The sequence below is a fragment of the Lineus longissimus genome, chromosome 12 (assembly GCF_910592395.1).
Source record: "Lineus longissimus chromosome 12, tnLinLong1.2, whole genome shotgun sequence".
Lineage (NCBI taxonomy): Eukaryota > Metazoa > Nemertea > Pilidiophora > Heteronemertea > Lineidae > Lineus > Lineus longissimus.
The window spans coordinates 16,683,962-16,972,319 of NC_088319.1; the positions used below are offsets into that span (position 1 = coordinate 16,683,962).

A 288,358-nucleotide genomic window follows, 5' to 3' on the forward strand; every position below is an offset into this window, starting at 1 on the left:
TGATTCATATGAATATTGCGATAAGTTGTCTTGTCATCAATATAAACATATGAGATCCGCATTTCTAGGATGCGGATGAGTTTCGCAAGGTTTTAAACTGCATCATTTGCCTATCTGCCCGGCCCGACTCCTTGAAGTCTCTCTGCCCCCTTCTTCTCCCAACAAACACGATCGATCCCAAGAAAAGATCATTCTGTCGTGGACAAATATGCACCGAAGTTCATATTTCAAGTTACAGTCAAACAAAAACATTCTTGCCAAAGTAAAAGCATTTAAGGCATGCATGTCACGTATCTATTTGTACCGATGATTCAGAGATCGTTTTCAATTTGCTGTTTTGTTGTAAAACGGAATTCTTTCTTCTTGGCTTCTGACAGCGACACAAATCAGTATTGACTTCGGCGACTGATAAAGGATCATCACAGGATCACTGCTGACTCGGCGATGCATCACATCAATGACACCGGAACTCTCCTTTGGTGGCGCGCTGATGTTCTATGTGTTTTACCTTCCCCGGGTATCTTTCTTCCTGCAAAAGAATGAGGACGAGAAATGTCATGTACTTTGGCTTTGTAAATCGATGATTCAGAGGTTAGCCATCAACTGGTTGCTTTGTTTGTACATCAAATCTTACTTGATGTCAAAAATGCAAGTTAAAGCAACAACTTACTTTTCGTCATTTTTTACATACGTTTTATCTTTCGTATCAAACACGTCTAGTTTTTCTTTCTTACCATGATGATTCACAGACTCCTTCTTGATCTAAGTGTCTTTGCACCTTTCTCGACCATTATTCAGAAATAAATCGCACTTGTTTTTAAATCTAACGGATGATTCGGCATTTCTGAGCACCTCCATCTCACTTCAACGCCAAAGCAGCTCAGTGCCAACCAGGTTTTATAAAAGAATCGGCACTTAACTCAAGCACAGGGGACCCATCAAGATCTTTTTATATTAACTTATGAATCAGACACGATGGCTGACAATTGAACTTATCATTCTGTGGTGGAATTCTCACTTTAATTCTTCAACTCGTTTTACCAGTTGATTTACGATTTGTTGCTGACTCAGCGAAATCACAGGTTCCTTGAAGTTACGCCGATATTTTTCCGGAAATGTGTTTGACAGTTAGATTTCTCTTAATATTTTTTTCACCTTTCAATCTGATTCACGAGGGTTGGTGTGATTTCTTGAAAGCTTGCTGCATTTGTCACTTGAACTGTCCTTGGGTACTCTCCGGTACAGCAAGGGCACCGAGGAGTTATCATTCGTGATGAATTAGGAAGGAGGGTAGTCCCGATGTCGGCAAAGGCGATCAAAACTGCCACAAAAGATAGAACCATGGACTTGATTCGACCCCGCTCACTGCTCGCCCGATGTGTCCAATTCGATGACCCTCAGAAGCGAACCGCTCTCAAGAGATCGCAGCAGCGGGCCCCTTATTCACGGATTCTGACATTGAGGGTCCACTTTCGCGGCCACTCTCCGGGGCCTGGGATCAGGGCGATGCCGTAACCAACCCTCTTCATGTCACGCGCAGCGGACCAAATCAACTTCAAGCACCACCGCTTAGAATTTAAGTTTTTAAATAAAACGAATTAAATGGTGAATTTGCTGATGAAGTTAAATTCTAATCGAGTGTGGCCACTTCTTTTGAGATCTCAGCATGACGCTTTATAATTGCCCCCGAAATAGGAAAGTGGCGTAATGCGAATAATAGCCAACCAGATTCTCATTAGACCGTTGCTGCTGAATGCTTTACCGGTGCGGGATTGCAGCTACTTAGGCGGCCATTACTGACCGATGAAAGAATGGACCTTGATTGAAAAAATATTTTGTAAAAAGAGCTACAGGAGTCCTAAGCCGCAAATCCTAAAATGGATTTGAGACATTGCTCTGTCGTCTTATCATTATCAAAATTTGTAAAAGAATATCTGTTGTTGCAGTACTTGAGACAAAAACGCGACAAGTCTGGACATGCGTCTGACCTCCTGTGATGGACCTTTGTCACACTCTGACCCCTGGTTTATTTGTCTTGGAGTCCTGGGGATACTTATCAGATAAAAAATTCGAAAGTTACTCTTTTTGTGACTCCACTTAGCGGCCCTTTGCGATGTACCGTTTGTGCACCGGATAATAATGTAAAGATGTTATCTGACAATATTGTTTTGCTCTGTTTTTCTAGACCCTGGGATAAAAGACGAAAGTGTTGTGCCAATGTGACATCATAAGGCGATAGTTCTTAGCTACAATGGGGTTTTCCGGCCACGAAACGTGGTCATTAGCATCATTACGGTCTATTTTGACTGGTGACACAGCCAACGGTTTCGTGTCTTCAAGCGATCTCGATCGCTGTAATGTCATTCACATTTGAACAAGTGGACCAAACCATGGTAAAATGAAACTCTCCTCGATGACTGAAGCTATCTGGAAAGCGCAGAGAGCACCATCTCTACATTACTGGTGCATAAAACAGCACTCGTCTGTCATGTTGCACCAATTACTTGACCATTTGCTACCGTTTGTCTCATTCGTATTCTTTCCCATCATTCACTACATGCAGTATTTCATTTCCAAACCAAGAACCCAGGCTCCTTCCACCAAATTATGCCTACTTGAACCCAATTAGACTCATCATGACCGAGATTCTCCTGATTGCGTACGTGACAATCCGAGATTCCTACCAGGAAACTGGCCGAGGGACAATCGGACCATAATGACCAAGCACTTTAATCGAATTTAGTCCATGCTATCAGCTTGCAGGAAATGGACAGCAATTTTCTCTACTCAGAATGATTTGCTCCAAATTACTTCGCCTGATCATCATAGCCGATAACGCGATTTTCCTAATGACAACAAACCAAATGTGTCGTCTGCCCTTTTAAGAGCGCCATCTCGAATTATCAATTTCCGAATTGAATGTTGGGAATGTTTTGGATGTGCGGGCCACCAAATGAATGGCGTTGGAGGAAATAAGCCAATTACTGATAGATGATACTGCAGATACAAAACAATTTCAATTCTAATGATTTGATCAACATTGCTCAACTGTGGTCAGCCTATCGATTCACCAATTTCCGGCACAAGTTTGGAATACCTTCGTGCAATTGTGTGCTCCTCCCTCGATCTGTTGCTCCGATCTTTTTCAATCACTGTGATCCGGCCAGATCGACATGTCATATGCCTGGTCGTTTGTAGCTGATAGTATTGAATCAATTATTTTGATGTCTATATCCGCCTGTTGATTTAAAAATTGACCATTTCCATTCGGAAAAGATTCATCCATGCATCTGCAGGCTTATGGCGAGTTGTCCAACATCTTAACAACCAACGAACCTCACTGTCCAACGTAGTTCAAAATATATCTGCCCGATTACTGCTCAGCAATGTTGCTCTAGGTTTCCCGATAACAGCTCAAGTTCAACAAGTTGAGTTTCGTCTACTCAAATACAGCTCAAAGGTATATAAGGCTTGGCTTACTTGTATACTGTTGGTGACACACATGTGCAACAAAGTCACAATCCTTCACCTTTTTCTTCCTTTGCAAACCGTTTGATGTAATACGACACGAGAATGCTGCATGCTTCAGCGGTTATTTTTAGCTTGTCATCCACAGATGCTACAAGAGATTCTGCCAATATGATCCAAGGGCTGCTTTCTTTTAGAACACAACTAGGAATATCGAATATCGGATAAAGGAGCATTCAGTCATCAGCAGGGGATTGTTGAGCTTATATAGCCAGACCTGTTGCTGCACATGTTCATAGGTTTAATCAATTAGTTTGGTGATTGTGCATCTTGACCCTAAAGATTAGATGCCATTGAGCCCTCGTTGGTAGAACCGCCCAGGACAGGTGGAAGTGGACATATCTTGTTGACGACCTATGCTTCACTTGGAGTAACTGCAGGGTTTAGGTAAATCAAGGAGAAATTTGCTGTCAGTGAAAATGCTTAACTTATATCAGGCTTGAATATTACAATTGGAAAATCATTTGGTAGCACACTGGCAATTCAAGTATATCTTTGCCGAGATGAACCTCAAATCAAGATGTTCGGAACTGTGTCTTCGAATTTGTGCATCGACTCGATGTCTTCGGTTTCTCCTAGTGTCGATCGACCAGTCGATCTCCTACATGTTGCACGAAAATATCGGTTTCTGGTTGCTTTCCTCGGCGGGTTTCCTTATCGATGCTACATGCAACAAGTGAGTAACATGAACCGTATTGTTGGTGATGCCGATCCCAAAGGATCCTTACCATTGATGCAGCATCGTGAAGTAATGGGAGGTTAAGTGATGTCATTCGACTTGCAAAGATCGTAGCTCTGATTTCATCCCCATGAGGCGTCACAGTACATGGTATCCAGTAAGTTGACTCAACGTGGAGACCTTTGTGCAACACGTTTTCTCCGGTAATGATGTCATCTTTAAGAGCGTGCCCAAAGGATGTTTCTCATGAATGTGCATTAGACTGCTAAATGATGACATTTCGGTGTGCAGACTGCTGGCTCTGATTTCGACCCCATGTGGATTCAGGGTAGCGGTACATGCTAAAGAAGCAACTTGTTGCACGCGTAACAGTATTATTGCCTTCGACAGCAATGGTCAACATAAAGAGAGATCTGCCAGTGTCTTCACCGTACTCAGAGGCATCCTACCGCAAAGTTGTCTTCACCCTCAGTTAACAGCTGTGAGTCCAAGGTTCTTGGAAGGTGGCCGAGACGGCTATGCCCTATTCCCAAATTGATGGGTTCTTGTGTTGACATACACCAATAATAGCATGGCGAGCACCTTCCCCCTCGATCTGAAGACAATCCAAGTGACATGAGGGAATTTCAACTTGTTGAAGTGTCATCAAGTCGGTCTCTATCCATTGGTCTATCAGCCTGGTGTGTAAAGGAACGATTAATGGCCATTTTGTTTGCACACACCAAATATTTCTAGTAAAACAAACAACGCATTCCAAAACAAAACCATCTGCCATCGGGGAAAGTGGTTGCCGTTCATATCTCTTCATGTACTGAATCGTCAACGAGGTAGAAGTTATGAAAACAGCATATCGTAAACTCTCATTTCTTGGTCTCGATTTTCTTTTTTTAATCCGTGCACTGCTTACCAGTCCTTTCTCAGAGCAAAGCCTTGTCCTTGATCAGCAAATCTTATAGTCCTTGAACTTGTCGTGATAAAGCCTTGCTCTAATCCCAAATGCAAGGCTTCAGAAAGACAGGAAAATTGATTTGAACTGATGAACATTTCAAATGGGGCTTTATCTAATTCAAGATCGAGTACCTTAGTCATTGTCAAAGGAACCGCAATGTCTGGTGCAGACAGCTCCTTGAAGAAATGCGAGGAAGAAATAGACAAGTACCATTGTTCTTTTCAGGTTAGGGATCGTCAATGTTGGGATGACATACGTCAGTGGCAGGTTCTGCCATGCGCTAAGTGGTTGAGTGTTCTTCTGATATAAACCCTGTGTGTTTCCTCCAGGAATGTTGGGGAAGCATGCTACAGACTATCGCACGTTACCTTTGCCGCAATCCGCCGTGCATTGGAGTATGATACCTCAATGAAATGAATAGTAGGTCAGGTCACTGGGAATGAGGTAATTCTATTGTTATCCGCCATTAAGGCTTAATGTTGTCAAAGGTTTGATGACGAACGTGGCAGGAGCATCATCTGGGTATGCAGATGATACTTCTTCCTCTACTTCTCGCTGATTATTAGCAGTCCTCTTTGAAGAGTATTGTGGATACGTGGATGAAAGGATACATGCCCCGGTGACGTATTGACTGGTCATATCGAGAAAATGAACTGACGGCTCAAAACAACTGGGGCTGAGCTTTTCTTCAGTAATTCCATTGTTATCCACGAATGATAAATGTTCAATGGTTTGATGATGAACGTCAGAAACATCAACCATCCTGAAAGAGAGATGATCCTCAGAAGATGAGGAGAGGGACATCCCTTGGTGACATTGGCAGGCTGCTCTCAATCCTTGCTGGCGGAATGCTCTTGCACTGGAAGATGCATGTCTTCGTGTGAAATGCTGTCAATTACAGATGAGGACGATGTCAAACTGTTCTGGGGGAAGCTAGACTCACTGCTTGGACTTGGAAGTGAGTGTTGGCGGTTGAGGGTTAGCGTCCGTCGAGGACTGCACAAGGGGGTTGACGCGTTTTCCCATACTTCTTGTCAAGGTCTTGTCTCAAATGTCTAATCTATTATATGATAATGTTTCATCATGCCACCTGTCGTTCAATCACACCTTCAAATTCACCGACAAGCAAATCAAGCAGCCATCTTGCATTCGCTCTCAGACGACTGCCAAATCACGAGGGAGATGCCTTGCGTGCAAGAACAATCAAGTCTACATTTGCCTATCCAATCTGTCAAGTGAGTTTTCGTTTGTATACCAGTCGAGAATGTTCTCGGCTGAAGAAACGTAGGATAAACCCTTGGACAAAGAATGTAGCAGCATGGAGACACTTCTGCAAAGTCATGTAATACATTGTGCAAGGACCAACAGTGATGGAGATCAAGCTACAAATCTTAGCCATATGGTCTCTACCCTCTTAACATTGCATGTACCCCAAGCCCCTCGCGGGAGGTGACCCAAGAGTTATAATTTATCCCCCTAATTGGCCAGCCGTGTCAATACCCTGTCGGACCCACCTGCCTCTGCAACAGAGGGACCAAGGCCCCTGCTGGTAAGACCGGATATCTTGCCTCACCCCGCCGCTCGCCAAAGGAGGCGAGGGCACGAGCTCCCGGTAGGCACGGACCGAGACCACAACAAGGCCCGACCCCTGCTGCCAATGGGAGATCAGTTGTCCGTTGCTCTCCATGGGAGTTAGCCCTCTAGGGGATTAGATTAGGGTTTTGGTTAGTATAAGTAATCGGGGTCGGTACGAAAGAGTAACGGTAGCACGATGCCTAGCTACGTAGCTGAGCTATCCCTCATCACACCCCGGGTGTTGGCATATGAGGATGATCTACCTCGTTGCTCTCCATGGGAGTTCGACTTCTCGGGGATCAGATCCTTAGATAAAAGGTTTTGGTTGGTATTAGTAACTGGGGTCGGTACCAAAGAGTATATAACACTAGCTCGATGATAGACAACTCAGCTGAGCTTTCCCCCACAATCGCACTTCGAGTGTTCATATCGAGTGTGCATATGGAGGCGAAGAAGGATTGTCAGTCCCACTAAAAAGTCCGCTGACCTCCATTCGTCTGCCATTATTCAGATAGTATTGCCCGGTCCGGTGTCGAAATCCGCGGGTCAGACTCCGGATGACTAGCCATGCACTTCCATCACCTCGGTCAAGATGCCCCACGGACACTCGAACCACTCGGGACGACTTGGAATAAATTCGGTGCGAAATCGATCCGAGTGGTCGACGCGGAGGCTAATAATAACTGAAGTGTGTGTCCATTCCGCGATCTTAGGGGTGAGGTCAACAGATTGTTGGGCAAAGTGATACTGCTCATTCTCAGAGCTTTGGAGACATGGTCCAACGTGGTCTAGAAATGATCCATTCCTTCCCAGTTCTGATTGCTACAAATAATTTCTCTTGGAGTAGGCCTAATGTCCTCAATATCCTTTCGTGCTATATGTTGTTCACAAAATCACACAGCGACTTGACCTGATAGGATGAAATGGGCTGGCCATTCTTTTAGCAAATCGGTCAACAACCATTCCAGTAAAAGCCATCGATGGTGTTTGCTTGCTATTTCCTTTTCGATATTACAAACAGTTAGCTGACGCCATTGCAAACATGGTGGCCAGTTTTCTGTTGGTTTTGATGAAATATGATATTCTGGTGACACAGAGAATGCTCGTACCAACAATGGATTGCAAAACCGGCATTAAAATGGATGAAATAGGTATGAATTGGATGGTTGGGTTGAATGTCCCTTTCATTTTCTAACTGATATGGACATCACATGTGATGTATGTAGGTCTTAGTTTCCCCATCAACACCGACACCAATAATAAAAATGGCGCCAAATGAAAACAAAAACGTCATCAACACCACATCAAATGCCATTTGCGTAATATGTAAAAAGAAATGATGATATTACGGTGCTTTGGGATTTATGATGGCTCCAGCCTACCGCATTGGGCCGTTAGCGTCACACCGACCATCGTTCATTAAAAACCTTCATAATAACTCATCTTTCAGGAATGGTCAATATTGACTCGGTCTTCTTGGCGGCCAACGGAAATATGTCCATGGAAACAATAAAATATGAAGTAATCTGTTGGATATGGATAAGTTAGAGAACAAAGGACAAAGTGGCAACTGTTCGAACCCACGTCACTTGGCTCATACGTCGGAAACACTAAGCGTACGCTATCACGCTACGGCATGGTATGTCATACTCTGCCAACCGAGCTTTCATCACCAAGAATTTCGCTGAAAAGCTACATTGCAAAAGAACTGTCACACACCATTCGAGGGAGACGCATCTTCCACGCAGCCGGGATCTAGCTGAGACGCCAACCAGTCCCGATTCGTTCGTCGCCAAGTATGCTACTGTGAGGCTCCGGGGGCAAAAAACGTCAAACCCATCGAGAAAGATTATCGAAGAAGCAATTTGTCTAAAAGCAGTGCAATGAATCCGCAATCAATGAGGACAAGGAAGATGCCATTGCTTGAGGCGATAACATAAATGATGTTATAGCTTTCCTCGCTCCAGCCTTGTAGTCACCACGGGAGCTGGCTCGGAGAGACTATACCTCAAGCTGCGGTGGCTTAATTCGGTGCGACCTTTTTGCCATGTGAAGTGATGAGGTTTGTTGAGGATATCTTCAAGGACGTCTTGACTAAAATGTTTCGAAAAACTCATAGCAGTGGACTCGGGCGTAAACAATCTTACTGAAGGAGATGTTGCTTACTTTAGCTGACGCTGACATTCGTCTCTGGTGCCAGTTGAGAAGGACTTAGTTAAGTCACTAACTCAGTGTGATATGTCGGACAAGGTCAGAACGCCAAGACGGTTTCAACAACGTTGAACCGTATGTACTGTCATTTTGATCTGGACAGATGAAACAATCTGCAATCTTTTTTTAATGCCACCTCATCCGAAAAGCGAACCTGCGAATCGGATTGTTTTCCATGATTTCTTCTACCCTGGCGCCAAATATGACATTAGTATGAATAAATAATGGCTTCCCCGCGTTAAGTTCCCCAGCTCAGACCCGTGCCAAGAGATGATGAACGGCCATGATGCATCTGACCCTATAAGCCGGACACCGTGCCGTCTTACCCGCGATAAATACAAACAGACAATGCCAAAAGAACTCACTGATGATAATGGTGTGAGCGGCAATAATCCGGATTGACTTGCTTTTTCCATTTGTTTCTTCCTCAGTGACGAGGTGGTGAAATGGTAAAGAAGAGCGATGGCTTAGTAGAGGGACAACCTGGCGTCTTGGACGATGGATCTAGTACTATTGCCTCCGTTTGCTACAATAAAAGATTTGAGAGCAGATGGATGGTCCTTCGCAAACTGTGATGCGTTTTTTTGTACCTTTGCTTATTGTTGATTAGCGTTACAGACGTGGGTAAAAAAGTTAGAAAGTGGTAGCAAAAAGCTTTGCACTGTAGGTGCTTTAACAGCAACATCTACGCTGTACCAAACAACCCCATCAAGTTGTGTTCGTTTCAACAAAGCTTCGACAGATTCCCATGAACGATATTTCACACCAAAATGGTTAGCAGAAAAAGCTTTCACTCTCAGGTCATTAGGTGACTGCTGTAAGCGTGGTCACGCTAGCAGCGCAGACGATGAGCCCGTCCCGGAGATTTCGTTCAATATATGACAGGACCTCGCCCGGGTGTCACCTAACGATCATGATACCCTACCGAGCGTTCCATGAGCTCGCATGACAAGTTTGAACAGCCATGCCAAATAGCACCATCGCGTCATTAACATTCAAATTATGCTAAATCGCTGTGGGGTGCGGCCATCTTGAATGATGATGGCAGGAGGGGTCGGCCATTTTGAATATTGGTTGATAGAATATTGTAGACTGCCCTCAATGGCGACCTCAGTGACCTGTGCATATCAGGTTCCCTGCCCGTGAAAAAACTATGAATACAAAAACAAACATTTTTGAGATCCCTGTATCCGACACCAACTCAGCAACCCCGGGTGGCCACCATTTTGAATGCGTCTGCATCAAATGTTTTGACCCCGCCACCAGAGGCCACTGACAACAATTTTAGTTTCCGGTCCTTAACGATGCGTACAAACAAAACGCCCAAACTTTTTCAAGATGATTGAATAAAAAGTTGTGGTACCACAGGGTATGCTAGGTGGAAGGCTATATTTCTATCGGTGCTGTCCAGAGGATGTGCTGCCCAATTAGAGTGGTCCCAACGGAGGGATGTTGCAAATAATGGTGATGCATTTGGATATTGAAAGGAAGAAAACGATTTAAGATAGTTCTACCTCATTTTTTAACAATGAACCTAAATGATTCCCCATTGCAGACCACATCTTCTGCCACGAGTCCTCAAGGTTGAACGAGATAGTAGGGGCTCGGATGTGGGTCAAATTCACTTGCAACCAACAGCTGTTGGAATAACCACTGACCAACACATTCGGCAAAAAAGGAAGAAGGAAGCCACAAACAATACTGGAGAATCTGACTTCGGCACTTTCAAACTAAACCCAAGATGACGAGGAAAGAGCGAAGACTTGCCACGGCACTGCACATACTGCTTTCTTCTTCCAAACACCGAGTGTGTCCAAGAGGAAAACATCGGTTCTCTCGTCGAACCTCCCAGGGGCAAATAATGGGAAAGCAGTCCCCAGGCAACTACCAAAGTAACTTTCTGCCCTGGGGCAAGACAAAGCGGGGACTGTCTCCTCGCTTGTAGGTATTCCCTAAGCTGTGCCTGAACTGGCTGACCAGGAGGGGATGACTCTTCTCCTCGCAGGCAGTCACCGCGGGAGAGTTCGGCGCTTTGGTGGATAACCCCGAAGCCTCAGCAAGGATTGGTCGAAGTCGTCTCGTCCGCCTCGAGGCGCGACCACGGGTCCAGTGGATACTGATGGGATTCTATAGCTGCCAGGGGGCGGGTTTCATATTTTTATCCGATATGTTATACAATTTTCGATTCGGTGCACCCTTGGCGTTGCTTTCATACCTGTTGATGCCCATCACCAGCTAACCTCATCAAATGTCCCCCACTTCTCCAGTAACGGCACCTAAATAATTTACCCTAATGTACAACGGAATGAGGCGAAGTACCTATAAATTAATTACACCACAGTCTTCAGCCTCCCTTGTAGATAATAAAGAGGTCTTTTATATCTGGAGAAGCATCAAAATATTTTGCGCTGGTTGCGAACCACCTTAAAAATTCATCTGAAAGAGAGTGATTTCTACGCCAAGACAACTATTTTGGGAGTACACGGGATGAATGGCTTATCCAGCAGATTAAGAGTACATCCGAGTTGACATTATGTGACTTGGGTCTGGATATTTATAGCATTTCTTTTGTTTATGATACCTAAATTCCATTCGTGTTTATTTGTTACCACCAAGGTGATATCGATCATAGATGGAAGTATTGGTATATGCTTCAGCATGTTGTTCTTTATCGTTCGTTCTTACGTTTCCAATGTACATTATCACTTCCATTTTATTGGAATCTGGTGCACGTTTAACCAATGGAGAATATATTTCCCACCAGTCCCAGTATGTTACCAATTGCTCCACATCATCACACCTTGGACCCATAGCGCTCTAATGAAATCTACCGTGGCATACCCACAACAAATTTTCACGCTTCAAGCTGATCGCTGTGGGTCGGCGACGGAAAATTAATCGCGGAATTTATAAACGTCCATGAATTTATCATGACAGTTTAAAATGATGGATCACGGGATATGCTATTCCGTGGGGAACGGTAATGAAACCCCCGTAGATATCATGATTGCCTGAATGGCTTGAGATGATCCAGTGTTAACCCTTTACTTCGTGTTCGAGGTTAATTCGGCCAGAGGGAGGGTTGTTTGACCAGGAGAGCAAACCACCTTAAATCTCGTTTGGTTTTGGTAATCAAAGCTGTCTCGGTCTTATAGTAATCCTTGAAGCTGCTTTTAAAGGTTCAGTGTATCAAAAACAAACCATGGAGTTGTTCGTGGAAAACCTCTACGGGTTTTTCATCAAGTTTCCCATAACTTTCAGTTCACATAACATTCATCCGAGAGACACGAGTTGGTTGCCCAATGTCGTCGGAATCATCGGCCACGACAAAACTGCAACGATTTGCACTGTCACCAAGAGGGACCCGAAATACAAAAACATGACGTTTGCGATGTTATTGTTGTTTCACCCAGCAGATAGACACAATTCTCAAGTCAATTATTCCCCACAACCAACCAGTCGCGGGTAATTAACGAAAAACGAAGAGAAGATGAATCTATAGCCTAATTGGTGAAGACACACGGTATAATTAGAAGACTGTTTAGTGGGAGGCGACACAAGGGGAATTGCTTGCTTCTTCGGCAAGAGGAGACAGACACGTGCGAATGCTTTGATAATGGTATCACCTCCCCAAAACAGAGCTTGGGATGTGGCCTTGAATGCCTTTTCAGCTCAGTCGAAGAAGTCCTCCCTGGGCAGCCGGTGTCATAGATGACCGGCTGAAAGAGCATTGGTCAGGCCTACCCTTCAGTAACTCGAGCTCACTCCCTGACCGTGGTGTGGTAGCAGGTATCAGAACCTTCCATTCCTTTTATTTAACTAAATGCCAAAGACGAACTGCAGATAAATCAAGAAACGAAGAATTTCTTCTGGCAGCAAGGATCACTGGTACCTCTAAGCACGACTTCAGCAGACTCTGGTATCAATTCTTCAACTTTCTTACATTATTTCTGGAGTAATTAATTGTCCCTTGAGACAGTCCCACAATGAAGCATTCAATATCGGTTTCCTGCCGAGCAGATGGGGCCTTGGGTTTCATTTAGGAGAACATGGCCAGACCATGTTCAGCAAAATTACTTTATCAAACGCCAAAATCGATTTGATTTCCCAACAATTCTGCTCGTCATTGGTAATTTTTAATCTTCATTTTTTACACGACAACAAGCAGTGTTCAATTGAAATATTCAAGGGCAAGTGAAGCTCCACACAATTTTCAATACAACACCGATTTTCAATATTCTACTGAAAACAGACAAAATAGTTTTAACTGGGGAGGTGTTTTGTTCTGTTTTCGGCAATGAACATATTGGATGCAGGGTGGGTGATACGCCACGAATAATAATGTCAGGATCGATAGCTTTCCCAATAAAGCTAATTCCAGAAGCCAGCTTTGTTTGGATTGCTTTAAAAAATTGTTGTAGTGAGCCAATACATCCCAAACATTTGAACTTCAACATACATGTAGCTCAATTAGCTCTCACAGCTTAACCTTATAATAATGGTGAGGATGACAATCGTCACCGTCCTGTGTCAACCATCTTCGCGTGACCACGTGACTTGCACGTGACGGGACGCTGTGTGGTCCAGAGTGACATTGTAATATGCCAGAGGTGTCAATAATGGGGAGGAGGGATGGCAGTAATAGGGTCCATTGTCTCCTGATCTCATGAATCGGCGATGGTTATGGGAGACAAAAGAAATGAGTTGGGAGTGTGGGTTTGTGGGTTGTCATCATGTTTTAGTGACTGTCTCATTGGCTTTGGTGTAGAGACCAGAGTTGATGCGGTGTCGATGGGACGGTCCATTGAAGCTAATGGAAGAACAAGTCAATAGTGCTTCAGCTTCTTCAATAAGTCGCCTGTCCTACAGAGTTTCACCAGAGTGATGTACTTTGGCGACAAAATGTCATAATTTTCTTTCTTTTCGTGATCTACACTGCATTGCAGTTGTAAAGAACTTCATTCAAAGATCACGTGGATTTAAGCCATTGTTAATAGTTGTCGTCGAACGCTTAGAAGAAGAAAATCAAGGCATAAAGATGATTCATATCCCCATACAAATACAAATCGCTACAAAACACTAATTTGCCACAGTAACTGTTAATTACCATCACTGCGTACGCGATAGTTTGCTGCAAATTCAATTCCATTCAATAATCATTGTCCTAGCGCAAGAAAGGTGATACCACATATCGTATTCCTTGAATGGGGTGAGCAGGATATTGGAAATGTTATCAAACTCAACAAGAACCGGAATCTGGTATAAATCTCCTTTGTAATGTACATCAGATTTAGCTCATCTTAAGTTGGACTTAATTTTACAAAGCATATCACCAAAGATCACTAGAACACCTTTTCTCCCGCAAGCCTTCTGATGAAATAAAGAAAACTATACCCATTTTTTAATAATCAGAGTAAAATTTGTATTAATCATCCATAATATCGGTCTGCTTGCAATCCACGCTGACCCTGAAACCTAAAGCCTTTCTTCATCATGTAATTAATCAGTAATTAAGAAAAGTTCCTCGTCGGCATCAGAATTGATTGAATCAGAGAACAATGGACCATTGTGCTTCCTTGTGAAACTGATATCAATATTCAAGAAATAAAATCATATTTTCCTTTGTTGAAAGATTTTAAGCACTTTTTAATTTCTTATTATTGAATAGGAACAGCATGAATTCCTGTCACTGTTTTGTCATCGAATTATAGAAGTATAAGATTATTTTTTGTTATGAAGACACGGGGACTTTGGCGACCTTGGTGGATAAGTTACAAATGGAACGTATCGAACACTGGACCACTTTGGTTTTAATCCGAATGAAGCCCTCGTGTAGGAATACTAGCCAGACTAATCAAGAAATTTGAACTTGTTCATTTGGGCTGCAGACGACGAACGTAAATACTGGTAATGCATCCTCGTCCCCATGACTCAATCTTAATGCTTCGAACATTAGTACGATACGTCTTGAATCATAAAGTTTTTGTGAAATCAAAGATGAGGTCGACGACCATATCCACTTGTCGGGCGTTTGTGTTTGTCATATCAAAAACAGTCAGTACAAATCCTAGCAACGAGGTTTGGGATCATCTGCAGCCCATAATGATTAGTCATGTCAGATACCCTCTAACCGAGGGGTATTGGTTTCAGGGCCAGAAAGGGCAGGAAATTAATCCCTTAAAGCCCTTGAGGAATTCACTGGACATATGATTCGCTTGAGATTATTGCTTCTGATCGATCAGTGATGCTGAAATTCACACACCGGATCAATGCGCTCGCCAACTTTCGAGAGAGGCAACATTCTAAAACGAGGCGACATTCGCCTTCACGATACACCAGCCAAATCTCAATTAAAGCTTAGCTGAACATGGACCACCCGATTAGCGACCCCTGCGGCTGAAATTAGCATCTTTAGGCCCAATTACTGATATTAAGCGACGACTCTTTGGCCCCCTCCCACGATTCATACGGCCCTTGGGTCATTATAAACCGGCGTGGTAAATTCTTCCCTCGCTCAATTTTATTACCTAAAGACCCTAAATATAGTTCTGTTTTCAATAGGAGGATGGAAGATAATGCTCAGATTTTTTATGAACATTGTAGTGCAGCCTCTCCAATGGTGAATACAATTTGTTGACTGAAATAACTCTTGCTTCTTTGACCCTTTACGATTACACTAGCTGTAACAGTGTTACAGCACAGGTTTTCCAAGCCATGATGTACCTTATGATAGTACAATAATGAAATCAAACTTGTGACTAAGCTTCGAGGAAACGGAAGCCACTTACATGACTTGATGGCGCCGAAGCACCAACGCCAGGAGCTCCCAACATGCGACCAGCGACACAAGCCCCTCTTCAGGCCAGTCAATTAGGTTATTGCGAATATCTAGCATTCTTTCCCCCAAAGAATCCTTCAGACCCACGTCCAATCCGATATATTGCATTCCGAGGATACGTAACATGCGTGAGGGACAGGGGTCATTCATGGCTGCTACTTGAGGCGAGGAATGCTACAAGGTGAGAGCAAGCCCACCCTGAGACACCATTGGAAGACTACTTGAGTTTGATGAGGGGACAGACTTTGTCAACATTGTCAACAAGTGTAGAGTTTGAAGTTCAAATGAGTTTCGTGGTTGTAACTATTTTTATCAGAAATTGTTTAATCGATTAAACAAGGTTTAGGTCACGTCGGAAATGATATTGAGGGTTCCCAAAAGGAAACCATGACGAAATACGGTAGCATCAACGAGCAATATCCTGACACCAAATGTCAACTCTACAAAGTGCTCTCGGAAGGCAACTCGTTCAGTACATGTTTATGGTAATCATTGGGCTGAAGCCTTTTGGCTGGTGGCTGGTACCGGTTTGGCCCAATGATGCTCATAGAATGATGCATTCTTCAGTTTCCGAGCAGATTCTATTTAGTTCTCTGCGCAGACTTTAAGTATTTGTAGACTTTAAGTATTTGTCAACTACATGTGTCATCCCGAGGTGAACATGCTGATTCTTAAAGAAAATGGGCTAACTTTCGCTGGACGTCGTCACTTTGTAAATTGATCTCCAGGCTTTCGATGTATCTAGGGTCCAGGGAGGATTAAATAAGGCTCATTGGATTAGTAACGGGTAATTGACTAAAAAACGGGTGATTAGTGGACTAATCGCTCTAGCGTCACGGCTGGTTAGTAATTGCTTCGGCGTCGATGGGACGGGCTGCTCTAAAAGCGGCATACAGACTTTCTTAATAACCCAATGTTACATTCGAGTCGAAAGTGTCTCGCGGATTTCCTCTAGGAACCGTACACCTCTCGTGACCTTTCACCACCATTAGCCAACCAATAATTCCTCTTTATCGCCAACTGCAATAAAACCATCACCTGTTACAACCTCACTTGTCACTACAAAGTGATTTCTGACCAAACCCCCACCCTCCCAGAATATAAATGATACTTTTTATACCATTACAAACATCACACACCGTTTTATTACCGCATTTATTTTGCTTTTACTTCCCGATCTCGTGATATGCTTCCCGGTTTGGCTCTGTCGTCGTCTATCTGGCGTTTAAATAGCGTTATCTTATTGTAGCTTTATCTCACTCGTGTATGTACAGCTCTAATGGATTATTAGTGGAGTGGTCCATGGGTCCTAATATATCACTCAGCTTCAATTGGTAACGGCGCCTTTGGTAAATTTTGCTCTATAACATTCCACCAATTCTCAATTGCGACTTAGGCAATTTGATTTAAGAAAGCCATGACTTAGGCATATCAAAGGCAAATGGCCTGTGGTTTTACGTCAAAGTAGCATCTATCACTACGATTTGGCCTTATTACAGTTCACTCAAGCTACCAATTGCTGTTTCTGGCTGCCATGTTGCTTGATGTAAAACTGCCAGGAATCGATCAAAAAGAAGCCAATAGATTCCGCTACTTGGAGTCTCAACCACCCATCCATCAGCATCCTTGAACCTCTTGGCACTATATCACATCCTCCACAGGCCTATCGCATCCCACTTCAACCCATCGTGGCTAAATCCTATCCGTTATTCTCATCCCACTTGAACCACCCGGGGATATATAAGATACGACTTGTTGGCTTCGATTTTCTTCTCTCCTATTTGCATTCATTCATATGCATGAATTTCATCAATACTTGTCGTCTGCTTAACTGATCATCCAACCTCGCTCCCGAAGAGTTTATATAATACTTGAGAGTCAGAGCCATAAGGTATGGTATACCTCAGGAACGAGGATCCAGAAAATTTCAGACATGGAGTGATGTCTCGAGATCGGAAGTAGTTGCCTTTGCCCGCCAGGATGTTTAACGGAAGTTGTTATCACGAGACAAAAGAAGCTGCCGCTATTTAGACATCCCGCGGCAAATATGCAGATTAGGTCATTTGCGGTGCTTTGAGTTGGTAAGTGGTGGATCTTCATCCTTCTGGGAGAATGAATTCACGGATTGTCTCCTGCTTGTTGAGGGTTCTTGAACTCACAACTCGGAAGCAACAGGCAAAAGGAATTCGATGGCATAGAAAAGATTCTGCGCATTCGAAATATGCATCAAGAACGTATTTACAGTTCTCCGTCAACAGCAATATCTTCGATCATGGAGAAGTTCAAGTTGTCATTCGAGCGAGCGAGAATTCGTACGTACCCCTTTCATAGGCACTCATGATTGCCTCGAAATTGAGGGCAAATGTATAAGTATGAGTTATTACTGACCGGTCAGACTGCAAATGCCAAGTGATTTGTCACTTGATATATCGTTATAGTCCTTAATAGTACGAGTAAACAATATACGGCTAATTGTTTCATATGATTATTTATAATTGGTGCGGCTCATTGATGTTAATGACCAAAACATGTGGGAATAAGGACTAAGCGTTGCCGACAATGGTCTCTTGAATGACAGGTCCAGTATCGGTGAATGCATTGATTAATGGTATCGCATGAGAGTGGAGCAGCTCCAACTTTCAGACCTCAATTAAGATACACAACGTACATTGTACTTCCTATCGCAACCAGGCCCGCTTGATTCTGATATACATGTAGTGTGATCTGAGACAAGATCACCCAAACCTCCATACAGCTTGAAAAAAGCCTTGACTGTCACGGTTTCACATGTCCTAACTGCCTGTCAGGATCACTTGTGATGTGTTCAATCTGAAAACACATTACAAACCCAACCTCAACAATCAAACCTCCATATCAAGTCCTCAACACAAGATCACTCAAGGGTTTGTAACGTTGTCACCCTAGGTCGTCGTTCAATCTGACACCACAACATTAAAAACTCCACTCAATGTCACCTAAGGTCGTTGTTAAATCCTAGAGAACATTACCAAAATTTCCATTTAAGGTCACTCAATGCTGCTATGGGAAGTGTGACAAATGTTAACAAGGCTGTTGCCTAACATCTGAAGACGCAAACCTCTGAGAAATCAAACATCCTAGGTTTCATTCCTTGACAAGCTTTCAAAGCAACAGCCTGGAATTGAGGAGCAGAAGTTGACGTCTGCTGTGGGGTGATTCTTTCTTGGTTAAATGCCAATCACTGTTCTTTAGAACTGGATCTCATAGCACAAAGCGGCGGAAATCGATTCGGGTATCGCAACCATCTCGCGTAAAGCTAAATATCAAAGGCCAAGTCCACAAAGTGTGAACCGACATGGCTTCCAAGATGGCTTCCGTGTCCAGAAAACGAACTGTTTGATTGATCAAGGATCGCGGCACTGATGGCATATCTCATCCCAAAACCACGCACCCAGTGTCCTTAAAACCACATTCCCAAAGCATCTGTGTATAGTGGATGATTGATCTTGACGTCTAGGGCGAGATTTATGGATTTGCTCCCGAAGCAGACGCCACGCTGTGTTGTTTATTTATCTATGCAAATTAGTTATTCACGTCACGTAGCCGTTAAGGATAAAAACGACGGAGGACTAATGACCCGCGGAGAGAGAGAATCGTGGATGGAATGAAGCTTGATCAACATGTAGAGATAGTTAAAACCGTGTTAGGGTTGAAGAGGCATATCAAGTCGGGAGCCAAATTGGCCTCCTGCTATTGATAGCTTGGCTAATTCCTCGTTAAGAGTAGCTTTGCTTTGATCAACATTGGTGTGACACGAACAAGTCGAAGGCAGTGACTTTGAATGAAAGTTCATTGATCTGTCATCGATAGAACCGCCTTATTTGCCAAGGTCTCCGGTCGCATTCGCCTGCACTAACCGTAGAGGTGTTACCTTGGGGTGGAGGCCTTGGCAGGTGAAGATGCGACAGAACCAGTCAGACGAATTTTCGTAGAGAACGATGTAGCGCATTTATTTATCAAACTTATCGAACCTGCCAAGTTAAATGACTATCAAAACGTTAAGGAATGTCCACCGGGAGAAATTGAGGGCGAAAGGCAATATCATATGCGAGCAGTGGCCAATAGGTCTAATTAAGAAAATCTGACCATGAATAGAAAAGTGATATTTTCACACATTCCTTTAGCAATCTTATTCAAGCTGCTATCGAAGCTGCCAAGTTATATTACATCTATCAAAACCGATATGAATACCGTGGGGCGAAATGATCCCAAAGGCCAATATCAGATGTGTTTAGGGCCAACAATCATATACCTAACCTTGAATTTGAGACGGATCAGAGGTGATCATTTAAAATCCAAAACTCTCTTGGGAAGAATGGTCGATGGTGTTTGTATTCTGAGATCAACTATATATAAGTTTCCTTTTAGGTGTCATGGCTCAACCAACATCACACATCAACCCCTGTCTATCCTGAGTAAGGCATGTTAGAAAAAGGTAGCATTGGGCGTATGCATTTCCCAAGAACATAACACTAACGTGAAGGAATAAACAGAAACGATTGCGCACCAGTTAAAGTAGTGCCATTCATAGTACATGCACTCCGTCAACTACAAAGCAACTTTTGTAGACCAGTTATCTCAGCACCGTAAGCTGAGCTGCTGGCTTCTTCCCCCAGAGAGAACATCAACGGTTTGGCATTTCAAAGGTAGTGGAAAGACCTACCGCTTTTTCCCGACCTGTTGCTTCCGTGTGCCAGGTGAATGAGCGAGTGCTAAACCCAAAGCAGATACAAAAAATGATATTTGCTGATTCCTGGTCTCAATCTCAGATCAAGGGACAAAAAGAATGATGCTTTTTCCGACATAATATTCAATACACCAGACGGAAGAGATGCTTAAAATAGCTAGATGCACAGAGTTACACATTGTGACAAAAGTAAAAAGCTATTCCCTATTGCCTATTAGATGCTCAGATTGTTATTACAAAGCTGAGGAAAAAATAATTGTCATCTTTCTGCTAACTGTTGCGCTTTCTGTGTCTCTATGACAGCAATGAGCTGTCAGAACTATTAGTATGGCTCTCTCGTTTCCAGATTATTGGAATAGAAATATACGACCATGAAGGAGAAAACCACTTAAATGTATCAGCATCTTTGTATCAGCCAGTGCCACTTGGGGTGCCACTCTACAAACGAACAAGAAGCCGAGGTTTGACCACGACCACGCTGTGAAAAGCATTTATTAACCAGTCGAAGTACCACCCAAAACAAATCGCATTGCATTCAACACCGTGCAGCATCTTCACAGCTCCCCTGTACCGAAATGTGAACTAACTGCCAACCAGTCAGCTCCCGACAATCGCGGCGTATCCGGCGATGCGCTGCTGGCACTGTCTGCGACTGTCACTAAAGCGATGTGATCGGGTTTAAACTCGAACACGGTTTGTAGCGACGAACACAAAGGGAAGAGGAAATCGACACGTTTGATGCAAAGGAGAGGGATTATATCGGGAAGGTTGGCAGGCGGTGGTTTTTCTCTCGCCGTATCGGGTGCGAGGATGACCATAACTAGAAGGAAGCAGGACTTGATGCAATGGGAAACCGGAATGGAAATTGAAAGCGATGGCCGGTCGTCCTTCTTGCTACGTGGCTACAAGAATGAAATAACATCCTTAGAATAAGAGCAATGATGGACTGCTGATGACCTGGATATGAGCATGATTCGGAGTGAGTCAGAAAATGATGAATTTCGGGCGGGCCAACACAGCAGCTGGCAGTTCAGAATCTGGCAGTCTGAAAGCACTACAGGTCTTATCGAACTCAGCATATTGCTTAGATAGCTACAGACAGTGACGTCTCTCAAGCCCATTCCAAATCTTATCAAGTAGTGAATTCAAAGCCTTATTTTGTCTCATGAGTTATCTGACCATAAAACACGACCAGGGCGCCATTTCTCACCACATAGACAACCCTTACAATAAGGTGCATCAGATGATACTCCCAGCATCCTGGCCCAAATAGAACAAATCTGTAAATGATGGGCAGATAAATCAACCAAGACTAGATCTGGTCGAGCAGAATGATCGGCCTGCTATTCCGGGCTCCCTCTAATTCACTGACCCCACAATACACCCATACAGTAATGAGGGGCATCAGCGACCTGCTCTTGTAGAAGGCAAAGGAAAGAGCAATCTAGTTTTCATCTCTACTCAGCTGTTCTCGTTTCTGGCTTTTCATCATGACTTGAATCATGTACTTGTACTTTTTGATGTACTTATGTTCGTTGTTGACACACTCAGAGGTATTGCGAATTCCGACACTTGGAGTCTGTTCAAGAAGCGTTGACCTGATCCCTCTGTTCCAACGGTTATTTTTGTGACCAGAATTATCCGTTAGCACGATTCGTGGGAAGCATAGTATGAATCAACCAAAGACACCAAGTCAATGGCCCAAATGATTCCAGGCCCAAATACATGTTTTACTTTCGATAGTATGCATGTAGCTTATGTGGTCTTTTTGAGATAAGTAGACTTCGAATTCAACTCTCTGAAGAGAGGTCTGTCGGTATGTGTACCAATACATTCCAATGGCAAGCTGGCTTTGAGACTTGCAACTCTGTCTGGAGCGTAGCCAGCATCGTTTCCGATAAGAAACCATGAATTTCGTTTACTCGGCCGAAGGTAAAACCCATGGTCAAATCGGAAAGTAAACTGAACAGGTCCCTCCGCCATATGCCGGAGGGTCCTGTCAGGTCCAGCGACAACGAAAGAATACGCAAGACTAATCACCAGTTAATTTTAGACCTTATCTACTCCTCCGATCACAGCCTGGGGAAGTTAAAGAACGCCGCTATGATATTTTGAGTGTCATCTTACTCGTGTGCCAGATTCCCTGGTCCAGCGTTCCAACCCATGGTCAGATTATTGTCTCCTTGTCTTGCTCTCTTTCTCTGCTTCTTTGTCGTCATATTTTCGGGATGTTATTGTGCAGCTATGAACCGTTATCTCTCGTACAATCTCGATTGAGCCGGATTAGTCCGCTCCGCTTGCCTTATGCTGCTACGGGGGCTATTGTCTGCAAATATCCGACTCAAAGGTCCCAAGAGTACGGGAGTAGCCCAAGACCACTTCAATGGGCTACGAATAGGCTTTACTTATCCTTGCCTTCTTCACAAGATCTCACCGTCATGGAGGTTGGCAAAAGAAGTGATCATAATGTGATATGAGTCGATTTGGTTACAGTCACGTCTACCGTATGCTGCGTGAGGGATTGTCACTTCCAAACCAAAGGGCAACCTAAATGTCTCATGTGTTGCCCAACGACCCCATCCCACTCCCTCAGCACAGAAGGCTCTGATCACCCATGAAAGCCTTGTCCTTGGATTTTAGATTTATGCAGCCATTAACAAACTGTATGGCTTGCAGAGGTCCTGTGCCAAGTACAGCCAATTTCCCCCATCATCAGACCTGCAAGCAATACAGCTGATTATCACCTCGTCTCGTCGCTGGCTGCTCATTTTTCAATTACCAGAGTTCGTGCTCGGAATATTGTCCTCCTGGACGGGAGAATCATGTGGAAACGATATACTAAGGTGCACTATTGTAAAGCAATACATGTTTATGAGGAGCAGCGTTTGGAAGAAGATACATCTTAGCACCTACCACTGAGAGAGCGCGAATGAAATGCCAAAGAACGTAACAGATCCTTTGGTTGTGGAAGTACTTCTTGATATTCCTCTAAACATGAAACAGCAACATCTGAAAAATTAGGAAGCCAATTACCATTTCTTGACTGGGAAAGAATTGGATAGATTAAAAGTGTCGCAGTTGATATTTGAGATAGACTGACACCCGTTTGCGTCTATTGGCCAAATACGAGGCTCCATAGAGAGAAAGTAAAAATGCAAACATCGTATGTGATCGCTATCTCGGACATGTTAGAAATAAAAAGGTCAAACATTTGAACTTGAATGAGATTTCTTCTTCTAGTATGTTGTGTGTGCGTGTGTTTGTGAGAGAGAGGGGGAGGGGGAGGGGACAGCGGGGGGGGGGGGGGGTAGTCCACACTATAGAAGGTTTTCGGAGATTATGCAACACTGCTGCCAAATTGATTTGCAATGCCTAGTTTGTTCAGTTGATTTTTTCAAACGCTTGGTGTTTTTCAATCTTGCCAAGGCAATACAACCAAATCAACTCAACATGGCAAGGGATGAACTTTTTGTTTTTCGCAGAACTCCTCAAACAAAAGTTCCTCCATACTGATCTATCAATGACAACATCTGCCATACATATGCATTGTTCCTCTACTGTTTCATCCCCTTGTGTACTTATCTCCCAAATCCATTTATCAGAGTATGACAATGAGATTTCAGACAAAATCCACATATGTACTTTCAATATTGACATTTCAAAACCCAGGGGATGTCTGCTTCCGTAGATCTCATTCTGATCACGTGATCGCTGTCAAATCACGCCTGCTTCATCCACCACCTTGGTGAGCTAATTCCAAGGAATATCGAAATTGGTATAACGGCGCCGACCTTCGAGTACATTGAGATGTAAGAACTAGGATCTTTGGCGGACTTCGTCTTGAACGATTATGGCGAATGGTCACCACAGCCAATGGTGGTGTTCAACGTGCTCTACCATTCACAGAAGCTGCCCCGGCCTCAGCCAAAAGTCCCTCTGGTGTTAGTAAAGCACAAATAGAAGGATAAAATGCCGACACAAAGCAAGACCGATGCCAAAATCATGCGAATCTGGCCAACGATTTTCAGTCACCACGACCAAGGTATAGGAACGCCAGCGTCAACGACCAGCAAGAGAGACACACAATAGCATTTTTATCATGGTTGAAAAAAGTGAAATAAGTCAAGTTGAAGCCATTCATTTCGTGATTCAAAACAGGAGGCATCTTTGATATGCGACAGGCGTAAAAATTTGAGAAGGGTTCATTAAGTGACAGAGTGATTAGAGTGACAATGATCAAAGCTGCACACGCCTGTCTCCATGGTGTCCTTCCGTAACAGTCGGGCGGCCATATTGTTCCCAAGCATTACTGCAACCCTTCCGCTATTTCAGAGGATTAAATCGCTTTCAATTGGCAATTAACGGGGTAATTAGGCTGTGAGTAGGTTTTGTTTGCAACACTTCCAACACCAGAGGGTAAATCAGATCGAGTTTAGCCAAGAATAGCGCAGTATTTTGTGCTGCTTGGCCGTAATAGCAAGTGGAACTTGCCAGCCAAGTGTCCTCTGCGCCAACAACGAGCACAGGAAATGATGACGTAGCGCACGTAGCCATTTGCCTGAGACAGCTGCGCGTTGCAAGGAAGTTGCACCAGTTTGTCTCTTCCCGAATGGCCGGTATCTGTATGTGCAAGAGCGATGTAAATAAGTGACCAAACAATCCTTGCCACGAGGTTTAAACTCTATCAACATGGCTGCCGATAGGATTGGTACAAAACATGGAATTCGATACAGACATTGAAACGAAACACAAGTGGATTGCTCTCAAGATGTTGACAAGGCCTCATTTAGTAGAACGAAGGGAGCAATCTGGTTTGGGTTTCCACTTGATGTCATGATTTCAAACAAGCAGACGACAGGCAGATGACAGGTGAAGGGGGAATTATGGGTATTGAGCGGAGCGGGACGGGCTTGGGTTTCGAAGCAGTTATTTGCGTCGACCGATACAGAACAAATTGTAGAAAGAAACAGAATCTGTCATGGCCTTATGATTTGGAAATTGTTACAATTTGGCATAAATTGGACGTATTGAAATGAATTAGTTAGGTTCAGGCAGAGTTGAAAAGCAGTCTCCATCTTGCATTGGGATTATATATATTTGACTGAAATTGTTAAAAAGCAACTCTGAGATGCTAGAAGGATTTTCAAAACAATTTTAATGAAAATGCTGAAGAATGTTATCTTCAGCACGTCAGACGACAGAAAAAAGCTGTTAAACTTTATTCTCAATTTCACAAACAGCTTTTTTAAAGTTCATTGTGTTGTAGTTTACAATATGAAATATCGATTGTTTTTGTACTCAGATAAATGACAGAAAAAGTGATTCACGAAACATCGTCCAATTTGCAAATGAACCCAGCGAGGAATCTAAATCTTGGCCTAAACAACATCTCCATAAATGGATTGAATACTGTCTGGGAAGGTTTGAATATGCAATATCATTAAGCCAAGAGATGAAGGGGCGAATGAAGCGCTGTAGTTGGAATTAATTAATCGTCTTAAAGGCGCTGGCAATTAACAGATTAACTGTCTGAGGTATTTGAATAGTGGAAGAAGATGGATATGTGACTCAGTCATGACGTAATGACCTTGACTTTGAAATAGAAAGTACATGTACTACTAGTAGTAGTACTAGTAGTACTACCGAATGAGTGTCATCGCTTCTAATTCATTAATCGCTGACCAATTATCAATTATCTTTACCTATTGATTTCGAGGGAAGAATGTCATAATACCTTACTCACTTGGGGACTTTACCTTGTTTGTTAAAGACCAATGGCCACAGCAGATTTCAAAGTAACTGTCGTTTTCGGCAGCTTCGACAAGGAAAACCTCGACAACGTACGCAACCAATGCCTTTCTTTCAACAGCTTTGCCATGCTGTCGCTCTCGTAGAGAATAGCTGTGACCTGCATGACTCTTTCAATCAATATGGAAATGAACTAAAGTTCGTGATATCGATGAAATCAGGCTTCTTGGTTTGCATTGGTCAAACATGACAACTAAACAATGAGTTTGAATGGCGTATGAGTGAGATAGTGCCAACTCAGCCTGACCTTCAAGTCACTCCATGTGTTAATTAATAATATGATCGAACCTCTGCTGATGTTCAGGTTTGCTCCGGCCGAACATGACAACCATAAGAATCGAACGATAATATTTGTATTGAGCAGTCATTTGATTAATACAAACGTCACGGAGTTGAAGCTAGATGAGTTTGGGGAGGCTGGGACCCTAAACCAGATGGTTGGTCGTTCATGCTGATAGAATAGAGAGGGCGGCGGGGGAAAGCGGAGGGGGACGTGAGCAAGGGGAGAGGGTGGTTGGCGGTTAGAAGCAGCCGGCACAACGGAGTTGGGAGATTGATGGGTTTTGGGACCCTTGAGATACAAGGTGGTAGTGATGGTGGTGGTGGACGGGGAAGGGCGGGGCGGCGATAAAAAGCAAGATTTATGTGGTTCTACTTCTCTCAAACGATCACGGACTTGAGGCAAGAGAATGGAGTGCTTAGGACCCTAAGCAGATGGCTGGTCAAGCATGCTGATAGCTTAACCGACAGGAGAGAAATAATTGATGTTTGCTGATACAAAATCAGAAGTCCTTGCCCAGGTCTGTCATTCGATTCCTATAGATACCATGGGTATTTTTGGTAGGATAACCAGCATGGCTGATCAAACATGCCAGGGGATTCCATGGCCACAGTCGGAGGAATCACCACTCGACTGTACACCATCACATGGCATTATAGGTCCAACTAACCGAACTTGAAAGCTACTTAAAGTAACAGTCCGTTACGGAAGAAGGACCTTCCACTTTGCTTGTCTCCTAATATCGTTCCTTTGGTAAGTCGACGTTTCGCGAGCCCAAACTTATATTGACATTTACTGTTCCAACTCATGCTCTAACGTATTTCTCGCACGCAGCTGGAGTCAGCCAAAAGCAAATATTCCTTTAATTTCGTTGTCCGATTTTCTCTGCAAAGTTTACTTACTTTTAGTTGGTAAACGTTGGCTAATGGGAATGCATTGGTACTAAATGTGCTATTGTGACTTTAGATTGATTTTCTACTCAATAAAATTTATCAACATGGCAGAAGTTTGTCAGGAATTCTAATATCGCGTAAAGACCTGATGGCATGAATGATAGGCTTGGTTTATATAGCCCTGTGGTATCGGATATCACTGATGCCGATGTGTAGATATAGAAGGCTTTCGAGGAAAATATCTAACCATGTAGTTTGATCTGATGGTATACTTTTGAATTGATGGAGTCTACATTGAGATGTTGACAGAATACTGCTTGCGTTCGTAGAGAACCTTTTGACAATAGACACTATGGAACGATTTCAGCACTGCGCAGGAATGGCGAAGTCTTACTGAACGAACCTTGCAAACCTATTTCAATTTTCTTGCTGAGCGCAGGGCATACTAACTTGCCGAGTGAGAATGTGTCTGTAGTGATGGGAAACAAGACTAATCACCTGGAAACCCGTCCGTGATCATGGCGACACTGGAGGCACACCCCAGTTCTCTCGCTCCGGTTAGTTAATTGATCTGTGCCCCCAAATAAAGTGGAACAATAAAAATCATCGATTAGCGCAGGTTTAGCTTGATAGAATTTGTGTTGCCATGGAAAAGTCACATCCGAATCGACGGTCAATAATCACGCGGTAGCACCGCATTCCCTCGCGTCGTCTGCGGAAAACTATTGAGAAATCTTAGGTAACTGCAGTGTTTTCATGCTAGGGGGTTTGTTAGTGTATTCTCTCAATCCTCAGGGGGTTCAGAAGAAAATCTTAAGTAAATTAAAGAATTAAGCGAATTAAAACGAAAATAGGCTTACGATTTTCGTTTAGACTTGCCTTGGATTGACCATGGAAGAAAACTAACACCTTCTCAAAGGGATTTTGATTCAGGGTAAGAAAAACAAAACATGTTTTGGAAGTTCCGAAACAGGGAGATTGGAGTGGCTAGGCCTTGGGTTGTTGTTGCTCTTCCGATTTTGGTCGTTTCGTTGTTGTTCCACGGAAGCCCCACGTCTTTACTCAAATATACACCTGTGTGGATTGAGGCCTGTGACAGCTAAAGCCTTTAGCAGAGGCCTAGCCAAGGAGGCTACCGGGAAGAAAGGGTTCCTGATAATCTGTCTACATCTATTGGTTTTGTTTTGTCTCAGAGTTGGGGATATTTAGGTGCAAATGTATGACTGACATTTCCCACCAACAAAAGGGCGTAACATTCACCGATAGAATATTAAGGTGTTTCAGACGCCAATCTGTATCAGCCATCTATCTTCTGGACGCACAGACAGGTCTACATGTAACAAAAGCCTGTAGCCTGTAGCCTGCAGTAACCTTCTACCGCCTAGAGAACTCGCCAGCTCTAGTGTCACTGTTTATTAACGGGATAAAATGAATTGCTGTAAAGGCCAAAGGCATTACAATGGAGTTATTATACGAGTCATAGAAATGAAGCATTTGACTCACAATTTGGGTCCAGTCAACTTTAGGTTTCCGAGAAGGGAAGCAATAGTGTAGAGTGTAGAGATCATTGATATGATACGAAAAAACAGTAGGAGACGTACTTGTATTTCAACCGTTTGATCCCTGCGCACGAATCCCGTGTTTTCATTGTAAATAACAAAACAAACATGACTAAAATGACAGACTGTTTGCATGAGCAATCATAATGCAATTTTGAGTTATTTGCACAATTTTAAAGGTATTTGCAAGGAATTGACTCTCAAATATGACTGATTTTGTTGGTATGCACATTTAGCGCCATCTTGAGGGCGCCACTAGCTGGCAAACTGCAACAGAAATTGCCTCTACCCACTTCTTAAAAAACCCAACATAAGCGTATTTATGATGATGATAATGTTGATATCATCAAGTACCCTTGAATTAGAAAGAGTTAACTAACTCGATGCGTCCGGCTAATGTCATATTGCGAAACAAAGCCTGACACTGCAGTGTGGATGCTGGCCTAATTCATTTATCCCTAGCTCAAGTACACTTGGACCATTCGTTGGAGATTGGACGCCCGTTGGGACATGGACGAGGGTGCGTGCTGCGTGACGCCATATTGGCAAACAATGCCCGGATGTTTGCAAACAATGCCCGGATGGACAAGATGGCTTGTGTTACCAGAAACAATACGCGACAGCCGCTGCGTGAAATCGAATGAAACATGGCCGTATCGATGTCGTCTGCTGGACCACTTCAAGAAATTGAAAAGAGGCCGGGCTGATTTCTCACCAGTTCGGTCTCAAGTCGAACACTCTTAGAGCAGATTTTCCTATTGCAGCGAAGATTCTGTTTAATCTGTCGATTAGGAAAAGGTTTTGACAACTGTCTTCTTCGGATCAGCCTCAAACGTGCTCTTGATATCATTTATACATTATACATATAAAAAAATATATACTATTTTGACTTTGCTCTGGAGTGCGCTTTGCTATTTGGCGGCAGTCACGATTTCGGGCATGCTTAATTGTTTGTCATTCGACCCACACGTATTCCAACCAGCAGTTTTGTTTCATGAATCAACTGCAAAATACACCGGTCAAAGGTTTGTATACTTAGCTTGTTAAAAACACACTGTAAACATATCAAAACAAATACCCTAATGTGAAAAATCAGCTTGTCTTTGACCATGTGAACAGGTGAAAAATGTAATCCAGAAAGTTAAGTGAAGCTAAACAAAGGTTACATCAACAAAATTTACCGCGGACAAAAGATATTCATCCAGTTCACCAGACAAAGTACTGAGAAAATTTCGCCACAAATATCACAATGTGAAAACGAAACCTGCCTTTGGACCTGCTTGTTGCTGGTATTTTGATGGTAAACACGTCTCTTACGATGCTTTTGTTAGCCAGCTAGACATGACCCATACTTTCTCTGGCTGGAAGCTTTTCAGAACACACCCTTACGTAATGGTGATGTCATCTTTACAGACTACGTCAATCTCTACGGCAACTTATTCTGGAATTTGCAGAATAGTCGGAGCTAGACCGATTCGGATAGTGAGCTTGACCACTAGGGGAACAAGTCAAAGTTACACAGCGTTAGGTCGGAACAAAATCATCCCTCTCAAAGAAGAACACGTCCACATAGCCAAAACGGCTAGCAGATATGATTCAGAATTGCCCCGACTCTCTCCCAGTAAACACTAGTGAGGAAAAGTTTTACTTATTGAACCCTTTCGTCAGGATGGTCATTTTGGACAAGATTTTACCGAGAATTTTTGGAACAAACCATTATTAGCTGAACATCTACCGAGAAATCTAAATTCGTGATGTATAGCTTCCCCATGGAGTTGAGCAAGGCAGAGTCATGCAACTGCATGGCTAGTTGTCTTAGTAATGTATCACCTCGCTTTTAGTATCACGATTACTGACGGGTTAAATCTCAAGAGGCCCAAAGGAACGCGGCCGACGCCCATCGCCATCACACGTGCCGGAAACATCAAGTCCTATTGTTTGAGGAATTGACTTATGCATCGCGTGTTGGACGATCCCACAAATGAAATAATCAGAAAGGAGAGTTAATTAGTGATGAAATCAGAAGATCTTCATTCAGCACATGTAAACTTTTTCCATTTCAAAGAACGTTGGGGATAATGAGTGCAATTCTTAATACATGTGGCATTGCTGTTTAATATACGTGATATTCTGCCAAGGTTTTGGTAAAGTCGATAGGTTCGAATCCCCATAAGTTTGTTGTTTATTTGAGGATTTCTGTATACAAATACAGGGGAGAATCTTTAACTTGAACTGAAATCGACTTGGAAAATGTGTCTCCTGAATTCACCCTTCATTTGGCTAATTTAACTGTAGTTTATGGCACAGGTTTTCTGTTGACCGCAACTAGAATTAGGTAAGATTGACGAGAGCGTATTGTTTTTCGCAAAGCACCCGTTCCTTGAAATTAACACGAATGGCAGAGACGCTAATCCCTCTCCAGGGCCCTTCAAGTTCAATTCCTTTTCTCGAAACATTTCTACCGAGTGGTTGCCATCAAGGAGATAAGGAGAAAGAGGAAAGAAGACAAATGAAAAACATCATCGAGGCCTTTTCGATGGTAAATTCTGGATTTGAAAACCGATCGCAAAGTGGTTCGACAGGACTAAACCTCACGCCCATTGCAAGCCGAACAAAACATACCACTCCGATGTCTCATCCTCTTCATAATTGTCTCAGCGTGTCGGGTTTCGTTTAATAACCGCCCAGGAATTATTCAATCATTAAACGTTTCTTTGTTCGTCGTGATCGGCTGCTTCTCCACACCTCGGGCTCAAGTGGTGACTTGCGTGTTTCGCAAACTGCGCCATTTCCCATTTCATATTAACTCTTTCCTCTACGATTTTTGTTCATTAGATGTCAGTGAAATGTAGATGTGTAGATATCATCCGGTCGGTCGTCTCCCAAAAAATTACCTAAAAAGCCTTGTGCAACCATGATACAGAAAATAACACCTCCGCTTGGGCTCACTTCGACAGATTTGTTTTCATGATTTGGCATGAACAGATCCAAAATACTTTACCGTAGGTTAGCAAAGTAGCCTGACTAATAGTAACCTCCCCTGATGGTGCCAATATAATTATCACTTCGAGAGAAAGTGGAACTCATCCGGCCTCAACTTTGCGACATCACATTGTCCAGAGCTGTCGACACGTCACAGACATGTCACTTTCCGCAGATCTCAGGGGGAGGTAGAGCAAAAAGTCGAGGAAACACATTTTCAAAACAATGGAACAATTGGGTTATTTCCCGGCCGAGCTGCCCCCTGCTCATCGTCTATCTCCTAAAAAAGCAATAACACAGGGCTTATTTCATTGGCGGGGTTAGGTGTATTAGATGATTAGTGATGGAGATGCATGGGGATTGTGTCGTCTGCCGATGCCACCTCCCGCGCAGAGTGATATTGTAAGATTATTGCGTCATTAGTGTTCAATTGTAATGAGGGCATTGGACAATATGGGAACTACACCTATTTCGTCTTCTACTCAAAAGATGGCGTCTTTAAGAGGCGGTAACTTTCTTTTTCCCAGGAATGTTACCCCAGTCTCACTTCAATATCGCTTCAGGCAAGAATGTCTTAACACTGTCATCGTACGAAAGGACAAATTAATTTTTGATGCCTGACTCATTGTCATCAAACTGGTCAAAAGATCTGTGAAATGTCCACTGACCTAAAACCTGCATCATTTGGTTAATTACGCTTTATTCTGGGTCAGAGAATTCAATCAAGTCTTCTCCATCTCATCATGTCGTCTCATCTGAGAACAATGGCAAAAGTCGATGAAGGGGATGACCAGCCTGAATTTATTGGTTTCTTTGGATGGAGACGGTCATGAGGTGGTCAAAGAACAATGCAGTGATGAGGTCAATGTGTCAACGAAGAGTTTGTTTTGGTCAGCGAAGGAAGAAGATGGAAGATAGTTAGATCTTAATGAGTCGGAAGTCGGATGTTGACGAAAGACTCTTTCCTGTGATAAGGCTGTAAAAGGCACAAGTCTGTAGCAAATTACGTGAGACCGAGTCAACTCGCCGCAGCTGATTGCAAGTAACGTGTTCAAACAAAGGCAGAATCTCCGGACAATTGAGAAACTGATCAACCAAAAGACGCAGCAGATAAAAAATGATGTGTTTTCAGAATCGATTTAATCTCTCTGCACACCGTCGATTATTGATCATCTGCTGTGTTTTTAATGGGATAAGACGGAAGAGTCTATCTCCCGAGACTTCGTCGCTGCCTCCAATCAAACAGAGCAGTATCAGCTCGAAAAACTCAAGACATTTCTCCGCGAAGCCAAGGGGCCAGACAAATACATGTAGATCGTCTTTTTCTCTCCACAGGGGACAGAGGACCAGCCTCTGTAGTGCCAAGCCTCGTGTGCCTTGCGTTGATAAACTTCCTAAACTGGGCATCTTCTGGAACGACAACATGTACGGTTTCCAGTCGATTGTTTTTGGTCGGGCACGTGATACGGTTACCAAGTCAGACGACATTTCTTCCATCGGATTGGCTTCTGTTGGTCACGTGTATGCTGCCCAAGGCAGACGGCTTTTTATTACATCTGGAAGATTGACATATCATCTCGAAGGTTACTAGGTGGAAGGAAATAACACGCCACATTTAACGCCGGTTATCAGTTTTTTATGGCAGCAGGATCAGCTGGGACGAGGGGAAATATAACACTACTGATAACAGTGCCAAAGGCAGCTCATTTATTGCGGGTTATCCTCCTTTTTTTCTGAGGAAATGGATGCGTTGGGACATGAAGCTTGGTAGAGAATTTTGATTGAAATATCTGGTGTTAGTTCTATTGTTTGTAACAAAATCGCACTTAATAAATTTCTCGCATTTCATAGATTTCTCATTTCACGAGATTACGCGAGATTTAGGCTCCTTCCATAACATGTTTTTGTTTCCATTAAAGTTAGTGTTAAGGGATGTTATTGCAGAGTTTCTGGTCAGATGTTCCAGCGGTCCCTTGCGCAATTAAAAATGTAGTGACTGGCCAAACGCATCCCTCCTGAATTTCTAATCCCTTTTTATGACCTTGGGTGGAATACAGTGACAAAATGTCTACCAAGGCGCAACGACTTATAATGGATGTTTAAACGGAAAAATACTATTTTACACAGAGCATCCATCATTGTGTGTGGTTCAGCAGTCTCTTCTGCGTTCATCTCCCCTGAGAGCATCAGGTTACTAAGATTTAAATATTTTCCGCTGTTTTTAATGCAGCAGATGATTTCGATGGGTGATTCATGCACTTATTGGGAGTTGTTGCATCACGGGACAGTTGTGAGAATAAGGACATGTGAGGAGAAATTCGATACATTTTAGATAAATGAGAACTCACAGGGGTATATTGTTTTGGTTGCCATTGCAATTCACAAGTATAGACTCGATGCTGTTCAAACTCCTTCTCAGGGCATTTGTTTTTTCTATTTAGACTGTGTGAGAGGAAAATCTCCATCTCCAACTACAAAGAGCGACTACAGAACTCGGGGACTGCGATTGTTTCTGTTACACCAATCTTTCAATGAGAGGACAGCTAGCATTTGCTCCGGAGCAGCAAACGGTAAACGGTAATACCACGAGGCAACCGTTACCAATTACGAGGCTTGGAGATTGCTCCTACACAGGATACAAAACTGTAGAATCTTCTGAGCATCGACGTTTCTGAGACTATTCGACTCCTTGTTAGTTCCTTCAATCATCCATTTGGTGGCCAAATCTATGCAGACACCATACTTTTAATAACATTTACCATTGAAACATCCGACGGCTATTGAGGACAGTAAAAAAGCTGTTACTGAGGACGATACAGATCTGAGCCATGCAGAGAATCTGGTCTCCTGGCAGGAACGCTGATTGGTTCATGAATTATTCAGAGTGCTCTGCAGAAAACACCTCACTAGACTGGTTGTCTATGAAATAGGAAATAAGCCGGGGCGATCCGCAGGGGACGAAAACTTTTCCAAGCATGCATTGGCATGATTGGACGATGGCTAAGCAGCTGCGTCCGTGCGGTTGAGCGCCGCACTCGATTCTGGTGGTCCAGAGACGTTCGATTTCTAATACCTTTACTGACAGCAGCTCTCTTCCAAATGTTGCTCATAACCCAAGACCATGAACGAGTATGTCTACGCATTGAATGAGGCAAGAACGTTTTCGAGTGCTGCCACTTGATGTGCGGTCCACCCAGGAATCGTCACAATCTATTCGACGCCATCAATAACGTCACATAGCCTCCGTCAAGTCCCAATTAATGGCTAAGCAGAATGTGTTTTGCCGTTTGACTCACGCAACGACTGCTTATAGAAAAGTACTTACGATGAAAACTCCTTTGGGTACAAAAACCACGGTTAGTGACTCTTAAAAGGCGCGGTTAACCCGAAAGAACTCTCAAAGATCATTCAACTAATGTCTTCATGAGTCAGTTTTAAGGTAGATTTTTAATGTGACAGTAATCTATTTTCAAACTATCGTCCAATGTGTATAAGGGGACGAATCTTCAAAGGTGACACCATGCGCTTAAAGCACGTGCAATGCACTTTTGGCTCGTGTGAAGACTTCAGACCTCGTTGCACAAGTCAAATCTCACAGCAGATTCTAATATGCGATCAAATAATAAGACCACGGTTTCGCGACTTTAATTCCCTGAACAGTCATTAACAGTAGGGAAGGAATAACAAGACGGGGTGGGGGCGAAATGCAAACGAAATGACGCCAATACAAAATGTCATATTCCAAGTATTTAGTTGATTGTTTCAGTTCTAATTGCTTTTTGGTGATTCATTTTGTACAAGTTTCACTGCTTCTCTAGGCATTGTCTTTCACGCAATTAAGGTGTAGTACCTTGAGGCTGCAGGAACATGGCGATATTGCCGACAAACATCCCAAACCCCATTGGTAACAAACACTTTGATGACCACTTCAGCAGCAAAATGAATCGAATTTCAAAATGTTCCACTCCAGACGACCAGAAAGGTGCACAATATGTATTAAGTAGAGGCACCGTTTTTTTGTCTAGTTGGGATGGAGAATATTAAGCAGCCTTCAGCGGTGGATGAGGCAAATTAAACAATCGCGCGGTGTTCAAACAAACCAAAATGGCCGCCCGGTAATATCATCCTTTGCAAACTTCGCACGGAATTTCATAATTTCTGCTCCATCCTCGAGTCCAGTCATATTGAGAAACATAATTGTTCTTTTGGTTCTCGTCTGTTTATATTGGCCTGTCGTCTGTTTATGTAAGATTTGTTGCAGGAGGGTTCAAAGGGAAGGTGAGAAAGTTCGAGGAGGTGACTCACGCACACCGGAAGTCATCCCGGAGAACAAGCTGTCGTCTGCGCCTTTGTTATGTCACGTGGTCGAACGATCTGCCAATTTCGCCACCAGAAAGATTTGGCGAGCAATTAGAGGATGTGTCCCTTGGAACTTGATCCCGGCTGGTTCTGACACCTTGTTTGGGCAGCGACACTTCTTGGGTTTCTGCCGCGCAATAGGGCACTTAGGGTTGAAAGGGACTTGGGTCATGCCTTCTCGGAGTAAATAGTCACCCGATCTCCACTGGTCCCACGTCATCAATACTTCTAGATCCGGTGGCTGGTTGTCCAGTCACGATGACCCGGACTGATGTCGGCAGCCACCAGCCTCCTGGGTCAGAGCGTTCCAGAACTTTCAATCAATCTTCACGACAATCGACGAAATGGCTTCGAAAGCTTTATGATGCTTACAATGTGGCGATGACATTGCAAATAAGTGCCGTTTTTTAAAACGACAGAACCTACCCCCGATTAGAACGAGTTAAACTATAAAGCAGTTGCAATGTTTTTCTACGTAGCTGACGATTTCTTTTGCGTGAACCGAATGACTGTGTTACCAGTTGAAGACTTTCAACCATTTCCCCAAGTCTTAATTATCCTTAACTATTTATGCATATCTCAAATTGGATCACATTTGCTCTCAAACCAAACACTCGAGTCTTTAAGACCAAAATCCACTCGCGAAAGAGTCATAGAAAGGCACTTGGCTGCATTAATATATCTTCTGAATGACTTTCCCATTCTTGAACTACCATATTGAAGCTGAAGTGTCTTCATACCATGGCAAGCTCTCGACCCGGGATGGTAAGTGCCTCGGATGACTGGTACAGTTACTCACTCTCCCTCTCAAACCCAGTCTCACTTTACAGTCGACTCATGTTCCCCATTCCGACAAGTTCTATTTGCTCTGAAACATCGGGTATCATGTGTTGATTTGTAATTATGTTACGTCTGCTGAGCAATCATGGCAATCTGTTGAAATCCATCGAGTCATTTCGTTCAAATATATGATTTCATTAAAGACCTGAAGGTCTAATAGCTGCCAGTAACCGAGGCAACTGCTGTCAAGGAACCTACCAGCTGCTTAAGTTTTTGACTGTTGTCTACATTTCAGTGTTTTCCATACAATAGACTTCTAGAGAGACTATAACATTTCAATAGGGGAAACAGTGGAAAACATTTCGATCTGTCTTTCAGCGTTTCCCAAACAGTAATGGGAAACACTTGTAAGGAAAAGAAACACTAAAAAACTTGACACCTGGCCAAAGCTGTCGAGCGACTAGATGTACTTTTTACGGCAATCTAGTTGTGTTGATCAGCAAGAAATGACCATATTAGTGAAACAAAGTTACAATAACCGCTCGTCAGCCCCATTTGACCATTCTGGCGAGGTAAATTGATCTATCGAAATGAAATTATTGGCTTGCAACTCTGTGAAGTAAAGGCTGACGGAGTTGCGCAGAATACAAATGAGTGGTCGGAATCTAGTGGAAGGTGCAATCTGCCCTCTTGCTTCGGCTACTACTTTCCCACGAGTGTGTGGGTCAAGAGGCCAGCAAACGAAGGATGGTCCAGGTCAGCCAACGGAGTGGTCTCGGTCAGGTTACCAACGGAGTGGTCCGAGTCAGGCCAGCAAACAGAGTGGCCAGGCCAGCCGTGGAGTCTCCAGCTGCTAACATTTCGGTTAAGTTGTCATCGGGGCCAACTTTACTCTTAAGGCAGGTTTCTTCCACAGAAGGTGCGATATTGGGAGGTCGGGATGTGTTAATCCCCATCCTTCTTACCACTCCGATATGGAAATTTGATTTACTAAATTCAGAACTTAGTATCGCATGCCTTTTATTGTTGGAATCCTCCGAGGCCTCAGACAATTGGCTTCTGTGTGAGAACAGATCTGACAAATTGTCAAAGTAAGGCATTCATTTGTGACAAAGACTTTCCGTTATCAAATCCAAGGCATTTGAGATTTCTATCGGAATGCTCGCGGGTTATCACAGTCTTGAGAAGGAAGGGGATCATTCCCATTCATACTGATATTAAGGTGGCTCGCAATCAGGAAGGGACACAAGAAAAGGGAGGGATTTGCAAATAAGATTTGCCTTTTGGGCATTTAAGGGCAAAAGGATGGTAATTTTGCGGGAATACGCCGAAGTTAGACCCGCAAGACCAGAGGAGGGTTGGGTGTTTTCGCCAAGGATGCTATCTATGATGTTTTGGGTGTAATCAGAGGGATGGAGTAAAGGCATGTGTTTACTGCATTGAAATCTTGGCTGTTCAAGGGATACAACACTGGGATGCATTACGGGCTACTACCTCCTTACTTTCACATGTTAGGTGAAAAGGCTGGATTGACAAGGTCACAACTTCGTTCAAAATCCAAAAGTATCAAAGTTATCAACATGTTCTGAGGATGTCTGAGTGGGAGGCGAATTGAACAAATGGCCCGCACTTCTCGCCGATGCAAGAATTTTGGTACACGGAAGGGGAGGATCGAGTGCAGAGAATGTAATCTGGATGCCACATTTCAGACTCTGGAATGTATTCAGGTTGAGAAGGGCAAACATCTGCTTGCCCCTAAGTTCCTTACGCGAATACAAAAATGCATTGCTACGCGGAAGCGACACTTGGAATCTCGATCTGGAATTCACGTCTAATCTCGCAACCTCACGTGAGAAGACTGGTCTCGTTGCAACTGCTAATTCGCTGTGCATCGAAGGTGTCAGCACTGCGTCAAGAGTAACGGTAGACCTAAATTCAAACAGCGGGACCGGTCTCCCATGGCCTTACAAAATAGCTGCCCTATCGTGAGGGGCCAAAAGTCAACAGGACAGGTGTCGTCCGTGAGAAAAACCCTGCCGTGAAACCCTAGGGGTCAATTTTGGTTTGAACCCTTTCAGTTGCCCATAATTACACCCTAAGCCCCTAAATTAGCTCTACAAATGTCGAAATGATACTTGTCCACCCCTTGTAACTTTATGATATCGGAATTGGTCCCTTCGCTTTTGCCCTTCGATATATTTACCCTACTTCAACCCTGGCGTGAAATAGGCTATTATGCCCGATGACTAATTACCCGAAACTCTCACTCGAAATTTCCTCCGATCTCCCCCTAGAGAATGAAGGCAGCGATCCGGGAACAATGCCCTGTGTCTAACTGACAGCTGGCTAGATACCACGCCATTATCATTTCAAAATGGCGTCGGATTTGGTAACACTCGACCGACATCATAACAACATCATCGTCAGCCGATATGAGGCTGCGCTTTCATTTTCAAGAATCGCAATAGAACGAATTATGATTGCAAGGATTATCAACACTACAAAAGTTTTGCAAGGGCTGTCAAGAAATAAACATTTCCAGTGAAATTTGTGAGAATGGGCTCAATTAGGCACGCCGAGAGAGGCGCAGAAGACAGTCGCGCAATCAGCCATTACAGCTCCGCAGTAAATTCTATTTTCGCTGCGATGTCATCAAAATGGCATCATTGTTAACTAATCGCTCGACCTCAACCAAATTTCGCGCAAATGTCTTCAGCTGATATGAAATTAATGTCACTTAATGTTTCAAGCATGATTTCTTTTCTTTCTTGTTGTTGGTAGAGAACGATTGCTGAACGCAAGAACGCGGCATGTTCATGTGCATGTAGAGGATGGCGTTTTATCACCTCCTCCGAAAGCACCACGAAGTCCCGCCGCGCTGAAATAACGCCTTGTGATTGCTTTTCCAAAAATCTGCTATCGGTTATCCCTAAATAGGGATGGCAACCGAAGAATTCCACTCCCAAAGATTCCACCCCGAGACTCGACATACACGACATACCTCTCATCTTCCTCGTCAATCCCGATTAGTATTTGGAATCATCATCCCAAGTTGTCTGTGCCACAGAGATAACGTAATGAACGGCCAAGGCGAAATGACAACATGGTGTAAAGGTAAACAAACTGTCGTCTGCTCGAAGTGAGGTGACAAGCGGGATGGTTAAAGTTGCGATACTTCGAGATAACCAGCAAATCATGTGTGTACAGACACCGATTGCACCAATTCGAAAATATCTCATGGGATTTTAGCAAAAAGGAAAATGCTGATCAAAGCTTCCGCTCTCTCGAGGGTTGCGTAACCCTAATTTGATAAAAGTTCCGACATTCAAGGTGTTTGGAGAGTAATCCGACCCTTTGTACCAATTTCGTAGGATGATTTACGGATAAACATTGGCGTATTTTGAGTAAGAGTTGGCGTCAGATGGGATGGGGCCGGACCACGGGGACCACAACCACCCCAGGACTGCGCACTGGTTTAAGTAGAAAAAAATGTATAGGGTAGTGTTAGGAAGTGGCTCCAATTCTCTCCGGTTGCCAGGGTTGGGTCGGATCCGCTGAATGCAAGATTGGGTGAGAGCATGGGTTCACAAGGGATAGGGTTTGTTCATGGTGAGCCTCGGACCAGTGCGAAACGCTGCCACACCGACGCCAAAGAAATATCCAGCAGACTATCTCAGTCGTCAGCGTCTGTGACAAGCGTCTTGTCCAGTTCAATGCGGTTGCCACGGTTGGGTCGGAGTCGCTGAATACAAGATTGCGCTCGCGTGAGTGGCTTGTCAAGATCAACATCGGGGGACTGGCGTTAGAAGATAGATGAGAGTTTGAAAATATTGCGTTGACAAGCCAGTGTCACCCGAGACCTGACTTATTAATATTGCAGAACCTATAATTCCAGTCGCGACAATCGTCTTGATAAAACATGACGTTTGGGATCAAAGCAGTGACATTTTTTGGCGAAGATAGATGACTACCATCACGATGACGACCACGTTTAGGTGTTTCTATCAGGAATGATAAGTACGCAGAAATAGCAGGATTATCAAATATGATGGTTGAATCAGGGGTGGTGAGTAGAATCTTAAGAGATCTGCTCCCCAAATATTGGAAGTGGTTGCTTTTACCTCTCCGGAATTGCACAAGAACGCACAGCATGCGTTTACATCACCCCAAAACTCACCAAGCAGGTTATCGATTCTCCACGGACATTGCCCTGAGAAAAACACACATTGCACAGAAACTATTTCCCGTCAAGCCTCAAAATATTTTGAGATAATCCAATCGGGGTAAAATTGGTTACATCATCACTGCAAATACTGATGGCGTAATGCGCAACCTCTTTGCCAACGATCTAAAGCTTGTTTGCGTACTCGGTGTCGCTAATCTACGAAAATTGGATGAAGGTTTCTCTTTTGTGAATGAGCCCGATTTAGTGTGAGAAAACACGGTTCTTTCGGATGAAACCGTTCCGCAAATATCCGGAGGTTTGGTCGGAGAATGAATAGTTTCGACCGACGAATGACTAGCAAGCAGAAAGGCACTAAGCAAAGCATGCAAACTCGTCCTAAATTTACGGTCTTCGTTCTGTTAGCGGGAGTGAATCCAACATTGTCTTGTCATGATGGAGGCTGCGCCGTCTGATGTTACAGGGGCGAAGCTTTGCCACCGTTAGGCCCTTGGCATAACCGAAGACGTCGGAGAAAGAATCTATTCTTATAGGCACGTGTTTTCAGCAGCCCCCGCCGAACTGCTTTGGGGCAGGCGGCTCTTATCTTTGTTGCAGTATCCACAACACCTTCACTGCGAGAAGGCACATCAAGGACAGGACCTGCCCCGGGACACGGGAGTGTCGGATATGAAGTTTTCATTCATTTTGTATAATCCTGAAATGTTTATTTAGCGATTTGGCACGTGTTTTAAGCTTTCCATAAAGATCAGTACACAGTCAACACCTCGGAGCTTGAATCTATAATGAAGTTTCCAGGGAACTGTCCTTCCGTCATATCGATGGATTCGAGTGAAGTTTGTCTTTTCTCGTTGAAGGCAACTTTCGTATAAAGTGTGTAAGTTAAGGGATGTGACGGTGTCCATGACTGTGCCATTTTGTTTATGAGGTTGGGTGTGCGCAGAGTGATTGTCATGGCTCTCAATGACTGTGCCTTTGGTAAAGAGGTTGGCTGTCTGCACGGTGACTTCATGACGACCGTCAATGCCAGTACCCTTGCTAAAGAGGTTGGGTGTGTGCAGAGTGACTTTCATAGCTGTCCATGACTGTGCCTTTGGTAAAAAGGTTGAGTGTGCGCAGAGTGAGAAGGAACTCTTAACTAAAAAGATCACAAAGATAACAAATATTGCAATCACGCAGGTTCGATGATGGCAAGAAGAGAGAGACCAACTGTACGTTTGTAAAGAATACTGGTTTATTGGCTCAAAACTGAAACATTTAACACATTTCCAATAAACTGGTTCGTGACAGAATAGCAGATAGAACACTTATTACCAACTGGTGGATTGATTCGTGTTTTACATAGCATGGGGCAATCTTATTCTGGAATTGGGGATATATACCAGTTACGTTTCATTTTCTACCCACTGGCAAAGAAAATGGCGGACAGTCATGAAACGACGGAACAAGCTGAGGTACATTGCAGTTTTCTATCAACTATATATGATACTCTGTGTTCCAATGACAGTATTGGGTACAAAAACGAAAAATGATGAACCGAGAGATATAGTTAAAAACACCAGAGATCACTTAATCACAAGAAGCAACAAGAAGTTAACAAAAGTACTTGGCAGATTTAGAATTGAACCAGAAACCACCAGTATCACCAGTGTAGCTGCCCCAAACATTATTGCTGTTATCTATCATTAAATGGTAAATTTTCAGGTGTGCTGTACTTAACAGCAACCGCGTGGCAATTCGTATGCATTCCCTTCCCCACTTGAACATAACTGGCGTGCACATACGTACCCCAGCAACTGTCTTACAATGTTCCTTTCATCAAAGCCTTTGCATTAAAAGAACATGTACATTTGCACGTACATCATGTCTGTGAAGCCTGCGTCAAAATCATGCTTAATATAAATTATTGAATATACTACAAACGCAAATAAGAAAAGCCTTGTATGTATTTTGATACCAATGAATCCTGTGAAGTGCCAGTAATTTGTCACCTTCAGACATTGATATACGGTGCATACTCAAAATATGATCTGTAATATCATCAGGTCAATGAATCCTTGTCTAGTGCAGCCAATCAAAAGTTATCTTCGAAAGCAACCAAGTGCAGTCATTGCTTGATAAGTTATTCTCTTCTATGATTGGTCACTTTGCAAACAACCATGTACAGTCATTGGTTGATAAGTTATTCTCTGCTATGATTGGTCACTTTAAAAGCAACCATGTGCAGCCATTGGTTGATACATGTACTCTAACCTATTCTCTGCTATGATTGGTCACTTTGTAAGCAACCTTGTGCAGCCATTGATTAATTAAAAAAAAAGTTAAATACTAAAATCAGTCTATGTAATGAATGGTTACATTCAAATCAACCATTTGCAGCCATTGGTATATTTCAAAGCTGTTCCGCGATGATGGTGCTTTTGAAATGAACCTTGTGCAGCCATTGGCCAATTTTAAAGCTTCTCTGCCATGATTGGTTAATTTTAAAAGCAACACAAATATCCCAACCAATGGTATCCTTATAACGTGCATCGTCGAACAAGTTAAAATACCAGTTTGATTACATCTCAGAAAAGGTCTTTGACCATAATATAATAACACATTTATTTACACTGATATTTGACCAGATTCAAAATACGAGTTAACTCTCATGAAAAAATCATTATATGTACAGCAACAACATATAATATGTATATATTTATAGCTTAAGTTTTTTTTCTTCAGAAAAAGGTAATTCTTATCGTCACATAATGTGAACCTATACAATAGAATAAATAATATGTAAGATGCATGATGCATGAATGTTATGACATTTACACAACAATGTGAACGCTTTTCACAGAGTGCCTATTGGGCAATGTTAAGAGAAATGTGGTATTTGTTTCGTAAATGTTTCGATTGAATCTTATTGTTTGTTTCATTGTATTCTAAAGCACACAAAGTTGTATTGAGGAATATTTGAGCGATCTACTCGCTTTTGGTGTTCAATTTTCATCGTACAACACCACATTGCCCTTACATTCTAAACTCAAGAACTGATTCGACCTCGACCTTAGGCTAGCAGGTCATTATAACCGTGACATTTAAAGTCATTGGCCCAGTCCATCCTAGTGTCCTTTGCAAATTGGTCTTGGCCACTGACAGTTTTGTCATATCTGCAACTTCCAACTTCCAGTGGTAGTGATCACCTGAATATACTTGAAGGGGTGGTAGCTTGACAATGTGTGGTGGGTAGTTTGACCTTTATTGGTGGTAACTTGACCTTGAACATCACAGTAATGACCTTGACCTACATCTAACATTCATCAACCTTCTTCACCACGAAGTCCGTCTTTCTTGCAGTCGCAGACCCGATGCTCCCTGTCTTCTCTATATGTATAAAATTGATCTTGAATATCAGTTCAATGACCTTGGCCTACACCTAACTTTCCTCATCTTCCTTCATAACGAAATTCGTCTTTTTCGCCGCCGAATGATTGACTCGATGCTTCTTACTCTCTATATGCTGTTGGAACTGAGTATCTGAGTTGGCCGATATGTTACAGGCAGAGCAGTAAAACTGACCACTTGGCGTCCGATAGTTGGTGAAATCACGTCTGATCTTCTTCGCAGCGGGCGGTGAGAAACTTGGATCTGCATCAACGGTGACCTGGTTGTTGTTATTGACTTGTGTGGTATTGTTGTTATTGTTATGAGGGTTGGGGATGGTGTTATGGGTGTGTTTTGTCCCCCTGAGGGTGAGAGTGCCTCCTGGTATGAACTTGGTCAGACCTGGAACGATACAAAATGCAAAGCTGTAGGCACTAGTCAACAAACGTTGCTGAAAAGAAGCAATTTTCAAAGTTTGTGGGGTGCGGTGTTGGGGGTGGTAGTGGGTGCCAATATGGCAGTACATGTATCATCAATATATGTGAGAGTGCCTGAAGTGAAATCAAAATATAAACTGTGAGGTAATGTTGTGCTGGTCAGGATGGCATTTTGGTGTAACAAAACTGTCCCTCTTTTCAACAACGTACACGCAATTACAGGATTAGGGAATCATGAATGCAAAAGGTTCTATCCCCAGCAACACCAGACCTGTCCGGCCTACAATTCAGAGAACCAAAACAGAACTGACAGGCAAATTGGCGACTTTTGTTGAAGAATCTGGCTATTAATCCATCTTCAATAGAAAGAGATAAAACTTGGCTCCATAATTGGCTAGGATTAACGGGTCATGTTAAGATATTTTGAGAAAATGATCTAAGAGATTGGTCTCCTATTCAAAAGAGCGGTGCCAGACTGGAAGTTAGAGAGCCATGCTGATCATTCACCCTCAGGTGTTTAAACCTTTTATTTTGAACAAGATATAGCGGGGCCTACACTTGCTCTACTCTAGCAGCAAGAGCAGCCTGGTTGCTGCTGTGCTCGCCCACCAGAAGAGATCATAAGAGAAGAATGTTGTTACATGATCAACATGACTTTGTTAACCGAATAGAATCCACCTATTGTTTAGAGTCGTACAAAAAAGACTGATCAAATGAACCAAGCCAGTATGAACAACAACTTAACGCTTCTTTTTCTAAAGACCACCTGTTCATGGACACACATAACTGATCAGATGGCTACAGCGCTTGTTCTAGAGCAAAACGAACTCCCCAAAGATGTTGTATGTTTTCTGACAGAAAAAGAGTAATGCTCCGAATGTTACAGGTTCTTGTCGATCAGTGGCATCACTCCACCATGCTAACAGAAAGAGGTGCAGGAGCTAGAATATTCCGTTAGATGTAGCTTGTAATGCCCGGGGCTGTTCTGAACGCAACAACATGCCAGTAGCGCCATTATTATAAGTGTGACTATTTCCATATTTACTTCTATATTTTCCAAAATATACAAAATTGCCTATTCATTACTTGACCTAAAGCAGCAAAATGGCCCATCAAGTCGTAATAATTACCCCAAAGCAATTAGGACAGGAAAACATGCTCCCGGGGTATTTCTATGAGAGCATGATATGAGGGAAATTTTCATTGTATTGAAGCAATATTTTTCTTCCGGGTTAGGACCCTAATGGGCGGACCTTTCTTCACGATTCCAAATACTTATATAAAATTCAACATATTTGTCGTATTGTTCATTTATTTGTTCAACAGCTCTACGTTATCCGATACTATTAGCATTGATACTGACAGGATAAGGGATTAGAATGCTTTATAAGGAAGGGAAAGGGTCACTACTCCTGAAAAGTTATCCTTGTTGCTTAATCCTTATGATTCATTATTCATTATTTCGGCACTATGAAAACACTAGGTGCAGATATGGTGTGGCCATGACTAAACCACTTGGTGGTTATGAACTAAAAACTCACATTTTGTACGCATTCAAGTTGGTCGTTTCAGGTTTACACAAAATTATGTCATATCACCTGAAGTACACGGCCTGGTTTCTCAAGGCTATTCTGCCCTCTGAATTTTTTTCTTCTAGACTGATAACCGAAAAAACCATAATTATTCATTTTGAATTTAAACAGTCTACGAATTAAAGAACAAGCTGTGTTTGTTGTTCAAATCAACGTAACACTACTGAACAATGCCTAAACCCTCCTTAAGTCAAACCGTTATGTGATGAACAGTTACGGGTTAAAGCCATCCTAGACTTGAGACAGCTAACATGGTTTATTTCATAAGCTAGCCTAATACTTCCAAGCCTCTTAAGCTTATCTCAATCCTTTTGACGTGGGGCACTTTCTATTGTCGCCCTTTTAACACATGCTGCTTGAGCATGGACGTTATGTTAACGACCGTCAATTTAAATCTGTTCTTAACTGTCCGGACTATTGCGTTGGTCAATGAGCTGAGCAACTTAAATTATGTTGGCAGGGGCATCTGACCCCTTACTGAATTCCAAGAATGTGCCTGGCCAAGGTTATCCTGTTTGGGGCGAAAAATATGCAACATGAATACCAAACAAGGTATCATATTCATTTCCAAGTCTTTTAACTTCATAATCCAATCTTATCCAAAGATACAGACAGATGAAAAGTCGCTAAAAACTCTCTTCTTGTCGTGAATGTGTCACTGTGCTCTGTGACTAAATGCATTTTGAAAAAGAGACATCGGATAGATAGCTAACCAAGTCATCTCTTTGCTTGGGCGATCATATCTGCTCTCAACAATCATATCTCCCCTTTGAACCCTAGCAGCCCCTTTAACAAAAAATGGAACTCACCTTCTACTTTTAGTTTACATTAAGATGGCGTTTTCACCGCTACTATGTCACTGGTTATGACTCAGAACACCTTTCATCTCGCGACTCAGCCATAACAAATTCTATACAAGCAATTAAGTCCAAGTGTTAATGATAAATAATTCCTTGCATCGATCCGACGCAGGATAAAACACCATCAAAGAGGTGAGCAGATTGGCAAAGCGTCAAATGTCAAAGTTATGGTGACTTGATTGTGAGAAGAAATGACAAATTCCGAAAGAAATTGACAGATTTTTGATATCACATGTCAAAGGGACAATGTGTGTGCAGAGAAGAAATAAGTCCAATCATTGGGGTATTGGGCAAAAAACAAACTGTTTGATGAAATATCACCCTTTTCGAAGAAGGAATTATCTCGGATTGGTGACATTCTTTTCCTTAACCTTTTTTAAACCAAAATACTGATCGATATCGTAAACCTTAAAGCCCCTGTATTTTGTTGACGAGAAGTCTTTTTTGAGCGACAGTTATTTTTTCAGTCCAATATCTTCTTTTTGAAGAACACAACTGAGACTGTACAGACTGATAGTCCCAACTGGTATCATCCCCACCTAGTGCTGTTCAACCAAACTACAAAGAAGGGGTCAAAACAAAGGTTCACACCACTTGAGAACTACCAACTGTTCAAACAACATGATCTTATTTTGATAGTCTGGGTCACAGTTGCGTTATATTGGCGATAATTTGAGTAATCGCAACCAACTCCCGCAAGGGTTGAATAAGACCCCTTACTGAAATGTTTTTCCGCTTTGGTAGCGTGTTTTTCTTATATTATGATCATTTTCTGAACTAATATTGGGAAATTCTTGATAAATAACCCACTTCGATGTTTATTAGTTATAGCATTACGCAGTGGTGGTACATTGTTGAAACAGTGGTGTAACTCCATCGCCATGCAAGCTAGAAATATGCACTTTTTTGCACCTGTTTTTTTCTCCCGCAGGCACGAATCAAAGATGGCGGCAAGGGAGAACGTAGTCAATAGGAACCCTCACAATCTACGTCGGCGTTTGACGACGGAGAGACCGCCAACCTACGCCCTCCTGCAGGCCGATGGATGGTTCGGATAGAAGTCTGCTTTTGGATGGCTCTGATCGAAGTATATGCCATAGGGTCTGATGGCAATGGGAGGGTGCCCTAACCATACAATCGGTGTTTGGTTCAGAATACAACCAACTACATAACAACAGCTTTCCACCCAAACTCTCATCAAGGTTACAAGAGAACACTGTTTGCATGCGATCTATTTCACTTGATTGCAATAATGAGCAAAATTGGACTGAAAATTGGTGTTAAGTGTTCATGACTTAAGAATAGCCACAGAACTTCAGAGGCTAATTAGATCATTTGAGGCTGATTATGTAGTTGATTATCAATAAGTGGCAATTAGTCACGTTTGAACACAAATACTTTCAAAAATGATATTTTCTCAAGCTGAAGGTGCTGTGGAAAATGGGTCATGGTGGATCGTAGGAATACAAGTGCTGTCCCCTAGTATAACAAACGCAAACTTGGTTGGTCATGGTCTCCAAGAAAAGGACCCTTCCAGGCCGACACGTATTGGATATTATCAAGTGTACATAATTGCCCTACGCCAGAATCAAAGAGCACTCTATATTGTCTGTGGAATCAATAAGGTGTATCTACACTGAAATATAGAGCACGAGATATCAGAGTTCAAACTAAGCCCTAACACGAAGGTGTACTGAATGACTTCCTTATATTTAGAAAAGAATGCCCAAAATATTTCTCAAATACTAAGCATTTAACAACCAATTATATCAGTGTCCTGTTGAACTATTTGTTAAGCACACAACGGCCTACAAAAATTGGACAGGAAAACACAAAAGCAGACAGTTTAACTAAATACCCACAAACAGATTTAACTTAAGATAAGAAGGGACTCTAGGGTCAAAGTATTTAGGTTCCTCAAAACTTTCGGACAAAAGATGAAAGGGTAAAACATTGTTTTTTTAAGTGACTTTGATCGTGGAATGCAGCGTGGAATGATCTGATAATTGGGTTTTTGAGGAGGAGATCGCTACCTGGTGATAAATGGTGACAATAACGTTGTTTGGAACTTCAACGAACGGCGTACCCTTTAAGAATTCCAGAGCGAGAAATCGTTCCTCCCAGTCTCAGCCGCCGGAACACTCTCTGAGATAAAAACAGCTGTAGCATTAATTCCATACAATTCAATCACTATTACTAATCAGAGAAACACTGAACGGAACCTGATTGCGGGTGCTACCGCGGCGCTACCCTCAAGCTAACTAATAGAACGGAATGCCCCCTAATGAAAGAACGAGATCACTGCGCAGCTTGCGAATCTAATAGACGATTAACACATCCTTCTTCAAACAGACTCATTCAAACAATAGCAGTGACTTTCTGAGACCTTTACAAAATTATCTGCATCAATGAGAATGGAGTCTGGGTTGGAAATTGACACAATTGAATCGGTGGAAGCTATTTCCATATTTCTTTGATGGTTTCGTGTTATCACAAGACAACCAAATCGAGTTACATTGTGATTTTTGGGAACAGATTGTCTTTTAACTGATAAAAGAATGAGGTATCGACTGAGTTCTGAGAAAGTTTTCAAAAATGATTGCTGCAGCTACTTTACCACAACACGACATAGGTGATTAGCAGTCACGAAGGACACAGTGCGAGGTACCAATTATATTCCACTAGGGAGCTTGCAAATTACGAATTCGCGACATTTTGCTTCTCGTTTCAGAACGGACCTTGACTAACCAAAGGCTAGTGAAGATCATAAATTGTTTATGCTACCGAAGAGTCTTCAGCTTTTTGATTATTTGGCTCAGTTCTTTCAGAACCTCAAGGACATAATGCCAGCGTCCATAACCACCATTTCAATTAACCTTCTGCAGCTACCCGGGAGGGGTTTAATTGACATCTCTACCTTATTCATGAGCCAACCCACTCGACATTCATTTTCGTCTCCTTTGTTGAACCGAAACTTGTGCACATCTCTTTACATGATGCCTTGAGATTTTGGCTCTTTATTGCTTGAAACTGAACTAGTCGTCATCTGACCAAGGGCTATCCAACAATTTATGGATGTAGGTCCGACTTCCTGAGGGGCACTTTTCATAATGAAGTGATCTGGACAATAAATGGCGGATGATACCCGTTGGGGCGATGTCCAAGCTAAGATGCCTTTCTTGTTGTAATGAAATGCATTGTTCTTATAATCATGAGATGTTGGAGGACGTGAGGGGCAATCGATGATGCGACCTCTTTTAAACAAAGGCTCGGGAGCGCTGCCGACCATGCTAAGCCAGTGCCGAAGTCAAAGTGGTCATCATCATCATCATCATCAGCATTTACTCGGAAACTGTGGCGACTACTTCGCCAACAGCGCAGCTGCAAATTTTCAGCCACATCGGTCAGTTGGCAAGGTTTTTCCACCACTGCCGATGCCTCCTTGGCCTTTCCCATCAGAGCAGTTTGGGTCTCCCATCAGTTCTGAAAGTCTCTTGCACACGGATATAAGAAACGTTCAAAGCAGTAATTCGGTGAATCTGATCGGAATTCCGCATCGTTCGTCTCGTTGTTGAAGAATGGAGACGACGAAGACAGAATGAATCAGTTGTGACAGTGTTACACTATCCGTCATGGACAAAACAGGCCCTGGAGACGGTTGTGGTACAAAAGGACACTCTACTTTATTCTGAAACAGAAGGAGCAAAATGCATCACATCAAGAACACAGTAACAACCCATTAAATGAATCATCGCCAAATATTTCAAGATGAAAGTTTTTATCATTCTGACACAGGTGCAATTAACCTCTAGGGTTTAAGGCAAGCGTTTTGATGGCAAAGGTTGCCCGCAAATGACTTAATGCAATTGCAGTCACTTAAACTTCGAGGGGCTTTGTCTGTGGCCATTAGCGTAGATGACATCAAATTTCTGATGAGATAAATGTGCATTAGGCAAGACAAAGCAGTGACATGTTTTTTAGGGGTTACGCAACTACAAGAAGGTAAGTCCGCATGGTATGTCGTTGCTACTTATCCCTTCGGAAAGGAAGGGAGGGGTTTATCTTCCATTGGGTTCATATTCACTTGAGTTAGCAATAGGCATCCTACCCACTTTAGTAGGCCCCGATCCGCTGTTCATCTTGTAGAGGAATGAGCATCCCTGCTGTCTAAGGGCCACAGAGACTAGCGCAAGAGGGGTGGTCCAGACGTGCGCAGACTTACACAGACTAGCGCAAGCTTGGCCGACGTTTATACAATTGTACTTTTGTGGCTTGGGTCTCCTTGAACCTTTGTTTGGACAGTAGCCATGGGTCTTGGTTGAAGCCTAATCATCACTCCCTCCCAATTCTCGCGGAGACAAACATCCCAACCCATCGTGTCCTAATCTCCCTTCGGAGGTTTTCACCAAACCCACCTAATCCTCGCCTCCCAAGAGCCCTACCCATTGTTCACGAGTTCTAGTGTCGTGACTGGCACACGTATCGATCTTACGCGAGAGTTATTGTCCTAATACACGAGAGATTGTGCAGTTTGCTGAAATATCTGTTTAATTTCTATTGAACAATGGCGATAATGGGCATGGAGAATTGAGCAATCAATTCTCCCTTGGGGTTATGGATCCAGTAAAGTGGTGTCAGTGATAAGTCAAACTTAATGACTTGGAGATGAAACTGCACTTTTTCGAGATGATGCCGAACAGTATTTAACAGCTACTTCTGTGGCCTCAACGAAACAAAGGATTTTGGTCAGGGGTGAAGCTTTCGGGATGATGAAGGTATTGGTCCACCGACTAAACTGGGGCCGTCAGATCATGTCGCCTCTGTCTAATAGACATGAAGTACAAAGACGATATACCCGATAGTAAGCCAGCATGATATTGGTCCAAACTATGACAGTGTGCTTTGACTGTGGGAAGAAATGTCAGATACATGAAACGGATTTATTCAAGGCGGGCCGTTGGTAATGGAAATGTCTTGTTTCTGTTTCAATCGAAGAAAGCCAACATCACTGACAGAAAGGGTCAAGAAATATACCCATCAAAAGGAAAACATTTGATGGATGTTTTGACAATGACCAAGACCCTTAGCTGCCAAGTCAGTCGTTAACGGATACATTTTTAATACCGGAATGTGACATCGGGTCCCATAATGACGTGTTGGCATGACAATGGCGAGATAAGAAGATGACTCAACGCGGGGACAGGCAGGTGCCGCGACTGCGTCATCGCGGCAGATACGCGGCCCCGTCACGGGACATCCGAACAAAACGAAATGTCACGAGTGATTTAACACTCATCTGGGGCCTGTGACGCAATTTAGACAAATCCCAACGTGATTTACTCAATTCTACAGGAATTAGGCCGGGTTCTTATCAATCAAATTTGAATACCTAATTTCCGCGTGTCCCCATTTGGCGATTGTTCGGTCCCTGGACCAATCAGTAGAGTGACTAACCCATATTGACTGGTCGCGCGAATCGCCGCGATAATTGTTACGATATCGTTTCAGAATTAATCCAGAGTTGACAAACTTTGTATAATAAGTCAATTTCTGCTGCGACATCTCGTGAGTATCGGAGCGTGAGTATTCCGCGATGGCGCTGGCCGTCACAATCAGTCACAACCGTGGATCAGAATTGCGGACGAAAAATGATAACTTCTACAAGAGAGCCAATTAATGCCGACCAGATAAGATCCACATGAGTCATCGCATAAAAAGCACTGAAAGCACAATTACCATTAAAATTATCGCAAGGTTAGGGTGCGGTGGTTACACACAAAGACAGAGAGGCAGGAGGAATATAACTCCTTTACAGTTCAATGGCTCCAAAGGAAGCCATCATGTGTCACAATAGAAAACATCATTGCCCTCGATTTTTCATTTTGGTGGTGAAAGAATGGGATCGATTTAACCCTGGTTCAGTAGACTTGTCAATTTCTTTCCGAAAGGTAAAATGCTTTCTTATTTTTTCATTGATAATCCATGGTAGACAGGCCGTTGATTTGATTTGAAAGTGATTTGAGCTACAAACATGACAAAGCGGTTTCTATAAACAGAGAGAAGACCAGTGAACGTGACACTACCCATGCAAGAGCTAGCACGGTAGGTCAATGACCAGCGAAGGAGGCCCTGCGTGCTGTTATGTTTCTTCTCAATTTGACCCTTGACTTCTGTTGGGGCCTCGTGAGAGTAGACCATCATGGACGCCTACTCTGAATCATGGGACGAGAGGGTAAAATTCAAGATGGGGTTTATAGGTTAACGAACACTAGCAACTCCTCATGTTTTAGATAACGTGGACCGCACAGCAACAGCGAACCAAGTTGGTACCCTGCCCAAGGCAGACTTATGTACGATGCTCAGCTCTTAAATCCTACTGCTTTCCCTCAAAAAGCACATTCAACCAAAGACTTACAGACACAAATCCGAAAAGATGCTGCACTAACAATCAATGTACCCACAGGCACAACTCGGACAATCACGCAAAGGAAGTCACCACGATTAGTAGACAGGGACAACTCTGATACAATTTTGAACAATGGCGAATTATGACTACGGCGTGACAGGAAGTGAACAATCTGGGTAATTAAGGACCTTGGGGAGGTACGATCAAAGGGAAAGGGCTGAAACAGGCTCCGGAGCCTGGAGAGGTCCTGATCACAGATCAGAAACGAGGAAGAACCATTGTTCCAGGTTGTTAGTGTGTAATTTAGGGATTTATACCCTCATTTAGTGGCAAATTAGATATTCCTTTCGAAGGTACTTTAATTTTTCGTGAATTTTCCCCGATGGCATTTCTCGAAATAAACGAGGGTAGAGGTGCAGTCATTATTCGGTATGGGTTATGGTTTCACGGGTAATCCAAGGCCTGTGACTGGTCACTGTGTGCCTCTCTTTCGCGCAGAAACCATCTGCCACCCCCGGGCTTCCATCACCCTTGCAATGGAGTGTTACTCATACCAGATGGCTGCGTGTATACCAAGGAAATGTAGTTGGGAGACGGCACATCGCAGAGTCAAGAGCCGCAATGGTGATGATCAACCTCACACAACATCTGTGAGGGATCCGAGAAGGAAATGTTCAGATCAGTCACAATATCGTCTACCCGATCCATAATCATCATGATTAGATGCCAAGGAAATTAAAACGTGCTTCTCGCTCTCCTTCATGCAAACTCGGGCATGCAGCTCACTTAGAAGTCAGGCCGAAAAAGAATAAGAATAAGAAGAGGATTAAGAAGCAACGCCGCATTGCTATAGTTTTATAAAAACCCTGACGGCCAAGTTAGAAAACACTAACGCCCGACGACCGGTCAGCCATGTTTCAAACACGTTAGACTACCAGCAGGCCGCCGTGGCGCTACGGTATTCACCAAGGGAGCACTCTCCAAGCTCGAAATCGAATACCACCTCATCAGACAGTTCCTCAACCCACGCATGGTTTTAATACTAGTAACGCGGGAAATGGTTTTGCATCTTTAAAACTCAAAAAAAGGTTCGTGCTCTTTTAATCATCAGAGGGTGTCATGTTCATCTCCTGATTATGTATCTTATGAATTGACTTTGCCAATATTGTAAAAGGCCATATTTTAAAAGCCACTTCGAAACTAAAAATGGTACAGATGGCGCAATAGACGCCATTCTGTCAGGCACGTACGTGAAATGAAAATCTGAAAAATATATTCATTGGCAACAACGGCTTCTTGGCAGACTGGGTGAGACGGCAAGGATCAAGTGGCGAGGGTTCCGAGTTCGAACCCGCTCGAGGGATAGTTTTCTTTTTTTTACACTAGACCTGTCTCGTCAATGCCAGCAGAGCACATCTCCACTGTACCAGATGTGTTGTCGATTCCATCTATCGGAATAAAACTAAAACAAGAAATGGCAGCGTTGTGCTGAGTCAGATTTCAGTACTCGTATTATGGAGGAGATGGAGACACTGTATCTTCTAACACTTAACGGGGAGGATGAAACGAGGTGAGACGAGCAATCATTATTACATACGACTGGGAAGAATCTGTCACCTCTGGTGGTGGAGAGGTCAAATATAGTTTCACCACTTTTGTGTAGACACAGGCTGTCACAAATCAGGTTGTTGTCATATTTTAGTTAGGGTTTAAGCCACTGGTCAGTGGGGAGCTACTGATCAGGTGGCCAGGTTGGCCAGTATTCGGCCTTTTGATGCTGTTGCCTGTATGAGAAGGACATTCTCAGTGTGTGTGTTAACAAGAGTGAAACTTGGGTTCCTGTGTGTAGTCAAGCGAATAAATGGTGCTAGCTGTTAAACGACTTACGGCTGATGAGTTTTGTATTCGTAGCGTACCCAGTGAGGGACAGGGTCCGCGACATAGACTGACTCCGACTTCAAACCTACTTCATATTTTTGTTTAGCCAAAGTAAATGCAGAAACGAAACAAAACATAATATCATCAACTAGCGTCATTCTCATCAACGTCTTTATGCTGAACCATATTCCTCAATCTCTTATGAAAGGTAGGCTATATGACACCCAGCCACTGACCAATTAGGACTTGCTATTCCCGGTAATGACCCAATAGACCGCTTAAATGCAAGCAGAGGAACAATTTTCTAGTCATTTCCGTGAAATGATGAAGTGCTTTGATGATAGCCCTGGGAAAGACAGCACAGGCTGTGATAGCATTTCCTGAGCAGATATTCATAGCACACCTGACGGATTACATTCCCGCCACTTTCATGAATAGATAATCGTTTTGGCGCCAATGCTTAGGAAACCTAGTTTGAGAGAAGACGGTATTCAATATGTCACTTTCCATGGTGACCGCGTGAAGACATGTTGTTGGGTCATTTGTTGTCGTTGGGGGATAATCTTCTCATGCCACGGTCTAGACAACTAGAAATGCGGAATGGGTGTGAGAAGACATTTATAGGTTGTGACATGATCGATGAGACCGCAGCTCCCGGCTGAGACATGTAAGGGGACACATCCTCACAAAGCAAATACTTGTGATGAGGACGTGTGCGATTTTCGAACAAAGTTGGTGAGGACGGAGAACTGTCGTAGATCAAAGTATCATTGAGATGTGAAACCCACAGAGAGAACCTTTCGAGAAGAATCTTAGATAAGATTTCCTTAAAGAGCTTAGGAATTCCTCTCATAAACACAGTATTTGAAGTATTGCAATTTTGACCTGTCGCCTGACAGCAGACAACCGCTTACCTCCATTTCCATTCATTTTTGTTCCCCATCGTCCCTTTAGAGGCCTCACAAACGCTGCTGCCTTAAAGCTGCCCTTTTCTTTAAGGTTAAGCCTGGCTGCATGTTTGGCCCCTCGTAAATGACTGTTGAGCTGCTCCTGAGACGTGGCATACACCTGACACACCGTGCACATATACGTGGCTTTTCTGTAAAGAGAAAAACGGGGGAGAATATTACAGACATTGTAACCAATTTCAGCAGAAGCTGTCTTCGTGATGAGCTTACTCCATGAGCCGGTTCCACACCAAATACAGTTCTAGATGAACACCTGCTGCCACCGTTAAGTCACTTAGTATGCTACAAGCATCCAAAACCAATCCCCTGTACCATATTCCCTGAATATAACAATTGCCCAGAACTAGTATTAATGGATTAAAAGTAGCCAGTGATGAAGTGTCTACATATACTCATTTGAATCATTGGTATGCATAATGGAGGCAGTGGTACTGATACCAATAAAGCTATCTTCTAGATACAATGACGATGTAACCGCCGAGTTTCATCATGAAGAAAATGTTCTCCAGGGGTACTTAGCTTGGAGTAGGCCAGAGTAGAGGCACGTTGAAGCTCAGTGTCATCTGGTCAAAATGGCGGTTCGTTTGTTCATCAACAAGATCACGCTACGTCATCGTTATAAATGTATCAATCTTATATCTCCAATCCTGTTAACTTTACTATCCACTTTCAAGTTCTAATATCCAATTTATTCAATATGCAATCATGAGATATCAAAAGCCAATTTATTCGCAGAAAATCATCCCAGCCAACTCTCTGTGGACCATATATCAACGTGCAAATAACCGTAAAAAACAATTAATCCGATTAAGTATCACTCCAGCGAAGGTTACTCATGAAACCAATTAGGAGATCGACGAAACTAAAAAACCAAGAACCGAAATTCACCCTCTAAGCAAGGAACGAGTTAGTCAAAGTTCTAAATTATGGATAGCAGTAAAAACCATCAGAGAGACAGTGCCACCACTGACAACTACGAACTTTCATTCGAATATCGAAGTTTCGATTTTTGTTGTTGAAAACTCCATTTTGTTTTGACGATGATATCATTGCACAGTTCGTTCCGTTTTGTTTTGCCCCGTTTTCACCTCTAACTTGCAAATCCGATTCTGACCCTCGTCAGCAAAAATCAAGATGTCGGAACAGAACCTTTGTCGGAACAGATGATCAAATTCCGTTGTTTTTTTAGCTGGGCAGCTTCCCTGGAGCGGACAGTCACAATATTGCCAATTTGGCAAGAGACGAGATTAGAATAATTGTATTTGGATGGATCGGTATCCCTCTCATGGAATTTGCGATTCTGATATGACCCGAGTACACCATAAAACATTACGTGTTGTTGCCATCTCCAATAAGAAAAAACCTGGTATGGACGAACGGTCTTGGGAGGTTTCTCTGCCATTATTGACAACACCCACCGAAGCCACAGCAATCGTGATCGCAACATTTGACCTTCCCTGAAGCACTCACTACCTACGGCCCTTGTATTGATTCATCAACAACACGCTTCTGTCCGGAAAGTTATCCAATATTCTGGTCCACGAATCCAACCTCACTGATGGGTCTCATATCAATGGTACACTCTTAAGAAACAGAGACTGTTGTCCTTTTGAAGAACCTTCAATTTTCTTCGGCCAATACATATTATATCCTCGGTCCCGATTCTTCTTAAAGCAAAATGTATGATGTGATAATATCGAAAACTGCAGGGGAGAAGTGGAGTTCGACCTTCAAACCAAGATAACGCTTTTACCCTTTGCCAGTCAAGGTGCACCCAAGTCTGATAGAATATCATCAGGTGAATGGAGATGGCCACCTGATTTCGTGACGAGTTGTTCACCAGAGCAATAACTGAAAATGCCAAGCCGAGACCAGGTGATTTAGTAAAGAGCTTATCTTCTCTCAGACTTGTAGTCAAGCTGCAAATAGTCGAATATTTGGAACCCATCAATTGATGAAACCAATGATTGAAGACGTCCAGCAGTAGCTTAGAGAGACCCAATGATTTAATGAATAATCATAATCGTATCTTGGTAATGAACCTAGGAGGAGATAAGCCAAGCTTGGTGACCAGTACATGATCAAGACGTATGGCCTATGTCAATCTGAACATCATGACCACTAGCACCACCACTGATGAAGAGACGAAACTAGCTACATTTCCTTCACCTCTACTGCCCTGAGTAGGCGTGGCACTTTGATTAAGATATTAACGAGGTTAGACAACCGGCACATTATCAACTTCTCAACAGTTTTACCTCTAATGGAACAGTCTCTTGTCACCAGATGATGTTAACTCAGACACCAGGCTCATGGAGGCTGACTAGATAGACTTTTAGCCCAAGACCCCCTGAGCTAAGTGCTCAGGGAGATCCGATGATTAATACAAGGCTTTGACATGTCTGTTCCTAATGAATCAATGCTATTAGTGCCATTAACCTCATGGAAGTCAGGGTTACTAAACAGTGCAATGACTTGGGGGTGATGTTTCTGGAATGAACTGTCTAGCGCTTGTCCCTAGGATGAATTACCAATACAACATTTGAAGACACAACCCAAACCGGAGGGAGATGTTTACGGCAAAGCAAATGACAAGACACGGATGGAACCTATTTATATTTTTATGGAAACGTCTCATTGTTAGACTTCTATGTCATCGACCTGAGGATATCAGGGTTCATGTTCGCCTCTCCGGCCCTTGGGTGTGCAGAGCCGGAGAAGCGAGTCAAGGTCACGTCGTGGTTGATATAAGACTCAACGGTGCGAGCCAGCTGCCCTGGGCTCCCTGTCAGCCCGAAACTATCAAAGCAATCACCAACACAAGATACCCTCTCACAACCCAGCAACCCCTGGGCATATTTGCATAGCTGCTCTAACATTCTTTGCAATTTTTGCAATAACTGTTTCATCAAAGGCAATTCCCCGTTAATGGCTGATCAAAGAGACATATTGACTTTCTCTCAAACGAATAACAGGTTCTAGATGTCTAGAGACGTCTTGAAGAGGAGTGATTTAGAATATGACTTTAATTCAAGGGGATTTCGCAGCGAATAAAGTAAATTTATTCAGGCACCAGTGTTGCTTTTTTTCTTGATTATAACTGTTGAATAGATGGAATTTGAAGAGCGTGAGTGCATCTTCATGCAAGAGTTTATGGAAACTTAGAGTTTAAGCTGGTTACTCTAAGATGTAACCATAGTCTTTTGATGGGAATGGATAAGTTAGGAGGCATTTGTAAGAGCAAATAAAAACTGCTCATGAATAAGCCGATTTCTGGAGCTTTCAAGAGCTTTTTCAAAGGAGAATGAGAAAATGTTTAAAAAAGGCTGCTCATAAAGTTTATTTCAAGCTTGCAGCAAGAATATCGATAAATCAGGGAACGGTTGTTCAAGACACTCCTTTGTGAACCAAGGCCTGGGCCCTTTCTACCAAACTAGTCTTGACCAACAACAATTTGCTGTCGGACCAAACCAACATCAGTCCGAAAAGCCATCTTAGGCAGTTTGACAAATACTCAAATACAGTTTTATATCTCCCTCAGGCAATATGATTTAAGAAAGCCTTGACTTAGGCATATCAAAGGCAACTGGCCTGCAGATCCATGGCCCATCATCGACGTGCATAGAATCATCTTCATGAATTTCGAAAAAGTCCATTCTTTTACCCAGTCTAACTTTCAGTACATTCATTCAAGCTGACAAGCATTAATGGCCATTAACCATATTACAATGTAATGTCATTATGCCAAACATGTTCAAGTCACTTATCAAATTGTTCAATTCACACGTTAAAATTTATTAGATTTGCTGACAAGTCCCTAAGGTAATCTCGAGTTGTCGCAGGGAATTTATAGAAATGACTTTAAATGTTAACGGTCAAATAGCCAAATTGAACTACTGCCTGACTTAAGACCCGATAGCTGATGGAACCACTGTCTGATTTTAGAACCTTTATCTGCCACCAAGTGGAACCACTGTCTAACATTATCCGCCGATCATCTGATGGAACTACTATCTGATCAATCTCTACTGCCATTGAATCAGAGTTTTCCATCTTCATCGAAGACTAACACAGCAGACAAAATCTGATAAAAGCAGGTACCACCTAATCAGCCGAAGAGTCCCTATGAGAAAAAACATTGATTACCAGTGGGCTTGTGCGCAATGACGGTCAAAGGTCGCCACAGGGGAGAGAAAAACACCAAGCAAATTAGGTAGAAGTAAACCTCCTCGTGAATATGATGTGGGTGAAAGACAGCTGTGTTATGTGATGATGGATGTAGGTTTTATTAAGGTTCATGCGGATATGCCCCTGCTTTAAGCTAAGTGATAAGGAGGATCTTCTTAAGTCGTTTGTACCCGCGGACACCGACAACAATCCTGACCGATGAACAGTTAAAAAACTAACAATGGAAAGAACTAATGAAAGTTCCAGTCTCCCTCATCTGCTCTAATAAACATTGGTTAGATCAAACAACTCATCACCCAACACCTAACGAAGATGAAAGTAAGACTGTTTGATATGAGGGCTGAGAAAATATAGGATGGCCATGAATGCCAATATTTGAGAAAGAAGGACGGATAAGCGACATCTTTTCGGTATATTTGTACGGCAACAATCATTGTTTTCTTTCTCTTTCGCTGGAACAATTGTTTGTCTAAGATCACCTGAATGAAGACACCAGACTCTACATAAACAGAGGATGGGCGTGCAATCACCTCCTGTGTGACGAGAGAGCAAGGAAGCCTTTTGTCTTGACAGGTTTATTGTTTGAGGACATCATCAGAGAAAAGAGCAGCAACAACAAAGAGTGGGACCGGCTCATTATCCAAATACTGATGACAACTATCAAGACATCTTTTCTAAGGTACGAAAGTACAAACGAATAACGAATTGCTATGGTAATAGTACATTGATTGTACATATGATCAACAGAAAATGTGAGAAACGACATATGGTAATTGTAGCCTTTGAAGAAGCGATGGAAAACATTTGTCCTTTTTTACACCTCTGCAGAGGCAAACATGCCAGAATTGTTAATTTTTTTCAGAGTTTTGTTTGTGAGTTGTGTTTTTCTCTGTGTTTCCTTATGTGGATGTTCCGGCTTTAGGGCCACAAGCACCATTGATAGGAAAAGAGACGGAGAAGACTTCACTTTGTTACTACTATTAAGGAACAGGAAGAAACAGACTTGATATCGCCCGTAGACACTCCCATTTTTTTTAACGCAGTTTCCTGTCTCTCATTTTCTCCTATAAGGTATTGCAGAAAAGTCTTAACTACAGCAGTTGTGTTACTAACCAGAGGGAATGGTCATTGTTCATATCTAAAAGCAGTGATTTGAAAGCAACAATCTCAATCTCAGTTGGACTGCCTCATAAGGATATGATTCTACTGTTCCTGCAAGTAATCTGATCCTAGTCAGCCAAACGTAACAACCTATTATTCCCTGTAGAGGTGAGCAGTTTTCTTCTCATTACAATCATTAGCAAGTCAGTCAGATTTGTCATTCTCTCACATGTTGCTGAGGGCATGCTAATGCCTCCGGTAAGAGGCCAATTAGGGTTTCTCATTCAGTAGGTCACAGTCAGGCTGCCTTCATTTGTATCAATTATATGAAAGGAAGTGGCAGGGAAGCTGATTTCGATAAACTTAATAAAGAAATGAAGTGACAGAGCAGTTAGCTTTGCAGTACAGTCAAATATATGAAACGAAGTGACGAAGGTAAGTGTCAGAGAGCAGCAGGCTTTACACCACCTCAATTATAAGGAAAGTGACATCTTCGACATTACTGAATCCGAAAAAGAATTTTTCTAGATCGATGAACAAGAAGATGTCATTAGATTACCGTAATTGAGTCTCAAAAGCGGCGCCGGAATCGCGAAGTACATTTGCTCGGATCCCCCTCCGACACACACCAAGAGGAAATTATCTGCCACGTTCCTTTTGTTTCACCTACATGTTGATTTAAATTTCTTAACTGAATGAAACCAACACATGACAGCATGTCACTCTAATCACCTGGTAAAACACCGCATGTTATCTGCTAGGGTAATGCATTACCAGTCAAAAACCCGGCTCAGTCGACTATTCGCAAATGGATCACCTTTCAATTCAAGAACACGCTACCAGGCCGTAGGCGACACATTTCAAAGACACTTGTGATAATGATGCGTTTCTTTCAGGCTCACCAATGAGTAGGAGATGTAATCCAATTTTCGTAAGGAGAAATTTTCTTAAAAGAAATGAGCAGTGACGCATCATCAATGATGAGGCGAGACGAAGTGCTTATATACGGGATATGTGGGGTAATTGAATGATTTCATGATATTGTGGGTAGGCCACATGTGATACCTAAATAATGTTTGAGCCTCCTCGACCCAACAGCCAAGGGGATTACGCTACCGACTTATTAGTTATGGACTGATGACAGTATATCTTTGGCCAAACCGAACACAGAAATGATAAACAAAGTTCAAAGTTGTAAAAAGTTATTGACAAAACCATTCGTTGGAAAACTTTGAAGGCTTTTCTAAGCAGCATGTCTTTTAGACATCCTCTTATCAGAAATGGCACGTGGCTAGGGTTAACATTGCCAAACACACACGCCACTAATCATTCCGAAGCTGTACGCTACTTCCCGTATTAGCATGTGCTAAGTGCACCTCAGACACAAGATACCCCATGCTACTAATACTTTGATCAACCCTGCCAACCCTTTGAAAGACTGGCAGACAATGTAAGTCCCCTAATTGATGTTGTGGTAGTGTCACGCATGCTAAGGTTGTGGATGAACATGAGTTGTGGTGGCGGCTTGATAAACGATAGTGTCCTGTATGTTAAACGTTTATGATGACAAGCCATTTGCTTTCTACTAATGGCCCCGCCATGATTTGCTTGCGCAATTCTATTATAAGAAATTCTGGGATAGTGGGGAAAAAACGACCAAAGCAGACAGCCCTCTAGCCATGGCCAGACCAACACGGCAATTCTATACTAAACGGTACAGCAGTAACTGTTATTTCTGCAACTCTCTTCTCGTTTTCACACCATCGTTGCTTTTCGCGCGGCACCATCACTCTCTTATAGTTTTGACGTGAGCAAATATCCAGACCAATGGTAGACCAACAGGGCAACAACCTCACCGAGCAATAACTGTTACATTCTCAACTCCATTTTGGTGTCCTGAACATGTTTTTTTTTATCTTACCAACACCTTTGGGGCGAAAAAACAAGAACGCAATCTCAAAAGCAATTTTTTTTGGAGCAGAGCACATGAAAGATGTGAATAATGTGACAGTGAAAAGACTCATAAGTACGCCGATCATGGTTCCCAACCAACTGTTGTCGCTGCTGATCGAATCAAAGGTCGTTGATCACGGCAAGAGCAAATTTGTACGGACAATCGGGAGATCGCGACAAATTTCTGCTAGTCACAAAAGATGGTGTGAATTATACATTGGCTGCAGCCGCGTATATTGTGGTCATTGCTATCTGGGGCATGAGGCCTGTACTGGACGCGTCTGATCTTTGCGTGAAATGGTAAAAGTTCTTTGGCGTGGCTGGTTGCATTAGTTGGTCTCGTGTGGGTGATAATCGAGCTAGAAGGCCTCAGGATGGACGGGGTTGTTAATTGACCTGGACATTGTGGCTATTCTCGTGGCTAATTTGTTTCCTGCGTGACGTGGTCCATTTGTTCTGGTTGCGGTTAAGGCGCCCTTAGGAACAAAGAGCAGAGAGGTTGAAATGTTTGAGACCAATCGCATAAGTTGCCATATGAGGGGCAAACAAAAAAAAAAGACTAGTTGTGGGGCGTGTGGGAGTCTTTTTCTGCGTCCTGATTTTGCATAAAAGAACAAGCGACGACAGAATTTCTCTCATGTCTTGCAAAAAGACTGCTTTGAACTATTGGTAAAATGACACATAGTTAGTCGCTAAAGGTTCTTGTTACTGCTCCGATGTCATTGGAGATGAAGCATGCAAGGGAGTCTCTACCAAGCGTCAGTTGTCGACATATATATTGCAGATTCTGAAGTACACTTGAGATCTTAATGAATATCTCCAGATCTACTACCAGCATTGTGCTGATACTGATATATCGATTGAATTGAGGATACATTGGTCACGCTATCTACCTTATTTGCTCCGATCGTGTGGAAATGTAACTCGGTCAGTAATGAGAAACTGGATACGGATGTGCAAGAAATATTGCATGATGCCTTGAAGAAGTGTGCTTGCCTTGAGTTGGCTTCAAACAGGGGGTATGGCATGCCATATCTTTGAACATACAATATCGTTCTCATTAAGGCAGGTGCATGACAGTTCAGGAAATCAGAAAATATGACACCAAATAAAATCTAAGATTATGATAGCTTGACGTAACGAAGATTGTTACTAATGTGTTGGTTATAGCAATGACTTCTACTGATTGGGTATAACCGTAGTATTTTGGCTTTCAATCCACAACATTTCCATTTGTGAGGAGACACCAACCCATCGTAGCCTTATCTGTAGGATTCTACATTTCGTATTAACATTTTCTCTGATTTCCTGCTCTATTGGCAAACGTCTAAGTCAATATTAGCTTCACAAAGGCTGCTCTACATCAAAGAACTTTGCGTATTGCTTTTTATCCGCGGATATTGGTTTTGATTCAATGACGGTAGGTATCATTCCTCGGAAAGACCTTGGCATGCAGATATCACAGAGCTTGAATGGCAACCTTGAAGCTGGAGTGGTTTGTTGTCATACTGGCCTCCAGAGAAAAGCTGCATAAAGTCTCAGAAAGCGGGCTCAGAGAATGGAGGAACATCACGATAATGGTACAAGGGATTTCCACGGTTTGAAAATTGATACCAAGTAATACCCTGTTAGCCTTGGCTATCAGTGTATTGGACAATGTTCAAATGTTGCCACTGAGAGTGTGGCAAGATTTCATCAGAAAGCGACGCCACGTAGATTCGACGCAAGTAGATAAGGCGTGATGAGCAATACATTTTTGATTTGGTGACGGGGTGAGGGATTAAGTCCAATACATGCATATTCGATCACCACCGAGATGTTACCTCGAATGATGAGTTGATACAATCAAGCTTAGGTATTGTCCTGTATTGGATTTGATCACTATGATTTATGGCCTGAGGTTTATTTACCTGGATCTCAAAGCCCAGAATAGTTCTCAGAATCACCCCATCGGCTTTCTATAAGAGCACTTCAACAATGTACCATGATACAGAACGAATGCTATCCAGCAGATATCGGAACTGACAGCAACCACAAAATTGATCCACCTGATACTTTTCTCAATATCAGGCCGCAACTGGCTACGATACGTCCAATTTTCCGATCATTCTGTCTCACCGCGTGATGTTGCACTGACGTATCGTTTATCAGCTGGTATTGACAACCGGCAACCATTATACGAGAAGATAGGCGTACCATAAAGTTGGTATCATCCCGTCAGATATATGATGCACACCATTGTTTTTTTGTTTATTTAGATACCTAAAGGCGTTCGGAATTGCTAATTGCAGTTAGACACGTGTTTTACTGCCATTACTGATCGCATTAAAAAAAAAAAAAGAAAAAAAAATATATATAAATATAGAATTTGTAAAGTGCCTTTCCAGGTCACCCTGCTCAAAGCGCTACCTCCACTATTTTTTGAAGTGAAGATTGAACAAGTGTGTTTTAAGAAGGGATTTGAATTGGGTGAGGGTCTCAGCAGATATAATTGCTTTGGGGAGTCGATTCCAGAGATAAGGGGCAGCCACGGGGCAGGGGCAGCCAACGAAAAAAGAAAGTCAAGGTAGGAATGCTGTGGGTAATATTTTTCAGATTTTGTTTTGTTTCCAAAGATAACTAAAAGACCCATAAATGCAGTTTCCATGGAGGAAAAAAAGTCATCGTCTACTTCATGTCCGAAGGGTGAACAACAGAAGATTCACTCGCTAAAACTCCTAGGAGAGAACTTATTTTTACATCAATTGTCCATTTCTGGTGTAAAACCGGCAAAGGAACGGACATGGCCACAAGCTCAAAGCTCCATTAGCAATCGTGTTACCACACCAACTGTCTACTTCTTCTGCAAAAAGTGTAAAATGTCGAAGCTGAAACGTCCAAACCATCCTTAAAGATGAGCGTTTCGGGAGAATTCCGTGTCGTTGTCCATTCACTTCAGCAATCTTTTTACTTCACCACTAATTATCCACAAGAAGTGTAACGAAGACTTTTAGAGAAAACAAAAGTTGGCCCTTTCAAAGATGTTTACTATTAGTAAACATCGTCAAATTTGATCCTAAAGCTTATTCTCTTGGACAAGATTTTGAAAAAGTTGAGTTTCGCCTAAAAATTTAAATGTAAATTTTTCTTAGATTGTTGCATGAACCCACGGCATAAAAGACTATCAGAAAGGAAATCGAGTTTTAATCAAATCTGTTTTTTTCTGTTATTTCAAGGGATGGTAATTGAAGAATCTGAATGTGATTACAGTGTGCTATATCCTCCAATTTAATTTCAGCGTGATTTTAAAATTGGTTGGTAATAGCGCAATGTTATTAGCGGTGGTAAGACTAATGGTACGATTTTTTTGTACCTTAGCACGGAGCCGTAATGAAGAGCTGAGGCGGCAGTGCAATGCTACGGGAGTTATGTTCCCCCCGATGTGAATGCAATGTTCTGCCAGATATAGGTTGCGGGAATTAAGGAAAGTTTGCCCTGAATGGTTTGCACTTTAACGGCATCTCACACGTTTGAGGATTGGCATGCTCTAGTAAAACAGGCACACCCAAGAAAAACATAATGCTACAACTGAACTAATGATAAGAGATTTAGTTTGCAGTGAAATTCTACGAGAGGTGGAAACAGAAAAAGTTGTTATACCGCAATGTTCGTTTGAAAATATGTCACAGAGGATTAGAGTAACTTTACTTGTCGAGATGGGTGATCGATGCAGTGATTTGTGGAATTCTATTTGACGTTTGTGGCATCTCCCTTGTAATTTAAGAAATGTTTCGCTGATTAATTGTTATAGCATGAACATGGAGGCTGACGTTTTTCCCCTGTGAAAGCCCAGGGTCTTCAGCAGAAGAAAATGTAGATGCCATACGCAAGTCAGAGCCAGTGCACCCGATGGAGTGGTTGTTTTACTAAGCCAAGATCGACATTCGACAACTACAACTGCTCACAGACCCAACCACAAAATAAACCATAGCTGATATCGCAGATTGTTTACGAGAAACGCATCATCCATCAGATTATTATCGTCACAACAATCATCATCTTTCAATCTAGTTCTTTCTTCAGAATATAGTGTTTCTTTCGCAGAAAGCATCAAAAGACGTTATTTTTCTTCACCGAATGATAGAATGGTTTGCTGTAAATTGCATTAACGTTAAGCCACTTGTACGTGTCAATGCAAAAACGAAGAAATTAAATTAATGGAAATGGAAACTGACTTGAATTGACGATATTAAGCCTGTTATTTCTGAAAGAAACCACATTTGATTGAATTACCAACGCGTACCGCAGCCGGCAAATGTCACTATGAGTCAGCTCTCATAGTGTTCAGCAGGCAGGTTTGAGCAGAAGGACATCTTAGAGGAAGGCAATGCTCGTGGCTTAGGAGACATTGCAACCTCAGGCAACGAATACGTAGACTGTTCACTTGTTGTGGACACGTGAGGTTATTGTAGACGAGGACTGGAAGCAGGATTCTTTCTGATGGAACCCGTTCATTTGCTTATCCGTGAGTTGCTGAGCAAACCCCTGTTCAACTTATGTAGTCAATAACTTCGCCAAAGAGTAAGCTAATTAACCCAGCAGATTGGTTTTAATATTTGATGCGCTCTCGAAAAGTTCCCGGTTGGCACCGACTGTTTGCTTGCGGTGATAAAGGGACTTGAAAATGATGAATTTGGCTCCTTCATATCTTGTGGTATAATTGGGATAATTATAACCTGTGGCACAATTCGGGAAGTGTTGAGACTCTGTATTACATAACACTTCTAATATAATGATGTCTGCAGCAGGTCTTTCTGATTCCTCCACAACCAGACTCGAGATTGTCGAGACTATAACTGTTACTTTTGAGTCAGGCAATCAAGGGTGGTGTAACTTGTTTTGAAGTTTGTAGTGTTAGTTTCGCCTAATGGATTACCCAACAAAGCGGTTGGCGTGTCCTTTTATGGATAACAGTGCATTTGTTGAAAGGAACTATTAATAATCTTTCCATCATTCCACCATTATAACATCAAGATCAGGTAAACACGGAGAGAGCGTTTTTTGTTCGCCGTTAATTGAAGATTTGCTACTGTTTTGTAAGATTTACCTGTAAATAACTAATGGCATCAGATAAACCATGAGACAAAAAACCAAAACTTGCATCATCTCCATTACTGGGAATTTCGTTGAAAACATCAGCATCGAAAGTGCATTACCGCTAACTGTGGTTGAGTAACAACAGTCGTTCTTTCCATTAGGCAACCAAGTGTAACAACAGACCAGGTTGCCAAACTCGGAGATACGGAGATGCTTTGTGGTAGGGTGTGACAGGAGGAAGCAAAATGGTATCATATTATAATGGTGTCACCGCAACCATCCGAGAAAGATTAGCACTCGCACTAGATCTCCCTTTGACGTTAACACTTTCCCAGCGAAGCTATAATATTCAGCCCACACGGCTTCATGGTATTGTTTTCCGATATCTGTAACCGCACCCGGCCAATCGTTACAAAGAACAGGCTTGTCAGTTGCCAATTGTTCCCAAAGAGGGTTCGCAATGTCTTCCCAATGTCAGAGTTCTAAATTTAGGGACCCCACTCGAGGAATATTTTTCATTTTTTCTTTACACTTGAGCGTCTCTGTGACCTGTCTCGGCAATGAACTTGTTGTTTGTGCAGTCAAGTGAGACCAGTCGCTGGGTGTCTATCATTTTTCTAACTTGGCCGTTAGGGTTTTTATGCATGCATTCAGCTTTAATGCAAGCTACAAGAAACGTCATCAAGTAACGTAGCCTCTTAAGAAGCTGGCGATCAGCACATACAACTTGAGTGATACAATATTGGCCAAGTTCACTGTCAACAAGGATGGAACTTGTTTTCCCAAACACTGCGTTATTCATCAATTTCGATAGATTTTCACTAAAACTGCATCAGCCAAGGTAAGATGCTAGCTACATACCATCTAAGAGAAACCTAATCACTTAACGTATGATCTTGAAGAAGCTAGAGAAGGAGTTACCAATACAGATGAATTATTGGCAATATGGGGAGGTACCTCAACCCATCAATACTGCCGTGAAATGTTAGGTAGACAGAGGCATGTGTGTATTGTTCCTTTCATATAGAAGAGATATTGGTGTGGATTGCTCGGTTTGAAAAGTTGACACGGCATGACAACCGGGTGAAAAGTTACATCATTCGTGAATTGATCTTTAGAAATGACTTTTCGTTCATAAGTTGACACGGATTACGAAAGGCAGCCTTCTGCGTCAGTGCCTACGGCATCGACAAGTGCGTTACAGCTTACCCAGTCTACACTATGTTAACCTAACCTTATGCAGCAATCCTTAAACATCATTCATCTTTTAAGATGAATGATGAATGAAGGTTAAAACCTTCTCGAAAACTCGTCCGCCGGCACATCCCATCGTGCTCATATAAAGACCTTAATCCATCTCAACTTTCACCTCATCACGCAATCTACGCAGCTGTAGCCAACAATTATCATCTCACGAGACTAACGTTTACCTCTTTGGCGAAAGCCTTTCCCACCGATAGTAATTACTGCGGTTTCTTAATTGTATTGCACGCAAACGTGACCAATAACAAGAATATGGAGAAAAATATGCTATAGGCTATAGGAAAAGGTTACCGGATCTGATGTCGGTTTTTATTTAGCACGTTCCGAGTTTTGTTTCCGATTTCCGTGTTTTTTTTTAGTATTCGTGTTCTCCGTGAGGATACATGACAGGTCATGTCAATATTTGTCACTGAGTGCCTTTGTTAATTAGGAAACTGTTTGATGTGCGGCATCATATATCTAATTAGTATTTCAACTAATTAGCTGTGAAGTACAGAGAAGCGGACAAGGCTAACAATGTTATCATCTCATTTTTCGTTTACACAGAAACAGGCGTCGGGCAAAATCGAGTTATCTTGATCACTAATGCAAAAATTTACAACAAACGCCTCCTCGCTGGCATACAAATCATCTGAGACTCTGATATACCCCCCCGGTTTTATACTTTCTTAGTCAACTGGATCCAACTTTTTCTAGAAATAAGAGTGCATTGTACCCTTCCATCCAACTGAATTCTTTTTTGGACAACAACCCGCAGGCTTTAAGACAATTCCGTTGTCAAACTTGCCTCCAGATTCGAGACGTGCCTAATCAGATCAGTCGCAAGAAGACATATCCTACACTGACAATCAATACCCGGTTGTAATTTGGTAATCGCCCGGCTTCCAGGCAACGCAAATTTATCCATTTTATCCATCTCATAAGGCTAGATTTCTCCTTCATTGATCCCAATGGTCGAAATCTCATCAGATTTATTAATCACTGAAGACCAGGTGTGCATATGATAACGAGAAAATATCTGAAGCCACAAGGTCCAGCACACCCCGAGTAGGCCATTTGGACAGTGGTGTTCTTCAGACAGACAGATTATCTAAATTCGTTGCACCTTTAAATCGAGTGGTACTATTGGGAGAGGAGAAAATCTAAATTTTTAAACTACCAGGCAAACTACAGATTGGTGGAAAACCTCATAATTCTCATTACCTCGTAGGCTAACGTGGCATTAAAGGTTGTCAAAGTTGCCATACTAAGAAAGTTTTTTTTCCATCAAGCAGCGGTAACCATCTTAAAATCAATTTTCCCGCAGAAACCTAGCAACTGATACGCAAGTAAAAGATCTGCACTGCAATCAGGGTTTAAAGTTTCAAAACGCCGAGAAATGGCTTCGCAAATTGCTGTTCTGTGCCAGTTTTTTGCCGTCATATTAGAAAGTGAGAATTAGAAACGCAGTTTTTTAGAAACCACATTTTCTTTCCGAAAACACTTTCACCAGGTTTTATAATGCTGCTGTACATGTACGGACCGATAGCAAATTTGCATCATGCTGATAAGTGGTTATATCACTATAAATGTACGGCAATGGTTATTTTAGATTTCCAGCTGGACACGTGTAAAGAATGTTCAGAGATGAACCACGCCTTTGAGGACCTGGAGCACGACATCACAAGACAAGAGAAGAATCCTTACGGCGGAAAACGACCATTAACTCTATGACTAATCCTTTAGAAATATAATTCCCATTGCATGACCACATGGAATGTGAGAAGGTGTTTTGTTTGTAGGTTTGCTCTGTGAAGACGCAACACGTCGCTATGTTGGCTGCTCTTCATAGGCCGGGCGAGCAATGGACACTTTAATTCAACCCACCACAACTACCCAACAAAATCCTTAAAAGGTCGAACAGCTCAACGAAAACTAGCATGGTAGAAAGATTGATGGTACCACTACTAGTTAGCCTGGCAAGAAAATGCACCTAATCGCTTAAGACTTCAACAAATTGCCTTTTTTAATGTCCGACGTATCTCAGGATTACCACGCGTTGTTAAAACGACGTGTAATGGGTGATTGCGACAGCTTTCCCGTGTAGTTTTGAGAAAAAATCCTCCATTTAAGATGGATGACTCGATGCAGCCCCTCTGGACTACACAATTCGATTTCGTCAGCCAATCGGGAAATCAATAGGATTTCTTTGGCGACGTTTTTAGTCATTCACCGCATTTGACTTTGAAGTTTGCGGATTGGAATTGATTAGAAAGTAGATAGGGCAAGATCTAAGTTTTCTGGGATTGAAGATGTCTTTTTTAAAATTGAAAACGCCTGGAGGTTTTGTTTAGATCAATAGGTATTAATGAATACGATGAATATCCAATACATGGATTCAGGAAGTGGAAGAGTGACTTGACAAGCCACTGCCACTTCTCGAGAAAAGGTCCCAGCCTCGCTTGATATCCGAAATAAGAGACATCATCAGCGCAAAAAGTGACACTGAATTCTTTAGCCAGACCGAAGTGGAACATGGATAACAGCTCTTCGCGATGACCTACTTTAGAAAAGCAGTTTTCAATACCTCACGCCAACTTTCTTACTAACAGCTAATTCATGGTGAAATGCGAAATAGCTATCTAGAATCAGGGCAATCCACACTAGGGGCAGCTCCTCCCTAACCGGCAGCATATTCGTTACCGATACTGCCCCTGTATTGTGACCCTACGCTAGTATTCCTTACGTTGCCATCCACACGCACGATCCAGAGGAATCAATATTCACTTTCGTTGCTGGCTATCTTTGGCCATTAATATCGACGGACTAGGCCGTGTGGTTTTGACAGGCAATGTGACTTCAGCATCATAAAACCAAGCAGGTATATTACTAACCAAGTGTAATGGGCAAGACGTCATTTAAATGACAGGAAAAGTGGGGAAGGGCAAACCCGTAGGCCTGTCTTGGTTTCTCTGGTCAGCCGAGGAGTGGTCATATCGTGGCTTTGAACAAGGCCCTCCACCCAGCCAACTCCACAGGCTTTCTCCTTTCATGACCCCCTCCCCTACAAATGTGTCCTCCTGCATTCTCTAGAAGAACTTGTTCAAACAATTGAATTCTCTCACTGCCATCTGACCAACTTCTGTTAAGTCTTTTAACAGTCAATTAGCCACTCGGAAATGACAGTGGCAAAAAACGACAAAGCAGAACTCCCCAATGTTAGCCAACTTTTTTTCAAGGAAGGTGGTCTATAATTGGATGTTTGAGGATGCCTAAGCCGTGGTAAGGTCACAGTCCCATCTCCGTAGCAGATACAACGCGGGTCTGTCTTATATCTAGTTATCTATTTATTGGAATTCTCAGGGAAGATCATGTTTCTTCTTGAGAAGGATCACGTAGTGTAGTAGTTCGAGTTACAGACCTCAGGCAAGATGACGTAGGTTTGAACCCGATTCAAACCAAATCTAAGATTTTCTCCGAATTCTTTTTAGAAAGAGATTCTGCAGGACAAGTCGTCTACCAAGTCCATAGTCAAAATTCAAGCATCCTTTAAAAACCGAACTCACGCAATAATAACTAATGATTCGACGTCGAAAGAGCCCTCGGAATGATTCCGAGCATTGCAAGGCGCTGTTAAATTACTGGCAAGATCTGAAGACTTCTTGTGCAAAGAAACGTCTATTAAATCAAGTGTTCTATTCCAATATCAACCTAATGTTAGCTTGTTCAAATACAAAGGCTATCCTAGTGTTAAAAAGCATCTGGCAATACGTCAATGAGGGGAGCAAATATTCTAATATTAACATTGTAATAGAGAGGGGAAATATGTCAAAAGTTAGTCTTCGAGAGTCTAAACATTTTTAAAAGGTTCTTTGCTTTAATCACTTCATCAGGTTGCCAAGTTCCAAGTATCAATATCAGAACATTTCTATTGCTCCTTTCACCATCGTGGCATGAGTTAACCATTTTCTCCCATACGGACGACGGACGACGACGACGACGACGACGACGACGACGACGACGACGGACGACGGACGCCACGGTATGGGATAAGCTCACCTCTGCTAAGAGGTGAGCTAAAAATAATGCAAATGATGCTTACTTTCCTCCGACGGCTGGTTCCACCTTGACTGCCTCCGAATTGTATTCCGCAATTTTAACTCTCCGTGCATGATTTTTTCCTTGATAATGTTGCTGGGCCTGTTTCGTCGAATTAAATGAAACATCACAGACCTTGCAATAGACCTCTTCAGCTGGTTCCGAGGTTGACGATGTTGGTGATGGCGTTGAGACAGTTGTTGGGCTACCGTTGATTTGTGTTGCGACTGACGGCGGTTCGATTTTAACACACTGCAAAGAAAGAATCGAAATTCTAGATAAGCTCAAGCACTAGAGAAGTTGGGTTGTGTGACAGCATTCTTTGAGATGGTTTGTCGGAGCCACCTGAAATTCCATCTGGAACAATCTAGTCGAAAGAAATACAAATATTGCTCGTATTTATATCTGTATGCTATGACGTGTGTAGGTACGAGTCACAGATCAATGAGAGGTTATCAGTAAATTTCTGGAGCTGCAAGTCAATTTGCTTTAGAAATGAGCTTTGGCTTAAGGTGAGAAACATAAAATGAAGAGTTCATTCACCTGTGCCGACTGTAGCTCAGCATGGGTTGTTCCTCAGTCCCTCTTTCTTTATTGAACAGCTAGCTATACAAGACTTTTAATCATAAAACGGAATCACGTTTTCCCAAAGGGGTTTCAACTTTCTCCTCAATGTTTCATTTCTTATCTGAGTTGCCTAACATAGTAGTATTGGCATCATAAATCGTGCAGGTTATTCTTATCTTACTTAGTAAATAGTGTCGTGTTCCAAATGAGCATTGTAGCTAGCTGTTGCCAGTTTGACGTCCCTTCGGGCTTACATTTATGGCATTTGCCATTTCACTACCTGAACACGACTCAGACTCATACACCCAAGCGATATTCATGTTACTACTGCATGTCCTTTTGTCGCCTAATTTCTGTTGACACGTACAAATATAGTGATATTTCACAGGCTTTGAGCAGGGCAACCTGGGAAGGCGATAGCAAATATTTCATTTTCTTGTGTACTGTATTGTATAGATTGTGTGAGGTTTTTCTTATTTACCAGAGCCACAAAAATGCAATGACGAGAACAGCGTAGGCCCTGATTCATTTTCAAGACAAGAAAATAACATTTCAACAGAAAGATGTTTTGTCAGAACTTCTCTCCCAACATGTTAGCATCTGTGAATACTAACATACTGCTATATTTCTCATCATCTGAGAAAAAAAACACATAAAAAGTGCTAATCTTCTGATCAGAATCTGATATAAGATTACCAGCTACTAACTTTGAGTAAAATGAGCTAAAAAGGAATGTCTTATGAGCTTAGAGACAGCTCGGATGTAACATCAAAGTGTGATATTGCTTTTTGGCTTCAAATGACACCGTGCTCGTATTTCGATCAATGTATTTAATCCATAGGTCTGGACAATTCCGGCAGAGGATGTTGAAACGACGTTGACTTATGACTGTATATGGAGTTACTGTACCATTGTATGTGGAGTTCGTCAGCCTTTAGGATTTATTTGCCACACACCTCTGAGATGATAAGGGGTTCATGTCAAGGAAGATATAGAATACAACACCATAACAAGCAGGAAAGCAAAGCCAGAGCTCGATTAGACATTGCAATCAAACTATAAATGTCATATGGTCTTTGATACGGATATTTTGCAGAAAATCAGATACACTTCTTCGTTTGACTCAAAGATCAAACAGATAACTTATAATACCAGACTAGACTTTTTCTATAAACTAGCGTAGATGTATCTATTATTGAATACTGATCGAGGCGCTGTTTTCCTATCATGTGTCTTTTAGATCACTGGATAACATAACATTTTCATCATATCCCAGCATTAAATCGGAATAATCGCTCAGTTCTCTCAAAGGTCAACGAACTCTTACAAAAGAGAGAACAGTTTATTAATATAAGCAAACAAGCTGACTTTTATGATTTTACCTTTCGCATCCTTTGTAGTCCACTCTCATCACCGGCTGGTGATGAAGCTTCTTTTGTGTCCACAACATCAAGATGGAATTTTAACAACATGGGATTTGCGATGACAAAGTCGTTCTTTAAGCCAATAAACAAAAATCTCTCATACTTTATACTGTCTTCATCTTCTTTCTTTTCGTGGTCGAGGCAAGTTTCTGTCATCATCTTATTAAAGTTAGCTGTATTTTGTTGAATTACCTAAATTTTTCATCTTGCAGTTTGTTTATTTTCGTTTTGTGCACATGTCTATTTATAGACAACACGATGATGAAACAATGAGAAAACGTTTGGGTACTTTAAAACATTGTGGGTGTTTCATCTTTCTCATGCACTCAGCACAGACTATGCAATTTATTAAAGCAGTTTCAATGCACTCTAATATTTGCTTGCCTACATCACCCACACATTTCCTCATCTAAACCAACTGATATTTCCCCCCAACTTAGCTAGGAACCAGCAACATCTTGCTCACATCTCTAGGCGGGGATCGTCGTTGACATTTAGAAGAGCTGATATTCGAAATTAAATTGGATAACCTTGAGTCGGAGTAAGACTACGACGGGTCCTGTTATTTCATAAAATTTTCTGACAAACGAGAAATATCGTTTTTCTACCATTTACGAGGCCGAGTGTTGACGATAATACTGCCAGTTACATGAATGATGAAAAAGAGGAAATTTTGTATATTTATCAACATTATTTTCTCGCAAATTCACGGCAGTCAACATGTGACATTGCTGTTCTGCGGAATTGGAATAGGTGATCGACTTGCCTTTTCTGCAGGTCTGTAGGTTTCGGCAGGAGACAGCTACAAGACCCTCCCACTACAATAAATCCTTACCATTCTTTACCACACATGTAGTAAACTGGCATGATTTGTAACAAGTTCATGGCAGCCAGGAATCGGATGGATGACATGACGTGAACATGCAATGTCATCAATTTACTTGTTTTCTTCAGTAATGGTCACCAGAGGCTGGTTATATGAGTCACGACCACATTAGCAAAGCGCCGCACATAATCAATCTCCCTGTGCAAATCTTACTGTCGACAACACCGGAGCAAATTAAATTTTCAGTAATAAATTTCAATTTCGCACTATTTGATTGTATGAGCTGTTTGTTACTTCTGCTGTGCAAAATTAATGATAGTGTTGATAGAGCAAGGAGAATGAGTTTTAGTTTAAGAGAGGTATATTTCTTTCAATGAAGGGGAGTGGTGCTGTTGATGTGAACATGGTGACGTCTGCAATTTGATAATATGGTTCTTATGATGGGAAATGGTCCAAGTCCAGCATAAATCTGGTATTAAGCGGTCCCCCGTCAATCGAACCAATGGCAACACCACAAACACGTGATATCGATTTTGCCACAAAATCATTTGAAACTTTCAGTCTTTATTCAGAATAGCTCTATGATCTTTTTTCCAGTAATGTCGCTTCCAATTTTCAATAATCTTAAAATCCCATCAAGATATTTGAAAGTTTCCAGTTTGTAATCTAATTCCCACTTGTATTGGCAATCAATAGGACCACCCGAGAACATGGTATCGGATTGCTAACGCGAGAGGAAAAATCTGGGCAGAAATCTACTCTGATTTGGTTTCCCAATATTTAGCTTGGTGGTCCTACATCTTCACCAGTTCCCCTTTAATACACCTTTGTTCGTTATAAAGTACCGATGTCTTCCAGCATTTGCAATTAGTACCCTGCTCATTCAACTAAGATCATTATAAATCATGTTGAGAATATCGCATGCTTCAAGACTGCTCCCAAGCATCCTAGCATTATCAAGCTCGAATTGAATCAACAAAACGCACGGAATTCAACTGAAATGTCCTTCTTTGATATCAACCTCCAGGGCATAATGGAAGTTTCCATAGCACTGCATGTTACATTATGCTCAAATGAATGCCACTCCAGTCACGTAATTCATAACTGTAGCTTGGGGAATTAGGTAAGAAACAGCCATGGATAGTTGCAAAACTCAATTTTTTTCAAACCTGAACTGAAACTAGTTTGGTACAGGACATCGTCGTAGTGAATTATAATCCACATATACCTTTCCATCCAACAACGAGGTAATCAATACCGACACTGTAACTGACAAATAGCTTTGGTAGCAAGCAAATACCTCTCTGGATAAATGAACAGGGAATAACATTCTACAATATTGCAACACCCACCCATTCGAGCATCAGTTATGATAGCAAAATTGTCTATCGAAATCCCCAACTAGAAAGGCTTCATACCAAGGAAAATAATGAATAATATTGAGTTGGTCAAACAGACAGCGTTGGCACATATCTGATTGATGTCTAGTCAGGATCAAATGATGTAAAGTACAACGAACTGTGTTACAACAAAAGATATCAACACCAGGGCAGCACCTCCAGTGTTGTCGGATGGACGTGGGGGCAGACTGACTACGTGACTATAGAAGCCCACATCAAGGAAGGCTCGAAACCAAACAAGATCGTATAATGAGCGATATGGAGCTGCTCAAACAGACTGTGTTGGCACATATCTGATTTTCTGTGTTCGTACAATGTCGTGATCTTGATGATAGAAAGCTTCATGTCATAGTTACCCAACCGGTTTGACCAAACCTCATCTTAGCAAATGGCGAATATGCACTGCGAATATGCACTGCCAGGTAGAGGAAATAACACGACAACAGGTGGTCGTGAAAGTGCATCTGTTCTGATCCAAAGTGGGTGTAATGTTACACTTACCAATACAGACACTCATCTCTCTTCAGCAGTAATAGAAACATTAAATATTTAAACATGGCTACCAGAATAGTGCATTAGTCCATAAAAGGAAATGCGCAACCACTACCGACCGGGAATATATTTGAACATATACTAAGGTTGGTGAGGAGGAAGTGCAAAACGGCTACTGACAGGGAACACAGGGCCATTTTCTTGGATGAATGATGATAAAATAAATGCGGAACCATCACAGACAACGACCATATTATGACATTATATATACAATAACAGAGACAGTCATCTCCAAAAGGAAATTGACGCATCCATAATTCATGTTAGCTGTACGATAGGAAGGGCGAGAGCCGAGCATGTGGCGGGCCGGGGGACAGCATAAAATGATCATCACCACAAGATAATGGGAGATTTATCGAATTATGTTATGATCGTTAGACATTCGCTTAGCGATCTAAATGAGTAACACGACAAGGGATAGCGGCTCCGGGTGGATAGAGATGTCATTTCTAGAATTAACACATGAATCACTTGCCACAAGCCCTGTTTGATCTGGTCAAGGCTTGGGATGTTTGTCTCGTTTAGGTCAAGACATGGAAGTCTCTCTTTGTGAACTCAAGCAGAAACGTGTTCAAATGGAACTGGAGTCTCCCAGTGGCAGTTGCAAATATCAAACCTTGATAGAAACTCGACAGCATGATAGATTGAGAATCATTTAAATCACACATTACATTCGTTTGAAGAAAGTAATTGGTGAACACCTTATCCAGAAATCTGACCGTGAAGGAAGCCAAAACAACTAAAACCTCAGGGGATATATACGGTAGAGTAGAGTATGGAATAAACTGACCCAATATGTATCCATCGCGTCTTAAACTAGACATCCATTTACGTTTTGTTGGATTTACTAATTGTGATATCCGCGCTATTGTAGGATGACTGTTGGTCCACCGGGACCTCGTTTACTGATCAATGACCCTTACTATACTCCGGACAAATATATTAAGACCATTAATATCACTTATAGGATGACAGGAACAAATTAAGGACTAGTTGTTGGTCCCATGAGAGGCTGTTCAGCCAGGGGTACCTTTGATATGACATACTACAAGTACTCTATATTCGCTTTTATAATGCCAGTTTGTTATGTATGAGCACGCCTTATACAGGACAGCTTTTGTCAAAGTCACTGTACCCGGACTGGTCCACTCGTCATAACACCAGGACCGGTAAGACATCAATAAAGGCACACAGTTAATATAATATGACTGTCAAGACTGGCACGAAAAAGCCACAAATTAAATATGACAGCCCTAATAACAGTGAGAAGAGAGTACATAAAGCTTTTCTATTACGCTTCTTCGTCAATCCAGGGACAGCAATTGTGGGTGTTGCAAATTGATCACGTCAATTTCGTTCCTCCCAAAGCCTTCTCTAACAAGCCAGGTCGGTTAACCAGCCACTGATGTACTGTTAACACTCAATGTATTGCTTTGATATCAGATCGCTGTTTCTTTTCCCGAGCGTTTCAGAGTTAACATGTCAACTATAACACGTCACACCAGCCTGATGCCCACCCGTAGTCAACAATATCCATCCACGTTGCTACAATCATCTATTATTGTTGTGTATCAGTAACTTCAATTTGGTGACAAGCTTATTGCATTCAGTGAGGTGAGGCCAAGACGGACAGTGGTTAAATCCACATCCTTGAGAATTCGATCGCTAATGCTGTATCTTGTCGTATACCAGTAACATCCATCTGGTGACAAACGTATAACACTCACTGAGCTTAGGCAAAGAATTAACCCAACGGCCTCATCAGTTGAAACCATCTCCTTGGGAATTCTGTCAACATTGCTGTAGTATTCGTTCCATTAAATCTGACAACCACTCTAATGGTTCTCTGATTGTCTGGTATGATATATCCAAGTGAAGATTGAAGCAGCATGTTCACTAAGAATAACGACGAGATACAACCCCAATGGGAATACACTTTTATTACCAATTGGTTCCCAAGCTACTTCCAGTTGACTGTTATATCTTATAGATTCCAAGAAAAGAAGAGAAAGATGTTGAAGAAACTTCGTTCGCCCGAAAGAGATCCGGCCTAAATAGTCAACATAAACGAACTATTTTCATCAAGAACTGCCGTCACACGATACAAGAATGCAAAAAGCAATGGTTTCACAAAACCATATATACTGTCAATGGCAGAGCTTTTCTAAACGCCAATTACCGTTGTAAGTCGGTTTGCAACTGGTCAATTTCAAGTATTGAACTTCGATAAAGAGTCTTGACTTTCGAGTTCGAGTTTTGAATTTCGAAGTCGAGGTAAGAGTTCCTCAGTCGAGTTTTTAATTGAGAAGTCGAGTAACTAATTTGGAGTCTTCTGGGCTTTCGTACACAGCTTATTATTAACCGGTAATGGTAGTCAACACATTAGTATCGTCACACTTACGTGATTGACGAGAACCACACCAATAATAAATGTGGTCAAAAAACCACCAACCTTTCATCTGCTTGTCACAGAGAATGATATACGATGATGCATTCCTTCTTCCATTATTCATATCCTCACACCCGATCGGTCGCTGCATATTTGATCTCGTGAGTGATTAATCATTGGGACCGATGGCTATGGACATCTTATGGGAAGGTCTGTATCGATCTCCGATCGATCTGGAATACGAGAGGTTCTCAGGGAGGTTGGACCTGGTGTCAGTTCCTTACGAACGCATTAACCTCTGTGTGCTATATTGCACAATATCGCCATAAAAATTCCTTCAAGGCTGTTCACCGAAGTGATTTGCTAGAAAAAATGACAGGTCATCGACTTTTCCTACCATTCCATGAAAAGCCGTCACAAAAGTCGCCATTACCGATGGGTACCCAAGAGAGTTGCCGATATTATGGAGCAGTTTAATATCAGACTTCTAATGCAATAATAATATTCACGAAACAAAAATTGAAAGGGCAGTAACATTTATCATCATTCAGTGGAAGGATATAACAAAGGTCGCCTCAGTGATGGGTACCCAAGAGAGACGCTTATATCATTGGACAGATATCTGTTTAGGATCAGACGGCGGCTTGTAGAGCAAATTTGCAAATGTCTATTCAATGTTGGGATTATCCGGAATGAATTATTGATAGCCCAATAGAGCCAGTGATCAGTCTGTCTTTGATGTTGTTGGTCTGACAAGGCTATGACACACCAATGGACTAGGCTGATCGCAGATTGTGTCTATTACGACAAGTAAATACACGAGTTGGTACTATCCTTTTATGAGTGATCAACGGAGATTATTGCACGAAACAGCCTAAGATCCTATTACAATCTGGATTCGCTATCGGCACCTCAGTCGTCGAAGTATGAGGAGAAACATTGCTGCAACGATTGGGTCAACGAGCAAGCATCTGGTCTTTGACGGAGAAAAAAACTTCCTACACTATGAAAGCCAAGCACTTTCCTTTAGAAGGCGTTTGATTGGAAAGAAAGAGGTGTGGGAATTGAAATGGCTTGTTCCGATCACATCAAACGAATGGCACTGTTTGAAGTTTTATCTGATTGAGTGAATGACTACAGGGAGGGTATAATAGGAATTGTAGATTCCCTAAGGAAGCGTTCGAAATTCAAAACGGGGTCAGTTCTGAAGCAGGTCAGAGTTATAGCTGTCTGGCTTTAGAGACTTGGGTATAAAAGCTGGGTTTCAAACAGCGGAAAGTTAGGCTATGCAACTTGTGTTGCTCTTCAAACACGCATCTTCTGCTCTTGCTTCTCTCAATACCACACCCTGACTGCACTTAGGTTACGCATCCTGTGCTCTTTGATACCACTGTACCACCACAACCTAATTGTACTTGGGTAACGCATCCTGTGCTCTTTGATACCACTGTACCACCACAACCTAATTGTACTTAGGTAACGCATCCGGTGCTTCTACCGACTGTAACACCACAACCTAATTGTTCTTAGGTAACGCATCCGGTGCTTCTACCGACTGTAACACCACAACCTAATTGTTCTTAGGTAACGCATCCGGTGCTTCTACTAACTGTAACACCACAACCTAATTGTACTTAGGTAACGCATCCGGTGCTTCTACCGACTGTAACACCACAACCTAATTGTTCTTAGGTAACGCATCCGGTGCTTCTACTAACTGTAACACCACAACCTAATTGTACTTAGGTAACGCATCCGGTGCCTCTACTAACTGTAACAACACAACCTAATTGTACTTAGGTAACGCATCCCGTGCTTCTACTAACTGTAACACTACAACCTAATTGTACTTAGGTAACGCATCCGGTGCTTCTACTAACTGTAACACCATAACCTAATTGTACTTAGGTAACGCATCCGGTGCTTCTACCAACTCTAACACCACACACTAATTACACGTTACAGAATACAGGTTTCCCAGTTTATTTGATTTGCTGAACAACCTGTCACTTCCATTAACAAAGCAGAAAGAAAGAACAGATCGTGTTTCACCAACCTCTTCTTCATCTTTCCTGTGATGAGGCAGAAATCTATAAAATAATGCCTGTCACCGGTTATCTGATCAGGGTGTGCATTTCAAACAGCAATCGCAATCATTGTGTGGTGACAACAAAAACGGAATAATGAGGAAGGTACTTATCATCATTGGGTGACATTTTAGTTTCTAAATTGAAAGTTTAGCGAGCAGCAAATTGTAGTGCAGTGCTACTTCGATGCAGGGCATCGCAAATAAGTTTCTGGCTCAGGCACAGGGAATCTATGATCGGATTAAAAAGAATCCCATCTAGGAGGAGTGTTCCTCCTAGTCACGCAGTAGATGGCACAAGAATAAGCTCTGTTTTGTAGATAGAGCTCCTAAGTACAGATCAGCATCACTTAGGGAAGTTGAGAACATCAACTTATCTCAGATCCTTATACGTATACTTATAAAACTCTGTAGGAAGAGGACGAATTTGTGTACATTTCAATCCGTATACACGTATAGGATCCGTGATGAGCCACAGATCTCAACCTCCCGACTGAGTGCCATCTTATGCCGATGCATTATACACTAATCTGACTTCCAAGAAGATAGAAATCCCAGGGTTGTTTTCAGTGCTCTCCCATGACAGGAAGATTGAGCGCAAAAATAGATAAAACGCCAAGATCACGATGCTGTGATTCTTTTCTTATGTTTGCTAATGGAAATTGTAGCTTTCTGGAAGTTTTTCCCAAAACTCGTTGATGTAAGAAGTGATTCAGCGAATGAATAAATAGATTTGACGAGTTTGTGCTCAATTGTTGCCAATTACTTAATGGAACAAGATCATCATCACCGATTAAGCGATGTTTATCGCTGTTGAAAATAACCGCATGAAAGATGGTAGCAAGTAGAGTGACTTTCTTTGATGGCAAAATTGCAAGAGTAAAGCCTGAAAGGCTTATCATTCTATGCGCCATATAAGCTACGTATCGTTCACCTTCAAGCTTCTTTACTGACAGCAGATCCAAGCTCAATAGCATTTATTTGCACAAAGGAATGACCTTCAGTTGTATTCATCAGCATGTCCTTACACCCTCACCATCATCACGATGAGAACAACAACACAACACAGTAACTCACATCGACAAGGCAATTTTCCAGTTCACCTATCAGAAGACTACTAGCGGGACATAGGGTGATACCATCATCTAATCAGTTCCTGACAGGACAAGAATAATTCTTAAGCCAACCAACTAATGGTTCACGATAGATATGGTCGCAAGAGATAAACCCAAGGGCAGGGATTTTCTACTTCAGTGATCCCTACAAATGGGGCAGGACTACCGGAGGGATGCAAAATGAATGGAACAATAACCATAAGGGAATTCCTTAATTGCTGAAGACCATAAGAACTGGAGTAACCTTGCCGAAATGTCACCCAAATTATTGACTAGAACAAAGAGAAAACGTACATACGATCACTGGCTACCTCAGGCTTAAGGTAGAGCAGATTGTTACACCCAACTCACTGAATGGTTTACTGGAGGGCATGACCAATACGAGGGGGGAAATAATGGTATAACCTACTGCGGAAGGTGACCAAGAACACTGCCATGTACCATTAGAACCGCCAAAAACACACTGCAATCAAACTGCCTCCAAGTAAAGCATCTGCACCTTGCTCGCCAGCAGCAGACCTTCATATCATTCTATGACCAGTCCTCTTATCTGCTGTCCACGTCCTAGATCCGGCAGCTAGGAGCATCCCACCTGCATGATATGACCAGAACTCTAACTGCTAGCTGATCTGCTCTGAAATTTCCATTCTCTGACCTGGCCTGTCGTCTGCCGAAGCTCTTGCACCAGGAACATCCAGCAACAGCACGATAAGTCCATAACTGTTGGTCTCTGCATAGCCTCTGATCCGCTGTACATCTCTTGTTGAGGGATGGTTTGTCGATGTGCTCTCTACATAACATGACTGCCTTTAGCGAAGAATGTCAAATGACATTGCTGCATTCTTCAAGTCAGCCTTAGATTTCGAGCAACAGCATCTCCTACCACTTTTATCCATTAGGCTCGCTCAACGTTTTCACAATCACCTTAGCGATACATTGGATAGGCCATGTTTTTCTATTGGCGCCAAATCAGGGAAGTCGCCAGTAAAAGGAGGGGGAAATTGATACGGTAACGAGCCTTTGTTTTTTCACGTCGCCTAGAGATGGATCGCTCAGTAAGGGAATCATGCTTGGTGTAAAAAAGGGTAATGGCGTCAAATTAGTTGGGGATGGGAGTGACAGCAATTACGGCCAGACATGATTGTAGTGCTGAGAGGAAGGATTGTAAATTTGTCATCACCTTAGGTGAATTTGTATTCAAGAGGTTGTGTATTGGCAGTTTTTAGTTCTCTGAGCTCTATCAGTGGAGAATACTTTTGACAACGCAATAATTTAGACCTTAGATACAAAATAACCAGTATCACCACGATATATGAGGATGTAAGAGAGCAATCATCACGAAAGATAGGATGGATTGATCAAGATATAAGTACTGTCTGCTGACTGATCAAGACACTCAGACGGAACCAATTACTACTACTCTCAACTGGCACACACTTGACAGATCCTTGTATTGAGTTATCGCCATGCTATCCAGCAGGTCTGCATCTCATCATACACAGCCCAGCCTACGCTCAATAGGAAATGACACAGATTCGGTCGATGTTTGAGAGACATAATTTATACATATCGATATAAATACCGCACGTCAAACTGATTGACATGACAGTACCTTATCAAGGTAGAATATATAAACAACATGCTGTTGTTGCTGTTGCCAGGTTCAGAATACAGAATATGAGAAGAAAGTACGGTGTGTTTGAAGTCGACACAAAAGGTGAAAGAAATCTGTTTGCAAGGCATGACCACACGTGCCATAGGCCGTGGGGTTGAATCTATCACATTCCATTAGTATACTTGATGGAGGATTGATCTGCCACAGGGTGGACTGAGGCTACTCTATACGGAATATGACTTATTCTACAATTCATTAGGACTGGCCACAACAAGTGACCACGAGGCTTCGAGGCACTCACGAGAAGCTGTGTTCGTTTCATTAGCATGCTAGCCGGAGGGATGGCTAGTCTCAATGTACCAATGATTGTGCCAACGGATTATGGCTTTCGATGGTAAACAGGGTAGCTAGGCTTTAGCTCACACCACTACCAACACCACTCTAAAACCTAGACAAGTTGCAATATCCAACACCATACCGAAGTCAGCTTTTCCTTAGGCTACATGGCTTTGATAAGCTAAATGGTTTTGTGACATCAGTATGCTAGCCGGAGGCATGGCAAGTCTCAATGGACCAATGGTTCTGCCATAGGGTTATTTATTCGTGTTGTTGGTAAACACAGCAAGACCTTTCGCTGGTGATCGACATCACTCTAAAACCTAGACAAGTTACCAACACCAACTACACGCGAAGTGAGCCCTCCTGGGTATTCGATAAGCCGGAATCATTTCATCAGTATGCTGGTCGGAGGCAAGGCTGGCTTTTTTTGGCTAGACCAGAGAAGGACCTTCAGCTTGTTCCAATCATCACTTTGAAAGCACCTGAAGTTGATATGGTATCAAGTATGCATTGGTTTGGGTAGGACCTGAAGTTGATATGGTATCAAGTATGCATTGGTTTGGGTAGGTTTGGTTGAGTACTTTAAGTTGTTTGATTCCCTTTCTTTCATTATATCATCTTGTGGAAGAAACTTAAGAAAACACTTCAGGCGCAGAGATAAGTGTTGACGTAGTCTCGGATATCACGCAGTTGACTATAATAAGTCGAAGTTTTTCATATCCTGCCTGATACTCAAACCAGTTTCTTCAGCTTCGGAACACAGAATGGTACGATCCTCACGGGAATCATACGCCTGTTTAGATTCCATCAGTGTACATGCTAAAGGGCAGATTAGGCAAGGAAGCGGTAGCTGTGGAGAATGCGGTGATTATATAAACCCATTCTCATCACGAATGGAAATAGTTGCAACCAGAGGGGCATCTGAAGAGTCTATTGAATTCCTTCATTACCGTTTCCAGTCGCGCCGAGTGAGAATGAGATTGCTTGAGGTGCTGCAGTCATGTTGCTGCGGAAGATTTTTGAGGTAAACCTGGAGCCCCTGTGGGAAGCAAGACCATTATGAGGAAATGAATAGATTTACATGGGCTTGGTAATGTGGGCGTGTTACCAAACACGAGCAAACAGCTGAAAACTTGTTTCGAAATGTCTGGACATGTACTTTCTTGAAACTGTGACAACAACCCATTCAGACGAAATTGACAATAATCTGTTTGGCAATGTTAGCATTTGTTTCATAGTCTGGACGTTCAACCCAAACTGAAGCAGTGTCTGCATTAAGTGATGTTTGCAAACAAATGTCTGGAGACGCTTGCCAGTGTAGACCAGACTTAACCCATAAAGTCTGATTAATAGGCAGTGTTCGATGCTGATTTCAAGCATTGCTTTCATCGACTGCACCACTCCGACTACCACATTTTCCACGTATGTGGCTTTGATATGGCTGATTATATGGCTGAAAGAGGGACATATCCAGCATCCGTATTGCCAGAAATGTAATTCGTAGGATCCGAGAAGCTTAGTTTATCTGTACAAGGACAGCCAATAACCAGTTATTACATTACACAGCTCTCCAGCCCAGAAGTAATTTGGTCTCTAACGGTTGACTCAGCAACCACACAGGTGGGTTATTCGCTAGCGTGTCGCTTTCATCCATGTGTAAACACCGCATGCCAAAGCTAGCTAGACGTTTCTCAGACTTGGCGCTTTGCGGTTGGGGAAATTATTATCTTAGTCACGCAGGTTTGGTCTAGTGACCAAGCTTGATTCGTTTGGATAAATTGTAATTGCCTCTTTCCAAAGCTACCAGATTCTGCTAATCGGTTGTGAAACGATGCTGGTTGCTACTTCGGGGATCATTTCGAAAAGAGACAAGAGACAAGAGTCTTCAGTTCTAGCATGATATGGCTGTTTACCTTAACCACGACCACTGAGAACATGCTTGATCCGCTCTCCCACATGCATTGATTGCCATGAAGAAAACGCATCATGGTCTTTATTCTACCCACCCATGGGAATCAGCTTGTGGTTTGTGAGGATGATACCAGCTGTCTAATCAAATCCCCCTCGGTTGGTTTGTTCGGAACCAACTCGCTCATGATTTGTTGCTCGCAACATAACGTTATTGCTTCTTGCAACATCATGAGGTTGCGGGGCTTTTTTACTTTGAAGGATATGAATAGCCTGACCCAAGGATTCTCTACGCCCACTTTTGGTAGTTATGGATTACGCTGATGATAGAAGGTGCTGGAAAAACGACTGCTTGGATCCGCAGGCAACATCTTTAGAAATCACAGGAAGCGCTGATCAAAATGACATGTTTCTTTTACTATACCTAGTTTTTTTACTTTCGTTAAACCTATCTGAGCGGTTTTGTCTGGTTCCAATCCCTTCCATCACCAGTCTGAACTAGTCTTTCAGAATCACAGTAAGAACCCGCTTGATAGCTCGCAAAACATATCCATCATTGGTTAGGACTGTATTGCCTTTTTTGGATATTGTATCAGGTAATTAGTGGAATAATGATATGGCGCCAGTCTCATAAGCCAAAGGTTGTGTGTTCGACTCCTGGTGGAATCACCAACTGATTCACGAACTCTATCAAGTGTAGCACTATATGATTAGCTGCCGGTCTCTTGCCGTCTGGCAATTTGTAATTAGCCTGGCCGTTAAGCTGTCTTATTCTAAGGATGCATTACAAGAACACATTGTCAGGTGGTTTCGTTGTGGTGATCAACCGACATAATGGCCCATTCTTATTGGTCTTATTGGTCTTATTGCCCGGGGCTAAACATGACTATTCCGATGGAGGTGATTTCCGCTGATGAATTCGGAATACCTGATCCCCTGTGTCGCGAGCCTTCTTGACAGGCTATTGAGCTGGGCAAGGCCAGGTTTGTTGTTAGCTAGAGTGGAAAGTTTTCTTATCGATTTAACCATGTTTACCCATATACTTATCAAGGGGTGATATGGTAACTTAAGGGCTCTTGCAACTGAGTTTTTCAGCTCCAACATCAGAAGAGAAAAGGCGAAGGGTTTTCATACCCCTAACTGGATATAAAAAGTTAAGTTCAAAATGTTGTCATTTGCTCGATCTGCTTCCCTTGGAAAACTAATCACAACGCCATAACACATGTGACCAATAAGATCTCCATACATATTTGCTTTCGCCTCATTACCACTTTTGTAATAACAGGAAAAGACATCTACATGTATACGCCGCCTAAACTAATTTGCTGACCAGCAGGGATAAAACATGATCCCACATGATGAAGCAACGGGAAGAGGAATACAATATATAGCAACAGCAACACCCTCCAAACACACGTCACAGCGGCTGACACACCTCGCAGACTCACAACAACAGTGGCGAATACAATCTAAACAACATCAACAGCAGGCTAACACATAAACCAACATCAACAGCAGGCTAACACATAAACCAACATCAACACCAGGCTAACACGCCACCTTAACCCACAGCAACAGTGGTCAACACACCTAAAAACACACATCAACAGCGACTAGCACACTTCATCTTGCAACCCATAGCAACAGCCGCTTACACCTTTTTAAGTTGCAATAAAATGTCACGTCCCATTATCATTTTTCACAGGTTCATCTTCGCCATCATGCATTGTTAAGCATCTTATCCCCATAAAAAGCACCACTTGCCCACTTAGAGAAAGACTGGTACCATTTTCCAAGCTTTCTCCCTCGATACCATCAGATTACGCGACCCCATTACGAGAAACAGCATCAAGTTTTCATCCACAGCACGAAACATTCAATCTTCGCGAACCAATCCTAATAAAGCTTAGCACCATTCATCAAACCTTTTTTGAGAAAAAGCTCATAATGTCGGGACCTATCAGAACGCTTTTTTGCTTTTATCTCCGACATCCTTCAATGATAAGGTGCTTATCTCCCCCATTCATCAACTGAGAGCTGAGCCACCAAGAATTTTTCTTTGTAGAGAAACGTGGCCAGTGAAGGAAGCGTAAAAATCACGTTGGCTACTGGTGACCATTTGACACTAATCGACATCGATGCTGCTGCCAGTTGATACCAAATACAAGAGCGGTCCACTGTCAGGGGATCTGAAGGTGACCCCTTCGGAAGCACACGCCAGCTGAAGTAGAGCTGTTCAATGTGATAAGGCTTTACCTAATGTCATACATGTAACTCTTTTAATTGCCTGTTCTATCAAAATTGAAAATGTTTTTCTTCGCAACCTTCAGCACAATGTTAAGACTGAGATTTTTTATCAGTTCCTGACTTAAGCTTCTTTCTCATCGCCGGCAGCATCGCGATGTCTTAAAAGTTCTGTATAAAATCTGTTACCTTCAATGATAGTTCACAGAGTCAAGCTTTTTGGGAGCTCTCATAAATCCTCTTACAAACAGTTCAAAACTTCTTTTTATACATGACATTCGACGTTGCATCAGTAAAAGCTGGCGAACTTCTTTTGTGGAGCGATGTGGCGTACTGGTCAAAGGTTCTCGACTATAAGTTCTACAACTGCTATTGAGTCATTAGCAACTACGATAGGCTCCTCAACACGTTGTCTAAGTACTTAACAACCACAGTCCACTTCTCGACAAATTGTCTCAGTTTTACAACTACCCCCGACTCCTTTGCATTCTAAATCTACTCCAGGGTCCTCAACACATCTCTGGCAATGCCGACACAACCAGCTTTAAGAAAAACAACCTCACATTGTCACTGAGAATGAAAAATCTTAACTGGTGTGATGTTCAGCCTTTCATCTCCTACAAAACTTCCATTTGCCACCTCAGAGAAAAATTAACACATGGCAAATCAACGTTGTGGAAAATCATCTGCCTCAGAGAAAAATCTGCGCATTTTAGCACAAATGGCCTTGTATCATGTCTTGGTTATGCCACCACGGTGCCAAAGCAAATTATTTTACGTTTCGGAAACCATTGCCGCATAGTGCAATGGACGGCTTCTTCTGTCAGCTGATATTCGCAGTTCATTAGAAACGCTTCAGCATGATCTTGACATTTCTTTTCATAATCTACGTACGCTCAATGATATTCATGCGGAAAATGCATGGTGGTTGGGCGTTTGATGCTCAAGTCCACCTCCTTCACTTCCTGAGTCTTGCCGCAAGAAGGAAGCCAAGGATAGTAGAGACTCCCATACTCATAGCGAATGAAGGATTCTTTTCGGTGGTGTACAGTATCAGATACAAAGATTGGAAGATTTAGGACGTCTTCACATCTAAACTAATGAAATGAATGTGGTATCGGTATCAGTTAGAGTACGAATGCAACCCCGTTGTCGTCTTGATTTCAAAGCCAGAAATAGCCCTACTTGAAGCAACAGAAATCATTACGAAGTCATTCCACTGCCCGCAGTAGCTTATTTTCTGATAACAACGTCTTAATTTAGACTCTAAATATGGTAAACATCGTGTATATAGGCAAAAACCTCTCCCGCACCCACATGTCTCTCATCAAATGCCTAATTTTGACTTCTAACCTTTGGCATATAATACTTTTGAGAAATAAAAAAATGGTCACTATTAACTGCAAACTATCTTAATTCCATATAATACTTTGAACATCGTATATATCATGTATGAGGCAAAGCAATTACCGAGTTGACTTCTAACCTTTGAGTGTCACAAGCCTTTCTATACGGCAGACAATAAGACAAATATTGTAATACTTCCCTGAATAGAAAGTTTCCTTGCCTTTAGGATTCGTCATAGTTTACCATTATTACGCAGTTAACTTGTTTGAAAGACACATAAGTGCGGACTTCCATTAGCTTGCACAATCTGCCAATGGCATCAACCGATGATACAAAAGACATAGATTACAACATTCTTAATTATTTAACGAGTCTTTCTCCATTACTTCTTATAGTTCTTCTTCCCTTCTACAGCGTTCGTTCTGCACTAAGAGGTGTTATCCTCCTGGGCGTGTTTTACCTTCAATGCGGGATAATTTGTTAGTGTGACTGCAAGTTTCAATTGCGCTGTATGTCAGTTTTAGAAACCTTTAAACTGTGGAAATGATGCTCAAGCCGTAAACACGTTGTGTGTTTGTTTTAAAGACTCAAGAGTAGTCATCAGCCAATTGATGTTCTAAAATCACAATTATATTCTATCATCATTGTGCGACATTGGCATGGTACTTAAGCAATCGACGATTAAATGTTATTTCCTTTTGAGCCATGGGCTACAAATTTCTGCTATAATCAACACTTCATGAAAAGAAAAGCAGTTGACGTTTTGACAGGGAATAAGTCTTAGGGCGTTGGTGTCATGGGGGCTAAATTATAGAAAATTGACATGCCGCAAATTACAACAATGCTAACGAAAAAAACTGGATTTGAAAAAGATTGCATCCTGGAGAAAATTGACAGAGAACATCGACAAAAATACTGATTTTGTAGAAAAATATAGGTGAGGCCCCAAAAGCTCAGTAAACAAATGTCAACGTTCTGAACTTGTTTTTCGAGTGCATCAACAATAGAAATGTCATCCCGATATGTTTGGTGCATGTTCTGGGACACCTTCTTTCGGGAGAATACATGATCCATATAGAAATTCCACGTCTCAATAGAGCTTGCTATTTTCAGCCGAAAATATATCAGCAAACTGAAATATTTTTGAGGAAAATTCCGTCAAACAAGAGACTTCCAATGCACAATGGTAAACACGACCTTCTTTGTCATGAGTATTGACAGGAGTGCTTCTGTTATCGAGATAAAACCTAACAAAGCACACGAATGTCTGGAAATCGATAACAGTAACAAATGAAAATGTAAAAGAAATCGACAGAACATCATTATTTGGAATTATTTATTCGATCGTGGAAAAACTCGACCTGACATATTGACGTGGGATTAACATTTCATATTCGCTCGTGGCAGAGGTTTTTTAATGATGTGACGCAATCATTTTTTGGCGTGTTTGCATCAGAAGTTTTACTTTCAACTACGAGCTTGCATGGATGGCATACTATTTCAAGAGGGTGGTGTCCGAGTGACTCGAAATTATTTGTTTCTTTAAAACCATTGTGCGTCTTGCAAAGAGCAGCACACGTGTATCTGCATCCTAACAGTCAATTTATATCATGCCTTTCCATGGAATCCTTACCGTACTGAAAACACTTTAGTATTCTGGGGTCGCAGGGTTATGTCAGGAGTGCTACTTGGAGCATTACTAATTCGAACTGCAAAAATCATACGAAAGACAAAACATTTCTAGTCAGATTGATTCGAAACCAAGTCCAGCACTACACGGCCTCCTCCCCTATGATTCTCTGTAACATCCCAATCATGCACTATTCTTCTACCTTCAATCAACTTCCCCAAATCCTTCCCAATCCATCAGATGCATTCCTCTGGCAAGAAATGCTTCGTTTTTAGAACAGTCACTTTGTACTCAAAGGCTGGAAATACTCCACAAAGCCCTCTCAAAGCCATTAGTGTAATCAACAAAGTTAATTAAATCCACTTCAAGAAATTCAATTTTCTTAATGTACCGGATTTACACGCCTCTTGAGCACGTTGAAAACTTTGAAGGAATTTGAAGGAATTTGTGAAGTAATTGAAGATATTCAGTTGTTTATTCACGTTTGCCTGCGACTGGTGTACGGTAAAGCTTCTTCATTAACTTGAGGTGAATATGTAGATTAAATCACGTTATGGGTGATTAGTGACTGTAAAAACAATAACAGATTTAACCAGTCTGAATTAACTGCGTATATTGGAAAACTGTAGCTCTCAGCAGCGTACGTGGCGACCAGGCCGTGAGCAGCGTGACATACATGTATATCCAAATCACGCGAGTGAAAGACTTCTAGTTTGCATATTTTAAGTGAGAACCAGTAACATATGTTTTAAATGCCAACCGTGTTATCATATCAATGGCAGAACAATTGTTGGTTAGCATGAGATTGCAGCCAACCCAATACTCTTATCAGAAGCCGATACACCTGCAAGAAATGATATCCATATATACATGTAGCAACAGCGCGTAGTGTGAGATTGTCTAAAACCAGGTAATCCTCCCGTGACGCAGGACGTGATCTGAGGAGACGGGAAAAAATCAGGTTTTGCTTGGAATACAGCAGCTCCTGCTCGCTGACGCCCTACGCTAGTATCAGTTTTATCATGTGGCGGTTCCTCTCCTTGTGCTCTTGCGAGAAGGTGAAGAGAATTTGGAAGAAAAATATTCGATAATGCTGAAATAACAAACTCTGTTGGTGAAGAAAGAAGTTAACAGAAGGCGAATGAAGAAATGCAACGCTGGGTGTTCGTTCCTCGACGCCTTCGGCCATGCTCCGGAGAAGTACAACGTCGTTCCCACCCTTAACAGTTTCTACAGCAATGCAAAGATGGCTGTTATTACACGCTTGACGCCCTCGGCTTTCGTATCAACATGATCAGGTGCAAGGTGCACGTTCAGCTTTGTGCTGGGAGCCATCGAGGCAAGACGAGAATCGAGAAAGAAGTTAAAGAATGTATCTGCATCAAGACTGAGAATACCCCGAGGTGTCTTCTGAGTTAGCTGACGTACAAATAGAATATTGAAGCGTATTGGTGTAAGACGAGAGACATGAAAGATATTAAAGAAACTCTCTGCATCAAGACTGAATATACGCTGAGGCATATTTCGAGTTGGGTCTGCTGACAAGGTTGACACAGTGAACATATGAATATATTGAGTTACCTTACCAGAATTAAGGCGCTGGTGGAAGACGAGAGGCAAGCGACGTGTTAAAGAAACTCTCTGCATCTAAAACTTATATGCCAGTATTCTAGCATCAACGCTTTTCCAAAGTGTTAGGTGAACACATATACTGACAGCCCTTGATACTTTGAATATAAGGTTGCGCACTGCAAGTGGACCAGGAGTGGAACGCTCAATAATGAAACACTGTCCTCACATTTCTAGTAGTTGTGATCTTCTGTAGCTTTGTCAATCATTTTGCTGTTGATTGGACTTTTACGTGTCTGGCCAATTGACATAATTTAAGAGGACAATTCCAATAGCAGGTGGTTGAGTGTGATATTTACAGGTTCAAGTGGTTGTATTGGGTTCACAGGGGCTAATAGCTACTCTGACACATGCGCCATTTCTCATCGACTGTAATAGGCGTGCACTTTAGGAGGGGATGGCATGACAGAAGGCGTCAATGGACAGGAAGACAAATATTGGGAAAGTGATCGTGCAGACACGTCTGGTAGCAAGACACGAAGAAGCCACGCAAACCAATATTAGAGAGTATGATAAGAAGATCCGCGCCACGACAACGGATACTGGTAGAGACTCTTTCGGGCGACTACAATCATAATGGAACGGTCGTAGCATAGGCAAATCAACCTAGTAGTCAACAGCACAGAACAGCGTGTTCTTACCTCACTCATCAATCCTGATACAAAAGCTGATGGAAACTGTTTTTAGCTTAGCAATAAAGCACTGTCCAAATCCAAAACCCGGTATTCAAATCATACGAGTTTTGTTTAAAAAACTGTTGATTTAGGAGGTATGCTACATTCATCGCCCAAGAGAAACACGCACCTGACCTACAGGCTATAAAGCATTTTCTTCCAACCAAGAAAATTAAAAGAAGCCGAGCTAGAACAAAATTTATTGAACAGGTCTACACATTTGTCAGTAAAATGTGACCAGACGACAGAAATAGTGATAGTAGGAGCCAGTTGAACACTTAGGATTTTAAAACAGCTTGTTTAAATTTGTAAATATGCAGGCACAAGGGATTCCATAAGCGAAACTGACGTAGTGTCAGAGAAGCTTTGGCCAACCTGAACCAAGCGATTGATCTTCCACCTGAGGGTACCTGATCCGCAGCACTTTAGCTTTGAACGCCAATCCGGCTCCGTTTTCTCAAAGTCGGCAAAACACTATTTTGTTTAAGAACGACAGTAAATAGCGGTATTCTGTTTATTTGCGTGGGAAACAATCACGTCCACTTGCTGGCAAAGATCAGGTATTGTTTGAACTGGCGGCAACAACCGGGGGGAAAAGTGTCTCACGTATTTGAAAGGTGCTGTAAACAATTTTCATAACGTTAACAGCGGTAGGGACTGATATAGGCGTTTCGTTGTCCTTCCATATTAGTATATTCAAAGATAGATGGAAATGAAGAAGAAGTGAACCTCTTGGTAAATATTTCACAACACGCTGGGGACCTGGGAGGTGCGTTTTTCAGATAAGACCCCTATTGTAAGTCACGTCTTCTTGCTTGACAAGTTCGGAAAAGGAACACATCCACAGTCTGGCGCAAAAGCCTGAGGAAATGGAGTCTTCCTTTTTTGAAGCTATGTAACTTTCATTCCAAACATTTCATTAACAAACAATTGCTGCTCTTTGGCCATTATAGCAGTGATAAAGCATTTTTGTAAATTTGACAAAAGTCATCGCTGGCGAAATCCGCTCTGAAGTTAAACATGCAGTGACAGAGGAGCAAATGAGAAATATCCTTACCATTGTTCTCGTCTGATATGTCTGCGTCTGCACACCATAACACTGCAATAAATCCACTTTGGGATAAACAACAAAGGGGTAAATGGTCTTCCAGAGACCTTGGTACAGCATACTCCCATTCAACATCCTATCTGCATCCAACCAAGTATCCGCATCTGAATACCATCACCAGAGAAGATCCTTCCTAAATTCTCCTAAACATGCTAAAATCACTTCCGTTCATCTACAAAAGCATTGTTTCTCTATCCACACGTTGTCAGCGTTACAATGCTTTTCCGTGTTTACACAGTACCTTGCTGTTTTTAGTTTGGTACCTTGAAACTTTTGATAAATCACGTTTTTTTACCGGCCTTCGCAGGTAGCTGATTTTATTGCCTTAGGATGAGATGTATGGGGAACATTACAGTAACGTTTACGCCAAGCGGGAGATTTTCACCTGGTCGGCTGTGAAATCTGTATCAATTCAGCTTCCAGTCAAGTGGAATTTGGCCTGAAGACCCAAACAAAACCATCAAACCACGTGCTGGTCAGGAAATGCAAGTTCTGCAATTTTTTACGAATTCGCCAAACTGGAAGTCAGGAACTTTGAACTTCAGACATGAATTTAGACTTAAACATTGTGTTCCATGATACATTACAGCAGGAGAGAGAAACCATGCATCAAGAAACTATTAGATAAAAAGCGAGACCAGGGGCCTATCCAATCGACCATGCGTTGAGCCTCCTTCTTTCCTGCATAGCTGCAAAAGAAATAGCTTTTTGCCTTTATCATAGCACTCATGAGAAGATAGAAATCAGACCTTGCTGTATGACAGGATACCCCGATAACCCACAATTCCTCACGAACATACCGAGATAACAAAACAGGAGAATTGTCTCAGCCATGGCACAGCAAGTCGGGATTTGATACACGATTAGAGATACGGCATATTGTTCAAGCTTGTTTAGTCTAGCACTGCTCCTTACCGAAGAGCAAGATATCGCTATGGCGCAATATTCCTTCAAACATAAGATAAGTAAACTCAACTAGATAATGGTATTAATATTTCCCTCAAACATGATACACCAAATCAATTTCACTTTCAAATGATAGGAATTAGGCTGGACAGATAGATACAGGCTGGGCTTGAGAGATCGACGCCTATTCCTATACATTTTTTATGTTACCGAGAGCCTTGATGCTCTAGTCATTGTTTTTCTTTCGGCATAGTTACCAAACATATTGCACAATGAATGTTCCACCTGGCTGAGATAACATTAAAGTGCAGATATATCTGGAGGGTAGCCATTGAAAAATTTGCCAGAGAGCAGCTGATGCAATGTTTGGAGAGGCCTAGAGTCAGCCTGAGCAGTCCAATTATCTCACCACTTCGGTTTGAACCATGCGAATCACTTGGATCGTTTTACAGCCCAACTCAGCAGCGTCGTTTTTTTGCAGGCAACACACCAACCAATGTCTTCAAATATGTTCGATGTCATGTGATAACTCTGTCATGTTCCTAGCCGCAGCTATTGATCCACCAGTCATTAAACCATAACCAAGATATCATTCTTAAGAAACCTGACACCACAGGATATTCAGCCGTTTGGGGAATATTCGTTGGGTAGCACAATATTGTACCAAACTGTAATCACCATCCATCATAGAACATGCCTGACTGATGTTACATGTACAAGAATTGCTGTTGCGAAAGATGATATTTCGTTATCTCAGGTATGATGTCGGCGACTATTTCCCGAGCAAGGATGAAACAAAGCCAAGATGAGTGCCTCCTATATTATCACAATGAACCGAACTGAGAGGCAAAGGCTTGGAGCACAGATAGGTAGTTGTCTATGAGGTCGTGTCACAGTGGGCTCTAAAACAACTATCACTAAAAGCTCAAAGTCCTCTCAAACATTTGTATGGCATCGTGTTGTCAAAGACTTAGCTAACACAATGCCTCTGACGGAACGCATCTCGGTAGTGTCTTCTAGGCCTACCCTCAGTACACAGTTGGTTTTAACAGTGTTAAGACAACGTTCAGACTGCAGAGAATAGTAACATACATGTACGCTGCTCAAGAAAATATCCTTCACACAATATTGACATTGCAAGCCAGTATGCATTCCTTTGGTAGTCCATTGCAGAAACCTCGTCATATGAGAACAATACCGGCTTATGTTAGAAGTTATAGTTTGGTCGGCTGATGTTACGAGGTTTGTTGTTGTGGTGAATTATTTGGTGCAGCTATCTCAGGTAGTCAGCATCAAATGATATCGCAAGAAAATGTTTGCCGGAATCCGATATCCTGTGGGTAAAAACCGATTCGCTGATAGCTACTACAGTGCTGCCGTCATGTCAGCGAACGCTTCTCCGGAATCAGGTGCTGCCTTCTTGAAGCAGAAAGAGAAGGTATCAACCCTGACAGGTGGATGTGCCTTACTGGTGTAATGTGCCAGCAGGATCACTGCATCCTGATATCACCTACCACGTGACCTACCTTTCACCACAAAAACTGGTATTGAGCAGTGCTGCCACCTACAGGTAAAGAGAACTAAAACCAGATGGGCTACGCTGACTGGGGAGCACAGCTTTATTCCGGTTCAGACTACAACCCCAGACCAATGAACAGCTCCGTTACCTGGTACGCCACTGAGATGAACTGACATTCAGTCGAAGACGCTATTGAAGTTTGTCTGAACCCAATTCAACCTCAAATGCCACAGCAAGCTTGACCTCTGACCTATTCTTGAGGTTAATAAACGCTGCAGTTTTTGCAGTAGAACTCATTAAGTTCAGAGTGAACATTTCTTTCCTAATTGAAGCTTGTACCTACAACACATGTTCCTACAAATTATGTTTTCAAAACGAAGTGGCGCTAATTTCTTGTTCCATGGTATACTGCTGTTTGGCTAATTACTAACTACAGCGCATCGGATGCCGTGTTTAGAGATTGGTTAGAGGGAAGCTGCTGCTTAAAATGCCACACAGACTTCAAGCTTGCTTTTCTAAGAACAGTAATCCTTTAGGAATTTGTTCTTTAATGTATTGTACGAAGAGACAAGCCTCCAAAATTAGATCAGAACAGGGAATTGCTGGTGAAAGTTAGCAAAGCAGTGTATACTCTAGTTGAACTCGAGGTCTGACTCCCAATAAAACCACAAATGGATTACGTGTCCATGAACAAGGCAGTAACTTCTCTAAACCAAGGAGTTTGAATGGATCAAGCGGGAGAGGGTCAGTGTACACCATTGTATGAGCAGCTCATTGAGTTCCCCTGTAAGGTTTCAAGACAGGCTAGGAGGAACACCGGCCGAACACACGTAATAGACTATATTAGGCTATAAACCTTACAACCTCAACCTTATAATGCGACAACAACAAGATGAGATGGTGTATTAAATGGTCTTTGAAAGTACTCTCACTGCACAGCGGCTGTTTCTCAGGTCTCAATATGGTTCCATCTTTCCTACGGAAGGGTAAGACAGGCTTATAAGAAAAGGTCAGAGTCATTAATCGAATTCGCTTGGATAATGTCGTCCAGAAAAGCACTCACAATCTGTCTAGCCATAAGAAAAAAACTAATTTCATTCATTACCATTGGTATTACTGACAAACGTGCATTTTATCACGACGGAAGATGATCGTCTTTGGTTTCAACACAATAAATAAAACGACTAATGGCTTCAAAGTGATCTCACTAAAGATGGGTGACTTCTGTCATAACATGGCCATGTTAGGACTTGTCGTGTGACTGGCTGAGACTAAATCATGCTCATCGTTTCACAGTTCCTGTTGGAGGATGGGCTGTCTCATGGTAGCAGAAAACGTCTTAATGCGTAGGGTAAATCTCTACGAATTCTGCTAACTGCTGACTCAAACCGTTGTAAAATAGTCCAGCACTTTCACACAATAGTTCAGATATACAAAGCCATTCCTTTTAGATATCCTTTGTCAATATTAAACCAACGTAATAATGATTTTCCACGTTGTGCTTACATAAACTATAATTCAACAAACCAAAAGAAAAAGCAACAACAGGCAAAAAGGAAATATTAGTTGGCATTATTCACACAGTTAATGCATCGTCTTCTGGTTTATAAAAACACACATGCAGAAACCCACTCAAGATGAAGATTAATCGTCCATTGAATGGTATGGTTTCTATAGCTGCATCAGAATCACATTCAACAAGAATCGCATGAGGAAAGCGAATAAGAAGACATTTTTTTACAGGAGGCTGGCGATGAATTGAGTCGCCGAGAGACATCTAGAAATTTGAAAGCTTGAGCAAAAATATGTTGCTTAACAAAGCTTCATAAACATAATCTGCATCAGCGAAGAGATAACTACAAGTCTACAGAGACTACATGTATGCTTTCAACCGATGTATGTATCCTCATATTTCTAAAGCTCCCATTACGACTATTTTCAATATCAAAGATGGAAATGCTAAACGTATACTCTAAAACAGGGTCCCCCTATTGGCAGATTTTGATTAACGGAGGAGCCTGTTTGATTCAAGCACATCAGCTCCCACCTTGCCAATGTGTAGATCACTGGCCTATAGCGGATCTGCCATTGTTTTGCAAATAACGGCATCGTATACTTTGTTCGGGTAAATATTTGGTGCAGTAACTATTACAAAGAAAATGTTCTTCTCCTTCCTCGGAAAAAAAGGAAACCCATCATATACAAGCATAATGGAATATTACTCCATTCTCGAGTGGCGCCCCACATCAAATGCGGACAGAAAGAAGGCAATGGAGTGTCATTCAGATAACAGCTGATTTTGATTTCCCAAGATAATGGTGGCACTCAATTATATGAAAGTGATATTTTTGATTGTTGAAATGAATGTGGTAATGGTATACCCTAATTAAGACGATATGAAAATCTCTCAAGCGCTCGCGGATCAAAGAAGCAGCGGAGGCTGCTGGTTGATACTGGATAATCATTTGCGATAGATTACAGGTTGTTTTCGAGAGATACTTCATCGACTAAACAGTTCGTGCGCTCCTTTCTTGCTATATACAGTAAGGTTTAAGAAAGTGTGGGTTGGGCTTAAGAATAACCGCAAAGTGATTCGAGACGCTGTAACGAAAATGCGCTTCATTTGAAAATGGACTGATCCATTGTGTGGCAGTTTAAAGTGATATTCTGACTTGTGGTCATATATTTGTTTGACAGACTTTACCGCAGTGTGGCCAATCATTGTATCTCCGTATCGCTCACTATCAACAACCCGCGGAAAGGAAACGCTGCCCATCATACAATCAAGGCTCATTTGGGGATTGGGCGTAAAGGGAATTAGTCGTCTTGCAGGCTTCCTGGTGATGAATCGAGCAAATGAGACTGACCATTCCGGCCTTAGAGGTGTTCTGAACAACCATATAATGAACTGGACGCTCAATTTATGATCATGGCTTTCATTTCTTGGTCAGGTAGGACAAGGTCAGCACATCAATCACATTAATTGTTGACATCCATTTCATGAACTATAAGCCGATCCCATAACGAATGCTACGTATTTCTTGTTGTTGGAGAAGGGTAACATAATTTTCAATTCATGTAAACCCGTGAGTGTTTTCATTCTGAAGTACAATTTTCACAATACCCTGTAGGAATGTAAAAGAAGTAAGAGATGTGGAAAGTCAACTTACCGTTTCTGCTTTTGCAATGGGTGGGACAGGTATCTCAGGTGGCGCTACCGGTACAGGCGACATATTTCGTTCCTCCTCCAGAATCAAAGATCCATCTCTCCTCATCTCCCCCTTTTTCACTTTATCCAAATATTGTCTGACTTTTTTGGCATGAGTCTTCCCCGTGTAATGTTGCTGTGCTTGAGAGGGCGCGTTCAAGGACACAGAGCAAATTTTACAATAGAGCGGCTGCATCAATTCCTTTGGGACGTCCATTTCCTCTTCAGTTAAGACATGCTTAAAAGGTGGCGCTGTGTCCATATCTTGCACTTTTGCCAGCGGCTTCTTTGAAATATTGTTCAATTTTTGATTTTTCTCTCTTAACGCAAAATGATTCGGTTTCAAATTGTTATTTTTGAATATCGTATTATTATTCTGATTAAATTTATTATGAACGCCATTCAGTTTTATATATTTTGCCGGTGGGGGTGGCGGTGGTGGGAGGTCGGGATATTTACGTTTTAGACCTTGACCTGGTCGGCCATTAACGGCACCGTTTTCACTGAACCGGCCACCAACATTACCATTCATTGGACGTTTTTGAAAATTTGGTTGGCGTTGGTCCCTCGGTTTTGGACCCTGTCGCGTGGGGTATGAAGGTCTCTGTGGGGGAGGTGGACGATTCATTCCTGGGGGTGGCGGGGGTGGAGGAGGTGGCGGACCAGGTCGCCCCCTAGCGGGAGGCCGGTTGTAATTCTCATTATATCCTTGATCGTATCCATCGTCATAATATCCATTAGAATCGTGGTTTTCATAATTTTCGTAGTATCCGTTGTCGTACATTTTGGGGCGTATTTCAGGAGGGGGTGGCGCCCTCCTTTGGTGACTCACTGTACGATAGCTCTGTAGCGGTTCACCGTGGTTTGGATAGCCTAAAAAAAGAAAAGGAGAGACCACATTACAAGAAAATACAATCACACGACTTTTGTAATAATACCCAACCATACTTCTCGTACCAAAATCAACACATACTTCACAGACACTTCGAAGGATTTCAGCTTGCCATCATTGACTGCATACTGTAGAAATGATTAGGTATAATAGGTCTACTCTGAAAAACACCCGAACAGTCAGCTAAAAATGTTACTCAGTACTTCAAGAATGCATGCTCAGTGATCCTCTAGAGTACGATCAACAGTCGGATGTACAGTCTGCTAGCAGACGCCCATATGATTCACCATTTAACCTAACGTACGGGATCCTATCACATTGCCAATGTACAGAATTGCAAATGTACTGCAGCATTCATGACCTTATCTTAGCAAATCATCAGTTGTGCAGAAGAATTACGGACCTCCACATCCATCATCATTAGCCATGATGCAGTGACCACTACCACAACCTGACGGCAAATCCAAAGCCATTCCTGTCGGTCAACATTGGATGCCGAACAAAGTACATCTACGGGGCATGCAGTACAAAGGATAGTGGACAGACAACCATTGGTGCTACTGGGTTCTCCACCCAGTCTATGCAAAACTACTAGGGACTGATTAACCTTTCTTCATCTGGCCCCAGTTGCTCAATCGGCGTTAGAGACAAAGAACTGCTCGTAACCTGTCACAAACTTTTCGCCAATGTACTCTTCTGCTCTCATGATTAAACAGACAATAACTGCAACCCCTTACTCTGAATCATTCAATCTTATAACAAGTTCCCATATCACTGCTTCACCAACATGCACTGATTTCATTCACCAAACAGGCAAAGATCAATTCATCATCCACTAAATCACGCTCACCATTTTTTTGTTCTCGTATCAGCTTCGTGCAGAATCATCTTCTAGCCTGATCTTATAATCTAGCTAATTCATTAGCTCCAAACATACGGAAGCAGCCATCACGCTCCACGCGCTCTTACAGCATCTCATCAAAGTTCTCCATTTTCAAAGGATTATTAGTTATAGATCAATGCAGTTTTCTTTTGAATGAAACTTTTGTATCCCGGGTGGATCAACAGGTATCAGGAAGGCAGTTTCACCTTCAGTGAGCTCTGATAAAGGAGAAAAGATAAAGAGTGCCATTCCGAGATATCAAGCGCGGACGATAACGCTGCTATTGTTGTAAGCGGAACTTGTCTGCACCCACCAGCATTATTACTTCCTCAGTCTATTATTACGATGTGAAAGCAATCTTTGTCGATTTCTCTTATGGTGTCTTTTGGAGGCTACCATTACCTCGTGTTTTATCCTTTGAATATAGGACATAAAAAGAAAAACATCAGTGTTTCTGCGAAGGGCCAAGCAATTGTGGTACCAAAGCTGTATTCTGTTTTACGTACTGTACGCTGTATAGTGTAAAACCATAGAAGACGATAGGCGTCCATCTTTATAAGCTTTCATATCAGTCTAGTCAGCATATTATTTCGAATGGCGCTGATCAAATAGGAATGCACGCCATCACTGCTCTGATACAGCTTATAACCAGTGATCCCTCAGGGAAGATTACATTAGCATGTCCGTCAATGGCCATACCTCATTCCACACTTGCTAAAAATAACACAATCGAAGATAGCCATTATTGGTCGTGCCCATGAGGGAGAAACAGTCGATTTCATGCTGTGGCGACCCGATCAGATTGTCGATTCTGGGTGCGCGATATCATAATTCATTTAGAGTTTTATTCGGGAGGTAAAGAGATTGGAACAAAGCGAGGTGGGAGGAACGTGATGTTGTAGTTCAGGTCGATCGTCTGGGTGGATGATTTCTCTATTCATGTGTTGATGATTCTCAGAGTTTGAACAGAAAAAAGAAATTAGGAGGTTTTGGCTATCAACCTGATGACGTTTGGCACGAGAACGTTTTGATTGGCAGCTCTGCGCCGCACCATATTAACGCCCAAACGCCGAAAACAAGCACACGCTCCGTCAAGAATGACCTGTTGCGAGCAGTAGCAGACATACATAAACTGAACTGGCGGCTCATATAGTTAACAACTTCAGTAATAATAAACTTGGTGTAGTCCACAATATTTATAGCAGAAACCACCTCACATCATGAATACTAAATCAGGTGGGAACTAGCTTTGTGAGCATTGTTAGCCTGATAATGAGATGATTACGAACGATACCGGACCACAAATTCAGCATGTCCAAATCTGAAATGCGTAGCTTTGAAGACCTATTGGAGATATGCCAGCAGATTCAAGCCATTCATTTCCTTCACATCCGAAACACAGTATAAGAAACATCATTTCATCCATGATGTCGAACACTTCTCATCAATAGCATTGGTAGGAACCCCGACAGCGGTTAATTCCAGCCCAGTTTATCCCCGTGGTTGACACGTCGGTAATCATCAAAATACTCAAGTGGAGCATCTTCACGAGTTGGTTGCCAGCGTGACATTCATGTCAATAGCATGTGAATGAGGTAAACACTCGTATGTATTGGGCAATCCAAATGAAAGCAGCTGGTTTATTCATGGCAGTACACCAGTTGACTTGCGGCGCAATCAAAGGGGACGTTTGAGTCTATTCCTATGTTGTGTTGAGAGTGTATTAGACTGTCTCCCAGGGTAGTGGTCTTTCTGTTAAGGCCACTGCTCACGTTCCTCCTGAATTTATCCCCTAGTGTTGTCCTGGTCTGACCAGACCACTCATAAATCCCATTATATGGCAATTAGGTATACCATAGTCTTTGAAATATGGTTTGCATCAGACTAATACTGGTAAAGGATCTATTTACTCCCACGCCACAGTATCCATCAAGGGGTGCATTGGACAAATAATGATGGGCTACATCCTACCAGATGAAGCCAACCATCTTCTCAAGCCACCAACCTCAGGCCACCTGTCGATCAAGGCAAGCCAACTCGACACATCCTTTCATTTGCTTAATGTGTTTGACCTTGTTTTCTCATTACGCTAATGACAATAACACATGCTGGACATACTACTGCTAAGCGAGCTAATTAGCTAAGCTAGTCAGTTGAGGGTCGCATTCCATCTTGGTTGCAGAAGACATTTGAATTGAATTCCTAGTCATCGTGCTGGCAAGGACGTAATTCGTGAAATGCTCTCACAAAGGACAGATACGGATTTGTTCTTAATTCGAAAAATCGAAAAGGAATTTCCTAATTCGCGAAAATAAAAATCGTGAATTTTTTTCTCAAACATTTTCGCGAATCGTAAAAATAACGAATGTTCATCTTTGATGAGTCAAAGATGTGTAACACAGTCCTCTCCTCTCTAACACTACGACTTACCTCCATGAGTCAACCTTATTACCCCCTCTCGACTGTAACAAATCACTTCCACAACGTTTAATCCTTTGAAGCCAGGATTTGAACTTAGCTGAGCTAATAGCCAATAGCAAGCTTCAGGTTGCTATTGTGCATTTCAGGAGCGATTAATATCTTGACTATAGCAAGAGCAATGCGGAAATAACATTCATTTCATGGTGGCTAGTCAGATAATATATTGCTAGGAGGCCAGGCAGAATATAAGTATGGGGTATTCATCATGCTAAATTGTCCATATAGCGCAATGTATTTGATCGAGGGGATGTGAATGCACTCTTTATGGGCGGAACAATTAGATGGTATTGCAACAATATGGCGGCGGGTAATCTCCTTACTGTACTCTAAGTGTGATATCATTATTAGAACGTGAGGATTGTATCCAATATGTGCCTTACTTGAGTTATCATTGACGATAGTGTGATCCATTAGTTCAAGAGACTGGCTGGTGTTACTGGTCTAACCTTAGAGTATGGTTTCTCTAAGTCTAAACTGAAGTCTGGCCGTAGCAATATTCTACCGAAAGTGTGTCTTAGAATTTGACTCGCAGTCATCGGTCCTCATCATAAGGAATCAAAATTCACATGACAGACAGCACCACGTCGTGAACAGCTGTGTGGGACCAAGGACAATCTAGCCAGGCTACAACAGCAGAACTTTCCAGACTCTCAACTCATGTAACCCTCCGTGTGGCTAGTTAATGCACGAAACCTTAGGCTAGCCTACCACAGGAAATTACCTGCTCAGACATAATTATTCCGCCTGGCCGCTAACTAAATAGATCGATGCAGGGACAGTTACAAGAAGACCTTCAATATCGCCTGAAAGCTGATCATACTCGCATAGAAAATTCGATAATGATTATTCGAATAATTATTGCCTCAAATTACGTGAGAATGAAAGTTTTCATTTCAGGAAGGTGATCGATTCTGTAATCAGTAAGTGCTCGTGTATAATCTATGACAGTGTGTGTGGAGGGAATGAATCAAGCGAGGTGTTTTGAGTCAACAAGGGAGAATCTAGTCTCTCTTTACAATGCTTTAAATAGAGGAAAAGCAATTTCAAAACGGGTGTAAATTCTATTACTGTTCAATAATGAGAGGAATAATTTTGTAATCACAGCATGAAATTATTTTTAAATTACGGTTGGAACGATTTTATGTTATCAAGAGTGAATTAATGACAGTCAATTTCATTTGTGAGATTTTAATATGTAGAATGCACTGCTCATGTATAAAGAGATAAGTATTTTGTTGATGATAAATCCGCAGCGGTCCGGTTTCTACATGATTGAAAACATTAATCACATTTTCAACATCATCCAACTTCATGCCTGAAACAGATGGGATCTATCCTAACGACACGTCAGAGTGCACTTTACACATTACCACACCAATGTGTTTCAATTTCACAAAAAAAGCTGCAACACCAAGCGCCGATTGAAATTAATGCCCGACGCAAACCGCTTTTTCCGCAGTGCAGTGCAGCCAGTATTCAGCAGCGATGCCAATAATGAGCTCAAATTGCTATTCTAATATGTAGACGTTCATTAGAACAAGCATTTGGCTTGTAACGCTTTTTCTCAGTATCAAAACCAAGTCCTTCTAATTCAACTTGGGTATGTTTTGATTCTGTTTCGTACCCGTTTGACTAAAGCTCTTGATAATGATAGTTGAACTTGGCACCACATTCAAATTCTCAGCAGCTTAAACGCTCGCGCAGTTCATGGTTTAGTCTATAGCATGTCAGAATCCATACTCCAATCATCCGACACACCGATTCTGACTATGTGTTTATCAAGATCTAGCGCTCAGAAACCAGTAGCTACCCAGGAGACTTTCTACCCACAGCTCGTGGAGCTCTCCTCATCAAAGGCATCACAACCCGTCAAGGTGATCAAGTCTGCAGCTACCTCCCGGATTCCTCCTTTGTCACCAATGCCACTTGATCCCCAACAAACGGCAGAACTCAATCCAGTGTTTGATTAAAATAGTTCTTTCGCTTTCACTGCATCCAGAGAAGGAAATGAATAAAGCAAACTTAGGCTGATTAATGTTTTGAAACAGAATACGACATGTGCGCAGTGTGTAGCTTGGCCTAAGTGACAATCCATGTTACCCCGTCGTTTACCCAGGCGGCGATGAAAAATGACGCTCATAATCCAACAACGCAGTCCAGTCTCCTGTGTCTTCTGATCCAGCTTTTTCGAATACCCCCTTCCAATGAGGCTACTTTAAGAGTGAACTTCGAGATTTTTCTCTTTTAACATGGGACTACCGAGGATATAAGTATGAGGGAGTCTTCATACCGAACGCAACTCCTTCACAGTCTCAGCGGTCAATGTCCTGAGGTCAGAATCACATCGGAACAGACACCACAACCAGCAGTTTTTACCAACGCCATGTCATTTCTCCAAACGCCCACAATTCAACTCAATTTTTCCCTACCCCACCACTTTCCCACCATTCTCAGTTATCCTACAGCAATTTATCGTCAAAGAAAACATCATCATTTCCCCCATCGTAGATCACTTAGTTACGAGGCTCAGGATGGGAAAATTGTCGACATAATCGTGAGAAACCAACCAAATAATAAGGACGTTTAATGTCTATTAGAGGGCTACACTTGTTTTCCATCTGAAATGAGCTAAACATTTTAGTCCCGGCTTGGGACTAAAGTAATGTTTCTTAACGCATTCCAAAACACTCAAGACTAGGTACAATTGGCCATTTCAGATGGATGCAATAGGAAAAGGGCTCTTGACATTCTGAACCATCAGAGTTACTCGGTCCGTTACCTCCCAACGCAGTCCGGGTCGGCGGAGTGGATCCAAGGTGGCTCTTGGCGACTACTATTTATTCGAATTTACACTCTTGGGCAGTTTTTTTATCATCTCCTGGCCATTCAAACGATACTGGTCTTCTTTCTGCCAACGTAATTACGTTTCCTTGACCCCGTGTGCCAAATTGTCATCATAAACCACTGATAAAATATTGGAGATGACAATTTATAATATTGCAGGATCATTTACAATTAATGAAATTGGTCACATTGAAGGAAATAATCATTTGGTATGGTATGGTGATTACTAACTGAATTCTGGATACCAGTATATCACACTTATTTCGGAGAGGCAATCAGTTATTGAGACAATTGGGTGCCTTATTCGATTGTTTTCGTATTTCCTTGGTGCGCTATCACGCGAAGGCACATTTGAAGGATGCCTTCAGTCCTTCCGTCGCTGTACTTTTGGAAGATAAAGCTCATTATAAAGTCATTGGCATTTTTTTAGTATGCCCCCACCCCACCCCGGCTAATCTCTTCTTCGAGCTCTCAACATGATTCATCAACCTCCGAGTATTTTCAAGAAATCCATCAGTGCGCATTAGCCATAAAAGTCCACATTATTATTCTATCGAGGCTAATTGAAAAAGCGATATTTTTGCAGTACAACTTTTTATTTACCTCATTTCCACAGTTTTCGCTTTCACAAATACGAACATCAAATCACCCTAAAAACTGTTGAGATGTATAATGCTTAATATAAAGCAGTTTTTCAGGCGGAGTAGCTTACTCTGCATGATTTATTTTCGGTATCATGACATCCGGCAACTCTGCACCGATGAATGACATTTTTCAGGCAGTTTCAGACATTTGCGTGATGTGTGCCGTTGCCCTGAAACTGACAGTGAAGCTTGGGTCACGTCACACTGTATCGAATGAACAAACCTATTGAACCGGCATAATTGATATCAGGACTTAGTAATGATGACATGCCCGATGGATGTCATTATTAACCGCTGCAACATCAATCAAATATACAAATCTGGCTGAGGGAATATATGGTTCACTGGTCAATTGCCATGATCCTAGTGCTTTCCATTTTAACTGTTGCCTTGATGGTGTAGCTCATTAATTGGGTACACCGTTATCATCCATACGAATTTGCTGAAACTCTGAGCTATGGTTTTGTACATGTATATCTGTCTATTCAACGGCATTGCTGATATTAACTGACTTTAGCATGTCCGAGGTCACCACAGTGGTTTATAGCGTTAGCAGAGCTGCATCTATCAATCACTTTCCTCAAGACATCACTAATAAACTGACGTCAGCATGTCGAATGCCATCACAAACATGGGTTAACATTACATGCGCAGCTGCGTTAGTAGAGCTGCGTCCATCTCCCACTTCCCTAAAGGCATCACTAATTAGCTGATCAATACCACCCATACAAGCACAATCCGATCGTCACTGTTGATCTTGACGATCAATGTACGTCAATAGGCGATATTTGAGTTAGCCTCCCCAAGAACATCTGCAAGTGGTCTGTATGTATTCTAACACTACACAGTGCATTCGATCAGAATATTGTCACCAAAGCCATACTGGCTTTGACATATAGTGAAGGCTTTGAATTGAATCCCAGTATACAACATCTGCCTGTTAGCTATTGTCAGAGGGAGGGTAGATACCGTGGACTACATTCTATGCGGTCGATGATGAGGCATATGACTTGCATATGGTTAATGTAAAGGACTTAGTTCGTTTTGCCTTGCAGCTCTACAGCTATTGTCGCTGCTTGATATGCGACGCTAGAATAATGTTAGCAGAATATAGCGACAGTTGAGCACTCTATAGGTTGAAACATCATATCGACAACCATTCTATAACTAATCACTATCGGCAGCGTATACATACATCAAAAGACTTCATTAGTAACAGCCAATATCTACCATCTTTAAAACAGCCTACGGTAGTAAGCCAACAGTAGCGCATGATTATCAGTATCGTTCTAGAATAACGGTTGAATCAAGCATGAAACCAAAACATTAATTGCCTTGACAGCCATATCATCTGCGGTATATGCGAGCCCATTTAATACAACACGACTGCGACTTACGCTAGGTAGCTTTCTGCCATGTGGTAGGCTCAAACATTCTGATTGCTGTATTGAGTTTTTGCATCAGATCCATTCGCAGGATTAAGCAAGCGTATCTAGTAGTCATCCTGGCACGATACACGAATGACAACAACATCATTGAATGGCACTGCAGGATCAATTCGAGTAGACTCATCTCTACATCTATCTTCAATATCTCATCAAGCATCATTCCCCAGGCTTGCCATGAATGATCCACTGAATGATCACGGCATGGTCTGGATCATCACTGATTCTGATAGCGGCTTTTTTATCTCCGTATCTCCGTATAAAGTTCTGATTGTGCTTTTCTATCACTACAGTAGTCGACATCGGATTAAGCACGTTCAGCAGAGGCTTCCATGATGAATGCCAGTCTCAAATCATCCACGATTAATTGCCTCATCGATAAGCTCTAAGTATGTCTATTGGTATCCCGACTGTTGAATTGCTGTAAGTCAGCCCCGCCAGGGGGGGGGGGGGGGTCTGTGTAAAGATGATTGCAGCATGGAAAGCCCGGTGGTCAGTAGGGAATCGTTCACAATTATAATGGACTCACCCAAATCCTTTCTTAAACTGATCCTTCAGGGGTGTATGCAATCTCACCACGACTACCTTCCATTCACACATTGTCAATCTCCTACAAAGCCTTCATCAGCGCGCTTGCGCATTTAAAGTTCAAGGTCATAACAAGTTCTCATAAACGGCTTATATTGGCAATTTCCTGTAGAGGCTCGCTCATCAGTACATATCAACAAGCCGTAAATGATTATAGCAAGCACAAGGCCATCACGGATTCTACTGAACCATCTTATCACCATATGAGAAGAACCACTACGTACGTATGATACCTCTTTCAATACAATGGCTGATTATTAAAGGTAGACTGTTAGCAGGAGTCAGGGTAGGCTAGGTTACGTTGCACGTATTTGCCGATAGCTGTCTCTACGGTCTTACAGTACATCGGCACTATTACAATCCACACATGTTTATTACTAAGGGAAAAAATATACTAATTCATTACTCAATCAGCTGAAACTGCATGAAATGGCTTGCTATTAGGTTCTGATTATCAGTTTCTGATCACAGTTACCTGACTACCTTCAATTTGACCCCCAGCTCATATCTTTAGTCCACCCAATGGTTACATACTTCAAGTACATTCGAAGTAGCTTTTCAAAAGTCGCTATCAACATTCTGCGCGATGACTGGCTGTCAAAATCTCATCGATCAGGAAGACTTTCTTATGTAGCCGTATTATCTGATAATCATAAAACACAGATACATTAACTAATCTCAACATTCTGTCATATAAGATGAAATATCGGTATGAGGGGAGCTTTTTCTCTTTCACCCAACATACCATTATGCAACAGAGTCCACCAATGTCATCAATGCTATAGGCGAGGAATCGCGGGAATCGACACGAGCCATGCCATTCCGTCACATGAAAAAATAAATTGGTATCCCAGGGAGATTTTTTAGTTACCATGGCAACACTTTGTCTTACTGATCATCTCGCAATGATTTTTCAATTACCTAATTTCCTATTGAATGTCACACTTGCAGCAGACGGTAAAAAATAGCTCAGCGTATATGAGGCACATTCAGAGAAAGACGATCCGGCCTGCACCATCATCACGGGCATAGGCCGTAAAAGCTGAACCTAATTTCCGTTCTCCTGTGTTTTTTTGAGATTGTTGTTTGGCATGATGGCGAATTGAATGGATTCAATTTCCGATTCTCCTTCACCGCGCCGATGGAAATATGAAAAATATTGTGCTCGATGAGATAATGACGAGGGGACTTGCATGAAGTCTTTGCGATGGCATCTTGATGTTGACCAATAGCGTGATTAATCTTAATCCGTCACCACTGGCCGGACTAAAGGAGGATAAGAGCTGCCGTTTGGGGAATATAAATGAAACATTTGCAGACACTTCATGCACAATCTGGTCTTGGACCAAATATATTCAATTTGTTGCTGCAGCTCTATTCGCGTTACTCAAAGATCTTGTAAACGAATTCCTCCGGGAGATGCTGATTTACATCTCTAAGCGCTGCAACATGTGACGCACAGCCTACATGTATACATATCATTGGACCAATCCGATAAGTGTTCACTACATGTATCCAATGTTTAAAAACAGCACCCATCGACCGACACAAATAGTATTTTCCAAAATGTTTTTTGCCCACATAACCGCACCACGACCCTAAGTTATTATTCTTGTCTTGATGGCAAAGTGATTCGGAAAGCTGGCCAAGTGATTTGGAAAGGTCGAAGGTTGAGCCCCCTTTGTAGCTCTTTCCGATGGATGCCGGTATGTTAGCCAGCTACAGTTAAATAATATGGTACAAACTGCCTTCTCGCTAGGGCCCTGGCATTAAAGATAGGGGTTTGTATTTTCGTAATTGGTGACGCTGTGATAAACAAACTTCACGTACAATTTTGCAATACCATCCTAACCATTTCCCAGGAACTGTAGACTTGCACTAGACGAGCAAAAACAGCCTCAGTCAACAGCACAAGATCAAAATAAATTTTTCGCTGATTTTTGTCACGACCGTGATCACAAAATCAATTTGGACAATTTCCCATGTCAATATGCTCACGACATGTTGTCAGTTTTTTTGATCGCCCACCTATTGATCGCATTTTCACATTCATCAGTATTTCCTGCAACTGGGATTTATATAAAGTGACGATTTCGTGCTGGAGATTAAGTCAAAATGTCAAGCGAAAGTTTTAAACCTCCGATATTTTATCCACTTACATGGATGAATGCAGGGTGTCTTTCATAAACATGTTGAACGTTGATATTTCAACAGCAATCACCGAATACTTATGGAAATCCAATTCGTCCATAATGGTGATATGGACTGACCACCCGTCTTGGCACTGTAGCCCGGTCTTAGCATGGTGAAGACTGACAGGCAGAATTCTTGGGCTCTGTCATCTATAAGGCAAATGCTTGTAACCCTTTCAGACATTTTGAGCATTTTCAGTCAACCAAATGGGTGCTAGACAGTCCTCGGTTTCGTAAGATCAGAATTAATTGGTCTTTGCAGTTTTCCAAAGCTACATCATATTCACAAACTGAAGTCGACGACTTTAGCCTGTAGGTCTATCATAAACTGCTTCCCAAACTGAATCTGAAAGACTAGCCAAGAGAATTGATACTTCAATATAGAATTGATTGAATTATATGGGAGCAAATTGTGTTACTCGAGTTAGACATGCAATGCACATGGATATCACATGATCGATTACCGTCAGATTGTTTCAACCTGCACTCGATTTGACAGCTCATCTCAGTGTGGTTAAAAGGACTAGTGGCAATAAATCCTGCTGGCTGTCCCAGTAAGTCTCACAACTAGTACTTTCATCCATACCACACTAATAGAGTTCATGTATCGCCAATGCCTTTCAATAGCTAGCCATGTGCTACAGCAAACATTCTGTGGTCATTGTACTCGCTACTTTAACATCTAAAGCAAAATGTATATGGAAGAATTCACTTGTATTCCCTCCTCAATATCTTCGCCTCCTACTCGGAATTATTTGACACTTATGGGCTGTTACATGAATACACATTATAGGTAATATCATCAGTTGGAAACATGTAGTGTTGACCCTGTCTATGCCACATACAGACCACGAGAGCAGTTCCTCTGTATCGGCAGTGCAAGGCGACAACTAACCCAACAATATGCCCGGTTGTTCAAAGCGGAACCTCAAGGGATCATCAGGAAGTTTCGTATAGCGGACACTAAAACTTAACGGTCGCTAAACCAACCAGGTTTTGAACAGCCGGACCATGATAAACTGCAGTAGAAACAGTATAAAGAACACTCACAGATATACTACATCTCGTATACAACTATGAAAATAACAACCAACATCTATCACTATTTATCCTCACCCACGAACACTTCGTCGATCACTCTCTTACTTCATAAAAAGCGTCCCGCTTTTTATCATTCAAGCCTCGGCGGCCCCCTTATTTTCAATTACCACCAATTGTCTCCACATCGAGCCACGCAATTCACCCATCGCTCCAACAACACTTCGCCACGATGCATTTGTCATTATTTTTGGATGACATATTTTGTCCAAAGCGAAGATAGATCACACCCAAATGGATATAGTTGGCTTCACGGGGATGTAACCATGGCCATTGTCGTTAGTGCTTCTCTCAATATGATACGTTTTGTTCTGATGTGTGATTTCCTTACATATCGTCGAACAGAAAAAAGAATTTTGATGTCTGATAACCTTGAATGACATACTGATTATTCAGTTTTGTGAAGAGGCTGTAAATATAGAAGATCAATGTGTTAGCTTGCAGTTAGAGAAGGTTAGGGGTTTGGGTCAGCGTTACGGCTAGACTATCCGAAAGAAGCAGACAGAATGCAGACATGCTATTTCTCGAACGAGCCGAGCCATGAAGTATCTGCCATTGTATCGGGGCCAAATCACCAGCTGAATGTCTGTCACCTTTCCACAGTCAACAGCGAACACTCTTACAATCCGCGCTCCCTGATCGGACATATGGCATCCAGGAGAAGACGTGAAGTCCATCTTGATTTCCGCTGAGGTTTCATGGCTAGCTCCACCACAATCAACGTTGTGACGGGATCAATACTCGACGAAGAGGCTCCCTGGTTGGGATTCAATGCTGTCGACACCATCATGAATTGTTGATCGCAATCTTAGTCCAGAAGCTGCTCGTCATATTGTTGCTGATTTGTCTGCTTTTTAAGCTATGAACTTGAAATGAAATGATTTTCATTTGAGGAGGGGCTCCAGACTCCTCTCGTTCTAAAGATCGAACCTTCAGTTCACCCTGGGCGGGGCCCTCTTTCATTTGAGGAGGGGCTCCAGACTCCTCTCGTTCTAAAGATCGAACCTTCAGTTCACCCTGGGCGGGGCCCCTCTTTCATTTGAGGAGGGGCTCCAGACTCCTCTCGTTCTAAAGATCGAACCTTCAGTTCACCCTGGGCGGGGCCCCTCTTTCATTTGAGGAGGGGCTCCAGACTCCTCTCGTTCTAAAGATCGAACCTTCAGTTCACCCTGGGCGGGGCCCCTCTTTCATTTGAGGAGGCGCTCCAGACTCCTCTCGTCCTAAAGACCGAACCTTCAGTTCACCCTGAGCGGGGCCCCTCTTTTCCAACATTTTTGGATCTGTCACTCACGAGTCGCAGACAGTATCCAATATCCTATTACAGGCGAAAATCTATCTCAGGCTCCCCGTATCGACGTCCTCTACAGTAATAACACACCCCGCAGAGAAAGAATTCAATTATACCACATCAACTGTTTACGCTCCTATACATTCTCCCAAAATACTGGTAACCAATTTCCCATCAGAAAAAAACCTTCCCGCCGTCAGATAATACCTGTCATCACGCTGACCACAGCGAAATGATTTCGCCGTCTTGTGTGATCTTACAGCATATCGTCGCTTTCAGGTAAAAAAAGGTATAGGTTTCTGGAGATATAAACAGGAGCGTTCTATCATTGGTATTTTTTATATTGACAGGACTGGTGTCATTGCCACAAGACATGCGGCTGAATAGCTGCTATTTAGATGAAACAAATCGCAGGTGCGATTTCTCACAATTAAGGCCTGGATCCCACTGAATCATTTTTCCGCTGGAGGGTTAGCGTCTCTTGATTACAGTGGCCACATGCCGCGCCAACGAGTAATCTAAAATACTAGTACCAAATACCTCTTGAGCCAACTTTAATTTTTACACTTCGGCAACCGCTCTAGAAAAGGCTCAAGTAGGACGAGTCAAGCATTAACTGCAAGATGTCGTTCTTCTTAATGATGTTTAAAACATACATATTCATTGCTATCAACTGTTGTTGCTGTATCATGGACTGTCTAACGTTTACTAGAATATCCCCCTTCCTGCCTTCTGTCATCAACACAGCTACATGTGTGTGTGTGTGTGGGGGGGGGGGGGGGGGATAAGACCCACAACAGGAGCAAACCATCAGCCTACTGATGTACTGAGGATGTCGAAAACTTAACAGCTTACACCTTACAATGAGAGCAACATGGGCCATTAGCACACCAACATGTTCTAGGGATGTCGAAACCTTAACAGCTTACACCTTAGTATAACACAGGCTCCCATCTGATGCGGACATCCGCTTTCATTAGAATGTCGCAGGAGATTACTAGTAGCCATCATCCCCTGGTGACGATGGAAGTCCGCCTGATCTTGCTATCCTAAACGCTTCCGCCAGCTGGTGTCGTAAGATGACAGGATGTCATCACCAAAACACGCAAGTCATTTCCTGGTGGACTGAACAACAGTCTAGTTGGTAACACATCTAAGATTCGGTATCGTTGACAGGAACCGAGTTGGTGCAGATAATTAGATCCTCGGCCAACTGAGATTGCTTCCGCGAGTTCGCAGGATAGCATCACTGAAACATCCAAGTCGTTTACGAGAGGAATGACCAACAGTTGTGATGGTTGCACATCTCAGGTTCTGTATCATCATTTGGCTCCAGACAGGAACTGAGTCGTAGGTTTCTACATGGTGAAATGATTGGATCTCAGCCCATCTGAGATTGCTTCCGCCAGCTGTTCATAGGGTATCATCACCAAAACATGCAAGTCGTTTACTGGAGGGATAATCAACAGAATTGTCAGTATGTATCTCGGAATCTGTCTCACAGCCAACTAGTAATATTGCAAGCCAGATTTCAATCTGGTTGGGTGTGGAGAAAAACCGAGGAAAGGATGGGTATGACAGGGCTACGAATCCGCCTGCTAGAGATATCATAATCACAAAATCTATTCCTTCTGTTCATCCCGTGTGCTCTTTTTCGTGTCGTATGAACACAGCTGGACATTTTTATTGAAAATCTCATCATTTATTCATCTTCTCGTGATCACGGTGCCGCTGGACAATTTATTTTGTAAATAGGTTTTATAATAATCAATAGCACTGCCTCAACTTGATGTAGAGACTTCGTAATCATCCAGCTGGGAATTTAAATCCATGTGCTGGTTTGATAACTGATTTTGTTTCTTGGGTTGTGGTCAAGACAATGGTAACAGAGGTATATGCATTTATGTGCTCGGAAGCTTAGGTGACTGTCATTTGCTACCTATCCTTGTAGTGCAGTCATTAATGTGTAGGCTACATACTATAACAGCCCTGGAAATTGTAGGCTATCCTTAAAAGGTCGTAGTTCTGAGATTTGATGCAAACATTTGATGCCATGATTTTCCCCGTCAACAATCCTCTACACACATATAAAAGTCAATAGAATATCGTTCTCCATTTGGTTGAAACCTGATGATTGTTAGCCGATCGTGTCATCAGCAACATTTTCATTTTTCAATCGGCATCATCACAGGATATATCTTAGCCATAAAAATACGTTTTACCACCTCATTTAAATGTCATGTTTGACAAATCTCTTTAAAACGTGTTATAAAGTGCAATAACATGACAGTCGGAAATGGCATGTTATACATAGATGACTCATTTCCCAAGCTAATACATATATCACAAGTTCAGTACATCCTATCTTTAGACGGGATTGGTTAGAATTTCAATTTTAGATATTAAAACTTAGGTAAAGAGGAAGAGAGAGAAACATTAGTTGCTATTCTGATCGTGTCAAACGTATCATAAGGAATTAGCTTTCAGAGAATTATAAAGATAGCACAGGTACGAAGTGACAACATAAAAAATGCATTTATCAGATTTTCCAAATAACAAATGATGTTTTCCGAGTCAGAGAGGAAGGCTACCAGACATGATGTAACTTGCCGTTAAATTGCCATTGATGAATATAGGGTTGTTGCTCTCGACGCCAGATTTCTTGTTGAAGGTGAGAGGGATGACATTTTTTCCCAAAATAACGCACTTTGAGAGGTTTTTCGGTTCATCCAACAGATGACAGATGACCAGAGACCTTGCTGCTACATGTAGAGTAATCTTTGGGAATGACCAGAGACTATGAAGAATATCAGACAGGTCTCTGCTACTTTAACCAGATAACCAGAAGAGGCCAATGCACGAAACTGGCACGATTCCCTCTCGAGAGGTACCGTGAAGAACATCAAGGAATCTGGTTGATTTGTTGATCATCCCACCACCAAATCGCAGAATCACTCAAATGCGTTCAGTTCTTGGCTGTCCAACCAATGCGATTGAGTGACTAGCTGGGCCACCCATGCTCTCTCAGTTCCCGTACTTTTTATATGAATACTGTAGTTGCGATTTTTGAGACGTGGGCTTGGGATTCAAGATGTAACCTAGTGTATCAAGAGTCATTCTGGCCGAGACTCTGAATTAAACGAGCCGAGAACAGACGAGCAGCAAATCCAATGGATCCCTCATACGCTAACTTATACCTAGACGTGCCTTTCTTAAACATGCCCATCATCGGTCTTGGCATGGCATCATATCGTTAAGCGGTGCGCTGCCCTGCACCTGTTCGCAACAGTAAGGTCCCATTCCTCTCCCCTACACTTGCTAAGGTTAAACATTCCCCATGTTCTTGCAATTTATTAACTATGATCGAGTGCAAATTACACTCCACGTGACTCCAGGTCTATTCCTGGTACGTGTACCTTTGGATAGAGATGGGTAACATCTTAGGCTTGTTACTCTAAGGTAACACGAAAGCCAGCATATCGTCATATAGCTATCAACAGCAGTTAACTTATATTAGGGAATGTGCATGCCTACCAGGAATAGTTGCAACAGGATGGCTGTCGTAATGACCATCTCAATTCAAACCATACAAAAACAATTGACAAGAAATTTGTCGTTCTAAAATGAGTCATCTGCCTAGGTACCATTTCTCAGTGCCTGGTGTAGTCAGCTATGATGCATTTGCCGAAAAATCTACCAGAATGTTCCACAAACTGACCTATTTAGCATATATCTAGAGAACCAAGTTTCTCTCATCTGCTGGTACATTTATTAAGAGCACGCCACTTTGAAGACAAGAGAATTGGATCGCATTTTTGTTGCTTTATATTAACGCTGTGACTATCCAGATGCAGCGCTTGTATCTAACTTGGTGACCGAATTTCCGCCCAGTGATTCTAATGACTGCTTTTCTAGCATCCAAAGCAACACAACCGACGTCTACGCCACACCACACAAGATACCAGGAGGCTAGTAAGTTGACTTTGTGTTAATATGCAGCAACTGATTGTTTGCAATACTCTCATGTTCGCTTCGAGCAAATGTTTGTAATGAATGTCTGTATTGAATTGAAAGGCATTGTCTCATTCCTGTGCAGATAGTTTTCTTATACAGAACATCCAAAATAAGGCATTAAGACAAACTTTTGAATAGCAAAGATGTTCAATATCCGTCGTGCCAATATATAAAGGAAGAAACTTTTTTCCCTTCAGGAAGAACCACAGGGAAAGGCAATGATGTAGATTTTTAAAGGCAGAACAGAGGGGGTTCAGTTTGTTGGTGACCTTCTCCTGTTTGACTGTTTTGCACAATTGAATAGGAATTTCTGTCTAGTTTGCATTCGTGATAAAATGTTCCTCTTACGTGCTCAGAGTCAATGTTCTGTGAGATAGCAAAGAGACTTATCGGCGACTACGTGTACTTTAGTCTGCCCCACCTGCCTCTAGCCGATATTCATCGCCTCCATCTTTAGTCTGCCCCACCTGCCTCTAGCCGATATTCATCGCCTCCATCTTTAGTCTGCCCCACCTGCCTCTTACCGATATTCATCGCCTCCATCTTTAGTCTGCCCCACCTGCCTCTAACCGATATTCATCGCCTCCATCTTTTGTATTCCAGCTGCAGACCGTGATTGCATTCTCGGCTCCCAAACATCTTTAATACAATCACTGCTGGGTAAATGGTACAAGATCGATGGTGCACTATCCAGGGACAGCATGTAGAAGCATTATCTAACATGTTGAGATGTAGTGTATCGATTGGGAGGCACGGGCGTAATCTTGTCTTGGATCGGTTCAAGAGGAGTGGGTGTCCACACAAGGAAATGATGCAGGGTGCAATTGGTCTCTTTAAGGTTGTTGAGAAGGACGATTGAAGGGTTTCTGGGGAAAGCAATGTACATGGGACAGCTGATGACGCCTTGTGCCAATATTCAGAGAACACACATTCTTGGAGCGAACACAATACGTACAACTGAACTAAATCAAATTTTTACATAAGACAGGACTGTTTACGAATAAAGCTCCCAGCCAGAACGGGATTAGCCGTCACGGTTGTTCTTCAGTTGGGTGAATGCGCCAGCGCAATTAATGAGAACTACTGATTAATACAATAGTGACATGTTAACAATGGAGACATTGACCACACAATACAGTACTCATTGTATGGCGTTGGTTAAATACCCTGGGTAATTGGGAAGAGCTTACTCTTGTTACCCTTTGTGAAAGAGAGAAGTCAGACTTGGTGTATGGGGCACTCTTCACTTGCTCGTATGCTTTACGCCAGGCAAGAAGGCAGTGGCTGGTTGGTTTGGCTATCGGAGTGGTAATTTTTAATCATCTTGATGGTTATTTCTTACTACTTTTATGGCTTGATCGGCTGGTTTTGCCCTTTCACCAGTGTGTGTTGTCATGTGCTGTATGCGTGTATTTATATGTATATTCGATATTGTATTGTCATTTGATGTGAGATCGATCAATAAAAGGTTCTTATTTACTTACTTACTTACTTAATTTGCTTACTTATTCAACAGGCTGGCGGCGGATCAACCAGTCGCAACAGAAAGAGCAACCAGCGGGGGTCGAGCCTTTACCACTACATGGAATCGGGTGTTACTCAGTGAATAGAAAGATACAAGACCGGCTCATCCAATTATCTGCATCTGACAATCAATAGCATACTTTGGTTACACAGCAAGCTATCCACTTTCTCCGCGTTATTCCTTTCAATGAAACCATTTACTCTACAAAGATTTTCAATAATGGTTTCCTAATCACGAATGCAAAGCTAACGAAATTGTCAAATCATAAAATGTTGAGCAAAACGAAAATGTCCCATCACGAATACAGAGCAGAACGAACTAACATGTGATATGACCAATTAGGAAATGTCATGCACTAGAAATATGAAACTCCCATCATCCAACACCACGACAATAAGACTGAACCACCCTAAGAGACCTACCTCAACCAACACAAGCAATGCACTTTATCCAATTACAAATACTCAAGTATCAACCGCTGATTGTCCAAATCAGGAAATGTCAGAACGATTTACGAAGCTCCTTTAATTTCAATGTTACATCATTAACGTCAATTTTACAATTCAGTTGGTTAACTTGATGTTATTAGCTTCATCAGATATGAATTGAGGAGGGTTGCCGTTGACATTAGCTAGATAAGGTTACTCTTTAGAATACAGTTGATATTTTTCTATAGGGCACTCACGTTTCTTCTACGGTTAATTGTTGATCAGCCAGTACAGAAGACGCTGGAGGAAATATGTTGGAGGCAGATGCTCTTAGTGGAGTGAAAAGCTTAAGAACGTATTGTATGGGAGAGTCATCGCCGGCGAAGATGTAGGCGTGCCCTTCAGACAGAATCTGCAAGGCTGTTGCAGTCCTTTTATTGCCACCCTTGATACGTGGACAAGTGGGTGCCAATGACGTTGGTTTTTGTGTTGTATTGCTGCCGTCTTGGAGACCGATAGAAAAAGCACCATTCGATGAGGACCCCTTGACAATAAACCTAGCTACGGACCTGGCATATCACTCAAAAACAGTCATAACATATTGACAAAATGTTCTGTCAACCTTCCCCAATGAATATAATCAGAACCGTGGCTTTCAGATAGTTGGCAACATAATCCACGGAGAACATGCAATATAGATTATCGATGTTGACTGACTTGATGTCTTGTTTGTACCCAGCAAACAATTTCAAGCTACCGAAGCTTCTATTTGTTGAGGGTGAGGGGAAGCAGGGGAAAAGACGTGGTAAATAGCACCTACATGTAGGCTAGACTAATTGAATTTACCATTAACAACACCAATCGTCTATAGTCAAGGGACGTACTGATGAAACACTCAGGAAAACAATGTTGATTCAAGTAGAGAGCTAATGTAACTAGCAGAGAGGTTTCAGGGAAACCGGGTTGGAACAAGCTACATGATGAGACTACCTCAGTGTAGCTTATTATTTTGATACCCTCTGAACCCCTGCATGATTTGATGGCCTTGGTCTATTATATCTTCCAGCAAAAGTCTAATAACTGGCTGCAAGTACCGGTATTAGTACAGAAAAAGGGTCAAGAGTATTTTGCTTTCTTACTTGACCAAGCTGATACTAACCACTCTTCAGCAGTTGCTTACCTGTAACGAGAAAGAAAAAGAAAATATAAACTTGTTGTTAAACTTTACAAAATTATTTTCGCCAAGATATTTTTACTGCGATTACTCATTCAGACTCGAGGGAAACTTGATGGGTTACGTAGCTACAAGCTTAGTCTGATTCTATATGAAAAATAGGGTCAACATGAGTTCCTGTTTACACTAATTCTGCAGAAATTTAATTAAGAAATGTCAGTGGTGTTCTAAAGCTCCCTTAATCTAGTTTGATCCCATGCACAACACCAAGTAATAAACATTCGATAATCACCTCTTATCCTTTAAAAGCCATGTCAATATGTTTTCAGTTTTAGTTTTTTGCTTGCAGACATTCTATTAAAATCAGTTGGGTGAACTTTTTTTTTATTCGGTTAACCTCAAATATGTGGACAAAGTACATGTAGACCATACCTCGTTCAAATTTTAAGACGTTTTTTTTTGTCTCACTCAATTTGACTAGAGATTCGTGTCGAGTAATTGACCATGTTTGATTTTATGCATACATGTCTGTTTATAGCCTAGGCCTTTGTACAGCCAGACACGAGCCGTTGTCGTTCTTTTCGTGTTATTGTTTAGGTCTATTGGGTGATATTAATGATTACGATGGACTGAGAGGATATATGCCAACGCGAGTTGTAGCCAGGTGTAATGTTTTTGAGTGTTTCTATTTTTGAGTGTTTCCCCTCATTGTTTGGGAACGCTAAAAGATAGATTGACAAGTTTTTCTGTGTTTCCCCCTATTGAAAAGTCGTGGTCTCTCTAGCTGCCTATTGTCTGGAAACACTGACACATGGGAAACAACCACAGATGTTACACCGGCCTAATAACATTTTCTGTGAGTGGTCTAGGAACATAATATACTCAAGAAACAGAAAATGTGTTTGGATCATTCCTTACTCAAACAGTTATGTATAAACTTGCAAGCCAAAATCACGCATTGTCCCGCGAAGGGCTCGGCAGCCAGAGTATCCACCTGCCTAGCTGTTGATGTAATTGAAAATTACTTGAAGTGAAAAACAAGCTCATGACTTGACACGGAGAGGCTAAATCTAGATCAGTCAAAAAGCCTTAGTTGCCCAATTTAAATAGTTGGCAAAATGCATGGTATTAGTTTTTTTATGAATGTTATTCAGCACACAATATCGTTAGAGTACCCATGGAGGTAATACCTCCATGGAGTACCCAACAATACAAAACGATTTTCTACCAGCGGTTAATGATTTAGAGGTACACGGTCACAGAAAACAAGTTTAGGCAAAGGTGAAGTTTGTTGGTCAAGTTCCACTTAAAGGCATGCATACATAGGTTGGTTAAGGAAGCTACCCCATTTCCCAGATCTCAGAAATTGTAAGCTTTATGTATACATCTCACATTCTCAACAGAGTATGCCTTAGATCGACCCCAGAATTATTATGCTCCTGAACTAACAAACGCTGTTAACAAATCACAATTACCCAAGATTCTCCAGTTAATAGTGATCAGAACGCCTGTCATTAAAAGTGATACATTATTGCCTACCACCGATGGCAGAGGATACGTGGTATATTGGCTGCTTTATTACAAGAATATGGATCTGTGCAAATAGTGTCTGGCAGCAAATGAAACATTACCAAGTTTCATTGCAATCATGTTGAGGAAACATTTGCTCCAGTTTGTAGAATGGCGTCCAATGTGTGGGTTTCTACATGTATTGACTTGACATGTACATGAGTTTTATTGGCAAGTTATGGTGGACAATCCGTAGTTTCTGCCCAAGCAAGTGAGTAAGAGCCATTGCTTGATATTGGCATCTTGAGAAACTTCCTCACAACTCACTGTTTCTTTTCGGCGTAGACCCAGTGACATCCTCTTTCCCATTCTCCGAAGCAGACATAATATAACAGCATAATCTGCCTGCCAGTACGGAGGACCACGGAGGATACCACTTTCCACTGCACCACAACCAAACTGGAAAACATCGCCACACTTCACGACATCCTATCCTGACGGAAGACATGGCAGACCCGACAAGAACATCTAATCAATAATCCACTCATGACTTATGACAACATGGCCTGGTAAAAAATCCATCACTCTTCGAAAGTAATCCCGAAAATTGATTTTTTTTTAAACCTTGAGTGAAAACGATTGTTTATTTTCGGACTGGGCATATTGGGAGTGCTTACAAAAGCGACAGATGGGCGATTCGTTGTGCATTCAGTACAAATAAAGCCTGTTGGGCGAAAAGAATTAGCTGCGTTTTTCATCTTGAGGACTTGCATGTTTGTGAAGCCATAGAATAGAATAGGCTACGACCTAGAACCTCACACTTCAAAGTAATATGTTTTGGCAGGAACGTATACTGGAATATAGTGCTTTATTGGATGACATGGCAAACATATTTTGCCATATCCAGGGATGTCGTTACCATTTTATCTTAGACAGCTGCAATTATTGTCTCCCTACTACGCCTTTTGATATACTCCACCACTTCTTGTTGTTTACACGGATTTTCACTTTCCCTCTGCCTCAGGATAAAATAGTGACATTACTGACACTGTCTCTTTCTTATAGCCATGCAGAGAGAACCGCAGACGCCGGTTACGCAGTACACAGCTGTATAGTATACTAGCATAGGACTGGCAACTTCATCAATCAATTTTGAAGTCAGACGGGAAAATCAATGAAATGTTGAAATAGCATGGTTAGGCTACTTTAGTATGAAATGCCGTTTCTGCACCTGGAGACTATTGGGATAAGACGAATCGGCAATAAATGATGTGTTTGGACTTAGGTTTGGATAAAAACAGGTTGCTCTTATAGTTAATCAATATCCTACAGTTTCTGAATATTTAAGGGAGACTACATGACTGTTTGCATACTGCACTATACCTTAAAGATAATGCATAGAACTGAACTAGAGAGGTCTATCACCTGACTACATACATGGAAGAATTCTGCAATAGATATATCATTTTACATCAAAGATTTTATCATTTCATAGAGATTCACAGGTAACGTTCCCATTCGCATATCATGATATCAAATGTTTAATTACACTGCGTATACTCTAATTAACTGAGCAGCAGATGTCAAAGTCATTTTTAACACAAATTTATAATTTCATACCAATTTACATCATGCGCATGTCTGATCAGTTCTTACAAATTTCGGTTAGATTTCATTTCATTTCCATATCAAACAGGTGCATTGCTTATTTCATATATTAGTGTACAGATGGCCGTGTCATCCTGATGCAACTAAATATGTTGTTGTCCACGTTAATTTTGCTCGAAGCTGGCCTGAAAATTCCTATATAACGTACTCATACGATTACATGGCTTAACAGGGATGCCTACAGCTCAAAGTAATGCGAAACAACTTCACTAACGATTTTTTTTAAATTTTGACTCTAAATTTTCCATGTTGCAGTATTTATTGTGCATTCACACGTAAATGCACATGGGTCAACTCACCTGATGTGCAACTGACTATAAATTGGAATCATTGTAATATTATTCTGGATGCAACCGAATAATTGATTGATAGACTGGCATGTTATGGTTTGGCTTACCCTAGGGAGAGGTAATGCATACGGGATTTAATTTTTAACAGTTTCAGAGATAAATGCGTGTTCCATTATTTGCAAGTAATAAACTACGATCAAGCATCTTTTTCTGATTCATTTCTGAAATTGAATTATTTAGATAAAATACATCTAGATCCGGCCTGTAAATTGAGCAATTCCAAACTGGACATAATTGAACTATTACATAGTTATTCCTAGCGATTCATCACCGAAATGATATTGGTAAATATCTCTGTTGGTGATCTGCAAATAAGTATACTGCACACTTCATAGCAAATACGAATCGTGCCACTCATATATTTCTATGAAAAACATCATCTTGCGGCGATAATGTGAAATTATTGAGAGGATTTTTTTCTTAATATTTATTTGCTATTGTGTCCATTGAAATAGTTCAAGTCCCAATTACAAACAGATATTAATGTTAAGTGACAACATGCTTGTAGTAGTCAGTGTCGAGTCAAATTCTGCCAAGTGTTTGTATATCAAGGGAACTCTTGAAAGCCCCACCGAAGAAATGTAATAGTGTGCACGTTTATACTCTATTGTGTACAAAATTACTATGTCTTTCCTTCTAAAATAAGGTAGTATCTATCTTTATGTTATACCACCGACATTCTAGTACAGTCTATATCATAGTGCTATCAAGAACTAGGGACTTTATACGACATTTCATCAACCAATCCACCCCCTGGATCTACTTGCTTCCTACCCTTTAACAAGAAAGATGTCCCTTGAATCATCCAACTTTCCAATTCAACCTTAGTCTCCCGGCCAAATAAAACACCGACTGTCACCATAACGCAACATGTAGCAGCAATAACTAATAATTCATGAAAGACAAAATGAAGGATTAAGACTCAGCAGATTGTGATACGAGCCAGCTTCCACCACGCGCCCAATCAATCAATCAGACCTTAATTAACCAATCAATGGCTAATTACACCCTTGATTGGAACCCGCATGCAGGGCATCCAGTAGTTAATTGATTTCATTTAAGTCGCCACACGATCACTTGATACTTCTATCCAGTGGATATCGACTGGTATACTTTCACTATTAGTAGATGGAGAGTTCCGTTGCATTGTACTTAACAAGAGAACAACTTCCCACTTGTAAGAATGGGAAAATAATCGGGACCCTATGATCTGGCCTACAAGACAGAAAGATGCATCGAATCAAGAGCTTTCCATAGAATGGTCATGTTAATATGATTACAATTGGTACCATCAGAGAGAGTTGAGCAATATTTGTACCACATAGTTGGCTCGACAAGGACGCCAGCCAGCATAACATGTGAACTACTTGGAGTCAGTTGCAGAATAACGTGTGTAAGGTTTCTCTTCATTCAAATGGGAGAATTTTCCATTTTGTAAAGGTTTTATCTTTCCATTGGGAATATTCGCCATATGAAGCTATCCTCTATTGGAATATATTTCCCCTATCTAAAAGCCAGGGCATGTAAATATCAAGCAATTTACAATGAATGAGTCACTTGATGCACATTGATACAATGATGACTGATGTGAGAACCGTGATGGGAGAAACCAATAAAAGTATTTGATAAGAGTCAATTACACGTGGTAGAATGAGTCAAGCGCTGAACAAATTCACCAACGGAACCTTATTGGCAGGCCAGATATTATGGGTCTGCATCTCATTATAGTGATAGAATAAATAAACAACGGCACGTTCACAGCAAATCTTCTTTATATCCTATAGAGAACTAAGGGAGATGTCGTAAAAAATGGATGTAGATTGGATATACTTTGGATCTACAATGACTGAAGATTCGCCTGTTTTGGTGTGTGTTTTTTCTGTCGCTGTAACGATGTACAAATGGCCGCTTACGTCATTACAGCATTAGTCCCGCCATGTTCGCCAGCATAGCAACAGCATCTATCAAAAAAAGCAATAGCCACTGCTAATCTGTCTCTCCAAATAGCCAGCTGATTTGCCTTGTCAACTGATGCAAGTGCTGTTGACCATTACACAACGATCATTAGTCTCAGCTGCAATGCTAACTGGTGAAATAATCGTGTCACCGCAAAAAAGTCGTTGACAATTTCTCTCTTTTTGACCGATGCAAATGATGTCGCCATGATACATTTACAATTAGCCTTGATATCCTGAGCAACAACAAATCTTTCCATGGAGCTGTGTGATCACATGAAGGCAAAAAAGATGCCGACGAAATGTGATCCGACTCCTCAATCATAAAACCTTTTCTGCTTTGTCAACCATCTCACGGTTAGGCTAATACTGCTTGACCTACAGGATGCAAATAGACGTCATTATTTACATCGATGGCATTAGCCTCATTCTGCAGTGTGCTGACCAGTGAGGTAATCAATCACTGCAAAAAGCTGATATGCACTGGCAAAAACTAATCTGGCGACTAAATTGGACAAATGTTCCAATCGCCTATGAAAATGACATCAGCATACTAACGCTAGCGCTAACATTCCTGACCCGACAAGAGCCAACAGGACTACCTTTACGCTCACCACAGTAAGCATTAAACTCAGACGTGAGCAGCAATGCTGGCCATTCACTAAGGTAATGATACTGGCAAAAGAAGACAAATACCGACATTAAGTGCAACGAGTTTTGCAAATCACCAATGACCGTGACATTTGCATGCTGCTGCTTAGATGTCCAATCCGACCAATGCAAAGCAGTTCATCATCACCATAGCACAGCTACATGTAGCATTGTCCGTGTATGTGCTGCATTGCTAGCTAGCCGGTGAGTTAATCGTATCACTGCAAAAAAAGTAGCTGGGCAAAAACTGATGTAGTTGGTAATGGTGGACACTAATCACTGCTGGAATATTGAAATTGGGCGCGAGAAAAAGGATGTGGTCTGTCGGCGTGACACTTGTGCAGGAAACGGACAGGTACATCTACTGCCTCTGCAGTAAACAGAAGATTCTGTTTTTTTGTAGAGACAGAAAATATGACTGAGGGACGGTTAAAGCGGTATTGTTGTGTTTTGTCAGGTATGTATTCTGATGAGGCATGGTAGCATACAGCCGCATCCTATACCACTCTGGTTCAAATGGGTCCGGGATGGCAACCAGCCTAATCATCACTACACACTTACTGGGAACAGGCTATTGGAAATAGACCGACGGTCTTCCTGCCTCCTCATTTTTCCAGGCTCCCCAGTTCGGCAAAGAGGTCGGAGTGAAAAATGAAATTACAGAATACGTATATGTAGGGACCTTATTAACGCCGCCAGCTCCAAAACGAACTCGTTTAAAAATGTAGTGAGCACTTCGAGGCTCTCATGAATAGTGGCAACCACTTCTGGTTATCACCCGGAAATCTCATCCAATAGCAATTATATAGTACTTCGGCACTGTACTACGAGTTGAAGAGAATTGGTTCACAAGGCAGCGAATGTTTCGACAACATTGAGCCTTTCACCAACACGAGCCTGTTTTGCATCCACAGTAAGGTTGAACATCAGGCGGCCATGATGAGGCGATGAAACGCATTTAGATAAGCTTATACAATAAACTTTGCAGCAACAATAGTTACCTAAAAGATACAAGAGAATAGAGATTTCATCATAATATGCCAGAATGCCATGAGGAATTTAGCCAAAGGCAAAATCGATGGAGACACAGATCGAGGCAACTGAGATCGATGGAAAACAGACATATAGAATATTGAACAAGCACAAAGATTTGTTTTTTAAATATTTGAATATTTGTTGAACTTTGTTTAACTTCATCAAAACTTCCAGTTTTGATATTATCAACCGAAATACATTTTGAATCACTTAGGCAGCCAGAAATGGTAAACAGGGGGATTGCATTCATGTCATGGCATGATGGTTATAACCTCTGCACCGTAGTGGCACATGTACGAGCCAAGATGTACACATATAGCGTGACTGCAGCGCAGAGGGGTTGCAATCACGGCATGATGAGGGCAGCAGTGGCAGCGCAGAGGTAACAGGACCAGAGGCCAAGAAGCCACGTCACGGCATGATGGCGGCCGCACTGCAATGCACTGCGGATCACGCGGAGGCAAAGCGCCAGAGGAAACAGACCCAGAGGTCAAGAAGCCACGACACGGCATGATGGCGGCCGCACTGCAATCAGAGGCCAAGAAGCCACGACACAGCATGATGGCGGCCGCACTGCAATGCACTGCGGATCACGCGGAGGCACAGCGTCAGAGGCAACAGACCCAGGAGCCAAGGAGCCACGTCACGGCATGATGGCGGCCGCACTGCAATGCACTGCGGATTACGCGGAGGCACAGCGCCAGAGAAACAGACCCAGAACCCAAGGAGCACGATCACTGATAACAAACTCTCTTCGTGGTTGGAAGGAGAGATTGAATTTGTTGTGAATACCTCTGATCGGTATTTGCGTGTTTTTGTTATGATATCAATACGCTTGTGATGAGCTTCCGGGCGCAGATAGAACCTGTCGATACGATGAGTGCTCAGCAAAGGATGGGTGATGCATTTGATCTGACAGGTTTAACCCATATTGTTTAAGCAGAAGTGGATCAGAAAAAATAGTACATGAAACCCTGGTATAAAGATATTTAAAACCTGTTTTTTTAGCCAGTGTTATTTTCCAGATTACTCAAGTGCTAACTTAAAGATATGAACAGTTTTCAAACGTTTTCTTTTCCAGCGAGCGCAGCGGTCTTAAAACATGTTCAATAAGATGAGGTTATTTTCAACGGCTTTACCTGTGAAGTGTTTTTAGCGAGTTCACTGGGTCTAACCTGATTTGGATCGATTTCAAATAAAATCAACTCAAGAATTTTCAAATAACCTGACGTCTTCCACCTCAGAGTCAGCATAAATTCAAAATTTAAACTTGGATTTCAAGTATTGTCTTCTTGTAGGCTCATATGATAATAGAGGCCAGGATGATTATTCCTTGATTTTGATCCAATGATATTCTGTGATTTCGAATAGTGCACATCATGATCAAGAGCATTTGAAACCGCCGTACAAATATTAACAATTTGGCAAAAGAAGAATTTCAAAGATTTTTTTTCAAACTGGGATTTCAAACGAATTCTCGTGTTCAGGTATAGAGCGGGTGTTGGTTTCACAAAACGATTATAGCCTGGTATGAAGCGTAAACTCGTATCTACAAGATCATCCGATTTCAGTCGAAAAGTTTGTTTTTAAAACCACTTTTTACATGTTTTGTCGCGACGTCTGAGCTATTGGAATCTCAAAGATTACTCCAGAGGTTTTAGAGTTATCTTGGGTTCTCATAGCTTTGGTTTTGTTCGCTCTGCTATCCTAGGATGACTTTATCTTTGCTTTTACATTCTCTTTCGATGACTGTGAGTGAATGTGAGTACAGTTTTTTAAAAGTGAGACACGAGTCAGATTTTGATGCGGTGAGTTTTCAAGGAAATCTTCCAAAGACACAGTGACTATTTTGACATCAAAATAAAGCACACACAAAGATTTCTTGACAATGTTTCAAATGTTTCATGATGAAGACATCGCAGACAGAGCAAGCACTAGTAACTATGTTTGACATTAACACGAATACAACATGTCAGAGCAACAAAATAATAAGCAACACTGCCAATCACAATACACCTTTTCGCTCTCAGCTTTGATAGCGAGAACATGAAAGTGCCAAAAGGTGTAAAAAAGCAATGCTGTCTATAGAAATAAGAACAATCGACCAGCATCGCTCTGACGTTCGATAACCGCCCCTGGCACAACCCAACAATCAAATTCCAATATGTAAAACTGAGTCACGAAAGGACTGAGGGAAGATTATCGAACTTGCTCAAAGCGTTATCGATTTGTGGATTTGTTCTGTGTTTTATTCATCATCTAATGGATTGCCATTCTAGAGATTATTGATTAGATATTATTCTGAGTGTCTCTGAAAGGAACGAGTGGGCTGGAACAAATCTGATGAAACTTTCTTCAATCTTGTTCCGTCAATCATTTGTGCCAAAGTTTATCATAATATTATTTTTGTTGTAGTCAACTTCCAAAAACCTATTACAAAGATTTTTTGGTATTTCACATAGGAATTTACACCCGTTTGTCACGATAGTCAACCAAAGATGTAAGATTCCATCAAAGGTATGTATGATAAACGTCTAGACACCCAGTGAAATCCATAATCATGACCATTCTTAAGTCGGAGTTCCCTCATACAAAAGCCCTGTCCGGAAACGAGTCACCCTGATAAGAAGGAAGCAGCCGTAACCTCAGCTGGTAATTCAATAACTCCCCTAAAAACTAGTCACGACCATGTTTTGTTCTTACTTCTTCTACTTCTTCCCCACATCACGAAATCTGATCAAAAACCGATCGAACGAGCAAATATAATATCTGATGGCCCATCAATATCGCGGAGAAATACTATAGCTCCCTATTTGCTAAACCAATTATGTAGACGCCATTTTTGGACACCTGATCTGTTGACGGGAGACGGTGGAAGAGGATGCGATGGATTAGAAGAACTCGACATGGTATTGTTTAGCACTAGAAGGACTTGCGTTACAGCAATTCAACAGCAACATACGTCCTGTTACGGGGTATCTTGTCTTTTTTGGCCCCATTGGACAACCTATGGCACAGCGGAGCGCAGTTGTGTGCGTCCACAAAATGCTGTCGGCAAAACTGTGAAGATGACGCGATGTTTTCAAAATAGTTGTTTCGTGCATCTACCAAGCGGTTTAAGTTGTTGAGGAAGGGAAACATGGTGCCGGTATAATCATTGACTGCTTCTGAGACTGAAGGCAAGGCCAGCATTTGGGCTTCAACGTGTTCACAAACAAGAGTTGCAAAGTGATATAAAAAGATTCTACATAAATCAGAAATAATACTTATGCTTTAAACTAAAAAAAATAGACCACTTAAAAATTCAAAATCCAAAATTAAAATTCAGCAAAATTAAAAATTAAAAATTTCCATTTGACACGTTCTTTTCTTAGCTCGAACCTCGCTTAAACAAATAAATCGATTCCATTCTCTCATGTAATCCACCGCAGAAAATTGACATTCTCATCAATTCAAAGTGATTTTAAAAATGAAAATAATTCCTTATTATGAAAATTGCAAAAAAATGCCATGCGACACATTTGTCTGACATTGAAAAAGAACGAAACCTATCGAGAGATTCTGCATAATAGAACATCGCAAATAGAAGAAATCTATCCCTCAGGCAAAATTAATAATTATCGGAATCAATGTGACACGACAATAGTGAAAGCGAAGAGTTCTTATTGCCCGAGGCGGATTTTAATAATGGAGGAAAGGGCAGGAAGGTTTTGTCGTTTGCGGATTGTTTTTTGTTTGAAGGAATATTTGATTTATCTAAAAGACTACATTTTATTGTATATAAGCCCGGCTGATGGAGGTGGAGCTGGGTAAAGAATCCCAATAAGAGTCTAGTCAAAATCTTATTCCTTATATTTTGTACATTATTTTGGAGATTCTCTTCTAAGAACAGTAAAAAGCTTTTCTGTTTTGTATGAACATGTGAACAAGTACATTATTCAATCATAAGAAGATTCTTGGAAGATTCTCACTTGATCTCAAATATGAATTAAAGAATATTCTTAAGATTTCATGTGTACCGTATACAAAACTGATTAAAGATACATTTATTGACTTAAACTGAGATTCGTATCGGACTTTTCTATCTGGGATGGGCGTTATCTCATGCGAGAGAGGTTTGGGAGAACTTCATGCATTTTGCTTCTTAATCGAGCAGCGGAAGCACATTAAACATCACAGATACAAACGATGTACGTACCCTGCAGTGACGATAAAAATCACGAATGATAATATAGACACTGAGGCCCATCATGAAAGTTTTATAGTCTACAGTTTCATAGCGACTGCAATGCATGTTAGTTCAGCAATCTCATTATTTATCAACAAACAGAGTCTATTTGTAGGCCGCTGACCCACTAAGTAGCATTATCGATCAGGAAATTACAGCAAATTGCTTTTAATCTGCTGAACAATATATTGTTAATATCGGTGTCATTTGATGTGGTATGACAATCAGCGATTTTTCACAGGCTGTCCTGAAACCGCGGATGAATCACTCTTATGAAAACTGTCAAAAGAAGGTTCATGGTACGCTCATACTTGAGGTAGGACCAGGCCGATTTCTACTAACGTCGTTAAGGCTATCCACAGACGGCATAGGCCTGTTAGCAGTATCCCTTTCATTATCAAACATGACGATTAAGTGCCCCCCCCCCCCTCTCTACCCTACATCAAGGTAGTTAGACAACCATGACAGGAGTAACGTAAAACTTCTTATTCAGGTTTCGACAAATGCCTGAACTGAAAGTATCTGAAATAATGTTCCCTATTTGAAAATCAGACATAACACACATATGATATAACATGACATAATACATACTGACGCGCGACATACTAACAGCCCCTTATGTAACACACTACAAAGGCATGCCAAGGAGGGCATAAGCATTTATCTATCGCCAATACCAAAATTAATGGTCTATCAAGTAGAAATGTACCTTTATATTCGCCTTGAATGAAAAACAGACTAACATCTAAAACAGACACGAACTGCTAACCTGCATTACATACCTTTATTTTATCAGATTTAGATCCAAGCGAATTCACTTGATATTTCACTAAGATATCCGAGTTATATCGATTGTAATATCCTCTCTACAACGTAGTCCAGAGTGAACTCTCATGCCATGTGTCGACTGCCAGGATCTGGCTCGATAATTTAGTTCTATAGTCGTTAATAAACGGCGTGGTGGTACTGCACGAATGTTGCAGGAGAGTAGTTACAGGTTAGTGCCGTCCGTTGAATAGAAAGTCCCTGTTACAATATAGGCGTTTGGCATGTTGGCAACATCAGGCCATATATTTATCAATTTCATGCAAGGCCTAGTCGTCTTGACGGGAGATCTACTCAGTCCAGCTATGGTAAGCACATACAAAAAGATCGGATGGCCAGCAATTATAGGGATAACATTTCACATGTCCATCAAGTAGCATGGAGAGGGCATTCCTGTGCGTGTTGAGTACCACAATCCGGTCACAAGCGTTAAGCCCACATCATCGGGCAAGCAAATTCATTCTAAACGCGACGTTCAAAACACAGCAGTAAAAAGTGTTTTGCGTCCTTTCCAGCTGCTACAAGTGTTGTTGAAGTGCCCTTAAGGTTCCACTGCTCATTAACCAGGCTCTCACAAACTCTCCACCAGAAGCTGATGTGCCTGCATATGTACGAGGGCCATTTCAAATCGATATCAGTGAAGATGTGTGCAGCGCACTCTTGGCTAATCCAAATCAATGCTGGGTCAGGCCCCTGGATGGCGTCCAAGGGTTATCGAAATATAAATATATGTACATGAATGAATAAAAAAAGTAAACGAAGAGAAAAACATGTTGCGGATACACGGAGAGTCGAACCCGTGACTACCAGATCAAAGTCCAGCATTCTAACCTTAGAACCACGATATACTGATAATACTATATTGATATTTATTGATTGTGAAACCACGATTGATTTGACTGAGCGAGAATATGGCAATAAACCAGTAAATAATATCCATGATCACGCGAGGGCAGCGTCAGCTAGATGACGAATGCTGGCGTTGAATACCACCAAGACAGGTATATTCTCAATGACACCCATTCACTCCGACACCCATTCACCCAAGTCTTCAACTGTAATTAATCCACAGGGAGAGATAGTGAGTGTTACATCTATTCACGCCTGGCAATAAAAGTAACAAATATCGCACAATCATTGCCAAAGACCGTCATATCCACCAATATAATATTATGTTGAAGCCCATCTATCCTCTCCTTAACCAGGTTGTTACATTCGGACAATGGCTCCTCATCCCATCTGTATCAATGGTTGATTTCATTCATTCTGGTAAGTGCGAGCATGGTGATTTATCACGAGTAGTCGCCTATCCTTCCTTTATTGCTCGAGTTGGTCCATATAAACCCCAAATCGGCCAACCAATGCTTCGACAACCGGAGGGTGCTCCTCGGATAACTGGGATATCAGTGATGAAAGCCACAGACAGCCTTGATGATCAAACCCCTGCGTTAAACCTGTTGTCCAATTTCTCTAGCCTGGCCCCGTCCAGAGACTCAAAGACAAAGCACAGAACACAATCGGGATAAAGTTTTTATCATATTTTGCCGATGCATTTTGATACACTCGCTAAGCTTATGAGATCAACTATCGTCTATTCTCTTCCCAGGATAGACAAAGAAGAAATGACACTTTGAAGTGAACGTTCCTTTTTTTATCAAGTATGTCTCATGTATACGACTATGAAGTCCTTCTTTCATAAACGATGAACTTAGAAACTGCCGATCAACACAAAAGGTCACGTGATATCAGGGGGCGTTACTTTTCGATAGAAAATAGCATGAACTAGACTATCAATATGCTATCATCTTTAAAAGGCGTATTGTCTCTTGCCTCGATCCGTTAAAGGTATTTGTCGCTTTTATCTCTTGGGAAATACGCACAAAGCTTTCATCCAGGGTAACACGATTATGTAAAGAAGATACATGTACATGTATCTATTGCATCAGAAAAAGACTGTACGATAGCTCACATGGTTAATGCTAGCGGGCTCAACGCTAAGTGTCAGGCATTCGGCCCCGACGACAGTCTACTACGCACATCCAAACACGCTACAGGAACGCCAACCTTCTGTCAATGTAAAGTTCAACAGCCATCGTAACTGTCGCCCTGGGAGCTGATGGTACAGGGCGAAGGAATGGACATGCCACTACCCTTTCGAAATGCGAGTACGGCATCGAATTTCGGAATAGGACTCCAGAAGAACGCACGTATGTACCAAACCCACGCAGTAATAGCGCTGTGAACATGCTACAACCAGTTGGTCCGGTTGTAGTGTATCTACGTTGTTTGTACATGTACTTTGTTATTTTCAATAAGGAGCCAAGCACTATGATGCCGTAGAGAGACACAGAAAGCTTATTCGTTTTTCTTCTCAATTCTGCCTTCATCTGATGCGCTGACGTCAATGTCTCCGATAACAAAATAAAAACACATTGCCAAATGCATAATCCATCTGATCGACGCTAACTGGAGCGAACGGGAAAACAGATAATTAAGCCCGAGGCAGGAAAAACCTATAATGCGAAAGACTGCGAAAAGAATGCCGATGCCATATAAAAGATTTAGGTAATTTGTTTTTGCTGATCAACGAAACTTGTACACGGCAGGTGGGAGTGACTCGTGACGGTGAATGTATTGCGCGAATTCCACATACTGAACTCCGTGGCCTCCGCCGGTTCCCGGGTCGGAAAGCTGGGCAATGGCAATACATCGAGGGTCAAGATGGAATTCAATGGCGGGTTTTCTTTCGATTGCACTCGATATCTTCGACGTGAAGTTCCCGTATACATATTGAAGTTCTTGCACCAACATTTGGCTAGAAGCAACGGGGAACGCCAGCTAAAGCTGTTATTACTGTACCCCTGACATGTTTCTTCTACGGCAGCCTCTCTAATGACATGGAGTCAATCCGGCGAGATACCCTTGGCTTCTGGGGCACTGCCCACTTCGATGGCCTGGGCTTATCGATTCCTCTACTTACGGGTTCGCCTCGGGTCGAATGGCTATTACCATCAGAGCGATGTGCCTGGCGGGGTCGTGGCCCATGCTAAGGGGACTTATCTATGAAATCAATTACTAGTACCGAACATGTATTCGTAAAGATGCAAGATACATGTATCACATTCCCACTACACATTTGTCAAATTGTATTGGCTGGTGATAGTGGGGGACCATTACCATTAATCGTTCGATAGCCTTTACGCGACTTTATTGGTAAAGTAGGAGATGGTTTTAAGGCCATGTAAAGGATCTCCCCGCGAGCCTGACACTGCCTGATGAGGCCATGGGCGAGAAGTGTTATCGTGGCCTTTCGGTAAAAACCAACTCAGGATAACGTGATATTCCACTTTAAAATTATCATGGAATCCCCACCACCTTGGAAGCTGTATCCCACCTTTGATCATGAACCGAGCATAATGATTATGATGGACGACAAAGGCGGTTTATCAACGTCTCAGACCATTAAGCCCTGAGCTTGGCACACAGAACTTCAAAGCGATCAGTTAATGGCTGTCAGACTGTCAGACTGGTTAGGAAGCAGAGTTCGGAGGTTGTATAGTCGTCAGCCTCGATAGATCTGTCGAATGTTTTGATGGTGGGGAAGTCATTCTATCAGATGGAGATCATCTTGCAGCCTTCTCAAGACATTTTTGTCGAGAAATGCGTTTGCAGGGAAGGAAGGTAGTTCAAGGATTTAGTCGGCGTCGGTACAGGCATTGAAGATGCCACGATCAAACATAGCAAACAAGGTCAAGAGGGTGTTCACGTCAAGGAACTCCTAACCAATTCAGCACATAGCGAAGTGCGGAGGGAAAGGCTCAAAAAGGTAAGGACAACGGATTGGTGATAAGTATAGACGTAAAAGCTACAGCCCAGAGCATAGTTTACATCTTCTGTTGCTGTCTTTCATTGCTCAGCTATTCAATTAACTTAATGAAAAAGTTAGTATTCACCGCCTTTATACATGAGAGGAACGATAACAAGAAGATTTCACGTTGAATGATTTCCGTTCCCGTTTCATAGTCAAAACAAGTTATCACAAATGTCACCTCTCCACATCACTGACAGGACACACCCGAAGAGTACACAGTCATGTTGTTATAACCCAATCACGATTATTCCTTTGCTCTGTGCGAATGTCTCGTTCTACTATGACCAATACTTGATTCCCCTATCACGTTATTGCATTATCTGTCCGGCAAGCACGCCATGTTTCATCAGTCGTCTCAGTCCTGAGGGAGATTTCTTGAAATCATTACGATGGATTACCCATGCCCCTGGTTGATACCCTTGTCACGAAGTCTGAGTTCATGTCATGTCGTGCGAAATAGTTATTTTGTCCACATGTACTTTCATTATTTGTCCCCAAGCGTTGACGGCCCCTCGATGACAACATGTTATTTAAGGAAAGAGGACTGTCTGTCACTACTAGTAACAACTTCTTTTCAACATAGTTTGGCATAATGCCGAACTGCATTAGAGGTCTACAGCATTCGAGTCCATTGTACTTTCTTGTGATAAACTCTGCAGTATTGATGAAAATATGCACGCAAATTCATCTAAACTTGGCATCGACAGCATTTGAATATCAGTCTACAATTCGGCGACATTGCTGAAATTCAACAGTCAGCATCACCAAAACAAAAGCGCAATTAAATCACGTTGACTAATCTCCGGGGTGTATGATCAGGGATGACATTGCTATCAAAGACTGATGTAATTAAGATGATTAAGAACCTTAGCGACAAGATCAGAAGCCTGGCTGCTACCTATGCTCAATTATGAACCCATCTTACTGAGATTATCAGCCGATAGTGCAGAATGTCCCAAAGTTTTCTTTGAAGTGAGGTATTGCCCATGCGCCTCTGGCTAACTCAATACAGGCGGTGATAGATGACCTTTGTGGAGGGTCCTAACCCTTATGCCTGGCTGGATGTCAAAGGCAGCACCTCGCCTCAGGTCGATCATCTCTACCACAGGTATCATTGCTCTCGTGAGATGAGCGGATGGATGAGGCACATACATACTAGATCAATCCACCAGTTTCCGTAAGCACGATTTTGAAGACTGCGCCCCTAAAGCAGAATCGAGGACATCTTCTTGGCCAGCACGACTTGGTGTACGTAATATTGCTGCTTTCGGAGATCGCTGACTCCGAAGGTGACCTAACCTAATAGTATCAATGTGTATATCCAACTGAAGGTAAGGCAAGAGGATCCCCAAGGACCTGTCCTGAATGGAAGGATAAACCGTCCTTGCTGCTGGACGTGATAGCAAATGTGACATGATAGGCCAGAGTTCACGCCCACAGCCAGCGGCTATCGCTGTGAGGCTCAGGCTATTGGCCCTTGAGGTCAACCCGCTTAGATGTTTTAAGCAGCGTCTTAAGCAAATCCTTACTGCTGATTACTCCTATCAGTGGGCGTTTCTTCATATATTCACCAGCTATTAGGCGATTTATCGATCAGGCTTATACAAGTTCTTCTCTCATTTTTAGACATCAGACTCCCTCAGCTGAAAGCTACGTGGGCAAGACATAACTGATATCGCGAAAGAGGATTTCCATGTATCGAAAAATGTGCCGATTTTAAGATCCCCATTCATTACCCTGAGAAAGCGGCTTTCACTAAAAGGCTTCTAAGATCAATGAGCAAAAGACTCTAGAAGACAAGGTAGGAACAAATCTTCCGATCCTTATTTGTCACGAACATACAACCATCCCAGGGGCAGCTGTGATAAAATTAATTAGAGTTTCAGACACGAACCCGATATTCTCGGTGACTTTTTTTCCTCTTCGCTAATGACTTCGATCTTAAAAGCAACATTGAATCATTCATTACTTGAAAGTTACCGCAATACTTCTCAGAGAGTTAGACTACAGAACTTGCCAAAACATTGCGGATGGGTAGAATGAATCTTTAAGTACATTTCGGTGTGAAGATGGGGAGATTTGGCGGAACGTTGGACTTACATACTTGCCAAAGAAGAAAAACACGGTCGAGAGGTAAGTTACCAATTTCTTCATAGGGTCATTCCTAACATGTCCCGTCTACCCAAAGCAGCTGGTAAGGACGACCACTTCTCGTTTAATGACCCCATAATGGATACTCCACCAGCGGCCCGGATAGGCATCCTGGTATATAGCTACTTGGCCAAGCACCATCCAGAGCATCAGTACAGTTTACCCTCGGGTCAGGCAAGTATTCGCAAAGCCGCAAGAACTCTCCTTCCCTTACCCTACTTTATAGTCAAGAGGCCAAGTTTTTCAACAAGTTTTGCCACTAATGCTTTCGTTAAACTGACTTTGCGTTTACATAAGCTGATGGACTTACATGTGACTGAAAGATAGAACGGAACGTTCAGGGATAACCATAAGCACCACAATTTTGGCAAGAACTTGTGAATGTCCTTTTCAAGAGTGGGGGGGGGGGGGGGGTCAGTTCTTTGTTTTCCGGAAGACAGACTCCCACCTTCGAAATTGGCATTCTGTGAAGGAGTTGTACTTGCTTTAGGATTTCAAGTTCCAGTGCCAAAATGGTGGTGCCTACAGCACTAGTATGGTCGACCCTTAAGTTAACGCACGCTTTAGTGAAAAACAAATGTTTTGAACAAACAGGCCCTGTTCCTTGCCTGTACAGACTCGAACAAACCCACATGCAAAGACCGAAGAAAATGAGAAACCAACTGTCGTTTTGTATGACGGTCGGAAATAGTTTCCCCCCTTGGCATTTCTTTGAAGCATGGTTGCTGACACCCGGCTGCCTGCTGCAGCAGCTGCCAGTGACAGTGCCTTCCCCTTCACTGACTTAATGGACAATTCATCGATGTGAGCGGTGTACCAAACTGGCTGAAGTCGCCATGTAAATCAGCAATTGTTCACGGCTTCTGGCTTGCTTCATCAGAACGCCATAAACCACTTTTTTGTAACTGCTCCGGCAATTTTCACCTAAATTATGGTACCCGCTGTTGCATTCCTAAAGCAAAATTGACCGAAACCAACCCGACGCTTTCTCATTTCAAAGAGATCCATGATTCGACAATTTTGATTAGACAACACCAGAGAGGCGAATTGTGACTCTGAGTGAGTACGGAGAAGGAATTCCATCAAAGCTATACGGGAAGCCAGTTTAGGAATATCCGAAGTCAGGAGCTTGAAAACCCTACAGAGAGATATTGAAACGGACGTATACCCATCAGGAACACTGCATATGACGACATTCTTGCAAGTCTTTTATAGCTTGGCAGCACCACCAATGTGTTGAGTGCAAGACCTTCTGAGGGTTGAGATTTCCCACATGAGGATACGACACATTCTCCTTCAAGTCACTGTGAAAGTAATTGAGGAGGCGAGAAGTGCCAGACAGATGGCAGATGGTGAATTATCATGAGTAGTGATGTAGATTCTTCTGTTGGGAATCCATACTTGAGAGGTGAGGTGAACTATCTAGAGTTAATCAACAAATGCTTAGCAAAAGTCACTAGAGCTATTGCGCTTTCGAGATTTCCAGGTGAGATGAACTATAATCAACTGTAATTCTAGCCAGCCTGAATGACAGTTTATCGCAGACCAGCCTCCCGACAGTCATTCATTATCAAATACCCCTAATGCCAAGCTAAAATTGGAGAATATCCCTTGCCTACGTGGCTATCGGATTCCGATTTTCAAAGGATAAGGTTTCTTCACGCAGTTTTTATATGAGGCTGTGAAAGGGATAGGTTGGCCCGGGAATTTGCAATAGTTTTGTGAATAAAGAGGGAGTATCAAAACTACAAAGAATATTATTATCAGATATCAGATATTTATTTAGCGCTCGCCTCCAATAAAAAAGACACCAAGAAGAAGTCGCGTCATGGGATTACATGCAAATGCTGCAGCAAAGTTAATTTGGCGGTTAAATCCCCAGGAACCAATCAAAATGCACCTTAATGAAACCGCCTGTCTGCAATATCAGAATACGTATTATCTTAGACACAGGCGACACTTTAATCAGGTTAGACAATTACCACATAACCCAAGAGGATTAAAGACAATTTACCATGCTATTTTCAATAAAATCAACCCGTGGATTGCAACACCAGAGCAATGTTTCTATAATTAGTTTCTGAAGAGTTCCCAATGCCTTTTAGGAAATATCAAACAAGCGAGAGATTGCAGCGCGCGTTTTCGTTCGATTTTGTTTCCCCTAGAACGTCTGCTTAAACGCTGTACGGCACTTATGGAAACCCTAACCGATTAACCATCAAAAACTACATTTGGTTTTAGTTTGGCACCCCTTGAAGTTAAGCTTCCACTGCAACCGCAAATGATAATGTCAACTCGGATATCTCCGCCTTGCCAAGATCTATGCCCGTTGGTAGTAGCTGTAGTCTAATCCAGCATCCAATATTTTGTTATTAATATCGAAGTCGATACAGCGCACGAAAACCAGGCTAGTTATTTCGTTATAGATTTGATCAAATCAGGGTTTCAAAAATAGCGGATTGGACCGAAATCCTACCGGCGGCCTAATGGCTTCAAAGGCTGATGTCGCAGCCAATTTGGTCTTCAATCGTTCTATAGTGATTTTCCCGTGACGACATTTGACTCGGAATCGCATCCAGTTTGCGCACAAAGCACTTTTAAGGAAGGATACGGCGGATCACTAATCCTGGGTTACTGTCACTGCTGGTTCGACCAAGAGAGGGTTCATTTATTAGCATCGGATTTGGCATGACTTCTGGCTGTGTGAAATGAAGGAGCTGCATGAATCACCACCAAAATAGGCAATTGGTTCGGCCCTGTTTAAGCGTCTCTTGAGCCTTGATGCGTCATTGCTCTCGTAGGCAAGGAACTCAAGTGTTGCCTTCACAATCAGGAATTTGTTCAGCCTTAAATGTACATGTACTTTCAAGGGCTAAAGCTAGTAAGTACATGTACGTGCGATACAGCTCAGACATCAATTCCATTTGTCAATCCTCTCATCTAGAGCCTATTCAGATACCAGCTCCCGAGCGCCTATTCCTTTCTAATTACAGAGGTATTTCAATTATTTTCTAATCCATAGCGGCTCTTACTCATCTAATTCTAAGCTTACCCATTGTCCCGGCTCAGACTCCGACTTTCATCTTATCAGATGGAATCAACTGTTTGACTTTCCTGTTAATTACTTTCGCTAAAGCTAGACATACCCATCCAATTGGCAAATTAAAGCCTACAACGGCCTATACTGTCAGATCCAGCAGTTACAGTTCCACATATGAAGAAATACAAGTTCCTGAGTGAGTGTTCAAAACATTATCGATAGGGTCATCAATTTTGTTAAGCCGAGCCCAGATCCGTCGTTTACTATTACTTAGCAGATAGCCCTCAGGGCAAAAGCGACTTGAAACTTTATGGAAACCAATTACTTTCATTTGACCTTCGCTCATACAGAGCCTACACGGTATAGGCAACCATTCTTGTCAAGATAGATTTAGATTTGATCCCAATCGTGTTACATACTATCACAATTATGACATATCTGTCACAATCCGGGAAAGAGGTTTGAAATTAAACATGAAATTTTGACAAGTTGTTGACGTTTTAAACACACTGAGGTGGGTGAATAATTTAAACTAACAGAAGCTGACCTGATGATGATGGGATGATAAAATGCAGTAGATGGTGTCTGTGAAACGTCACATTTCTGGGAAGAAGCAGCGTCAAATGCCAAAAGATGAGATATTTGGTAATGGCGTATTTCCCGGAGAAATTGTTGATCTGAATTCGTACGATGCCATGCATGCCGCTCAAAGCAGTCTGACAGCCATTGCTGTGGCTTACGATCACTGTCTGACGCAACTGTAGAATATCAATGACAGTGTCACTTCAGCCCTGCCTCAGACGTAGGATCTCAGCGGCCAAATCTCGACCTGACCACCGAGTGCAATTTTCCCAATATATCGCCAAGTCGACCCCAGCGCCAAGGATATTTGAGATGTTCATCAGAAATGAAAATGAACCTTTGGCTGATTACCAATGAAATCGTCAACTTATTAGGCTACCTCAGTCTGAAAACTCACCAATCTTAGAAGATTATTCTCAATTTTCCTTAAAAACAAAATATTTCATGCCTTTCTCAATTACTTATGTATACGACGTTGATGCTTTACGGAATAGTTGAAGCTCAAAAGGTAATTACTAGTATCCATGTACATTTGTATTACAGTCCTCGGATAAAATTTGCTTAATGATGTCTCATTAGCAAAGCAAATCATCAGCCTAGAACCATGTGAAGTACGTGTATCTGATTCTGAATAAATCTGGAGTTTGATCTCCATATAAACCTTGAACACTTCCCAAATGACGACTATCATTAGACGGCGTCTGGCCATGAGTGTCGGCCCTGGTTCAGCTCATTTCGGGATAATAGATCGTTGGGAAAGTTGAACACATGGAAAACTTTAGAAGAAATAAACAAAAACTTTCCGCCTTATGCACCTTTCGTATCTCATTGATCAACTTTATGAGGGTATTTCCTCCCATTTCGCTCATCACAACTAACATTTTTACCATCATTTTAGCAATTAACAAAACAGCGTCTCGCTCATTAGGGGCGATCTCAGCTGTTCCTTGCGCGGCATGCGCAGTTTCTACTTAAATAAAGTCAGCACACATATGTGGTTGTCTTAAAAAGTTGCACGATTGTTGATGTGAGTTTTATTGCAGCTATTACGTGGATGGTTAATGTAATAGAGGGTTAGACAAGCGGTTCAGCTAGATAGACGTTCAACAGCCTAAAAACAACGGCAGATTTCTTAATCACAATGGCAAAACTTACGAAGAAGGAATAATATCGGAAATAAGTTTGAACAACAATTGTCTGTTAAAGATACCTCAGAGTACATAATAACCCTGCAGAGAATGAAATGAACCACCTGTGCGCTTCGTCACAAGGCGATATTCTCAACACTCATCTCATTGTCAGTATATTTAAAACGCGAAAAAATGTCTCACCTTCCGTGGCGGAGGAATTGTTTTGACGGAAATAGAATTGCTGTTTTATTTAGCTACAAGTTGCAAAAACATTTAGGTCTTAAATGTAAAGATCATTTGCTGGCTAGTGAGCCTGTTTTATTGCAAAACACCTGTGAAGGATTACCTAGGTTTAGAGTGTAATGAACGTTATTGCTGTTATTACCGTCCGCAAGCTTCATTCCACATCAAACTAGACACCAGGGATAGCTGTCTTCCCAAAAGATGCTAGCTCGGAATACATCTGTTGGCAAACAGACGTGGACTTCCGCGAGCAGACGAGTAGGAGAAATGATTACCGGAAGCAGACGTCGAAACGCTACCGGAAGTCTTCTTCGCGTCAACAAGACGATGAACCTGCGTAAAGCCCAAATATCACCCCTAGATAAACGGAATTTCTTTAAAGGTTGTTAATACTTTCTGGTATGTAAGTATTGATAATTACCTCAGGGTACATGTATCATAAAGTTTGATGTTGTTTAAACCATGTTACGGTATTTTTTTCTTCGCAAAATCAGATGTTTGCCTACACTGGTACCCGCTCCCGGCCACACTTTCATCAGCGTACATGTATCACTAGGACATGGAGCCAGTCATAACTTCCAGGCACCGGTAAACCTACATGGTTACACAATACATGTATGATGATTTATGAAGAAATATAGGCCTAGACCAGGGCACGAACAGAATCTTTGTGGGGAACTGTTGTTCAAAGCCATTTTATGTTTGTACCTATAAACATGGCCTAAGGGCGTCGACACTGCCAATTTATATATGTATATTTAGCGCCTCCAAAACATCTTTTGATAAATACTAAAGCAACAAAACCTATTATCATCATCATCATCATCATCATCATCATCATCATCATCACCATCATCATCCACATAATTATCAGTATCATCTCCAGAATCATGATTCTTGTGAGTGTGTATCTTGATGAATCAACTAATTGACTTATATCAACTCTGCGTTGGATGACTAAAGATATTCCACAAAAGTGCGAAAAAACGGCTTATTGAAGGAAAGTGGCCTGCAGCAGATAGCTTAAGTATCTGAAGCTTCTTCGGCGCTTAACACCTTACATCAGAAAGGGGAAACCGTTTCTTCTGAACTTAAAGTGTACATTCTTAGGAGATGAAAATACATGTACATGTATATCGTTTTAAAGGGGAATTACATGCAGGCAGGAGTCAGCCAGGGAGTCAAATTGTTGCGTGCTGGTGACGAATAATGAATACACAGTTAATGATCTAGGTATCAATTGACTTAGCGGTAGTGCGTAGTACTATGATATAGCAGTGACACATATTGGCGAATTTGGCCAACCGTCTGGTCAACCTCAGTGGCTCCGATCCTGCCGTTAGTCTTCTTTTAACAAGTTTCATTCTGTAGCCGGCAAGCCATTGCTATTTCTGTCTCACTAGTTGTTTATATTGCACCTGACATTGGTAAAACTTTATTTACAAACGCTAAAAATCTTGCCAAGAACACAACACCGATTTATCACTTGGCTCGTTCATTCAAGAAGAAACACCTTACAGGTGTCGGTGTTGGACCTAGAATGTAAGAACTGATCCTAGCATACTCCGTTAACTTGGTAGAGTACTTGTAGTACCCACCTTCCCTGGTCTTGATCTGATTGGAACCATTGGTATAGATACACCATCAGGTGAAATACCGTTAGGCTTTATTACCTTGCGAAGGAGATATTATCTCATGAAGCTGTTTAGAGGAAACTGCACGTAAAAGAATCTCACATAAACAACAGGTCACGTGTCAAAATTTATTCAATTTAGGCAAGCAAAGATGGACGACAGCCCCTGTCTTGTCTTGTCGGACTTCATTTTCATAGGACAGAGCACAGAACCAAGTCCGCAACACGTGATTTACATTTGTGAGGCCTTCCAGTACTCGAATTGTTTGGTAAGCCGCCAGGATGATCAACATCACCACTCCAACATTTGTTTGTAAGATTTTAGATACCATCTGAAAGAATGCACCACAGGTCATAAAAACGTGAGGTTGACTACATCTCGCTTGTGATACGGCGCAACGTATCTCATTCGTGAGTGGCCTCAACAACTTTATACAGTGGTAAGAGGTTCACCCTATATCACCTCAAAGTATGTAACACTAGCAGCGTCGGTCGGATCGCTATATAAACTCTCAATGATAGCATCTAGCATATGAAATTAATCCCCCAGGTTGAATCATATGGTAAATAGTATTAGATTTACTAGGTGTAACAGGTTGATGTTGTAGGGTTAATAACCGCACGATTTACCATCTGACCATCTGTACCATCTGACCTGATCAGACATTTAAAGAGACGTACAAATGTCACAAAAGAGTGGCACGAATTGGTTCGTCGTGCCACCACCAGGGGCGTCAAAATTGTGCCATAATGACTAGTTCACATCACACATTCCTTTGACAAATCAGTAGTTTTCCAAGGGCAACATACAGACCAAGCTTTGTGCTGGCGCCACCTGGCAGTATTGGTATAGCTATCACAACCATCACAACCACCCTGAGGGGACAGAACCTAATGTTCACGAACAGAGGAAACTCTTCTCCATAAGCCTTTTCATAACGGTGTTTATTTCTTCCATCCTGTACAAGGGATTTGATATCAGTCCCGAACAAAGAAAATATAAAAAAGTAACAAGTTGCGCTTCTTGCCCACTAATCATTGCAGGTAGAGATAGCTAATGATTCTTGGCTAATTAAATCAACTACCTTACCCAAGGTGATATATCCCTGTTTACTCGAGGTGCATACAGATGTGTGCGATACCAAGGCCTGCCTGGTCTGAATCGAGCTGCATCCGCTATGAGTAAAAGTGCGCAGCATCTAGGTGAATATAAGCTGCTATCCAACAAAAAGCGCGTTTAATATGAAACACTCGTTAGGTGGCTGGAACTCATACCTTATCGTCGTATCGTTATCTCAATAGTCAACAACTTTCTCAAAGATTAGTGCTGACAATTTTAATGATAACTTGAAAGCCTTTATCTTCCTATAAACAATGATAAAACAAATGCAAACGTACGTTAGAGATCATCAAAAATTGAAAGTGCTTGTTAGGGTATTTTGCTTTCAAAATGGTTCTTACCTGAATGCATTGTAGATGTCTTGAAAATGTACTTGATTGAATACCAGTAGAATACGAGTAATCCTCCAGAAATTCAAGATCACAATACACGGTTAAAGAATGCACAAGGATGTAATCCAAGCACGTTACGTTCCTATTCTAACGTTACTTTCAAGAACACTTTTCCAGCACGTTGACGCCTCATGGTATCAGGCAGAACTAATAAATCGATTTGATCCGATGAAATCCTCCTTCGAGTTTGACGACGATTAAGAATGGTACACACCTGTGCTAATCGCACGGTATGCCTTTGACTGACCACGCAGCTGAATCGAACTATCACTTCGACATTTTGTAACCAAGACTGAATCGGTTATTCCGACCCCCTCGTGTTGTGACACTCAAGGAAGTAGCTCCTGGTATCTATAACCAGCAACTCTTGAACGTCACGAATGATACACCCCGCTTCTTTCCTTTCCGATTGCAACTGAACTTACCAACATCGCAATCGGTTATTCCGACCCCCTCGTGTTATGACACTCAAGAAGTAGCTCCTGGTATCTGTAACCAGCAACTCTTGAATGTTACGAATGATACACCCCGCTTCTTTCCTTTCCGATTGCAACTGAACTTACCAACATCGCAATCGGTTATTCCGACCCCCTCGTGTTATGACACTCAAGAAGTAGCTCCTGGTATCTGTAACCAGCAACTCTTGAATGTTACGAATGATACACCCCGCTTCTTTCCTTTCCGATTGCAACTGAACTTACCAACATCGCAATCGGTTATTCCGACCCCCTCGTGTTATGACACTCAAGGAAGTAGCTCCTGGTATCTATAACCAGAAACTCTTGAACGTTACGAATGATACACCCCGCTTCTTTCCTTTCCGATTGCAACTGAACTTACCAACATCGCAATCGGTTGCTGAAGAAACAGAAAATACCCACAATCGCCACTCAGCGTTATCGGCAAGAATACGATACAATGCAATGGGTGCACTGCCCAAGCCCGGCTTGTTTCAGGGCACTTACAGATATTAGGAAACACGTCAGTATCATCATCAAGACCTATCAGGTCACAAGTTCGTTTTTAAAGTTAGTCCATGTGTCTCTATCAAAAGTATATTGTCCATGAAGCATTCATAAAAAAGTTATTGGATCCAATGTCATTTTTGATGATGTTTGAAGTCACTCGTTTAGTGTCACTATGTCCACGGAAAAAGATTGTAAGTTATCCATAGTCCACGCAGATGAAAAGGTCCGCTAGAGTTCTTCTGTCCTTGGAATACTACATGGTGGCCAAAAATTATTTTCCCTTGCACAAAAGGATCCTATTGTGTATCCATTTTGTGAAGGGAAAATAATTCTGGGCCACCCTGTAGCGTCTTATCAGTCCACGTTCTGTTATTGAGCGGCGTGTCCTTTATTGACAAAATAAGATACCATAGGCCTAGACATTGTGATATACTTTTCTAACATCTCAATTCATTGATAAAAAGAGATAACATATCTTAAAAGAGGGACATTAGGCCCTCCACAGGTGTAACAGTGTTAGTTAGGCCTATCCTTGGATAGAATGTTCCTGGATCACACACTAAGTCGCTTTTAGTCTCTAAGATATAAAAAGTCATGAGTCTATAGAATCATACCCGTCACGATACAATATGGATGGATACTACTTCCAGGCGAAACATATACACAAGAGTAACATTTTTGAGTGTTACCGTTTCATATGATAGATAGGCTCACACGTTTTTCAGTGTTCCCACTATTGAAAAGTCATTGTCTCTATAGCAGTCCTATGTATGGAAACACTGAAATGTGGGGAACAACTACCGATGGGCAATTGCCTGCCCCATAATCTGACTACCAATGCACCCAATAAGGGCGGGACACATACACGGACACTATACATCAATCAACGCAAATCATGTACATACACGATGATGAAGCAATGTAAACAAATGAAACGTTCAGGGGCCATGTGCAATTCACAATTTTGTATAACTCCCCTGAAGGTGAGCCAACAACCTTGCAAATATATGTACATGGCTGCAACCCAAGTACGGACACTATACATCAATCAACGCAAATCATGTACATGTATATACACGATGATGAAGCAATGTTAACAAATGAAACGTTCAGGGGCCATGTGCAATTCACAATTTTGTATAACTCCCCTGAAGGTGAGCCAACAACCTTGCAAATATATGTACATGGCTGCAACCCAAGTACGGACACTATACATCAATCAACGCAAATCATGTACATACACGATGATGAAGCAATGTTGACAAATGAAACGTTCAGGGGCCATGTGCAATTCACAATTTTGTATAACTCCCCTGAAGGTGAGCTAACAACCTTGCAAATATATGTACATGGCTGCAACCCAAGTACGGACACTATACATCAATCAACGCAAATCATGTACATGTATATACACGATGATGAAGCAATGTTGACAAATGAAACGTTCAGGGGCCATGTGCAATTCACAATTTTGTATAACTCCCCTGAAGGTGAGCTAACAACCTTGCAAATATATGTACATGGCTGCAACCCAAGTACGGACACTATAGATCAAGATCACAATACACGGTTAAAGAATGCACAAGGATGTAATCCAAGCACGTTACGTTCCTATTCTAACGTTACTTTCAAGAACACTTTTCCAGCACGTTGACGCCTCATGGTATCAGGCAGAACTAATAAATCGATTTGATCCGATGAAATCCTCCTTCGAGTTTGACGACGATTAAGAATGGTACACACCTGTGCTAATCGCACGGTATGCCTTTGACTGACCACGCAGCTGAATCGAACTATCACTCCCACATTTTGTAACCAAGACTGAATCGGTTATTCCGACCCCCTCGTGTTATGACACTCAAGGAAGTAGCTCCTGGTATCAATAACCAGCAACTCTTGAATGTCACGAATGATACACCCCGCTTCTTTCCTTTCCGATTGCAACTGAACTTACCAACATCGCAATCGGTTATTCCGACCCCCTCGTGTTATGACACTCAAGGAAGTAGCTCCTGGTATCTATAACCAGCAACTCTTGAACGTCACGAATGATACACCCCGCTTCTTTCCTTTCCGATTGCAACTGAACTTACCAACATCGCAATCGGTTATTTCGACCCCCTCGTGTTATGACACTCAAGAAGCTAAGTAGCTCCTGGTATCTATAACCAGAAACTCTTGAACGTTACGAATGATACACCCCGCTTCTTTCCTTTCCGATTGCAACTGAACTTACCAACATCGCAATCGGTTATTCCGACCCCCTCGTGTTATGACACTCAAGGAAGTAGCTCCTGGTATCTATAACCAGAAACTCTTGAACGTTACGAATGATACACCCCGCTTCTTTCCTTTCCGATTGCAACTGAACTTACCAACATCGCAATCGGTTGCTGAAGAAACAGAAAATACCCACAATCGCCACTCAGCGTTATCGGCAAGAATACGATACAATGCAATGGGTGCACTGCCCAAGCCCGGCTTGTTTCAGGGCACTTACAGATATTAGGAAACACGTCAGTATCATCATCAAGATCTATCAGGTCACAAGTTCGTTTTTAAAGTTAGTCCATGTGTCTCTATCAAACGTATATTGTCCATGAAGCATTCATAAAAAGTTATTGGATCCAATGTCATTTTTGATGATGTTTGAAGTCACTCGTTTAGTGTCACTATGTCCACGGAAAAAGATTGTAAGTTATCCATAGTCCACGCAGATGAAAAGGTCCGCTAGAGTTCTTCTGTCCTTGGAATACTATACATGGTGGCCAAAAATTATTTTCCCTTGCACAAAAGGATTCTATTGTGTATCCATTTTGTGAGGGGAAAATAATTCTGGGCCACCCTGTAGCGTCTATCAGTCCACGTTCTGTTATTGATTGTGACAGACTTTTCTAACATCTCAATTCATTGATAAAAAGAGATAACAGATCTTAAAAGAGGGATATTAGGCCCTCCACAGGTGTAACAGTGTTAGTTAGGCCTATCCTTGGATAGAATGTCCCTGGATCACACACTTAGTCGCTTTTGGTCTCAAAGGTATAAAAAGTTATGAGTCTATAGAATCATACCCGTCACGATACAATATGGATGGATACTACTTCCAGGGGAAACATATACACAAGAGTAACACTTTTGAGTGTTACCGTTTCATAGGATAGATAGGCTCACACGTTTTTCAGTGTTCCCACTATTGAAAAGTCATTGTCTCTATAGCAGTCCTATGTATGGAAACACTGAAATGTGGGGAATAACCATCGATGGGCAATTGCCTGCCCCATAATGTGACTACCAATGCACCCAATAAGGGCGGGACACATACACGGACACTATACATCAATCAACGCAAATCATGTACATACACGATGATGAAGCAATGTAAACAAATGAAACGTTCAGGGGCCATGTGCAATTCACAATTTTGTATAACTCCCCTGAAGGTGAGCCAACAACCTTGCAAATATATGTACATGGCTGCAACCCAAGTACGGACACTATACATCAATCAACGCAAATCATGTACATACACGATGATGAAGCAATGTTGACAAATGAAACGTTCAGGGGCCATGTGCAATTCACAATTTTGTATAACTCCCCTGAAGGTGAGCTAACAACCTTGCAAATATATGTACATGGCTGCAACCCAAGTACGGACACTATACATCAATCAACGCAAATCATGTACATACACGATGATGAAGCAAACGTTCAGGGGCCATGTGCAATTCACAATTTTGTATGACTCCCCTGAAGGTGAGCTAACAACCTTGCAAATATATGCACGTGGCTGCAACCCAAGTACGGACACTATACATCAATCAACGCAAATCATGTACATGTATATACACGATGATGAAGCAATGTTAACAAATGAAACGTTCAGGGGCCATGTGCAATTCACAATTTTGTATAACTCCCCTGAAGGTGAGCTAACAACCTTGCAAATATATGTACATGGCTGCAACCCAAGTACGGACACTATACATCAATCAACGCAAATCATGTACATGTATATACACGATGATGAAGCAAACGTTCAGGGGCCATGTGCAATTCACAATTTTGTATAACTCCCCTGAAGGTGAGCTAACAACCTTGCAAATATATGCACGTGGCTGCAACCCAAGTACGTTTTTAGTGAAATGAAATCGATACATAGATGTAATCGAGAAATTTGGAAATTTGGAAATATAATAGCAAACCTATCCGGCGTGTGACGTTTTTGAGTATTTCCGATCTTGAGTGTTTCCTCTGTCGTTGTTTTGAAATTAGAAGATAAATTGACTCGTTTTTTCCTGTGGCTCCAGCCAGAATAGAACAATGTATCAAGAAGCACGGCAGACTGAACTCCTCCATGCGATACCTACGGGGTCCGCCCATACCACTGAAGAAATACGTGTCATATCGCGCGCTTCACTTTACAATGCACCTCAATCAAATTTGACCTAATTCCGCCGTATGCAATGTACACTATCTCTATGCGGTTAATAAAACAGCATATGGTGAACCCGTTTTTCGATCACACAGACCACACTTTCCATGGCCACTGCGGTGTTAATATGATCTGGATTTAAAAATAACTTCACAGGGTTTGCCCTTTTAATCTACTCTAGACACTCCGTAAGTTTTAACGCAAAGGATATCGTGGTTTTTGAATGAGACACATAAACGTTACACTTGCCGAGATATCAGACCACCGATGGTCAGTGGCCTCATGCTAACTTGTTACCACTGTGTGTACAGCGATGCTATTTATGAGTGAGTCATAGCCGATCAACTTCAGCTTGAAATAGATTGTATAGTACAAATGCATGCGGTGGTATCAATGCCAATACCATACGGATACACGAGGCCAAGCTGTGGACAAAATTCCCAACGCCCAAACCGAGATTCGGTGAAGTAATCGCGCTGGTGATTGACGTGTTTGTCACACGTCTAAACTTACCTTAGGATTTCTGAGATTATAACGACGAGGCCGTCACAAGGCCATGCAGACCCATTGAAAACCAGCACAAAAGCCGAGAGAAAATGAACTGATTTTAAAACTCAAACCTTCACCGCAAAGAACAAAAATTATTCAAACGCAATTTTAATTCGCCGGCAACCCATGAGTTCCTCTCACTTTCGTGTCGGTTTCTGATTTAATGTGATCTCACCCAGGCGTTCTAGTTGTGACTTTGTTCTCCAAAGGCTAATGCAGGATGAATGGGCGTATGCAAACATAACTTCGAAATATCTCTTCGGGTATCACGATAATAAACATATTTTGGTATTTACAACGGGTTGTCAGCAAATCACCCCAGATCGATGCCCGCATCCTCATTTCCATCGCCATCCAATGCTGAGAGCTAAATATCAAAAGATCTCAAATTACGTATTGACAGAAACAAGTCTTTTTGACAGACAATGATAGACGCCATCAGCTGCCTGTCTAGGGTCGCAAAATTGATGGAGATTCCCTCTGCCGGTCTGGTCGCCAAATTTGATTGAGTATCAACGATGTTCATATCGATATTGGATATCTATTGACCTATTTCCCGCAAAGATGTCGTCACTAGATACTGGCTTAGTGTGGACATTGGCACAGTTTTCTGGCCTTTACACAGTGTAATTTAATAACGTTTGTTATATGAACTTATCATTCATAAATGATGTCACGCAAAAAATGATCACAAAATGATGATCTCCCGGCCCGTATTGATGGCCATGGCTTTACAATACCATATACGATAATCCGTCGGAATACAATAGGGCCGGACACTTCCTGTGGGGCATTTCTACTTATACAGGCCCGGCATCACTTATTGTTTCGTGTGTTACCCCTTTTTAAATCTTATTGAAATTTGACAGCACCTGCTTTTTAATATACTAATAGCAGGATTGAAGAAATACCCTCATCTAATAAAGATCCGTTGGCTTAGTGGTCGTGTGTTGGATTTCTGGTCGTCTGATGCCGAGTTCGCTTCCCAATTGAACCCGAATCTTCTTTTCTTTTTCGTTTTTTTCTATTTAGACACAATGATGTGTGACAAATCACTGGGAAGGTTGATTTTTACATATGAAGTGATATATGTCATGACCTCATGATCTTGACCCGCGACCCCAGCGCCGTCTGCTTCCTGTGTTTCAAGCACGTCCGTAGATACGAGTCAAAAGATGTCATATCCTCAAAATTATGCATCAACTTGGCTCATGATCTCTAATATTGTCCTAATAAACTGTTTAATTGATTACGCTGTAAAGTATGTTGACATGGGAAGCCACATTTATCAAGAACGAAGTTAACGTTGACCTATCCTGTCCGAGTCCTATGGACACAGGTGTAGGCCCGGCTGCACAGGGAACCGTTCCTGATTGCGGACACATACAACCAGTTGTTTCACAAAGATGCTTTCATCAGAGTTAAAGCACATCTCCACTATAGCACTAGTCCAGGACTGCATTATCAGCTTGTCGCTGTTTAAACAGGTTTCGTTTCGATGATGGTATTCGAGGAAACCCACGTTGTCGGAATTGCCGGGCATGCGCGATACCGATGTCACATACTCATGTTTGTTCAATAATGAAAAAGACATCAAGGACGGAACTGGAAGGACTAACGGTAAGCGTTCCTCGGTTGTCTCTGGTTGATTTTAGATATTCATTTTGGCACCCCTGGAGTGATCCAGTGGATACCAGTGAAAGATGGCAGCAAATTGCTAGGCCTATGTTTGTGTTATTGCGCTATCAGCGTACTAAGTATCCGACAGCTACTGTATATGAAGCCTTCTCAAGGTTTGGTGTACTAATTACAATGAAGGTTCACCTCCTTATGCATCTTCCATTTTACCCATTTTCTCGAAATATTTTTTCCTTCCTCCTTTAAATAGTATAACGTTCTGCTGTTTTTCCCGTTCGGCCCTTTTCAGCTCTTTTCAATAATTCATCGCCCGTTACCCCTAATAATCCCGTTGCAATATGATTCGCCCTCATCCCCAACCGCACGAGTCCTCAAGCCACATATTTCATCTTTTTATGATACATGAAATGAAGTTCATGTTAGCTTCATTTATAATAGTACAACAATGTAGCATGAGTTTTCAATATCAGTACACCCCCCCCCCCCCCCCCCGATATATGTGACCCTGTACATCAAATGAGAAGTATATCAATGGACAGGAAGCTCCACTGGCCAACATTCGCGCCAGCCGCTAACAAACAACGACCTCGATCCGACAGCACACCCATACACTCAGAGTACATCAGGACAGTCCCGCTATCGAGGTTTGTTCGCTATCAATGCCGCTGAGGTCACGATGTCCAACGGTCTTTTAAAACGCGAACAATAATGAAAATATTCAATAAAGATATAGGCCAGATTCGGGGAAACCCAGATACTGTGAAATCACCAACGATATCAATAAAGGTTATATTTGATGACTTGCAAATATTTCGATTTTTGCAATGTGCACATGCACCTCCCAACGTTGCCGTTATCTCCCGGGACATCGCCGTTCAAGTTACACTCTCGAGCTGTCTGCCCTATACGAACTGTGGAGTTTCCCGCCGTGCTATTTTTAGCCCATGCAAAACGTGTTTTGACGAAAATACGGTATAGGCCTATAACGAGGAAGTGAGGCCTCGGATCGTGTCGTATGTTAATAAGCCTACTTTATCGAACATGACGCATTCATAGGACACACTTCATGACATCAACAAGGAAGACCCGTAACTTTTCAAGAACGATTCTCACGAGTTTGTTGTCATTTTGTCCTGGACGGTTGTGCTAAGTGTGTGACCAAAGGCACCAGTGGCAATTTGCAGAACGGACTTTGAGAAGCTGTAGAGTGACACAGTTTATTACATAACCCAGAGTCGGTAAGTTGGCGTCGACGCATCGTTTGACATAATTGCTTTGCCGTCAATTTCTTCTTTTTTCAATTTTGCTATTCAACATCCAATTTTTTTTCTACTTGGTCCTTGCACTTGCAATATATACGCCTGGGTCTAGTTGCTCAATTAGAGATAGCGGTAACGTTGTTGTTTCGTCCTAATACGGCTATTGTAAATCAAATTTACCAATTAATAAGTAAATTTGATTTACTATAGCAGCTTTAATTGAGCTAACGCAGACCTTTTTTTCTCACACCAATTGAGCAACTGGGTCCCGGGCGTTTTTTTGCGAAGGGTGTATCAGCCATCGAGTTATTCCTTGCTCCATGTGAGCCTAGTAATTCTTCTGTACTTGTAAGATAAACAAATGGTCTAAAATGTGCATCAATGGTATCAGGAATCAATCCAAATGTTACTGTTTAGTCACTTTCAATACTATATACGGGGTCCTGATAGATGTACAGCTTTATTCCTTGACATGGTTCAAGGTATATCTTGCGAGACAAATTAAAAAATCTGTTTTGCAAATATCAAGATATGCATGGACGTGTTTTGGGTTAGCGCCATTTTGTATTCTTTCGAGTTATCTGGACTGAATTTTTAAAAGACGTTGCTTTTATTGAAATCCTCGTCTAGCTTCTTAATGGAAATCTCCAGATGATTTAAAAAAACAACAATGATTGATGCTAGTGTTGTCTGATCAAATGGTTTTTGTCGTAGTTCCTTTTACATGACATGAACCATTTAACCGGATGGTCCTGCCCCTGACATGTAGCCTCCTTTTGCAACTCCAAATTATATGAGGCGAAACAAATCAAATCTAATTTAAGTAAACCGCACGTGTTCGTCCTGGAATGGTTAAGGCTGTTAGCCATCATTTCTAAATATACCTCATACCAGGAATGCATAAAGACAGCATACATTGATACATTTTTGCTCATTAATGCATTCAATAGATCAATTACTTAACTGCAATGGCAATAACGGTCTAGAGCTAAAAATGTTCTGGTTGATGCTGATGACCCCTCAACCGAATATTTTTACGATATATACCGGTTTCTTTTTCACAAATTCCTCTGACCTTAGACAAACCATCCCAAGCCCACGCAATGTTGTAGGTGTGTGGGAAGGCCAGCATCAATATTCCCGCGATTATACGACTTTGGCGCCAGATTAACTTATGTATATACAGGGAATGATTTTAAGAGAAGTAATAACACGACCGCATGCCTATATAATATTCTCAGTTTGAAAGAGTTAAATCTGCGAGTGAGCTCCGAACATTGTCACCAACAGGATGCTGGGATCATGTTGCCTGGCTTTCCTTTGGCAGAGTGCTATCATGATCACATTGTCTTCCTCAGGCCATGCAGGTCAAGTGCCAACAGCTAATTAGTTCGAAGAAATCGGTCTTAATTTGCTGCGATTGGTAATCACGACTTATGAGGAAAAGTGAGGTTTCGTATGTATTGGGGCTTTTTGCCAAATGAAGATATTTCTAGATGATGTTTTTTTATTAACGAGTTGGGCTTAATTAGTGTTTCATGCCTTGTCTCTTGTTTGTCCATGTCTGGTATAGTAAGTATCCCGTCCATGACTTAAGTGTCAGAGTAGACCTATCAGATCGACAAATGATCTTAATGAAGTCATTGGTAAGAGTAAGCACAAAGTTATAACTTGCCAAATTGATCCCCTATATCACCAAAAACGGTTTAATAAACGCTAAACGAAAGATAGTTCACTCAAAATCAAATGAAAGGCAGTCTTGCTAATGTGGTATCAAAAACTACCTTCTCAACAACGACCTGAGCAGTCCCTGGCTTTTGATAAAACCGAAACAACAAACACACAAACTTCACGCAACGATCGTCTTTGAAACCCTCAAATTACGACTGACTTTTAATTTTTTACTGTTATCAACAACAAGCCATTTCTCTTCAAACGATATGAATATACTTCAGATGTTACTGAATGGAACGCGAAGAAAGAACCTGTCATTGCCAGGTAAGGAATGTCTGGCTTGAAGGTGGAGTCAATTTATAGACTTGTCAACACTTGTGGCTCCGTTCTATTCATGCCCCAACCTGGTTTGATAAACCACTGAGGCCGGTATTCTCTCAGAAGCAAGGACGCTATGTTTGATAGTGTAAGAAGTAGGCTGATTAGACCCTCGAAGACAGGTTGTAATATTTTCTAGCTCCTCGTATCCTTCCACATCCACCGTACAGGAACAGTTCCCCAGCCCACAGAGAATCATGTCTGATCTAAGTGTATTTATGGCAGGCCTTCCATCTTACTGGGCAGCCTGCCCCGGATAATACATGTGAGCATCAAAAGACAAGCAACCAAAATGTGCGCTCATTGGTAAATCTTCTGTAAAGATGATAACATATGTCCATTTGGAAACATGTTAATTTGGACAATATGACATCATGACATGTTGACGTATTGACGTAAAATAACATTGTTACCCTGTTATCTATTCGGGCATAAGTTTCTACTTCTTCACTATCCACGGGACGAACTGGCGGTGCATTTTTGCAGACAAAATATGACTATCAGTTGGGCTGGTGTATCAATCTTCATGTGACTGTGTGACTGACAAACACTGAAATACACAGACTCCATCGTTACTCAAAATCTGATATGACTCAAAATCGTGTGTTACACACTCTAAGCTCCTCTGTTATTACACAAAACTACTCGTGTGACACACTCTACTTAGATGTAATAAAACAAGTAACAGCTTCCACGACACCGAAATGTAAACATACTAAAACAGTCGGTGTCATCACTGGTCGTCGTCATGTCTTCATGATCCGTCCACGCATTGCTGCCTGCGACATGTCTTGTGATGATGCACGCTTTAGAGATATCATGCGTACCCATGGCAGTACACAATTCAAATAACAATGACTATCCATTAACATTTTAAAAAGTACTATAGGAATGTTCAATGTGTTTACGTGTTGTTGGTTTCGTTTCGAAAGGACATAAAACCGTAAATCACATTTTATTGTCGGTCGACTTTGTCCATTATCATGGATTTAAAAAAAAAATATTTAAGATATGTGAAGAGGTTTCATGTCACGACACTTCATGTGCAGAGTTATATATCAGAGGTTTGCAAGATATGTGATTGATTATTGGTGGGGTGACATGATTTAATGGATCAATTAAACATAACGGCGCATCTTGAAAACATCAATGGCGTAGCATTGTATATGTAGCCCCGCCATGGCGTCATTGTCCTTCACCATGGGATCCTTTAGCAGTCGTCTTGGCTCATTGGGAAGACATGCCCGAGCCAGCCCCAGTCTCATTGCACTTGACAGGCAAGTTCTTCTGTCTTGGCCCGATCTCGGTGGTCCTTGTTTGAGACTCTATCCGGCCAGAAGATTCTTCAGAAACGCCGGGCATTTATGTTTTTTAGATTCTCAAAACAACTGTGAGGGTTTTCATTTTGTTGAAAAACCTGTGTGCGGCATAAAATTGTGTTACTGAAAGAGCTCAAAAACCTGTATCTCTGAGAATGTAGTACTAAGCGATTTGGTTCAGTTGCTCGGCAAGGGTGGCTGGAAGGGTTTTGAATCACAAGTGAAGAAAGACAGGTCCCAGGCCTGTTTTTTTATCAGATCATGTCATGCGTCGCTCTTGTCACCAGAAGCGGGAAGTCCGGAGCGTGCGGGTATTTCTGTCTTCGTGACTTCCCTGTTAGCTCTGCACTTGATCACGCCCTCACGACTGGGTTTGTAGACCGATTTTCACATTTGTCATGTTTCTCACGAAGCAAAAGCACAATATGGTTTATCAATTAAGTATAGATTATGATAACTGAGCAAATTCTACTGCAAGAAGCTGCCACCACTTCTGACTGGACTGAAACGTAATAGTTGTGGACATAACTATGCAATATGTTGCCCATTGATATTCAGACTGCTTAATCACCCCAGGAATAAATTCTGTCCACCATCGTGTATATTTCAATAGCTCTCTCCTCACGAGGTCTCTTGGCCGGGCCTGACCCTACGGCATCTCTAACACACGCCTCAAGATCATCAATGCTACTTCGAGTTGCACCCGGCGCCATCGGGAGAATCATGTTCTTATAATTAGAAATTCAATCATGAACTTAACTACCGGGTACATTTTTCTTCCCTTTTCTCATTTCAGAATTCGTCTTTTATAGAGGATCTCCCGGGCCTTACCGCGACCTTTGACCCCTGACGTCACCTTTTCAAATCTGATCTCGCGAGATATCGCCAACTCAATATGGTTTTCACACAAAACATGCAACCAGCTTGGAGCGACCACGACCTCTTACAATTCCAATACACCAAAGCTCTGGAGAAGTTGTGTCAGACGCCGACGGATTCTACCTGCCCCTCCCCTCCATCTTCCTCCCGGAGCCCCATAGATGACGTCATGCTTGCCCAGGGGTACCCAATGCAGCCATACTATCTACCAACTTCACCTCAAATTGATACGCAACAGGTCGTCTACGCACAGTTAGTTCAAACGCCATACGGAGTTGAATACGTCCCGGTTGTTATGTCGCCGACGACGCAGCAACTGCCTTCGCCAGATCTATTGAATCCTCCACCAAACATGCTGGCCCAGGTACCCCAATCCGTATACCCAGCCCCTAACCTTAGCACGCTACCCCAGGGCTTCAACACCGTGACGACCCCCAGCCTGAGCACCATCACCACATCAAGCCTTAGCACGGGTAGCGGCAGCGGAAGTGAGGACACCTCGGATGATGAAGGGGCGGCAGTCTCAGTCACACAAATGTAAGTTACACTGTTTAAGAATCTTGCTCCAGAGCCTCCCTCCATGACGCTACTTCGAAAGCGTATTCCCTTGTGTTGAACAAGTTTTCATATTTGAAACAGTTAGTGTCACCAACCTCTTAACTGCGGGAAATGGAATATCGTTCATACCCTTTCGTCTAACAACGTCAGTGCGTCTCAAAGTGGAGTGATAAGAAGATATCGGTAACATACCACGCGCACGGTTTTGACTGCAACAATCACAACTCTTCTTGCAGTCACGAGTGGTGAAATCAGCTTGCTTCTAGTCGATGTCACATCGTAAAAGCTTGGGCAGCAATAATTTTGCGGCCGGTGGACACTTTCAACAGCTCTCTATCGGCAATTACATGTAGTAACGACACCTTCTTCACGACTGAACTTTTATTGCATCATTTTCGCTTGAAAATTTTGAGTTTCAAGGTTTACAGTGGGACCACTTTGTCCGTAGTGCCTTCATTGATAAACCCGTACCGAACATATCGAGATATGTCAAAAGACTTGAAAATTCACGAACTTAAAGTTTCAGATCTATATCGACAAGAATGAAAACTTTCAAAATCAATATCGTTCAGACAATGTCGTGCATTTTATTTCTATATTCGCAACAACTTAGTTTGGGCTTGATTCGGATGTTCAGACATCTGTCTGAGATCATTGTGATAATGTGACACTTCTTCGTAAAAAGCCTTATGAATAATACTCTTTTCTTCATCATAATTATCTCCATTTTGTTACAAGAGTAAAACAAACATAGTTCGATTCATAATCATAATAATTATTGTGTTTCACGAAAACAACCTGATCAGTATAAAATCAACATCCTCTAATTTCGGATTCACTAAAGAATAAGTTCATGTGAGGGCAGGAATGACAATGATTTGTATACTTATTTTGATGTTGCTATTTTGACAACCTATATAATGTTGTTATACATTTTATAGCGTATAGTATATGTTTTGTTGTTTATACGTATCTACATTGAAGATGTCTTGTCCATAGCTTTTAATATTGTTTATAAGTCTCTACGTATATTGAAACTGTCTTGTCCATAGGTGGACCCTGAGCGACACTCCCATTGAAATAGTCCTACTTCTTTGAAGCCAATTGTCCAGGAGTTTCTAGCCGTAGACCTATGTTTTGCACTGTAGTTCCACAATCAAATCCGCCATGTCGTGCGGAGTGCCACTGAAGGCAGGGTATCATGAGTATTCTCCCTCTGTCTGCAAGTCAAGAGGAGGTCTCTTGCATTTCTTCACACGTCATATTATGGGATTTCATGCCAAACAGTAAATGGTCGCGCTCATTCGAGCTCCACACGAATCACTACGGTATCCTATCAAAGACAAAACTATTTTATTCGTAATAGATATCGTTCATGCATAACTAATTTTGGTTGTCGTATTCGCAGTTGATCTGGCAAATGGAAGGGGTGATGGGTTATTGCATGATACGCTGTTACCCCTGATGCCTGCCTGAACAACTGCAAGAGTACTGACCACGATTTGTTACGCATGAGCGACATCGCGTACGAATTCATGTCTTTGATTGGAGACCGTGCCATGTCGACGTAATACAATGACATAACTAAACTAAACTGAACCTTGTATGAATTCGTGAACTGAAACATGACGACATGATTATAACAATACATAATAACGAGGCCTCATGAGTAATAATTTGAACAGGGATGTGCATATTACAACTCCTTGATATGACCAAAGGAAGTTTTTATAAAACGGGTGGCTTATTTTTTAGGACCATTTAGATGATGGTCAAACCCCAGCCCCTGGATGTGGCCCAGGTCTATAGTTGAGGTGACTTAACTTGTTTAAGTTCCTCTGGTGGCAGTAATTAGCTGATGTGGGTCAATTTTGGTCAGAGTTGATTGCGCTTTTCAATAACACATCATGATATTTGTCAACCTTTTATGTTAACTGGGAAACTACCTTACGGGATAAAGAGGTTTTATTCAATTCGATTTGAAAGCTTTCATTCATTCGCCTGAGTGGATAAATTCCTAAGCCTAGTTTTGAAAGGGGGTTATGATCTATGACCCATTGAAGTCCAGCCTTGCGTGAAGGAAGCATTGGTGGCGGTGTATGGCTGATTCATTCATTTCATTGGCCAGTTTTATAAAGTGTTTGACCAATCATATATCCAGATTTGGGAATTTTGGGGCAAGTACTTGGTACTTGTATAATTGCACAGAAAAGTAGTCTCAGGATTGTCCCAAAAAAGCTAAGAGCATTTTTTTTTCGAACACAACTGGAGCTTTAGTTCACTGATGTACCATCACATGTAGAACTGCTATTATATTGTATCGTCCCTTATTTAATGCACTCATAAGCTTCAGAGTATCTGAATGGCCCACCTCTGAACTCCAGATATCTTTTTATCGTATCAAATGATGAGGCACATCGTCGTTTTATTCATGAATGAGTTAGCCCTGGACGTAAGGTGTTCAGGTGGCGACCCCCCCCCCCCCCCCGCCGTGGAAGAAAGAAAATACTTCACGGCACTAATGTCTTAACGTGGCATCCCTCTAATAGAATATAGCCAAGAATACTCTGGAGACCTAAACTTTAGGCTTCCGTCTGAATCATTGATTATTCATACCCCCTCCACAAATCATCCCTTTTTAATGAGAGAAGAGGTTGCGGAGCAATCTGAGTTCATCACACTAGTACGAAATTGTCAAATATGCCAAATATTTCATCCCAGTAGTCATTTGATGGAAAATCAACTTCTTGCGCATTGGACCATCTTTGGCCCACTGCGCATTACATCGGTCGTCTGATGGTTTTCTCTTTGTTTACGTTACTGAATGAAGAAGCAATGGGACGGTCTTTCTCAAGGTTTCCGTAGAAACGGGTCTTTTGGTGTGATTTAGCCAAAAAAACATGGATAACTTTAGAATGATAAACAATGCAGATGTGTTGATTATCGTGCATTGCATTCGGTTGGAAAAAGACATGTTTAGTGTAGTTTGAACTTGCCGCGAGTCACGGGCGGGCAGACGAAATTTGGAATGGAGCGAGTTTGGACTTGATGTGGCAGGAATAAAGATGGATTAAAGAACTTTTTGCCAACTTTGGAACACTGCTTCCATTTTACAAAATGAACATAACGTGCAGATGCCGTTATTGCATGTGTCATGATGCTCTCATCAGTTTCAGGTATGTTGTCTTTCAATTTGCCGGTTTTGGAACGAGAAATGTGAAGATTCTTCTGAGCGATTATTTAGCGTTGGCAATCCTTCTGCACACTCGTTTAAAATATTTTTTATAGCTGAAGATCAATATTCCTAAATAAATCCGGCAAGCTTCTATGGAACCTAAACATTCATGCAAAATTTCATTATTTCAGGGGGCCCAAAACACATTCTTTATATTAAGTTATTCCTTGCATTTCTCTAGCCGAACACATGACTTGTTTGTTGTCAAATTCTTTATTCTGAAGAGTATTCTATTAGTTTTTCAAATAAAAACAAAATATGTCAATTCAGCAAAGCTTCAAATGGGAGACATTTTGTCGTGAGGGGAATAAAGCTGATGTTGAGCTATTTTAGCTGATTTTGCTGAACGCTTTTGCTGAAAATAAAACAAAATGGCGTCCGCCATGTCTGCGTCTACAACCAGGATAAGTTTATGATCTAGGCCAAGAAAGAAAAACAAGTGCGTTGATTGTTCCAACAGAATCAAAGTGTCACTTCTACTCCTATCAAAGCGCTTGAATGTTGATTCTTGTGTTCTTTCATTAAAAAAAATAAAAAACGACCTTCCCAGGACTCGAACCTGGAATCTTCTGATCCGTAGTCAGACGCGTTATCCATTGCGCCAGAAGGCCTCTTGATATCTAGTGGCTATTTGAAATAATTTTGAATAAGTGAGTCAGTCAAAACAGTTGGCCTGGCTCTTCGGGTCAACATCATCATGGCGTAGCAGGCTTCTCTACCAAACATACCACCCGAAACATGATTTTACGGCCATAAGTAACAGCGACAAGTACTCTGGTGGTGTTGCACCACTTCGCTACCAAAAAATCCGCCTACCATGATAGTAAAGACTTTACCTTGTCCATCCAAACTTACCTGACACAATACAATGATTTCACTGCGGTCGTTAGTAACAACTGCGGTTTGCCCCACCATCGTTCTCACTTGCTTAGTTTTTCTTGAGGAAAGTACATGTATACTCGAAACAGACCAAGTCTATTTTCAACCAATTTTTAAACATTTAAAAAGTGTTTGAATGTTGATTCTTGTGTTCTTTCATTAAAAAATAAGTCTATTTTCAACCAATTTTTAAACATTTAAAAAGTGTTTGAATGTTCATTCTTGTGTTCTTTCATTAAAAAATAAAAAACGACCTCCCCAGGACTCGAACCTGGAATCTTCTGATCCGTAGTCAGACGCGTTATCCATTGCGCCAGAAGGCCTCTTGATATCTTCGGGCTATTTGAAATAAATTCAAATTAGTGAGTCAGTCAAAACAGTTGGCCTGGGCTCTTCGGGTCAACATCATCATGGCGTAGCAAGCTTCTCTACCAAACATACCACCCGAAACATGATTTTACGGCCATAAGTAACAGCGACAAGTACTCTGGTGGTGTTGCACCACTTCGCTACCAAAAAATCCGCCTACCATGATAGTAAAGACTTTACCTTGGCCATCCAAACTTACCTGACACAATACAATGATTTCACTGCGGTCGTTAGTAACAACTGCGGTTTGCCCCACCATCGTTCTCACTTGCTTAGTTTTTCTTGAGGAAAGTACATGTATACTCGAAACTGAACAAGTCTATTTTCAACCAATTTTTAAACATGGTCATGCTTCTTAAATTGAAGATGTTTTAAAGTGAAAACGATGAAAGATTCCCATGAGTTTTTACTCTTTTTTATGCCCAGTCAATATGATTTGTAATCTTAAAATTGGACTTCTCGTTTTTTGATAGCAGTATTTAGTAAAACAAAGAATGGCGCGCGTATTTGATTTACGATTATGACCAATAGGGTTGCGTAGGTTTATTTACTTCCCTAACCATCCTTCCCCAATGTTATCGTATCGTTGTTGTTTCGTATCGTAATTCGAAGCAGAACTTGTCCCTGGAAACCCACCAGGACGTGATTACCTGACAATGATGACACTGTAATGCTTGAAGCAACTAGTATTACCACAGCAGACGAGGTAAACGTAAAACAATGTCACCTATATTCAGATTGGTCCAAACGCGGATTCATAATCCGGAAATTCACTTCTAGCGAATCCGATATTTTTATAAAAATGGATACTAATTTTTCGGAATACCCAAATTGTCAAATTGAGTATTCCGTGGTCGTTTCTGACGTCATTGGCTGGAGTCTTAAGGCATCTGGTTGTGGGTGTTATGGTCATTTAGTTCGGGTACAGCATCAGGGAAGGATTGCACCTCAAGGATGTATCACCAGAGGAGGAATGTGCAGCATTGTAGCTGCTGTGTGCATCGTCAGGGGCAGCAACCACCGAGGTACGTTGGATGCGAAATTTACCTTGTATGACAGAAGGTTATTGAGGCACATGTGCTGTGCCATCCCTAGATTCAGGCTATTTTCACTCTTACTCCACTAAGAAGTGATGCGTTAGGGTATTTTATACAAAAAGCCTGATATTTAAGAATGGAGCAGTGCTAATAGGTTCTTATCAAACTTAAAGAGATCCAGTCATAGTGCAAGAGCTTTATTTAGACTTGCTGATCGCAATGACATAGCTCAACTGCACTTACTTTGACAATACCTAGTCTAATGTCGCTCACTGTCTAGATTGATGTTACCTTGATGCTCGTCCACATTACCAAGCTCTTGGAAACTGTGTGGAACGAGGGACAAAAGCTCGGGGAAACTGCTAAGATTTATCAATGGCAGATCCTTTTTTTCTTAACAGGAAAATGTTTGACAAGAAAATGACCCTTTGATTATTATAAGTTTAATAACAGAAAAAAGGTTCATGTACTGCATTCATCACAACAGCCGAGAAGACGGAAAACCCCATTCAATTTTTGCGCCTACGTCATCAGATTTTTGACCAATCTCAGCGAAGCAAATCGTCAGTCAACTTTGAAAAACTTCTGGATCAATTGTGTTTCTCATTACATTCAAATGCATGGCCAATGCAATTGTCTTGTTGTTTCTCTTCCTTCTGTGGGTTTCCCCTACTCTCTTGAAGCTAAATATAAATTCAAAATCGCTCTTACAGATTACCACGTACACATCGAACAACTGGGTCATAATCGGTCTTCGGGGAAATGTTTTCATCAAGAATAAAATTGAACTTAGTGGTTGCAGATCGCCAGATAAATTACGTGGTCGCAGTCAAATTCATGTTTACGTTTTCAAGGTAACTTCTCAATGACTTTTTGATTCTTGTTTTGTTATGACTCATCCACTTGGTAGTCGGTTTACCGGTCGTCTTCTGTCGTCATATTACACACGAATACAAAAAATGTCAATGACCCGAATTCTGATCTATTTGGGTACTAATCAATCAATTTCCAAGAACTCTATCTCCGTTGACCGCTGTCCCTGTCTGAGTCAGGTACGACCCCAGGAGTACTAGGTTATCAAAAATCAATTAAATCAAGTTGTGTGGACTTTGAACGTTGAAGGTGTTATTGCAAGAATGTGGTACCACTTTATTTTGGTAAATGTGTTCTGGGTCATTTTGGTACCTTTGGCCAGAACGATATGCAAACACTTTACCAATAGCGATGGACATCATGCTACCTAAGCCATCCAAACTATCAAACATGTCCAAGAGGACACACATTCGCGAAGAATCCAAGACAGCAAGACCATGCCTTCCGAGTTATCCGATATATCCCTACTAGATATTTTTCTTCCATAGCGTTTTAGGATGGAAAAAGTCTGACTCGGTCATTTCAAAAAGTCTCGCGCATTTCCTCCGCCCCACCAATGGACCATCGCGTCCACCTCTACATCCGACAGAGAAGGGGAAGACACTGACATACGTTCCAACTCTAAATCTAGGCGCACTGGTATGAACTTCACCCACACAATCTCACTATGCCGTTCCTTTTTCTCTTTCAGGATGGAAATTGTCTGGCACGGCCATTTCAGACAACTCTTCGCTCAATTCGCCGCCCACTCATGGACCCTCGCTCCAACCTTCACGCAACCCACGGGAAAATGGCGGACATTCCAGGACAGTGCAAAAGTCCGATTTGTGTGCTCGGTAGGTAATTTTGATGCTATTGATAACGAGGTGGAGATGGTGTCTTAATCTTTTAAATTTACACCACAAAAAAAAGAAATACAGGAAAACCTAGTGAAAAAATTATCGCAAATGGCAAAAAATTTACGACCTTCCCAGGACTCGAACCTGGAATCTTCTGATCCGTAGTCAGACGCGTTATCCATTGCGCCAGAAGGCCAGTTGTGTACAGGCGCCGAATATTACAGTAATTACAGTATTCACTTATTTACTTCAGGTTGTATTACGTTCTAATTTCCCCTTCTTTCATCATTGCAGGAGTGTGCCAAGGGTTGGACCTCGATGAAGGGCAGGGTCGTCTTCTGGTACTACCTGGACCTGACTACGGGACAAGGCAATGTCATGTTCAAACTCTACGGCCAGCAGTGCAAGACATGTAAGAGCGGAAAGTACGAGCACGCCATGTGGTACCCGGAGGAGGTGGTCAAGGTAGGTACTCGCTTCGGATACGCACCCTCTGTGGATGAAATTGACGTAGGCCTCACATGGGCTAGAAATCTATTGTGTATTGACAACTAACCACTGCTGCCTCTCAGGGATGTACCGCATTACACCAGTTATTTTTCTCGGCCAGAAACGGAATGAATATGATGCTGCTACCCCCAATTAGGAAAGAACAATTATTTTCCGTCATTAAAGCACGTCACTTAGGTAATCGAAAGCATACGTGTCTAAACGTGGGTGAAGGTTTTTGATTTGAAGTCTCAAAACACGTTAGTGCCTCCGGTCTCTGCAGCAGTGACATTTCCTTATTATATGGTCTTCCATCTTCAGGTCATCCAAAACATCTACAGCCGCGTGGGTCAGGTCTACTACGCCTTCGAGAAACCAGCCCTGCGCAAGGAGAGGAGGAACGGGAAACCTGCCACCATGCACGACAAGGAGCTATGCCAGGCCTGCGAGCAGGGAGTCTGCAGAGAGAAGTAGTGAACAAGGAGAGGAAGGTCTAATGTGTTTAAAACGTCAGATGTTCACGAAAGAGCGTTATATGCAAAACTAGTTCTCGCTAGAGGGCGTTGTAAAGAAAAGCTGGCGGGTGATTTTGTCTAGGTCACTAACTACTTCTGTTAGTAATAATTATGTTCTCATCGAGATTTGGTTTTGAACTGTGAGAAAACAATATCAAAGGCATGATTAAAACAGTCTCCTGCCTAATTACACGTAGTGCTAATTACGCCACCTAGTGGCAAAGCAGAAGTTGGCTAGACTTACATTCGAACTTGCGGCAGGTGTGTATCAGGGAAATGAAGTACCACGTTTTCCTATATTTCAAAGCTGTCGATTCACTGAGACTTATGGTCAACATTATAACTGTCACATATTCTATACAAATTCGACACTGATAGGCTATCTGTTTGTTGATTCTAAGCAATTTTACAAAATCGTTCTATTTTGCTCTAATCTAATTTTATACGATAAATGTTCAGCTCAAAACCATGACGGCCGAGCATTTCATTTTATATTTTTTAAACTATACGGCTGGCCGTATGAGAGAATGTACATGTAGCTTGCTTTAAATTGAATTCAAAATTCACTGTGTTAAAAACACGTCTGCAGAAATGACATCGAACGCAAATAAATCTCATCCCCAAATACACATGTTTCATCCAAATTCACAAAAATAGCATTCGGGTATTGAAATTCATCAATTTGGTGACTTCAGTTTTGTTCAAAATCACCACTCTTGTGTATGTCAATATAGTTCTTGGTGACCTCGTCATTAGTTCATTGTATCATGCATTATATTTTTCTATACCATATATTCATGTTGTAAATAGGCCCATTACTAATCAAGTTAATGCAGCTACGATCTCACTAGTTCAGAGTTTAAAAAATGAAATATGAATCAAGATTCATGTTTTTTGGTTGACTGCCATAAATTCTAAGACTACAGTCTGAGTGGTGAGAAACACAAAAGGTATATCCACGAATATGGTCTCCTTTAACTATATTGGGCCATTTTGGACGCCATCTTTGATTCTATGTCACGAGGCCGAAAGCTAACTTGAACTATGGTTCACCATTTTACTTGCATTTAGTTTTGATAGAAGAAGCGCTGTATAACAGTACTTGCAGTATTTCAAAAGGGACCATGAAGCAATTTGGAATGAATACAAGTATATCCCCGGTGTAAAAAAGTATTAAGTATAATTTTCTCTATATTAAAATAAGAGGAGTCACGTTTTATTTAATGTGTGTTTAATATGCAAATGTATAGTTTATAGTATTAGTTTATATAGCTATTGACCGAAATATGTGTTACATATATTTATAACAAGTTTATGCCGATGTAAAAGTTTAAAGTGTCAGGTTAGAGAGGCCCGGGGACAAAGGATGATAATCTGCCCTGTCAATTTCCGAGGCATTGATGGTCATGGTCTCTATATAATCATATATGTATACCTTAATCTACGCTATTTCCTGGGTAACATTTTAGATTGTTGCTCCTTGTTGTAAATTGAAGGGAGACTAGCAATTTTCACCAATTTGCTAACAGGCGCCTCTACTCGCTCAAAATACGCTTGCATCCATACACACTGCATGAGATAAATAAGTTGTATCACCAAGTCAAACCCGTAGCCCAGTTTCTTTACTGCGAGTGGGCTTAGTTGCCGAAACCGCTAATTTGACCCCTTCCTCCTGCTGATTATAGTCTCACTTTCAAACAACAACAATTAAGCTTTGGCATTTTAGACAAAATAATTTTTATGAATATTATTTGGTTGGGGTATGGTAGCTACAGGCAATTATTATAGGTAACTGTAAATAACATATTTTATGAAAATGTATTTTCTCAGATAAGCGCATTAACTTTACTGCTGAAAAAACTATAATCAAATGAGAAATGAGACGACATGCATGTCTAACGTGCCCAATAAATCGTTTCGTCAGATCTTGAGCCTTCATCTTGTTTCTTGGAGTCGTCTGTGTTCCCTTTGAACCGAAGAAATCAAGGCATTCTGCCATGATCTTGAAAAATACGCTGGCTTGAAAGTTAGAATATAGCAATGAACATTGGCGAAAAAAAACCCATCCAGGCTCGGGCTGGGAGCACTACATCAATGCTCTTTCACCGGTTGCAGAGGGCTGTGTATCATCACCATAATTCAGTGACAAGAGGCCAGGCAAGTATATCTGAAAACCACCAAACCTACCGACATCAGTGAATGTAGGTTGAGATGACTGTGTGGATGATACTCGTACACGTGGATGAAACCAGTCCTACAGACGTAGGATGATGTCGCCTATACCTTTCTGTGATCTCAACAACTCGACCACGCATAATCGTAATGACGAACGGTAATAGACGAATAGTTTCTGATAGAAATGGCTCATAAACACCTTCGGCAAAACAACCATAAGTGTCTTGACAAATAGAGGAAATCGACCACTGGATGACAAGGTATTTAGCTACTAACGGTTGATCACCAAAGGATCCGGAAGGCAGGTAATAACGACGTTTAGTTTTCATTCGTTAATACCAATGGCTCCACAACTCACAACAAAATCACTTTAATGCAAGAATTTCTTGCCTGGCCTGGCTTGACTGGTACCATTCCGTGTCGTCAGTCGTCACAGCCACAATCGGTGAGAAAGACAAGCCATTCAGACGTTTAGTTGTCACCTCTCAATTCAGATGGCTCCACAACAACGACCACGTGCTTGGGATTTGCTAGGAGAATGAGTGAAAATTGTCAGAAGGTCTGCCATGCAATATTCGATGTACATATACTATCATAATCAGTCATGTGATGCTTATCATACCCTCATGGTTTCATGCCGCCATCAAATCTTCGGTGCATTTTGGTCTTTATTGACAATCGATACTACACACAACAATAACTTGAATTGAACAAATGTCTGTCGTGTGTCAAAATGGTTTATTGAAATTTCTGATGTCACCAACAGTGGCCTTCTGGCGCAATGGATAACGCGTCTGACTACGGATCAGAAGATTCCAGGTTCGAGTCCTGGGAAGGTCGGTCTTTTTCTTTTTTTAAATTGAAATCCGAATGCAAGCACTTTGAAAGATGAGGAAGATGCATCATTCTATTAACGACGACGAGTAGTGTTGATAATTTGTAATGATAATGATCGAAGTAGTCAATGTTATATAAAATGTAAAGCATTTTTTCTGATGCAGCGGTTTTCATAATAGCTGTGTTATTGAGGCTGTTGTGCATGCAATAATTTGGCTGGTTACAACGGAGTCACCACGAATCACAGCAAGGAAAATATTTTGAACCATGTCTTTTATACTGTACTAAAATAGGCCACAACTCACACTGATAGAAGCATTTTTGCAAAAAGATATTCTCAAGACTCTCCCTTACAAAACAGTCCTCAACTTGTAAGCGTCCTCTTTCTTCTTCCGTCCTTTTAAGATGGCTGGAAAAAACACACCAATCAGCAATAACAACAATATGACCCCAGCTGCGATCCCGGCCACGACCTTGACCTCTGGGCCCCTCACAGGGCAATCAAAGTCATCAGGGGTCAAGGTGGAAAGTTCCTTCATTGTTCCTCCCACAATGCACTTCATATCGTCTGCTCTCACAAGATAGTCTGCTCGGCGAAGCCAATCTTGAAGCCATTTGGAACTACAGTTACAAACCAACGCATTTTTCAATAGATTAAATTCCGTGACATTACTGAGAAATTTGGTGACATTTTTGGTAATTCGTTCTATTTTGTTGTCTTGTAACTGAATTCTATTGACGTTCACTGAAAGTAGTTTGACAACATCATCTGTTATGTTTTCTATTTGATTCCGCGCCAAATATAGTTCTGTGACATTGTACAAATAGGTGCGCGGAGGAATCTGAGTGATTTGGTTATCCTCGAAATGTAGCTCGAGGAGGCCTTCTGGCATCTCTTCTGGTAACGTTGTCAGGTTCTTCCCATGGCACTTGACCAGTGTGACGTCATTGTTCAAACGATCATGACACTCGCATGGCTCTGGACAGTTTGACCCAGTAAATTGACACTCGAATTCGTCTTCCTTGATGTGCTCCAGGGGGCGCCCCTTTAAATGAGGTGGCTTGGTACAGCGCCATTTTTGCTCACCAAAACTCAACCAGGAATATGACCCATACTCATCGTCTTTTCGATGCTTTTTGATGAATTTATACCAAGGGTACACGGCACAGTCACAGTTCAGGGGATTATTCGTCAAATCAATCGTGAAATATGACAGTAACCACTCCAAAGATTTGCTCTCCGGGGAGTTCAAATCTTTTATGTCGATATTGTCAATAAAGTTATCTGCTAACGAAAGGATAACTCTGCTTCCTGGGAGACGAAACAAGACTGCTCGATGGTCGCTTTGATTGGTCGATCTACTCATAACGTCATTCGTGACGTCACGTTGCAAGCCTTTTAATAGGCTCATAAAATCACGTGATGTGATCCCGTTTTTCGAAAGGTCGATCTTCGAAGCGAAAGGAAATAGGATAATGTACGATGTCAGTGTTTTCAAACGGTTATTCTGCAAGTCGAGTTGAATGAGAAGATTCGCCCTCGTATCTGGCAAAGCTCCTTGTTCAATGGAATCAATCAAGTTGTCGTTGAGGCACAATTTCTTCAACTTTTTCAATGTAGTGAACGTTCCTGATTTGATGTCTGTCAGACGATTGTAGGACAGATCTAGCTCCTCCAAACTGATAAGGTCAGAAAATGCATCTTTGGCCAATCGGCTGATTCGGTTTTTCGCTATTGCCAGTTTTCGTAGTCGTGTTTTGCCCCGGAACACCTTGCTTCCGATATCCATAATGTTGTTATTGGTCAGGTTGATGTGTATGAAACCGGGGTGGCCTTGAAGAGCGTGGTCTGGCAAGCGTGAGATGCGGTTATTCTGCAACAGAAGGATCTGCAATCCGTACGCACTTTCAAATGGGTTCGGAGGTTCATTACCGAAGTCTACCACCGTATTCCTCAAGGCTAGTTTGTCCAAAACCCCTTCGAATTTCACAGGCAACGCTTGCTGCGGAGTCAAAAACTCGAGAGTAAAGAATCGACGATATAGGTTTGGTGGGATTTCAGCGCCTTGAGTGTATTCATAGGTCCCATATTCCGTCCTTGACATTGAATGCGGGAGGAACATGTTCTTTTTGCACCAAGGGAATTGTGGGAATGATTCAAAGCTTCCGGTATTGCGCAATATGTTCATGGATTGAAGGAAGGGCATGGTCCTTGGCAATGATGCGATATCTTTCGATGTTAAATTCATGTCATGGAGAACCAATTCAGCCATTTCGGGCCAGATATTTTCAGAGATTATACTCGGGAGATTGACGATCTTGAGCACTCCTTTACCTGGCTCAAAACAGTGGAGATAGGTACCATTAGCACCACAAGGCTTCGGGTTTTGGATTTCTAGCTTCCCTAAAGTATGTAGTCCTGATATCATGGGCAACGTTTGCTTCGCTCGATTGAACCCAGGTATTGGAGGAAATATGTGGTTTGTTGGTATCACAGCTGCTTTCGAGTCATTCAAGTTCAGGTCGTTGGTTACGTAGAGCGGCTGGAAGAGCGTCAACCCGCGCAAACCAACTGCCTTCCCAAAAGTCGCGATTGCAGACCATGCCACCGCGCAATGACGCAACTCAAGCAAAGAAATAGTCCTCATTTTTACTCCACTAGGATTAACAATCACAAGTTCGGCCGGGAAAAGACACTTTACGATAACTGCTGCCGTTGCCACGAAATCCTGAGGCGTGTCCTTGGTGATGTCACGAACGTCAAGCACACATTGTGCTACTTTATCCAAGGCAGTGATTCCCTGAGTCTCGCATACATAAAGGTAGTTCTTCAGTGGGTGGTCCCCAACTAGGAAGAAACTGATGTCTATGTAGTGCCTTTTAAGTTCGCAGTGTAACTTGCAAGTGTTGTGCGTCTGCGCTGTTGGTTCGAGATTACCTCTCACACTGCCGGCTCCGAGGGTATGGAGGCAGATGAAAGCGAGGGCGACGGCCACGCCGCCTGGCGACATCATCTGCATCATTTAGTACCGCGGATATAGTATGTCTGAAACGAATTGCGTATAGTTAGTGCCTTGTTAGGAGAATGTCCCGGCCTGTATTGTTGATGGATAGCTTGGTACTGGCATGACTCGGCTGGTTCCCTTAACTCACCAGGCATGCCAGGCTACCTAATTGGCCTGGTGCGATTTAAGGAAACCAGCAAAATATCTGTATGAATCAAGCGTTGTTAAGAACTTAACGGATGCAGTCACCCGACAAAAATGATATTGGGTATTGGGTCTCTGCAGAGAAGTGGGGCAGGACACATGATTAAAGAAATTCGAGCTTTGGATCTGGTTACATACTTGGTTCAGAATGATGACTTTGATTACGATATTCATCATCTGCATGCAAGCCTCCTAGATCAGTATACATGAAGTTTGAGGCCGTCGCAATTAAGATGGTTTCATCATGATACAGAGAGTATTTGTATGTTTATAATTTTCATAATTAGCCTACATTTTGATGAAAAATCTACTTAGTGAGTGCATAGACCCGACAATTTCACGAGCTCATGACATTTAGGAAAAAGTGGGTTACGCTTCCTGTCACCAACTAGGCACAATGACTGTTAGGAAGGACTCGTATCCGATGTAATGGTTTTAAGGATCGCCATGTCCCCGTGTCCCCAGTGACAGAATCAGTCGTGTCTTCAGTGGCAAAAGTAAACGAACGCGCAAGAAAGAGAGTATGTCTGTTTCGGTTAGTGCAGAAGCGATCGAAAACCACTTGCTACTGTAATGGAAATTGACTTTTGGGGTTGGTCAGCACGAGAGGGACTCGGTCAAAACGGTGCAGTGAGAGAGGCGAACCAGAGCAACAGACATGGTCACTATATTTGTATGTAGCGACCACGCGTAAACGTAAGAGTAAGACACTAAAAGTGCAGATGTAAGTGTAAGAGTAAGGTACAAGTAGTCAAGTACAAGTGAAAGTGTAGTTGTAAGTATAAGTGCAAGAACATGCAAGTACGTGTAAGTGCAAGTACATGTAAAAGCGAAATAATGTTAAAACTCACCAAAACAAGCAGAAAAGGCGCGACGTTGCTCAACTGTCCTCCCCGGTGCTCACTCAACAACCATTTTGTCCTGAACAGACGGTCGTGATCTGCTCATCAACGACATCCTAATGGGCCATATCTGGGTGAAGCCTATTAACGTAAACGTTTAACTATCTACAACTGATCATTACACCTTCCTGTGTATTGATAAATATCATTTGTATCTCCGGCAACAAAACGTGAGCGGAAAAAGCATTAAAGCAGGCGTTCGATTTATTTATTAACCCTTTTCCGAAAGATCTGGAGATTAAATGAAATGAAAAACAAAGAACTAGATGGTAACGGAAATAAACGAAACTTGGTTGACCTCAATATATTGATACTGACGTCGTCAGTGATGTCCAAATTGCATTTACTCAAGTCCAATTCACTATTTCAATCCCATGCCCTCGCTTTGCACCCCCCATAGAATGTGTTCAGGCACTTTCGTTAGGGTACAGTAATGCACAACAAACTTCATCTTCTAAACATTGTTTTCTGATATATGCGGCAGTCGCACCACACCATTTTCTTCCTTCTTCTTCGGAGAGCTATCAGGACGGAACAAAATGGCACTGAAAGTGAGCTTGAACTCTTTGCTGACGATGTAATAGATGAAAAAATGTACGAAAGCGTTCCACTCGAAAAACATGTTGGATACAACTTTTGTGGGAAGTAGACTAGATTTCAATGGGATGGCGCCAGTGTCTGGTCTGTGTTGCTCACTTGATATCGTTCTCAGCACGAAGAATATCAAAGCAGGGATGCTACAGATGATGTGCATGAAAGTAATCGTGATTAGGGTCATAGTTGCTCCTGAACCTTTTTCTGGCTCTTGGCCGAAATTTGACATTCTGCGGCGCTGTTCATAAGCGTAATGCAATGCTGTTTTAACGCGATGGGTGATAATGAAGCTAAGGACGACCGGTAAAATTAAGTTGACACTGCTGTCTATCAGGAAGTATGCATCATTCCAGTAAACGCCCAAAATCATGTTTTCAATCTCTGTTTGAGGAACTGTTGCGTTTTGAATACTTTGGTTACTGAAGCTCTCGCGAGAGGAGAGAAACAACGGGATCCGGGATGACGTAACTACTAACAGAAGCAACACACTGGCGATTCCAGCCGTTGAAGACTTGCAAAGCTTTTGTGACACAAACGTATAATGGATGTTCAAGTAACGTAAGAAAATTATACCGAACGTGATCCATGTGGTGTAGATTCGCGATATATCCAAACAAATCTGAAGAATGCTGCTGATTGGCCCAACATTAGTGACGTATTTCGTCACGTCACCGCGCGTGATGTATGATGATGCGATTGTCCAGATCGCGAAGCTGAATGCGAGGTAAAAGATATCGGATAACGCAAGTGTCCGGAGAAAAAGGGTGGTGGCTGTCTTTGAGGACATGTTTGAAAATACTACGATCGAGCAGAGGTTCATAATGACACCGATAGGGGAGATGAACCCAGTGACGGATCCATGAACTTTGATGTACTCCATTTTGCAATTAGTTCCCTTCACTGACGCTAGGTGGCTTTCGTGTCTCTCTTTGAAAGCCAAATGAGGGGTCACTGACAAGAAAGCAGGCTGCTGCTAAACTTAATTTTTTCTTAAGTCTACTGACTGGTTCTCATATTGGATCATTTTCTTACATGGAACCTATCCTTTGTATTTGTTTTCTTCCTTCCATGCGGATGTCACAACACAGCTCATTTCCGCATGGCCGTGAGAGGGACGATCACGTGATTCAGCAACACTTGGGTCCTCTGGTGTCGAAATTAATAACTTCCATCAGTATCTCTTTACCTCATGTGTCTTTGGTGTGACTCTTCTCGTTTTAACGGCTAATTCGGACAATCTGAAAGGAAAGGATCTTACACTGTAGGTTCTCTCTCTCAAAAACCATGTGTACATAAAATGAGTTAAGTTGTGATCGCAAAAACTCGCTGAAACCGGTTTAGCTGTCACGAATGCATGCACACAATCTATTGAGCGAGGTAGGATATACATCATTAGAAGAGTTCCCATTGTTTGGTTGTCAGTAAATGAATTAAATATTTACGGGAGAAGTCTGAAAGGGTGACTGAGAGGCAGACACTCGATATTTAGCTGTAACAGATCCAAGCATGGCATAGCGAATATTTCACATCCTGGAAATTAAACGTGACTGTAGGATTTTTGAAACACGACTAACCCTCTATACACCTTTCCAGAAATGGGGCGCTGAGTGTCCGAAATAGTGATGTAATAAGGGGAAACTAGGCCTTATGGTGGAGGGACAAAGGAGATAGTCATGGTTGACCAACACACTTGAATGCCTTTAATGACGGACAAGGGGGAAAAAGTTAGTTCCAATGCAAGCCACCAATTTCGGGAAGCATGTATAAAGCAGTTGTCTCTTTTTACCCACAAAATCCCTCGTAAACCATTGAATTGGCCACAGGGTACGACTGTTCTCAATGTGGACTTAACCTTCCTTCACACCCTGTGTAGCGGTCTAAAGTTCCCCTAGGAAAAGTGTCCGTGCCTACTATTTTGACGGATCAAGATGGTTCTAAAGATACCAATGACCTTGAATACCTCAGAGATTGAAGTTGCACAATAGACTCATCTGTTACCGGATACTTCATCTATACTCTTTAGTCCTGGCCAGTTCGAACCGACACCTAGCTGATCATAACACGAATGTAGATCTCTACATCCATGATGATCGTAGTAAATTGTTTACTGATCGTGTTGCTCGGTAAAAGATAGAGCGCAAATAGAAGAGTTGAATGTAGACAGACGATTGATCGTATGATAAAGCCTAGAATAATCACAGTCACTGTCACCAAATGAATGGACTTTACAGCACTTTGCACTGAGATCTTAGGAACTCTTGAGCAAGTTGCTGTGCCTCGCAGGATTTCAGTGTGGCAGTTTTTCTCTCCATTCACAAATTAGGCATACCTGGCGGAATCCACAGATATTGTTAGCTCGATGTTTGAAGTACATGCGTCAGTTCAGCTTTAAGAACTAGAGCAAACAACGCAATGACAATGGCCGGCGAAGGCAAACAATGGCTGAGAATTATGAACAATTCTATTCAATGGGTCATTCGAACACGCGGTGTTAGATATGGGCGCATTGTTGGTTCAGTGGTAGAATTCTCGCCTGCCACGCGGGAGGCCCGGGTTCGATTCCCGGACAATGCATTTTTGTTTTGTCATAGTGTCGTGAAGCTTGATTCATTGTTTTTTAACCTTTTTCTCAAAATCATAATCGACATCATCATCATCATCATCATCATTATCATCATCGTCATATCTGCCCAGTTCTTTTTCTCATTTCAGCGGAAATCGGCATTTAGATTGTCAATGTCAAAGATGAAATAATGATACATACCTATCTGTTAACAGGTCCAAGTATACCAAGTGGGTAGATGGATGGCACCCGAAGCTTAATGTTGAACATGATATATATATATCACTGTCAAATAAAGTTGTTGAACCTGTGACTTGCATGCATTGTTAGTGCAGTGAAAATGACTAATCCGCTCACAAAAAGAGATTGATCATCCGGCACTACTGCACGATTACACACCTCCCCTTGCACACGTGATGTCAGCAACAATGGTATCTCTGGTAATGTACATACCAACTCATGGCCTTCTTCACCTGAATAGGCTACAATAACATTGTTTTCACAAATCCTTGGTAAAAAGAATACCAGTCACAGAGCAGGGATGACACAGATGCGTATATATCAGAGTATGACATGTATGAGTTCCCGGTTAGCTTGCCTCAAAAGTAATGACAACCCATAGTTAACCAATGTTTTAGTGTTACGACCATCTGTTTGATGTTTGTAACAAAAAGCTTCTATCGAGCTGGGCGGGATATCCGATTCGTTGTTTGTATTGGTAAATAAAATGTGAGATACACTGACTGAGCGTTTTTATATTCGCCATGGATAACTGTCAAAAACTATTTCTGAATGGAGTGTCGAACGCAGTAATCAGTTATGAAGGATTCACCTGATGAGGGTAGAAGGTAACTACCGAAAACGTTTGTGATGTATATATGTTTAGTGAAATTACAAATATGAAATGTTTCATATTATGGATTTGCTCTTATCTGTGGTGTTTTAAATGCACTTCCTTGTCAACTGTAGTTCAATTCTCCACCACCAGGGTGGCAGATTCTTCTCTAGTTGACAACGTATACATATACACCGGCGGGAAATATACATATACACGGGGTTGTATACATTATGCTGGCGCCACCTGTCGGCATTGTTGTGAACCAACACAACTACCACAACCACCACGTCATTATCAAAGCGGTCGAGGCATTCCTATCATAGTTGCTACGTCAAGTTATTATTGCACGAGGGCCTGTCCAAGTTCATTAGGTGGCCGCAATATCATGGCTGATGAGATTGTGAAATTGTCTGACCACCCGTATTCATCAACTATTGATTAGGTCAATGCGATTGCTTCATTGTTGTCAGATGCACGGTTCTGTGTACACTGTATACAGTAAATATTCAATCAACAATCATAGGCGAGGATAGTTAGTGCACACTGATTACCTGTGGTTCTCAAGCAAGGCTTGTGTAACCTTTGTCCAACGTTGGACAGGCGTAAAGCCAATACGACGATCTATAGTCGTATACATATGGTGAAACGGCTAGGACGACCACAGTGATGTTGGACTACATTGTACCTATATTGTACGTCGTGAAACAGGAAGACTCGTTGCCGGGTCTAGTGAAACAGGCACACAGGACGATCATAACCGTGGCGAAACAGGACCTTATACGTCGTGAAACAGGTCTGGACGACTTACGGCCGCCTATGGAGCAAGAAGGACGTTCTGAAGTCAGTCGTTTGACGACCGCCAGTAGGCGTAATCATGATAAAACAAGAACGACCGAGCTACTGTCGGGAAACAGTAGTTTCGATTTCGTTTTCATGTAAAATCTGAAATGGGACTGAGGAAAATCTGATCTACTGAAAATATTTATTTATTTACAAGTATTTACATCGATGTTCATGTACAAAACAAATGCATGATACTGTATGCGATTACATTAGAGATTCAGTGTATACGAAGTATTGCATATGATATACACATTGGTGATTGACTAGTCTTTGCATAGTAAATGTCAATGCCACACTCCAAATACATCATTTTGTCCATCTCTTCAGTTCAGTGTCATTGCCAGTGTTTGTTTTCAATTCTCGAGTGGAACATTGTACCCTGAAATGCTAGTGAGTGGGCACATTGTCAACAAGTGTAGGCCTACCACTGACTAGTGTTGCATCCGATGAGCCAAGGTGGGACTACATGCGAAATGACCAGACTAAACGTTTGCATGGAGAACATTGGAACCAAAGTCTCTATTCCATGGATTGTTGTGTATTCGTATGTTATGACCGCAAGGACGGCGAAAGCTTTGGGTGACCCGGACTGGACGAGGGAAGCTTCATTTGGGCAGTACTGTTCGTCGGCAGACACATACGGAGTTCTGAAAGGAGAACAAAAGCGATATATTCAGGTATTACATTTCAGACGAGAGGAAGACTGAGTAGTCTACGTTACCTATGAAGCGTGAACGTTACACAAAATGCTTGATGCTGCTTACAGAAGCTGTACGTTGTGTTTTATCTGAAGAACCATTTGGATTTCATCTAAAGAAACCGTATCATCACTGCTCTTACCATTTGCCATGAGATGGTTCTGCATAGAAGTAATCGGCAGCGGAAAGAACGGCGTCCCAGGCAACCAACTGTACAGCGACGCCTGCCCGCATCCCATCTGTTTCCGCCATCTTGCTCGCCGGTTGCTGAACCAAACCTGCACTCGGGCCTCGGTCAACTTCGTCCGTTGCGCCAATTCCTCTCTGGTGTAGATATCAGGGTAGTGCGTCCTCTCGAAAGCCTTTTCTAACTCCTGCAGCTGCTCTACGTTGAATGTTGTCCGACTTCGCCGTTGTTTTCGTTTGATTTGTAGGTATAAGGGGGAGCTGCTGTCGACCTCTTCGTCGTCGTCGTCGTCTGCTTCGTCTGACATGTCGTCTGCCTCTGGCGGTGGTTCTTCTGAAAGTAAACAAATAATGATGCCGTTTAGAAGAAGTGTTCTCAGAGTGAGCAAAGATTCTGATTGGGTCGCTGGAATGCCAAGGGATAGAATAATTGCCATTCTTCAAGCGAGTGGTTTGATAGTGTCGTGACCGGGGTTGTGTCGGGGTAGGAATGACAGTTGATGTTGAAGTACAGGGTGTCCGAAAAGGGTGGTTGATAACCCAATCTGGTCCGCGAAACGCCGCATCTCATCACAACAAATGCCCTCCTTTGTCCCTTGGGAGCCAAAAAGGGCGTCCCCATGTTGCGCCAGCAGGGCGTCAGCTCTTCACCCCTGTCTAGAGAAGGAGAAAGGTTTCATTGTCGCCCTGCCCCCAACAACTTGGTCAAAAGTCATTTAACTCTGGTCATTTCAGAAAGTAAAATGGTGGTCATTCACGTTCACGGTGGACGGAACCCCAACAAAAGAACAGCAGTTAATTATTTCGAGAAGGACTCCATCAATTTTCAATGTCCCATTTCACCATTAAAGAGTTATTTGAACAAAACTCTTGAGATCGAAGACAATCTCCATATAATCTAAATTTAATCTCTTTAAGTGAAATTTTGATTTAGTCAGGGAGCTAATAAACCTATTGTAAAATCAGGCTCCGTTTCGCGGGGCGGATCTGCTTTTATAGCCACCCAATGGTTTCCATCAACGCCTTAGAATTTCGCAACTGTCTAATGATTTTAGTGTGAAACTTCTAAATTTACCCTGTTAATTATCTCTGGGGTATTGATAGGGTGATTCTAAGATAAACGCTTTCCACAGTTGGGGTTTGGATGCCCTGAGGTGATCCTAAATGGCATTTTGATTCCTTAATGAAACGCAAATGGCCCATAGCACGCGTGCATGTGCCGTCAATTCGTGGCGCCCCAGCACCCGGTCCCAGAACATAAGTCATTTGTTTCAAGCGGCGCTTTGTTTCTTGGGTTTTCTGACCGACAGATTGTTGTGCGTCAGCGTCACAGGTCCTTCTCCCGAACTCTCGGCAGAACATTGAGCTTTATGGCCTCATTTATTCCATAAGGCTGGGGCTTTGATGCTGGGCCCTGGTGCTGGGAAGACAAATGTTTCCTTCCACCGCAAATTTCAACGAAGGTTCTGAGAGTAATTTTAAGTCAACAAACAATAGATAAGTATCATTGCAACTCTCGCCTGGTCTTGTTCGTCTCCGATGCCATCATTTCTTGAGAAGTGTAGGCTTAAAACCTTCCTCCTGAATACATGGATCCCAGCGCATCAAAGACTTCCTTCCATCATTCTCATTATAATCATTAGTGTTTAGATGTCGAGGCTGACACCCTTGCTACTGAAAGCCTAGGGGTCGCGCCATTTCATGGGGAATTATGACCATCTATCATCATTTTCCGTCAAGCATGTTTAGACTAACTTAACAAAACCCTTTCTTCTCAAGTCTATCATCTTATCTTGCTGAGAATACTAAGCGCTGCTTGTTAAATTCCGCATAAAACGGCCCTGAAAGCGCGGAAAATGGCCTCGGCATCCGATTATTCGCGTGGAGCCTGCGGCGATGGATGAAAAATCACCGAAACACTATTTAACATGATTTATGCGATCATCTCATTTTTGTGACAAAGAGGGTATAGAAGCTATTGCGATTTCTCACCCCAGCTTTGCAGGTGATTTGGTACAAAACCCAGGCGTCACCCGCGGGGTATCCTCGTGAATCCGGCGTAAGATTGAAGTGCTCGCAGTAGCTACAGCTTTAGTGCAAAGTTTCATGGATTTAAATGAAAAAAGTGCTGCAAGAAGTTTAATGCAAGCACCGCGGCTGGGTTGCATTGGCCTGAGGCGACTGGGCCTAGGTGTCTATGGTGTCGCACTGAATGCGCCGCGCGACAATAGCCCGGAATAGTGATGACAGCGTTCTGTAATAACTCGGAGAGATGCGTTGAATAAGTGATGGATAATCATAGGTTTCGCTAGCTCCCCGACACATTTAATGGCTGGGATCTTTCGCCGGCGGATCTTGGACAATAAGGAATAGTTTTACGAGTAAGAAGTCAGTGCCTTGGATAAATTGATAATGATAGGGTAACATCGCCTGAGGTGGCTATTGTAACTGATCCGTCTTCGAGCAAAAAATGCCTGCTTTCAACTTGGAGCACACGTGTCACGTTTGAGCAGTTCTTTGAGAGGGGAGACACGGACTGTTAAAGATTTCTTTAGTTAACAAGAAAAATTGAATTTAATCCGCGATATTTCAAGTGGGGCTTTGTGGGTTGGTTCAGTGTATCCACTTGATGTTATTCCGTGCGGTGTTGTCTGGATGTGAACTTGTCAGACTCTCTGGTGCACGAGTGGACCATCAGCAGTGAAGTACATGTAAAATGAAAAAGGGCGCAATAAGACAAAATTGACATCTACATGAACACTGGGTGACGGAGGAATGTTCGACATCCTTTTGAAGGCCCAAGCACTGCGACTAAACAGAACGGTGGTGCCACGATAAATTCTGTTCCACACTGGTACAGAAGTATACACAAGAACAGAAGGATCACGTACTAAACTGTTAAACGTTATAAACGTTATATCTTTTGATATCGTTTCATTATTGAGAGAAACACACATCTTCGCCCTCGCATCGATACGCCAATGGTGTTTGTTTCTGTTTGAATCTTTAGTGCCATCCCTTGGTTGCAATAACTAGATAATTGATAGTAGTATGTAACCATCTTGGTGTCAATAATGGTCATCCAAGACAGGGTGCAACCATCTTCTCATCAAAACCATCCTTTCCAGCTGTATTGTCTCCCAACCCTTCAACCAAGGCACCACGTCCGATCAGCCTAGTTGACTTTTCCGCCCAGCTGACATCTCCTTGGCGTTAACAAGTCCGAAACTCTCTTTCAAAAGAACCAAACATCATTAACTTCCCATTGTTATCATTAACTGCAGCAGTGGGCCCACACTTCATTATACCCAAACGTATCTCCTCTATAAAAACATGTGCATCCCAGCCGGTTGTAGCTCCCCAATTTTCCTAACCCGTTTGACTAATTTTGTCCTCTTGTAGTAAAAGTCGACTTGCCCACTCAACCAGAAGCGCCACCAATATATGTTTTGCATTAAATTGTTAATTAGCTCTCGCTGTTGCAAATTAACACTGCTGGGGCTGCTGGTTTCGTGATGTCCCCCGGGGGCACGCTCTCTCCGGGCTACCACGGAGAAAGACCGCACCATCGCCCCGGCGGATGGAACTGCATAAAATTTTGATCACAGGGACAATTATTCTTAACTGCTTCGAAAATGGGATCGGAAAATCACCATTTGGTGAGAAAGTGTTTGACGTATTTGATGAGATAGTCACGCGAGTTAGGGATAACATGGTTCATTGCAAAGAGATAGTTTGAAACTAAGATTTCTCCTCAAGAATTACATCATGCATTAGATCAATGTATACAGAAACATGGTAATGACTTTACAACGGAAATCGCCTACGACTTTGAATCGGGCAATTCACGAACTTTTAGCAAACAAGTTTCCCCGGAAACGCGGGAAACCCCTCAGCATTTGATGGCTTGGAATGCAAAGAGTGTCACCTGTATCTCGTTTTCGGGATAACCATGACCTCTCTATCCAGAGTTTACGCCGAGTGACAAAACAAGTTTTCAGTAATTACCTTTTCTTTTCTGGTCAAGTCCAAGTATAGCATCGATAGAATACTTCATCGTCACTCGCTTCTCCTCTCGCTGGACCTGCTCCTGCTCTTCCTCCTTGATTCGAACCCGCTCCTCCTCTGCCTCATCCTCTGCACTAAGCCTCCCTCTCCCGCGTAACACCCGCGAAATCGAACTCACACTCGGGACAGAGTTCCTATCACACAAACCCTCCTTTAACAATCTATCCCTGATTTCCCAACTGAAAATACTTGGATTGTCCTTCTTGTAGTTCTCGATCGACTTCTCGACGTCTGGCGTGGCTACCCTTGGTTTGCTTCCCCCGATCACTCCCGGCCTGATGCTGCCCGTCTCCTGGTACCTCTGCAGTATTTTGCTGACGCAACCGTGGGACACACGTAACTGTCTGCTGATGACGCAAGGACGTATTCCCTGGGCGGCCATTTCTACAATTTTGAGTCTGATGTGCTGCGGTAGGGGGCGCCCGTTGATGAAAACGCCACCTAGTTGGTTTACTCGACCTTGGCCTAAAAAGAAAAGTAAACATAAGTTATTCAAAATGATCATCTGTATCGGTGTCTATAGCTTGGGTGTGTCGTCTCCTTGATAAGAAGGCCTTCTTCCGACAATCAAAATCTGGCTGCTCACAAACCTAGAGTATAGTCGATTGTTGAATCGTTCCTTCTTTGATTCACCCTGTACAACATCTCCAGAGACCAGCCATGTGACCCCAACCCAACCATCTCAACACCTCTTGAGTCTATTGTGCGGTCTGCAGTCAAGTTTTGTCGCGACAAGACATTTCACACCATAAACTATTGAGGTATCGCAAAATGTGTCCGAATCTAACAAAGAAGGTAAAGGATACGAGTTTATAAAGAGAGCATTAGCCTGGTTTTTACAGTAATGAGGAAGCGTAGATGTTTGGAGAACAAATTTTACCATGATCAGCGAAGGCGACTCGAGTTGTTTGTTTCAATCAATGACTAGAACTGACATTGAAAAAATAGTGGTTAAATATTTAGATGGATTTGGATTGATAGAGTAATTTTTTGTTGGTAAACAGAAAAGAAGTCAAGAATGGCATAACATGTTTCCGGCAAGATATCTTAATTCAATTCCACGTAGCTTGATCAGGCCATAGAAAGACATGATGAAAGTTCACCTTCGTCGTACTAAAAGGCCGTAACTTAGCAATTACCACGGAAGCGTTCGAGTGGCGTTTCTCAATTATTACGCTAGCGTTCCAATCTCTTTTTCAATTACAGCAGACGCTTGATGGAGACCTGAACGATTATATACAACAATGTAGGCCCTGGTATGAATGTTTACGGCAGTCGGTTTGCCAATCTTACCCACTGACCTGGAAGTGATTCCTCAGCGAAAGTAGGTTTAAAAAAAAACTGGTCAGAGGAATCCATTATGGTTAGTTACTCTTTAAAGGTGCAACGCGTCAAAGAGTTGCAATATAACCTAAGTTATGATATCATAATTTCTACATTATACTTCAGGCTTGATTATGAATTTCCTGCCAAATTATTTGGCGAGTTAGTTCGAGCAGGGTGACCGGCTTTTTCTTTCACGACATTTTCTGGAACGGTCCCGCATTTGATTTTCCAGGATAATTAAGTTTGAATGCAGCAAGGCCACACCGTGGCATATTCTGTATGAGTGATAATTCATCCTGTAACAATGTGTCCAGACCGTTTTCACCTCGATAAACGGATTTCCCGTGGCCAGATTTTGTGCAGTCAGTCCGCGGAAGGTTTGCGAGGTTTTTTTATGACAAAGGTACAACGATATCAGATTGCACCAATCGCTTGAACGCATATGAAAACGTTCTTCAAATAAATAAGATCGAATATATCACTTAATTACTGTTATTGTAGCTCGGAGATGATCTGTTGACTTTTCTCTCTTTCGACAATTTTCTGCTTTTCTGCATTTAGTAAGATAAACTTTGGAATTTTGTCACTTACGTATTCACTTAATATAATATTCCTTTTAAAACACATGCATCACCATTAATTGCAAGTATATGAACATTGGCGTAAAATTAATGACTCGTTTAAGCCATTAATTTCGTCACAGAGCATGATTAGAACAAAGTTTAATTAATGTAAAGATAACCTTTATCACACTTGACCAATCGCTTCCTGTGAGCGGCTAAGTTTGCATGAAAGCGGTAAAGAAAGTGACGAAGTATCTTGGCGAACGTCAGTTCTTCAACAACAATAAAACAAGGATAAACATGTAGTTTAAAACGATCCCAGGAAAATCGATGTTGTCATAATATAGAAAACTAGACCTGACTTACAGCGAAATGATTTGCCAAACTTGGCAATCATTCGAACACTCTGTAATAAATGCGGACTTCTCACATTATAAAAATATGAATTGAGTGACGAGTTGAGTGAAGACCACAGTAGATAAACGATACTTCTAAGAGTTAGCAGAATGTAATGCACAAATTATGGAATTCCAAAAGCGATTGCTAACATTTATAGAACTATACGGCAAGTCAAGTGTGTTGGTATATAGTGATTATCAACTTTTAGATCGGCACACAACGACTTACAAATATTCCAATAAAAACACATCAGTATTTTGTAAACAGCCATCATCAATTATGGACTATAGAAAATCTTAACAGAAAGTTAGAACCAATGCTTCTGGAGAAAGTAAAACTACATGTAGCATCATTTAGTTTGGCTTGAATTAAAAGTGAATTTCTCGAAGTCGTCTCGCGAGTAGGCCTACTTCAGATGAATATTGTGCGACGATATTTACAAAACTGTCACTGCATTGCTGTAATCATTCTATTGTCACTCCTTTGGCATTTTTTGGAGTACAAGTAAAAAAATCGAACCAAATATCACATATTTTAACAATATTTCAAAAAATCAATCACAACATTTTCCCGTCGTTGTCTATACTCATAGAGTTTGAAGGTAACGGTGGCTGTTCACTTGATATTGTGGACATATTGGACCACCCAACAAAGCCTCAACAATAACTGGAAAATGTACCAATGTCACTTTTTTGGATTTCTACTTACCCTCATATGGATGTATCGGAAAGGCGGTAGGCATCGGGGCACCTGGCAGGAATGTGAACGGTATATGAGCCGGATTAAGCATGTTATTTCCGCAATCATCAACGAAAGTCGCCCAAATCTTCAACTGCTATTTCCTTAATCGTGTTCTCCGAGTTGGTTACAATTGTGGTTCCCAAGATTTGGGGAAATGACCTCAAGAAGAGATCCATGCTTGATAAATGTTAAAACCTCGCTCCAGGAATCAATGGAGCAGAACTGTACTTGTTTACAAGGAACACAATGTGAAAACTTATATGTTTACACCTGTACTGCCACTGGACACGAGGCTGTAGTCCCCTGTGAGCTGCGTCATGATTGGTTCCCGAGATCACATGGCCGTATCAACATACGGCCTGCGGCCATGTTTTGGGTTCGTTCACAATTTTGATAATTGTTAATTTGGTGTTTTGGCTGCTCTGTGCTAGTTATGAGCTTCTGCAGCATAGAGGCAAGCCGAGCGGAAAATCGAGTCCGCTGCTTGGTCGGCCGTTTTCACCAGTGGCGCCTGGGCAGTTCGCGAAGGGGAAATTGATTGAGAAAAACAGTCCGGCGTGAGCGAAAGTTGTCCAATGTACCCGAGGCGATGCGTCTCCCTCTGTCGCGGATCCTAGAAGAAAACTTCCTATCGCCGCGAGCTAAGGAAAAATGGACCATCTGATGCCATTTTACACATATTAATGTATCAAAACTTTTGATGGTCCTTCGGCTGTCTTATTCGGGCGCGTGATCACGTTTGACTTCCTTGTTCAGAGGCGTAAGATAGTGTTCAAGTCAGACGAAGTGTTGCAACCAATTTTCGGGTTAGCCGATGGCGATTTTGTTTTTTATTCCCGTTTTGTTTTCTTCTTGCCGTGGTTTTTCCGTCATGATAAATCTGAATGCAATCACGCACTGACTAGGAAATTTCATAATTCAACTCGGAACTACAAGTTCGATTCAAAGATGGCAAGTTTTGAAATTAATTTTACACCAGAGTTGGTTTGCAATTGTTGACAATTTGCCGGCACACAGCGTTTCAGTTGTGCCTTTATTCGTTCCAGGAACAAAATGACCCCTCGTACAAAATCAGAGCCATAAAAACTAGGATTTGAGCAAATTCTGCAAGGTTGTTTCACGCCTTGACATCTGACATGTCCATGAAGGGCAGGGTGTGTCCTGGTCTTCAACAAGAATATTTACAGCAATCTTATAGCTGATTCAAACTATTCTATGGCTGTAAAGTCTCTCCACAGTAGAAACACTACCAGGCTTTAATGACCTAAGATTTCGATATGAACTACGTTTTAGAACTACATGTAATTATTACTTCATTATGACAGTTTATCATTTGCACGATTTAAATGGTCTCTTTGTTCTTGAGAAACTAAACGTTCACTGTTGGCTGTTAATGTTTTTACACTGGAGGATGTCTAAAACACTAGAAGTGAGACTGCACTCATTCACTAAACCACTAATTAGTTTTGATCGCCACAATTTTAAGATAATTAGCATTTCCGGCACCATTTCAACGGATGATTAAGACACTTTTAATAGTCCTGTTGTTTCAGAACTTAGATTTTTGCAACGTTGTGTCGGCGAGAGACGCCGATGATGGTTCATTCAACGGAAAGCGACCAATTTTATATTTGTGCATGTGTCTGTGGACTCCCGGCACGATTTCAACAGTTAATTAGAACACCTTTAATGGGCTTGTGTTTTGAGCAATTCCTAAGAAAAAAAACTATTAATGCACTGAAAAGGACAACCAGGAAACGGCGCTCAAGTAATTGTATTCATTTTCATAGACAATTTCGAAAACGAAATGAATGCTTCCGAGCTTTTAAAACACTTTGGAAGGGACATAATTTCGCGAGTGATCTCAAACTTACCCAAGATATTTTGGAAAGTGGTGAGAGACGCATTACTGTGTCATTACAGTCGTCGAAACCCAGTGATTTTCAATTTGTGCTCAAATTGAGTAAATTTAAATATCCTGGTGTGACAGACTAGTTGTAGGTAATCATGGTTCTCATCGAAACATTATACACGCTTGTTTTACCCCTATTTCCCATTGTCTCACCTAGCCCCAGGCCTGAAGACTTTATTGGTGCAGTGCCTAGCCGGCGCCTGCTGGTAATGGCTAAAGTTGGTCAATTGTTCCGAATCCACCCTCGGGTAATGTCCAGTTACCGAAAAATGACCACTGCTTAGTTGGTGGGTGATTTTACGTTGGCCATAAACCGTTACCAGGACGCTACGTAAACCCTGCAAGATCAGTTAATTAATGTCTCGATTTGTCCCTTCACCGCCCAGGGGTATGGTGAAACTTTCGGCTGATTAGCCAAAACATCCTGGCAACGTTTACAGAAAACATTCAACTTGCCCAAACTATCACCGCCTTACTAAAATTACCCGTTATCTAAATTGAAATTTCGAACTCCTCTGTGTTAATGTAACAGGGGAGAATTAGGTGACAACTCCTACTTCGACATTGAATTGTAAAATAACCTGTTAAAATCACAAAACTTTGACAAAACGATCCAACTCGATTTCAATTGTTGAATCATTGTTGAGTCATTGTTGGCGCATCCATACAGATCATGTTATCCAATCTTACTGTTTGTTTATAAAACACAAATTTCTATTACGAACTAATTTGTAAACATTTCCTTTAATCAAATTCCATTTCTCACGGTTTTCCTCACATTCCGAACCGTTCTTCCTTAGAAATTTAAACCCCTTTCAGTCGATTCTATTTTTCTATTAAGTGATAATTTGCGATTACATCCAAAATCAGTCTAGATGGCCCCGTTATTACTCATTGTGATAGTGATTCACAAAGAAGTGTAACCTACCCCACAATAAATCGTTTCTTTAATTGACAATGAATGTCTCAGCTCCTAATCTCTGTCACACAAATTACAACCCACGTACTATTCACAAACTAGAGCTGAAGACGAGGCCGTTACGCCACCTTTTCACACAAAAAAGGACACGAGGGGAGTTCTTGGGGTGCAAAATCCACCGCGCAGAGGTCTGTCGAAGGTTCATGCGATGAACATGGACACAGCCACCCCCTGCCCCCTTCCAGTCCTTCTCGATAAGTCCCCAGCCTGTGTGGGTTGCGTGTAAACGCCATTGACATGTATAAAGAATCGTGAAGAGAAATGTCTTTTTTTATTTCCTCTTTGGTCCTTTTTGGTTCATTTAGAGGATGTAGCATAACTTTGCTGGGCATGTGATAGCGAAACTCGAGCTTCGAACGTGAAGACGAAGAAGAAGAAGACTAAGCACTTGGTAGTTGATGCCAGTGCAGATGGTGTTGCTGGGAAAACACTCGTCGTTCAAAACCAAAGTTGCCTAGCCCAGAAGGTTTGTTCTGCGACTCGAAATCACTGAATTACACACACACATCTTGAAGACTGCGTGTTCAATAGGTGGACGACAACATTAGCATTCCTGAACATATTGTTACAAAGATTAAGCAGTATTTTAACCTACTTAGCGAGATCACAGGTGCCGCGCGACCACTTTGAAAGCGATAGTTTGCCTCGTAAGAAGTGGGGCGTGCGGAATACTTTAAAAGATTGCCGAATCTCAATGGGCAAAGGATTCCTTGTAATATTTGCATTCGGGATTTCCCCTAATCGGGGAACATCTATGTTGATTGTTTGTGGGTCTTTTATAAACGAGCGAAGGCTTAATTGAGTTTGGGAAGGCTTTATTAGGATACCATAAAGAATGACAACAAATTTAGCTCGCGTCACACCGAATCTGTCTCGTGATCATGGGAAAGTCGCCAGATCTGTTCATTTGAAATTTACAGTGAAATTAAATTCAAACACGATTTAAATGTTTGGTAAATTGCTATTAAATTCGTTGAATTGGTGTTTTTCTTTGGAAGTCTTTGGTGACGGCAACTTTCAGATTTTGGTAAACAGCAAAAAGCTTTGCCGATCGTTATACATGTACAGTGGAACTCCAGTAACACGACCACTCATGGGGTGGTCGCGTTAGCAAAGTTGAAAATCCGGGGACAAAATGCATGATTAAGTTTCCCCGTCAAAATTGTTGAACTTTTTCATAGCGGGGTGGTCGCCGACCGGGGTTCCACTGTACTTGCAAATAGTATACAATAACAATAATTAAGAAATGAAGACTTTATTTAGGGCCTTTCGTGATAATATTGTTGATACACTGATGATCGGCCGAGTTTTCCGTTACACCGTCGGCCACCATTATAAATTATACAATACCATAACACCAGCACCAAATTGATAAATTGCAATATCACCCTCGAAACATTTAAATAGTCATGTAATTTCCGAATTTCACTCCTTTGGCCCCTACCCTCAATGATGACACATTATCAGAGGAATGCCTCCCCAAGGCCCTAATTTATCAATTTTCATGTTCACTTGAGCAAATCGAACGAGCTGTCCCTACGAGGGAAATCTCGCTGCTGACGTGAAAACAAAGTCCAGCGCGTCTGGTGTAATAGCCAGGACAGATGTTAGGTAATGCTTACTAGGGCTATTATCAGCCGGAATGAGCGGTCTGTCCCCCCTAGCCACACCCGATTGTGGGCCCTTTCCCTGCTTATCTCACGGGTACTGATAACCGTCATTATCAGTTTAGCCCCTGTCAATCCAGCTGCTCGTGTAAACAATCCCTTTCCGGGATGGACTATGATACTTTGCTTTGCGACGCCTGGTGGCTACGTTGATTGATTTGACCCTTTCAGGGGAGGAAATAAAATGACTTTCCATTAAATATTTGTACCCTGATTCTCAGTTTGGGCCTGTCAACGACAATCTTCGAGGTCCATGACCAGCTCGCCAAACAGGGTAGATTTTTTACCTGTTTGGCAAGCCCGGCTGGCCGAACAGGGTGGCTTTTTAGTGCTGTTTGGCAAGCGGCTCTCTAAACAGGACAAAAAAAGATGCCTGTTCGGCGAGCGACTTGCCAAATATACCCGGCCAATATTTTATATCCTACGACACTGCTTTTAAGAGACATCGGTAGATTGCAGATCAGTAGGCCCGACATGCCCGGGTTTGTACTCTACCAGCCAAGGCAAATTCCTATCAGAATCGTATGTAATGCGAACATCGTAAATCATCGTTGAGCAAATGTCAGTCTCACTGACGGAAATCTGTCGCTTTGCCGTTGGCTATGAGCAAGATGTGTGAATGGAAGAGCAAGCACGGTCCGTAAACTTTGCATTTATCACTTGGTAAGAAAACATAGAAACCAGTTACATTCAGTTGCATGTCAACAGAAAGTAAAATTCATCCTCGACTTGACCACGCTTGATTAGAGTGAAATAGAAATGAAGGTATCGCCAAAGGCGCTGCGGGATTCGTGAATAAAAGTCACAGCCTAAACCAAGCAGAAACTACGTTTGATAACTATACCTGGTTATTAAGGAAATACCTTGGTATTGTTGGTTCAAAAGGCATGGCCTTAATGATGATGTGAAAACCTCGCCTAGTAACGCTCCAAGACCTAGAACTCTTTTGGGGGCTTCGCTCACCCGAGGCCCGTGCCCTCAGGGTAAACCAGTTTGTTTAGGATACTCCTGGTAACCCACCGTGTTTTTATAGCAGTGTTTTGACTAGGCTTACTAATGTTATTCTCGTGAAATATGGTCGGATTTGATTTGTTTTTACCATATCGTTCGTAAGGTTAAGGCTACCGAGAAATATCACACAGAGAATGCTAATCATTTGTGTTTATAAGAGTTATCCTAACTACTCTTAATCAGATCAGAGGTCATTACATGTAGAGTTTAACAAAGAAAGTGCCAAGGGTTGTTAACCTAGGTGAAATGAGACTTCCAAAATCAGTTAAGACAAGAGATTTGGGTTTAGGGTAAGGTGGGTATGATCAGTTGTTATAGTACATGCATTATTGTGATAACAATCCACCTCTAAGTGTAATCAATATGATAGGATCTCGCCTTGTTTTTACCATATCGTTCGGAATCTTCCGATTCTTTCTTGACGAGGGAGGAATTATAGCACCATGTGAAACAGGTGGCAAGGTTTTTATTGCCGTGGTGACACCATACCACCGACATGACCGATATCAGGCGGAACAACTGTCATAAATCAGCCAAGAACCATTGGTCTGTTTCCCACAGGGAGTCAAGTTTTTATTCTCGAACTGAGCCTTTTGGGTGTCGTGATATCGAAATATCACTGGCAAAAGCCACTAAAGTAAAAGTATGTAAAATACGTGACAAAATAAGACTTGGTGAAATACTCAAGTCTCCTTGAAACATGATTATCAATTCAAAGTAAGAGATCCTATCATTAAAACCCATTAGCTTCGGCCTTTGTCGGTCTGCTGATTGTCCCCCTACTCGTCAGTTAATTCATACAGATTTACCTAAACCATCCTAATATTGCCTCATGACGGCATTTTTAGATAAAATTTCTTTGAAAGCTTGCGTTGAACCAGTTTATCAAAAGACCCGAAACGATTTACTAACACGTCCAAAACAGGATTCCAAACGCTCCCGCGGCTTTGTCAACATGCGTTCCGTTACGCATGTTCTAGATAAGAGGAAAATTGCCCTGCACTTTCTAATTTGATTAAAATATTTACCGTGATTTATATCTTATTAGAGATGGCGTGTGATAGTATTTCTAGGTTACGTAACATCTCTTGTTAGAGAGTTATCACCAGACACCCCGTGTCACAACATCGCCGAAACTGGTGTTTTGGCGCTGGCGCTTCAGTGCGGTTTCAGTTACTGGGGGATACATTTTGTTGACTTTGACACAAGCTTTCACTCAGGCACCAAGAGTCAAATCCATCTCATCATGACAGAAATTCGCTGCGTAATCTCCACAAATCTGCTCATAATGCCCAGTCATCAGTTGTAAACTTGTGTTGACACCAACTCGAAGAAAAGATTAGAGGTATATAATCCAATTTGGCGCAGTTAAACCCATTGTGACGTTTAATCAACCCTAACAATTGACCAGCGACTCATCAGACGAGGCAGCCAACGACTGGCCAGCCATAAAGATGTCGATTTCCCCGCAGCGGCACCTCATGACATAATAACATTACGTTGTCTGCCCTTACCTCGCAGTGAAAAGAATTCTAGCCTCATACACAGTCTATTGTCTTTAACCAAAGCCCGCTCCCACCTCGGCCTAAATCCCCATTGTTCTACTGTCTTATCAAAGGGTTGTCGGCAAGGTCGGATCAAATCTTGATACCATTGACCAACGAAACAGTCTATGGGGGTCATACACAGTCTATTGTCTTTAACCAAAGCCCGCTCGCACCTCTACCTAAATCCCCATTGTTCTACTGTCTTATCAAAGGGTTATCGGATCAAATATGGATACCATTGACCAACGAAACAGTCTATGGGGGTCAGTAGGCCTGAACGACAAGGGCAAACACACGCAATGTGCTCCAACGCTTGCAGGTTTCATGGTTACGGACAGCTTTGGCAGTGCTACGACACAATGTTCGCTGGCAACATTTGATTCGTTCCTTGTCGCATTTTCCGGGCGCTCACGCTGATTATAAGGTGTCAGGCATAAAATACGACCCTAGCATTTTTCATCCCGGGTACTGTTCGCCAGTCAGTTGAGTTTTGGGTTTGATTGTGGAAAGGTTTTGAGATAACATCGAAACAGGTCACAAGGAAACGATCATCAAACGGAGAAACAGCCCGACAGAACCGCCATGAAAGGCGTCGAATATCACATCAAATGTGTCAAGACCTTTTTTCCGGGGTCGGGCCGCCCATGGAATTGATTGGAGCTGGAACGGCTGTGCGTATCTAGTTGAAATGACCCATAATGACGTGCGTAGGTGGACGTGATTTTGAGTTTTTTGACAGCAACATTTATAAATTTGAGTAATCGGTTAAAATTGGTCAGAATAGCAAAACTTTTTTGTTTGAGTGATGAGTTTTTAAAACTTTAGTCACCAATGCAGTGATTTCAAGGCCCCCGAATGAAAGGACTGCTCATTTGCTTAATTCTTTAATACGCAATTAGTTGCTCAATCATGACAGGCTATAATAATGGTGTCACCACAAGGAAGGCAGATGAGCAAGGATTCGGAGGACTGTTTTCACTCCATGATGTGAGAGAGAAAGTTAGAGTGTCTTCGGCTGAACAGCCGACCCAGACATGGTCGCACCCTTGCCTCCGCCCTTCAGAGACACCCAAAGACCTACGTTAGACAAACGCGTCGTTGTCGGCCCCTGCGAGTATCCTCCACTGATTTTTATGATCCTGATATTCATAAAGTATTGATAATCACCTATAAATCCATCTCATAGATTATGATAATCGTTTAAGGACCCACCGGGGAATTACCATGCGGGGTCAGTCTATTTCACGCGCTTGCCACCACCAACTCGGCGGAGGCTTGGGTGTGCCGTGACTTCTTTCACAATACTCAGAACCTTCTGCCAAGATTTCAGGAAGGTCAAAACCTTTATCTTGTTAATGAAAATATGAACGATTAACCACGCTTCAGGCGGGGTAGTTTTGAATAATGCTGCCTCTTCTAAACGGCATTATGTCGCGTAAAGGTGTGACCCGCATCGGGCCAGAGTTGTGCTAGAAGTGCCATGACCACCCGAAAATCTGTCGGCGTTCGTTTATTATCATGTAATGGTTGCCCCTATCAAATAAATCTGGTGAAAGGCACGAACAGTTATTTGTTATCAAATTTAATTGTGTAGATTGCTATATTGAATATTGTATAGATTGATGCTGTATTCATATATCGTTCAAAACGAAAACTGTAGTAATTTGATCTGATATGTCATAACCAATAGAAACGTCGCTCATTTTGCGTTTACTTATTCAAAAACACCTGGTTTTGACATTGGTTTGTATAAACATCAGTCAGTTAATCATTATCTACAGCGCTAATTTTCTCATTAATTTTGCCATGGGTGGGAATGTGCCGGGTAAATTCCGACGGCAATGTAACGAGGTGAGCGGTATCTCAACACCTGCGAATGATACCATGATACCAAGAGTACTGGCGAGTTTAGACGACAGTTCAGTGGCTTCCGAGCATGCGCATTCCACTGCCCAGCATCACGGCCACATATTCTCCATCGCGTTTAAGGGAATAACAACCATTTGGACATTACTTCAGTTGTATAAGGTAGGATACGTGACTTCTTTTTTGTTGTGGAGGAGAGGTGTCCATTGTATAACGTCCCATTCAGTCATCTAGTATCGTGAATGAACAAACCAGTCGACTCAAGATGAAAACGTGGAAAGTTAAAAATACTGCACATGCCTTGCCTTCTGTTTAGACAACTCATTTCCAAACAATACCTCGTGCAATGATTTCTATAACCATTTACGCCATCTTCTTTACATCAATATGGCGGATAGCGCAAGCGCGTTGCGCATTGATCGAACTAACGCCCTGCACATGTGCAGAGACAGCATTCGGCCACTTCATTAAGTGTTCAAATCGTGGACTAACTTCGGTACCAGATTGGAAAAAACCCGTCTACAATATGACGTCACCTAAACGCAGTAATGTCATCAAAGAACTCAATTTGAGTAGGAACTATATTCGTGTGATTCCGCAAGAATGGCTCGCAAGGTTCAATGTCAAAGTGGCCATTCTTGATTACAATCCCCTTCGAAATTTGAACAGTCGGTCATTCGATGGGGCGGTTTCATTGGTACGTCTCCATTTGAACCACTGCAACCTTTCAGTAGTGCCACCTATTTTGAAAGAGCTACAGCAGTTGCGCTCTCTTTACCTTGCTGGAAACCGAATTGGTTTCATTGCAATCAATACATTTTCATTTGCCACGGGATTACTAGTGTTAGACCTCAGTGGAAATCCGTTGGTTTTTACACTGGACATGTTTGTGGGATTGACAAATCTGAATACTCTCTACATCGCGGAGGTAGGAGTCACAGAAGTACCACGTGACGAACTGTCGTCGTTGCGCAAACTCAGGAACCTACTATTGGACCGAAACAACATCAAGGTACTGAAAGCGACGTCTTTCATTGGCCTGCCAAAATTGGCGAACCAGTTTTTCAGCTTCGAGAAAAACGGTTTGACGAACATTTCCGCCGACTCCTTCCAGAAACAGCCGAAGCCTTTCAGTTTGAAACTTGATTCAAATTTGATTGGTTCGTTGGATTTTCTTGGAGCAGACGGATCGCCTTGTGCTTTTGAAGGATCTGATATATCGCTCGTCGACAATCCAATTCACTGTGATTGTGATGTGTATGATCAACTAAAGTATCAGGTGGTCACAGTTCTGGGGAGCTGCGCCACACCACAGAAGTACCAAGGTTCGAATCTTCATTACGTACCGGGTTTGGAACACACGCCCTTCAGTGGAAACCCATTTTTAAGTGCGGCAGGTGGGGAGTGCAAGGACGCGATGCCAGGTCAAAGGTTTGATTGTAAATGCGACTCCTGGCGGAAGAAGGAGGAGTATCAATCTCGGAAGGGAAAATGTCCGATTTCCAACGTTGGAAGTATAATTTCAATCGGAATCAAATACAGGGCATTTGTAATCATATCTTGCATATTTGGATTGTCCCACGTCATTGCAGGACTTCACCTTTTTCAAGTTGTTGTCTGGTAATTAAATCTTTCAACCCACAAGTGAGGTCGGCACCTTCCGCTACCCATCAACAGGGCTAGTAGCGATGTAGCGGATGTAGCGAACGCAGCACTGAAAAGGATAAACAGTGAATTGAATACAATGTGGGATGATTTCTTATTGGCATCCCTGTGACATTCTCTATTTGGCAGAAGACACAGTGTAGTGCACACACGTTTTAGATTCGTTTCCGTCTTGGCCCGATCGTCTAAAAAGAGAGCAGCACGATGGATGAGACGAAAAAAAACGTTTCAGGCATTCACGATCCCTCGTGCTGCCCCCTTGTGAGAAGATCACGTACCAACATATTGCTCATGCTCGAAAACAACCACTGCTGGTTTAAGACAGTTCCCTGCGATTAGTGTCGTGCGCATCCCGAAGAGGACGTCACCAGAATATTAATAGGGACAATCGCAGTATGAGGAGCCTCTTCAGAATTAGTGTGTGTTCGTGACTGGTCACAGATCAAATGCTGCCGGACAAGGATGATTTAGGATGAGTGACACGAGTGCGAACCTATTGATTCCCGTTCCAATTGATCTGATTTCACCTTCGGGTCATTTGATAAACAGTGGAAAGTCGACGTCTCATACTTTATAATCTTATCTGCTACATGATTACGTGAAACATGCCTTCATTGGTTCTTATATCACCTTAATTATTTACAGGTGATAAAATACAAGTTATCGTTTTGAAATAGTGTTGGTCTTCGTAATTTGTATATACGTAAAAAACTATGAGTCAAGCTTGTACGATAAGCTTGAATAATAAGTAACGAATGAAACATGACCCTGTGCCCTTGTGCATAATAGTCAACCGCAGATGGCCAATTCAACCCTCTGCTCCTGCCAATAGGCCTCCTTTAAGCGTACCTTGATGACCCTGCGGTTCTCAGTTTTGAGGTTCATGGAAATCGTCTGAATAGTCGGGTTTTCAGCGCGCTATTTCCATTCTCAGTTCACGCGGAACATTGTCCTCACCGTCTTTGTTGTGACCCTGAAAACAGTGGGGATGCTGTCAAAACCACTGATGTTAGCCCGACCGACAGGTCGTATCACCCCGCCCGTCACCAAACCTGTCACTCGTGGTCGCGCAAGAGATGACGCGACCTCGCCCGCAGCCAGTGCCGTGGTAACGCCGTGCTTGCGAAGCGCGCTGAGCATAGCGCGTACAATATTTGTAGATAACAGGCGCGAGGTTAGATAAGTGTGAAAATCTGTCATTTTAAGCGGGATACATTTCGAGCTCAGCTGGCTTGGGCTAAACGTGTTTTATCAATTTTGCTGTAGATTTTCGATTCTTGTCATGAATTCTACCTCATGTGTCTCACGGATGGCTTTCCTGGTGTTATTGGCGTGTCAAGTTGTAGTTTTTGGACGAAAACTTGAACGTAAGTGGAAGATAACATTTTCTGATTTCTCCCAAATTAGGGCCTAACAATGTCTTCCCAACAGCGTGTCAATGAAACATTGTATATGACAATGATTGGTGATAAAGATACAAACATGTGTGACAATAGTGTGTCTTTTAGTCATTAAAGGTGGCCCACTACTCCAATCATAGATGTTTTATCCGCATGGTTTGGGGCTCTAAGGGTAAGGCGCGCATTAGATTTCTTTAAAAATTATATAGGCTATACTAAAAGTTTATTGATGCATAATGACACCAATCAAAATCCGACATTTATCGCTGGACCTTGATAAGAAAATAACGTGTAGGCCTATGTATATCATTTAGCATGTTCACACAAGATTAGCGAAGTTGAGATCCCGATACCGTTTACTCTCTCACGCCAGAGATATGGTTTATTTAGTTAAGTAATTTAGCGATTGTAATGTTAGTAGGAGCAAACTAGAGACTCCGAAGGAATTCTACGCTGTCGACGAAAAGCGTCCTATATCTATCACTTGAGCGTACCGGGAATCGAACCCGGGACATCAGAGGAGACAGGCGCTGAAATTCCCTCTGCGCTACTCCACAGATAAATATTGTAATGCCAACAATGTCAAGAATTTATAAATCCACATGCAATCGTATAGGCATATCAATGCAGGTTAACGTTATGTATGACAGCTTCTCTCTCGGTCACCGTATGTCACAATCACATCTTATGGCTTCAATGCCAATGGAATAAACGACACGTTTTCATCACTACGATATCGATCAATAAAGCTGGAATCGATCCGTTTGTTGTTAATAGAGAGTTTTCGCTATCCCGTTCCGCCGAGAAATTCACCGGGAATCGGGGATTATGCGTATGACGTCATCAATTTTCGGGGAGTTTTCCCCGTTCTCGAAATCGGAATTCGTCATTCAGGCTTTGGTTCCCGCTTGCTCATCCCGAGAACTGATCAAGATCAATTGAGATACAATTGCAGCAAATATGGCAAATATGTGGGATACACTTGCGGTAAGGCAACCCTTTTATACACAAAAAATCATCAGGCAACTATACAATTGTTTGAAAAGTCGATAAAAGTTGAGGATAGCCGAGATTGAGCCAGCGGACGGCACCACCCAAAGCGAGCTCACGTACACACGTACACTGCATGCATGCGAAATTTTGCAAGACACTGAGCATCGCTGAGTTTGTCTAGGTTAAAACGAGGCCAGTTTGGGTTATAAGTACTCTCTCTCCTTTCGTAAGCCAAATGGTCCATCGCAAACTGTAATAAATCGTCATCTTCATGCTCAATTGCAATGTTGATCAAATTGCGCGCCATGATTATCGTTTCCATGACAGCGAACAGTGCAGCCATCTATTGACGCATATCGGATGTCGGACGGGAATGCGAAACCGTTTTTTACGTTTCCGAGAACGGGAACGGGAACGAGAACCGTTCTCGGCGGATTGGTTCCCGGACGGGATAGCGAAAACTCTCTAATATTGCAGGCCTACGTGAACCAAAATCAATCAAATAGAACTTGTATGCAAGCACTCGCTATCAATCGGCAGCCCTCGCCCGACAATGTCCGATTAATTTTCAAGTATATTTTAATGTTGAGCTATATGTTACACCTGCAACTATACTTAATCATACATTGGCATATATCTCAATGATTTCGTGTGTAAACGTGTGGCCATGCAATTTCATAAACTTGATTAATGAAATTTAAAATATGTAAAGGCACGTCGTTAAGGGTTCACCCCTCCACTCATGTAAAGAGATACCTTACACTTGAAATAAACAGGTGGCTGAACATGTGTAGCGAAAACATGTTGCTGTTGGGCACACACTGAAAAACGTGTGTGTCATAATGCAGGCCTACACATTTTGAAGCACATGTTAAAAACAATTACTTTTTTAGCAAAGGCAAAATGGTTAGCCAGCGGTCAGGACGAGCTCATAAAATCATTGAAAATTGCTGAGAACTATGGTGTAGCTAAGAACGTCATCATGTTTCTTGGGGACGGGATGGGCGTCTCCACCGTCACTGCCATGCGGATCTACAAGGGACAAAAGGAAGGCAAGCAAGGAGAGGAGACACAGCTCAACTTTGAGAAGTTCCCGTCCGTAGCCTTGTCAAAGGTAAGTTTTGGCTTATCAACTTTGAAGTCATGAAGCCTTGAGAGTTACTGATCAGAGTAGCAGATTGACGTCTTGAGCCAAAGATAAAATGGGGTACTGAAATTTTTCGTCTACGATCTTGTTTAGAGGCGGTTTCTAGGTCAGGGGCAGGAGTTTCGTGTCCTTAATTTTTAAAAACCGGGCATCTACATAACCACAAGGTGACTAAGTATTGTTACCTGCTATTTGCAAATTGTTTAATGTGGTGAAAATCTGCATAATTCAACAGTCATTCTATTTAAATGATGATAGTTATTGTCCATTGTTCAATGACGAAATTAAACCACCAACTAACCATGTTACCATAATTGAGTGCGATCATCATCGAACGTTATTGTAGCGTCCCACGTCCTAAACCAGATATAATGACAAAGTAGCCGGCACATCCTATCAAACTGCTCCTAGCTCTAAGGAATGATTTTACATGTAGGTTCGGCCACCTAGGAGACAATTGATGAACCAAAAAACTGCTCGCAGTGCACATTCCCGGTCTCTCAGAAACTTGTCTGGAAAAGAGTTCCCCCGAAAAGTCAAAGGGCAACTCATGGGGGCTTTATCCGTGTTCTGCGCATTTCCAGACATACAACACAGACAGGCAGGTAGCCGACTCGGCTGGGACGGCAACAGCCTACCTATGCGGCGCTAAGAGCAGGTATGGGATCATAGCCTACGACGATACGGTCACTGTTGGAGACTGTGCCTCGGCAAGGGAGGATGCGGAGGTCTCGTCGATTTTGGAATGGTCTGCTGCGAAAGGTTAGTCGACGGAAATTTACCTCCATTTCTTTGACATTGCTTCATGATACCTCCTCCAGGTGTAGAAGTCAGAGGTTTACCAATATATATGCATTCTTTCAGGCAAATCAACTGGAGTGGTTTCAACAGCCCGGATAACGCACGCTTCCCCAGCCGCTGCATACGCCAAGTCCTCTCACCGGAACTGGGAAGACGACGCCCAACTACCCGCCTCTGCGAAAGGGAAGTGTAAGGATATCGCCGCCCAACTGATTGAGAGGGGCAAGGATATATCGGTACGTTGAGAATATGACACTCCCTGCATTTGCCAGCGTATCTTCTGTATAGAAGCCATTTTCGTGGTGTGTCTCAGATGTCTGATTGGGCATGACCAGAGTAACACGTCTTATGCATCTGTTTGTAGGTCATCCTTGGGGGAGGAAGGGCGCAGATGATGCCAAAAACTACTTCTGATCCAGAATATACTAGCAAGAAAGGCAACAGACTAGATGGTAGAGATCTTATTGAGGTAAGTCACAGTGATATCTCCTCGCGCGTGATGTTCCACCACAATCAAAAGTGGAAAACATTTAATGAAGCGGAGTGTATGTGTACCCGTTCAGGCCGTGTGAAGTAAACTCAGCTGCCGCAACTTTACTTTCCGACCATCCTTGAAAATTTGTTGACCTGTGTGCAATGCATGTCCTGCCTTGGGTTCGACGACCAAGGGACCAGTCTCGATCTCCGTCCCGTGGTAAAAGTCCACCTCGTCCAAGTACATTGTATATCTGACGACACTGGTTCTCTCGGAACAGTGCAATCTAATGGATTTGATCTTTTTGGGTGCGGAGGGGGTTCGCCAAAGGATGAGAGGTTGCATTTCCTTTTGTGAACCATTGCTTGGACTACTTCTTTCTTTCTTATCTAACTTCTACCTCTGTTCTTCTTACCATATTTTTGAACAACGGAAACGTGGATGGGGACATAATATAAGCCTTCTGTTTCATGTTTCCGACAGGAATGGAAAAAGGATAAAAGCACCCGTGGCAAAGAGGCAAAGTACGTGTGGAATATAGAGGATTTTGATAAGGTGGATCCGAAGAAGACAGACTTTCTGATGGGTAAGCTCGTTGAATACCATTCTCGCATTACAGGGTCATCCATAAGGTCATCTTGCACGTAAATGAAGTTATGTTGAAGATGTTGGTGACCGATTTCCATCGTTCTTGAGTGTAAATTGAGCTGCAGGGCACACCGGCGAACGATGATTTCTAAAAGGGTTCATGACCATGAAGACATAGCTCGCCGGCGTGTCCGCATACCGTGTAGCTCTTTGCAAACTCCGCTAGAAAGTGTCAGTCTGTCGGCAGTCAAGCTACATTCCCGTGGTAAGAATTGCCTTAAAATGGCTCACGAGAAGGCACGCAAGGACACATGTGATACATTTAGAGTTGCAGACTGATGAGTAGAGTATGAAATAGGTCAGATGTTTAACTTGGTAACGTAGTCGCGTAGGAATATGATTTACCCGTTCAGTTATTCAACTTTCAGGTCTGTTTGAGCCGTCTCACATGCAGTACGAACTGGATCGTGTCAACGGTGGGAATAAAGAGCCCAGTCTGGCCGAGCTGACGAGTAAAGCCATCAAAATGCTGCAAAAGAATGACAAGGGGTATTTCTTGTTCGTCGAAGGTGCGTTTGGTGATACGTGATTGTACATAAGGGAGACGTAAATGGTTGGTTTCGGATCATGACAGACAGAATGGGTGTCAATGTGTAGAATAGCTCCTCTCATTTTTACAGTGGAAAGACACTGGTTTCTCATGCATGTACAACAAAGAATACATGACAAGAACCTTACGACACTACGTAACCATGCAACTTCATATACATTGGATTTGACATTGATAAAAAAACTTAGGCATCCATAGGCTTCTGGTCAGCGGGATTACCACTCCGAGTCAGCGGAAGAATTTTGTCACTAGAAACGAAATATTAGGTTGAAATGTGCTCCATGGTACTGATGGTCCATCCCGAGGAAGTCAGGAGTTGATGCTCTCTTCTACTACAGCCTGCACACAGATGTTTGGGCAAACTTTCCCTGGTTCTCACAGGATGCTGGAAATCAGGATGAATACCTGCTTGAAATGTTAAATTATCTCTTTTTTCTAGGTGGTAGGATTGACCACGCTCACCACGAAGGCATTGCCCGATACGCGATAGAGGACGGTATAGCCTTCGAGGCGGCAGTCCAGGCAGCCATCGACCTGACTGATATGAGGGACACACTGATCGTTGTCACTGCTGACCACTCGCATACGATGGTCCTCTCTGGATACCCGAGTCGGGGTCACCCGTTATTCGGTAAGCCATTCCTTCATGTGGTTTCCAAACAGGTTGTGCCCCTAATGCCTTTCCAACATTTCCTTTGTGGACTAACAATCTATCGGTTGGCGATGGAGTGGGGAAAACACAACTTGACAAGATTCATTCCTGGCGGGGAGCTCTCCTGTGCTTATGGATATCGCCATTTATTTGCCTTGCGTCAGCGAAAGCAAATGCAACCCTTTCCACATACATGTAGTTCGGATTCGAGATACTTGTAGCGTCATGTTTGTTGAACCATGTTGATGACCTCTGGCCACAAATAGGCCCAGGTCCCGTTGTTGTCCCCCTCAGCCTGCGGGATACTAAGCTGACAGCTGTCAAATACTTATTTCTTTTATCAAAATATTTCACACGAAACTTAATCATATTTTTCAGATATAACTGACTACGCGAATGGGACCGACGGCATGCCCTTTACATCTGTCCTATATGGGAATGGTCCTGGTTACGAGATTACACCGGCAGGCAGGGCTAACCTCACAGACAAAGACACCGGTAAAGATTTTTAAGGAGGACTTTAAGGAGCCAAACTCCTTCTAGCCTTGTTGCGGGGCCTCATAGGGAGTATGATCCCAATCATCCTGACTCTCATGGTTTTATATCATTTGGATGTTGATGAGATGTTTAAACCTTAGTGGTGAAGATATCTGTAGTCATGAAAGGGACATGTTGAATAGAAGAAAATAGGTAATGATGCTTTCGACCATGTCTCCTATTGCCCTTGATACATGATTTCCAAATGAGAGAATCATAGAAATCGCCGTACAAAGACATGTGCATTGAGTTGGTTTTATTACCTTCATCTGTTTTTCAGAGGACCCGCACTACAAGCAGCAAGCAGCCGTCCCCCTTGGATCCGAAACACATGGAGGCGAAGACGTCACAATCTACGCCCAAGGACCAATGTCGCATCTCTTCCATGGTGTCCATGAACAACACTACATTGCCCACGTCATGGGCTACGCCGCCTGCGTTGGCCCAAATCAGGACCATTGCACCAGACCGGAAGTTGTGCGGATCGGTGATGGATTGATTTGCATGACGCAATCGGATATGATGTCATCGAAAGGGACCGCATCAAAAGTATCGACTGTTTTGACAATACTCAGCATGTTACTTTACAAACTATGCTTATGACGGGCATTTGAATTTATTTATTGGTGATTTGCCATATGTGATCAGTCATGTTATACCTGTTTTTTGGTTGAAGCTGCGCCTCGATCGCCTGTACTTGAAGTGGTCTCAAATCAAAAACCCAAATATCAAGTGGTTTGAAAGTTGTTGCAATATGACTGATGACGTATTGCGCCGTGGCAAGGGTTTTATGGTGATAGGGGAAAAGCCTGGTGGTCTTTTGATACCCAGTCTTGGTGAAGGATTCCGCATTTTTCTTAGAAGGAGCGTTACTGCGGCCAGCCTCTGTTGAGACCTTCATATAGTGCTAAGGTACACTGAAAATCTGTTCATTGAAAAAGGGCTACTCTAAGATAAAAACAGCCATTGTTATGAGGTCCGTGTTTGTGTTATGTTATAATTTTCTATATCATATCAACTGTAAAAACCACCGAACAATGTGTAATTATCCATACTTCATCTCGGCTAATCTTGAGTCCTCAGGGCACAGCGAATCAACAGTTTTCGAAAGTACTATACATACTTTGACATAAATGCGGATTGATCATGCAAAGTCTTCAATCAGCAGACGAGTAGTCTTGACTACCCTTTCAGTGCTTATGCGACCGGTTCGTCTAAGGTCAAGGTCGACTGAAGGTCGGGGTGAGAGGGCGAGGCAAGGTTGGTAAGACCTGGTGAAGGAAGCTTTCCGGCTAAGGTGAAGATGGATGAAGGTAGGGGTGAGAGGCTAGGTGGCGGTACTTTATCCTGATGGCAGTCATTTTAATTAAAAAGCAACTAAGTTGACTTCAGGGTACCACACACCTCCACTCGTGAAGCACGGTGCTCATTTCATTCAATTTGGTGTCAATTCGAATAGATTCTGAGCTAGACAGCAATGTGGTAGATGACAATTCTGAAATTGTTACCCAACCCAAAAATAGTAAAAAAGCAACTAAGTTGACTTCAGGGTACCACACACTTCCACTCGAGAAGCACGGTGCTCATTTCATTCAAATGTCAATTCGAATAGATTCTGAGCTAGACAGCAATGTGGTAGATGACAATTCTGAAATTGTTACCCAACACAAAAATAGTGCAGCATTAATACTGGAGCACGTGTTGAGTAACAGATTTTAACGCCAAATACTGACAACGGGCGCCAACTGTCATAAATACCCAGTTACTCTTAAGCGCGTGTTGGACTAATCCATATCTTCTTTCCAAGCTAATTATGACGATAGCGCTCACAGCCTTAGGGACACTATCCAGTTTCCTTCTGCTGCTTGTTGTCTTTTTCTATCGACGAGGCCGAGAGAAGTTACCGCTGTACAAGTCATCCGCTCGCAGGTATACATCTCTGGGGGAGGAGGACGGAGACATCTAAGCGGTGCGTAACAACGAGCAATCGCTGCTTTCTTGGTGTAGAATCTTTGAATCCTCCGGTTTATTGGCCAATCAGAAGCCGTCTATCATGTTTCTTAGCAGGGGGAGCAGAGAAGGTTTCCGATTGGCCTGGGCAGGTGGCCTCTGATTGACCAATACAGACACTGGGGAAGTATCAAAAATCTTGCTTGAGGAAGATTATGATTGGTCTCCTTTTAAGATTTTCTGTGGTGGATCAGGTTCTTTGTCTCGGCTTTCAGTACTTTTCTTTACTGAAAGACTCTTTTACGAACTTACCAAAAAACTATTTGGTCAAACGAGTCACATGCTCGGCATATGAGACGAAAATGTTGATTGTTTAAACGAGAACGAAGCTGTTGTGCAAAGTTTATTCTGTGTTGAGAAGACGAATGAATGTTATTTTCAGCATCGGGTGTTTCCGTACTGCTTCGAGATTGTTCGAGTATCAACAATCGGAAGAGGAAACCGGCGGCAAAAGACGTGACTGGAGCTGGATGTACGTAACTGCCGAGTTGCTAGCCCTGCGTATTGATAGAACAAATGCTGCAAATACAAATATTATATGATGTTTAATGGACATGTTATTGACAGTGTGATAATTGGACAACTTGTATTTCGTGGTGTACTCAATACATGTACATGTATTACAAAATAACATCAAATATGTTTCAATAACAATGCACCTTGATCCGTATTAGGACATAAGGGTAGAGTGAATTCTCGAGGGGACTATATATTCTTTCACACTGGAGAGGTGATAACTCGCGAATGGCAATCATGACGAAATGTAGAGGAGATGAACCTATTGCCAGTCTGGAACGTAGTGGATATCTATACCCAGCATTTTGGAATGAATATCCGAAAGCCTTGATAAAAACGTACACCGTACACCTATATTGTCCATAGTGTTAAGTGTAGAAATCTGTCCTCTTTCAGACTGATCTAAACATCTCCAACTAGTGATAGTATGATCTCGATATTCAAATAGTACATTTGATGTTTCTTTTGCAATCGCTATGATGTAAATACTGAAATGAAAAATGAAATGCTCAATGTAAAACTAATTAATAGTTAATTACGACGTGTATCTGGATTTATGGCTTATTGAGACGATTTAATAAATTCATTTTTTTGTGATAGATACCTTGTTATTTTCATTAGTTCTGGCAATTATTACAAATCTATTCAGGAATATTGACAGCACAGACTATGAAACAATTTTGTTACAAAGCTACAGTTCGATCTGAGTTGGTATCATGAATGAAGCGCTATGTCCAATACCGAAGAGTTCCAAAGCCATTTGATTTGGTGTGGACTGTATTATACGCGCCGGTCACCGATCCAAAGGTTGACCGCGCTCGACGTTGCTTAACTTCCACTCTGGGGCCAACGCGCCAACCACTAGGCCATAAAGGAATTCCCTCATGGCCGGCGGGTTAAGCCGTGCCATATACCTGGGGGTACTATACATGGACAATTCCATCAACATGGGACACATGTTGGTTTATTATTACTGTCTCAAGCTGTGCATAAAATATACAGCAATTGTACAACGTTTGTAATTTGATTATTTTTCAAACAAGTCCTGATGATTAATTTGGCGGCATCTGTTCGCAGTTGGTCATGCACATTTGCAGAACACGGAGTCATGGAGTTTTATTTTCCGTGAATTCGTATGCGTGGTTCATCGTGTTTCTCGTATTTACATCGAGTTTCTCGTATTTACATAGTCAACACGCGGAATTATAGACTGATGAATTTTAAACTATTTCTTGATATAACACCGAAATAATTGTTTTGGTCACAGCATTATTGGATAAAACCTGAAATAATTGGTTGGGTCATTTATAAAAGCTTGTCATCATTCCGAGTCATCGGGATTCGATTGTACGATTCACGCACGATACGTTACCTTTTTGTTTTTGTGGATGGGATACTACACTAATTTCATTCCGTACCGTGCGGTGGCGTTAATGACTAGTCAGATTCTAGTGGCACGTAATAACGGATTTGTAGTGTGCCCCGGCTCCATGAGCATCATATCAATACATCAATTCATTGGACGACTCTCCATTTACGGGACGAGTTATTTATGAGGTATACAAGTAACGCGATGCAGTCTAAATCGTTTGAATGGACTAAAGAAAAGGATTTATGACCATGAGCTAACAAAACTTGCTCATCAACAGGACCCAAAAATATGTTTTAGATAAATTTTCATACGATCTGTGAGTTATACGATTCGAATTGTGCAAACATCAAAATGGATACATATAGTATCAAGCAACGGAAACATTCAAATGGATTTAGACATGATAAAGTGACCATGGGTGTAGCATTATGTTGGCTGTTAAAGGCCGGATTCTGTCTTCTCTTGCCTCAAGTTGCTTCCGCTGCTTATGGAACTGCTCCGAAGAACGTCACATTTGGTAAGTGTGTACTTATTTTGTCTTGATTCATTCCACATTGATACTACCACCTCCAAGCGGGCTATGATGAGAACTCAATGCAATTATGTTTCTGCAGCGTATAGTTTTATAACGGTCTCTGGCTGTAACTTTGTCCCCAAATGACCTTTCTGGAATGACGATCGGGAATCAAAACGAGCATCATGTCATTTATCCTGCGCAACAGGGTCATTAAGAGGACAATGTAAAGGAAGGACAACTTTCACTACTCTATGAAACAGCTCAAGTTTTTTCTCCTGGGCACTGGTTCCTTCGTTGACATTCAATCGAGCTTCTTCTTATATGGTGTTCAACCTGCGTAACTTCAGTCCTGTGGCGGAGATGAAGCGGCTTGTCGTTTCGAGGTCTTGCTGTGTTCTCCAGAGTTTTTCTTCGACGTTGGTGTCTACGGCCCGAATTTATGTCGTGGACGGGACAGTCCTGTAGAATGTCAACTGCTGTCTGCACTTCTATCTGGCATTTGTATTCTGGTTATTATTTGAGCTAGGGAGGTTTTGCATCCCTTGGAAAGAGGTCCGTCAGCACTACAAACGTCAGAGGTTTGTGGTGTCATCGACCTTCATACATAGTAGCACGTCGAATCAGTGAACTCTCATAAAGACGTAGTCAATAAAGTTCATCATATACTTCCCTCGCTACTTTGTCGTTCGTAGCTCTTCGTGAGAGTGTAAACTCAGCCTAACAATGTTCGAGAAGACACTCAGCCCACAGCTGAATAGATCTGATCGCGGAAGCAGTAAGAGATAGTGAAACAACAAACCTATTTACATCTGACAACATGAAATTTGAACATGGATTCTGAACCAACATCTCATGTCAGACTGTCTCACACGGCAATAGGCAGAGTAATCGATTCATATCATGAATTGGTTCATACTCGTTTTTCATCCTGATTCTCAATTTGACTACCGATAGTGGCTTCGTACATACAATGTAGTTCTATAAGGATATGATGTCATTGATATGACACATTTACTTTAATGGTAAAATATCCAATATAATGTCAACTGTTCAGACTTAGGTACATGTAGGCTACAAGGTTTGTAATACACTCGTCTACCAGCAGCTGAGACTGAAACCAAAAGTATGGACGACATTAATAAGACATAAAACACGTTCAAATTTATGCATTTTATTACCAACTGTACAAGTCAAAGAAGCCGCCCATGATACGAGGAATGGTATGACTAACATGTTCATTATTGGTGGCGTGTTTGTAACTTTTATTCTAAGCCTGTCAAGTTAACTGCGGTCGTTTGGTTATGATGACATTGTTTACACACAGCCTGCTGCCGCCATCAAAGGACGAGTGGAATTCAAATCTGACATCAACAGGACAAAAACAAGTTAATCAATCTTCAATTAAGCACGCGGTCCCTGTTTTAATGACTGTAAATTAATATTTTTGACATTTCCACCAAAGCTGCGTATCTATCAGACGGCTGCTGGTTTGAAATTCACTCTCGACAAGAACCATTTACATCATTTGGGGTCAAACTATTCATCTAATAGTAACCCAACATGTATACTACCAGGCTCTGTTGATAAACAAGATGGCGCCCATTCATTATTGATTAGTAAAACGATGATTTGAGAGTGAAGGTCATGGACCAATCCCGCTATCCAAGATGGCTGCTAGACACGAGTTGCCAAGTCCGAAATTTTTTCTTGGTAAATGGACACCATGCAAACAAATTCCACACACAATTCGAAGTCACATTTTACAAATACATTTATTTAACGTATTTGATCCTCCTAATACCAAGTGCGAGTAAGTACATCGATATTGGAAACCATTTCTCAAACATACTGAGTTCTCGCGGATATTCCGTTCACCGGGACTGAGCTATCCGAGAATTTCCTTTCCTCTTATTCTGTCAGTGCGTGTCAACAGAATCCGGAACCAACAAGGCAAAACATAATTAGTCGGGTTGACTGGAAACAACCAACTTGGGACCAAAAGTAGTGTCCTTAATTAGCAGAGGGGGTGTACTTAATAGAGATATATCCACTTAAGGGAGGTTCCATTGTATACTGCCAGTGCGATGTCCTTGGTGTGACTCGGCTGTATTCCATTCCCAGTGAAATCATTTACACCCATGATCTCCTGAGCATATACTATTATTAGTTGGCTAGTATTACGATCGCAACCATGGTGCAACACAGTTCGTGCAAACATGAAAACAGGGCAATATGGTCAACAACATAATAATGGTATTCAGTAATGATTAGTGCGATCACTGAAATACTATTACAGGGTGTATCTAAGGATCTGATTGTTGTAGTCAAAAAGGAAAGTTAGTCCCCCTTGAAAGAAGCTAAGACAGGTCACTCGAGATGATGGCCTTACCCAGTTTATAATGATGAAATGACTTGTCCAAGGTGACCTGCTCACAGCAGCTTCGCGTGGGAGAACATCACTAAGCATCGAACACTAGCACATGTCATTTTTCGGTGAAAATCTAACGTCATAGTGAAAATGATAGCAGAAATCATGAATCTGACACAGTCCGGGCATTATGTAAAAAAGCACATTGACATTTATCGATTCATGCTGTTAGATCACAAAGGGCTCCAGTTAACGGACATAAGTGCATCCTGTCCCACTGCGGCTGTATTTAACCAAAAGCCGTCAGAAAAAACCTATTAATTAGCGGTAATTGGGCTGTCCCAATGGTACATTCTGGCTTAAAACGATGGCACATTCTGGCTTGAAACGATCATAGCTATGGCAACGTCACGGTAGTACTAATACCGTTAGGTCCATCGGAACCACTAACCAAGTACCACTCTATCAGCAGTGATTTGATCGTACATGTATCATTCAATTATATTTGACCTAGCTATCGGTGATAGCGCTATTCGATGATGTAGAGGATGGTTTAACATCAGAAAATTTTGTAGTTGGTCGTGTTTGTCACAAAAAGTTTACACGGGTTTGGTAATGTGGACGTGTACCCAAACACCATCATCCAAGTTTCGAAATCTTTGGACGTAGTCTTTCTTGAAAATATGTTTGCTGCTGAAGTTTTGCGACACCAGCGAGCCAATCAGAGAAGAGCTGGTGATTATGTGATTGACCAGCTGGACCAAATGACAAATCGTTTGTTTGGGAATGTTAGCATTGTGGGTAATGTTATTGGGTCGTTTCAACAAGTGATAATCAGATAATATGGTACCTTAATAATAAATGAATGACGATTGAACACGGGTCTTCTTTGTAAAGGCCACTTATTATATTGCTAAGCGAATGTTGGACAACAAAATCTATCAATAGTTTTCATCGAGTATATTCATTGTTACCTCAGTAATTGACTTTCGAACGTGAAAAGACTACGATAAATAGGTTTCCCTCGTTAATGCCTACTTAAGGTGACTGTTTGTCATAAAGCGTTCTTGTTAATTTCAGGCTAATAGCTATTGTTGTGTCAATCTCCCGGGAATTTCCATTGGTTTCGGGTTATACTGAATAGACAATGAAGCTAAATTTGTTACTTTCGAATTCGATTCACGTAACGGCTGAACAGGAAGGTACTCGATGTCATACAAAGTGTCGTTTATTGCTGAATTATGAAGGGATTATGATATATGGCTGATGTCGAAGTGAGCTCACATTTACCTCTATCGGAGGGGGTGGGGTGGGGGGGGGGGGGTACTTAAACTATGAATTAGGCGACTAGCACAAGCTGTCCCCAACTTCTCCCAGAATCAAGGCTTGCATGACAAATGGAGCCCGGGTCATGGTGACAGATAGCAGCAACCGCCATCGTTTGCGGAACTCCAACAAGACATGCATTCGCCAATACATTACTCCTTCCTGCAAATCTAGCTGGACCATAACCTCTTCAAACAGATCGTTCAAAATAATAAAGCTGCAATAGTACACAGAGCAACACAACTGGCAAAAGTATGTCATCATAATTTTTCAAGCGTATGGGTCGAGAGGAACTACATGTGACGACAAATTGTTTGATATGGGACATAATCCGCTGTCCAGCTAAATCTCACCTCTTGTCCTTTAAATGATACAACAGTTGCAAGGCCCTACATTCCATTAGACGATGCCTAATTATGTTAAAACACAATGTATCACCCAAAATTAGGGCCTAATCAGTTTGCATTGGACATGATATTGGAATGTTATAATCCTTGTGTGTCAACATACCATAAATTGTTTGGGCCTATTTTCGTGCTTTAATCGAGTTTTGCATATATTTTTGAACCTCTTGAATATCACAGTGACATGACAAACAATTTCACACATTTGCTTACAAAGGACGGTGACATACAGATCTTACAAACATTGCAATGTGAGTGTTAAACACCTAGACTGGAATACTACATAATACGATTATATACTATAATTCCGTGCTATCGCGTTGCTGACATGATGCCGAGAGTAAAATTCCGGAATTGCGGTTATACGCAATCATTTCACGATCTGTCAGAATCATAAGTCCATCAATGACAAGCACTGCTCATGCATCACTGATCGCTAAGTCTGGCGTCCGCTGGGTCTGGATGTTGTGGTCTGTCACGAACACGAGTTTCGTGGTGAGACAGCATGCGGAAGATCGGGCTTGAAGGTAACACTGGTAGCCACTGAAGTCTTCTAAGAAACTACAGATTCTTCCGTAGTGGCCCCGGTTTGTCCGTGTAAAGTCGGAATACCCCCGATTTGCCCGAGTACTTGTCAGAATCGTTGTGCTGCCGGGGTACTCTGTGCAACTTTCGACAACCCAGAAGAATAGAATACACAGTACTGTATTTCATGATGTATGCATGGTCTAACTCTCTCACATACCTCAGTGGTGTCAAGTAATATTGTCCGTTACTGGACGAGCCTTGCAGCAGTCCGAAACAATGGATGGAATATCCTGAAGCCGCGTAAAGCGCTTGTTGATCATAATTTAGTTTAAACAGAATAGGTCAAAAGGTCGCCAATAGATCAATACTTTACATTAATATTTAAGTAACTGATGTACATCGAGGACGTTAAAACTTTCCAATGGCTAATTGCTTATCATTGTAGCGTACCACGAGGCAATTACCCTAATGGTGTAGTGTTTGACAATTAAGCGACTTAGAACTCCAATACAGTTTCCTCCATTTGCCAGTGCTTGTACCTTGAAACTAAAGCACTTTAAGTCGTTTCCCCTTGAATCTTCGGATACATGGTTCTCAGAACTGTGACATGTGCGGAGAACAGCATCACATCAAGCCCACGCTCGCAGAGATAACGGTTTTTAACCTTCAAGGGTGTTTTGCCAACACAAATGGGATTCCTTGGATGTAATGTCCAGTAATCAACTGGTTGATATCATACAGACATCTACAGATGTCTGTTAGACTTCAGCAGTTGAGGTCAGTTTAGGCATCGAGTAAGATAGATGTCTCATACGTATCAACGTGTGATGTTTCTTAGACGACTATTCGACACCTTTAGATTACCCCTGTGCAATTGACAGTGATCACACATGAAATCTGTCCCACCTTACAACGAAACACCGCTAAATCATTGTTAATTTCTCAGTATCTCCGCAAAATTTATCCATGTGAAGTTTTTTAAGTGTTTTCATTTTTCCAAGTTCGGTCATATCGCTTCGAAAAAGCCGAACCATGGCCTTGTGCGAATCAAAGCAACGCGTGCTCCCCGCTGTCTGTGTCGAAGTCCTCGATATTTCTACCTCCGGGCCCCTTTACAAACGTATTGTGCGACATATTGACCGCCCATGCCAGTGTATGGACGGGCGTTGGGACGGATACTGCCAATGCCGATAATGTCGCATGAAAAGCAAACTTTCATTTAGCGAATTAGCACTGATGATTCTGCCGGTGATCGCCTAATGCTATGCCGTGGGAATTGAACGATGTTGACTTTGGTGCGGGGTGGACCCCGGTCATGATATGAGGCAACTTGTTGACCGAACTGCTTTCCCGACGATGCTTGGGCTACCAGCAGTCGCATCGGGACGTTCCATACATGGTGTTGACATAATTTACTACAACGATGCTTGTCGTGCAGACGAAGCGACTTTCTTTAAACTGTCATTGATTCTGATAGATCCGTCCTCCCAAGACCATCGCTTGGATATCTGGCGTACGGGGATGATGCACAGTAACTCACTGCGGCGGATGGAAGCATTGTTGAATCTTCCACCCAGCATACTGCGCATGCGAGTTGCCCTAAACAACGGACCAAAATGAGGCTGGGGAAACGATCTATTCTCTGCCTTCTTGTCGTCTTCTTCCGCACACCTCTCTGTATATCGAACTGTTAGTACAGTTCTGACAGGTTTCATGGACTGATCTTTGAGGTCGAGATGTCGTTTTTCGGCGAGCTTGAAGCAGGTTCTTCAAAGCTGTTTCCCATGTACATGTAGAACCATAGTAGATAAACAACTTTCCAAGTATCTTACTTACAGGCGTCATCATCCCAGAGACGGGAGGATTTTACAGCAAAGCCATGAAGCTGGCCGTGGATCTCGCTGTCCAGAGAGTGGCAAACGATCCAACCCTTCTTCCAAACATCAACCTCCTACCTCTGTTCAAAATGGTCGACAGTCAGCTCGACACATTTCAAAGTATCACCGCAGGTGAGTTAAATTAGTTTGATAGACTGTGGAACCGACTCCAATTACGGGCTCCTCATATTGCCAGTTTGCCACGCGGACGGGTGTATCAATTATACATTAAGTGAGATTTTGATGGGAATACGGCATCCTCCAAGGTCGATCAGCGTTAATTGGCCTAGTGCATCCACGGGTTCACTGTTCTTCCTGCTATGATGTCCCACCTCCTCTGATCGCCCTTTATTCTTTCAGTTTCGGAGTTCCTCCACAATGGCGTCCACTTCATCGTTGGGCCCGATTCCTCGACGGCCGTGAAGGCGACCCAGCCCATTTGTCAAGGGATGCATATCCCACAGCTGGCCCCCTCAGCCACTGACCCAATCCTTTCCAGCTTTCATGATCTCTATCCATATCTTCTAAAAGTAAGTATGTGGATACGTTAAAAACTACCGTACTCTCCAACCAACACCCCGCGAAATCAGACAGATTGCGTCAAAACAATTGTTTTCAATAAGAATCATCGACTTCGCTCTGGCAACTCATCACAGAAGTTCTGTCACGAATCTCTACGCGTGTCAAGTGGTCAACAGTCATCAGCCAGAAAATGACTAGGTGACCTAGAATGATTGGTTTTGGGCCGCCGTAGCGTGACCTCCATCGGTCTCTATTGCCTCACGACAGAACTCACGGTCAGAATGGCAAACAACTGCTGCAGTGTTCAGCGGCCCGCTGCATAAATTTCAGAATCTCATCATTCTTTTCTCTTGAACAGATGAGTTCCCCAGACTCTCTCCAGAGCACGGCCCTGTATGACCTGGTGATCAAGATGCGCTGGACCAGAGTAGCCATTCTGACGTCGTCCTCAGATTACGGTAAGTGCCGACTGTAGATGGGAAAGGGGCCCGAGTGAAGATGGTCTAAATCCTAGCACAACATATTTGCTGGACAAGATTTTTAAAATCCTTAAGTTTTTTTCTCTGGAAATGAAGAAGTGGCATAGTTGGCGGATGACGGAGATGACGAACAAGCTGGACATTCATATCATACTGCTGGATTCTTGCTTTTTATTGGCAAATTTCTCAACTGCATCAAAAAGCAATTGCCAACACTGGCTTGTCACTTCTCCAGTACGCTGATCACTTCTCACCACAGGAAAAGTGGTTTATCTGACCATGGTAACGAATAGAGGCAAGAAACAATGCCCTATCGCTACGCTGACGATCAGTGACAAGGTTCTTATCGCGCTCTTCTTGGGAAAAGGGCTAGTGTTCCATCTATCGTAGGTTTCATAAGAAATCTTTGAGCTTGGTTTCATCAGAATTTCTATCAGCTCTCCAGCCACGTTTGCAGAGCACTCATATTTAGTATGCGATAATGCTAAGCACACTTTGTTGAGTATGAGCAAACTAATATATTTTTCCCCGAAATGCAAAAGAAATTGATGTTTGGCCTGGGAGAGTCAATTTATCGAATTTACAGTGGGTCGGCTTTGTTTAGTCTCATTACATTCGCTAACAAGCCATGGGTAAAGCCTCTAAAAGTGTCCTCTTTCTAAAGGACGATATTTCATTCTTTATCTTTCAAATCAAAACAAATTCTATACACCGTGCTGAACAACTGCTGCGGTCTTTTGAAATTCCATTATAACCGAATACAATTTATCATCTAAGCGTCTGATTGAACGCGTACAGCTGCTGTTTATACCAATATCATATCCTAAACATCGAGTGTGGTGCAATCATAAAGGGCGGTGAACCAACGAGCAAGTGCTATTAGTGATTACCTGAAACTCGTCCATTATTTCAAGGTGAACACCATTAAACAGCATAAGTTCTGTCATGTCTGTGGCACCAATGGATGAATCATTAAAGGCCGGTTAACACGTAGCAAGGATTAGCTTGGACATCATGGGTGATATCGCCGACCAAGCCATAGTACTCGTGGTCATGTCAGTGGTGGGGAGGAGGTGGTCAGTCGATGGGGGGGGGGGGTTGTTGGGGCTATTTGAGCTCTTATTTTCACGTGTCCGTAGTAAATCTTGGCTAAATACACGACAGCGAGGCAAAAGAGAGCTCATGTTCTCTTTACTCAATATATTTCCTGCAACTTTTCTCTTTAAAAGCTGGGGAGTGAAAATTGATATCCTACAGTATATCAATATTATGTGATTGCAAACCAACTAATGAACACATGGCAGCTGCGCAATGAACGTGAATGGTGATTTTTAAATGGTCAGATATGCACTAAAGTTGATTTGTGGTTCTCAGTATCGATACTAAGGTGACCCGACACACCTTGATAAAGATCTGCTCGCTCCTGCTGTTGTTGATATCGTGTGAGGTATGTAAACGACAGCCGTGCAATGTGCATTAATCATACTTGTTTGTAATCAGAATCATCAGTAAGACCCACTCATGACAGAACTGTATAGGTCTATCTATGACCATTCGCAGCCTCACAATACAATTTAGTCCACAAATCCGAGAAAGATCGAAATCATGATTCTGTGAAGAGAGAGGTCGTGAGGTGTGAACATCCGCTCGTCAGTCGATGGTAGTTGGTGGTTTTGTCTGAAAACCTGGTGTTATTCTCTGCCGCCTAGAGACATGTTGATAATGTTCCACACCCCTTGATGCCCAACGACTGACGCTACAACCAACTCAGCTCAACTTTCCATCCATTATTGTTTTCACTGCGGTCGCCATGGCCTGCGAGAGTCCCAGCGACAGTCCTCAATAGGCGACACTTATCATCAGTATTGATATGTTGCACGACCTTTTCAATGCTTCAATGAGAGCTGCCATCAAACAAATCAAACGTTCCTTTAAAATTCCAGGTCGCAATGGCCTTACAGAGTTCCAGCGGTTGGCCTCAAGAGGCGACGCTTTAGCTATCACCAGTGTTGATATGTTCCACGCCCCTTACAATGCCTCGCTGACGGACGCCACCAAACAACTGAAGGCTATCATCGCCAAAGGTAAGAAGTTGGATGTGCAATGTACGTGTCGATGCTTGTCATTATGTGTCATTGATATCGTTTAGACACAAGCGGCCTCCAGAAAATGGAATATATGGTGGGCATCATCGTTCGTGCCAACTGACATTTGGGCTGGGACAGTTTAAAACCCTTCTTGTAACATGGTAGCAGAGCATCATACCTCGAACCGTTGTTTCGGTTTGTGGTCGCCTTATCCGTGAATATGGGAAAACTGAAATATGAGAAACACTGAAAGATGTTGCACCGGACAGCAGTGGCATTTGTCAGTGTTTTCCCATTACTGGATCTATGACTGAAGTGACCATGCCCTTACGATCGTACAATGAATAGAATCGGTTTTTTCCGACTTCTACCCGGTCTTTGGTTCCGAGCAACTTTATATCTCCACGCCCCTCTTTTACTTCACTACTTTTTACTAGGTACTCGCATTGTCATTTTGAACTGCCTCTCCGTCCATGCCTACCACATCCTGACGCAGGCTGCCCAGCTGGGAATGCTGAATAAAGGTTGGGGCTGGTTGGTGACGGATGGAGTCACATCGGTAGTAAGTATATCTTGACTTATCGGCTCATTGCTCAGTATCAGGCATAGGTCACTCGTTGAAGTTGTGAAAAGACGTTAGAGTCAGAATGCGGTAGTGGTCAGGACATTAGGCTTCCACTATCCATCTCGGTCAAAAGTATGTTTTATGGCGTGCAGTGTAAATTCTTACTTTCCTTCTTTTCGTTCTTTCACTTCTCACAGGATTTTGCTGCGCTTGCATGTTTAGTATCAGAAAACCTCAAATTCAGTTTAACATTTCAAAATTCCAAACGAACGAACCTCATCTTCAGCTGTTTCTTTCAACTCACATGGTAACCAAATCACATTCCTGACTTTTCAGAGTAATGGCTTGCTAACGGTGGTAGGTAGCACCTACGTGTACGATTTTAGATGTATTCTGTTCTCACATCGTCTTTATTTTCTATTCTGCATGGCTCAACTTCGTTTTATTGTTAGTCCTTTGCATGAGTTTTATCTAATTTGAAAACTTGATCATGGAAAAAAGTGCTTTTAAAAAACTCTACAGATATTTTGCAGTATTCGATGTGCCATTTGCAATATATGTAATATTCTGAAAAATCGACAAGACAACTTGTAGTTAGAAGTCTTTGTAGAAGCTTTGGTTGTTTAATCGATGAGTGTTTTCGTTTTTAGTCCCAATAGTTGTTGCGTAATGGCTGGAGGGATACTCAAAAGATATATTTCACCAGACCTCCCCCTCTGCTATTGTTTTGCCCAAAGAACTTTTATTCTCAAAAAAATATTTTTGATTGTTTTATAGATTTTTTTTAAATCAGAAAAAAGATATTGAAAAAAAATTGTCTTCTACATAAAACATAATAAAGCCATAAAATATTGATTTCTCTGGTGAACCTGCTAATGGAAGGTATGATAATTGAAATTTACTGTGGGAGAACATAAAAAAGCGCAAACTAATATCACGCATGAGTTACCTAGGAAACATAAATACTTTATACCATGACATAACTGTGAGTAATGTGACCAAAGAATTTAGTGTCTGCGAATTAGCGCTAAACCACTCATTCATTATTATCTAAACCGCAGCTATTACAAAGGACACAGTGTATAAAGAGATTAATCGTGTTACCTCAGTGCTAATTTAATATTCATTATTCGCTGTGAAACGTACTCAATTATGGCCTCGTCAAAATAGATTTAAAATTATTTACCAACAACCTCGTTTCAATATCATTGCAGTGCTTCGCTTCGATTTCAAGGACATAACAACTTGTAATGAATACTTCGTCTATCAAAGGCGATTTTGAAAACGTAGCACTTGGCGCGTCTGCAATTAGCCGAAGGTTGAATATTCAATATCAGGCCATATGTTCATCAGTTCGAAACTTATTTTGAAATCCTTCAGTCTAAAAACAATAAAAAGAGGTTCGGTTTCAAAAGAAGTTTCTTCCTACAGTTAACACAGGATAGCGAACGAGATCGTTGATACAGGGAGAGATGGCAATAAACGTCCTCTTCCCTAAGATCTGTAAGCCAGGCAAAAAGAAGCTGGGTGCTGTTTGTCTAGTATAATGGCACCCAGGGTGCTTATTGTCCAGTCGATCTTGAACCTGGATACCATTTGTCGGCACCCAGGACGACATCCACCCTTTTAGCGTTGGTAATGGATGCGACGTAGATGTAGACTAGTGATTAGGTGATGTGCACATAGATGTACACGGATACACAGATTACTGCCCGATATGCTACGCTTCACTGGCTTCCAAATGACGAGCTATCTCTGCAGCCACTTGTCCCGCCGGCTATCTGTCTTAATCCCACTCGTATCCTTTTCCAGGAATTGCCAATCTCAAACGAACCAATCTGTAACGTCACCGTTCAAATATCTAGAGGCAAACCACTGACCACAGCCAAGGTAGTTTCTTTCATGGTCATACCATGGACAGATAACATGGGCATGTTATCCATTGTCACACCTTAATGTTTGTACTAACATACATGTAGCATCCCTTTTGCTTTTAAAGAGGTCACCTCTTCCAAAAGCATATATTTGTAATGTTTATGGTGAATAGTTCAGCATGGTCAATTAGACGGTGTGTTGGAAGAGTCAAAACATATTCATTGGGTAATATGAATAAAGACTAGCAAAATGCTTTTAGCGAAAACTCCATGTTCGTTTACACTAGGCATTTCTGTACAGACTTGAAGTAAAATCATTTGCTAGTCTTTTATTACTATCACCCATGTCTTCTGGTGGTGTAATGCTTATATTTTGACCACACATCTCGGTAAAATCATTACATCCCAGCAAAAAATCATTCGAACAAATTGACTGGTTCGTCAGTGATACTAGACGTAAAACACCGGTTTATGTGGATATAGGTCTTCCTTTCAATAATGCTTTTAGGATGCCCTTTCGGACCTGCGACCACCTCGTAGCAATGTCCCTACTTGCACTTGCAGTAAAACCTTGTTTTTTCCTCTCTTTACAGTTCGATATTAAGAACTGCACGGTAAAGCTCTATGTAGATTTTTGTCATCATTCCCTTTAGAACCTGCACGAAGAACCATGCTTGTTCGCCTACCAGCATTAGCATACCTATCATATAGGCTGGCTCCAACACTCTGCCCGCGCGGAGAAAAGAATATAAAATTGATGGTTAGGAGAAGAAGAAGAAGCACTTTTCCATGGACAGATTTCTGCTCGAAGCGTTTCGTCATCCCAGAGTTTTCCGGGAGCCGGGATGTTCCGGAACAGCTACATGTACTAAGCGATCACTTGACCTTAAAACTACAGGAATTAGATTGTTGGGTTCGAAAGGAATTGAGAATCGATGAAATAATTGACAAAATCTTTTTGCACCTGTTGAGAAGCGCGATCACCATTTGGAACCAGTCTGTATCGCCATAGTATACGTTTTGCATGGTTGTTTCATGGGAAAGAGTCGTTGGGATATTTCGGGTTTTGGCTGTTGGTGAATATCATCGGGGTCGGAAGAATGGCTGTCCAACACCATTAGACAGTGCTGTCATGTAAACCTACGCCGTGTTGAGGCACTGCTGTCATACTGTGGTATATTATCACCGGTTCTATATATCAAGACATCTGTCTGGTCTCAAGGATCTTCTATCATCTCATACTTCACGGGCTACCGAGTGAGTAGCTATGTCAAAACATTGTGGGTCAGGATAGTTCTGTTGTATCAATCAAGTTGGAACTATTCCATGCACCGAGAACAATCGAACGATACGAAACGGCCGGGAGAAACGACTCTTTCCTGTTTGTAAGCTTCACACAGGAATTCATTTGTTGCAATATTCATTCACTGTCTATTTTAAACTATGCTTTGCATTGTTTTTTACCTCTTGCTGCATGCTCAAACACCCGCATGGCTCAACACCAATACACACATCATGTTACATTCCAACATACCGTCTCACACCAACGGTCCTTTTGTTCAGTTGCTTATATTTGATAATTCAAAGTTTTGATCAAATTTGATCTGCATGTATAAATATGTGAGGTAAAACGAATTCCAATTGGCGATCATATCCCTATAGTCGTGCAAGTGCGAATATTTTTGAGAACATGATATAAGTTTTCATTCCCTTTCATTAACCATGTATCGGCGTCAACAAATATGAAACTAAACTCATTAACAACAACTCTTTGATGCCGAGCAACCTCCGGGTCTTACACCTACAGCGTTGCTTCCGTAGGTGTCCCGGCTATGCCTAAACCCTGACATGCGTACATCTACCGTGAGGCCATTGAGAACTGAGGGCAAAATATTTATGATTTCACTGGCTTTGCCATTACAGAGCAGCATATCTAACAGTTGTATGGAGACGCCGCTACACCTCAGGGGCTTGCTGGGTACGAGGCCCAGTATGGGAGCTGGCGACCTGTACCCAGAGTTCGTAAGCGCTTGGGAGAATATCACCAAGGATATGTCTGGAGATCAGAATAGCTGTTGTAATGATATCACATCGTTACAATTTATGGTAAGTCGAAATAGATTAAGATTCTGAAGTCCGTGATTAGTGAAACGTAGTTTTACAACGGCATTCGGGCTGAAATTAGAGAAACTCTCAAAAGTGAGCTTGGTTTTTGGCTCATCTCATCTCGTGCCTGTGAGATCTTTCGACACACTCACTCAGATTGCACATCATGTCACCATGCCTGGACAGATTAGCCTCAAAGACCCTATCGACAAGACATCAGCAGAGAATTGGCGAGTTCCACGTCTCAGCGCAATGTCAGATGGCAGGTGCGACCATGGGAACGATGTACAAAAAGATGATTTCGCGAGCCCTGCCAGTATCCGGGCTTATACCACTGCATTCGCTGATATGATCTTCACTGACTTCATCGTCACAATCAGTATTACGAAATATCTTGAAGTATCTTAACCCGTTTGATTGCCTCCAGGGGTATGCGGTGAAGACCTACGACAGTGTCCTCGTGATAGCCCACGGACTCGACAACTTCCTACGCGACGGCAACAACCTCAGCGAATATAAGGCAAACCCACCCAACTTGGCTAACATATTCGCTCAAGCGCGTCCCGATGGCAAATTGCTCTTCAAGTACCTTCGTGAGGTGAGTCGACTGGTTTCTAAGAAAACAGCGAGAATGAATTTGTCATGAAATGAACTTCCACCAAGAAGTGACCCAAGAACTTGATATAGTAGTGCTTGAAACTAAAACTGCTTTGACCATAACCTTTCCGAAAAAAAGGTCTACGGGCCTACTAGCCTACCTACGGCATGGTTTGTCAATGCCTCATCCCCCTTTAACTATTGCAGGTTAACATCCCTGGTGCCATGAACTGGTTAAACTTCACGGAGCAGAACAGGCCGTTTATGAGCGACTACCAGATAGTCAATTTAGACTCGAAATCATGGCGAGTGGTAAGGATATAAACCAAGATGGCACAGGATTGAATAAACTAGTTCCTAAACTTCAGAATGTGCTTGACTGTCTTCGTATACCATTTATAATCTTGCTCGAATACGTTTTGTCATTGACGCTGGCGTCGGCGTTATCGCCTTCAGTCAAGTCCATATGACAGCTGTAATTCACGGCAGATTTGTTCACATTTCAGTCTTAAGTTGACTTAACGTAGCGTGTGGGGTTTTTGATTTGTTTCCTCACACTTTCGTTGGTTTTCAATTACAGATTTTCCAATACGACCTGTATTAATCCTCAAGTTTTCTTTCCCCAGGTTGGTAACTGGTCCCAGACCTCGAATCCTCCCCTCTACCTCTCCAATTCCACCGATATCTACTTCCCTTCATGGACGCTAGAGAAACCAGCAGACTTCCAACTGGATCTGAAGAACAAAACTCTAAGAATAGTCACGATACTGGTAGGGTAACTCTTGCTATATTGCTATGTCAGTCTGATAGATAAATTTTCTACCCTTGCCTCCCTGTGGGGACCTTTCACATGCCCTGAAAGAAAGCATGACGTCGAAGTGACAGCAATCAAAACAAAAGGTAAACATATCTAAAATTGAAAACGCCAAACTATTCTACACTGACTCGACTGCATTTTTGTGTCATATCATGGTTGTTATGGTTGTTGCACTGCTTGAAATGCAGTTTTCCATTCTTGTTGCAGTTTTCATTATTTCTTCTGTATATCATTAGTTATTTTCCTTTGGACCATTCACAGGAAGCTCCATTCGTCATGGAGAATAACGGAAGCACAGCCTTTCCTGGAAGAAAGTATCAAGGCTTCTGCATCGACCTGTTGGACGCACTGCAGGAGAAGATCAACTTCAAATACGACATCCATTTGGTCAAGGATGGCAATTATGGAGCACAGGACGCGGTCACAGAGGAGTGGAACGGCATTGTGAGAGAAATACTGGATGATGTGCGTACTATTATTTCTTTCTCACTAAACGTGTTCAAATGAATAACTGGTGTTAGCACGCCTTCCAGTATGTGCATTGAACCTGTCGTTTTCGCCATTGGTTGCCTGGGTGACCCTGGTAGAATTTCAACGATGTGAACATTTCCCATTACATCCCTGTCTTTATCTGAATGAAATACGTACCATGAAACGAATATGAAATAAATGAAACTCGGTTGAGACTTGATAAATAGATTCTAAAAGTAATCAACATGACGAAGTTTGTTAATCAAGAATACGACGTTGGACTCCCACCGTCATTGGAATCAACTGGCGCCTTACATTCAAGGTTGAACGTGACGAAGGCTGATATTAAACTCCTAGCTGCGGACAGAAATAATATTAACGATTGTATGCCTGTCACTGAGGCTTGAAGTCCCTTTCAGACTGTCGTACAAGACTGCTGTTGCCAATAGTGCAAACTGTTTGAAAGAAGACGGTGTTGTTTTTGCGGTTTGCGAAAACAGCTCAGGCAGGGTCAGTAATGATCAATGTTCTGTTTCCAATATCGAAGGGGCACGACTAACGTTGCCATACAGAATATCATAGTACTAAAAGTAACCACCAACTGACTTTTATTTTAGGAAGCAGATATAGCGGTTGCACCACTCACGATCAGCTACGACAGGTCCCAAGTCGTCTCCTTTACAAAACCCTACATGGACTTCGGCCTTACAATCCTGATGGGCCGGACTACCCCCGAGAAGGACGTCCTCGCCTTCCTGCACCCATTCTCATTGAACCTCTGGCTGGGCTTCTCGGGCTTTCTCTGCCTCGCCGCGGTCAGTGTTTGGGTATGCGCCACGTTTAGCCCGTACGGATACAGGGGGCGGTACGCGCAGCGGCGAGATCGTTCCGATACAAGATGGCGCTCGCAGAGTTTGGCCATGTCGCTTTATGAGAGCGTACACTTCGCTTTTGCGGCAATAGTCAGCGCGGTAAGTGGAGTTTGGGCAGTGAATGGTAGTCAGTTTTCCGTTCAGGGTTCTACGAAAAGTAAAATTTGAGGTTCGTCTGGTGGATTGTCCAACCAGAAGTAACAAATTCGGCATGCCCGGGATGCTCATTTGAAATGAGCCAATGAGATGGATCTATGGATGGATCTATTTTGAACTTAGATCCGGTCAAGTTACCTCAGCTACAGTCAGCTCATGTGCTACTGTTAATGCCACTTCGACCTAATCTTAAAAAACTGAACCCTCATCATAATGTTGGTTGTCGGTCGTTAAAAAAGACAACAATATTTTACTATTTTCCATTTGAACAGAACACGGATGCCATACCCCGGAGTTTATCTGGCCGTATCATAGGCAACGCCTGGTGGTTGTGTGTTTTCTTCATTACCTCATCATACACGGCGAACTTGGCTGCTTTCCTGACAGTAGCAAGGCTTAACACAGGTAAGGGCGCATTCGCATTCAAAGGAACATATTCCCTGCCTTGTAGGTCACCACATCTCCTAGCCACATCTGAGGTTGTAACGGCTTCGTCAACCTCGAGTCGTGAACTTTCATAGACTTCTTACGTATACGCGGACTGAGTTACTTGTACCACCATTTCAGGGGTATCTTCGATTGAGGATCTTGCCACCCAAACAGACATTAAGTATGGCACCGTCGCCTCAAGCCAACCCGAGGCTTTCTTCGAGCGCCGGCTGACCAGCATATACGGGACCATGTATGAATTCATGAAATATCAAAACACCAATGTTGCGACCGCCGCGGAGGGAATTGCAGAGGTTAGGAAGTCGGTCACTTCAAAAGGTTGGTCTATTGATGTATTCGTCCGCCTTGATCATGAAACAGTTGACGGAAGCCGTCGTATCTGTCGCGAATTAGAAACACATGTGAGAGCAAACCACTACCAGATTCGATTAGCCATGTGTTCCATGTATTTTCCTTAGATCAACATTTGAGCGTACCCTCTTCGACTCAGCCACACTTCAGGGCCCGAATGCAAGAAAAACAGTTTCTGCCCTGTTGCCAATCTGCATTAGCCTTTCGGGTACCAGTCTACATTCTTCATCATTCTGTATAACTTGACTATATTCCAGGAAAAAGCAAGATACAGGCGTTCATCTTTGATTCCACCATCTTGGATTACGCTGCCCAATCACAGCCGTGCAACGTATTGACCATTGGCCGCGTGTTTGCAAAAGCAGGCTACGGATTAGCTATGCGGAAGAACTCACCCTTTTTGCACGATTTCAACCAGCAGGTGATTGCACTTCGTGATGAGGGAAAGTTGGAGAGTCTGCACACAACGTGGTTCAAAGGGGGCTGTCCAGCGGCAGATTCAGGTTAGTACGGTAAAGGTCACATTGGCACCATAAAGGTCATGTGAAGGTCATTTGGATCGGTAAGGTCACTTATTAAATCAGTTGGAGATGAGAATGAAGCGGGGCCAAAACCTTTTGATAATATGGCATTGGAGTGATCTTGGTTGACACAGTTAGACAGTCTAAACATCTAGCGGAGGGGATCCATATGTATGATGCGTTCCAAGCCAGCGCTTCAGGAAATTCAATGAAAGGGACCCCCGTTTGGCTATTCTATCTCATTCTCATTACAGCGTGTCCAAGCTTACAGAATTGTGGAGGTGACTCTTACTTACCTACAGCATGCCATACGTGTTTTGTTGCCTGTTCTGTTACGGGTTTCTCATTCCCAAGTCTGGCATCGTCTTCGGATTGATTTGTTCATATTAAAGTCAGTTATTTTTCAGGTGAAGCCTCTGGTATGTTTTTTTAGTATAGTGTCGGCAATGTGAGGGTGGGTGTGTTTTATCCGCCATAACCTGTTGTCTTATCAAGTAGGGTAGACCAGACATGTCACACAATCTCACTATTTCCTCGTCACCAGTTCATCCAGAGAACTACAGTGCTCGAATGTGCGTAGTGTGCTACAAAACCACCCATTTGTAGTCGAATTCGCTTTGCAAAAAACAAAAACTGGTGTGACTTAACCGCCCCACAAACCTTATACAAATGGTTTTCCTCCTTGTTGACCATGTGTTGTGTTGCATGTGTTTGTCTTCATCGCTGGTACTAACTACACTAACAATCCGCCATTTAAAGGCGTCCCGGTAATTAGGTCGACATACTCATCCCCTTACCCATCTCCCTGTTCAAGATGTACAGCGGATTGGAGCCTATTACAATGGCCTACCCGGTAATGCACTTTACGTGTACTCAAACCTAGCTGTTTCGGGTTGAGGTGCGATTTTATATAAACGTGTACTTTCCAATACTAGTATCATCGAGTAACCAGACTAGTGTACAGTGCCGGTAGCCTTATCGTGACGTCACCAGCCAAGATGTGAGAGGATCCATTAATAATCTTTCCCATGTGATTCCGATCGGCTCTTGTTTCCGAACATTGCCGAATGGCCTCCGTACTGTATGCGATAGTTCCGTAAATCTACATCAACCCCTTCTGTTCATTTCAGCCTCGACCAACAGTGGAGGAGACCAGTTGAATTTCTGGAGCATGGCCGGAGTGTTCTTTTGTTTTCTTGGTCTCTTCGTCATCGGCATGATCGTCCTGATTTGTGAATACTTTATCGCCTCCTATCGACGGTCAAAAGAAGCAGACCCGGGTGAGGTAGGTGTATTGTCCGAAGAGCAGTTGACCAATTATTACATAACTGTCCCCAAAGGCTAGCATTCATATTTAGTTAAATTGATCGGCTGTATCGCTTATCCCTTCCTCTACCCTTTTCATCCCGGATACGACATCTGTCCAACTACCTTTCATCCATTTTTTCAGATAAAAAGACCAACCTTCTCCGAGTCGATCAGCGACAGAAAGAAGAAAATAAGGAACGACCTGTGTTATAATGTGTGCGGCCATTGCTGGCCTAAACTCAGTCACGTTGACGATGACGTCAGCCCGACTCAATCTCAGACTGCGAAGAATGACCATCCGGGTTTTGCAGGAAGCAATGGTGTGATACCCAATGCATACGCTATGTATCATACAGGACCTTCGCCTGACTTGGGTATTTCCCACCAGGGCTCGGCAACGAAGTGTCCCCCAAACGATTTCAATGGCGAGAGATATACAAAAACTAGTCCAAGGCACCATCCATATCATGGGAGTCCTCGGATGATTAAGTCGGTTCGGGTATAGGAAAGATTTTACCATCACAGGTTTTGTATTTCGTATACTGTCAAGAGGAAAATACGTTATTTCCTATTGATAATGGCACCTGTCTAGCTTCGACTTTGCTGAGGTTGGGGAGAGAAGTTATGCCGCATGCGTCAGGAGCTCCCGTGGTGATTGAAAGTGAGAAAAGGTCTTTATTGTGTTTTGATTCTTAACCGGTGATGCCTTATCCATTCGTACCGAACAGTATTATTGACAATCGACATGGAGACGGTTACTAAATCGACTGCGTGAGAGTGTGAAATTGGTACTATTTTATGGGAAATGTTTTATACCAATTGTAAATACATGTGCATTGTGGATATCTAGGATGACATCTCTCTTGTGTTTAGGACTTCTCAGGTATTATTCAATTGAGTCCATCCTCCCATAGCAGGGATCTTTTCTCTGATACGTCTACTCTCGTTGATCCGTGACAACATCGTCTCAATCACGGTAACGTCGAGATTCTCGCCACTTCACGCAGTCCATGGGAAGTAACGAGATTCCAAATGACCTAGACTCTGTCACTAGTCCTCTCCATTCAATCATTGTTTATCTCGTTCTAAGGTCATGACCAGCAGGAGGGACGAGGTAACCAGCTAGTCTCTATGGTCTAGTTGTCATTCGTTCTCTCGTAAAAGTGATATGCGTCCGTCGAAACGTTTGGTTGTGAATACCTTAGAACATAGTTGAGATGTACCAGCGTAATGAATACATGGCGAGTGTGTGACAAGAAAACTGATGTAAATATATATTAACTGAAATAAATTATGAATAACAATCAGAAAACGTGTTTTTTCTCTTTTGTCTCAAGTGTTTTTCATCTGATTCTGGCCAAAGGTAGTTAATTGAACCATATCACATTTACTTAGGGTAGGCCTACCAATGCTTTTCACAGTGTCAACTCAAGCCGGTCAACTATGACACCAGCTGCCCAGCACTGTGTAACATTACTATTTATGATCACACTATTACCGTTTAGTGAAAAGAGGTCAGCCAGGAACCTTTGGCCAGATCGATCTGAAAAACACTTCATGCAGGGTTAGATGCAGTAAAGCTACATCTTCGATATCAAGGTATTTCTGATTTTGACATGCATTTCAGCGCCTTCATGCGGTTTCAATGTCAGTATACAGAACTAGAGGCAGCCAATATATTGGCCCCTTGAATAATCGATGATTTATGGCTTGACATCCACGACGCTACATAATACACTTGTAAAATAACTTGACACATATGCTTTATTGGGGTCGACACTGACTAAAACTTCGACGGGTCAGGTTATCATACAGGAAGAAGTGACCTGGTCAAAACATGTAGGTCTACACAATGTATACCTATTTAAACTTATAAACGTCATACATAGTTTAACTAGATAATCAACATCCATACCGGACAACAATAGAAGACTATACGTCACCACTGACCACCAGACACGATTTCTATGCACAGGAAGTGATTCATTCATGAGTGTCCTGTCTGATTACTTAAGACCCCAGGAAACCTCTTGAACCGATGCGAATTAAAGACAGGGGAACATGGTGTCGATTTTTATCTTGGATATTTAAGGAAACATTGGCGAATAGACTCTGAATATCTCGTCGATTAAGGCTAGTTTCGTTTCTCAGCATTGCAATCAGCGAACATAAGCTTATCTCCTTTGGATTGTATCAGTCCTCTATTGAGACTACAATGAGACTTGCGATTTGACGTTTTTTGGAAAATCGGTTTTGGTTCCGAGGCGAGGACAACACGTCGACAGACAACGATATCATGGCAGCTCCACACGATAAGGCCGCTTTACAACATTCTACAGCTTCACCGCACGCGTTTTTCGACCCGTTAGAGTTAGAGTTCTTCAACGCCTCCAACAGTAGCGGAGCTACAGTTGAACCGTCAGGAACTGAAGTTTTTGTGGGTTCCGTCATCGCCACCATCGTATCATGTTCCCTCTCAATCATCGGTGCACTGACAATAATCTTCACCTTCATCTTCTTCAAGGAGATACGAACAACATCCCGGGGACTCTTGGTCTTCTTATCCATCGCAGACTTGATCACCGCTGCTAGTCTCCTGTACGGCATCATCGGGAATTTCCAAGAGAACTGTCTGGCTTGTCAGATCCAAAGTGCCTTCGTCTGCTTCGGGCAGACTAGCTCCTTCTTCTGGACCACTTCTGTGACAGTCTACCTGTACCTTACCATCGTGAAAGCGGACATCACTCTAGCTGGGAAGCTCCAGCGATACTTTCACGCCTTCAGCTGGGGTCTTCCGCTGGCAATCGTCATCATCGCTGGGTCATTGGACGGGCTAGGCTATGATTCGTCCAACACTTCCGTACGGTGGTGCTGGGTCTATCTGGAGAATCCACACTATGTTTTCTGGATGTTGTTCACGTGCAAGTTTTGGGAGTTTGTTGCCTATATCATCATACCCTTGCTGTGTATTCTGATGAAAGTGCACATCTACAAACAACGTGTAAGTACGATGTTATCATAGTAGACATACGAGCTATAAACGTATACCATAGGAACTACCGTACTTGCAGTGTGTGCTTGCAAGGCAGGATAAGTAATTCTGAAGGCGATGTTTCTCTTGGATGTCGTTGGGCGATGGAATAGCTTCGTTCCTATGGACATCGATGGGGGTTTCTATCAAAGTATTTCTTTCTAAATCATGCAGCAAGCATATCGTTAGTCTTTTACATGTTTTGCGTTACAGAGGAGGCGCCGACCGTCCACATTGATGATACAAACAGATACAATGGAAGCCCTGGTTCGCATCAATAGGAAGCTGCTTTTCATCCCAACAGTCTTCATCCTGCTGCGAATCTGGGGGACACTCCGGTTTATTCTTTACCTGGCAGACAGCCCTGTCGTGTCAGACCCAACGCTGGTCACCCTCCATGTAAGTATTGAGCCAGGAAGGTGTTTTCAGATAGTTCTGACCAAGGGAACTTGGCAGACCTCTTGTCAATAAACCACAAATTGTTTTACCGTACTGTCCTATCAAGGGTTACTAAGGGTAAATCGTGATAACATTGACTCCGACTAAACAGTCAGCTTCCAATAGGCCTTCATCGGCAAAGGTATATAAACGTAATGAAGTCGTTATCTTCGTCAGCTTCGGAACCTTACTTGCCCGCCTCGAGAAGAGAGAGAGAGACCATGCAACTTGGGTTTGAGAAGTTCATATCATCTGGGGAGGTATAAATTGAAATTTTTCATACTTCTGAATATGCTTCTTTGTTTTCAAGGGAATAGGAAACTCATTCCAAGGTGGCGCAAACTGCATCCTGTACTGTTTACTCACTACGAAGATCCAACAGAAGTTAAAAGAATCGTTTTTGTATCTCTTCAAGTGTGTTCCATGTCGGAATACCTCGGCGGACCCTAACGACAGCCCGTGGGACAGAAACAAGTCCAAGTGTTCTCCGTGCAGCCCTTGCTGCTTACGGAAAAAGACCTTCGTGCACGTCAAATCATTGGACTACTATGATAAATTGGGGGCTGGGGAGTCCACCAAGTTACTAGACCATTGACCGACAAAAAACTACTTTAAGCAATTTAAGCAATATAAGAATTTAACCAGCGATGGTTCAGTAACCTAAGACATCTTTGGTCGTAGCATTGTTATACAAAGTTCATTGCGCCAGGTTTAGTCCGCAGTGGTTTGGTTGGTATAAAGTATGACGCTATAGGCGAAATGACAGCTCTACCCGATGGTGTTTGGTGAGACAATTGCAACCAATGCCGACAGTCATGTATCAATTTCTAGACTTAGATACCTCAAACTAGGAATTGAAATGTAATTTTTATTTGCTGCTTCCCGCTTTTTCATCCAGAATACACATTACTACACGATGGATTCTACATGTGCATCCTCTAACACTTCATGTTGCATGCCACAATGCACATAAAACCAATGGCAGCAAACACGCCAGAAAACTACTGTACATCCTTTTTAGGGGAGAAGTCGCTTGAGTTTCAGTTGAAGTGACAGTTCTACGTTGAAGTGACAGTGTTCCTAAGTTGTACATCCTTGGACTTCTGCCACCTGCAACAGGTCATCACCAACACTACAACACAAAGAACAACCCCGACACTTTGGAGGACAATCCGTGTTGTGACCTGTTCGACATCTGGCGGGAAGTGACTCCATCGGTCTAACTCGTATATCTCGGTGTAATCTTTACAGATTGTTGTGTACGTTGTTCCTACGCCTGGGGCTACAGTTGTAGCGGTTTCGTTGTAACACTGGTGTTTGATTATATCACATGTTACCCAAATACTGCCATTGTAAGTGCATCCATATAGATCACTGTCCTGGACGAGCCCACGGCCATGCCAAGCAACGAAGAAAATCACGGCAGCCGCAGTGAAAAGGTGAAAGATAAGGTAAACGTTCCTCTGTTTGTCCTTGCTGCTACGGCTTCGAGGGTCGTTGCAAAATATGCTAATACATATACAAAGAGCTCCTGCCCAACAACCGGTGTAGATCTCATATCCGTACAATAGGTGCATCCCTCCAAGGCCGCCGATAACACAGATACCTAACCCTGCGATGAATATCAACAGGTGAAGAATGCGGACTACCTTTGGTAGGGGTTGTTCAGTGGGTGTGGGTCTTCCTCGCTGTGAGGTTGACTGTCGTTGTCGGGTGTTCCTTGGAGCAGGCGCGCTCTCTGAGCTCGCGGATGGCTTGGCCACTGGTGGAAGGGTAGACATACCCACGACAGAGCTTCCATGCGATCGAACTTGCTGGTTCAGCGGTACTGAGACGATCATGAACTGATTGTTGACCGTGTCTTCATACGACGGAGGTGGGGCGTTCGGCAAGGGCTGTGCTTCAGCATACTGTGGGACAGGTATTGGTTGCGACACGGAGTAGTCTGTCGGATATAAGGCATTCTCAAACTGTGCTACACGGACAAGGCTTGGTAAACCACCGCTCGTGTTAGGACCAGAATATGGATGTTGGGTACTCTGCCCTGGTTCTTCTGTAATACTCGGGTACGGTGGAAGTACCTGTAGTTGTAGATTGGCTTGGTAGGCTGATGGCATTACACCCGGAGGGAATGCTGCGCCGTGAACGGACGCCGGCCGGGGCTGCATTTGCGCGGCCGTGGTGCTCCATGCTGTAAAGGTAGAAGGGCCAGTTGAAGAGGGCATCGGTTGAATATTTGCCGTGGGTTGGTCTGTGGAGGCCATCGTTTGATTTTGCGCCGAAGAGGTCCAGGCTGTAATGGTTGAAGGAACAGCTGGTGATTGCGTGGTCGGAGCTTGCGCCATGGATTGAGTAGACTCAGTGGCCTCCTGTGGAAACAAAGAAGACAGAATAAATAAACTGCAGTGAGAAAAGGTTTGGAGAGGATGTAAAGCCGATTTCGCAGACCGTCCTGTGACATTTTCCACAACCCACAAGGGTGGTTGACACTGGGCTCCTAGAAGGAGAACGTCGCTCCTCTCCTCTACGCCAGGAGCAGGATTTTAACATAGCCCGGCATATCGCTACTAGATTCACTGATTATAAGAGATAGCTAGATCTAGCAGAAAAGTGGCCGAATATTCAATGGAAGAATTGGTCCATAAAATGAGCTGTTTTCGCACAGCGGCCCATAAGGACGTGGGCCTACTTCTGGTGAAGTGTTCATCTTCGAACCGTATATACATCCACACAAGAAAATGAGTATCCAAGACAATAATCACTCACCATAGGGGCCCGATATGACAGGAGGAAGCCGAATCAAGAGTAAGTCCAAGCAAGTTTTGGTCCAATCCGAACGCCAAGAAACCAGACGGCAAAAGACTCGAGTTTCAATAAGCTATGCTGGCTGCCTTCTCCTTTTTACACTAAAGTGTGGTAACGTACCGACTTGTTGGCAAGCTTTAATTACCCAAATAAAACAGGGCATGTATGTGCTACATGCCTACATTTAAAAAGCGTATGCTAGTGTTATGAGAGAATTAAAGGTGTGCATGATAAAAATCAAAAGTAAAATAAAGTCTCATTTTAAGGAAAATGGAGTTATATTTGACATTTGACATTCTTAAGGACATGCATTCCCAAAAAGATGGTAACAAATGACAGGAATGTGTCTGTAACTGTTTCAATGAACTTGCAGCATACTATTTTTTAAAGACCTCACATCAGAATTCTGTGTTGATAGTTTTAATTCACGACATACTACCTTTAAGTCGGGCCTACCGCCAATGCTAAACCAAGCGTAGGCCTACCACAGGTCTTGTACGTTCTGTTATTCTACAGGGGTTCGAATGATCCGTTTAGACTTCCCATAACTGCTTAGTAGAGTTTCTTTTTTCGAAGTCATATCAGTGCTCCGGTGTGCCGATGGCCGAAGAAGACTTCGAATGGCGAATCGACCCATACAATTTAATTGCAGAAGTCAGAGAAACCTGATTCCTGAATGACTAAATACAAACAAACATGATATTTTATTATCAACACGTGGCTTTCATTCTAGTCTATACACTATTTACATTGAGTAATGTTATGATGCCATTTTACACAGTATAGTACACGTTGGTACAGGTTACCATCGCAAATACAGTTACGGTTACAAACTCTCGCTTTTCACAGCTTTTGAGTTAAAAGAGTTATTATCATGCAAAGACTAGTTTTGATAAACAGCACTAACGTCAGCAAAAACTGGAAAGTCCAGTCGATGGGACCAAAAACTGGAAAGTGCAGTCGATGGGACCTGCCCATTTCACTCTAAAAGGGAAGTGCATAGTGGCATGTGGTACATTCGCCCCTGATGGCTTGCTCAGATTCGATTGTCAAATTGCTCACTCCCCACAAAGCCCGGGTTATCACCTGCCCTGTCTTTCTCACGGTCCGAGTTTACGAATGGATGATTGGAAGACGATGACAGCCTACTGGGCCTTGCATTTCGCAGCCTCCCGTTGGACATAAAGTGCGACACCGTCTCCCTGAACAAATTCCACGTCTTTCTGTTACAAATAAACGCTACGAAAATGAAGATTCCTTGTGAGCAGTTGGCCAGCGTGAATAGTAAATTCAAAATGTGCAACATGTAGCAGACAGTAGCAGTTGCGTCGTCGCCCGCAAAGGCGCTGATGAATGATGACGTCAGACCAAACACCCAGGTGAAACCCAACAAGGTCGAGATCTTCACGTAAATCCTGAAGTCGTTCTCAACAAGCTTCTGTGAGACGACGACTTGGTCAATAATGGAGACGCGGCGGACCTCGTGTTGGGCAGACGATTTCTTAGACGCCCTGATCGCAATGATTGTCTTGGAGAAAAGCACGGCGTTTGCGAAGACGATGATGATTACTGGACCGCCAAAGGCAACCAGGGCAGCAGTGGGCTGCCGTATCCAACATCCCCTGACGTTTGCGAAGCCCGATGCGAAGTCGGCCAAATCGTATATATTGGTGGAGTTAGTTTCAGATCCAGAATAATTGGAATTCTTGATTCCGTCGTCATCTTTGGTCCAACCGTAGCCAATACTGGCATCCTGATTATCTGCGATCTGTATGAAGTCTATTGCAGCGCATACCCCGACGATAGCTGCAGGAGAACCCCAGGCGTACAGCATATACTTCCACAGGTAGCGCCCAATCTTTTGACATCGTTTTCCAGCGCCAGTTTGGCTAAAGGTTCGGAAGACATCGTAGGCCAAGATGTTCATCCAGAAAAACGCGGCCAGAAATAGGTAGTGAAGAGTCATTGCTATTGCGATGCAAAGACCTCGGCATTCGTCCTTGCTGGAGCCAAACAGGAACAACGACTGGGCCAGCAGAAGGGCCAAGGTCAGGTTGATTGTGCAATAGCCTGGAAGGTTACGGAGCTGATCCAAGATGGCGTACACCACCAAGGTAATCACCATGGTTACAATGGACAGGATACCAACAACTGCAGTGGCGTAGTTCTGGATGCTGTAGAAGATCCATTGATTTTCAAAGTTACAATTCGACGCGAATTCTAAAGCTGTCATGTTGATAATACGACGAATTGTGTCCTCATCTGCTATGCAGATTTCCACCCCGTCTTCGAAATCTGAATAGGCATTTTCGGGGAATATTTCTCCATGGTAGACCATCGACTTGTTTGGAAGGATCTTGTATTCCTTGGGGTTTAGTTTCACCATCGGACACGACCTTTCCGCGATACTTACAGCACAAACAAAAACGAAGCCCGTAATTTCTTTCCCCAAAATATCACCTTGCACAACAACCGTTAAATCAAAGTTCCCAGCGGTATAAAGCGTGTCCGTTTTGTTGATGTAAATCGCTGTTGTTGTTTCGTTATTTACAACATAGTTCGTCAGTACCGTGAAGTCCTTATCAAGGTAGAGGATCTTGTGTCCGTTCCAACACCACTCGTCTTCGGCATCGTCGCTCAACCGAGTCACATTCACCTTAAAGACGACAGTGTTCATTACTGTCAACGTCGACATGTCCTTCAATTTCGCTTCAAAGATGACTGCTTCTTCCGGATTGGCCTCTAATTCCACACATATTTTCAATGCAACATTTTCCACACCGTCGACAACATCGAATTGGGGTATGTTGTTAACACTAACATTACTGTCCGGGGAATATACATGGACTTGAGTCAACCTGTCCTTGGTGATATTAAGGTAGCTACTGACACTATCGCGCAGCTGGACTTCCTTGAACTCCTCCGAGGTGTAGAATTCCTCGTCCGCTTTTGGGACAACGACATCTAAAACAACATAGACTCGTTCGTTAGTTGAACTTTTGTTCAACTTTGCAATCTCCGTCAGCAGAGTACACTGACCGTCAACTGGTTCGTATCCCTTTTCACAGTGTGTTTTCCGACACTGTTCGGCAAATGGGTCGTAGATTTCGTCTGCCGAGCACAAGGCCACCGTAGAGGCACTCGGGTTCTGACTTGCGCCGCTGAACAATATGTGCGTCTTTCCATTGAAGCCGAAGTTCATCAGGATCGAAAACGAGGCGGTGAATGTCGGTGCTGGGGCAGGTGCAGGGGGACCGATAATTAGGAGCCCAGGTTGTTTATCAACGACATTAAATTTGGTGTCCTTGGGGTGTTTAGTGCGGCCAGGTCGCCGGGGCTTCAGGCCACAGAACAGTGGCGGGTAGGCTGGATTCGGGGCAAGAAACTCAACGCGGCACGATTCCTCAATCATCTGCAACAGGTGTTGCGTTCGATTATTTGACGAAAGAATGCCTGCCACGTGTTCATTCTTTTCGCATGCGACTTGTTTCTTCCAAAATGCGATAGTGTTAGCTTCAATTCCGTTACAGCGTGCGCAGTACAAGTTTTTGTACGTGTAGCCATCTTGGTCGGTAACTGGTAAAAAACAGCTCGCATCGTCACACCTAGTTTTTTTACTTTCGCATAACAACCTGTCCTTTTTTTCCGAAACGACCGTGTCCTCGCCGCTTCTGCACGTACTGACAAAGATGACAGGGTCTTTGTCGTAATCTGGTAAAGCATAACAATCCGTCAACACAGTCATCCCCAAGGAAGAAGCAGCCATTAAAGTAAGCGGATCTCTTCGTCGACTCTTCGGATTTTCCTTGAGACAGAAATGGTTGTAATCTGGGCAGCAATCGTCCCGTATCAAACAGTCTACGTCACACAGACAGTTTCCACTTCCATAGTTAGGAGAGCCTGGTGTCTCGTCACAGTTTAGGTCGCATGAGCCTTTTGATTCTAGCACCGTGTTGGTATGTGAACCGGTCGCATGGACCGGGAGGGCAATGAGAGGCACAAGAAATAACTGCATCGCCAAGACCCTTAGAAGCATGAAGGTAAATTTGGTGTGCATCTCTAAGCATGAAAGTATCGCACACTGTGCGTTACGTTTCATCGTGCTATGAGACTGACGTATGGACACAGAGTCCGAGTTTGGGAGTCGAAATATGTACAGGTATCACTAGGTAGTTTATGACACTTGCATGTCTCCAGTGTTACGAGACTGACGTATGGCACAGAGTCCAAGCCGGTTCGAAATCAAAACTCCTCGCAATATCCCAAATTATCATCACTTATACAGCTACAGCTAACCGAACGTCACTAGGATCTCGAAGCGAATCAACACAGAAGCATTAAGACAATAGACAACTCGTTCACTTAAACACATTCCATAATACCGCCGGAATAAGCAGAGTCGTTCGCCGCCACAACTCGGTGACTTCGAATCATAGGTTTGGGGTCGTTTTCTTCACCTTACAGTGTCTCTTTCATCAGTCCAGATCAGATATCTTCAGCCGCGATTAATGACAACACAATCTATTGTATCAGCATTATTCACCCTAGTACATCGAAGTTAGAATCTTTCTGTTCAAACGGAAACGAATTCCATCAATGTCCATCTGAAGAAGGATCAACAAACGACTGATGTCTATCTCCATCAAAGGAAGCATCATCAAAACCTGCCAAACCGGTCGCAAGCGGCAACATTTTCTGATTAATGACACCTACTTGCACTATATTTCCTATCTGGGATAGTACCAGCTGTTTTTAGATTGTTACATTTTACCTTATAACTGTAGCACTCTCGAGATTGAAATCTATAAGCCTTTGATAAAAAGGGCACTGAGATAAAAGTTGAATGACATTGGCTTTGAAAACGTTCCCGCTAGTGATAAGTTTGATAAGACGTATGACATCAACTCATTTAAATTCAACAAAAATAAGATTCAGCCATCGCGTGTTTGGCGTTGCGTCCCCAAACAACTTGCAACCAAATATATTGCTCTTGACCACTGCGTGACCGCGACACATGTTACTACTCCTGGTCTGCCTTGAAGAGCCGGTGGCAGCACCAATGCACCTGTATCTTCAATCATACCTTGTCTTGCATGCTGATCCAAATGTGTTCGCTGTGAGGAAGCAATTTCAATTGTCGACATTTTAATAAAGAAATGAAAGTGCAATAAATTCTTCAAAAGATTGGCCATGTCATTATATTTCAAAACGTTATAAAGATGAGAAATAAACAACCTATACAACTGAACTCTAGAAGCAATAAGATGTTTTCTGTAAGGGTGAATGCGGTCGAGTAGAGATGCCCTACATATACTGTTCGCTCTTAATCATATCACAGTTTAACTATTCACACAGTCCGTAAGAAAGTCAGGCTTCCATTTTTTGCCTCACGTTGGGACGGCCTGATCATCCGCGTCCACTTGACTCAAGTCCACCTCCAAAGTTCGACCCGATTCATCCAGAACAGTCACGGAAATACCCGCAACACTCGCAACACTTTCGCATGAGCCGAACTCGGATGTATCCAATTTCTCCCTACTGGCCCGAGGAGTACCGAGAGGCGTCGTGCCCTCATATTTCCATGCAGTCTTTTTGACGGATCCAGAACGAGGCCGAACAGACCGCTTGCTGCCTCGTTTTGACGATGTCCTTGATGGCGGCTGCGATGGTGGCTTCTCTTTCTCTCTCTTGTTTGCCATGCATGCCCTGATCACTAGAAACAAAGGAGAAATCATTAGTACATGTTTGGACATGCAATTTCGGAGTAGTTTTGCTTTCTCTGATACTAGTAGCCTACTGTTCGAGCGGCAAGGACTGGATGGCGTCCGTCTTGAGATATAGGCTGAACTATATCTGGGGACTGAAGTACCTTGATAAAGTCATCAATTAAAGATGCTGCTGTTTAGGAAAGGTAATTGGAAGAGTTCATTCAAGTGATCGTCTAATGATGAGGGCTGTGTATTTCCAGCTGAACCATAGCAATACTGCGCTTTTCTACTGTCGTACCAAACTTACCTCCTACAAGGAACAGTATGCCAGTGATAGACCCCACCGTGATCCCCATCGTAATGGCCGCAATAGTCTCGGGCGAGCGGCCATTGTAACTTGTCGTGAAGGAGAAACAACACTCTCTGTCCTTGCCTAAGGTCACAGTGAACGTACTCTCGTTCCATAATGGCTCAATCTCGTCCACTCTCACGATACAGACGACATAGGTCGTGAAAACCTCGAGGCCACCGAATGTCAGATTGGTGTGATTTCCATTCGGAATGTCGTAATATTTTATTACTTTGGGGGGTTTCTTGACGTATTTTTTGTATAACGCTGCACGATAGTTTACCAGGATGATCGGGTCTTTCCAAGTGAAGGCTACGTCTTCGGTAGTAATGTTCCAATTTAGGATATGTTTCAGTTTAATGACATCACATCGATCACCCGTGAAGTCAGCCCCGCAGGTGCACGTGGCGTTTTGTTCCGGTTCCTCCTTGCATTGTTGAGGAAGGTAACATGGTCGATCCAAGCATGTTGTCCTATTCCCCGTCCAGGTCACATGCGTCGGACTTAGGCCGCAGACGAAGCAGATGATCAGGCACAGAAGCAGTACTGCCCTCAGTGGATTGTATGTCATAACTCTAATTACTGATGACCAATCCATGTTGAAGGGAAATATCTGAAAGTAAACAAATTCAGCGTTGTTAACTATGTTTGCACAGAGCAAATAGTGAGATTGTTTGCTATTATCAACATCATACGTGTACATGAACATGTATATATTTCCGTACATAGCTCCATATCCAATCTTGTGGAGGAAGTTTGGGCGTAATCTTCATTGAGATCCGAACGGATTCAGTTCTCCCGAATTCGCCTCACAAAGATGGCTGTGGTACGAAACTACTTGACCAAATCAAGTCTCACGCCCCCGTCCACTTGGAGTCAGTGGTCTTTGAGTCAGGGAGGGTACATGTACGTAGATGATCATGCAGACATTCTTACCTAGCTTGGTCAGACTTCCTGGTTCCACAGCATATGCTATCTGTAATCTTCCAGGAGAAAAGAAGCCAATTCAGCAATAATGATTCACAATCCTTGAGTACTGGCACTACTGGTTACTCTAAGGCATACAGAACAACCAGTTAGCTTACTGGTGTTGTTCCGGGCTTCGAATTGCCACTGATGTTGAACAGAATGTGACATCATCCACAACAAACCCTTTCCGACACAGCACACACCAAATGCTATTCCACCAGGCGTATTCATTCTGTGAACAACACGACCATTCATTGAAAGGTTTATGCCAGGCTGGCTCTGAATAATGCTTCGATATTCACGTACTGAGAGCTCTCGATATCACTGACATGCATGCTATGCCGGCCCTACTCTTGACGTGTCTCAAGTGGGTCTAGGTAGGCTTCTATTGGCAGTGGACCAACTCGCGAACGATGAGTGCAGGTGATTATCAGAAGTTTGCCTCTGCGATTGACAAGCCGTGCGCGTTCATTAGAGTGGACGGGACGTGGGGATAAACAGTGCACGTAATGCGACTCTACGACCACAAGGGTTTTCTTGATCTCGTCTCGCCTCTCCAGTCGACTCCAGTCGCCTCTACAAGAAGGCTTTATTTAGTTAGTCTGACATTCACTCCTAGATGACCAGCGTGACGAGGCATAGCTAGTCCTCATAGTGCATCACCCTCATGGAATGTGGTGTTTGGCTTCAGTAGGCTCCCTGCCGACTTTAAGTCTCTGCCGAGTAAAGAATCTTGCCTGATCAAATATTCAAGGTAAGAAATCATTGAAACAATTCCTCAAGGAGAGATGACCTTGAATGACATGATTCCCGGGCCTGACTAAGGTTAAAACAGGACATAGATAGCAATGGTATCTATACCGTCTAAAAACAAGTCTTTGTCATGAAATTAGAGGTTTTAAAGATACCTCATACCGAATAAGAACATCTGTAATGTTTTGTTCTACCGAGCGAAGGGCCATGGTATCTACTTGAATTCTTATGTTAGCATTTCAAACAGCGCATTTTTAACTTTCGTTGCTGTATGGTAACACCGAAAAACGTGAAACCGTGGTTTGGTGCTTTCAAATGAATGTGCAACAGAAAGAAATGTCAATCATGACAAGGAGAACAGCAGACTGCCGCAAAATATCCGAATTGTTCGATGTCCACAAATTGACTACTTCAAGTCAAAACATTGTTATCTGCCTAAAAATAAAACGGTCCTATCTTTTCTCTGCCCTTACCTAAGTCTTTGATCATGTTAATCCTGGATTTCCCGATAAATATTTGATAAGATTCTAAATTGAGTCATTTAAATGTTGATAGCTCATAAAACTGGCCATAAGGACTGTTCCCATGGCCATGACCAAATCACTTCATAAAATGTAACTTGTGATTGCAGATATAATCAAGGCGATTTCGGCTGCATAACCAGGAGGCTACACTTATTGACAAACATCCCACGTGTGCAGCTCTCGACCAAGCTTTCGGAATCTGCAAAGCCACCCCCACGAGGTGAGTTATTACTTGTTTGTTTGTTTTTCTTCATATTTCTTCTTGAATAAGTGTATTCTGGCGATGAAGCTATGCCTCAGATCAATCTCAGTAATGACTACTTTCTTTACTGCGAAAAGAACATGATAGGGGCAAATGGATGGACATGAGGTTTCCTCCCTTAGCTTACTACACTGTATGAAAGCAATTTAACAACCACACTGTGGCTAAATTTAGCCAATCTTAATGACCAAAAGGTCAGGTCAAGTGAAACTTCAAAGTCTCACATGCCGCTTTTTGGCTTTATGTGGATTTGGCCTTTGACCTGTTGGTAGCTCGATGCAATGTCTAAAACAACATTTATTGCAATGTTTTTCAGCATGGATAAGTTGTTGATCTTCCTGGTTGTCTGCCTGGCGGCTCAGCCCCTTCTGGCCTCGCCCCTGCTCAAGAAGCATCTCAGGGGGCTGCTGGGTAAGAACAACATGTAGATTTTACCATTCGATCACCTCTGGTCGAAAGTTTGAGGAAGTCCTCCAAAACTACGTCTTGAATGCCTCTTTCTGAATGGTTCAGAGGACAGTTTTGGTGAAACATGAATTGACGACTTCTGATTGGGTCAGACACTACATAGGGAGTCTTGCTATATATACGTATAGCTTTTCTCAATCGATGTTACGCCATGGATAGACAGTTCACCGAACCAATTAATTGAGAGATACAATGTCGAGTGCAATACGGAATGAGTACGCTGAACAGGGGATTTGAAAGAATCCGCAATATCTACTCTATTGCCTGAAACATTACTCATGACCATTTTCAACCGCAACCTTTCTCTTCCAGATAACATTGACTTCGGCAACATGGGGATGATCTGCACGTGCGAGATCCGTTGCTGTCCCGCCAAGCCGAGCAAGCGGTTCGTCCAGAGGAGAAGTCTCCCCAAGTCCATCAACAATGCTCAGCTCAGCTCAACAAGATGCTGCGGCTGTACCGACTGTGGAGCCAACGGAATTCTGTTCCCTGGGCCAATCGGAAAATAGATGGCGACACCTGACGCAGTATGGCGGACAGGCGACTTCCGGTTTATCCGTGACGATGTTTCTTTGACAAAACTTCAGTGTAAATTTATTGTACAATAAAAAAGTAGATTTTAGTTTATTCACCCTTTATTTGTGTTTTATCGACTTCTGATTTAACAGCAAAAAACACAATCACAGATTCGGATTACGACGACTACACATTTAGGGATTTCCGAATGCGATACTTTGGGGACTTCTGGTTGTCTTCACAACCGCTCAGCTATCATCGTAAAGAAGCCAACCACAAACCTTTATCTCAGGAATCGTCTGCTCTGAGGTTCTATCGGAATGGAGGATTTGTTACAATTGAAAATGTTTCCATGTTCGTGCCCGTGTCCGTGAAGCAACCTTTTTGAGGTTTACGTCATGGTTTTGTGTTTATACGTGCTGCCTTCTGTCCCAAAACTGTTTGATTAGAAAACCAACTGCGGCGCAAACAGCCAGAGATGTCACCAGCGTCGCAAGGCCCATCTGCCCTACCCCACAATGGACGCCATAACAGTCCTTCGCACCGGAAGTTGCGTTTGAAATCTGCCCATCGTAAATCTCACCAAAGGCGGTCTGCATCCCGAACCCACATAACGCGTCGAAAATTTTTATAATCCCAAAGTGTAAACCTAAATGAGCAGTTCCAAAATGTTCGCTGAGAATCGTTGTTCCGAATGTGTAAGAGCTAGCAATTGATACACCGACCATAATACACGCCGAGAGCAATCCGGCAAACTCGTCCATAGTGAATATTAAAGTAAAGTAACTTATTACCGAAAGCATGTCACCCCCGATGAGAAATACTATTCTGGGGACTTTAGGGTACAGATAGTCCGATAGAGGGCTCAGAACGAATCGCATCACGATTCCTGCCACAGAGATCGCCATAGTCAACGGCCAGTTATAATGAGTCTGATGCACAGATTTCGTCATGGCGGTGAGATTGTTTATAAACATACCGGTCGTTGACGCGAGAAGAACGAAAGCCCACATCAGACATTGGAACTTTATACTCAGGAATGTCCCCCATAATCCAGGTTTTACGTACTCCCATTGACTTTGTTTATCCTCTCTCGCCATAGTTACGGCGCGTGGATGTGACTCGCGCGCCGTCGTCTCCGTATCCTCCATTCCTTCCTCCTGCAAGAGATCTTCCGAGCTTGGCGAATCGTTGAGCTGCTCCATCTCTACGTTTTCATCATCTTCCGGTGCACTAGGATAGATTCGCAGAAAGAAAATACACAGAATATAAACGGCTGCAGTCACAAGCAGCAGCGTTAAAATAAATCCTGACAGGTTTTGGTGCCTCACATCAATTTCGTGTCCATTTATGTAAAACTCGGAATACAAACTGAAAAATACCATCAAGCCTGATCCGAACATCGTGTCGAGTAATGCCACGACCTTCGCTCGGTGTTTTTGTGGAAAGTTCTTCACACTCGTGACGAGCGATGCCATGTACATATAGAGGACGCCGTGATCTGAAAGTCAACGAGGAAATTGTGAGTTCTCAGTTACCTTTCAACAATGTCGAATACACCAATGCCAGCGTGAAAGTTTAGATTTATGTTTAAGGATGATATGATCACAGATGATTTACATCTGTGTCCGTTAGACGGCGTGCAGCTGACAAAAATGGCCACCAATGTTGACCAACTCATCAGACTCATGCTTATACATGTAAATAATTCTTCTTCTTAACGTATTATTAGGTCGGTAGATGTCACGAATCCAGGTGTGGTTTTCACCGTTGTCTTCCGTTCCCCACAGCTTCTTCATGGCATTTTGATCCTTCGACCAAGTCGTTCTCCGCCGTGCTCGTGTCTACACCAGCGATACAGACCTGAGCGGCACAGATGACTTGATAACGATCAGATATCCCCAGAATTCAGCTAACGGAATTCCAGGATAGGACCATCATATTTGGTATCTCTCGTGACAGCACGAACGCGTGATCAGGCCGGTTTACTTACTTGCTAGAAAGAAGTAGAAGCTAAACAAAGAGCTCCGTGTCGAGTAATAGTCGGGTTGAAGGACGGCACTGTAAACCAGACCATAGCCAATTGTACTCAGGACGAAGCCAATAATGTTGGTGCAGAGAGGGCCGAATTTGTCGTAGATGATCCCAGCAGGTAGGACGAGGTTCGTGCCGACAATGTGCATCGCAGCCACCACAGCAACTGGAAGAAAAATGAACAGATGTTATCGTTACAAGAGCCAGCCATAAGGTTTCTTGCCAATGACTATTGGACCCATGTCTTCCTATTTCCGGTCACCTCACCAGGTTGGAGGCGATTGGTTAGTTGCCAGCAACTGTCTCGGTGAAACAGAAATACATTGGTCTGATTGGACACAACTATGGAAGTCTTTTTGACGTGGACAGCAGCCCATGCCAACAAAGCAATTATGTTCTCTCAGTCGCAGGAGTGCTCATGGCTGAAAGGAGGCAAAGACATATTTACGAACCTTCCGTTTGTGAGTAGTTGAATGTCTTCTTCAGCGAATTAGCGTAGATGCTGAATACGGAGGTGGAGCCCGCGACCAACTTGGCAAGACATGCCACGCCTAGTGCTACGTAACGTTTCCTCGAGGTCGGGTCGCACGTGCAGCCGCCACTTTTGATCGCCATATTTGTTTATGGCTTATCAATCCTCGAGTGTCGTTGTCAATGTTTAGCTCACCAGTAAAGCCTGATTTGGTTTCAGCATCGCTGAGGTCTTTTCCTCTCGGACTTCTGAAAGGAAATGATGGCGTTGGTGCGTTGAATATATATTTCAATGTTGTCACTAGGACAAAAGCATGGCAAATGGCGAGTAGTAACAAAATATCAAAATACACAGAAATTGGATGAAACTGCACTAACCTGTAAATCATATAGAAGCATATATTTAATGTTGTCACTAGGACAAACGCATGGCAAATGGCCCAGACCACTGGCAGAGAGAACCCACTTAGGCCTACACCCAAAACACTATTAGAATGACAAAGGAAATAAACAAATATGTCTACTGTATCATTATATTCCCTGGGGCGTCATGGCTTCTTTTATTTTTAGATATATGGATATGGTTATTGAGAACACAGGGAAGATATATACACAAATAAACGATTGCTGAAATAATTGCACTATATATTGTACTGGTTTGAACAAATCGTTGACTGATTGGTGAAAATCAATTATCACATCATTCCAATCAAGGCGGTGATGAATTCCTGAGGATAATCAATGTGTCTGCGACTGCACCACACGTGGTCAGGTCTGTGGCTGTTGTGGTCACCATCCTCGAGCACCCTGTTCAGTCGTAGGTTCCTCTCCTCGCGCGTGTTTAGCAAAGGGAGAGGCCTGAGTTCAGATTGCTGGTCGTAGGTGTGCTTGGAAGTATGGATTGGACAACGAAAAAGAAACAGTCTCTCGGGTGTTATCTCTTTACCTATAAGCCGATAAATAGCCGGTCTCCCTACGCCCCCCCCCCCCCGTCTACGAAGAGGGGGGAGGGAGAGGGGAGGGAGATCACACCATCGAAACATGATAAATGTATAGTATATACTCACCTCTTACTCGATTCAATCCGAGTTCTGTCCATGTATTGGCTTGTTGGCTTACTCTTACCCCGAACAGCTGTTCCATCTACCCAGCTGCTGTACTCTCTATTCTTAGTTTAATATCTAATCAGCCGACATTGTGTGCACAGTAGGAATTGCATAAAACGTCGACATGGGCCTATTGGTTGTTAAATATATACATGTAAATGATAGGCACTCACAGTGCTAAATATGTTTAAATTGCACTGATGTATGCAGAACAGGCCCATCAGAAGGCCCCCAGGGCATCTGCTGTTTAGAATCGAACATCAGAGTCGAATGTCCAAACATCTTCATTTACTGTGTTTCTACACAAATTGGTATTCCATCAGACCAGACACTAACTATGGCCAAAGGTACTTTCAGCAGTGGGCCTATAGACAAAGGTACAATCAGCAACATATATGATCTAGCTGTTGGCAAGATAGGCCTACCGACATCTGATTTGCTTTCATAAATGTGATGTCATCAAAAAGGTACAGCACCAGTGAGAAGGGAATTGTCTTGATCGATAGGCATATCTCAGTCAGGGGCGTAACATAACCCGAAGGTTAACACTTTTGGCTCTAACGTCAAACGTTCTCAGTTCGATCTCTGGTGCAAACCCCGGAATTTGTTGTTTTGGATACACCGGTGGAGCTGTTTCTTCAGGATAGCTGTTTGGAGGATGGCCAGACTATCACAGCACTAGAAATAACGCAAGATTAAACAATTAGGAAACAAACATTTTATTTCAGACTTTGAAAACGGAATCTTACACCTCTTTGTGTGAATAAACAATTATTTTCTGACTGGCCTGTCTTTTGAAATACATGTAACGACCGAATGTATTTGGCTGAAGTCATATAGATATCTAGATGGAGACATTCACCAGGTCCCTCTGATGGCGCTCCCGCGCGAGCCTGGTTTGTCGGTTTTGGATGTTGGCGCATCTTTCAAGCTGTAAAAGGAAGTCAGTTCAACCTATCTTAAAGTTCTTTAAAAGCCCGTTTTCTTACATCCATGTACGAACACAGAAAAGTCACAAGAGGACCAACAATACTGAATGTCGATCCACGGACAGGAATGCAACTTCGTAGATTCATCACCACGTGTCAACAATTTGAGGAACGAAGATTATCGGTATAAGTCCATTTGGTGTTGCCAAGCTAACTTTCCTTTCATGCGAGATTTCGTGTCTCCATATCCAGTCAGAATGGCCGCATTACTTTCTCACGAGGCTGATGTTGCAGATAAATCAACGAGTTGTTATTTCGGCGATCTGTAAATGCTTATCATACGATGCTGTGTAGCAGGTGCTCTGGAGAAAGAAGCCATTTTGAAAAGTATTGGTGATATCTCGTGTTTGATGTATTGAGCAAAGTAAGAGTGATCTCCAGTGCGCTTTTCTTTTCAAAGTTATTCCTTTTACGTACGCAAATAAACATGAACTAAAAAGTTACAATTATTTTACAAATATTCCACTGATGGCACTGACATCGGACACCTCCTCTTTCTTTCGCTAGATGGCACTGCTATCACCTTCTCACACCAGACGGCGCTGATGTTCATCTACTTCCGCCCGTAGCAACTGACAGCGTGGAAGAAGCAATCTCGTACGTAATCCCTCTTTTTGACGAGGTTTGTTACAGCGTTCCCATCATCTCCTTGCTCTCGCAGACCCTCGATGGCGGCGTCTAACAGCCGCAGCAGCATCCTACCTGTTGCCTCGTGTTCTTCTTTTGTCGCAACCTGGAGAGAGAAAAGATTTGGAGGTATTGAAATCTTGAAGATGAAAATATCAAATATACCTCTCCATAAATCTAATCGGCTGAGCCCCCCAATCTGAAAAAAAGGAAAAGCAGCTGAAAATGAACGCATAATAATCAGGTGGAACTTCCCACCCCGGTCCCACCTATTCCGCTATCAGATGTATTAAGTAATAAAGTCAACAAGGGTCACAAGGGTAGAAGATGGACGTTTTAAGGTATATGTATGTTTCACAGAAAACGAAATGGACATTTATTCTTAGGTATTTTACATGACGGGAAAAGAACCACTGAAGCAAGCGTGCCAAGAGAACATCGACTACTCATCCCCCATCCATGATTACCTGGCTATCATTTCAGAACTCTCAGCATAACATCAGTGATCGTTTGAAAGCAAACGGGAAAGAACCACCATACCAGAGTTTTTCGCTACGGAAAGAAAAATGCATTTGCACGAACAACTGCCGTTTATAGTTTCAAAGCAGAAGCCGAACCTTAAACCATGTTTGTTTTCTTTATCACTCTGCACTAGAACTAATTTACTAGGCATGTGGTACTCGGGTACAGGAAGCATCTCCTTGTGCGAATTGATTGAAATAGTGCCGGCCTGTTTTGGTAAACAGGTGACAGAATCTCAAAAATACCATCTATGGTGAAAGACATTTAACCCATTATCTTTCATGCTGAATGATTTGTGGTATTTGAAGTCATATTCAACTGCTTCACTCACCAAAGAACATGAACTCTTCAAACTCTGAAGGCGATAATGCGTCCATCACACGGAAGTCATAAAAACGTCACCATTGAAACATACGGCTTCCTGTTTTACATTTTGTGCAGCAGTGAATCAAAAACAGCTTCTCACTTGCAGAAATACGGATCAATGAGAAACATGGAGAAATTATTCTAATGATTATTTCATAGTTTCTCTTTTAGGTTCAGTTTTTTTTCCTTGACGTGTTCATTGGATCGCCATCTGGAAGGTTGACTGTCGTCGGAGCTTTGATAACTTCCGTGCCTCTAGGATGCCGTGCGCTGTGAGGGGTTTGTTTGAAGTCGGTTATGCATTAATGATCTGTTACCGCTAGAGTTAATAAACATAGAGAAGCATTCCAGCCACCCGATCAGAAGGGTATCGCTTGCAAAGACGCTCATCCTACCATGCGCCTTGTTGCGAGTGAGATAAGAGCACCCTCGTTTACTTAAGGGATTTATTCATCAGTGCTAAGCGTACTTACTTAACGGACGGGAATTGGCTTAGGGGTAAACCATGCATGTTTCATGAATCACTACTGACTTTAAGTTGAAAATTTCAAAGAAATGCTTTCAAAGGGGAAACATTAGTGGTAAAAGTTTGGCCGTTTTGCCAATGGCGCTCCAATAATGCTCGTGACTTGCGAGACTGTTAAAGCATTTTGGAGGGATTCGAGCCCTGCTGATGACTCTGATAATGACCTTGTCAGACTCCATCTATTGTAGTCACCTAAGCAAGTATCAGACATGTAAATTGAATCAAACAACTGTCATATCAATTGATTTTGGCGGAGAATCTGTTAATTCTGTCCGATGCCTTGCATACGGTGGCCTTTAATGCGCGTCAACAAGATCCAACAAGCGTTTTCCGTCTCCGAGACACCTGAACTCAATTACTTCTCCTCCACAAAATGCCTCCCCTCACAGCAATAAAGGAAGACAGTTTATCATAGTATATCATGATGTAAAAACGATCAGCACCGATGTGGTGTGATATTGAACCAGTTAATTCAGTGAGTTGCTACACCTGCTGCAGCGGAACGGCATGTGAGGAAATAATGAACATGACGCAAATAATGATATGATACGCGCTGGACGAAAATGCGGCGAAGGTAAAAGGGAATTTCTGTCCGCATGATAGGGTAAAACAGTATTGGCCGGTAAGCCGAGAGGGAAATGTTCGATTTTGATCCAAGGTCCCGATTCCATAATTACTCTTTATTCAGAACATACGGGAAGAGACGACGTATGGCAGGGAGCGTCATGGAACCACTTTCTTATAACGGAGCATCTATATGTAGTAGTATAGATGGGTAGAGGCTGCATGCGTATACAATAGATTACTCTTCCCAAGTCTCAGTCACAAGAATCACTTCTCAAAGGTTCTACTGCGTGATGTCCAAAGAACCTGACAATTCTATTTGGTCACTTTCTATATTACTCTTCATTTTCATAAATTCACATCCTGGTCATGCAGCTTGAAATGTCATTCCTTATTCCGGTTAAGCAGATAGGCAGTCCTCGATCTTGAAACAGGTGGGCTTCCCAAACTACTCATTCCATATCCATCGCGTCGTAGACCTGCCCACGACTCAGCTCAAGACATTAACAGGCGAGACTGCTAAGAATATGTGGATGAAGGGCGTTATTTGATAGCAGAATTTGGAAGAAATATCCCTAAAAAAGCCGCCTCACAGCATGTTCAAGTGGCTCACTTGTTACATTCATTGTACTTATCGTTATTTCGAATTTTCCAAGTTATATATAATGGCCTTATACTGTGGTTTCAAGAAAGGAGAAGACCATAAAGACCGCTTTCAAAGCAAAGAGACGCTGTTTCCTGTCTTCTTTGCTTCCATAAAGAATAACAAAAAGTACTCTACGAAAGTCGTGGCTTATCTCCATTCATCTCGACAAATGATATTCCAAAGAAATATGTTGTTGAGTTCACTGACGGGAAGGTGACAATTGTTGGCGGGGGTATCCAAAGGCTGTCAAGCGCTTCCTTAAGACACAGTAGCCGGCAACGAAGGTCCGAATTCAACAATGCATAGGTCGGGCCTGTAGTTCGCATTGAACAGGGGAGGCCTACGACATAGTATGCTATACATGCTTCCCGAAATTGGTGGCTTGCATTAGAACTATCTTTTTCCCCCTTGTCCGTCACTGAAGGCTTTCAAGTGTGTTGGTCAACCATGACTATCTCCTTTGTCCCTCCACCATAAGGCCTAGTTTCCCCTTATGACATCACTATTTCGGACACTCAGCGCCCCATTTCTGGAAAGGTGTATACTCATTGTCAGGTATAAAAGTATACCCATATCCGCTTTGATTGTGCTACTAAAGCATGAATGCAATGGAATCATGAATGCAAAAGATACAGAAAGATAGAAGAATGGGAGAATTGCCTTCGTAATCGTTTCACCGAAGTTGACCTAGATTCCCTGTACATCATGTGCACTTTTCGCTTCCATAAACGCTGACCCTTCACCATCAACTTAACAAATGTGAATATGATAGCATTGTGCATATTGGGCATACGATATTGTCAATTGTTTCAATGGGCATCTAGGACATGAAACTTCTGCAATAGGAATCATTCCACTTCAACTTGAATGGTGCTGCATGTACTTCATCATTTGCAAGTGCGCACAGATCACGGCTTACTCAAGAGACATAAGGTGATGTCATCCATGTCATCTGTGTCATTTGTTTCTTTGCGTTAGTTTGCTGCTTTATCAGAAAAGGGATGGGTTAGTAATCAGTTGTAATGCATGGTAAAGTCATGAAAGTGATTGGCTGATATGCGTTGTCGCAGTCTATGACTAATGCCAACATTATTTACGTTGAGTATACCGTACGTCTCGTTTTCAAGTGGAAATCGCACGAGGTAACACCGTAACTTATTACACGCGTTGACAAAACAATGAGACGTGCATAAGAGAATGCTGCTTAAACATTCAGAAACGTGACAAGGGGACATGAAGTGCCACTTGGGCTGCAAACCATTAATGAGAAATGTTTTCAGTGATTGCTGTTCGACGTCTTGGCAAAGTCGAGGAGAAAGTCACCTGGAGATTGAACAAGAGTAGCCATTCCAAGAATCAATGGCTAACTTCTTAATGGTTTGTACCATCTAATGCCAGGCGTGGGAACATATTGCACCACAAAGTTCAAGATCATCCGATCAACGACAAAGAATGCTTGTATATGTCGTCCTTGGTTCAGGAGACCAATTCTGAAACAGCCCCAGTATGTGAAAGGTTAACATATCATCTCGCCGCTGGATGACATCTTTGATAATATTTATGATATGCATGAATGCAACCAGGCAGAGGGAACGGGCCAATCTTAATGCCTTGTTTACAAATTACTCTTTTACCTCAGACCTCTCGTCGGTACGGGATATGTTCGAAGCTGAGGGTATTGCATCGACACCAACCAAGCAGGTTTTTTCAAAATCATTCGATGCTTTTGTTACTCGTTAAATACGCTTTAGCAGAGTTACGTTGTGCACTCTTCATGAAGACGAATACTGTGAAAGTTTAGCAGCTAATGAATGCTGATGAAGATAGTGAACTTGTAACCAATATAAAAATACAATGATTCTCCGGCACTGGCAAGCGAATATGGAAAACTTGCTATTTTCTGCCTCAACGATGATGCTAAGCAACATCTAGGATCGAAATAGCATCTGTATAACCTTATAACGAAATCAACAAGGCCCCATAAAGAAACGGATGCCGCTAAGGAAAGTTTGTGCTTATAGTTAAAACATGATGCACAACCAACCATGAGAGAGGGAACAACATACTAGTGTCGAGACGGGGTTCTGTCTCTTTCTTTACGGAGACACATAGATCCCCCATTAGATATGAGATATGTAATCATTTCTGACAATCGCCTCCCCAAAATGATATTTTTTTCCGTCTAGTAAATGCCAAGTTGTCATTAGACTCGTCATCTGCACCGACGGGCATTTGAGACTTTTGTATTGGACTATTTTCCCCCAGAAGCAATTAGGCATATTTTCCAATGCGGCCCATACTTACTGCATGCTAGACTGTCAGTCGATAACTGTTTGTACGGTTTAGAGTCGAGTACATGAATGTCACTGTCCTTTTTGGCCGCTCAGCGAAAACTACTTGGCAGATTTTTTTAATGTTTGTTTTTTCTTAATCATAATCTTGGGACCCAACACAATTTTTAGGTTAGAAAAAGTGAGTTTTTCGACGCTAACCTTTCTACTCTGATGCATTGGCGGGGGATATTTTGTGAATAACAAATGCTGGCGATTCAACATGTATCAGGCCATGAGTCGATATTCTGCCGTAAGGTCATCACATAAACGGCATAATTCATCTAAACGTCGTAGTTTGCGTTGCTAATCCACCAATAGTAGGATTATATGTTACATTGAAGTCACTTCTTACATATACCGCATATGCCATTTTCTCAGCGAGACCAAGAGGAAACGCTTCAGATGCCCCTTTTATCCGTGTCTGTGTTCGCGCTTAGCAAGCATCACTAGAAGTGATCGGCTTCTTACAGTAATTTGCTTTTGAATTATTAAGCGGTATTTCACTAAGCTATCGCACAATTATACAAAACCAATTAAGTTTAATATCACGTCCCTTACTTCTTGTCCAAGGCTATCTGAAATGACAGTCTATGATTTGCAGGTTGAAATTTCTTTTTTTATCATTTCTAGCATCTAACCACAATGCAGCCAGTGCCCGCCAAAAGTCAGGTACGTCGCGGTCTCCGAGCCTTGTTTGCTACGATGCATCCACAGATGTTTATTATAAACGAGAATGGGAAGTCCCTGCCTTGATTTCCAAACATCATTACATGTAGTGTCCCAAGAGGTGAACCATATCTATCCTAACAAAGTTAAACAGATTAAATTCTAGTTAACATTGCATAATTTGATATCCATCGAGTTAAAACCAGACTTCGTCGATTCTAACGTCATTGTTAAAGGGCACGGGTGATTTATAGGATTAAAACTTCATCGGTTAGTGTCATTCTTGATAATTCACCTTCCTACAAATCCGATCGATTAAAGTTCGTCTCTGATGGACGGAAATTAAAGTTCTTCATTTTGAAGTGAAGGAAGAAAAGTCGATGAACGAAAAAGCTGGCGATTCATTTCCTTGAGTGGTGGGGTTAAGAAGTTTGCACCTTGAGGAAGCCTCGATACTTGGTAGAAACTACTCCCATGTTCATGCGGTGGTTCATCAGCATTGGTGCCGCAATTAGACTTAGTGGAGATTCTTGAATGGAAGCGAGCCTTCTTTATTTCATAGTGACATTCTAAGCAGAAAGTCAAAACGCCGACCTTTGGAAGAGACATGGTAAACTAAGCTGTAAAAGAGGCGGTTACAATCAGTTATGTTTGGTCACTGAACACTGGCACCGCCATCCTTGACGAGTTCGGGTGTGATCTGGAGTTGGACCCGAGCGGATCGGTACAAAAGTCCAAAGGTTCGTTTGAATGCCCGGTTACCTCTCGTGGGCTCGAACCTCAGGTTTACTCGAGAACGACGACGTGAACGTGAATGACAGCACGTGACCCGACGCAAAACGACCATGGGAAATATGACATCATTCAATCACATTACTCCACTATTGTGTCATGTTTCAGATCATTGACCAACACAGATACAGTTTCGTAATATTGTAATTATATTAACAAGGATCACATTGTTGGTTTATAATGATTATTTCCAAACACAATCACCAGAACAAAGAGACCTTTACTCGGCAATCAGGGGCCAGTTAATCCCACAAGACATATTCATTTTCAGTCATGATGTAATTCCTTGTGACACTCTACCCTACCCTCGCCCCTGCACGACATGTTCATTTTTGACATCATGTAACCCGCGTGACACTCCTGCTCTACCCTCGGGCCCCAGATGAACTCGGCCATTTTATTCCTAGTTGACTCTTACTCAGAAAGTCAAAAAAGGTCAAACCTTGGACAAGGCATGGTGTGATATCGGAGGCTCCCTTTTGTTTGCAATAATATCTCAGTTACTAATATCACTGGTGCCGCAATCGACGGAAACGAAGGGTTTTTCCACTCCACCTCAGCAATCCCTTGAGGTGGAAGGAAAGAAAGAGAAACTTGTCATAATAGATGCATTTTTCAGACCGTGCGGATGGCAAACCTTTGACATTTGCCGCTATGATATCCGGTAGCACTGTGCCTTGGGGAATGGTTATTGTCAAGAGATAGAAAAGTGAGGAATCCTATTCATGATGTCGGCGAGCGGTTCGAGTCCCATCATGATCCCGTCAAGACTCTCGTCGTGTTCTCGTGCAGCTGGTGACCGTCAGTAAGGTCACGAACCTCCGCTTTTATGTCCCGTGGTACGCTGCCAGATATGAAGGCAATGTATTACAAATAAAATCTCTTATTTTAGATTACATGAATTACTTATTATTTATGTCAATGTCTTCTAAAGAAAAGGTTCCAGAGGGAAACTCTGTAAGTGAAAATGTTCAGAGTAGTTCAAATTTTGATAAAGGGCGTGGAAGGAGCTGCGTTTCAGGGAGACTTATGAGCTTCTCACCACTCTTGATCATTGCAAACTGGAACTCCATTGATACTCCTGAGTCCTGGCTTGAGAGATGCAACTAAACATGTACATGGTTAAGTGTCTTGCCCAGGAACCCTGGATCGGTTCGGTCATACCAAGGCGATAGCTAAGGGAGTCAACAACTATATGCAACTGGCAAGGTAAAACTGCGACATAAAAACGTTGTTTGTTGCCAAGAGACGAGTAGCAAGATCTATGTTCCTTTTTCCCGTTTCAAAGGTTGGTATTTTCTGATTGGCTTGTGTACCATAGCCGGATTTCGTCTTCTTGAAGTTTGTGATAAGATATGGGTAGTCACGACCGCTCTTACATGTAGCTATTGGAGCTATGACACTAGGCTATTAGGATCTTGATGAATGGAGTGGGTGAAGAGGTCAACAACAACCACGATCTCACCGAAACAGAGCAGGTCATGATATTCCGCCAGTGCAGATTATAACATCATTTGCACCACAAGTGTGGAATTGCAGAAAACGACTTCTTCCTCTATAAACATCGAGCCATTGACTGTCAACCACATCCTGACGAAAGTCCGAGAACTAACGGCCTTGGGAAGGAGGTTGATCATCAGGAACCTGTATATCTAGGACCAATTTTATGGTGACCAGAACGAATTACCCAGCAGACCGCATGCTTTCGCCCGTAAGATATCTTCTCAACGTGAACTACTCGTTCCCCTTGACTTAATTTGTGGTTGTCAAATTTCCATCTCCCATCATAACCTGGGCATCATTCAGCAATTATCAGCCTGATTATAGTCGTCTAGTTCTAATGGCTTGAGACGCCCGCCCTGCCGGCCTGTCTAGTCGAATAGCATTTGAAGCTTCCCCGGGCGCCATGGGTCGTCGATGGTCTTGACTGGGGCGGGGATGAGAATGGCCCAGCACTGTTACACGGGGATAATTGCTATCTCTAAAAACACTTACCCATCTACTACTAACCACAAACCACTTTTTCCAAGTGAGAAAACCGATGATTACGCATACTTTGACAGTAAATTACGGAGTAGCCATCGAGGGTCAGGCGTGACAAGGCGACAAGATTCAATTATGCGCTTATCGATGATGCATTGAATGCCTTTTGCCCTGCGGGATGACATCACTTTAAGAAGTACATCAGTACCAGACCTGCACATAACAGAGCTGACTTGTTATTTTTTCATCCTCATCAGGACTCTGAACCTGACGGTGACAATTTTTTCTCGTTATATGTATCATTGTTTGCCGTTTTAAAACCAGATCGTTTTGCTACAGGTTCTTTCCCAGCAGAGGGAAATGCTAATGTGCATTATAGCGTATTATTTTTGTACAAAAGGTATGTCTCACCTATGCGCAAGTTGTCTGAAGGCAAGCTACTCAGTATCGTTCATGAGAAGGCGACCATGCTGGAACCAGGTAGATCGGATTAACTTACACGAAGTCACCGATAGGGGACTCTTATATAAAAGTATATCGCTTGTATGAGGAATGTATTGGTTGCTAAATCAAATCCGACCGAGTCCCCATCTGTGAATAATCGTCACTGGAACACTGTCAATTCGACCACCAAGCTCCTCCCGATAGTCTGCCTGTAATGTAACATTTAGAGAAAACGGGAATGTTGTGCTTTTGAACATCGAAACCCTGGGCAGATCACTCAAATATCATAGCCGTTATATTCGTAATCAAGTGGAATCAAAGGTTCCCTTTGGTTAAATGATGGATGAGAATTGATTAAGTTTTGGAGGTGAGCCCAGAACAAAGTGTAGATCAGTCAGAGTATGATGAATTATATATCTTCAAATGTCTGTAGACACATCAAAAGCGATAGAAAACGCGTTCGATCAAAACATAATAGCGTCCTGATGACGTCATTTCCCCCGGCTCGTGAATATTTGTAACGAACCAGGCATCGAATTTTCCTCACTAAGAGGATTTTAAAAGCACAGTTTCGGATGGTTACCTAAGCTGCATGTGCATGCTGTCTTGGTTTCGACAGAACAAGCCGCGGTCGAAGCCAGTTTTCAATATGTTTTGTGCTGACAACTCGTTAAAAGTTAGGTGTAACATCTCTGTACGAAAATCGAGACTGTCGAGTGGAGCTCAAATTCTGTCCAGACCTTCGAACATCTGGTTTGGTGGTACATTTTAGCTTCACCGTTTGAGCTTTGTAACATAAGAAGCTTGAAAGAATTTCTAGTCTGATAATCGAAGCTTTGATTTTCAATTAAGCAAACCGTTCCTCGGGGCTCTACCATTACTACTGCTGGAGTCAAGCACTAATGATAGAGTTTGGCCAGACGCTATGCTAATTGATTTTAAATATGGTAAGTTATGCAGCCTAACACAGGATCAACAAGGGAAATAGGGAAATATCCCCCACCATTAGGGAACAGTTTGCTCCTATAAAGCATAAATTTGCTCAGCAAAGACAGTAGTCATTATATTCGGACCTCTTGATAAGAAGAATACTCAATATAGTAATAAGAAAAAACACCTTAAACTAAAACATGGAGTAGATAATATCCTAAAATTATCCTCAAAACGCCCTTTTCAACATTTCACTCCATCTTCATCCCGGTGAACTAATCCAGTCACAAAGCGTTATACGCCTTCGGAAATACACGAAAGCTTTTTTCATTTATATTCCGATTACTGAGAAGCAGTCGAGGGGAAAATGTATAAGGCAATGGTGGGTGTTCAAGAGCGGCAAAAAAGGGAGGTTGTCAAAAGCAATATCTTTCTTTCCTTCGGACAAAGCGGTTGAAAAGCCTAGACATCTCCTCGTCTACATCTTAAAGAAAATTGTCAAATGATAAATAATAATTGTGTTCCTTGCTCGTAACTCGAAGTCAGTTACAATGTTCTTTCTTGAAAGGGACTTTTGGTAAAGGTCACCAGCCACGTCATAGTGCGAAACTGTCCAGCTGTCATTGTTTGTTCCCCGATCTCGATATGACCTAAAACTCAACCAATCTTTGCAAGACCGTGGTGAGTGGTTTCCACTTAATGATAGCAACTACAGCCTTCCCTTTCTCATTACCCAACCGGGACATAACTCACAAACGTATCAATAAATTTCGCTATAAACACTCACATCGGATTTAAGCAATGTTCAATTTTGCCTCGTCGATTTTGAATGACTGACTGTCTTTTAATTCCTTGCACACAACGAAGTGAATTACGTAGCATCGACGAGTAGTACCACAGCTCCGTCAAATATACAAACATGACAAATGCTGTGTCACCCTTATGGAGTGATATGGTGGACTACCAAGGGGTGCTGTGGTCAGTTTAAACATAGATAGACAATGATTTGGCAATAGCAAGTTGTCCTGTGGTCATGTCGTCATGTCCTGGCTTGGCCTTTCTGTCCAGGATCGATGAATGTGGAGTATTTACTCTTCAGGGTACATAAGAGTGCAAAAAGTTAAAACTCAACTTGCTGGCAAAAACACTGCTTTCCTCCAAAGTCTCGTCTGGCCTCAACAGAGTGTTGAACTAAAAAGAATTGTCTGAGCTGTCCATTTATTTATATAATTTTTTCCCGGATGGTTTAGCACCACATTCGACAACCAACTCATGGTGTCACTCGCAGTTTATAAGGCTGGTAAAGATTTGCCTCTGGGTCCGCTGAAACCCACAGGACTTCAGTAAAGTCGTGTTAGGTTGAGTTTCACGCACGTTGTCTATTTCAACACTTTTTGTTATAAGACTGTGTAGTTCCGGTGTAAGTGACGTTAAAGTGTACAATATGTGGTTATTCATTTCGCATTAGTTGTAACCATGGCAAGTAATATTCTAGAAAGAAACGTCTTCTTTTCGATTGCGTGCAGGTTGGTTTCTGTATGAGCTCTTGACTAAGTATTCTCAGTTTTTCTTGTTGGTAACAACACAAATTGCTAGAAAAACGGGAAATATCTTGGTGTGACCAATCAGTTTTGCATTTGCGTAATCATCCGCCGAGGCCGTGCTGCATTTAAAAGAAATTATAAAAAGATCGGTTCAGAAAGTTCAAGAAACCAGAAAATGAAGCATGCTTTGCAATATTCTCTACTCTCTGACGTGTGCAATATCTGACAGGTTATGTTCAAGAAGTTCATGAAGGCAACACATGATATCACGCATTTCCTATCGTTACATCTTCTTTCAAATTTCATTTCAGAATCCGAAAATAACTTCTAGATAAAATCTATACTTTCTCTCATCGAAAACCTTTAAATAATCTAACCAGATTCACCTATTAGACAGGGTGTTGACTATTGATCTGAGCACCATCGCTTGAGAGAGCAGCGGGTGAGATTTTGACGAGCCTGGCTAATGTTTATGACATAGCTAATGCAAGCTTTGACCATAAAGAAGCAAAGGAAATGCAGGCTGGTAGTCATTCATGATATAAAAGCTGTTGCCTTTCCGTAAACTTGACGAAAGGACACTCACTCCCAGCAACCTTGTAAAGCATCACCGACTGCTATACTTCTACATAAATACGCGTACATGCAGTGAAGTCCGTGATGTCTAGTTCGTTGGTATTTTAAACGAGGCATCAATGCCATCTTGTCAAACGGCATCAAGATCCAAAGATCAACATCTAATCCATAAAGAATTCCACTTGCATCTAGCTTTAGTGCTTTTAACTTTACGCTAAGGTCAAACCCATTAAGAAGGCAGATAGTATTCTTCCTTTGACAAAAGGCAGAATTTATTGAAAGGAATTCTAGTATTGTCTGCTTTACTCTCATTTGTCGGCTTGCAAGGCAGGATGCTACTCTAAAATTCTGGTTTTGGCTTCTCTCAGCGGCCAGGCGACATAAACATGATGTTCTCCACCAGTTCAGATAAGGCGTTAACTGCCGAAAACATCACCAATATAAGGAAAACATAAGGAAAGGATCCTTAGAGAGGAGTTAATCCAATGAATGTATACCTTTGACTTTCTGATTCTCTCCAACCGCGCCCTGTTACATTTGGTTTTAGTCCAACTACGAGTAAAATTAGGCCTACGGATAGAAGCTTATGCAAGTGGAAATAGCGTTATTTCCCCATTGCTGAAGGTCTACGCTTTTCCCTTTTAGGTTCAAACAGGTTAAGGGATAAGACTTGAACAGATTCATATCAAATTCTTATGCAGAGTTTAAATGATTCTATACAGGCGAGATGAAGATCAGCCATCAATCACTACAGCGGCGTCAGACAATTTAAATCGGAATATGTTGTAAAAACCTCATTGGCTGAACTTTTGATGATGTTGATTTCGATCCAAATCTTCAATGCTCGCTTGAATCATACGCCGTGGAGGTGGAGGCATGCTTTTGTCGCTGGTTCAATTGCCGCCCAACTTGGCTGATGCACATGTCGTTATCATCTGGAATGTCCGCTCTGTCGTCCTTCTTTCTTGGTGCCATTGTAAAGGTCATTATGACCTGTATGGTTACCAGTGGTGCATGTACTTTTACCAATGTATATTTTTACAAGTGCACTTTATTTACTGTGTCGGTTTTGTTATGTTTTATATTGCTGTGTACATGTATCTACGAATAAACTAAACTAAACTATGCCAATAGAATGAAATCAATGGGCGTTTTACCACCTTCTTTGTATCAATCTCAAGACTAACTTAATACCAACTCGATTCAGTCGTCAGAAGTTCATTTCATCACTATCTGATCTCGAGCTAATCTAATAGATCTAACATCAGACTAAAAATTGGATTGACGCTTAATCCTTCACTCACGTTATTACCCTTTAACATTAGTCGCCGGGAGATGACAACCAGGCAAGAGAGACCTAACGGAAGCTGTGTTCACACGGTGTGATTTCTAACTGGAGAGTTGGATATGCCAGCATTTGGTGCCATATGGGAAGAGAGAGTAAGCTATCTTTAATACCCAGCTGTGCAGACTGAAATGTACAGACACTGCAACTTGGGCGCAACTTTTGGAATTGGTCAAGATGCTTTTATAAAGGGGGAATCTGAACCAGTCGGTTGCGTTGAGTTCAAGGTACATGTAGCTTTGTTTGGTATAGCACGGAAATGCATTGCACGATGTACTATGCGAACATATCCATGTGGTGCAGTGTTCACTTCCACTTTCGTTGGGGAAAAGTAAGTCGATCAGCTCGAATCTCAGCAGCTGTGATCACACGTGTTCAGGGCACATGTAAGCAAAGGTGGTTCAACGTGATCCTTCTCAATGGGCTGTGGCGATGGTCACAATCGTTTGAGATGCTCACTTGTGAGAAACTAGCATGCACGGAGCCTTGCACAATGAGCCAATAACTACATGTCATTAGCGCCCATTCGTGACTGCATCAACGAAACGCCACAGCATCGGATAAATCTTGGTCGCAATCGCTTTGACTGCCTCTTTGACTAGTCGATCGTCGTTTGCAATAACCGGCATAAGAACCCAAATATGGAAGGGAAGTGTAGTGTAGCCGTAGAGAAATGAAAAGGTCGACAGAGACTGCGGACATCCGCTCAGAGTAGACAGCTACATTTTAATCAAACGTGGCATTTCTTTCTGACACTACATCTTCCGTTACGATACACCATGCCCGGTGCCTCGACAAACGGCCAGGGCCTCTTGGTGTATTCAATTCAATTCATGACAGAACGAAGTCGAATTACGACACCGTCCAGAAAATTAAGCGTGGGTGTAAACCTAATATGAAAAGAATGAAGTCGGTGAAGTCAGAAAGGACAAATCGATTTGAAATGTTTTGGAATCAAGCTGAGTCGCACGAGATTTGGCATTCGAACTGATGACGCCCGAATTGGTTCAGACGACGAAGATTCGCGAGTGGCTTTGAAGCCAAAAGGACGTAGCAATGTCATTAAAGTGTTTTTCAGATCGATATGGTCAAAGGTACTTGGCTGACGTCTTGTCACTAAACTGTAATAGTGTGATCACAAGTAGTTCATCCGAGTACCTTTGGCCAGAACGATGTGGAAAACACTAGAATGCGGTTAGAACAACGAAGAATGTTTGCATCGTTCATCCTCGAGACATTATCAAGTTGCCTCGCTGATCGACCATCTCCGCACGACCTTGTTCAACGAACACAAATTCCCGCGTGGCGGCCAGCCCAGCCGTTAGCTGAACTTTCTAAAAGGGGTTGTGCCTCCTGGTTGTGGTCACACAGAGCAAGCAGAGGCATCCCAAAGGTCGTTTAATACCTCCTCACCTAGCCACTATTCCCCTTGTGGGCGGAGGCGGAATGCACAAGGTATGCCACACGGTTTAATCTCAAATATCGCGGTGTCTCTCGCTCTTTTTGTATGTTGGCACGTTAGTATCATGTTGTTAAACATCTGAATTCAATACAATGCATATTTTTAATGTTGTAAGATGTGCGTAGGGATTTTTAGTGCCTTATCAGGATGGGAAAATGGGTTTGAATCCTTGGAGAGACTTATAAAAAGGATAAACACTGACACCTTTACACTTATAATGTTGGACTTATGTCTAGTTGTACATGTTTAGTTACACGGCCACCAATCGCACAAAATACTCGACAGACCTGTCTCCTTTCCCCGGGGCGTTTTCTTGGAAGTTATTTCCCATGAACTATCGATTGATATAGTAGACATGATTATCGTAAGATAACGGGGTATAGGCAAATGGAAGTCGCGTTCTACAAAAATTGCCCTGAGACTCTATTATCATGAGTCCTTATACCCTTGTCCGACATCATACGACGCTCGTCTTTCACAACTAAGTATTGCCTTTGAGGGATGCGTGGTAGGCGTTCGATTTCACAAACTATTTTTCAAATTTACATGTAGCTCGGAGAGTGTCTCTGTTAATATTCATAGAGCGTCATCTGATGGTAAAAACATATTTGAAGATTTTAAATGTGCAGATTTAAATGAATGAATTATATCTTTTTTCAAATGATACAGGAATTCCTGAGTCACGCGACAATGCGTCTATGGTATAAATTAGATCAAGTTTGAAAGTATAATTTATCGGATTCACCATTTTTTGCATCAAACCAATGTTCAAAGGTATATATTATCAAATCGTGTGTGACAAAATTGTAAAATTTGCTCATATCTCATCTGTAACACTGAATTGAGCGATACCAAACTAACGTTAGACGTTCAAAGTTACTGAGAACTCACCATATACGTGATTAAGGGACGCAATCAATGCGAAGACTAGGTGCACAAGGTGCATCAGCAGTCGTGTTACGCATTATAGTAACAGTCAGCAATGGCGCTGTCTGGAGCATGATAAAGGCGTTGTCTAGAGTGATAGCCGATCACAGGTATTCCCCAAGGTGCACCGATCCTTGTTTCAGCCTGTACTTGCCTTTATGTCCTGCGCTCCTTGTATTGAATTATGACAAGAAGAAAACAAATGTCATAGTCGACACGCCTGGGGTACACTTCAATTTTCTTTGTTACTAGATATATGTGCACTTTCAAGAGAGAGACATGGTACTTCTGTAACAAGATGCCCAAAAGGGAAACACGCTACTGATGTTTGGTATCGACACTTGATTGTCATGAGTCAATATTATCAGTGCCCACCGGTAGCTGAACTAATGTTGTATTATATAGTTCGATCAAACTGGTGAAACAATTCCTGTGGCACTTTCTGAAAGACATTTCAGGATAAATGGAATCACTTGTTCCTCATCTTGGTTCCATCTTCATCAATAGATCAGAGTGTCTCACTATCTCAAGTAAAAGCCTTTTCTTTTCATTTCTAAGTGTTATGTGGGAGTTGTCGAGATAAATGTGCGATGAGTTTTGGGTTATGAGAGTGGCGTAGTGTATATGGCCACAGACATAGAGTGTCTGTAGCGAAGGAGTTAAGGACTTTTGACATCTAGCTAAAGCTGGTTGATATCAGATTGAGAGATACATCATTGGACTTTCACGCCTTTCTGATGATATAACTAATACGTGTTCCAAACTACTCAATCATATACATTCCTTCATCGCATTCGTTAGAAACCATTGAAATGTAATTACGATTGGAATACATTAATACGAATTGATGAGTCGTGTTTTGCGATGATAATGTGTCATCAGTAAGTGAAGAGGGACCAGATAGTCAGGATCGTTAGCCAGAATCTGCAAATTAAGATACGGTAATTCGAATATTACCTGATTGGTCTTTGAGCCTGCTGACAATATGATATCATTCAACTTACTCTTAGGGCGATGTAACAGTCATACATGTAGCGGGTTTATTGTTGAGGTTGACTGGGTCGAAAGACTAACTGCTCACGTACTCGCGCGCATACTGTAGAAGCTGATCACAATGACGGGTAATATGTATCAAATAGATCCTTCAAACCTCTGCACACGCGCTAACACCTCTGCAACAGGATCTCTGCAAGCAGAGATTGTGATATTCCGCGGAATTCTTATCGCGAGTTTGCTCTGCAGTGAGCAACGATCTCGACCGGCAAGCAAATGGTGTAACCAGAACCTTCTGACATTCAAGCCTGGCCTAAAGACACGGTAAACATGTCCTGCAATTAGCAACTACTCTGCTTAAAACGTGACCAGGCGAGGTGTCTCCGAATTGCCCTCCCTGTTTGAAAAATGAATTGGCAACCATTTTGATGTAATATGCTTTATTCACCCCCAGTCACATTTCGGCGAACCGACTGAAACCCCGAGGTCACGGTTTTTGTAGTCACGGCATAAGGACCTCAATTAGCAAAGTAACAGTAATCGACAACGCACAGCGTCGCTTTCTATTCCGGCGCTCGTCTCCTTTCTGAGAAAAGCATTACTCATGTAAAAACTTGAATCCTCCCATTCTAAGTTCAAAGCCTTTTCGAAGTGGAATTACTAGTATTTGTACCACCCAGATGCTAATCTCCGACTGCATATCGTGGTATTTGTTGCAGAAATCTTCTAACACCAAGGCAAGCCTTTTCTAAAGGGATTTTTTTCAATTTCAAAGCTTTATTCTTTCCTACAATCCAGTGAGTTTCCTCATGTTGTGTAGTTCGATGAAGGAAACAGACTAAATCATACAGATATATACATTTTCAAAATGGTATCATACGTGAAGAAAGATTCCCATCCTCCTGTCAAGGTGCTTTGGGTCTCTCGGTTGTGAACTATGGTCGTCCAGTTTTTCGAGCCACGCTGGAAGAGATCCCGTGTACAAGCCACGCTCGCAATGCTCACAGCAGCACTGGTCCATTATCGTCCCAATCAGGTCTATTTGCAAAATGTGTACAAATCTATGTAATTCATCTCCCGACAACGATTTTGTCAGGAATACAACACTGACATAACAGATCGTATTAATACCTTCTTGAAAATGAAATACAATGTCATGATGTCAGGAACGAGAAAGATACATTTAAGCCCGACACCCGTTGTATACCGGCGGTATGACGACTAACGCAAAAGGTTACTGGTATCCCTACTCCTAGTGACACTTGTTATTATCTCGATCAGACCACGTAATATCGATCGAGCTATCAACTGTACGAAACGCAAAAATAATGCATACTTGAATGTTACACTAAATGAGTAAAATAAGCCATGACATTTGTAATTGATATCGAGGATGCTCCTTCGGGTGCAAGAGTGTCAGGAATTTGCAATGATATATGACCAATGATCTCCTCTGAATAAATGGGGGGGGGGGGGGGATCAGGTGAGGCGGACAGATGTAACAGCCGGGAAGCCAGCCACGAACACCGTCAGTGTCACTCGGAAGGAGGAAACAGACGCTCCTACTTCTATCTATGATCCGTCAACTGCACCCCAAGCCCCACACCATCTTAGACCACCACAACTCACTAATTAGGTATAGTTGATAGTCAGAAAGCGTTCGCCATGCCAAACGAATAGGACAGGCAAATTACTGAGACTGTTGAATTTTGTCAATAACCTTCGCCAGCAACTGGTAAACAAAATGCAGTGCCGGAAATATATCATCTCTTCAATCTGATTCATGATTTGGACGATTTATTGGTATCCGGTTTGGTGGTTCAAATCAAATGAGCCGGTTACGGGCCGCGGGAATTTGCATGATTACTGGACTGATTCCTAAATTCTCTGTGGCTGGTTGTAGTTGAGGGGCGAAGCAACTTTCGAGGATTATGAGGCACTATTTTCCCTTACTTTCGACCAGGAGTGGAGGATTACGGTGGGTCTATTGTCAATCTCCAAATGGCCCATAACCAGCATAATAATTGGAATCACCGCACTGAATGAACACGATTCTATTGTCCTCGAGTCGGCAGGTCTATTGTCCACCTACTCCTTAATTTCTGCGCCAATATGATTCGTACAGCGTGGCGTTTCGAGCCTGCTTCAATGGGTTTCTCTATTTCGATCAGCCACAATGGATTCCGGCGAGCCTATTGTCAATTTCCAGCGGACCATAACCAGCATAATCATCGCACTGGGATCGTTGGCTAGAACGTTTCAGCGATCCTAGATAACATTGGTTCGGTGTTCGTGTTACTGTTCACCGTTACTGTTACTAATTCGCATTTGTATTCACGTTATAGTCTTGAAGAATGGTTAAAACCGCTGATGATAAAGGCCAGGCTCATGTGACATGGAAGCCTTCGTTTTTAAATGCACACAGTGGAGTCTTCATGTCAGAATACGATGCATGACGTATGCTAAATATGCAGGCATACATTTCTAAAGGTGGTTGAATCCCGAACACGTTTCTGAAACCTTCTGTCTTCTCAACTAATAGAAATGAACATGCTCATTCGGAAGACGTGTTTCCTTTCGATTCTTGTCAGAATACGCAAGCATTCAGTTGTCTGAACTTAATTTCGTACGGGTACATCTGAAAAGTTTTCAAAGGTTCTCGTCCTCAATATCCGGAGACAGGCTTGTTATCTTCAGACGTCAATTTGTCTCCGGATTTTTTCATTTGTTGTCTGAATCACTACCGTTAGGTTCTCCATTCTGTTGCTGACACACCATTGTATGATTGTGGCTTGTTGTCAATTTCACCGTATCGGTTATTGGAGAAGAAAGTTCTAAGCTTGTAGAGAAGACGCGAGAACTCTCACTGCCACTTTAGAATAGACCGAAATTTCATGTAATGGCGAAATAGCATTTCTTAGGAGAAGAAAAATAACAACAGTAAAAGTTGTGGGAGGTTTTTGAAAGTAGTTGTGACGTCTTCCATGTCAACTGATGTCTCGTAGTTATAGAACTGGGCGTTTCTTGCGCACATTATAGTTAATAAATTATCTACAAAGCATTTGAAACTTGACCTAACTTTTACCAGAAATCAATATATTGGGTAGCCCACAAAAACGGGCACATTTACACATATGGAATTGGGCAAATAAGTATCAATATAGTACTTAATGCCACACTCAGCGGCTAGGTCAAATTTGTGAAAATAACAGACGACATTTCCACTGCGATTGAGACGAATCTGTACGGGGTTAGTTCAGTACCCAAGAAAACTCGGAAAACCAGCCCCCATCTACTTTAAAAGCTCCTTACACTTTAAGCCTTGTCGAACATTCTTTTTAGTAACTCGACGAAATCACATAAATTTCATCGCTTCAATAAAGTGAGAGGTTAAAATAAAAAACGGCATTTAAATATTCGAGATCCCAGTGCGATCTACTGTCTACCACATCTGAAGTGCACCTTGTAAAACAATGGTAAACGCTGTGATTATGAAACGGGGTGTCGTGTGCGCGTGAATCGCCCTTTTTCGAAAAGTTCATTGACATTTCGAAATAGCGGCGTCTTTTGGTAAAAAGATCGGTGAAGTTCTAATGACAAAGAGATTTAACCTGTGAATATTATTCAATGTCTTAAAAGCAATAGCAAAATTTAAGAATATCTAAGAATATTCGATTTGTTTTTGAAGAAAGTGGATGAGAAAGTGCGCTAACTGAGACATTAGATTCAAAGAAGACAGTTATCGGCATCACATAGATTCGGAGTGTTTGGTTCATATAAAGATGATGTTAACTCAAAATTCTTTCAATGAAACGCCTTCGAGTCAACTGGAGGGAAAGCTTTGCTTTTATGGCAAAGATAAGTGAAAAAAAGTGATAAAAGTAAAAAGAAGATAAAGAAAAACTTAATTGTTCGGCCGCGATCACATTAGAAACAGATCAGATCAGAAACTTAATATAGAGAAACAGCTGTTGACATGACGGAGTAAAGGTATTGCCAATAGCTGTGATAGTTTTTGAGCCCTGTGGAATCGATACAAAACTGGTCACCGTATTTGACTTTCAAAGTCGTATAAAACTTCTCCTACCTGATTCGTAAAGCTGGATCCTTCACTTCGTTTCTGTATCCCTCTTGCCTGTGATATAGAGCAAACTGCCAAAAAGGCAAACAGAACGATCCAAAGGTACTGTTCTGACCGCAGCATCTTAAGTTATCTTATCTGTAGAGTGACTGTTGAAGAAGTAAGGACAGATACGCAGATCTCTCGTGCTTTATATCAATCACTACTGACTGCGCGGGTATTGGTTGTTGAGTATTACCCTTTAGAGACCTCCGGTAGTCTTAAATGCCCACACTTTGGATCATTCAAATGACAGAAGGAGTCATTGCGCATGCGTGGGCGGTCACGTGCGATGACGCGGTGGTGTTCTTTTGGCGTTAGATTGCTCGGTTTCGATAGTATTTTATGGATATTTTTTCTGTAGTTGTTTTTATGCGTGTGTAATGGTGTGCATTAGAGACTACGTATTGGGTTGAAATGAGCTTAGCCAGGCATCATTAATGTCTTGTTCATTATGGCAATATCGACGAAAAAAAATGTCAACCTGTAATGAACTTGCATCAACTTAATGTAGATACTGAGATAAAGAATACGCAACTAATTAATTTCGGCCTCGGATAATTAAAAAAACCTCAAAGTTTGATAAATTACGTATTTGATGAACCGTACATTAAGATGTCTAAGGCAAATAAAACATTCGTAACGTCATTTAGGCTGTAAACTTCATGAACTAAGTCGCGCACACATGTTCGCATAAGGCAAAGCGATATATATAAGGCCAACGTGCTGCAAACAATCGTAAAAGATGTTTCTGCATTAAGGGGAAAATCAGTCCGGTGTGCAAGGGATAGTAGTCCTAGGGCTGATAGTCCGTGTAACAATAGCCCGCATTGCTAAATGTTTTGGTTAGGGTTAGCGGTACAATAGATCATGCTGCTTAATTGGTCAAATACAATGCTACCGGACTATGACTCCAGGGGGACTATATCCGCTGTCACACCGGTCCTAGTAAATAACCAAATGCGGTATAGTTCTTCTTAGTTCTTCTTGCACGATGGCGGTATATATCGTATGCTCGTCATGAACTGCGAGGTAATCCCCAAACCATGCACAGAAGGCTGGTCGGCATTCAGTTGAGATATTCGTCTTCTTTTCTGTGTATTTTATTGACACGTCAGGCAAAGGATGCATTGCAAAAACGTCATTTTCAAGCCATCTCCTTTGAAGCCGACACAACATGGGGGAAAACGTGTTACAATATATGGAATAGGGCTAACGCTGCACTATTCATTATCCTTTTGCCGGGTCCGCGGATAATGTTCGTTGCTTTACGTTGCCCTCCAAGTCACAGGTCTAAAAAATGCGTTGACACAGCGAGTAATATATACATGTACAACGTGCATTTCGATTTTCATTGATACCCTGTGTGCATCGTTTCTTTTACTGTTAGGATCCTGATCATTTCGTAACAAATTTTGACTCTATAAAAAAGAACGCAACCCACCAAACTAGGAAGCTCATGTAGGATATTGCTTCTGTTTTATCCCTTGATGTTCATGGATACGTTCAATCGTACACGCACCATAAAAACATTTACATGTATATCTCTCCCAATATTTGTGACTTGAAGCATTTTTACTCTCCCGATAATTTTCTTTGCGAACTGAACGGAAAAGCACTAAGCATTTTGCTTAGCCTTCGCTGTACACGGATTCGGGTTTCAAATGTCAGTGGTACTTCCTCTCGGAAGGATAGCTAGGGCAAGTCGTGCAATAAGTAGTTGATGTTGCAAGAAACTGTTTTTATGTGGTTGTGTCCCATTTCGGGGAGAAAGCCAGAGAGAATCAATACATAACTATGCTGAGATCTTGGTGCGAAAATAGGCTGGTTTCCCAGCCATTACGAAGAGCTACGTAAGACAAAGTACGAAGTGTTTAAATGTGTTTTATTGCAAACCTTTTTAAATCTCCACAATTCCTCGTAGAGCTAGGTATTTAAATCTCCCGTCCACAGTTCCTCGTTGAGCTAAGTATAGAAGATGATTCACGAGTGTCGTAAAGTTGATTCACCAGCACAGGGTGATCTTCGTTGTTCGTGCTTAGTCGTTCGTCGGAGTTGCGCAACAGGAATAACATTTATAAAAAAAGACAAAAAACAGGTCCTTTTCAGGACATCTTTGGTTCCTTTAATTGTGCAATTATTGATCGCCGACCTTTAAATCTACCATATGCACGAGTCTTTTCTCTTGTTAGCTTGACCTGCACACACATTAAATGCTGCCTTTGCTTTTTATGGATTGTTGATGGTAAAGCTGACAAGATCTACTCTCTTCGCGGAGAAAGACCGAGTTATTCCGCAATCAATGCATGAGGACTTGATAGCCTGACGAATAAAACGGTCACATGGTGCATAAAAAGTGTCACGTGCAAAAAAATTCTGGCACAGCCGCGATGCAGGAATGAGCTATGACGTTATCAACGACCATTATCATTTTGTCCAATCAGAAGCAGCGTATGATGAGACCGCAACCAGTGTCGGGTTGTGGGATTCGTCAGCGCTTTCAACCGAAGCTGCGACAACAGGGAGCTACAATAACTACCACGCGGAACAGAGCATTGTGGCTGACAGCTAAACAGAGACATCTTATATGTTAAAACCTCCAGATGCTTGGCAAAACCGCCATCTGGTTACATGCAGTATGTATTTGAGCTGCATATTTTCACGAACTTCGCACCGGGAGGGTACCTTTCAATTATTGTTCTTTTAACAACTTCTTGAGTCGAACATAGTATTACCGTGGCGGCGAGTAAACTTTGAATGGAGCAGTGATTCTACCGTTAGATTGCGAATTAGACTTTTCTCTTTCTAACCACCAACATTTAAATTCGTCATAAACGATAACACTCTCTCATGGTATAAAATCACGCATGGGTTCTTCGTGTGGGAGTATGACCTGGTGCTCAAAGGTGACTCTTGAAATCCTTTCACATTAGGCGCAGCACCTCACACACCGCAATATAACTATCAAAGTTCTCACGCCTCAGAGACTTCCAACCGCAAATCATTGTTTGTTACGTGTTTACGAATCGTAACAAAAGGATATGTTGACTCCCAGTCATATCACGTTCTATTATGCATCTCAGTTTGCACCAGTAGTACACAGCTCACTTATCTTGGCCAAACAAGAGAGCGATTTTTCTCGGAGAGTTGTGATTGCCAGATAGCACAGACAAACCTGGTCCTGGTAACATGAACGTGCTTCTTCTCACCTCGAAGCCTTTTCCCTCGACTGTCAAAAGGGCTACTTATTGGCTGTGAACGGTATAGTATGTGAAGATGACGTTTAGAGTTACTGTTTTGGCATTTGAAACTGGACCCGAGAAATGTTAGGGAAATCATGCAGAGATGATGTAGAACATTTTTAGATATATGATACAACATTTTAGGGTACTCCCGGTTAGGATTTTTTCAGGTTATATACACAAGTATCTGCAATATGGTGTGGATTGATGACTTCTGACGTCACGCCCACGTGATACATGAAGGCAGAAACAAATGACGTCATACCAAAAACTGCAGCCTTTGAGGCCGTTGGCTAGCCCAGTAAGATGATATTGTATGGTACACTGTACGACAAAATCATCTACATGAAGATTGACCCGATGTAACACACCTGCCAACACCTCTCTTGCTGATTTGAATTAGGTCACCTCATCCTGGTATTATTTGGTCCTCCAAGCAGCCAATATAGTCACGTTTAACGTGTTTAAGGCCCAAAGTTGATTGGCTTGCCTTCTCAGTGTACGTACCAGCGGATATTTTATAATTTTCATTTGACTAATGAAATCACATTTCCAAATCGATGTGAATCTGCGAAAAAGGAAGTGAGGCGTATTAAGGTGTTAACAGATGGTATTGAGGCCGGTGCTTATACACTGCTACAAACCTGTCACCTCTAATCCACTACATTATCTTGAAAATCGACCTACATGTGAGACAGGAGTTCATTAGTTTGAGGGGCTAAACATTTTAAGAGAAATAAACAATAATTATATATGGGATGATTTTCTTTCTTTTTCCTTTTCGAATAACAATTTTATTCGAATGACGAATACTTACCTGTCGTTGGTGGTCCTTGTCACAAGAAAGCTATGTACTCTGAATTCATGACAAGAAGTTGTCTCAGATCCATGTTGACATTGCTTAAAGATCCCCCCCCCCCGCACTTAAAAAGCGGGGTTTTTTTGCATTCACTGTCCAGCGAGGCAGACATCCGGAAAGCCAGATTGAGCTTTTTCAGAATTGCGAGAGAACTGGCCATGCTCATTCACCGTTACTCACAATACATGTTTTGACAACTGGCGAGAAGAATGAGACCTTTCCGCCGAATGAAGGACACTTAGCATGCTTAGTAACCAAGGGAAGTTACCAGAACACACCTTGAAGCCACCCTCTGTGTCGGAGGTTAACAGTTGGCAAAGGAGAGAAAGGAAGCGATTGATAGATTCTCTCTCAAAATAGGGCGCGCGGATGCAAGGGGCGGATATAGCCATTTTGCTACCTCGGCAACGCAATTACGTAAAGAAGTACCAAAGATTGGGCGACAAGGTTAGTAAAAGTGAACATATGGATGGATCCACGTGAAGTCTTATTCTTTGGCACCGCAGGAATAGCCCTTCCTACTCAGTCCATGTGGACACCGACCGGTTAAACGGTTATGGCGTTGAAGTTTTTTCCAGACTCACTGTTGGGAGATGGGGTCTTTGGCATTTAGCGACGGATGCGGCTGCTGGTTGGCAGAGGGGGATTACCAACTTTACAACGGAACTAAATCTAAAGGTATCATCTTCAACAATGACGCCATCGGTCGAAATTCCATGCCTCGGAACACGATGTCATCAACACTAGCCCTGTCTGGCAATACAATTTCGGTATAACGGCTGGATTTCTCTGGGCAAGTTTACCTCCTGGCATTTGGTAACCAATTAATGAGAAGCGAAGTACCATCACAATTCACCCCAACACTGGATTGAGATTTAGTTTTTAGTAGCACTGTCAATTTAATCCCGCTTGAAAGTCGCCTTGTGTATGCGTGTGGGTGACTTATCTAGCTCCCCTCATTAGTAACTCATATATTGTAGAAGAGACTGCCACGACCCAGTAGCTACAACTGCAGACACGAGAGACATGGAAGTGATTCAATCCATCATTTATTAGGATCCTCACTGGAGCGAATGTAAAGGAACCTCAGATGATCTAATTGATCACGCGGTTTAGTTACTTGGTCACGAAGTGTGGATTTTATCTTTGTTAAATTGGTGTCCTTTTTTTAAAATTTGGTTACCGAGGGCATCATTTGGTGTTGGTTCTCAAAGAGAAACGTTATCCAGGGTGTCAAACTAAAAAAAGGCATATGCTGAAATGAAAACCCTTGCTGGCGTTGGCCTGAGGACTCCCCATGAAACGCGTCCTCACAGATTAAAAGGATCTTTGTTTCAACACAATAGGACAGTCAAGGAGCTTAATTTGCCCAGCGGATTAGTCTCACGAATGAATGCTCTTTTCACAATGTTCAGGGAACAATCATGATGCCAGATTAAAATGATCTTTGCTTCAACACAATAGGAGAGTCAAGGAGCTAAGTTTGTCCAGCGGATTAGAGTCACGCATGAATGATCTCTTTACAATAGAACAGTTTAGGGACCAATCATGATGCCAAAGATTACACACGTAATTGAACAATGAAGGGGCGAAAGGTTATCGGCGTACAGTACACTTCGAACAAATCGAAATATTTCTTTGACTCGCCTATCTTTGATCTGATATTGATTTTGATATGATTACTAGCACTCCTCTCCATTAGCGTTGAGTATGTCCCTCTGATGAACATATTCAATAACTAAAAGGCCTCCAAAGTGGTATAGATCACTGGACCTCCTATCTTTAAACAGGATTCAATAGCCCTAACCACTTGTAACCCGACCTCTCTCAAGCTCTGCTGTACGATGAGAGGTCACTCAAGGCACAAATTGAGCTTGATGAACCATTTTGAAAGATGTTACCATCCTGAGTAAGTGGTGCAAATTCCTATGATATTAGGCGTCATTCTATAACCAAATCTAGGATTTCTCGTTTTCACCAAAGTTATGAATAATATGATTCAGAGGAAAACCTTTAGTTAAGGTGAACCTTTTCCACTAATCGTCAATGCCAAATCACGAAACCGCGATGAGATACCGCGAGATATGACGAATGTCAAATTGATGTTGATAGGAACTGTCTCCATTATACATCAAGAACTTGTACGGACGTGATTCAGTCACCTTTGGCATCAAAAGTGTATGTTACAACGCGTACATTGAATTACCTCGACCCTTTGTAACCTGTCAGAACGATGTAAATTGACCATTTTACGGTGAAAGTCAGCAATAATTTGGGCCATTGTGTCATTTCCTCTTCTCCGCCCGTCTCATTTCAAGTCAGTAGTCTTCTTCTTTGCGAATCAGGATTCTGATTTGCTATTGATTTCATTAAGCTGATTCCTTGCAAGATAAAAATGCCATCTCTTAACGGAATAGTCCTTGCGTTGCTCAACCACTCTCTTGCATTATATCACAGAGAGTGGCCTGAACTTCGAAACTGGCTACACACTGGCCACCCATCGGAAACTGATACCTGGAGGCGACGTTTTTTGGGATGATTGAGATATGTAGTATCGAGGTCACTTGGGCTGATTGGGGAGTAGTATTGATGTCATATAGGACAATTTGTGACAATGCTGTTCACCCTAGTGCTGAACATAATGTTGTTTGCAGAATTATCTATTTGTGCACAGTGCATCGTGATACTCAAAGGGCAAGGCCAATTCCCAAGGTGGATGAACGTATCGGTTTGCCTTGAAGAAGTTCTCAATGGTTTATCGACTTGGTTGGCAATGAGAGACAGTAGTTTACGAACTTAGACCTTCCCGGCCCACGAACTAAGGTGCATCTATGATCTTTGAACTCGGGTCATCATAATGAACTTGCTTGAATGGGCCATCTCGCATCAATCATCAAATGGAATAAATAAGTCATTGTATGAATAAACAGCTGAGTATTAGTCAATTCGTTGCTAAATTATGGTAATATACTCCAGAAGAGGAGCCAAATTGTCGCAGCAGATCAAAAGGACAGCGTCCAGGTATATCGATTAATTTCATGGCCTCTTGGATTGTACCGCATGCCTTCAGAGCCTATTGAATACCTTTGTCCCAAGAAGAAACGGGAGTCCGTCAAGAAAGGATGTTGTCTCAAGGGCGGGGTCGCAGCCCGTTCGAGCTATGTCGCACTTTACAGCCGCCGATTCGACTCCCGCCTCGTCTCGTGAGATCCCTGCCGAACTCTCGCTATGACTCGCGCAGAAGCCACACCCACGTATGCTCCTGTCCTGCTGATTGCGATGATGATTTCCCAATTCACTCTGTCCATTGGAGTAGTCAGAACTGTACAGCGATGAGAGTCAGCCTAATTTCTTAGTTCTCTTTGCCTTGATGATAGTAATAGCAGTATTTAATTCACGTTATATATTCAAAGAAGCCTTGGCCATGCGCACTCTCCTTTCCGATTCCATCGTTGCCAAGAGATCGACGGCGCCTTCCATCATCTCTGCATTATGCCAACTTCGATGCCGCCGAGTAACACCCAGAGCCGTCTCTGGCAAAATCCAATAACTACATTGACATGATGTTAGGATAGTTGACTTTCCTTGAACATCATCGTATCAACTTCTCCCACATCCGGGTTGGAAGAAGCTATGATTTGGGTCTACATGATCAAGTGCTACATGATGAAGTGCTGTTTGTTACTTATGTCTTCAACTGTTGTGACCCACTCTACCAAAACTAGGCGCTTGTCGCATCTGAACTTGACAGGTTGATACGGACTTGTTGTTCATTTCCCTATTGCAGACCTTTTGTGAAATGTGACCAAATCAGTTTGTAATAGATTTCACAAAAGGTCTACAATAGGGAAATGAACAACAAGTCCGTATCAACCTGTCAAGTTCAGATGCGACAAGCGCCTAGTTTTGGTAGACCGAGTCACTGTTTATGATATCGAGCTTCCGGCTTTTCACTACATCTCCCTCTTAACCTTGACTTTGCAACAGGGGAAAACACAGAAAAGCGTGCCAATCTATCTTCAGCTTTCCGACATAATGATGGGAAACACTCAGAAACTGATAACTCAATAACTCAATAACAATACCATACAATATCGCGACCCGGGATCGCCACGGACCAGGAAGTTTTAAGAATCATTCGTGCGCTTTCGAATTGTCATGATGCCCTAATTCATAATATCATCGACCATGCACGCGATATATAAAGAACATATCGATGGCCTAGACAGTTTATTAGAGCAATGGAATATCATATCCAGTGAGTCACAGAGTTCAATTCAATTCAAGTAGGCTTTTTATATGATGTTGAACAAAAGTCTGAATCTCGACAGTGTGTAAGTCAGACTGGAACTAAAGCCAAGATAAAGGTAATGGCACCGTGCTTTTAGGAACTCTTTGCCGCTTTACAGGGCAGCAACGCTCCACCAGAAGCTGATTACTCTTTTGGCATCGTGCTGCCCTGACTGGGATTCATCAAACGAGCTTTATTCCCATCAAGAGATCTCGAGTCAAACACTGCAGCGATCAATATGGCGACCATCCCCTGGGTTCCACTAGTGACAGCGCACCTGCGGCCCACTGAACCAACCATGCACCCAGCGAAGCTGCCGCTTGTTCCGGACTACGCGCTTATGCTCACAGGAATTAGCTGCATCGCCTCGATCTTCGGCTGCGTGGTGATATTCTCGACTTTCTTCAGATTCCCAGAATACAGGTCAAACAGCCGAAAACTCTTGTTGTATCTGACTATTGCGGACATTTTCACTGCTGCGGGAAACCTTGTTGGTATTGTGAGGTACTACATCGTATTCACAGTCCATGGTAGTGTTGTAAGCGACTGCAACAACCAAAGTATCCTCTGCAGGGCGCAGAGTTATGTCACAACTGTCTCAAACTTGTCTTCATTCTTTTGGATGTGCGTCATAAGTTTTTATTTCATTGTTGCTGTCGTGAAGACAACAGAGACGGCGGAGCGGATAATGGTGGCTAGTCATGTGATCTGCTGGGGGCTACCAGGTAAGTTCATGGTCATATAAAGCCTCGTTTTAATCCTAAATTAAGTTGAGCAAATGCTGTGATCCCTTTGTATCACAAAAATGACGATAATGATGATGATGCTAATGATGATCACATCCAGATTGTTATTCAATTTCACTGCCTGTTAACATTTGGACCTTGTGAAATTCATAGCCATGGCATGTAATAAAACAGGACGAGATATTTCTGTGCTCTTTTTTTAGTTATCATCGTCTCTGTGGCCTTGGGGTTCAACATCCTGGGGGAAGATCTGTCCTACACCAGCGGTGGGTGGTGTTGGATCTCAGAGTGCCAACAGTTATCGAGAGGTACCAAGCTCGCGTGGATGCTGGTGACAGGAAAGTTTTGGGAATTTGCAACCTATATCATTCTGATTATCAACTATGCTCTGCTGAAGTTTGTGGTTTGGAGGCGGGTAAGTTGACATTACATTCACATATTGAAAGAAATAACAGAAGAACCCCTGTATCAAGAACACCCCGGCTTGTGACTGACTAATAATGTCCTTGATAGTTTGTGTTCCTCATAGGACTTTACCTCTGCAAATGCCTCAAATTAGATTTATAGGGCTCATGCGTCGACTAGTCAATGTAAACGACTGATGCGGTCGGCCACATTGTGAAGGGTTTTCTTCTGACAAAACTGGGGATGTCTTACCTAAACACGGCAATATCTTGTGAATCAGTCATAAAGACAGCCCCTGGCCCCGTTGAAACACTGAGGTTTCAGGGCATCTGATTGGCGAAAGCTAGTCAGATCAGTAAGAATGTTCTCTTCTGATCGTAAACGGAAGCAATCTATCATGGCTTTCGATTCCAGCGATTTCAAGGCAACTGGCCACAAGGAGCCAACTACCTCTCCCACAACGACAAAATGTTCGTGTTCGTTCCAATCATCCTAATCGTGCTGAGGATCTGGGGCACCGTCAAGTTTATATTGTCTTCAATCTACTTGGAGGAGAACGTTGTCGGCAATGACATCTACACCGGACAGCAGGTGTTGACGGTTTTACAGGTAATTGCGGTTTTTGACTGTTAGATGACCAGTAATACGGGGAATTGCTTCAAGATAGCAATAGTCCCGCAGCGGCAGTCTACTTACAGTATATTTGAGGAAGTGATTTGCATAACTAGTTGCGGCCATCTTAGAATTCAATCAGCCTCGTGACCTCATCACATCAGTATCATTAGACTGTCCAAACCGAGGCATATACTAGAACTGTTTCGGGTCGGTCTCATAAACCAAGATGGCGGCAACTAGCAATTGGCAATTTTGGAAAGGTACATATAAAGTTATTGGTTTGCCATAGTTGGTGCTTCTATACCAGTTTGCAGTAGTTTGCCGACTTCAATTCCTCTTGAGAAGACATGGACCCACAGAAATCGACCGACTTACCATGAGGATTGACATCCTTACCTATACGAGACGAGGCAATATTCTAACTGCAATTTGGCGTTTCGGTTTTCAGGGCATCGGAGACAGCGGTCAAGGCTTCTGGAACTTCATACTCTTTTGCGTCCTCACAGAAGACATCCGAAAGAAGGTATTCTCCAGGCACCGCTTATCGGACAATTACGTTTCTGTTGATAACAATTCTATAGGAAGCGTATCTTCGTCCGGCTCTGATACTGACGGGCCGATGTTGCAGCCTGGGCCTTCACCACAGCTTTCGTCGCTTGCCTCGAATGTTCGAGGGTATAACTCAATGAACAGCAATCACGTGACATAAGGTTGTGCCATAACTTCGGATATGGTCATAAAACGAACGATGGAACATTATCTTTAGCATTGGTAATACTTAACCTCCTGTTGAAGGCCGCACTCATACTATTTCCATGTTACCCATTGTACAAAACATCCTTTTCACATCTTGTCACGAATCAATACAGTACCATTTCCATATGTGTCAAGCTGCTGAGGAGGGAAATCCACCATTGCGATTTGGCGATATACATGTAGAGTTCATGTTTTCACTTGTGTCACTGTTCACAATTCATGCGTGTCATGAAGAACGAACGAGTCACTTCCAAAGAGCGGGCTACATACGATTCACGATATCACTTTTCACCCTCACGGCGATTTCACCAGCCTAAGTCAGTTAACTCGTGACAAGTGAATCATTACAAGTGACAACGTGAATCCTATATAACACCGGCCTATAGGTATCGCCAGTCACCTCACTGAGACAGATCATGGATTTACAACTCGGAATTAAGATTGCCGGCAAGGTAAAAAAGAGATGGTTTGATGGCTGGATGTCTATCTGTCCGTTGTCGATTTCGCCTGCTTTCATTTACCTGTAGATTTACATGTCAAATGATCAAAACATTGTCCTAAGCAATTAAGTAAATTTGAATATGCGTATGCATGAGTCAGTCACCAGGAATCACCTGCATGGTACGTGTTTTAATCTTCATTTTAAACCTTAACATGATTTAAATTCGCAATATTAGTTATACGCGTAACTTAATACTTTGACATTTATTTCACCCACCACGTGCAAGCAGTTGATGGTAACAACAAACGATATCCAATGAACACTACTGGTGTCTGCTTATACAAACTATACTTCAGTTTCACGGATGAGACAATTCAATCATTCGCGGCATGTCCGGCAATTCCAAGAAAACACGTTGCATTTTCCGTGGTTTAGCGAGATGACCTCGTGGAAAGGAATTAACTTTCCAGGATATCCTACCGCAAAGTACGAAATGCACTCACATAATGTGGTGTTCATTCTTCCTTCCGTTTGGACGAAACCAATCG

At 42.3% G+C, this 288,358-nt stretch overlaps 10 protein-coding genes, 2 long non-coding RNA genes and 5 other non-coding genes across 29 annotated transcripts in view; 8 read left to right on the plus strand and 9 right to left on the minus strand.

The window, feature by feature from the left end:
- Positions 1 to 43,744: 43,744 nt before the first annotated feature.
- LOC135497004 (zinc finger protein 385B-like) lies at positions 43,745 to 156,198 on the minus strand. Of its 3 annotated transcripts, XM_064786628.1 has the most exons (6): positions 156,057 to 156,198; positions 150,833 to 152,237; positions 102,967 to 103,877; positions 74,523 to 74,770; positions 56,807 to 56,991; positions 43,745 to 45,121 (listed from the first exon to the last, which is right to left on the minus strand). In XM_064786628.1, exons 2-6 carry the CDS (start codon positions 150,840 to 150,842, stop codon positions 44,772 to 44,774), a joined length of 1,704 nt encoding a protein of 567 aa, XP_064642698.1. In that variant the 5' UTR covers positions 150,843 to 152,237; positions 156,057 to 156,198; the 3' UTR covers positions 43,745 to 44,771. The 3 variants fall into 3 exon arrangements, with proteins under 3 accessions (XP_064642698.1, XP_064642697.1, XP_064642699.1); XM_064786627.1 differs by lacking the exon at positions 156,057 to 156,198 and having other exon boundaries at positions 150,833 to 153,147; XM_064786629.1 differs by lacking the exons at positions 150,833 to 152,237; positions 156,057 to 156,198 and adding an exon at positions 136,679 to 136,784.
- A 2,123-nt stretch (positions 156,199 to 158,321) lies between these two features.
- On the plus strand, positions 158,322 to 174,701 carry LOC135496755 (uncharacterized). 2 transcript variants are annotated; one of them, XM_064786240.1, is made up of 5 exons: positions 158,322 to 158,455; positions 163,900 to 164,519; positions 171,625 to 171,769; positions 172,067 to 172,237; positions 172,583 to 174,701. In XM_064786240.1, the coding sequence occupies exons 2-5, from the start codon at positions 163,999 to 164,001 to the stop codon at positions 172,733 to 172,735; spliced, it is 990 nt and encodes a 329-aa protein (XP_064642310.1). In that variant the 5' UTR covers positions 158,322 to 158,455; positions 163,900 to 163,998; the 3' UTR covers positions 172,736 to 174,701. The 2 variants fall into 2 exon arrangements, with proteins under 2 accessions (XP_064642310.1, XP_064642309.1); XM_064786239.1 differs by lacking the exon at positions 158,322 to 158,455 and adding an exon at positions 159,354 to 159,711.
- On the minus strand, positions 168,314 to 168,386 carry Trnar-acg (transfer RNA arginine (anticodon ACG)). Its single transcript has one exon. It is a non-coding gene; the product is annotated as a tRNA-Arg (tRNA).
- On the minus strand, positions 168,905 to 168,977 carry Trnar-acg (transfer RNA arginine (anticodon ACG)). The gene has a single exon. It is a non-coding gene; the product is annotated as a tRNA-Arg (tRNA).
- Positions 171,896 to 171,968, minus strand: Trnar-acg (transfer RNA arginine (anticodon ACG)). The gene has a single exon. It is a non-coding gene; the product is annotated as a tRNA-Arg (tRNA).
- Positions 174,702 to 175,684: 983 nt separating the features above from the next.
- Positions 175,685 to 179,943, minus strand: LOC135496997 (protein toll-like). Its single transcript, XM_064786615.1, has 2 exons — positions 179,849 to 179,943; positions 175,685 to 178,834 (listed from the first exon to the last, which is right to left on the minus strand). The coding sequence occupies exon 2, from the start codon at positions 178,809 to 178,811 to the stop codon at positions 176,139 to 176,141; it is 2,673 nt and encodes an 890-aa protein (XP_064642685.1). The 5' UTR covers positions 178,812 to 178,834; positions 179,849 to 179,943; the 3' UTR covers positions 175,685 to 176,138.
- Positions 175,719 to 175,791, plus strand: Trnar-acg (transfer RNA arginine (anticodon ACG)). The gene has a single exon. It is a non-coding gene; the product is annotated as a tRNA-Arg (tRNA).
- Positions 179,944 to 182,996: 3,053 nt separating the features above from the next.
- Trnag-gcc (transfer RNA glycine (anticodon GCC)) lies at positions 182,997 to 183,067 on the plus strand. The gene has a single exon. It is a non-coding gene; the product is annotated as a tRNA-Gly (tRNA).
- A 1,874-nt stretch (positions 183,068 to 184,941) lies between these two features.
- LOC135496940 (paired box protein Pax-3-B-like) lies at positions 184,942 to 190,071 on the minus strand. The gene is made up of 3 exons (XM_064786539.1): positions 189,630 to 190,071; positions 185,578 to 185,955; positions 184,942 to 185,384 (listed from the first exon to the last, which is right to left on the minus strand). Exons 1-3 carry the CDS (start codon positions 190,069 to 190,071, stop codon positions 185,287 to 185,289), a joined length of 918 nt encoding a protein of 305 aa, XP_064642609.1. The 3' UTR covers positions 184,942 to 185,286.
- Positions 190,072 to 204,584: 14,513 nt separating this feature from the next.
- On the plus strand, positions 204,585 to 213,641 carry LOC135497003 (alkaline phosphatase, tissue-nonspecific isozyme-like). Its single transcript, XM_064786626.1, has 12 exons — positions 204,585 to 204,732; positions 206,652 to 206,872; positions 207,490 to 207,667; positions 207,770 to 207,942; positions 208,071 to 208,175; positions 208,665 to 208,767; positions 209,198 to 209,338; positions 209,819 to 210,010; positions 210,410 to 210,529; positions 210,849 to 211,117; positions 212,376 to 212,537; positions 212,961 to 213,641. The coding sequence occupies exons 1-11, from the start codon at positions 204,648 to 204,650 to the stop codon at positions 212,532 to 212,534; spliced, it is 1,746 nt and encodes a 581-aa protein (XP_064642696.1). The 5' UTR covers positions 204,585 to 204,647; the 3' UTR covers positions 212,535 to 212,537; positions 212,961 to 213,641.
- Positions 213,642 to 214,595: 954 nt separating this feature from the next.
- Positions 214,596 to 235,938, plus strand: LOC135497267 (glutamate receptor 2-like). 5 transcript variants are annotated; one of them, XM_064787031.1, is made up of 19 exons: positions 214,596 to 214,983; positions 221,448 to 221,618; positions 221,847 to 222,016; positions 222,367 to 222,466; positions 224,431 to 224,571; positions 225,012 to 225,136; positions 227,607 to 227,627; positions 228,937 to 229,119; positions 229,547 to 229,717; positions 229,924 to 230,028; positions 230,343 to 230,486; positions 230,795 to 230,998; positions 231,622 to 231,975; positions 232,305 to 232,437; positions 232,600 to 232,800; positions 233,091 to 233,336; positions 233,609 to 233,635; positions 234,485 to 234,639; positions 234,805 to 235,938. In XM_064787031.1, exons 1-19 carry the CDS (start codon positions 214,818 to 214,820, stop codon positions 235,165 to 235,167), a joined length of 3,180 nt encoding a protein of 1,059 aa, XP_064643101.1. In that variant the 5' UTR covers positions 214,596 to 214,817; the 3' UTR covers positions 235,168 to 235,938. The 5 variants fall into 5 exon arrangements, with proteins under 5 accessions (XP_064643101.1, XP_064643099.1, XP_064643102.1 ...); XM_064787029.1 differs by lacking the exon at positions 227,607 to 227,627 and adding an exon at positions 226,952 to 227,029 and having other exon boundaries at positions 225,012 to 225,133; XM_064787032.1 differs by lacking the exon at positions 227,607 to 227,627.
- Positions 235,939 to 236,478: 540 nt separating this feature from the next.
- On the plus strand, positions 236,479 to 239,581 carry LOC135497296 (G-protein coupled receptor 157-like). Its single transcript, XM_064787073.1, has 3 exons — positions 236,479 to 237,663; positions 237,907 to 238,092; positions 238,442 to 239,581. The coding sequence occupies exons 1-3, from the start codon at positions 236,959 to 236,961 to the stop codon at positions 238,724 to 238,726; spliced, it is 1,176 nt and encodes a 391-aa protein (XP_064643143.1). The 5' UTR covers positions 236,479 to 236,958; the 3' UTR covers positions 238,727 to 239,581.
- Positions 239,582 to 246,053: 6,472 nt separating this feature from the next.
- On the minus strand, positions 246,054 to 248,292 carry LOC135496869 (uncharacterized). The gene is made up of 3 exons (XM_064786431.1): positions 247,930 to 248,292; positions 246,952 to 247,606; positions 246,054 to 246,649 (listed from the first exon to the last, which is right to left on the minus strand). The coding sequence occupies exons 2-3, from the start codon at positions 247,589 to 247,591 to the stop codon at positions 246,324 to 246,326; spliced, it is 966 nt and encodes a 321-aa protein (XP_064642501.1). The 5' UTR covers positions 247,592 to 247,606; positions 247,930 to 248,292; the 3' UTR covers positions 246,054 to 246,323.
- A 1,529-nt stretch (positions 248,293 to 249,821) lies between these two features.
- Positions 249,822 to 250,603, plus strand: LOC135496851 (uncharacterized). Its single transcript, XR_010448727.1, has 2 exons — positions 249,822 to 249,912; positions 250,282 to 250,603. It is a non-coding gene; the product is annotated as an uncharacterized LOC135496851 (long non-coding RNA).
- LOC135496849 (uncharacterized) lies at positions 250,594 to 254,296 on the minus strand. 6 transcript variants are annotated; one of them, XM_064786403.1, is made up of 4 exons: positions 254,061 to 254,196; positions 253,190 to 253,242; positions 252,482 to 252,688; positions 250,594 to 251,989 (listed from the first exon to the last, which is right to left on the minus strand). In XM_064786403.1, exons 1-4 carry the CDS (start codon positions 254,090 to 254,092, stop codon positions 250,899 to 250,901), a joined length of 1,383 nt encoding a protein of 460 aa, XP_064642473.1. In that variant the 5' UTR covers positions 254,093 to 254,196; the 3' UTR covers positions 250,594 to 250,898. The 6 variants fall into 6 exon arrangements, with proteins under 6 accessions (XP_064642473.1, XP_064642474.1, XP_064642472.1 ...); XM_064786404.1 differs by lacking the exon at positions 254,061 to 254,196 and adding an exon at positions 253,372 to 253,444; XM_064786402.1 differs by lacking the exon at positions 254,061 to 254,196 and adding an exon at positions 254,273 to 254,296 and having other exon boundaries at positions 250,596 to 251,989; positions 252,975 to 253,242.
- Positions 254,297 to 254,802: 506 nt separating this feature from the next.
- LOC135496948 (uncharacterized) lies at positions 254,803 to 276,688 on the minus strand. The gene is made up of 2 exons (XR_010448742.1): positions 276,422 to 276,688; positions 254,803 to 255,821 (listed from the first exon to the last, which is right to left on the minus strand). It is a non-coding gene; the product is annotated as an uncharacterized LOC135496948 (long non-coding RNA).
- An 8,011-nt stretch (positions 276,689 to 284,699) lies between these two features.
- Positions 284,700 to 288,358, plus strand: part of LOC135497298 (G-protein coupled receptor 157-like) — a 3,852-nt gene continuing 193 nt past the window's right edge. Inside the window, exons 1-4 of the mRNA XM_064787076.1 lie at positions 284,700 to 285,571; positions 285,796 to 286,007; positions 286,412 to 286,606; positions 287,061 to 288,358. The exon at positions 287,061 to 288,358 is cut by the window's right edge and continues 193 nt beyond it. Coding sequence (XP_064643146.1) covers positions 285,085 to 285,571; positions 285,796 to 286,007; positions 286,412 to 286,606; positions 287,061 to 287,321 — 1,155 coding nt within the window. The 5' untranslated portion in view covers positions 284,700 to 285,084 and the 3' untranslated portion in view covers positions 287,322 to 288,358. The remainder of the gene's footprint in view (positions 285,572 to 285,795; positions 286,008 to 286,411; positions 286,607 to 287,060) is intronic.

Coding starts and splice junctions, on each gene's coding strand:
- LOC135496755 (XM_064786240.1), top strand. CDS start 163,999: ATGGTTTTCACACAAAACATGCAACCAGCTTGGAGCGACCACGACCTC. Junction 171,770..172,066: donor AAGTCCGATTTGTGTGCTCG/GTAGGTAATTTT, acceptor TCATCATTGCAG/GAGTGTGCCAAGGGTTGGAC. Junction 172,238..172,582: donor ACCCGGAGGAGGTGGTCAAG/GTAGGTACTCGC, acceptor TTCCATCTTCAG/GTCATCCAAAACATCTACAG.
- LOC135497296 (XM_064787073.1), top strand. CDS start 236,959: ATGGCAGCTCCACACGATAAGGCCGCTTTACAACATTCTACAGCTTCA. Junction 237,664..237,906: donor TGCACATCTACAAACAACGT/GTAAGTACGATG, acceptor TTTGCGTTACAG/AGGAGGCGCCGACCGTCCAC. Junction 238,093..238,441: donor CAACGCTGGTCACCCTCCAT/GTAAGTATTGAG, acceptor TTTGTTTTCAAG/GGAATAGGAAACTCATTCCA.
- LOC135497004 (XM_064786628.1), bottom strand. Junction 74,771..102,966: donor CCATTGCAAAAGCAGAAACG/GTAAGTTGACTT, acceptor CTTTCTTTGCAG/TGTGTTAAAATCGAACCGCC. Junction 45,122..56,806: donor AAAAATGAATGGAAATGGAG/GTAAGCGGTTGT, acceptor GTATCGTTCCAG/GTCTGACCAAGTTCATACCA.
- LOC135496869 (XM_064786431.1), bottom strand. CDS start 247,591: ATGGATTGGTCATCAGTAATTAGAGTTATGACATACAATCCACTGAGG. Junction 246,650..246,951: donor CATACTGTTCCTTGTAGGAG/GTAAGTTTGGTA, acceptor CTTTGTTTCTAG/TGATCAGGGCATGCATGGCA.
- LOC135497003 (XM_064786626.1), top strand. CDS start 204,648: ATGAATTCTACCTCATGTGTCTCACGGATGGCTTTCCTGGTGTTATTG. Junction 204,733..206,651: donor TTTTGGACGAAAACTTGAAC/GTAAGTGGAAGA, acceptor TTACTTTTTTAG/CAAAGGCAAAATGGTTAGCC. Junction 208,768..209,197: donor GAAGACAGACTTTCTGATGG/GTAAGCTCGTTG, acceptor TTCAACTTTCAG/GTCTGTTTGAGCCGTCTCAC.
- LOC135496997 (XM_064786615.1), bottom strand. CDS start 178,811: ATGATGCAGATGATGTCGCCAGGCGGCGTGGCCGTCGCCCTCGCTTTC.
- LOC135496940 (XM_064786539.1), bottom strand. CDS start 190,071: ATGGCCGCCCAGGGAATACGTCCTTGCGTCATCAGCAGACAGTTACGT. Junction 185,956..189,629: donor ACTTGACCAGAAAAGAAAAG/GTAATTACTGAA, acceptor GTTTACTTTCAG/AAGAACCACCGCCAGAGGCA. Junction 185,385..185,577: donor GAACCATCTCATGGCAAATG/GTAAGAGCAGTG, acceptor TTCTCCTTTCAG/AACTCCGTATGTGTCTGCCG.
- LOC135496849 (XM_064786402.1), bottom strand. CDS start 253,137: ATGGCGATCAAAAGTGGCGGCTGCACGTGCGACCCGACCTCGAGGAAA. Junction 252,689..252,974: donor CAACTACTCACAAACGGAAG/GTTCGTAAATAT, acceptor TTTTTCTTCCAG/TTGCTGTGGTGGCTGCGATG. Junction 251,990..252,481: donor CTTCTACTTCTTTCTAGCAA/GTAAGTAAACCG, acceptor GTTGACTTTCAG/ATCACGGCGTCCTCTATATG.
- LOC135497267 (XM_064787029.1), top strand. CDS start 214,818: ATGGATACATATAGTATCAAGCAACGGAAACATTCAAATGGATTTAGA. Junction 227,030..228,936: donor AACCACTGACCACAGCCAAG/GTAGTTTCTTTC, acceptor TTGCCATTACAG/AGCAGCATATCTAACAGTTG. Junction 233,337..233,608: donor CTGTCCAGCGGCAGATTCAG/GTTAGTACGGTA, acceptor TTCTCATTACAG/CGTGTCCAAGCTTACAGAAT.